General features: G+C 51.4%; 2 protein-coding genes across 10 annotated transcripts in view; one reads left to right on the forward strand and one right to left on the reverse strand.

Annotated features, from left to right (window-relative positions):
* The first annotated feature begins 14775 nt into the window (after positions 1-14775).
* On the forward strand, positions 14776-219799 carry TSPAN9 (tetraspanin 9). 6 transcript variants are annotated; one of them, XM_078338463.1, is made up of 10 exons: positions 14776-14837; positions 21024-21090; positions 109389-109530; positions 135856-135935; positions 211568-211759; positions 212125-212199; positions 213505-213606; positions 214252-214383; positions 214725-214808; positions 216366-219799. In XM_078338463.1, exons 4-10 carry the CDS (start codon positions 135873-135875, stop codon positions 216435-216437), a joined length of 720 nt encoding a protein of 239 aa, XP_078194589.1. In that variant the 5' UTR covers positions 14776-14837; positions 21024-21090; positions 109389-109530; positions 135856-135872; the 3' UTR covers positions 216438-219799. The 6 variants fall into 6 exon arrangements, with proteins under 6 accessions (XP_078194589.1, XP_009001668.1, XP_009001669.1 ...); XM_009003420.5 differs by lacking the exon at positions 109389-109530; XM_009003421.5 differs by lacking the exons at positions 21024-21090; positions 109389-109530.
* Positions 219800-237646: 17847 nt separating this feature from the next.
* The window catches only part of LOC144577852 (uncharacterized), a 63599-nt gene continuing 17656 nt past the window's right edge, over positions 237647-283589 (reverse strand). The window contains exons 2-5 of one of the 4 annotated variants that reach the window (XR_013522525.1): positions 245863-245929; positions 243463-243532; positions 241514-241747; positions 237647-239653 (exon numbers count right to left, since the gene is read on the reverse strand). Coding sequence is in view for 2 of the 4 variants with exons in the window: in XM_078338465.1 (XP_078194591.1) it covers positions 242523-242550; positions 243463-243532; positions 245863-245929 (165 nt within the window). In the remaining 2 variants the exon portion in view is untranslated. Of the gene's footprint in view, positions 239654-241513; positions 241748-242393; positions 242551-243462; positions 243533-245671; positions 245930-283589 lie in introns of those variants that run through there. The other 3 variants (XR_013522526.1, XM_078338466.1, XM_078338465.1) reach the window with 3 other exon arrangements.

Consider the following 283589-nt stretch of genomic DNA (forward strand, 5'->3'; position numbering starts at 1 on the left):
TTTATTTATTTATTTATTTTTGAGACGGAGTCTTGCTCTGTTAATAGGCCAGAGTGTAGTGGCACAATTTTGGCTCACTGCAACCTCTGGCTCCTGGGTTCAAGTGACTCTCCTACCTCAACCTCCCCAGTAGCTGGGACTATAGGTGTGTGACACCACACCAGCTAATTTTTGTATTTTTAGTAGAGATGGGGTTTCACCATGTTGGCCAGGATGGTCTCGATCTTTTGACCTCATGATTCGCCCACCTCAGCCTCCCAAAGTGCTGGAATTACAAGTGTGAGCCAACACTCCTGGCTGCTCATTTATTTATGTACGTAGATATATATATTTGAGACAGAGTCTTGCTCTGTTGCCCAGGCTGGAGTGTAGTGGCATGATCTTGGCTCACTGCAGCCTTTGCCTCCTGGGTTTAAGTGATTCTCCTGCATCAGCCTCCTGACTAGCTGGGATTACAGGTGCATGCCACATGCCAAGCTAATTTTTGTATTAGAGATGGGGTTTCACCATATTGGTCAGTCTGGTCTCTAACTCCTGACCTTGTGAACTGCCCACCTTGGCCTCCCAAAGTGCTGGGATTACAGGCATGAGCCACCACACCAGGCCTATGTATGTGTTTTTTATGACTGCTCTCCTACTTCAATGGCAGAGCTGAGTAGTTGGGACAGAGACTGTATACCCTACAAAACTGAAAATATTTACTCTCTGGCTCTTTACAAACACAATTTGCTGCTGTTGGAAACAGATGCTTGGTCCAACAAAGGAAAATTAGCACTAAGACAAAGGTTCTCTCAACAAGGCAATTTTACTTTCTGCAGAAAGGGTGCTCCTGTTAGCCATACAAACAAAGGAAAAGCAGACATATTTATCCTTTATGCATTTGGGGTTGTCCTTACTGCTGTGTCTGATCTCCGTTAGCTAGAGCCAGACTTAAATTTAAAACTGAATCAAGACAAGCCTGACCAACACGGTGAAACCCTGTCTCTACTAAAACTACAAAAATTACCCAGGCGTGGTGGTGGGTGCCTGTAATCCCAGCTGCTCAGGAGGCTGAGACAGGAGAATTGCTCGAACCTGGGAGGTGGAGGTTGCAGTGAGCTGAGATCACGCCAGTGCACTCCAGCTACTCAAGCCTGGGTGAGAGAGTGAGACTCCATCTCAAAAAAAAGAAAAAAAAAAAACTTTCTTGAATAGGTAAAGGCAATGGAGAACAAAAGGAAAAGAGGAAGTCCAAATAAGGAAGGGACAGGAAGTTGCTTGTGAAAGAACTTAGAAAAGTAATAACATAAATATCTTGGTTAAAGTACAAGGACATAGAATGTACGATGTCACTGTGAGCATGTCTAGCACAAATATCTTGGTTAAAGCACAAGGACATAGAATGTATTTATTCCTTTATAGCTAACAGCTATGTAGGATAGGACTTAACAAAGAGTTACTAGTAAAAAGTAAGAAGGCTTTGAAGAAAGTTAGTCTTTAAAAGAGACTAACTTTATTATTTCTGGCTGGGCATGGTAGCTCATGCCAGTAATCCCAGTACTCTGGGAGGCCAAGGTGGGCAGATCACAAGGTTAGGAGTTTGAGACCAGCCTGACCAATATGGTGGAACTCCATCTCTACTAAAAACACAAAAATTAGCCAGGTGTGGTGGTGAGTGCCTGTAATCCCAACTACTTGGGAGGTTGAGGCAGGAGAATTGCATGAACCTGGGAGGTGAAGGTTGCAGTGAGCTGAGATCAGGCCATTGCACTCCAGACTGGTTGACGAGCAAAACTCCATCTCAAAAAAAAAAAAAAAAAAGAAAGACTTATTTCTAACATTTATTATTATTCTTTAGCAAGAAGGGAAACTTTGAAGAGGAACTTTTCTGCTTCCCACAGCTCCCTCCATCTACTCTGTTTTCCAATTGTCTTAGCAACAATCAGTAACAAAGTAGAGTTGCCAGATTTAGCAGTTAAAAACAGGATATTCAGTTAAAGTTGAATTTAAGATAGGCAGCAAATCCATTTTTTTTTTTTTCAAGAATAAGTATGGGCTGGGTGCAGTGGCTCACGCCTGTAATCCCAGCCGTTTGGGAGGCCAAGGCGGGCGGATCATGGGGTCAGGAGTTAGAGACCAGCCTGGCCAGCATGGTGAAACCCTGTCTCTAATAAAAAATACAAAAATTAGATGGGCACCGTGGCACGTATCTGTAATCCCAGCTATTTGGGAAGCTGAGGTAGGAGAATCGCTTGAACCCGGAAGGTGGAGGTTGCAGTGAGCTGAGATCCCGCCACTGCACTCCAGCCTGGGTGACAGAGCGAGACTCCATCTCAAAAAACAAAACAAAACAAAACAAAAAGAATAAGTATGTCTCAAAAATCACATGGCAACCCTATATAACAAAGACTTACACAAGACCCCTGTGGCCCCCTCAATCCTGCCACCTGCCTCACTTTGAGCGTTGGAGGAGAAAGAAGGTGAAGGAAGGAGGGGCCCTTGGGATGATGTGCACTCTTTAGAAGAGGGCATTTGGAATGGAAGCAGAACAGTCTTTGGTTAGGTTTCCCTGCCTGACCTTGGCAACTGTGGAAGCTCTAGGGTTTGAGGTCCTCTTGGTGCACCTGGTAGGTGTCAGTGACAAGTAACCACCCTACAAATTGCACAAGTAAATGTGGTCAGGAAAGTGAGGTAGGGAAGGAGCTGTTTCATCACTCGGGGATGTGCTCCTTTAAAATAGTAGCTCCAGTGTACATTTACTGATGGTTTATAAGTTTTCTTGTCTAGTTTCTTACCTTGTATTTTTTAAATAAACAAATTAAAATTTTTTGCTCTTTTTCTTTTAAAAAAAAAGTACAAAACATAGAAACAAGGGCTCACTATGTTGCCTAGACTGGTCTCAAACACCTGAGTTCAAGTGATCTCCTGCTGGGTCTCCCAAAGTGCTGGGATTACAGGTGTGAGCCACTGTGCTCAGCCAATGCCCTGATTGAGATGGATTCTCACTTAGTCACCCAGGCTGGAGTGCAGTGGCGCTATCTCAGCTCACTGCAACCTCTGCCTCCCAGGTTCAAGCGATTCTCCTGCCTCAGCCTCTGAGTAGCTGGAATTATCAGTGTGCACCACCATGCCTGGCTAATTTTTGTATGTTTAGTGGAGATGGGGTTTCACCATGGTGGCCAGGCTGGTCTTGAACTCCTGACCTCAAGTAATCTCCCCACCTCGGCCTCCCAAAGTGCTGGGATTACAGGTGTGAGCTACCATGAACAGCCAGCTTTTATAGATGTAGAAACTACTATTCTGTACTGGTAGACGTGAGAGTGGAAACCCCTCCTCCCCTTTTTTTAGATGAAGTCTCATTCTGTTGGCCAGGCTGGAATGGGCAACACTGGTGTGATCTCAGCTCACTACAACCTCCGCCTCCCGGGTTCAAGGATTCTCCTGTCTCAGCCTCCCGAGTAGCTGGGATTACAGGCATGTGCCACCACACCTGGCTAATTTTTTTGTATTTTTAGTAGACATAGGGTTTTACCATGTTGGCCAGGCTGGTCTCAAACTCCTGACCTCAAGTGATCTACCCACTTCGGCTTCCCAAAGTGCTGGGATTGCAGGGGTGAGCCACAGTAAACAGCCAATTTTTATAGATGTGGAAACTACTATTTTGTACTGGAAGACATGAGAGTGGAACTCCTTTTTTTTTTTTTTTAGGCAAAGTCTCGTTCTGTTGCCCAGGCTGCCATGGTGCACTGGTGTGATCTCGGCTCACTGCAACCTCAGAATTCTGGGTTCAAGCGATTCTCCTGTCTCAGCCTCCGGAGTAGCTGGGATTACAGCTAATTTTTGTATTTTTAGTAGAGAAATGTTGGCCTCGAACTCCTGACCTCAAGTGATTCCTATACCTCAGCCTCCCAAAGTGCTGGGATTATAGGCATGAGCCACGTGTCCGCCTGAGAGTGGAACTCTTCATACATTCTACCTCTCACTCTACCCTCACATCATCTCCATGTCAGAGGGTTGGGGGAAGTCTCTTCAGGTGGAAGATTCCTCCGAAGTAATTTTGTGCATTACAGTCTGGATGGAGCAGTAGTTAAGTGTGCAGGCCCTGCAGCCAGACAATCTGGGGTTATTTCTTAGCTTAGTCATTTACTGGTGAAATGACCTGGGAGAAATTACCTAAGCTGTCTGAGCCTCAGTTTCCACATCTGTAAAAATGTCGGGATGATGATGCTACCTACCTTATGGAGTTGTGAGAATCAATGGGTTAGGACATGTAAAGTACTTAGAACTGTGCCTGGCACATAAACACTTGGTACATGTTAGCTGTTAGCTGCTTTCCAAGTCACTTAAAACCTGTGGCAGAGCCGGGCGCGGTGGCTCACGCCTGTAATCCCAGCCCTTTGGGAGGCCGAGTCAGGTGGATCACGAGGTCAAGAGATTGAGACCATCCTGGTCAACATGGTGAAACCCCATCTCTACTAAAAATACAAAAAATTAGCTGGGCATGGTGGCGCGTGCCTGTAATCCCAGCTACTCAGGAGGCTAAGGCAGGAGAATTGCCTGAACCCAGGAGGCGGAGGTTGCGGTGAGCCGAGATCGCGCCATTGCACTCCAGCCTGGGTAACAAGAGCGAAAGTCCGTCTCAAAAAAAAAAAAACAAAAAAACAAAAAACAAAAAAAACCTGTGGCAGAATGTGAGGTGTCCGCGGAGCCCCGCTCCAGCAGTGTGTACTCACGCCACTAGGTGTCGCAATTCAGCAGGCACCGTCCTGAAGCTCGACTTGGGGTGGTTGGCCGGGACTTTACTTTAGCCTATTGTCATTTTTGATTTGATTTGGTGATTTCAAGGGGATAAACTGACATGCCATCTTTTGAAGTTCTTGGGGATCCAGAAATTCCAGCAGAGTTGCTGACATCCAGGCCTGGAAGGAGCTGTGTGGAGTCCTGCCTTTGTTCACAGTTAAGTGGCATATAATTTATCATCCACACCAGGATATTTCAAGAGCGAAGGGGGGACTATTAGGAACTATGCCAGGACAAGAGGAGTAAGTAGGATGTGCCCCCGAAACTTGGATACAGCCACCCTACCCATCTAACCCAAGATATGGTACTCCTCAGCATTTCTTTTTGAATCTGAAGGAGGGAAACTCAATGATATTTCCTCAGAAGCCTGGCATGATAAGCGGTGACTTCATGTGTTCATTAGTCCCTTCCCCAAGAGGGTCATGCCTCATTGTCAGGTTTCCTTATGTCTAGTTCTCGGTAGACATGATCAGCATGTCCACCTCACAGACCACTGGTCACCTTGGGGTCCTTTATGCGAAATGATCCCATCTCCTCTATAGGTTTTCTTCAGCGCTTCCTTCCAGCTGTCAGCCCCTCGGAGTTCATCACTGAACGCCTGGTGAAGGAGGGTGAGCAGCAAAGCCATTTTCTAGGTGATTGCTGAGGAGATTCTTCTAAGGTTTCATCCATCTCTAAAACTTCAGAATCCCAATATTTCAGATTTGCTTTAATTAATTAATTTGAGACAGAGTCTCACTCTGTCACCCAAGCTGGAGAGCAGTGGTGTGCTCATGGTTCACTGCACCCTTGACCTCCTGGGCTCAAGCAATCCTCTCTCTTAAGCCTCCTGAGTAGCAGCTGGGACTACAGGTGTGTGCCACCATGCCCATGCACACCTGGTTTATTTTTGTATTTTTATTAGCGATGGGGTTTTGCCATGTTGGCCAAGCTAGTCTTGAACTCCTGGGCTCAAGTGATCCATCTGCCTCGGCCTCCTAAAGTGCCAGGGTGTGCGCCACTGTGCTCCACCTTTTTTTTTTTTTTTTTTTTTGAGACCCAGTCTCGCTCTGTCATCCAAGCTGGAGTGCAGTGGCAGCATCTCAACTCACTGCAATCTCCACTTCCTGGTTTCAAGCGATTCTCCTGCCTCAGCCTCCTGAGTAGCTGAGACTATAGGCGCGCGTCACCATGCCCAGCTAATTTTTTGTATTTTTAGTAGAGATGGGGTTTCACCATGTTAGCCAGGATGGTCTCGATCTCCTGACCTTATGATTCATCCGCCTCAGCCTCCCAAAGTGCTGGGATTACACCACCTATCTTTTTTTAAAGTGCAGAGGGACTTTGGGAGGCCAAAGTGGGAGGATTGCCTGAGGCCAGGAGTTCAAAACTAGCTTGAGCAACATAGTGAGGCCGTCATTGCTACAAAACAAAAAATAAAAGCCAAAACAAACAAAAGAAAACCCAATTAGCTGGGTTTGGTGGTGTGCATCTGTGGTCCCAGCTACTTGGGAGTCTGAGGTAGGAGGATCCTTGAGTCCAGGAGTTCGAGGCTGCAGTGAGTCATGATAGCACCACTGCCCTCCAGCCTGGGTGGCAGAGCAAGTGCCTGTCTCAAAAACAACAAAACAAAACAAAACCCAAAAAGGGCAGGAGGAAGCGAGCGTTTTTTGAGCAGTCACCATGAATCATGTGTTGTGCTTTTGCCTCCACCATCTTGGTCAGCCCATCAACCTTATGGAATTGGTATTTTTTTTTTTTTTTTGAAACAGAGTCTCGGCTGGGCGAGGTAGCTCACATCTGTATTCCCAGCTCTGTGGGAGACAGAGGCGGATGGATCACGAGGTCAGGAGTTCAAGACCAGCCTGGCCAAGATGGTGAAACCTTGTCTCTACTAAAAATACAAAAATTAGCCAGGTGTGGTGGCGGGAGCCTGTAATCCCAGCTACTCAGGAGGCTGAGGCAGAGAACTGCTTGAATCCAGGAAGTGGAGGCTGAAGTGAGCCAAGATTGTGCCACTGCACTCCAGCCTGGGCTGGAGCAAGACTCTGTCTCAAAAAAAGAAAAAAAAAAAAGACCAATAAACCCCCCCCAAAAATGGAATCTCACTCTGTCACCCAGGCTGGAGTGCAATGGTGCGATCTTGGCTCACTGCAACCTCCGCCTCCTGGGTTCAAGCGATTCTCTTGCCTTGGCCTCCCAAGTAGTTGGGATTACAGGCGCCCATCACCACACCTGGCTACTTTTTGTATTTTTAGTAGAGACAGGATTTTATCATGTTGGCCAGGCTGGCCTCGACCTCCCACAGTGCTAGGATTACAGGTGTGAGCTGCTGCACCCAGCCTGGAATTGGTATTCTTATGTCCCATTCCACAGGTGAGGAAACTGTTCTGGAGTGGTTCCAGCCCACAAAAGCAGAGCCAGGATTCAGACAGGTGTGTCTGTCTCCCAAGCTCTATGGCTGCTCCCTCACCAGGCTGCATCCGATGGGCCACCGGTGAGTTGGCTCACTGGCAGACAATCCTAGCACATCTCTTTCCCTCTCTGAGACCCAGATTCCTCTTGTGGAGGCTAGGCAGAGTTGGCTATCATTGATGGGCATTTGGGTTGGTTCCAAGTCTTTGCCATTGTGAACAGCACCACAGTGAACATATGTGTGCATGTGTCTTTCTAATAGAACGATTTATAATCCTTTGGATATATACCCAGTAATGGGATTGCTGGGTTAAATGGAATTTCTATTTCTAGGTCCTTGAGGAATCGCCACACTGTCTTCCACAATGGTTGAACTAACTTACACTCCCACCAACAGTGTAAAAGTGTTCTTATTTCTCCACACCCTCTCCAGCATCTATTGTCTCCAGGTTTTTTAATGATCGCCATTCTAACTGGCATGAGATGGTATCTCAATGTAGTTATGATTTGCATTTCTCTAATAACCAGTGATGATGAGCATTTTTTCATATGTTTCTTGGCCTCATATATGTCTTTTGAAAAGTGTCTGTTCATATCCTTTGCCCACTTTTGAATTTTTTTTTTTTGTAAATCTGTTTTAGTTCTTTGTAGATTCTGGATATAAGTCCTTTGTCAGATGGGTAGGTTGCAAAAATTTTTTCCTATTCTATTGGTTGCCAGTTCACTCTAATGATTGTTTCTTTTGCTGTGCAGAAATTCTGGAGTTTAATTAGATCCCATGTGTCTATTTTGGCTTTGTTGCCAATGCTTTTGGTGTTTTAGTCATGAAGTCCTTGCCTATGCCTATGTCCTGAATGGTTTTGCCTAGGATTTCTTCTAGGGTTTTTATGGTGTTAGGCCTTATATTTAAGTTTTTAATCCATCTGGAGTTAATTTTAGTGTAAGGGGTCAGGAAGGGGTCCAGTTTCTGCTTTCTGCACATGGCTAACCAGTTTTCCCAACACCATTTATTAAACAGGGAATCCTTTCCCCATTGCTTATTTTTGTCAGGTTTGTCAAAGATCAGATGGTTGAAGATGTGTGGTGTTGCCTCCGAGCCCTCTATTCTGTTCCATTGATCTATATCTCTGTTTTGGTACCAGTACCATGCTGTTTTGATTACTGTAACCTTGAGGTATAGTTTGAAGTCAGGTAGCTTGATGCCTCCAGCTTTCTTCTTTTTCCTTAGAATTGACTTGGCTATGCGGGCTCTCTTTTGGTTCCATATGAAATGTTTTATTTCCAGTTCTGTGAAGAGGGCCATAGGTAGCTTGATGGGGATAGTGTTGAATCTATAAATTACTTTGGGCAGTATGGCCATTTTCACAATATTGATTCTTCCTTACCATGAGCATGGAATGTTTTTCCATCTGTTTGTGTCCTTTCTTATTTCCTTGAGCAGTGGTTTGTAGTTTCTCTTGAAAAGGTCCTTTAAATCCTTTGTTAGTTGTATTCCTAGGTATTTTATTCTCTTTGTAGCAATTGTGAATGGCATTTCATTCTTGATTTGGCTCTCTTTAAGTCTGTTATTGGTGTATAGGAATACTTGTGTTTTTGCATACTGATTTTGTATCCTGAGACTTTGCTGAAGTTGCTTATCAGTTTAAGGAAATTTTGGGCTGAGATGATAGGGTCTTCTAAATATACACTCATGTCATCTGCAAATAGAGACAATTTGACTTCCTCTTTTCCTAATTGAATACCCTTTATTTCTTTTTCTTGCCTGATTGCTCTGGCTAGAACTTCCAATACTATATTGAATAGGAGTGGTGAGAGAGGGCATTCTTATCTAGTGCCAGATTTCAAAGGGAATGCTTCCAGTTTTTGCCCATTCAGTACAATATTGGCTGTGGGGTTGTTGTAAATAGCTTTTATTATTTTGAGACACACTCCATCGATAGCTAGTTTATTGAGAATTTTTAGCATGAAGAGCTGTTGAATTTTGTGGAAGGCCTTCTTTGCATCTATTGAGATAATCATGTGGTTTTTGTCTTTGGTTCTGTTTATGTGGTGAATTATGTTTTTTTTTCTTTTCTTCTTCTTTCTTTTTTTTTGTTAGTGGTGAATTATGTTTATAGACTTGTGTATGTTGAATCAGCCTTGCATCTCCAGGATGAAGCCCACTTGATCATGATGGATAAACTTTTTGATGTGCTGTTGCCATCAGTTTGCCAGTATTTTATTTAAGATTTCTGCATCTATGTTCATCATGGATATTGGCCTGAAGTTTTCTTTTCTTGTTGAGTCTCTGTGGGGTTTTGGTATCAGGATGATGTTGGTCTCATGAAATGATTTGGGAAGGATTCCCTCTTTTTGGATTGTTTGGAATAGATACAGAAGGAGTGGTACCAGCTCCTCTTTGAATGTCTGGTAGAATTTGGCTGTGAACCCATCTGGACCTGGGCTCTTTTTGGTTGGTAGGTTATTAATTGCTGCCTCAACTTCAAACCTCGTTATTGGTCTATTCAGGGTTTCAACTTCTTCCTGGTTTTGGCTTGGGAAGATGCAAGTGTCCAGGAATTTATCCATTTCTTTCAGGTTTTCTGGTTTATGTGCATAGAGTTATTTGTAGTAATATCTGATGGTAGTTTGTATTTCTATGGAATCTGTGGTGATATCCCCTTTATTGTTTTTTTATTGCATCTATTTGGTTCTTCTCTTCTTTTTTATTAATCTGGATAGTGGTCTGTGTATTTTGTTGATCTTTTCAAAAAACTAATTCCTGGATTTATTGATTTTTTGAAGGGTTTTTTTGGGCCTCTATCTCTTCAGTTCTGCTTTGATCTTAGGTATTTCTTGTCTTCTGTTAGCTTTTGAGTTTTTTTGATCTTGCTCCTCTAGCTCTTTCAATTTTTATGATAGGGTGTCGATTTTAGATCTTTCCTCACTTCTCATGTGGGCATTTATTGCTATAAATTTTCCTCTAGACACTGCTTTAAGTGTGTCCCAGAGATTCTGGTATGTTGTGTCATCATTCTCGTTGGTTTCAAAGAACATCTTTATTTCTGCCTTCATTTCATTGTTTATCCAGTCAACATTCAAGAACCAGTTGTTCAGTTTCCATGAAGTTGTGTGGTTCTGAGCTAATTTCTGAATTCTGAGTTCTAATTTGATTGCACTGTGGTCTGAGAGACTGTTTGTTATGATTTCCATTCTTTTGCATTTGCTGAGGAGTGATTTACTTCCAATTATATGGTCAATTTTAGAGTAAGTTTGATGTGGTTCTGAGAAGAATGTGTATAGTATGTGGATTGGGGGTGGAGGGTTCTATAAATGTCTATTAGATTTGCTTGGTCCAGGTCTGAGTTCAAGTCCTGGATATCCTTGTTAATTCTCCGTCTCATTGATCTGTCTAATATTGACAGTGGAGTGTTAAAGTCTCCCACTATTATTGTGTGGGAGTCTAAGTCTCTTTGTAGGTCATTAAGAACTTGCTTTATGAATCTGGGTGCTCCTGTATTGGGTGTGTACATATTTAGGATCGTTAGCTCTTCTCATTGCATTGCTCCTTTTACCATTATGTAATGCCTTTCTTTGTCTTTTTTGATCTTTGTTGGTTTAAAGTCTATTTTATCAGAGACTAGGATTGCTACTCTTGCTTTAGTTTTGCTCTCCATTTGCTTGGTAAATCTTCCCCCGTCCCTTTATTTTGAGCCTATGTGTATCCTTGTATGTGAGATGGGTTTTCTGGATATGGCACACTGATGGGTTTTGATTTTTTATCCAATTTGCCAGTCTGTGTCTTTTGACTGGGACATCTAGCCCATTTACATTTAGGGTTAATATTATTACATGTGAATTTGATCCTGCCATTTTGATGCTAGCTGGTTGTCTTGCCCATTAGTTGACGCAATTTCTTCATTGTGTCGATGCTCTTTACCATTTGGTACGTTTTTGGAGTGGCTGGTACTGGTTGTTCCTTTCTATGTGTAGTGCCTCTTTCAGGAGCTCTTGTAAAGCAGGCCTGGTGGTGATAAAATCTCTGAGCAATTGTTTGTTCGTAAAGGATTTTATTTCTCATTTGCTTATGAAGCTTAGTTTGGCTGGCTATGAAATTCTAGGTTGAAAGATATTTTCTTTAAGGATGTTGAATATTGGCCCCCACTCTCTTCTGGCTTGTAGGGTTTCTCCTGAGAGATCTGCTGTGAGTCTGATGGGCTTCCCTTTGTGGGTAACTCGACCTTTCTCTCTGGCTGCCCTCAGCATTTTTTCCTTCATTTCAACCCTGGTTAATCTGACGATTATGTGCCTTGGGGTTGCTCTTCTTGAGGAATATCTTTGTGGTGTTCTCTGTATTTCCTGGACTTGAATATTGGCCGGCCTTGCTAATTCGGGGAAGTTCTCCTAGATAATATCCTGTAGAGTGTTTTCCAGCTTGGATTCATTCTATCACATTCAGGTACACCTATCAAAAGTAGATTAGGTCTTATCACATAATCCCATGTTTCTTGGAGGCTTTGTTTATTACTTTTTACTCTTTTTTCTCTAATCTTGCCTTCTCGTTTTGTTTCATTGAGTTGAAATCTCATTTTATTTCATCGAGTTAATTTTCAGTCTCTGATATCCTTTCTTCTGCTTGGTCGATTCAGCTATTGAAATTTGTGTATGCTTCGTGAAGTTCACATGTTGTGTTTTTCAGCTCTATCAATTCATTTATATTCCTCTCTAAGCTGTTTATTCTCATTAGCATTTCATCAAACCTTTTTTCAAGATTCTTAGTTTCTTTGCATTGGATTAGAACATGTTCTTTTAGTTCAGAGAAGATTGTTATTACCCACCTTCTGAAGCCTGTTTCTGTCAATTCATCAGACTCATTCTCCCTCCAGAATTGTTCCCTTGTTGGTGAGGAGTTGTGATCCCTCAGAGGAGGAGAGGCATTCTGGTTTTGGATGTTTTCATCCTTTTGTGCTGGTTTCTTCCCATCTTTGTGGATTTATCTAACTGTGGTCTTTGTAGTTGGTGACTTTCAGATGGGGTCTCTGAGTTGATGTCCTTTTTGTTGCTGATGAAATTATTTCTTTCTGTTTCTTAGTTCTCCTTCTAACAGTCAGGCCCCTCTGCTGTAGGACTGCTGAAGGTCCACTTGAGAACCTGCTTGCCTGGGGATCACCTGCAGTGGCTGGAGAATAGTAAGGGTTGTTGCAGTTTCTTCTTCTGTTATCTTTGACCCAGAAGGATACCCACCAGATGTCAGTCTGAGCGCTCCTTTATGAGGTGTCTCTTTGGATATATGGTGGTCGGGGAGCTGCTTGAGGAGACAGTCCCTTATAGGAGCTGAAGTGCCGAGCTGTGAGCTCCATTGTTCCGTTCAGAGCTGCTGGGCAGGTACGTTTAAGTCTGCTGCAGCAGAACTCATAACTGCCTTTTTTCCCTAGGTGCTCTGTCCCGGGAAGGTGGAGCTTTATTTATAAGTTCCTGATGTGTTGTTGCCTTTTACCAGAGATGCCCTGCCCAGCGAGGAGGTAGCCTAGCCACAGTCTGCTAGCAGAGGCGTTGCTGAGCTGCCATGGGCTCTGCCCAGCTGCTGTGTGAACTTCCTTGCAGTTTTGTTTATAGAGATATAGTTAGAACTGCCTCAGTAATGGTGGTCTGCCTCAGTAATGGCGGACTGTCTCCGTAATGGCGGGCTGCCTTGGTAATGGCGGATTGCCTCTGTAATGGTGGACTCCCTTGGTAGTGGTGGACTGTCTTGATAATGATGGACTGCCTCGGTAGTGGTGGACTGCCTCAGGAATGGCGGACGCCCTTCCCCCCACAGAGCTGGACTGTCCAGGGTCCAGCTGTGCTTGCGGTGACACTCTCAATCCAGAGCGTTTCAGATTGCTGGTCTTTGTGGGGTGGGACCGGCCGAGCCAGATCACCTGGCTCCGTTTCAGCCTCCTTTTCAGTTGAACTGGCAACTCTGTCTCCCAGGTGTTCCAGTCGCCAGTTGAAAGGGCGCCTGGATTTGTGTGTTTTTGTGGGGAGACCCGCTGCGCTGGCTGAAACTGCAGTGCCGGAGACTTGTGGTGCTTTTCTGCCCAGGAATCTCCTGCTCTGTGGGCAGTAAAAATTCATTTGGAAATGTGGCGATCACTCACCCTCTGCGTTTTCTCTGGGAACTGCACTCCAGGGCTGTTCCTATTTGGCCATCTTGGATTCACTTCTGCATACTCTTTCTTTAAAACATTTTATTTTCAATTTTAGAGGTGGGATCTCCCTCTGCTGTCCAGGCTGGAGTACACAGTGGCGTGATCCTAGCTTACTGCAGCCTCCCACTCCTGAGCCTCAACCTCGAGAGTAGCTGGGACTACAGGGGTGTGCCACCATGCCCGGTTAATTAAAACTTTTTTTTTTTTTTTAAAGAGATGGGGTTTCCCTATGTTGCCAAGGCTGGTCTTGAATTCCTGAGTTCCTGAGCTCAAGCAGTCCTTCCACCTGGGCATCCCAGAGTCCTGGGATTACACCTGTGAGCCACCGCAACTGGCCTAGAACACATTTTTGATGACAGTAATGATGAGAAGAGATGGCGTTGTAGTGCTCTTTGGAAACAAGTTTAGGCCTTCTAGCTTTAGGAATCTGGGCCTATTATCCCAGCACTTTGGGAGGCAGAGGCAGGAGGATCGCTTGAGCCCAGGAGTTCGAGACCAGCTTGGGCATAGGAACACCCCCTCCCCATAAAAAAAAAATAAAAAACTTAGCCGGACGTAGTGGCGTGCCTATAGTCCCAACTACTCTGGAGGCTGAGGCAGGATCACTTGAGACCAGGGAGTCGAGGCTGCAATGAGCTGTGATTGCACCACTGCATTCCTGCCTGGGCAACAGAGTGAGACCTTGTCTCAAGAAAAAAAAAAACCCAAACCCAAAACCAAACAACAGCAACAACAACAAAAAAAACCCAAAACACATATAAAATCCAGGCCTGAAACGCGCCGGGCCAGAGATGCCTCCCTGGAGTTTCTCCTGCCTCAGTGCACCCCTCCAGCACACAGCGCCCTGTACCAGCCCTTGGAGGCCGCCAGCTCCTGGGGACGCAGGGTCTCTTTCTGCAGGAGGTGTCTACGGCAGCCTCTAACACACACCCGCGCTGTCAGCATCTCACATAGTCCGCCCCGAACACCAGGGAAGGGGTTCGTAGGTGTGGGGGTGGGATGGCGAGGCCAGGCAGCCTGGCGCGAAGCGGAGAGCTGAGGCCCGGGCCCTGACGGCCGTGGGGTGCCGTGTGGGCGCTGAGCCGGGGAGAGCGCACTGCCAGGCCCGGACTTCCCCGCCCCTACCCTGGGAAGAGGCCCGTTCACCGCAGGGGGAAGGGGTGATCAAAGCACCTCCGAGGAGAGGCCGGTCCGGGCTTGCGGGCGGCGGGGCGGGGACTGAGGCTTCTGGAACCCCGAGAGGGCGCCCGTGTCCCGTCCCCGGGATCATCCCCCACCTCTAACGCAGGGGACCTAGCCTGCGGCGGGGCGGGGCCCTGGCGCCGGCGCCCCCCTCAGCCCGGCACTCCTTCTCCGCCCCGCCTCTCCCCGCCCCGCCCCCCGGGCAGCCCCGCCCCGCGGGCTCGCCATTCTCGGGCAGGCCCGGCCCTCTGTTTCCGCTGGCGGCGGTGCCCGAGCGCGAGCGGAGCGGGGACCCCAAGTCGTGCGGGCGCGGTGAGTGCGGCCCGGCGGCGGGCGGCCGGGCAGGTCTCGCGAGCGTGCCGAGTTGCGCGGGGTTCAGCCGGCACCGGGCGGGCTGGGCGCCCCCAGGCCGGGTCGAGAAAGGGGAGCGGGGGGCGCCCACGGGAGGCGGTGTGGGCAGGGCGGCGGTGGAACGAGAGGACGAGGAACTGAGGAGGCGCCGTGCGGGAAGCGGGCCGGGAAGGGGAGGATGGGTGCGGGGCCCGGGCACCGAAGGGAAGTGGGGTTCTCCAGGGGAAGGCTCGGAGGAAGACCGCTCGGAAGAAGACCGTTGCAGAAAGGGAGACCCCCGGGGCTGGCAAGGGTTTCCGACTGTGTGGCCCAGTGCACCGCTTGGGACAGTCCATACAAGCACCCCAGAGAGGGCCAGAGGGCTTTCGGGCAGGATTGGGATACGGCCTGCAGCCCCCTCTGGCACCCGCGACCACTCCCGGGGCCACTGCTGGAAGATCAGCACTCAGAGTGACAGGACTCTGGCACACCCCAAATTGGAGATCTAGCCCATCTGTGCATTCAAGTTTGGGGCTTTAAAAAACTTTCTTGTGGTTTTGGAAAAAAGATCCAAACAAGAAACTGGCTTGTTGTTTTAAGAGCAATATTGGTTGTACTTCTGTTTCCTCCCTCTTTGAAAAATATATGGGTCACCTCTTCATCTTCCCCAAATGCCTGTATTGTCTAGGGAAGCTTGGGGTAATATAGGATCCCCTGAGCTACCTTTTCCTCGAATCACGAAAACCGGGGTAAGAAGGTAGCGGCTTACCACTCTTGGCTCAGAGGCGCAGTCTCTCATTAGGTGCGGGTGCCCTTCTGACCTGCAGCTGTCCTTTTCCCTGGGGTGACTCAGGTATCTCCTCCTCCAGGAAGCCTTTCTGGACTGGTGGAGAAAACTGAAGACTCAAGCGAGGATCCCTTATATACCTGCCAGATCCCTTCTCTTTACTGAAAATAGCCACAGAGAGTGTTGAATATATGCTTTGCTATAGAGATATGCTGCTAGCTTGCCATCATAAGTAATGGGGAGGGGAGGAGAGGGTTTATGGATAATTTCAAACAATGGCCCGGACAAATCATTTATATTTAGCTAAGGAATGCAGCCAGAGAGGCAGACAATTACACGGGCTTCCTACCCTCGGCTTGGTTCTGGCGTGGCTGATGCAGCTGGGCTGTGGGTTGGAGGGAGAGAATTGGGTTCTATTCTCACTCACTGAAGACAAGTCCCTGCATAGGTGAGAGTGGGATACTTTTTTGTCTAGTTTAATCAGATTTCAATATTCTGGCAGGGCTCTTTAAACCTATGAACAGATAATATTAATAATAACAATAACTAGTGTTGATAAATTAATTTATAGCTGGCGAAGTGTTTTCTATGCACATTAGCTGTATATAATTTTATTTAATTTATAAATAATCTTGTGAAATTGGTTCTTTTTTTTGTTTTGTTTTTTTGAGACAGTTTTATTCTGTCCCCCAGGCTGAAGTGCAGTGGCATGATCTCAGCTCACTGCAACCTCTGCCCCCCAGGTTCAAGTGATTCTCTTGCCGTAGCCTCCCTAGTAGCTGGGATTACAGGCGCATGCCACTACACCCGGCTACTTTTTGTATTTTTAGTAGAGATGGGGTTTCACCATATTGGCTAGGCTGGTATTAAACTCCTGATCTCAAGTGATCCACCTGCCTCGGCCTCCCAAAGTGCTGGGGTTACAGGCATGAGCCACCATGCCCAGCCAAAGTTTGTTAATTTTAATTGCCTTTTTATAGGTTAGGCAAATGCTGCTCAGAGAGAATAAGTATCCTATCTAAGGTCACAAAACTCATAAGTGAAAGAAGCAAAACTTGAACTCTGGCTTCTGACCTTCCTACCTTGTGCCTTCTATTCTGCCATCTACCTCTCTGCCCTTCTTTTTTTTTTTTTTTTTTTTTTTTTGAGACCTAGTTTCACTCTTGTTGCCCAGACTGGAGTGCAATGGCACGATCTCAGCTCACTGCAACCTCCGCCACCTGGGTTCAAGCAATTCTCCTGCCTCAGCCTACCAAGTAGCTGGGATTACAGGTACCTGCCACCACGCCCAGCTACTTTCTGTATTTTTAGTAGATACGGGGTTTCACCATGGTGGCCAAGCTGGTCCTTGAACTCCTGACCTCAGGCGATCCACCCATCTCAGTCTCCCAAAGTGCTGGAATTATAGGCAGAGCCACTGCACATGGCCCCTTCTTCTGTTTTTTTTTTTTCTTTCTTTCTTTTTTTTTTCGAGACAGGGTCTTGTTTTGTTGCCCAGGCTGGAGTGCAGAGATGCAGTCAGCTTGCTGAAGCTTTGAACTCCTGGGCTCAAGTGATCCTCTCGCCTTAGCCTTCCAAGTAGCTAGGACTAAAGGTGCAGGCCACCATACCCAGATAATAATAATAATAATAATAATTTATTTTATTTATTTATTTTTTGAGACGGAGTTTCGCTCTTGTTACCCAGGCTGGAGTGCAATGGTGCGATCTCGGCTCGCCGCAACCTCCGCCTCCTGGGTTCAGGCAATTCTCCTGCCTCAGCCTCCTGAGTAGCTGGGATTACAGGCACGCGCCACTGTGCCCAGCTAATTTTTTGTATTTTGAGTAGAGACAGGGTTTCAACATGTTGACCAGGATGGTCTTGATCTCGACCTCGTGATCCACTTGCCTCGGCCTCCCAAAATGCCGGGATTACAGGCTTGAGCCACAGCGCCTGGCCCAATAATTATTATTTTTAAGACAAATGGATTCTTCAATCCTACAACACCAGGTAATTATTATTATTATTTTGTAGAGACAGGGTTGTGCTATGTTGCCCAGGCTGGTCTTGAACTCCTGGCCTCAAGCAATCCTCCTACCTTGGCCTCCCAAAGTGTTGGGATTACAGGCATGAACCACCACGCCCAGCCCCTTTCCTCTAATGTTGAGCCTTGTCTTCACCAGGCACCACCTATTTGTACAACTGTGGGCAATTTACCTCCTCTTTCCAACTCTCTGTTTTGGTGGGATATTGGATTAGAATGTTTCTAGAGTCTCTTTCAACATCAGATAATTAACAGTGTAAAATAATAGCAGCCAATCAATCAGGAAGTGAGCTGTATATAAAAAAAATTTAAAAAGTATGGTAAAAACAGGAATGTAAAATCTTAAGTGTACATTTTAATATTTGTAAGTGTACGGTTCAGTAGCATTAAGTATATTTACATTGTTGTGTAACAGAGCTCCAGAAATTATCTTGCAAAACTGAAGCTCTATATCCATGAAAAAACTCTCTTTCCCCCTCCTCCCAGCCTCTGGCAGCCACCATTCTGTCTGTTTAGTGTGTTTTATTAAACTCCTCCTGTGTGCTTAGTAAATGCTGACCTGGAGGAATTAATCGGGAGAGTTGTGGAGAAGCAGCCTAGCTTAGGTGGGAAATTGAACCTGAGGTGGCTGGAGGGAGTGCCCCTTGTCACAAGCCTGTAATCCCGGGGCCTGTAACCCCTGTTAAGTGAAAGAGTGAGTGGGTTGGGCCTTGGGCAGGTGCCTTCACCTCCTTTAGGCTCAGCTCCCTGCTTGCAAAATGAGGATAACAATATCAAGTACTCAGGGCGTAGGGAAGGAGCCATGAGCTGATGTTTGTGAGGCACATAGCTTAGGGCCTCATATACAGCAGGTGTGCAGTAAATGGTGGTTGTTATTTATAACCTTGTGGAAGAGACTGGAGTAATATGCTTGGAACAAGAGAGGACAAGACTTCTTTTCTTCTACCATGAGGGCCCAGCCTCCAGTGGTTATCATCTTCACTGACTAAGAGGGAGTGGATCCAGGTGCATTCGCCTGGCATCCAGCATCCTTCCTGTGCAGCCTCCCAGGCGGCTGCCTGCCTAGCCTTATCGCCACTCTTCTCCCTCCGGGAACCCTTAGTTCTAGCCAGACTAATCTCCCAGGCATGCTTTGCTCATTCCTTCTTGGCCCCTTTGTCATCCTCTTCCACCCTCCTGGATAGTTCTACCATTCTTTTCCTTTTTCAAGACCCTTCTCATGTCTGAGCTCCTTTCAAGACCCTGGCCGCCCATCCCAAATGAACCTCTTTTTCCTAGGAACTCCTATGGCATTCTTTGTCTTCATTTTACTCTTGGCCTCTATATTCTTCCCTGGGTGGTTCTCTAGTGAACTCCACAAACAGTGTATTTGTCACATGCATATGAGTCTGTGCTGGGCTGGATACAGTGGCTCACATCTGTAATCCATCTGTAATCCTAGCACTTTGGGAGGCCGATGCGGGAGGATCACTTGAGCCCAGGGGCTTGAAACCACCCTGGGCAACACAGTGAGGCCTCTGTCTCTAAAAAATAATACACACGCGCGCGCACACACACACACACATATTAGTTGGGTGTGATGGTACATACCCGTGTACCTGTGGTCCCAGCTAGAGGTAAAAGGATCGCTTGAATCCAGGAGTTCGAGGCTTCAGTGAGTGACGATGGTGTCACTGCACTCCAGGCTGGGTAACAGAGCAAGAACTCTGTCTCTTAAAAAAAAGTCTGTGCTAAGTTCTGATGCTGAAAAAATAAAAAAGATAAAAGTCCTTATCTTCATGGGCTTATAAGCCAGTAAAGAGTTGAGAAAGGGGTTCAAAAGATGACAATTCAAAGGATAAGGCGAAGGCGAATGGCTTCTGAGAGCAGAATGTTAGGTGGGTTGAAAGAGTTCAGTTACCTTGACTGAGGAGCACCATTTCATGCAGCAGGTGGTGGTGGACACTAACCTTGGAGGGCAGCTTGCATTTCAACAGAAGGAGGAAGGATCAGCCTGGGGCTAGGCACTGAGAAAGTTGGGGTATATGAATGGTACAGCGGGGCCAGGCGTGGGATGTGTGCAAGGAAGCCATGGAGGAGAGGCTGGGCAGGTAGACAACAGCTGTATTGTGGGTGGCCTCAGATTACCAGCCAAGAACTTTATCTGTCCATTTGTTCTTCCAAGAGAACTTGAGTGCCCACCATGTGCCAGCATGAAGCTGGTGCTGTGGAGACAGCCATCAACCTTGGGAGGCCCTGGGAAGTTTGCAGGTTCTGAGCAGGGGTGACAGAAGCAGGTCTGGGCTTAAGGAGGGTGAATTTGGAATCTATAAAGAGGGGACGTCATGGTAGGGAGAGTGGCTGGGCACCTGTGAGGAACGGTGAGGAGGTAATGAACCTGAGACATTTTTGAAGTAGGATCAGGATCATTTGTAACTTGATTGGATGGGGAGGTGAGGAAAGGATGAAGGCGAAGGGGGATTGAAGCTGATTCTGTGCTGGGTGACCTTGAAACTGTAATGCCATTTGCTGTTTCCAGTAGGTATTGTTTCTCTAACTAGATTGCAAGCCCCTTGAGGGCATGGATTCTGACTTCCTCTGACGTTCTCCTTGACCCTGAACTCACTGCTGTGAGGCACAGAGCAGAGGAGGCACAGTGGACCCCTCACAATCTCAGTGAATCTTGCACTTTCTAGCATTCCAAATTTGTATCCATATCGTATTTGTTCATGGGCCTGGCTTTCTCTGGAGTCATGTTTCTGGAGAATCAAATGTTTCCTGTATATATCCTCACACCCCAAGTTAACTGCTTTTTCAGTTTCTGCTTCAGTTTTATTTCTCACTTGACGGCCATTTTCCACCGAGTTTTTATTGCTCCATAAGAGTAACTTTGAATGTGGTAGAGATGAAAACAACACGGTGGCCCGTTCCTTCGTGTTGGCCGCATAGTGTATGTGATTCAAACACTTCTCAGTAAGGTTATACTTTTACATATCTTGAAACTTTGGGTCACTTGTGAGTGGCCAAAATTGTAATATTAAATCCTTGGATGACAAAGGTCTACTCCACGGATGACAAATACATGATGGGGATCCTGTTACTTCTGTAACTGCTCATGGCAGACATCACCAATCAATTGCAGATGTTTTTCCTGCTGGGCCAGGGCGTTGGTTCTGCTCATAATGCCATGGGTACCTACTTCCAACTGAGTAGCATTAGCACACTGCCTTCCTGTGCCATTTCTGGCCTTCTGTGTTTGTTGAGTGAGCAGTTTCTTGGTGGGGGACTGCTGCCCCAAAGAGTAATCCTTGATGGACAGAATTCACCCTAGAGTGGCTTCATACCAAAGTGATGACCTAATTTTTTGCCTTCCTGCAGGAATATCCTGGAACCTTCTTTTATTTGTCAGCAGCCAAGGTGTTTTCAGGAAGTTCAGAGAGAACAGGTCAGTGGCGGTCTGGGCCCATTGTGGGGTAGAACCTCTGAATGCCTGTGTGTTATAAACTCCATCTGAAGTCAAGGTCTTTCTCGTCCTTTAACTATGGGTTGGGGAGGATAGAAGAGGATGCTGACATTTTCTAGTTGTCCTCCTGCCCTGACTCCTGGCCATGATTTTCTAAGCTCCTGAAATTGGGCTTTGGGGGCCAGGCAAGAATTATCTCCCCCACACTGTTTCTGACTGGTGGCTGATGGCACTCTTGGATTCTTTCTTGGCCACCCTGTTTGAGTGGAGGAAGCCTAGGGAGAAGCCTGTAACTTCCTGCTTCCTGACTCCTCCCAGCAGGCTTGAGAGCCAGGGTGGAAGGGCCTCCCACAACAGGCCATCGAGAATCTGTAGGAGTCCTGGCCAATCCTCAGTGCCTCCATTTTGCTATACCCACTGCCCTCTGCCAGGACCTTTACAGCGTCCTCTTCTCTCCTCCTCCAGGCTCCTGGGGGTCTTGCTGATGGTTTATTCATTGTTCCCAGCACTTACGCTTCAAGGACCCCGCTGTGCCAGACTGCATAGCAGGCAGGGAGACAGTGGGGGTGGACGGTGCTGATTCAGGTTCCCTTGGGGTGCTGTTTACTGACCTGGGCCTTTTTATGTTTTAAGTTATGTGTGTTTTCTCCTGCGGCTTCTCCCTGCTGGGTGATTTGTAAAATCTTACCTTCCCTGAACCCAGTGGTGTGGTCGGTGGAGCAGGGAGAGGAGGCAGAATGCTGCTGGCTGGTGGCTCATCTTGCCAAACATTCTCTTGTCTGTGAGTTCCAGCAGGGATGATTTGGTGGCCCAAGAGTGGCCAGGAACCTCTTATTGTCCTGCCATGCCTTCCCCGTTATACTTAGGATTGTCAGTGTTCATACTTGTCGTCATCATCAGACTCAGTTTTAGACCCTTTACAAATGTCCACAACCAATTTAACTTCAGATGAAGTTAAAATTTAAATCTCATTTAACTTTCGCAGCTACCATGCGGTAGCTGTCATGTCCTCGCAGCAGCAGCAGCAGCTAAGGCCGACATAGTGTTAGCTGGAGCAGAGGCTCCAGCCCAGGTACTGTGACTCTGCAGCGCCTGCCTTTCCTGCAGATCCGCGGTTGTTCTTAACTGACTCTGGGAATCTGCTCCAGGTCCCTCCCTGAGCCTGCTTGCAGCAGGAATGCCTAAGATCCCATTTTAAGTCCTCCTCCCGCCTCCCTGGGGCCCAGATGGGTGTCTGCTTACATTCTTGAAGCTCTGGGATTTGAGGCACTGCCTGTCACTGGATGGTGCAGTGCAGCCAGGCACATGGGCTTGGGTGGAGGAAAGTTAGTCTGGTGAAGATCAGGCAGCAGCCAACTAGGAGCAGTGGCTCACGCTTGGAATCCCTGCACTTTGGGATTGTGAGGGAAGTAAGCTGGGGTGGGAGGGCCGAGGTAGAAGTTGAAGATCAGACTGCGTAATATAGTGAAACTCTGTCCCAATTAAAAAAAAAAAAAAAAAAAAAGATTGGGTGGCAGAGGGAAGGACTTGAGGACAAGGAAATGACCGTCCTGCCGTGTGGCATGTCTGCTGTATCACATCCTATGGGGCCTGTTCCTGGTGGGACCTGCCAGACAGAACTTGGTAAGGAGCTCCCCAGGAGCTTGGCTTTGGGGAGACACAGACAGCCCCTGACATTACCAGCCGTGTCTATCCAGATGACCATCTTCCTTCTGTGCATCTGCATTGAAACCCAAGTGAGGGAGACATGAGTGGAGGCCTCGGCTGACAGGACATCGATTCTCTCTGATGGCTGTGGCTCCAGGGGGCTCTGGTTTTGCCATTTCTTCTCATGCTCTGGAGCCAGGCTCTGGGATGTTGACCAGTTCTGAGGTAGGAGGTTCTCGTTCTGGTCCCTGGTCCCACCTCTAACAGGTTTCTGACCTTGGGCAAGTTGATTGCTTTCTTCAGGTCAGTTTCTTCACCTGAAAAGTGGCAGGCTGTGTGACCCATTGCTAAGGTGCCTTCTGGCTCTGCTGGAGGTGGTTTCTAGGGTGGCATGAGTTGGCATGCCTGGGTTTTGGCTTCTAGTCCCGGGCCTGGCTTCTAAGTCTGTCTGGTGCCTTCTCGGCCTCTGGCCTGGAGGTGGATGGAGGAGGAAAGGGTGAAGTTAATGAGTAAACTGGAGGTGCTGACTTCTGATAGGAGCCGGACGGGGGGTGGAGGTTGTTTGCGGAGATGGTCCCCTGCCCCGTGAGTGGCGAGTGGCAGGGTCCTGCTGCCTGACTTCTATCCTGTGCTGATGGCTCTGCTGCGGCTTTGGTTTTAACTCTCTTCTTCATGCCCCTGCCCGAGACAGCGAGGACTAAGCCTCCATTGCTGGACTCCAGCCCTACATGATAATCAGTTCAACTCCATTCATAGCCACAGCATAACGAAATGAGAATATCTGCCTGGAGCAGGTCAGCTTTCAAACCCTTGCTCTCAAACCAAAAACAGAACCACAGTCTCTGCCTGAACCAGGAGGGGGCTCTCAGAGGATCTGGAGTTGGGAGCAGGATCCTCTGTGCATTTCAGCCCACACTTTGGAGCCAAATGTAGACTTTTTTTTTTTTTTTGCCTGTCCATTGTTTAGTATTATCCGTGCTTGGATTTACCACACCCCTTCCGCCCTCTGTTTTCCCACATGCTCCCTCATGGTGAATGGCTGGAAACTGATGATACTTTGAATATTCACTCACTTTCTGAGAGTCTTACGACCATTTCTACTCTCAATGGTCGGCATTGTTTTTAGAACATCTGATCTTGTGATGGGAACAGGAAAGGTTGGGGTGGGGAGCAGTCCAGGGGGTCTGACGAGTCAGGAAGCTCAGTAGGTACCCCCTGGAGTCCCCCTACCTGCTGGGGAGGCTTTGCTGTTATTGCAGGAAGGCTGCAGGGTCTCGGTCTTGTGGTCTTTGGGATACAGTATCTTGATGAGGCCTTGGCTTAGGGCTGCTGCTAACTCTTATAGCACCTTTGTGCAAATTTGAAAAATGGCCCTTCTTCAGGTTACAAGCAAAAATTAAAGTGAATATATTATTGTACAGCTGGAACAAAGTCCAACTGTGTCTGAGGCAACCCCCTTGCGCCCTGGTAGGCAGTGACCTTGGCTGTGTGCACACTGACGGGCACACCTCCTCCAATCATGGGGTGCACATATTGCTGGGAACACACACAGTCTGGTCCCTCCCCTTGCAATGTGGGGAGTACATCAGGTTCAGAGGCAGGGAAGGGGGGGCCTCTGAGGACAGTGAACAGGTGAGGGAAGTGAACTGGTTTGGGAGGGATGCTCAAAGCAAGGCTGAAACAAGGTGCGGCCATGCAGGTGTGTGTGTTAGTGAACATGTGCATGCTTGCCTTACATGTGTGTGCTGGGTGTGCTTGCATGGGTTTGGGTGGGAGGGTGCTCTGCATTGTTTTGGCACTTAGTGGAGTGCACATTTTGGCACATGGGTGTGCATCTTAATAGATCAGTATAGGCTAGACACAGTGGCTCACACCTGTAATCCCAGCGCTTTGGGAGGCCAAGGTGGGAGCACTGCTTGAGACCAGCCTGGACAACATAGTGAGACCTCATCTCTAATAAGAATAGAAAAAAAATTAGTGGTAGTGTGTGCCTGTAGTCCCAGCTACTCGGGAGGCTGAGGCAGGAGGATTGCTTGAGCCCAGAAAGTTGAGGCTGCAGTGAGCCATGATTGCACCATTGCATTCCAGCCTAGGTGACAGAGTGAGACCCTGTCTCAAGAAAAAAAAAAAGGGCTGGGTGTGGTGGCTCACACCTGTAATCCCAGCACTTTGGGAGGTCCAGGCAGGTGGATCATGAGGTCAGGAGTTTGAGAGCAGCATGGCCAGTATGGTGAAATCCCATCTTTACGAAAGATACAAAATTAGCTGGTACTCAGTACCTGTAATATCAGGTACTCAGAAGGCTGAGGCAGGAGAATTGCTTGAACCGGGGAGGTGGAGGTGGCAGGGAGCTGAGATCAGCTACTGCACTCCAGCCTGGGCAATAGAGCAAGACTCCATCTCAGGAAAAATGAAAAGTCAGTATAAACCTGTGACGTGAGTGCTTCCCCTTAGAGGGCAGGGTAAAACCTGCATGCAGTACCTGGGACCCTGCTGACAGCCTCTCCCCTGGCCACCTGCCAGTGTGGAGACTGAGGCTTAGGGGCCCAGAGCTCTCCGACAAGCCCTGGGGGTGGTGGTGCCAGGGACAGTGGGAGAAGAACCTGCCTCAGCAAGTCCCCAGGCCCCTCTCTGGGCCAGGCCCTGCAGAAGGGCTCAGGGGCAGGGCGCCCAGCTGAGTTTGAATGAACTATGTCTTTCCGGGTGTGTGAACATGCAGAATGACATGTTTTGTTTTAGAGAAAATGAGGTAGAGGTCTGGGCTTGCAATTTTCCACTTGTCTTAATCCTGGGAGATTCTAAACAGCTTTGTTTAAAAACTGGACATACAGATTGCAGAGACCTGAGCCATCGGGTCCCCCAGGAAAGCAATTAGGTTTGAAGCCATGTTTGGATTTGTTCAACCATTTTGAGTGCTGTCTGTAGCATGTGGGACCTGGGAGCGCTTACAGCATCACCCATGGTGTGAGTCACTCCAAATTAGCAGCCATTTCAAATTAGCTTCCACTGACTTGCTGGTGGGGATGAGTGGGGCTGGGGGGAAAGCCCCAGGCCTGGCTGTCACCCATCATCCAGGCTGTGAGCAGCAGAGAGGGGAGGGGGCTGGAACAACGTGTCTTGGCTCTGCCTGCCCCCACTGTTGGCCAGAGAAGCTGGAGCTGGTGGTGGCTGTGTCTGCGAAGGTCTCCTGGACAGAGCAGTTTGTGCCCATAGTGCCGAGAGAAGAACACTGGAAACCTTGCAATTCAGGACAGGGTTGGTGGAACTTTCGGCATCCATGGAGAAACTCAGGGGGTATCAGGCTGGACCTTGAGGGAGGGCTGGGATTTAGGGAGGGAAGAGAAGGGTCTCTGAGGGGTTGTGGTGCCGGCTGGGAGCTTGGTTGGAGTGGGAACAGGTGTGGCCCACAGGAGAGGGTGAGCTCTTCCCTCTGGGGTACTTGGCATGCTGCTCGGTGCAGCTCGGATGCAGGAGGCTGGTGGTGGGAGCCATTGTTGGTCTTCGAACATTGGAGTGACAGGCTGAAAAGGGACATTACAGGAAAAATTAGATTGTAGCAGAATTCAAGGTGAATATTTTTTAAAAAGCATCCTTTTGGCTTGGCGTGGTAGCTCATGCCTATATTCCCAGCACTCTAGGGGGCCAAGGTGGGAGGATCCGTTGAGCTCAGGAGTTTGAGACCAGCCTGGGCAACATAGCAAGACCCTGACTCTACACAAATTTAAAAAATGTGGCCAGGCATGCCTACTTGTAGTCCCAGCCACCCAAGAGGCTGAGGCAGGAGAGTTGCTTGAGCCCAGGAGTCAGGCTATGGTGAGCTATGATCACGCCATTGTACTCCAGCCTGGGCAACAGAGTGAGATTCTGTCTCTAAATAAATAAATAAGCATCCTTTTTTGTTGCAAAATAATAAAAACTCATATAATATCCAAACATTACCTAAATTGTAGAAAAGGAAAATCTCCCCTAATCCTACCCGTCAGAGATAATGACTGTTAATACTTTGGTTTGTATTCTTTCCAGATAATTTCTGTGATAGGCTAGCATCCAGCCCTTCACCTATTTATCTTCTCTATTTCCATAAATAGAATTGTATTTAACTTACTGTTTTGCCCCTTCACGTCAGTGCATTCAGACCAACCTCATTCTTTTCCATAGCTGCACAGACTTGCTGAATGGATTTTGTTCCATTCATTGCTGAGATCTATGCTGCATAATAGACCACCCCAAAATACAGTGGATTAACACAAACACCATTTTCTTTGCTTCCAGTCTGGTGGGTTAGCCTTTTGGGCTGGTCTCTGTGGTCTTGCCTGGGCTTACTAATGTGGTAGCAGTCAGCTGGTGACTCTGCAGGGCCTGGACAATCCGAGGGAGCTTCATTTTATTTATCTGGTGGTTGGTGCCGGCTGTCATCTGGGCTTCTCCCCTGCCTCATGGTTTCTCACTGTCAAGGAAACTAGCCTTTCAGGTGAAAACAATCTACAAGCCTTCTTAAGGTCTAGGCTCTGATGCCTCCTACACACCTTTCAGGTGAAGACAATCCACAATCTACAAGCCCTCTTAAAGTCAAGGCTCTGATGCCGCCTACACACGGTTCAGGTGAAACCAATCCGCAATCTACAAGCCCTCTTAAAGTCAAGGCTCTGATGCCTCCTACACACCGTTCAGGTGAAAACAATCCACAATCTACAAGCCCTCTTAAGGTCAAGGCTCTGATGCCTCCTACACACCGTTCAGGTGAAGACAATCCACAATCTACAAGCCCTCTTAAGGTCAAGGCTCTGATGCCTCCTACACACCTTCAGGTGAAAACAATCCACAATCTACAAGACCTCTTAAGGTCTAGGCTTTGAAGTCTCACACACTGTTCAGGTGAAGACAATCTACAATCTACAAGCCCTCTTAAGGTCTAGAAGCCTCACACACACAGTGTCTGTTGACTGCTGGTAAAAGCAAGTCTTGGGACCAGCAGAACTCCAGGGGTGGGCAGACTCTACCTCTCGGTGGGATGGCTGGCCACAGCACAGGAAAGGTATGTATGTTCCAGGTGGGGAAGGTGTGGACGTGCAGTCCCTCCCTGTGCCCAGAAGCATGAGGAATAGACCCCACAGATCTTTGGAAGATAGTGCAAACTCCTTCTCCCAGCTCTCTGTTCGCCCCCAGATGGGTCATCTAGGGAAACTGGCAAACACCTGATCTTCATGTTGGATGTCCTTTGATGTGGAGTCAGTGTGTTGTGCATGCGGCTAGTGCCGGCAGAGGTTTGGGCTTTGTAGTAGACAGTGTCTCTCCTGCCCTTTGGCTCCAAGAGCTGTAGAAGTTGAACCTTCCTGCCCTCTGCAAGCTGCCAAGAGCTTGTCTTCTTGGTACTCCCTGCTAATTTTCTTTTCTTTTTATTTTTTTCCTATTTCAAAATGATATTTTAAGTTCTGGGTACATGAGCACATCGTGCAGGTGTGTTATGTAGGTACACACATGCCATGGTGGTTTGCTCCCTCCATGCCCCCGTCACCTACATTAGGTATTTCTCCTAATGTTATCCCTCCCCAATCCCCCCACCCCATGCTATCCCTCCCCTAGCCCTCCTACCCCCTGGAAGGCCCCAGTGTGTGATGTTTCTCTCCCTGTGTCCATGTGTTCTCATTGTTCAACCCAACTTATGAGTGAGAACATGTGGTGTGTGGTTTTCTGTTCTTGTGTCAGTTTGCTGAGAATGATGGTTTCTGGGTTCATCCATGTCCCTGCAAAGGACATGAACTCGTTTTTTTTATGGCTGCATAGTATTCCATGGTGTATATGTGCCACATTTTCCTTATCCAGTCTATTTTTGATGGGCATTTGGGTTGGATCCAAGTCTTTGCTATTGTAAACAGTGCTGCAATGAACATACATGTGCATGTGTCTTTATAGTAGAGTGTTTTATAATCCTTTGGGTATAGACCCAGTAATGGGATTGCTGGGTCAAATGGAATTTCTATTTCTAGGTCCTTGAGGAATTGCCACACTGTCTTCCACAATGGTTGAACTAATTTACACTCCCACCAATAGTGTAAAAAAGTTCCTATTTCTCCACATCCTCTCCAGCATCTGTTGTCTCCAGATATTTTAATGATTGCCATTCTAACTGGCGTGAGATGGTATCTCAATGTGGTTTTGATTTGCATTTCTCTAATCACCGGTGATGATGAGCTTTTTTTCAATGTTTGTTGGTTCCATAAATGTCTTCTTTTGAAAAGTGTTTGTTATATCCTTCACCCACTTTTTGCTGGGGTTGTTTTTTTCTTGTAAATTTGTTTAAGTTCTTTGTAGATTGTGGATATTAGCCCTTTGTCAGATGGGTAGATTGCAAAAATTTTCTCCCATTCTGTTGGTTGCCGGTTTACTCTAATGATAGTTTCTTCTGCTGTGCAGAAGCTCTGGAGTTTAATTAGATCCCATTTGTCTATTTTGGCTTTTGTTGCCATTGCTTTTGGTTCCTGCTAATTTTCATGGCATCTCTGAAAAATGTTAGTGAGCAACAGGTCTTTAACGAAGCTAGTCCGGCCTTCCAGGCCCAGGCCTCTGCTGGGATTTTATTCATTCATTTGCCCAACAACTGTGCTCCAGGCTTCCTCCCCTTTCCCCCTCACAACCTTGGATGTGAAACAGGAGGGCCCAGGCCTGTGTGATTCACAGACTTCACTTTTCCTTCTCAGGCAACTCACAATGGATGTGATATTGTGACTTCCCACAAGGTGTTTGTTTTTACATTTAGTTTTCTCATCACCTGCCTTAGTGGCTCTTCCCTTCCTGTGAAATGTCACCAATGGCAGGGAGGCAGGAGGAGGCAGTGGAAGAGCCAGTGATGGGTCATTAATGAATCCCCAAACCCCAGCTTAGAGGATGCTGCAGTGGAGCTGCCAGTGGAAAAGTTCTCCCCAGCACCAATCATTCATCAAACTTACCTCTCCCTGGAGACGTGAGGTTGGACCTGATGAAATGCACTTTCCTGTGCAGCAGTGTTCTTTTGCCTGTCAACTGCTGGGTGGTTTGTGCATTCATCAAATAAAAACAAAGGCAGAGTGGGCTTTCGAGTTTGAAAACCCTTGGTGTTTTATTGTCTCCTTGCTCCCTCTCAGCAGCTTTTGGTAAAGAAATGTTTTGTGGCAGAAAAGGTTCACTGTGAAAGCATCCCGCACCCCCACAACTCAGCCTCTGGGCTGGCCTCCTCAACTGTGCTGTGGGAGAGGAGTTGCTGAAGGCCGTGATGGAAAGTGGAGCACGGCCTGGCACCACAGCACCCTTGAGAGCTCCCCAGTCCATCTGGGTGACTTGTGGGTGCCAACATTGCGCTCCTGTTGCAGGGTTAATGAGCTGATCAGCTCACAGGTTTCATATTAATCAGTGCTCAGTGTTGACAAAAACATGCAGTGCTGCTGACTCTATAAACCTTTGAGAAATCTGGCATCACAGACAAGAAAAGAAACCTCAGCAACTGCTTTTGGCCAAAGAATTGGAAAAAACTGGATGCAGCTCCTCAGCCTGCTCCAACTGAGGGTTTACTAGCTTGAGGCCTATAGCAGGTAAATTCCCCAGAAGCAGAGACCTGCGAGGCCCTCCCCTGACTCCTTGCTTCTCTGCACAGGTCCCCACCCCACCTCTCTGTTACTGGTTCTCCATGGCTGTGAGGATGGATTTGACTCCTGCATGCTCAAGTCATGCTGTCAGTGACTCAGTAGGTCATTACTGGGCACTGTGATTCCTCAAGGGTCTCAGGTGTCTTTTGGCCCAGGTGCTTTGTGTGATAAGAGAGCTTTAGCCAAGTGTAGAGTTAGGTCAGTCCCTAGCTCTTTCTGCTCATGGCTACAAATGTCTATTTCTGTTTTACCCAGGTCCCTCATAGCTCCCAAGGGCCCAGTCCTGCAGCAGCTATAACACCCAGCAGTGGGCTCTGAAGGCAGCAAGCCAAAGAGGAAGGGATAAGGTTGCTGTAGATGCAGCCAGAGCTCTCTGTGGAGGACCCAGAGGAGATGCCTGCCTTGACCCGGCAGGGAGATCTCACTGCTGTATGGTCACACCTAATTTGACGTTAAAAAATGACAACACCCACTTTCATCATCCACCTTACCCACTGCTTATCCAAATGAGTCTTGGTTGTTTGGCACATTGGATGTTCCGGTAAGGATAAGGATGGTCCTTCCCTGAGGATGCTCAGTAGACTCCCTGGGCTCTGAGGCTGGTTCTTCAGGAGCACAGTAGCGACATCTCTGGAGCAGATATGTGACTTTCCTAGAGGAGTCACCCTTGGCTGTCTGAGAGGGAGGTTAGAAATGAGTAGGCAGGCCTCCCTGCCACCACGCCCAGGGCTGGGGTAACTGGCGAGTGCTTAGGGCCTGCTGTTGACCTGGACGCTGCAGGCTGGGCCTCTCCCTGCAAGGGGCTCACATCCTGATGTTCAGATTGAACCCAGAACATGGAAAGCATTCAGTCCTGGAGTTGACCTGAATCATATACACTGTGTTCTCTGGGAATACCTTTGGGCTGGTGGCCTTTGGGATGCTGACACTAATTGCAGGACACACTTATGCCAAGAAGGGAGGCCACAGAATTGCCCTAGTTCTGGAAGATGGACTGGCAGTGTGGTTTCCTGGGTCCACCTTGCAGGTGGCTTTGGTTGTTCTATGCCCATCAGCTGAAGTAGGTGCCTTTGGTCTGTCTTTGGGATGAGGAGTGGGGGCAGTAGGGATCTTGAGTGTAATCCCCATCCTGATTCTGGTGCAAGGGAGAAGGTGAATTTGACCACAGGGAGAAAATTGGAGAGGCAGGGTGTGGTCTCCAGCTCACCTCTAAAAGCTGGTGAGTCTGAGTTCCCTCAGGGCAGTGGGGAGGGCATCAGCTGCAGATCCTTACCCTGCTGCAGAAGGTGGATGGGGCTGGAGGCTGCCTCATGCCACCCCCAACCCAGCCACGAGTTTCTGTTGTAGGGAACAGAGTGCGGATCTAACAGATCCCCCATTAGAAGGGTGCCTGACGCAGAGTAGGCCTTAACAGATATTTGTTGGTGGGAGATAGGAAGGGGATAGTGAGTTGCAGCTATGGAAAGAAACTCAGCTGGGCCAATCACACAGTTGGAGGGGTTGAGGGAAAGACCTCCCCCGCCTCACCTTAAAATGCCTCTTCACTAGCTTGGTCAGCTGGCAGAACCCCTGCCATTAAATGTTTATTGTTTTGGAGGCTCTTTGGTTTTCAGGAGTCTCCGTGTGATTTGCTTTGTTTTATTGTTTCTTTGTATGTATTTATTTAGAGACAGGGTCTTGCTCTGTTATGTATGCGGGAGGGTAGTAGTATGATAATAGCTCACTGCAGCCTCCAACTCCTGGGATCAAGCAGTCCTCCTGCCCCAGCCTCCTGAGTAGCTGGGACCACAGGTGTGCACCATCATGACTAATTATTATTTATTTGCACAGATGGGGTTCTCACTATGTTGCTCAGGCCGGTCTTGAACTCTAGGCCTTAAGAGATTCTTCTGCTTCTGCCTCCCAAAGTGTTGGGATTACAGGCATGAGTGAGCCACCACGCCCAGCCCAGGAGTCTTCTCTTAAAATGCCACAGCCTCTTGGAGAGGCATCCTGTTTCCAGCAGTGGCAGTAGCTCTGCATGGCCTTTTGAGATGAAATCTAAGAGATAGGGTCAAGCCACTCCCAGATTCCTGCTTTCTTTCCGAACCTTGCCCAACATTGCCTCTAGAGGAGTAATTCCCAAATGTTTTCCTTCTGTGGAAACTGCAGCAGAGTAGAAGACTCCAGGGACCTCCCCAAGCCCCTCCAAGAAAATTACTGCCAAGCAGTCCTCATAGGCATTAATAGGATGATGGCATGGCTTTAAAGAGACATGTAAGAAGAGAATATCTATTTTTTAGGTGGTTGTTTTAAATCAATTATCTTGTTTTTTATGTTTTTCTGTGTGTGTGTGTGTGTGTGTGTGTGTGTGTGTGTGTGTTTGAAATAGAGTTTTGCTCTTGTTTCCCAGGCTGGAGTGTAATGGTGTGATCTCAGCTCACTGCAACCTCCTCCTCCCGGGTTCAAGCAATTCTCCTGCTTCAGCCTCCTGAGTAGCTGGGATTATAGGCATGTGTCACCACGCCTGGCTAATTTTGTATTTTTAGTAGAGACAGGGTTTCTCCATGTTGGTCAGGATGGTCTTGAACTCCCAACCTCAGTAAATCCACTCGCCTTGGCCTTCCAAAGTGCTGGGATTATAGGCATGAGCCACCGCGCCCAACCAAAATCAGTGATCTTTAATACATTCTTGATTCATGTCAGGAACTAAAACATAGATACTGCCACATCCTAAACCCAGTGCTGTAGGGACTGGTCTGTGCACCCTGGTGTTTCTGAGACCTTGCAGCTGCCTCCATTCCCTATTCCCCATGACTCCAGGATCTGTGCTGCCTGTCAGAGAGCTGACTTATGGGCCTGGGACTTGTGTGGTCCTCCCTGGTGTTCTCATAGGCAGGGGGATTTCTAACGTCTCCCCTAAGTATCTCTTGCACGCTGTCTTTGTTCCAACTGAAGAGCAGAGGCCTTGGTTTTCTGTTCACTGGTACTTTCACTCTTTTCTCATTGCCTGGCACCTGCTGGACACACAATTTTTTTTTTTTTTTTTTTTTTGAGACAGTCTTGCTCTGTCTCCAGGTGCCAGGCTTACCGCAACCTTGGCTCACCGCAACCTTGGCTCACCGCAACCTTGGCTCACCGCAACCTTGGCTCACCGCAACCTTGGCTCACCGCAACCTTGGCTCACCGCAACCTTGGCTCACCGCAACCTTGGCTCACCGCAACCTTGGCTCACCGCAACCTTGGCTCACCGCAACCTTGGCTCACCGCAACCTTGGCTCACCGCAACCTTGGCTCACCACCGCAACCTCTGCTTCCCTGGTTCAAGCAATTCTCCTGCTTCAGCCTCCTGAGTAGCTGGGACTACAGGCACGCACCACCACGCCCAGCTAATTTTTGTATTTTTTTAGTAGAGATGGGATTTCACCATGTTGGCCAGGATGGTCTCGATCTCTTGACCTCATGATCCGCCCACCTCAGCCTCCCAAAGTGTTGGGATTATAGGCGTGAGCCACCGCGCCCAGCCCACACAAATATTTTTTGAATGAATGAATACTACACTTGTGATCTGAGAGCTGTGTCCCTAACCTCATCCATTTCCTCAGGACACTTAGAACACTCGCTTGCTTCATATCATGGGGGTTTTAAACTTCTCAGGAGAGGCGGTGAAGATCTTTCTTAAGTTAGGAGCTCCTTGTGAAAGTGTCCATGGCTCTGGGAGGGGAGTTATGCTGCCTTTCCCAAAGGAGCTGGCGAGGATGTTGAATTTCTGCTCAGAATTTCACAGCTGAGGATACTGAGGCTGCCTTTCCTTGGGTGTCTGGGCAGCGGAGCAGAGGAGGCTACAGCCAGGCTTTCTGGATTATGACCCAGATTCTGTCATTTCTCACCCCCTCCCATGCTTGCCTCTGTCTTTGTCAGCTCCACTCAGGGGCACCTCAGAGCTCCCAGCGGAGTCTTTGGACAGCTTTGGAGGAAAACACACACCAGAAATGGCCAAATCCATGAGGACTTGAGAGAGGCATGTGTGGGGCTATTTTGGGTTTGGTGGTCTGGGCTCAGAGCTCTCTGGCATTCCTGGCCACTGGCTTCTGAGAATTGACCAGCATGGAAGGATGATAAAAATCGAGGTTCCAGGAACAGCCTAAGAATTTGCTAATTCTTAACCTCTGGGAGGAATTGCCTCCCAGCCCAGAACCCACAAAGGGGATGAGGCTGAGGGAGGGGACTATGGCAGGGAGGGGGCAGGGGAAGAGAGGGAAAGTTCAAGACGATTTCCTCTTCCTCTTCTGTGACTTCCTGGAGGAGGGATGGCAAGTACAGTGATGGCCCAGGGCCATTCTGATACAGAGCAGGACTTAGAGCCCAGAGGAATGCCCCCCACCCCATCCATGCCTCTGGGGGAGTTGCCTGGCAACAACCATTGGCTGGGATGGTGCGTCAGACTGTTTGTCTCCCCAATGTCTCTTTGAATTTCTCTGTCCTTCTCTCACATCAGGCTAGGGACAGGTCTGACTTCAAATCCTTGGGGAGCCCTCATCCCTTCCTCCCTTCCCCAGGGTCGGGCAGAGAAGTACCTTTCTCTCAGCGCACATGAGGGAGACGTGTGTGAGCACTTCCTCTGTGGAAGTTCAGGAGCTCAGTGATGCCATGATCTGTCTTTGCCCCTGAGGAGCTAGTGTGGACATGTGGAGACACGCATGTGTAGATGTGCACGGATGCAAGATGTCGGCCAGAGCGGCGCAGAGTGCCAGAGTGCAGCCGGATGTGACCAGCAGAGCCGGTCAGTGGAAAGAGCCTCCCACTGGGACTCAGGGCCCCCAGCTGGCCTGGGGCAAGTTATGTCATTTCTTGGTGCCTCAGATTTTTTCCATCTGTCCAGTGAGGAGTTTATGATCCCTGAAGTCCTTTCTGGCTCAAGAGTTACTTGATTCCAGGAGTTTCAGGGAAAAAAACCTTATAAAAGGGTAGAATGTTTTCGTTGCTGCTGTCTTTGCTCCAAATGGGGTCCACCTATGGACCTGTCTCAGCTGGGTTGTTCCCATGAAGACGGGGCAGGCTGAGGGCTCAGCTATTACACTTGGATCTCAGACCTTGCTTCTGTTCTCTGGACCCTCCTTTTAGGAAAACTGCCAAGTTTGCCTAGTTCAGAAAATCAGTTGCAGCTGTCTAGAACAAGGTGGTTCATCCTTGGTGTGCAAGTGAGGGCTGAGTGACTGCATGAGACCCACAGAGCCTGCTGGGCACAGACTTCTGCTCCCATCCAGGCTTGTTATCCACGTAGAGTCACTTTTTTTATATTGTTTCTGTAATGCCAAGTTACTTGTAGCTGTTTCTTCCTTTCCCAACCATGAGGTTTCGTTTTTCTTTGTTCTCAGTGTGATCTACCTTACTTGAAGTGCTTCCTGGATCCAGCATTGTTTTCTCTCTCTCTCTCTCTTTTTTTTTTTTTTTTTTTTTTTTTTTTTTTTAGATTGAGTCTCACTCTTTTGCCCAGCCTGGAGTGCAGTGGAGTGATCTTGGCTCACTGCAACCTCAGCCTCCTGGGTTCAAGTGATTCTTGTGTCTCAGCTTCCCAAGTAGCTGTGATTACAGGTGTGTGTCACCACACCTGGCTAATTTTTGTATTTTTAGTAGAGACAGAGTTTTACATGTTGGCCAGGTTGATTTTGAACTCCTGACCTCAAATAATCCACCTGTGTTGGCCTCCCAAAGTGCTGGGATTACAGGCTTGAGCCCTGGTCCCTGGCCTATTTTATCTCTTAACTGCATTGTTTTAGCAAATTTGAAAATTTGCTCAGCTGTTGTTTATCTGTTTTTCCATCTCTACTTCTCTCTTTCTGGTAACCCAATTAGATGGATATTTGACTGTTTGATACTGTCCTATAGGTTGCTGATGTTCTGTTATTTTTTTTTTCAGTATTTTTCCTCCTGTGCTTCATTTTGAATAGTTTCTATCGCTGTGTCTTCGAGTGCACTGATCTTCTGCAGTGGATAATCTCATGTTAAATAATTCCCTCTAGGGTATTTATTTCTGATGTTGTATTTTCCATCTCTAGACATTCCATTTGAGTCTTTGTCATATCTTTGTCTCCTCATCATGCTGATGTTCTCCTCTGCATTCTTGAGCATTTGGAGCATGCTTACAATAATTTTTTCATCTTTGTCTACTCGTTTCATTATGGCTGTCATTTTGGGGTTTGTTCTATTGATTGATTTTTATCCATCTTATGATTTTCCTCCTCCATATTTTTCTGCTTCTTTGTCTACTAATTTTTAATTGGATGCCAGATACTATAAATTTAATGTTGATGGGTACTGAGTTTTGTTATATTTCCTTGAATAGTGTTGGACTTTATTCCGGCATCGTTTAAATTACTTGGGCTCAGTTTCATATGTTTAAGGTTTGCTGTTAAGCTTTGCTAGTAGATCAGACCAGCCTTTAGTCTAGGGCTCATTTAGACTCGCTAGTAAGGCAACACCCTTCTGAGGATTCTACTGAATGTGCTGTGTTTTTGAGGTCTGTACACTTTTGCTGGTGTGAATGTAAACTCTTTCTGGCCCTGTGTGTGCTCCACAGATTGTTGGGCCTATTGCTTTCCCATGTTTCTTTTCTCAGTCTTGTGGGTTTCACCCCACTGGTGTTTAGATCAGCCAGAGATTCCAGGGTACTCTTCTGCAAGTCTCTCTTTACTCTCACACAGCAGTCCTCGCCTCTCTGGTATTCTGCCCTAAGAATCCTAGCTGCATGAACTCTGATTCCTGTCTTCTTAACTTGGTGGGACCTCTGGACTCCATTTGGATTCCTGCTGTCTGAACTGTTGCCTGGAAGCTGCTTCCAGGAAGTAAGGTGGATAATCCAAATACCCACCTGTTTTGTTCCCCTTTCTCAGGGATTACCGTCCTCTATTACCTCTTGTCTGAAGTGGTTTCGTGCATTCTGTCCAGTTTTTTCAGTTGTTTTAGGTGGGAGGGTAAGTCCAGACCCGGTGGCTTCCCCAGGGCTGTCCACAGGAGTTCTGCATTATTTTGAGACTCACCCTAGGCATCACCTCCTTTTCTGGTGTCATCCTCCTGCACTGGGGTGGGTGCCTCTAGGAAACACTCCTACAAGACCGTGTCAGCAGCATGTTCTTATCTCCTTACTTAAGATCTAGTTTCGTTATTATCTCTCTGAGTCGGTTGCGTCTTGAGCACAAATATGACATGACATTTTTCTCATCATCCCTTGTGCTTAGCTCAGTGCTAGGTGGCGAATGTTTGCTGATGAAACAAGTGAGAATAAATGGAAGACAATGTAAGTGAACCATGCTTCATGGTTACTAAGAAGAACAGTAGCATCCTGGGTGCGGAGCTTGGCTCCCAGGAGCTCACACCACATCTGTAGCATTGGGTTTACTTGATTCTGGTTGGGGCATTGACAAGTCCGAAGTCATCTGGAGGAGGGTGACTGGGAGAGTGGAAACTACACTCCACAGGAATTGGATGAAGGATTTGGGAATGTTCGTTTTGTTGGGAAATTATCTTTTATGGCGTGCTATGGGAGGGGGCATAATAAGCATTTTCCAACAGGTATAGGATTGAGGGCTAAACCTAGGACCATTGGTGAGGATTCCAGGCCATTAGATTTGGGTCTAGAACTTTCCTTTTTTTTCTTTTGGGACAGAGTCTCACTCTGTCATCAGGCGCCAGGCTGGAGTGCAGTGGCACGATCTTGGCTCACTGCAACCTCTGCCCCTTGGGTTCAAGCAGTTCTCCTGCCTCAGCCTCCCAAGTAGCTGGAACTACAGGCGCGTGCCATCATGCCCAGCTAATTTTTTGTATTTTTTAGTAGAGACAGAATTTCACCATTTTGGCCTGGATGGTCTTGATCTCTTGACCTCATGATCCACCTGCCACGGCTTCCCAAAGTGCTGGGATTACAGGCATGAGCCACCGCACCCAGCCCGGGAAGAACTTTCTAAAAGTTGAACCCTCCAGCAGAGAAATGGGTACCTTGAAGGTAGTGAACTCCCCATTGCTGCTGGGATTTAAGCCAAACCCATGTCTGTTGCTTAGGGATGTTGTGTCTGGGATTGTGAAGTTAACCATGATGTTGCATGAGATGGTCTCTTAGATGCCACTGCATGATTTTGAATCTTACTCTTCCTCTGAGCCCCATGATTCATCCTCTGGCAGCCTTCCATCCCCAGCCTACACACATATCCAGAAAACACACCTGGAATGTGCTCCTTACTACTGTTTTGTGAAACAAAACTTCTGTCCTGCCTAAAGTGGATTGCTTCTCAGGCCCTGCAGACTGGCTGCTGCCCTCCCTGGGCGGTGTCTGTGTTCATCTCCATCCTTCTGACTTTGGCCTGACTGCCACCCCATTGATCTGGGCTGGCCCCTTCTGTCAGCGCCTTGTCCCGTTGTCTCCTGTGTCTGGAGACACAGTGCCTTTGAGACAGATTATGGCTCTGGTTAGCTTGTTGTTCTCCCTGCTCCCTGATGGCTGGGAGGCTCCCAGCAAAGGTTGGCGGCCTTGCTGCAGCCATTCCAGTGCTCAGGAATATTGCTCTGAACGGATACCATCACCCTTGACCTATTCATCTGCTCCTTCCCCTGGGTCTCATGTCTTTTCCCCTAGGGTCTTTTCCTTGGACTGGAAGCTCTTGAGGAGGTGTCACCCCACTGGGTCGAGGATGGTCTGCTCCACATTGTAGAGGCTCAGTTAGTAGTGGTGCTGGCAGAATTCTAGAGAGAATCTTTCATGCACCTGCTCTTTCACCCTGCTTTTTTTTTCTTTTTTTCTTTTTTTTTTTTTTCAGTTGGGACCTCATTCTGTTGCCCAGGCTGGACTACTGCAGTGTGATCACAACTCACAGCAACTTCTGACTCATGGGTTCAAGCGATCCTCCTGCCTCAGCTTCCCGAGTAGCTGGGACTATAGACTCATGCCATTACGCCCTGCCAGTATTTTAAAATTTTTTTGTAGAGGTGGATTCTTGGTATTTTTCCCAGGCTGGTCTCAAATTCCCGGCCTGAAGTGATCCTCTTGCCTTGGCCTCCTGAAGTGCTGGGTTTACAGGTGTAAGCTGCTTAGCCTGGCCAAGGAGGAATGTTTTTTGAGAGCTATTGAATAGCATGGTGACTACAGTAAATAACATATTGCATATTTCAGAATTGGATCTGGCACACAGAGGTCACTTAGCCCATATTTGTGGACTGAATAAATGAGTCCCAGAGAAGGACGTCCTAGTGTCCAGGTGGCCAGGACAGTGTTCCACCCAACCAGCCCAGCCCATTTTTTTAAGGACAAAGACGAGTTCACGAGGTGAAGCCGTGTGCTCCAGGCCACTTGCTGTTAGGTGGGAGAACCCATGTAGAAACCCACGTGTTCTGCCTCCTAGTTTCCAGCTGGTTCCATTGAGGTCTGTCAAGACAGTAATAAAAACGGATATAGTCACAGTCAGCATTGGCCAAGTACATTCTGTCAAGATGCACAGAGTTTTGTCCTACTTCTTGAAATGCACTCACTGCAAAGAGATTTCCTGAGCTGCTTCTCCATTCCCCTTGGCTGCCGTTACCAGTTTCTGCCTCAGAACGCGCTCGCCCTCGACGTGACTGTGATGAAAATATATTTGCTGTTTTCGTCGGCCTTATCCATGGTAGCTGTTGTCTGCATGCTGCTTTAGGTGAAATCATATTTTACTGAGGGCTTTTGTGTTGGTTATCTTTCCATTCCTCACATGGTTATCTGTATGGGATTTGCTCACTTATGCTTTTGAATACTGATTGAACACTTATAGTGCACAGGCAGGCTCTGGGAACCAGGGACTCAGTGGTGAATAGGGCTGGATATGCCCACCTGGGACCTCAAACCTGACCGCTGGGTCCCCAAGGCAGGATCTGTGTCTCTGTGACATCTCTGTGGTTTTCTGTCCGCACTCAGGGCCCCTAAACTGGGACTGCAAGTTGGCCTGGGGTTGCTGCTGGGAGAAATAGTTTTGGGATTTTTGTTTCTGTAGGGCTCCCTTCCATGCCATGCTTGAAGATGTATTCCTAGACACTGCCTTACTCCTGTTGTCTCCTGGCTGTGTCCTTGAGAAGAGGCTGGGATGAGGTGGCCACAGCCTCAAAGGCCCTGAAAAGTGGGAAATGGGCTTAGGGCTTGTGTTTCTGGTCCCAGCCTCTGCTTGGTTCACACTAAGTGTCCTAAGCCTCATCCCACAAATGTTTGAGGGGCTTCTCTGGCCAAGTACTGCTCCAGGCTCTGGGGCTGCAGGAGTGATGAAAAATTTCTGCCCTCAAGAGCTCATATTTTGGTGGAGGAGACAGATGGGGAAAATTGGTGTATATCAGGAGGTGGCAAATGCCGTGGAGGACAGTAAAGCAGGGCGGGGCGGGGGAAGACAATGCAGGGGCAGGGAGCCATGAAGGCCTTACCGAGGAGGTGGCATATAAGGAGAGCCTGGACGATGGGGATGGAATGAGTCTTGAACATCCTGAGGCGGTGCCTCCTGGGGCAGCGGGAGCAGGAGGTGGGAGCACCCGAGACCTGTTCAATGCCTGTATAGCCGGAGGGGAGTGAGCAAGGGAAGGTCACGGGACTTGATCATCTAGGGCCGTCTTAGGGGCTTTAGCTCTCATGGCAGGAGAGATGGGAGCCGTGGACTGCTTTGAGCAAAGGAGTGGGAAAGCTGGCACACATTTCAAAAGGGTTACTGTGGCTGCTAGGTAGAGAATCGGCTGAGTGACTGTAGCAGTACTAATAACTGTTTTTTTTTTCATTTGTTGTTGTTGTTTTGAGGTAGGATCTCACTCTGTCATCCAGGCTGGAGTCTGGTGGCATGATCATGGCTCACTGAAGCCTCAAACTCCTGGGCTCAAGAGATCCTCCCACCTCAGCCTCCTGAGTAGCTGGGACTAGACATGTAGCACCACGCCTGGTTAATTTTTCTGTTTTTTGTAGAAATGGAGGTCTTGCTATGTTGCTTGAGCTGGTCTCAAACTCCTGGGTTCAAGCATTCCTTCTGCCTCAGCCTCCCAAAGTGCTAGGATTATAGGCATGAGTCATCATATCTGGCCTCTAATAACTATTAGCTACCATGTGCTTATCATGTGCCTGGCTTGGTGCAGACTCTATGTGCAGACTCATTTAATCCTCCCAGCAACTTTATCTCCAATTCACTTAGCAAGAATTTCAGAGAAAGTAAATGTTTTGTCCAAAGACACAGAGCTAAAAGGTGGTAGCGCCAGCTGTCAGCTTAGGTCAGGTTCCAAAGTTTGTGCCCTGGACTCTTGTCCATATTTCCAGAGCAAAAGGACTGGTCATTTAGGACAACAATGGACAGACATGTGGGGATGATGGGCAGGGGACCCTGTGCCTGTTCTTTGGGGGCTCCCAGGCATTCAGGTGGTCACCCTGGAAGAGGGTGAGGGGCAGGCCCTGTCCTTTAACTCACTTGTATGGTGGAAAGAAAAGCAAATTGCTTCCAGATGAGGGGAGGCTGCCTGGGGAGTGGAATTTGTGCCCCGTCTGCACACGCAACCTCTCTGGGCCTACAGGATCCTGTGTCTTTGTGTTTGGCCCATCAGACAAGCCCTGCTATGTAGAGACCTGAGCTTTCTGCCACAGACTTGGCCTCAGCTCCTGCAGGCAGATGAAGGAGCTCTGCAGATGTGCCGTCCTCTCCCCAGGGAGAGAACCTCCTTCTGTTTCTGAGTGAAGTCTGGGCCAAAATGCCCCATATTTTACCTACCCCTTTTCTTCCAAGTAGCTCAGATCACTTTCAGAACGTCACTTCCATAATCCTTATTTTTATTGCTCCCTGAGGAAATAAGGAAGATTTTTTTCCTTGTCTTAAAAAAAGGGCTACAGGCTGGAAAAATTGGGGTCAGAGAGTGAGGCTGGGTGGAGCGAGGGAGGGAACCCAGGAGCCCAGGCCTCTGTGCAGCTTGCCTTGAGAAGGATGGGGAGGGAAGAGGGGAGTTGAGCGGGAAACAGGGCCTTCTGGATTTGGGGGTGGTTCCTTTTCTGTTAACCACATGCTTTGGTGTCTGAACCCTGCTAGGGTGGGGTCCCTGCCCTACCTAGTAGTTGTCTCAAGGAGTGAACATGCCCCTAGAGCCTAGGGCATGCACGCACACACACACGCACACACACACGCACACACACACTCTCATGTTCTCAGGTGTGCCTGATCACATCCACACTCATCACTGCCTCCCTTACCCTCACACGCGCATTCTTATGTGCAGTGCACGCTTAGTCTTGCACACACACACACTCACATGCCTGCTCACCCCTCACCCACTCCATCCTCACCCCATGTGTACCTACACATAGCATGCACACTTGCTCTTGCACACACACACCCACACACATGCCCGCCCATGCTGTGGCTCTCAAACACACATTTGCATGATTGCTTAGTTCACCTGTGCATATATCCACCTCTACCCACAAGGAGTAGCTGGGACACATGTTTGGGGGACACATGTCAGAGATGGGCACCAACAGCTGGCAGCTGACTTGGCATGGGAGTTTCTGACAGTGGTGGAGTCCCCACAATAATGGCCTTTAGCCTACTACATCCTGTGCCTCAGTGTACCCCTCTTGTAAAATAAAGAAGAGAGAGCTTGGAGATACCGAGGACACAGGAGACACAGGTGATTCAGTGTTCTGAGATCTACAGACTGGGACATGTTATGCCTGTAAGATGTCAAGTTAACCAAGGTAGGAACTGGTGGTGGGAAGTGGAGGAGGCCCTTAGAAAGATGGGACCAGCCTGGTGGCTCATGCCTGTAAACCTGGTGCTTTGGAAGGCTGAGACAGAAGGATTACTGGAGCCCAGAAATTTGAGTTTACCCTCGGGAACATAATGAGACCCATCTCTCCGCAAAAAATAAAAACCTCGGCCACACATGGTGGCGTGTGCCTGTAGTCCCAGCTGCTTGGGAGGCTGAGGTGGGAGGATCACCTGAACCCAGGAGTTCACGTCTGCAGTGAGCTGTGATGGTGCCAGTGCACTCCAGCCTGGGCAGCAGAGTGGGCAATACAGTAAAAGAGGCTGCCCCTCCCCAGGCTCCCTGGCTAGATAGTGCTAGCCTGGAGCTGGTTCTCGAGCTCAGGTTGAGTGTCTTCCCTGACCTTGAATATATACTATCAGCAAAACCAAGACCTTGGCTGCAGAGCCCTCGGGGATGCAGGGTGCATTGTTCAGCAGGGTGAAAAAGGACCATTTTGGGAAGGAAAGGCTCCCTCCTGGCTGCTCAGATCCCAGCGGGTTCCCAGCCACAGAAGCAAAGCAAACAAGCCCCTGACTTTGTTTCTATTTCAGAAGCCTTGCTGCGGACACCACCACTGCTGCCACTGCCAGAGCACGAAATCATCACGGGGCTGTGGAAATCCAATTAGACTTGAGCCGCCGGCAGCCCCCTCCATGAGCAGTGGGGGAGGGAAGCTGTATCTAGAAAGCTGCCTCCATAAATTTGAGTTAGAGTGGTGGAGGGGCCAGACTGTTATTCATCCTTGACTGTTTCTTCTGACCTCGAAATCCAGCGAGTGAAAATCTGCATGAAAACCTGAGGTCTGCCAGGCGGCACTGCAGGGGGTGGGGGTGGCCTGGAGGCTGAGATGAGATCCCCAGCCCATTTGGCTGCCTGAAGGGTTGACTCAGGGCCTTCGTTCCCAGTCTTTGGGCCTGGGATCTTTCTGAGCTGTAAATCTCTGGGTTTCACAGGAGGGGGTGAGGAGAGAGGGACCAAGCCTGGCAGACCCCCAGCCCAGCCCTGATATCCATGTACCCTTCATCTGGGGCCCATGCATGTCTCTTGTTAGGTCTGGCTTCCCCTTTCTGTCTGGGGCACTGGCTTCCTCGTGGCCTATTTCCTGTGGGACTGCCACGCTGCTGCAGGGACCTTTAGGTCACGCCCAGAGATAGCCTTTTGCTTCAGTGTCCCCATTCTTCAGGCTCAGATTGGCTGTATTTTATTTATCTGTATATTAACTTGTTCCAGAAAAGGTGATCAGAACAAATCCAGATACCTGGTCATATCACTAGTGCTACCTAGGCATGGGTTCATGTTTTTCCTGGCTTGAGTTTCAGCTGTCAACTGGGACTCTTGTCTCTGGTCAGCGAATTGATGGGTTGTGACAGGCCCCCAAGCCTTTGCACATATTCATGCTGCCCGGGCCAACCTTGTGCTGTGTATCCTTTCCATCCTTGTGGACTCAGTTTATTTGTCACCTCCCTCCGATAACTAAGCGTTCCCTGGGCTGAGAGCCTTTCTTCTGTAACCCCACAGCTCCTGTGCTCATCCTGTGCTGAAGGTATTGAGAGGAATAAGACACAGTCAGTCCTCTAGGGTCTATGGCATAGACAGTGAGTCATTGGATGGTACAATGCGGTGTGATAAACGTGCCACAGGTGCAGTGCAATGGACCACGTAGTAGGTACCCTGTGAATATTTGTTGGTCTTGCAAATGTGAAAAAGGTATTCATTCTGCATTCACACTTCATTGATATTTTGGCTTGGTGTAGGATCTTGGCTAGGTTCCATGCCCCACCCCCAACCCTGTGCAAAGCATTGCTTAATTTTCTTTGAAATTCCAGGGTTACTGTCCAGAAGTCTAATGCCATTCCGATTTTATTCCTTTGAAGATAGCACAGCTTTTCTCTCTGGAGTCCCTGGTGCCTTGTGGAAGTGTCCCTCTGTCTCTAGTGTTCTGCAGTGTCACACATGAGGCGATTTAGTGTGGCTTGACTTTCATCCACTGTGGATCCTTTCCGTCTCGAAACACACACTGTTTGTAGTTCAGGGAAATTTCCCTGAATGACTTCACCCATGGTCTCCTTCCCCTGTTTTCTCCTTTCTTTTGGACCTCCTAGAATTTAGGTACGAAATCTCCTGGATTGGTCTCACAATTTTATTATCTTTCCTATCCCTCTCCTTTCCTTTTCTGGAGATTTCTTCCACTTTACCTTCCTGCCTTCTATCGGGGTTTTTATTTTAGTTAGAAGATTTTTAATTTCAAGAAATTTTATGTTTTCTAAGTATTTCTCTTTTATAGCACCCTTCTGGTTTTGCATTCATGGGTACAATATCATCTCTTATTTCTCTAAGGTTATTAATGATAGTTTCATTTTGGGAGAAAGGATTCTTTACTGTTTCATTATTTTGTGTGTTTGTGTGTGTGTGTATTTTCTGTCTTTCCTGTGAAGGCTTTCTTCAGAAGTCTAGTGATCCTTGGAAGTTCTTATATTTTGAGTGAGGCATTAAAAGGTGATTGGAACTTGTGTGTGTGTCGCTTGTGATTCTGGGCCTTATGTAGGGTGACCTAGTTGGCTTGTTTTATTAGGAACCTGATAGGTTAGTGCCAGGCATGGTGGCTCACACCTGAAATCCCAATCCTTTGGGAGGCCAAGGGGGGTGGATTTCTTGAGTCCAGGAGTTTGAGACCAGCCTAGGCAACATAGCGAGACCTAGTCTCTCCCCACAAAACAAATAAATTAATAAATAAAAATAGCCAGGCAGGCTGGTGCATGCCTGTTTTCCGATACTTCGGAGGCTGGGGAGGGAGAACTGCCTGAGCCTGGAAGGTTGAGGCTGCAGTAATGCACTCCAGCCCGGGTGACAGAGAAAGACCCTGTCTCTTTAAAAAATTAGTAAATTAGTATCCTAGACATTTTTTATTGAGCTATTAATATTTCCTAGAACAGAAGCTTCTAGTCTACCAGGGACATCTAAGATGGAATTCCTGTGCCCAGGAGCCTATGGAGGAAGAGAGCAGGGTCTTGGCCTCTGTATTTAAACCTCATGCCGTGTCTTTCCTTGCCTGGTTTCCTCAGTTACCCTTTCCACAGAAAAAAAATCCATTCCCTGGTCTTGTGCTGCGGTGAGGAGGGACACTTACCTGGCTAAGGGAAGTGGGGGCAGAGATCTGGGGAGTGGGACTGATTCTAAAGCAGACATTTATCCTGACCTCCTGTTTTCAGCCCCTCCTGGTACTGCAGATCACTGAGCCTTTTGGGGGTTCTGGGGTGCTTATAAGGTTGCTGATGCTTTAGGATTCAGCTTTCACAAGCCAATTAACATGTCCTTTTACCTACAGTCTCTTAAGATTGTGTTGCTATCATCACCTCCTTTGGTCTCTTTGAAATTGTCGTTTATGCTTTTTTTTTTTTTTTTTTTGAGATGGAGCTTTGTTCTTGCCCAGGCTGGAGTTCAGTGGTGCAATCTCTGCTAACTGCAACCTCCGCTTCCTAGGTTCAAGCAATTCTGCCTTAGCCTCCTGAGTAGCTGGGATTATAGGCACCTGGCCTGATCCCTGGCTGATTTTTTGTATTTTTAGTAGAGATGGGCTTCACCATGTTGGCTAGGTTGGTCTCGAACTCCTGACCTCAGGTGATCCACCCTCCTTGGCCTCCGAAAGTGCTGGGATTACAGGTGTGAGCCAAAAGTTTTTTTTTTTCTTGATTTAGTGAGGTATGGGGCACAGTGGAGGTAAGTGTACCCATTCTCTTGGAGATCTTTGATCTGGACATAGCTGGTGCATTTACTTGCCTTCTTCTGTTATTTTTAATAGGCCAGTGGGTAGTTTTCTCAGCCTCGTGGGAAAGGAACAAAAGTCCATTTCGTTACGTCTGTTTGTTGCAGGATCTTTGTGCCTAGAGCTGTGCTGATTACATGGGAGGTCCTCAGTTCTAGCTGGCTGAATGAATGAACAAATGAATGAATTGTGAACAGACTTGGAAACAAAAATGTGAACACAAGCACAGTTCACCCAGGTTCAGACTGCTCCGATGTGCCAGTCATTCACTGTAATTCTGAACCCGTTACATACGCAAGTATTTAGCATTGTTTCCGGCTACTGGTGGGGACACTGTTGACATTTTCTTCTTCCTGGTTTATTTTCTCTGGCTGTAGTGAACATGTGTTGTTTCTCGAATTTTTAACCAGGAGTTAAGTGAAAGCATCCAGTTTTAGAAAGGAAGTGGCAACACAGGCCACAGTCTACTGCTTTTACAACCTCCTGCAGGCCACTCTAGTTCTTGTTCTGTCGAACAAGTGGTTGGGCTGGATGCATCTAAGGATTCATCCAGGTGCGAGTCCTGGGGTTCTGCTACTGTCCCCTCTCATTTGTGGCACAGCAGCGGAAGCCTCCTGTGGAAAAGAACCGCTGTACCTTCACTTTTCTGGGCCTAGATGTCTTTCTTCTGCTGCTCCTGAGTTCTTGTACCACCCCAGAGCATAGTCCAGACCCTACTTCCTTCATGAACACTTCCCAGCTGCTCCAGGGGATGCCAGGCCCCCTTTGTCTAGCCTTCTTTGATGTTTTTGGTTTACAGCTGGATATGGAGGAAAGAGGATAGAACTTGGGGCCTGATAGTACCAGGTGTGAATTTTAATTCTGTTCCTTATTCACTGAGTGACCTTGGAAAACTCACCTAGTATCTCCAAGCTTCCGTTTTCTCATCTGTCTAAAAGAAATTTGTAATAAAACTTACCTGATGAGGCTGGGCGCGGTGGCTCATGCCAGTAATCCCAGCACTTTGGGAGGCCGAGGTGGATCATGAGGTCAAGAGATCGAGACCATCCTGGTCAACATGGTGAAACCCTGTCCCTATTAAAAGTACAAAAAATTAGCCGGGCATGGTGGTGTGTGCCCGTAGTCCGAGCTACTTGGGAGGCTGAGGCAGGAGAATTGCTTGAAACCGGAAAACGGAAGTTGCAGTGAGCCAGGATCCCGCCACCGCACTCCAGCCTGGCAATAGAGCGAGACTCTGCCCCAAACAAACAAAATAACAACAAAAAAAACTTACCTGTTGAAGTTTATATGAGGATTAAATGAGGTATGTATTTAAAACTGCTCTCCTTTAATGTGTCACACAATAGATACTAACGCTGGGCGCGGTGGCTCAAGCGTGTAATCCCAGCACTTTGGGAGGCCGAGGCGGGTGGATCACGAGGTCGACAGATCAAGACCATCCTGGTCAACATGGTGAAACCCCGTCTCTACTAAAAATACAAAAAATTAGCTGGGCATGGTGGCGCGTGCCTGTAATCCCAGCTACTCAGGAGGCTGAGGCAGGAGAATTGCCTGAACCCAGGAGGCGGAGGTTGCGGTGAGCCGAGATCGCGCCATTGCACTCCAGCCTGGGTAACAAGAGCAAAACTCCGTCTCAAAAAAAAAAAAGATACTAACACAAAAACGGTAAGAATCATTTTTTATGTGTATTGCCTTTTTTTTTTTTTTTTTTTTTTTTTTTTTTTTTTTTTTTTTTTTTTTTTTTTTTTTTGGAGACAGTCTCACTCTGTCACCCAGGCTGGAGTGCAGTGGTACGTACGATCTTGGCTCACTGCAACTTCCGCTTCCTGGGTTCAAGCAATTCTTGTGCTTCACCCTCCTGAGTAGCTGGAATTAAAAGTGTGTGCCACCATGTCTGGCTAATTTCTATATTTTTAGTAGAGATGGGGTTTCACCATGTTGGCAAGGCTGGTCTCGAACACCTGACCTCAGGTGACACACCCAGCTTGGCTTTCCAAAGTGCTGGGATTACCGGTGTGAGCCACTGTACTCGGCCGCATTACCTTTTTTACTCATATTGGTTACTTTTATCTCATCATGAGGAGACTGAGCTGTAAAGGGGTAACTTGCCCAAGGTTGCAGATCGGGGCAGGTAGCCTTTACATTTTCGTTAGGTGTTTTGTGTTTGTATTTAGTCTGTGCATATTTATTGTCTAGGAATTTATCCGTTTCTTCTAGGTTTTTCCGTTTATTGGCATCTGGTTGCTCTTAATAGTCTCTAATGAGCCTTTGAATTTCTGTGGCATCAGTTGTAATGTTTTATTTTTATCTCGGATTTTATTTATTTTGGGTCCTCTTTTTTTTCTTAGTCTGGTTAAACATTTGTCAATTTTGTTTTTTTTTTCTTGAATTTTTCTTTTTCTTTTAAAACTTTTTATTTTTATGCTCTCAGTAGAATCAGATTTTGTCTTTTCAAACAACTGATTTTGTTTCATTGATCTTTTGTGTGTTTTTTTTAAACTCTTAATTTCATTTATTTCTGCTCTGATTTTTTTTTTTTTTTTTGAAACAGGGTCTCACTCTCTTACCCAGGCTGGAGTGCAGTGGTGTGACCACAGCTCACTGCAGCCTCGACCTCTTGGGCTCAAGTGATATCCATCCCCACCCCCCGCCCATTTCAGACTCCCCAGTAGCTGGGGCTGTAGGCACATGCCACCACACCCAGCTAATTTTTAAATTTTTGTAGAGATAAGATCTAGCTATGTTGCCCAGGTTGGTCTCGAACTCCTGGCTGAAGTGATCCCCCTGCCTTGGCCTCCTAAAGTGCGGACATTATAGGAATAAGCCATTGTACCTAGCCTGTTTCAAGGAATTCTTAAATTTCCTTCTTCTATATTGCCCCAGTGGTTGTTCAGGAGCTATTCCATGAATATTTATTGAGAGCTGACTCTATGTCAGTTCATAGTGCTAGGAATACAGCAGTGAGAAAAACAAAGTTCCTGCCCTCAGAAACTTACATTCTAATGTAAGAGCCAGTCAAGGGAATATGTGTCTATTGGGCAGCGGGAAGTGTGGTGGAGAAAGGGATGGGGTTAAGGCCTAGGGGCTGCACGTATGGTAGAGGGATTGTGTGGTGGGGAGAGAGAGCTTCTCCAGTCAGTCACATCTGATGGACCCTCCAAGGGACAGAGAGAGCAGTCCTGTGGCTGCCTTGGGGAGACTCGTTCCAGGCGCCGGGAACACAAGTACAGTTATGTTTGAGTAGCAGCACCCAGCTCTGATCAGGTCCTGAGGCCATGATGAGAAATTGGGCTTGTTTCTTCAACTTGCTCTTTCCTGTTGAAGTCAAAAGGTGGCCTCTTTCTTATTTTGTGTCCTGTACTGTATTGGCTGAATAAAGTGATGAGCACTTTTTTAGGTGATCAATAGATAGTTTTCATTGATTTACTCTTCCACCTTCTATGTTCTTGGGCCATCTGCTGTGGGGTTGCACAAGGTATGGTTCTCAGTCCTCTTCCCACATGCTCCAGTGACAGAGTTGGAGCTGTGAACCCTGGGAGACCATCGGGGGTATGCCAACTCGAGAGTGCCAGCTGCCACGCATGTCCTGCCCTTCACTCTGCCCTGCAGCCTCAGTATCCTCTTAATCCTTTATTGGGACTTGTGCTCTCCCTCTTTGGGGCTTTGTAGATGTGGCTCACTCCATGCCCCCAGGTCCAGAGGCAAGTCCTTCTGCAGGGGCACCATCACCCTTGGTTTGGCCAGGTCCCCTTGTTCCATGTGCTCACTGGGCAGTAGGTGCTTCCCCTTCCAGCAGCATTTTCCCCCATTTATAATTATGTGCTCACTTGTGTGATCCTCAGACCCCGACTGTTATCCTCAGTGGGCCATCAACCCCATGAGGACAGAGGCCCTGACCATTGCTCATCCCTTCTCCTCTCCTGCATCTCTGATGTCTAGTACTGAGATCGGCCGATTTTGTGCATAAAGGACCCGACTGTAAACATGTTAGGCTTTGCAGACCGTATGGTCTCTGTTGCAGCTGCTCAACCCTGCCCTTGCAGCACAGAAGTGGCTGCAGACGCTACGTAAATGAATGTGGCTGTGTTCCAGAAAGTGTATTTATGGACATTGAAATTTAAATTTCATGTCGTTTCCATGTCATGAAATATTCTGCTTTTGATTTTTTTTTTTTTACAACTTTGAAAGCATAGAAACCATTCCCAGCAGGCAGGCCATACAAAGCCAGGCAGTAGGGCTGACTTTGGCTCACAGACTATAGTTTGCTGATCCCTAATGTGGGGCAGCGCCTGGCATATAGCATGTGTTTAATGAGTGTTTGTTGAGTGAGTGAATAACCCCTTAGACACAGGCAGGAGGTGGTGAGTTTGTGGGCTGCTGCCTTTCTCATTAACCCCATAATGGCTCTCCTTCATTAGATTCCCTGTAATCTGGCTGGGCAAGGTGGTTCACACCTGTAGTCCCAGCACTTTGGGAGGCTGAGGCAGGTGGATCACCTGAGGCCAGGAGTTCGAGACCAGCCTGGCCAACATGGTGAAACCCCGTCTCTACTAAAAATACAAAAATTAGCCAGACATGGTAGCACATGCCTGCAATCCCAGCTACTCCTGAGGCAGAGGCAGGAGAATTGCTCGAACCTGGGAGGCAGAGGTTGCAGTTAACTGAGGTTATGCCATTGCTCTCCAGCCTAGGTGACGGAGTGAGACTCCATCTCAAAAAAAAAAAAAAAAGATTCCCTGTAATCTGGTAACAGATGGCCAACAGGTTTGTTTTATTGAGATGTAAGTCACATACCATGGAGTCTATTTAAAGAGGACAGTTCAGTGGTTTTTAGGATATTCTCAGTGTGTGACCATTAGCACTGTCAATTTTAGAACCTCTTCATCAAAAGAAACTCCATTAGCAGTCATTCCCATGTCCCCCCTTGCCGCCCCCAGTTTTTCTCCCTGCCTTAGCCAACCATTAATGTACCTTTTGTCTCTATGATTTACCTATCCTGGACATTCATATGAATGGAATTATACAATATGTGGTCTTCTGTGACTGAATTCTTTGACTTAGCGTAAGGTTTCAGGGTTCATCTATGTTGTAGCATGCGTCAGAATCCCATTCCTTTTTAGGGCTCAGTAACTTTCCAGCGTACGGACAGACCACATTTTGTTTATCCGAACCCAGTCATCGTGGACTGACATGTGAGTTATTACCACCTTTTTTGGCTTACACATAATGTGGCCGTGAAATTCATGTACCATGCTTTTGTGTGGTCATGTGCTTTCATTTCTGTTGGCCAAATACCCGGGAGTGGAAATGCAGGTGGTCTTAGCTCAGGCTGCTATAACAAAGTCCCACAGAAAGAGCGGCTTATAAACAACAGGCATTTATTTCTCCCAGTTCTTGAGGCTTGGGGTACCAGATCGGGGTACCAGCATGGTCAGGTCCTGGTGAAGCCCTCTTCTGGGTTCTAAACTTGTATCTTGGTGCAGTGGAAACAGGGCAGGAGAGTTCTCTGAGGTCCCTTTTATAAGTGCACTAATCTCATTCCTGAAGGCTCCACCTTCATGACCTAATCACCTCCCAAAGGCCCCACCTGCTAATACCATCACCTTGGGGCCCAGGATTTCAACATGGGAATATTTTGGGAACACACATATTCAGTCCATAGCACCGGCTCATATGGTAACTGTGTGTTGAACTGTTTAAAGACTTCCAGACTGTTTTCCAAGGCAGCTGCACCATTTTACATTCCCACTAGCAGTGTGTGAGGATTCCAGTTTCTCCACATCCTTGCAGACAACTCTTCATTTTTATTTTGTTTTATTTTTGTTACAGTCTTGCTCTGTAGCTCAGGCTGGAGTGCAGTGGTGTGATCTCGGCTCACTGCAAAGGCTCACTGCATCCTCCACCTCTCAGGTCCCAGTTCAAGCAATTTTCCTGCCTCAGCTTCAGAAATAGCCGGAATTACAGGCACATGCCACCATGCCCAGCTAATTTTTGTATTTTTAATACAGACGGGGTTTCACCATGTTGGCCAGGCTGGTCTTGAACTCCTGACCTCGTGATACGCCTGCCTCGGCCTCCTAAAGTGCTGGGATTACAGATGTGAGCCACCGTGCCCGGGCTATTTCTATTTTTTTAACAACCCTTTCTACCGTCTGCCTTTTTGACTGGCCAACTCCTTCTTAAGTGGACACATTTCTGATGGCAAGACAGTGGGCTGAACTTGAACATTTAAAGTTTTGCTATCTTCTTTTGTAAAAGCAATGTATGTTTATTGAGCGTTTTGGACAAACAACCTGATACCTGCCAGTGATGTCCACGTTGCATTTGATAACTGCCTGCCAGCTCTTTAACAGGTCTCTCAAGACCAAGGCTGCTGCTCCCATAAGCTGCATAGCAGATCAGGATGCAGGCCCTGGGGCTTTGCCCTGGGGTTCACTGCAAGTTCTGCTGCCGCCCGGACACTTGACCTTAGCAAGCCGCCAGTCCTCTCCAAGCCACAGTTTTCTCATTGGCAGAAGGGATGTTTTGGGGCACCTACCATGTGATGACAGGCATCGTACTTGTCTTGCTGGCTCCTGATGAAGATGAAACAAGACAGTGCTTGTGAAGTGCTGAGTGTAATGCACTTAGTGAGCACTTACAATATATGATTCTAAAAACCGAGAAAGAGCCTTCATCCTGAGGTCGCGCAGCTCTGCAGGGCTTGTGATTGTTTTAAGGTAAAGAGAGGCCCTTGGAGGAGGAAGGGTCCCTGTAGGTTACCTTCACAATGGATTCCCGTCACGTGGCCAGGCTTTGCTTGGCTGTTTCTGCTCATGAGAACTGCTCTCCATGGCTGGACAGCTCAGCTTTCAGCCCTGCCTTTCTGGAGCCATCCTTTGGCCGTGCCTCTGCCGTCAGAGCCTGGGGGCGCGTGCCTGCCCCGTCGTCCACATGACAACCTGGGAGCATTTGACAACAGAACCCTTCTGTCTCTTCTCCAGTTCCATCAGCTGTTTCTCAGATAACTTCATTTCTAGACCCCACCACCCCTGTGGCTGCCCTTGGGCGCATTCTGGCTTGTTTGTTGTTTCCTGGACTCAGCCTCAGCCCGACGTGGCCCTGAGGGGTGGAGTGACATCCCCGCTGGGGACAGATACAAACTGAGTGTCAGAAGAGTTGTAAGCCTTCCAGGGTGGCGGATCTTCACCTTTATCAGCAGCAGGGTGGCTTTGGGGAAGGGAGTACTTGAGCACGATAGATAGCCTTGTTCTAAATGATGGGAAACATAAAATCCCAGCTAAGGTCTCTCCAAATTTCCATTCCCGTTTTCCAGGCTGTCTTGGGTGGTGGCATACACGGTTCCTCGGTTCCTCGTCATCCAGGTTTCCTGATGGGTGTTGCAAGGGCGGCTCATTCTGCTGGAAGGGTTTGCGATGGGAGGGTTTTGAGTTTTCCTGCTGTCATTTCCTATCTTGATAGGGCAGAGCTGTTGGTACATTTTTTGGACTCTGTTTTATAAGCTGCAGGAGGGAGACTGGCAAGTGGCTCATTAATAAAAGCACTTCAGCAGAAACAGAACAAGAGGAGGGGAGAGGAACCTGTTGGATCGTTTGCCTGGTGTTTGTATCCTAGGGCCTCTCTCTTCCGGTGGCGGGAGAAATCCAAGTGCATTTAGCAGTCCCTCTGCTGCTGCCCATGGGGTAAAATTTTTGTCATTTTATAAAGAGGGTCAGCCTGGAAGCCCATAGCAGGCCCAGCTCTGCCCTGGGCAGGCGGCAGGGAGGGGCACACACATTCTCAGTGTCTCCCACTTCCTCAGGCTGAGTTTTGGAAAGGGCATGCCTAAGTTCTTTGTAATTGTGCTCCAGGCTGATTTACGTAACTTTATTCTTCTTTGGTTAGTTACTCGCTCAAATTTCCCTGTCTATCTGTTCTTCTGGGAATCTGAGTCAGTGGGAACAGCACATCCCAGGAGAATTCTGGCTTAGTTTAGAGGGTTGGAACAATTATCCAATCCCCTGAGCAGACCCAGGTCCTGGACCTCTCTTGGGAGGCAGTTGCTGCTGGTCCTGGGACCTGCAGGAATGTTTGCCTGCCCAGCTGTCACCTCAGGGCTGATGAAGGGAATTGGCCTGGAGGTGGAAGAGGCGTGTGTGGTGAGAGGAGGCGTGTGTGGTGAGAGGAGGCGTGTGTGGTGAGAGGAGGCGTGTGTGGTGAGAGGAGGCGTGTGTGGTGAGAGGAGGCGTGTGTGGTGAGAGGAGGCGTGTGTGGTGAGAGGAGGCATGTGTGGTGAGAGGAGGCGTGTGTGGTGAGATGGTTAGTGCCCCATGTCAGGTTTCCATCCTGGCCCTGCCACGCCCCAGTTATGTGACATGGGAAGCTATTTAAGACCCTTTTCTCGCCTGTGAAGTGGGAATTATAGAGGATCTAGTTCACAAGGTTATTCAAAGGTGAAGTGAGTCAATGTGTGAAGCATCTAGAACCCCCCTGGCATATAGAAAATCCTCATCCTCATTTCTACCACTAACAGCTATGTTATCACATTACCTGATCCCCCCTGCTACCTTTTTTTTTTTTTGAGATGGAGTCTCACTCTCTCACCTAGGCTGGAGTGCAGTGGTGTGATCTTGGCTTCTTCGCCTCCTGGGTTCAAGGATTCTCCCATCTCAGCCTCCTGAGTAGCTGGGATTACAGCTGCCCATCATCATGCCTGGCTAAGTTTTGTGTTTTTATAGAGATGGGGTTTCACCATGTTGGCCAGGCTGGTCTCAAATTCCTGATCTCAGGTGATCCAACAGCTTTCTCGGCCTCCCAAATTGTTGGGATTATAGGCATGAGCCACCGTGCCCGGCCAGCCCCCTCCCCTGTCTTTTTAAAAGTGGAACAGGGATACTTGTTTTATATTTATAGGCAAATGTGGGGAAATTTTCCTCTTAGCTTTGCCCCACTGCACCTGCAGCCCTTGGACTCCTTAGCACGCCCTCCCTGCCACTCCCAGCCACGGTATGAATTGGCCTTGTGCTGACTGCCAGGTAGCAGCAGTCTAATTTCTCTGCCTCAGTTTCATCATTTGTAGCCTGTGGAAAACATTTACGCCTCCCTTTCTTTCCTCGGGCCCCTCCAGAGATGTGTTGCGGGTCAGGTGACATGTTAAGCCTGGCAGGCAGCTTGCAAAGACAGGCAGGACTTCGGTGGACAGCGTGGGAGAGCTGTGGGCACAGGACCGAGATCACCCTGTCCAGAGGAACCCTGCGGTGTGGATGGAGCAGGGTGAAAATGGAACTTAGCACCGCCTTTGGGACCCTGTCAGCAGGTGCAGACCCTTGGACTGTACACCTGACAGCGAAAGTTGGGGGATGTTGTTTAGAGAGTCATTCTGCAAGTGGGTGTTCTCCAAGCTGGTTCCCTGACCCCACACTGGACAGGGTGCTGCACTTTCTGCCCTCAGGATGCTTATAAAGTGGCCAAGGGTGGGTAAGATATCAGGAGGAAAGTCTCAGTGGTGTGAATAACCTGCAGTTGCTTCTGTACCTTTTATGCCTTAGGTGCTGTGCTAGACATCTCTTTATAGGTGGAAAAACAAGGCTCAGGGGGGTTCACTGACTCCCCAAGGACATCTGGTTTGGATGCCAGAGAAGGGATTTAAATTCACATCTGGGGCATTCCTAAGTCTGTGTTCTTTCCAGGTGGGGAAGCCTGGGCCTGAGCTCTGCCAGGCCTCCTGGGACTCCCAGATCAGCCCCTGCCTTTCAGGAGCTTTGTTATGAAATGCCCTTGACCATGTGATGTTTGTGTGTGCTTTTTTCTGCAGGAAGTCTTGGCCTTCTCTCCCTCCCCATCTTCTCAGCCCGTCCTGCCCCTGCCCAGAAGGCTGTGTGCTTCACTGGAGGGCCTCTCTGCTGTGAATGCACCCCCTGCTCCTCTCCACTGGCCTGATCGCTGTGCCCTCCCCTTGCCCTTCTTTTAGGTCACCTCCTTTGGTTTGCGGAGGAGAGTGAGCCATTGGCGGGTGAGAGAAACCTGTGCTGAAAGGTATAGGTGACTTTGGGCTTTTGCCCCAGTGGGGAGGTGCTGGCTGTTCCCAGGTGAGAATATGGACTGTGGGGAAGTGCAGTGCTCTGTCACTCAAAGGGCATGGGCCTGGCTGCCAGCCGCCCTGAAGTCTGGTGTTGCTTCAAATGGGCTTGCTCTGTGACTATGTGCACGCCACTCCGCTTTCTGGGCCTGGGTGCCTCTCTGTAGCACAGGAGGTTTGTACCAGATGATCCCTGAAGTCCTTTCAGCCCAACAGTTCTACAGTTTCAGATGCCTGATTGGGAAACTCACTGTCCCCCCCTTCTCTTTTCCTTTCCTCTGTTGCCTCTTTAAAACGAAGGTTTACTTTTCAGCTGGTGTTAATTGGAAAGCTTTAATGTATGCTTTGGAATGAGTGGGAGGAATTCCAAGGCCATAACTCCCCGAGTCCTCAAGCATGGAAAGTTTTTCAGTAAGAAAGAGTTCAAACAAGATCTCGAAGACCTGGGGACAGGACCCAACCTTGGAGTGCTCATTCACCTCAGGGGACACAGCTTGGCTCTTTGGAACCTGACTGGTGAAACCTGGCAGGACCTGGGTAGCAGAAACCTAGCAGGGCCAGAGCCCCTCTGTCTGGGGACCGTTGTACCGCCAGCAGCCACAGCCTTCCCCCTGCAGCCTGCTCTCCCTACCCCTGTGCCAGCCCACCACTCTCTCTTCCCCAGCTGCGCCAGCCTGCACTCTGGCCCTGCCCCAAGTACATGTCATGTCCCTCTGGCCTGCCCTCTTTAGCTTAGGCCTTCTCTGTCCCCTCCTCCTCATGCTTAATTGATGTCACCTCATCCTTTTGGGCCCAGTGTTTCCTTTCCACCAGCCCAGGTTGGGCTAGGGCAGGAGGCTGAGCTTGGCACAGGCCCATTTAGAGTGTAAAGTGGAATGCGGGGCTGGGAGGGCTGGGGGAGCATTGCCACTGATCCATCAGTCAGTTCATGTTGACTAAGCCCCTGTCACTTTCCTGGGGTCAGGCTGAATTCTTCTGGTGAATCAAAAAGATGTACACACAACATATCCCTTGGGGGAGCTGCCCATAACAGGGGGCAGACCAGCCCCCAGGAGGGACCCGTATAGAGCGGGGGTTGATAAACTGCCTCTGTAAGTGAGAGAGGCAGCTTGGGCCTGCAGAACTCAGGTGGGAGCGAGTGGGTCTGCGTCCAGCCTTCCTCTGGCCACCAGCGCCTTTGCAGGTTGTGGCTCAGTCATAGGATGTGTCTGAGTTTCATCTTGTGGAATGGGAAGGTTGGGGTGGGTCTTCCTGAAGTCCCTTCCAACTCTGCCCAGTTAATAGTCACCATCTGTCAAGTGCTTTCTGTGTGTCAGGTGGTGTGAAATGCTTGACAGACCTAATCCCATCTCATTCTCCCAAAGCGAGGCTCTTTTATTTGCCCTCGTTTTGCTGATCTCAGGCTTAAAGCTGAGGTTGCAATCCAGTGGCCTTTAGGTCTGATCCAGGCCACAGATGCATTTTGTGTGGGCCCAACTGACGCGCTGGAGAGATTTTTCAAAATAGAGGATGTTGGCTTTTATTTTTTTTCTAGGAGACAGGTTCTTGCTCTGTTGCCCAGGCTAGAGTGCAGTGGTGTGATCACAGCTCACTACAGCCTCGACCTCCCAAACTCAAGTGATCATCCCACTTCAGCCTCCTGAGTAGCTGGGACCACAGGCACGTGCCACCACATCTAGCTAATTTAAAAAATTGTTTTTGTAGAGGCAAGGCCTCACTATGTTGCCCAGGCTGGTCTCAAACTCCTGAGCTCAAATGATCCTCCTGTCTTGGCCTCTCAGAGTGCTAGGGTTATAGATGTGAGCCACTGCACCTGGCGGATGTTGGCTTCTTAAAGTTGGACGGTCTAGTTACACTGAGGCTGTGATGCCTGGTGGCAGCAATTGGCTGGATCTGACTCTCAGGCACCACCTTCATATGGGGCTGTGCTTTCCTGACCCCTCTGTCTTGACACAGCACGGGGATGTGCCCTTGTACCCAGCTGGCTTCATGAATTTATGTTTTCCACCTTGTAAGTACTTGAGTTTGCAAACCTTGACTGAAGGCTGTGATGTTATACTCTCTCAGTCACACAGCTACTGTTAGATGCAGATTCCAGCTTGGGTCTGTCTGACTTTAAACTGTGAACCATTCTGCTGTTTTTCTGAGTTCTTTCTTTTCGTCCAGTCTGTCCAGTCCATCCTGTTCTGCCCTGCCCCATTCCGCCCACCCCATCCTTCCTCTCCCTTCCCCTCCTCTTCCTCTCCTCCCCTCCCCAGAAAAGATAGTCTTGCTCTGTCACCCAGGCTGACGTGCAGTGGCACAGTCATAGCTCACTGCAGCCTTCATCTGCTGAGCCAGCAGCAGACCAAGTCCTGAGAAGCTAGGACTATAAGCATACACCACCATGCCTGGCAAATTAAAAAAAATTTTTTTTTTTAGAGATGGGGTCTTGCTATGTTGTCCAGGCTGGTTTCAAACAGGTCTCCTTTTGTCTTGCCCTTCTGAAGTGCTTGGATTATAGGTGTGAGACACCACGCCTGACCCTGAGTTATTTCTAAATCACAACAGGGATTTTGGATCTTCTGTCTGAGCCTAGGAGACCCAGTTCAAGTCCATAGATAAGGAAGTTGGCAAGAACCCCTCTTAACAGAGAGGTGTGAGTCTCCAGGTCTGTCTGAATGTGCTGCTGCAGGGAGGTGGCATCCATTCTTGGATGTTGCTCTTGTTTTAGTCCAGAGAAAAACTGTCCTCTTGCTACACAGTATGTCCTTTCTGAATTAATTAAACGTCATTGTTTTTCTCTACCACTTGTTTTCTTACACCGTGGTTTCCATTTACTGGTGGATTGAAAGCAGGTGACCCCACCTCCCTGCCCCTTAGAGAGCTGCCAGAATGCCACACAGAGAGCTTGCGTTTTGCCCTAAGCACTTGGAGGCAGGAAACAGGGATGTCTCTTTGACAGTGGATGCTTTAGGGTTGGTCAGGGGTCCCTGGGGGACAGGCAGGCAGGAAGCTAGGCCTCCCAAACAGGGAGGGGGCCCCTCAAGGAGCACTGGTGGAGGTTGAGGCTTCCTGCACTTAGGGTTGGTCTGTCCAGCTGTTTCCTCTGATAGAGTGGCTGGACAATGCCACAGTGACTCAACTCCAGCCCTGTCGACGAACAACAGGAGATTTGTCTAGGGTCAGCTTGGGAGCAGCATCTGTGTCCCTCACCTGCATCCACGCTGCCAATTGGGAGGAACCTGTTGCCCCTTGAACCACCTCCCTGATTGTTCTTGGTGCCCCAAAGGCCTGTCCCAGTTGGACTGATTTCAGGCTGTTTTCGGTTTCACTGTAGCTTGTCCTTAACCCTTCTTTGTGCCCAGCTGACCTAGAGCTTCTGTGGCTCTGGGCTGAGCAGCTGCCCGCCTGCCGTCCCAAGTCTGGCATTGCCAGATCTCCCTTGCCCTTGGCCTGAGGCTCAGTGGGTTTGGCACAGTCCTTAAAGGTTCTGAGTCGCTCTCCAGGCATTCAGGGCCTGGACGAGCTTCAGAGGAGAGAGACAGCTGTATGATTCATTAATCTCCTCCAGTGTGTAGAGGATTAAACAATTTTTTGGTGGGTTTGTTATTATGTATTACGATTTTTTTGGAAAAATATCATTTATTGAGTATTTTCTAGGCTCCTGTCATGGTTCCTAAGCGCTTCACGTGTATTGTGTATCTTAATCCTTGTAGGCGCTCTCTGGAGAGGGATGATTACCCCGTTTTACAGATGAGTCTGAAGTACCAGAGGCTAGGGAGCTTGCCCAAGGTCTCAGATCCTTCCCACTTCGTATCCTGTGACACATGCCTTAGGGAGGGATGAGGATGTGCGAAAGAGTTAAAAAAAATAGTCTGAAAACCGTTGATTGAAGAGGAGAGGTTTAAAAGAAACTGTCAGGGATGAGGCAGAGATGAGCTGGGCTTGGTTCTTGCACCCCCGGAGTGCGGGAAGCAGACAGGCCACCAGCTGCCTCTGATGCGAGACACAGTACGGTTGGTGCTAGCAGTGGAGCTGCCAGGGTGGTTTGGAAGCACATTTTCAGCTGGTATATGAGCAACTAGTAGAAGACACTTCAAAACAGAAGTGGGAAATTCCTGGCCCACAGGACGGATTCATCTGTCAGCATGACTTAAATTGTCCATGTAGAAAATACTGAGCTATAGTGCCGTTTATGTCTAGAGTTGCAAAAATGCAACATTGCTTTGAACTATTTTGGTGCAGTTATTTGGCAGTTCATATCAAGGGCTTTAGAAACGTTCATTCATAATTCTGTTCTTTGGAGTTTATACTAAAGAAGTCATTATATTTATATTTTTTCATTGCGGAACTATTTATAGTAGCTAAATATTGGAAGCATACTAAATGTCTGACAATAGAAAATTAGTTACATAAATTTGGATACATTCTCTTTTTTTTCTTTTTTGAGATGGAGTTTTGCTCTTGTTGCCCAGGCTGGAGTGCAGTGGCTCAATCTCCCAAATTCAAGTGATTCTACTGCCTCAGCCTGTCAAGTAACTGGGATTACAGGCATGTACCACCACGCCCTGCTAATTTTGTATTTTTAGTGGAGACGGGGTTCCTCCATGTTGGTCAGGCTGGTCTTGAATACCTGACCTCAGGTGATCTGCCCGCCTTGGCCTCCCAAAGTGCTGGGATTATAGGTGTGAGCCACTGTGCCTGGCCTGATGGCCCACTGTACAGGCTTTTAAAAATCATATCTTCAAAAATTACATATAATGACTCAAAATAGTCCAGGTGTGGTGGCTCATATCTCTAATCCCAGCATTTTGGGAGACTAAGGCAGGAGGATCGCTTGAGCCTAGGGGTTTGAGACCAGCCTGGGCAACAAAGTGAGACCCCTGTCTCTACAATCATTTCTTTTTTAAATTAGGGGTAGTGGTGTGCCTCTGTGGTTCCAGCTACTCCAGAGGCTGAGGTGGGAGGATTACTTCAGCCTGGGAGGTGGAGGCTGCAGTGAGCTACTATCATGCCTGGGTGACCAATGAGACCCTGTCTCTGAAAAAACAGAACAAAACAATGTTAATGAAAAAATATCAAGCAAATATTGTAAGATATAAAACTACAAATCCTAATTTAGAAAAAAGATTAGAGGAAATCAAAATGCTAATGGTAGTTAGTGATTATTAGTGATTTTTTTAATGTTATGTACTTGCTGACATTTCTCTGGTGAACTGCAACAATAGGAACATCAGGAGTGCTTTGGTGTCTCGGAGGACATCAGGGGGTTCAGCTGCGTGGTCAGCACAGCACCTTTCCTTGCAAAATGGGGGCTCCAGCACTTGCCAGAATGGGGCTTTAAATGAGCCTGGGACATGATGCCTCTGCATTTGAGTTCCTTCTTCCTCTCTTTATCTAACACATTCTTCCCCCTCCAATTTTCTCCCTTAATTAGATGTAAATTTACAACTAAAGAATGATTTTTAAAAATATGTATTGTTTTTATTGGCTGTTTTTCTGAATACTAGGACAAGAGAGACATTTCATATTTTTCACTCTCCAGGAAGATACTAATTTAAGTTTCTTTCTGCTCATGCAATTTAATTGATTTTTTTTCTCTGTAGTTGAGATGGTCTTTGCCAGATAGAAGAGTTTGCTACTCCTGCCTTAAATGGCCTTTGAAAGCCCAATTTAAAATAATACCTTGTTGTTGTGGCTTACTGGGTGACACCAGGGCAGCCTGGTTTCACCGGAGGAACGGGAAGGAGGGAAGCTCAGTGTTTTAACAAAGTTCTGTGGCTGACAATATGTTTGAGCCTGGAGAACACTCGTGATCATAGCTCGAGAACAGCCCTTTTGATTGTGTTTCATGGATTATGAACCAGGACTCAGCACGTCGCCTGGCATTTAAGGGCTCAAAACCTGTTGTTTGGATGAATACTGGCCTTTGTGGCAATATTCCCTCCCAACAATAGAGACTTGTGTTGTGTTTGTTGTATTCAAGTGTCTAGCGAAAATGCTATCCTCTAGTGGCTGAGAAAATAGGTTTTGGCTGAGAGATTCAAATCCTGGCTCACGAGTGTAGCGACTGAACACTTAACCTTTTCCTTTTAAGGAAAGACTCACTTTCCTCCCCTGTCAAATGCATGTAATCGCTAAGACCTCACAGGGATGTTGTGAGGACTAAAGGAGAGTACTTATAGAATGTTTAATGAGGGTCAGTAACTATGCAGGCGACTCGGCTGTGTTCTGGGAAATGCTGTGTGAACAGAGTCCACTTACACAAACCTAGAAGGTATGGCCTACTGCACACCTGGGCTCTAGGGCAGAGCCTTTTGCTCCGAGGCTACAAACCTGTACAGCATGCTTCTGTACTGAATACTGTAGGCAATTCTAACATAATAGTATTTGTGTATCTATACTCTGGAGCTTCCAGAGTAACTTGGATATGTGTACCTTTACAGTTTCTATCTGTACACTAAAAATACAGTATAAAAGGTACCCTGCATTCTTGCACTGCCGTGAAGAAATGCCTGAGACTGGGTAATTTATAAGGAAAGAGATTTGGGCCAGGCACGGTTGCTTACACCTATAATCCCAACACTTTGGGAGGCGGAGGCGGGAGGATTGCCTGAGCTCAGCAGTTTGAGACCAGCTTGGGCAGTATAGTGAGACCCTGTCTCTATAAAACCTATAAAAATCAACTGGGCGTGGTGGTGTGCACCTACAGTCCCAACTACTTGGGAGGCTGAAGTGGGAGGATCGCTTGAGGCTGCAACGAACTGTGATTGCACCAGTGCACTCCAGCTTGGGCAACTGAGACCCCGTCTCAGACAAACAAACAAAAACAACAAAAAATTCAATTGGCTCATGGTTCTGCAGGCTATACAGGAAGCATAAAAAATTCATGGGGTCTTGCTAAGTTGCCCAGGCTGGACTCGACCTCCTGGTCTCAAGTGATCCTTCCACCTCTGCCTCCCAAGTAGCTGGGACTACAGGCTTGGTAGCATGTCCAGCTTGTGCTAGACTGCACTACATTTATAAATTTATATAAATATTTTTCTGGCTAGGTGCAGAGGCTTACAACTGTAATCCCAGCACTTTGGGAGACTGAGGCAGGAGGATCACTTGAACCCAGGAGTTTGAGACCAGCCTGGGCAACATACATCTTGTCCCCCTGGAAGGCTGGAAGGTCTTCAGGGGCAGTAACACACTTGGAGCTGTCCTCCCCTGTGACAGCACTGCCTTCTGGATACCTCATAAAGGAGCTGCTTGACGCTGTTTTACTTAACGTAAAATTTATTCAAGGAATATATTCCAGAATGATGGTAACAGTATAGTATAGCAAATACATACACCAGTAACATAGTTGTTTATTATGTCCTGTCCATAATAGCACATGCTGGACAGTATTCAGTATGTGCTAGACATATTTTTGAAAAATTCATGAGGTCTTACTATGTTTCCCAAGATTAGACTCAAACTCCTGGGCTCAGGTGATCCTTCCACCTCCGCCTTCCTAGTAGCTGGGACTACAGGCTTCATGGCAAGCCCACCTTGTGCTAGACGTTTTTACATGACTGGCGTCACCACAAACACTTGAGGAATGGGTGCTGCTGCATTGCAACACCTATGATGTCACTAGGTGGTAGGAATTTTTCAGCTCTGTTATAATCTTAGGGGACCACTGTCACATGTGCTGTATGTATGGTCCGTCACTGGCTGAAACATTGTCGTGTGGTGTGTGACTGGATTACTGATGTTACACTATTGTGATTTTTGACAGAGGGGTCTCGCCCATTCTTGCCTCTGTTCTCAAGTTGTTTGGGGCAGCAGACTGAGCCAGGGATGTGGTTCAGGGTCCATTATCTCCAGCTCCACCTGGAGGATCCCCTCCTTTTGGGCCTGCAAACATGAAATGGCTTATCTCACCTACTTTCTTGGATATTCAAACTCAGTGGGAAATAAATTTTAAAAACATAGAAGGCCTGATTTCAGAGTGTCTTCAAGGGGGCCTTAAACACAAAAGGAGCCGGGAGCCAAGGCGGGAGGATTGCTTTAGGCGAGAAGTTCAAGACCAGCCTGGGCAACATAGTGAGACCCTGTCTCAATCCCTGCTCCCACAAAAACCCCATGAAAGGCTGAATACCCATAGCTTCCCAAGAAATACCTTCCTGGCTTTATGATGAGTCAGGCATCCCTGAACTCTGCATGAGGCTACCTGGGTAACCGCTCTGTTCCTTACAAAAAGCAAAGACTAAACCCTTTCAGATTCAGTACATTATCACATCACTATCACTGTATTTTTAAATTTTTTATTGTGAAATATACACAACATAAAATGTACCATTTCAACCATCTTTTTTTTTTTTTTTTTTTTGAGACGGAGTTTCGCTCTTGTTACCCAGGCTGGAGTGCAATGGCACTATCTTGGCTCACCGCAACCTCCACCTCCTGGGTTCCGGCAATTCTCCTGCCTCAGCCTCTTGAGTAGCTGGGATTACAGGCACGCACCACTGTGCCCAGCTAATTTTTTGTATTTTTAGTAGAGACGGTGTTTCACCATGTTGACCAGGATGATCTAGATCTCTTGACCTTGTGATCCACCCGCCTCGGCCTCCCAAAGTGCTGTGATTACAGGCTTGAGCCACCACGCCTGGCCCCCATTTCAACCATTTTTAACTGACATTAAATACATGTATGTTATTGTTCAATCATCACCACTATCCATTTTTGGGACTTTTCCATCATCCTACACTGAAACTCTGCAGCCATTAAACAATAACTCCCAATTTTCCCCTACTTCCAGCCCCTGGTAACCACCATGCAGTTTTCTGTCTGTGAATTTGATTATCCAGGTACCTCATATAAGTGGAATCATGCAGTATCTAACCTTTTGTGACTAGCTTACTTCACTTAGCAGAATTTCCTCCCTTTTTATGGGTGAGTAATACTCCATTGTGTGTATCTGCCACTTTTTGTTTGCCCTTTTTCCCAGTGATGGGCATTTGGGTTGTTTCCATCTTTTGGTTATTGTGCACCATCATCTTTTAAGATAAAGTGCTCACCTTCCTCCTTTCCAATCACTCCAATACTCCCCAGTGCCTGCACACCCACCCAGAGGACTTTGTTGCATAATTGAGATGGATATGCATGTTTCGTAAAGTGACAGGTGTTCTCCAAGGTAGTTTTTCTATGCATTGGATCCACCTATCCATCCCCTTTATTAAGCTGTAAATGCTCTGAGGCTAGGAGCTAAGACTAATAATTCCTTCTCCCACCTCCTGAGAGTCTGTTTCAGGAAGTGGTGAAGGATGTTGGTTAGGAGTGTGGGTTCTGAGGCCAGAGCACGTGGGTGTGCATCCTAATTCCACCACACACGAGCTTGTCTTCACATGTGTCGCTTAACTCCTTGGCACTTGGTTTGTCCACTTATGAAAAGGTGATGTTGGTGATAACTACCTTGCAGGCATGTTAAGAAAATTAAATGAGATAATCCACATGTAGGACTCAGCCTAGTGTCTGATATGTTGTAAGCCCTTCAGTCTTAGCTTAAGAAAAAAAAATCTGAGCTTCCTTTCAGCATTGGCCTTTTTCATCTTCGTAATTCCCTTGCTGAAAGGTAGGATGAATGGCTCCCGTTGTGCAGATCTGTGTCCCTGGGGCCAGCCATCCCTTGGGGAAGCAGTGACGGGAGGCTGGCAGAGGTAGAGCCCCGCTTACTGCTCATCCCTGACTGCCCCCTTCATGCCCTCTGCCCATTCGGATGTCAGGTGTACTTGGAGATGCCAAGGCCCCTGGGTCTTCTTTGATCCCTCCCTGCAGCCTCCTTCTTGCATGAATCACTGATGTGTGGGACAAATTTGGCAACTTGCGGAGGTCTCTGGGCGGCTGTACTGCCTCTTTGGCCCCCTCCAGGGTAGTGCTTTTGGGGTGGCCAGTGGGTCACTTCTCTGCTGCTTCCACTTCCCCTGGTGAAATCCCCCCAGATCCCGCCAGCCTGGGAAACCTGAGCCCTCCTGCTTTCAGAGCTGGTGCACTGGCAGGATCTGGCTGGGCGTTTGGCAGCCGCTTGAAGCAGCCTGTGGTTTTGCCCTAAAGCTGATTAAGCTGGTGAAAATAGAAGTTCCCCATCCCCCCCATTTAACAACATTTTCCCAAATATTTACTTGATCCTCTCATGTTTTCTGCTTTGCGTCAGCTTCTCGCTTCTGCTTGCTGGCCACAGCAAGGCAGGGAGAGGTTTTCTGCTGCTTGGGGCTGATTTTCTGCTCTGGACAGGTGTCTCCACGAACAGCAGGGGTGTGACAAACAGCAGGGGTGGAGAGCTGGGCAGATGGTACCTGGAGGTATCACCCCAAAGTCAGGTGACTACATCCAGGTGATAGGGCTTCTGGGACTGGCCTGGGGCAGGGTGGTCGAGTGGGCCCGTTCTAGCTGCATGACCTTGGGGCAAGTGCCTGAACCTCTTTCGGCTTCTGCTTCCTCACCAGTGAGATAGGGCCAATAATAGTATCGGCCCACAGCGACGTGCAGTCAGTGAGATAACCTACACAAAACGCTTAGCAGAGTGTCTGGCACACATGGGCATGCTCTAAAAATGTGAGTTACTTCTATATTTACCGGCAAACTTTATTTTTGCTGTTCCCAGCCTTCTGTTTCTTTGCACATTTTCTTTTTTAGTGGCGACCTTGATTCCCTTAGGATCCCGGTGCCCTTGAATCACTCCCTTCTTCCTTCTAGCAAAGGCCACTCTCGGGAAGGGGTCTTCCATTGTAGCGAATCAGGTTTCAAGGGCAGAGCCTTCAAGGTTGTCGGGGCTGGTGCCCATGTGGTATTTGTTTTTGCTGAGTGGCCCCTTGCCATGCTGCACCTCCTCACCCCCTTTGATAGGGTGCACACACTCTACCTGTGGAGAGAGTCTCCTCCATCTCTGTCATTTTCTCCACTTTTGGGAAAAAATTGGAACCGGACGTTTATGGAGCCCATTACGTGCCGGGAGCTGCTGGGCACAGTCATCTAATTTCATTGTCCCAGCAGGCCTTTGAGGTTGGTGGTGTAATTGCAGTTTTTACAGAGGCTGAAACTGAGGCACCGCATGGCTGAGTAAATAGCCAGAGGTCACATGCAAGCAAGCAACAGTGGGACTTGGTTGAGACTGGACGTTCCGAGGCTGCAGCCCACGTTGTCTGCACTGATGGTGGCAGGCAGCAGCGACCAGTTGCACAGCTGCTCACAATGGGCTCTCAGCCCCTGTACTTACTGGATGCCAGTGGGCCAGTTACCTACCTTCTCCCAGCCTCACTTTCCTCACCCAAAACTGGGGATCACAGTTGCATCTGCCTGGTAGGGCTGTTGTGGGTATGAAGTAAGAAAACATCCTAATGCTGATGCGAGCTTCCGGCCTGACTGTGGCAGGCGTGCAGGGAATGCTGGCTGTGATGCGTGCTGTGATACTTGGCTTCCGGGAGGTTCCGTACTCTGGGAACTTGGGAACGTGCAGGTCAAGTCTTGTCCTTGGACCACCATCGGATAGGTCCTCAGGCATTGCTTATCAGGTATTGTGTCCCTGCCAAGGTCCTGTCAGTTTTTTAAAAACATCTTTTTCATGTGGTAAAATACATACAAAATGTATCATTATAATCATTTTGAAGTGTGTAATTCAGTGACAGTACATCCACTGTGTTTGTAAAGCCATCATCCCTACTTGGTTCCATGATTTCATCACCCTAAATATGAGCCCTGCACCCCTTACCTATGATCCCCCAGGCTTCTCACCACTGGCAACCACTGATCTGCTTTCTCTCTGCCTTTCCTGGGCATTCCGTGTATGTAGGATTGTGTGGTATGTGGCCTTCTGCGTCTGGCTTCCTGTGCTTAGCATGTTTTCAGGGCTCATGCGTGCTGTAGTGTGCGTTGGTACTTCGTTCTTTGTAAGGCTGAATGGAGTATTATTCAGCCTTAGAAGAAGTCCCGAAGCACACTATGTGCAGTATATTTTCTCTTCATTTGTTGATGGACATGTGGGTTGTTTCCACCTTTGGGCTGTTGTAAATAGAGCTGCTGTGAACATAAAGGCACAAGTTTTTGTTTGGACACCTGTTTGCAATTCTTTTGGGTATATACCTAGGAGTGGAACTGCTGGATCATATGGTAATTCTATGTTTAACATTTTGAGGAACAGCCAGACTTTTCCACAGCGGCTGTACCATTTTACATCCCCACTGGCAACGCAGGAGGGTTCCAATTTCTCCGCATCCTTGCCAACACTTGTTATTTTCCGTTTTAAACAAATTGTGGCCATCTGAGGTGTGAAGTGGTATCTCACTGTGGTTTGATTTGCATTCCCTGTTGGACCGTGACATGGAGCATTCTCCTTCAGTTCCCGCATTCCTGCTTTCTCCTGACCCGGTTCAAGTCTCTCTCACTGTTCTGTTCATGCTTCTCAACATGCGGCCCCATGTGTCTAGATCCTGTTCAAAACAGCAGGCCCCGGGGCAGGCCTCCAGCTAGGTTGGGTGCAGCGTGGCATGGATGACTCCCACTTCCCTGGTCCCAGATACTCAACTTTCTCCTATTCAGTCTCCTCTGAAAGGCACCACCTCTCCCTGGCCCATGGAGCTTCCCAGGCTCAGATTCTTCCATCCCTAGTGGCCCTGTGGCTCTCTGCCTCATCCTCCCCACCACCTGTCAGGTAGGTCAGGGTGAGGACAGGCACCACCCTGAGGCTGCCACAGAACTCCGTCACCTTTGGGGCCATTAGGAAGTCGCCAGGTCCTTAATGGCCCCTCCAGATTGCCCTGAGAGGCCTTGTAAGAGCCTCACTCCCCGGCACCAGCACCCTTGCTCCCTTGGAGTATGACTTGAAGGCACCATTTTAAAAGTCTTTTGGGTGGGTTTACGGTTTCAGGCCTATTTCTGACTGGAATCAAAGACTGTCCCTCGGTGAAGGAATTTCAGGCATGAATGAGCAGATGCGTGAGGTATTTTGGGGGCAGAGAGTTTGTCTCTGTGCTCCAGAAACCACTCCACCATCTGCCTCCATGCCTGAGGCCCCACTCATCCCGGAAAAAGAGGGGTGTTCTCCTCCCACTCCAGGGCTCTGTCCCGGGAGGCCTGGTCTGCCTCACCAGGCACTTCCTGCAAGTACACAGTTTGGTCATCTGCTAGCAGTCTATCTGCCTGAAGTGTTTAGTTTACTTTAAAATAAGACTTGATTATTATATCATTTTTTTTACTGTACAAAATAAAATCATATAAAAGTATCAGCAAAATATGAGCCCCCATTCCTATGCCCCTCTCCCAGCCCCAGGACCCCTCCCAAGGGAAATTGCAGGTGAGCCGTGGTGTGGATTCAGACTCCTTCCAGGCCTGTCACTCCAATACAGTCATTTTCCCCCTTCCCCCACTCTTATCTAAGGGCAGCTCCAAAACAGATAACACTGTCAGGCTGAGTGTACCAAAGAAAACAAGGTCAGATGTGCCCTAAAATGATGCTGCTTGAAGTTGGACCAGCAGGTGGCTCTTTCTCCCCAGGCGGCTCTGATCAACTCTGGTGTGCAGACTTGAATAAGGGGTGACTGGAGAAGGAAACCCGAGTGCAGAGGGTGGAGGTTTCCAAAAAAGCAGCTCCCATGAAAATGGGTGGGAAATCGGCATCAGGGTCACCTCTTGATCGCCTACCATGGCTCAGGGTAACAGCCACACAGCCACCCAGGCTCTGTTTCCAGCTTGACACTTACTAGCTTTGCAACTTCCGGGGAGGGTAAGTTATTGAACCTCCCTGGGTCTCAGGGTCAACGGCTCTGGCTGTTGTGAGGGGCTGATTCTTGGAACAGCCCGTTAGAAGGTGTGTAATGTAAGGGTTGCTGTCCTGATCTTGCGGGTGTCAGGATCCAGGCTGGTGCTTTGCTTCCTGTGTCAGCTCAGCATGGATCCTTGGCCTTCCTCATCAACCTTTCCCCCTGTGGGCTATGGCTAGAGCAGAGCTCAGTAGGTCGCATTGCTAAACATAGCCACCTCGATCCCAGGATGCGAGTTTTCAGTGTGTTTTTACTGTGTGAATGAATGGGTGATGGGCTGAGACTTTCTCCTCTCCCAAGATGACAGTATTGTGGGAACAGTTACACAATTAGCTGTTAAAGGTCATTGGCACTTTAGCAGGAATTAGTGTAGATATTTTGACCTTAAAGGGACCCGAGATGATCCCTCATTGTACAAATGGGGAACTTTTAAGGTTCAGGGAAGGAAGAAACTTGCCAGGCATGTCATCCAGCCAGTTAGGAGATGGTCAAGGCTGGAGCCCAGTTCTCCCGATTCTGTCTGCCCTGCCATATATCTACAAGGGTCTGCTTGCCTCCACTCAGAGCTGCTGCTTTGGGGTGGAAGGTTGCTTGGGCAAGCTAGCAGATACATGGCCCTTCTGGAGGGCTGCAGGGAGGTTTGGGGACAGTGGCATGGCTGATGACTGTTTGGGGCTCCCCACTTTCAAGACAGGAGGTGGGAAGCATTTGGGATCCTGGGATCCAGTTTGGCCAGGCCTGTAGAGCCAGCTGCTCTGCTTGTGGATGTGACAGTGAGCTGAGAGCAGGGGCTAGCTCTGCTGGGGAGGTGGACGTATAGTCAGGTGATCACAGTCCAGGGTGGTTGAGGGTGATGGCATGCAGCATGGAAGAGGCAGTGACATTTGCACAGGCATATCATCCAGGTATAGAAGGGAGGGAGAAGAACCTTACGGGGAAAAGCTTGGCAAATGCAGGGGCTGGCTAGCTGTGGGGGACATGGGGGAGTCGAGGAGAAGAGACCACTCAGGGAGGTGCCTGTGGTCAGGGCTGGCATCTTATATACCTTTTCCTTCTCAGTGCCTAGGCACTGCATTGCTTTGGAGTTGGGGCAATTATTAATTGATTGACAGGGTTTTGCTTTGTCGCCCAGGCTGGAGTGCAGTGTTGTGATCGGAGCTCACTGCAGCAGCCTTTAACTCCTATGCTCAAGCAATCCTCCTGCCTTGGCCTCCTGAGTTTCTGGGACCACAGGTGTACTCCACCACGCTTGACTAATTTTTAAATTTGATTTGTAGGCCCGGCGCAGTGGCTCATGCCTGTAAAACCAGCACTTTGGGAGGCTGAGGCAGGCGGATCACCTGAGGTCAGGAGTTTTAGAACAGCCTGGCCAATATGGTGAAACCCTGTCTCTACTAAAAATAGAAAAAAATTAGCTGGACATGGTAGTGTGTACCTGTAGTCCCAGCTACTCAGCAGTAAGCTGAGATCTTACCACTGCTCTCCCACCTGGGTGACAGAGCGAAACTTTGTCTCTGTTAAAAAAAAAAAAATTGATTTGTAAAGATGGGGTCCCACTATGTTGCTCGGGCTGGTCTGGAACTCCTGGCATCAAGTGATCCTCCTGTCTTTGCCTCCCAAACTATTGGGATTACAGGCGCCTGGCCACCACATTTTTATTTGTTACAGGGATGTGTGAGGCATGCTCCTCCTTCCTTAATCCCTGGGAAGATGGCCAGCAGGCTTTTTGTGTTCTGTACGTTTTTGGCACCTTTTATCCTTCTCACACCTCTGCTTCCTGCTAGGTTCTACCTCAGCCAGCTCATCACTCAGCCCTGGTCCAGGCCTGCAGGGATGAGGGGCTGTGGCCCTGAGGCCTGCTTGGCGGCCTTCTGGCTTGTTGCTGTTCTTACTGATGTTGACCACTAGATGGCAGCAGGAAACCTGTCAATTTCTATCCCAGGTCCATCATATTCAAGTCCAGCTCTTTGCTCTGGTTGGATCATCCATCACCTCTTGATGGCATGGAGACTCAAATTCCACATCTTACTGATTCTGAGATGGGTCCAAGGAAAGGCTGGACACCCTCTCAGCCATACCGGTGTCTGACTCTCCTGTGACATTCTTGAGAAGTCACTGTCTCAGCTCAAGCAGTCTCAGGGTTGGGAGATACCCTTTCAATAGAGCTCCCACTCTTAGGAGAATCTTTGCCACATTTGCGTACTGGGTTTTTAGTATCTTAAAGGGACCAGAAGCTTACACCCAGTGTCCCTGAGGAAAAGTCCTGTTGCTCCCTGAGGAGTCCCTGACTTGGTAGTGTGTGCAGATACTGAGGGCACTGCAGTGGTGGGACACAGTGCTCCTGGCCTGGGAGGGGCAACAGCGTGAGACCAAGGGTGTGCTGCACATCAGCAGTGTCACGCAGTGACGGTAATATACGCAGGAAGCGCCACGTGGGCCCGGGTGTCCTGACTCCTTCCCTTACATTCATTGGTTTCCTCCTCTTTGAGGTGCAAGCCCTGAATCCATCCTAATCAGGTGCAGCTGAGCAGGGACTTGAATCAGGCAGGCTGGCTCCAGAATCCTGGATAAGTCACGCACCGCTCATTATGGGCATTCTTAAGCCTTTGCGTGGTACTGACAGTTTGTGTTACAGTTCACATGGCTCTTCCTCAAATGCCTTGTCTCATTGGTCTTCCCGACACCCCTGTGTCAGCTACTGGGGTATCCCCCTCTTTGCAGATGAGGAAACTGAGGCTCTGAGAAGTGAAGGATGCATCCAGCAGTACACTGACAAAACACCAAATCCTGTCATTAGATTCTGAGTCCCTCGGGGTGGCTCTCCTTTTGTAGTGAAGCGGGTTTGCGTGAGTGAGATTGGTAGGAGGGAGAGGAACACTCAGATGCCTGAGGTCAGGTCAGTGTGACTGTCAGAAAATCTATTCTGTTCCCAAACCCTCTGTAAGAAGAATGCATGTGCAGGCACCCGTGGGAAGCTGAAGTGTCCAACCAGTAAGTGAACAGGAGGTGGGGGAAAAGAGTGTGTGAGAATGAGGAGGTAGTGGCTGCAGCTGTCCCCTCTCACTGTAGTGTACCCTCAGCTGGAGACAGGGGTTGGGGCATGTTGGCAGCGGACCTGCCCTAAGGTAGGCCTGGAAAAACAGCCCCCACTGTACACCGTGGAGCCAACCAGGTGGTCCCAGCTGTCGGAACCCCTGCCCCATCCAGTCCTGCCTGCTGTGAAGGCTGGACTTCAGTATCTTAAAGGGACCAGAAGCTGAGACCCAGTGTCCCTGAGGAAAAGTCCTGTTGCTCCCTGAGGAGTCCTTATGGGACTGCCCTTCCAGACCCGAAGCTTAATTTGGAAGGTTCTGCACCCAGCCTGCTGCTGGGACCCTCTTTCCAATTGGACCTTCCCAGGTGCAGAACCTTCCAAATTAGGGGACAGCAGTGTGATGGCTCCTGGGCTTCTTGTCTTCTCCTCTCTGGAATGGGTGTTCTTGAGGCCCTGGGCTTCCTCCCCCATCCCACCCTCTCTGGGGTGTGGACACAGGGCCCACTTGGACATGTCAGCTTCCTCAGAGCTCCAGCAGCTGGGTGGCGGGAGTCCATGGAAAGCTAGGTGCTGACCCTGCCCATTTTTCCCTGGACCATGCTCTCCTGGCCGCCCCAGGCCTCACCACTGTCTCACTGGAAGACCTAAGTGTCTGGCCCCAGAGCCTAGGCCATTGTCCTGACTCCTGCCCTTCCCAGAGCCCTGCCTCCTGCTGCCCACCTCCCATGTGGCTTCACATTCTGCGGGTTTTGCAGTAGACACAGCCCCTGTAGATACATACTCTGCTCTGGGCACTTCACATCCATGCCAAGCCCAGATTTGGGCCCCAAGGGAGTGCTACCCCCTGGGTTGCAGTTCAGAGGCTTCTGCTTTCCAGCCAGATGGTGGAGGACTCCATCCCAGCTCCAACATCCTGCCTGGCTGGTGTCCCCCACCCCCCAGCTCCAGCTGCATCCTCCCTGCTGTGCTCCTGGCAGCAGGTTTGCTGAGGGGGAAGGGGGGATTCCTTTCCTCTTGGCCTCTCCTCTCTATTACATCAGCCTACAGCCGAATACCCCTGGGGTCTGGTAAGGGAGGGCTTTTTATTAATTTTTTTTCCAGGGGAAATAATTCCACCTCTTGTCACACAGATTTCTGCATGCAGATCTTCAGGGGGCTTGACTTCCTTCACTCGTCCTACAGGCCCCTTGAAGTTCAAGAGAGGGGCAGCTTTGTTTCCTTCCCTGGGGGCTGCTGCCGGCTCTGAGCCTCTGAGGAAGGTCATGTGAGGAGTCGGGTGTCTGGGACCCGCTGTCCCCCTCACTGGCTGTGTGACCACAGGACCACCCTTTCTCCTTTCCTTCTCTGGGCCTCAGCACTTCCTTCAGGAGCCTAGGACTGCATTCGTTGTCTATGGGTAGTGAGGGGGCAGTGCCCAGTGGTGCCCGCTCTGGAATGGAAGTGTCTGCCGACGGGTTTGGTAGAGTGATTTTTCCACACCTGGGCTGGCCCCTGTTCCTGGGGCGGGTGTGGCAGGAGGTTGGTGGCTGGTGCACCTGTTAGGGATGAGGCATCTCGTTAGTGCTGAGGAGATAAGACGAGAGCCCTTAGCCCTGGAGCTGGCGGGGATGTGCAGGGTCCCGCTGAGAAGGGGAGTGAGTTCAGTCCCCCAACTGTGGGTCATTCACCACCTCCTGGAGTCAGTTAGAGGAGGGGGCTAGTCTGGGGGTGAGCTGGTGGGATGGGAAGAGGCCCAGTGTGCAGCTCTGCCCAGTCCTGCTTCCTTGCTGGGCTCTCTCCTCCTCCGTTTCTTATTTTCAATTTTTGAGACAGAGTCTTGTGCTGTCACCCAGGCAGGAGGGCAGTTGGGCAGTCATGTTCAGCCTTGACCTCCTGGGCTCAGGTGATCCTCTCTCCTCAGCCTCCCAAGTATCTGGTATCTGGGACTACAGGCACGTGCCACCATACCTGCCACATACACACAAACTTTTTTAAAAAAAAATTTTTAAAAATTTTTGTAGAGATGGGGTTTCATTATGTTGGCCAGGCTTGTCTCAAAGTCCCAGGCTCAAGTGATCTGCCCACCTTGGCCTCCCAAAGTGAGCCACTGTGCCCGGCCTAGCCTGTTTCCTCTTTGTCTTTCCCCATCTACCTCCTTCGCTTTGCTTGGCTTTCTTTCCATGCCCTTGTCTGACTGCTGGCCCTGGATTCCAAGACCTGCAGGCGGGATGGGACCTGGATCCTGCTGTCCCCGCTCAGCCCCTGCTCTTTTCTTTTCCTGACAGGCGGAAGGCTGCACCCTGCTTCTTAGCTCAGAGCTCAGGGCCACAGGGTGTGATTACCCTGAGGAGGGTTTCTCTGGTCCTGCTCCACAGCCCTCCCTGCACACTGTGGCCCCAGCCCCTCCCCAGGGCCCACATCTGGCCCAAGTGCTCAGTTTTCTGGGCTGTAAATTGCCTCCTGCTGCCCCTTGGCATCCTCTCAGGTTTCAGCTTCATGGCTCTTTTGCTTTTGGTGGGGGTGGTGTCCAGGGAAGGCTCAGCTTGTTCCCTCTCTTCCTCTGTCTGAGGCCGTGGAGAGAAATCCTTGGCAGTATTGTTCTCGATCTTTCTGTCCGAGTGTTGGTGAGCTGTGGTTTTTAGCAGGTGGCTGAGTAGGAATCAGTATAATTAGATTCCCCCTTTTCTTTTCACACCTCCCCCTACCCTCTACCCCAAATGTCCCCTCCCGTGCAGTGGAGGGGCTTGCTGTGGGCCAGCCTGGGGATGGTGGGGTTCGCTCCAGCGCGTGCTGCCTTCTACTCCTCTTTGTGCTAGCTCTTGGCCTAATGCTTGGCCTTAAGGGTCCCCTCAACTTTCTGCATCCCTTCAGATAGCTTTTCATTTCTTTTTTCTTTTTTTGAGACAGGGTCTTGCTCTGTCACCCAGGCTGGGGTGCCGTGGCGTGATCTCAGCTCACTATAACTTCTGTCTCTCAGGCTCAAGCCATCCTGCCACTTCCGCCTCCCCAGTAGCTGGGACCATAGGCATGAGTCACTATGCCCGGCTAATGCTTTGTGTTTTTTGGTAGCGAAGGGGGTTCACCCTGCTGCTTAGGCTGTTCTTGAACTCCTGAGCTCGGCCTCCCATAGGGTTGGGATTGTAGGCAGGAGCGACTGCGCCTGGCCCCAGGTAGCTTTTCTGTCCCTTCACAGCAGGCGAACCTGTCACCCCTGCAGCTAACCATCAGGGGCTCAGGCTGTTGCACCCACATTGCCCCCCAGGAGGATGGCAGCAGTCAGCTCTAGCTGGACCCTGGGCAGATCCACTATCCCTGCTGCAGAATTTGCTTTGCGCCACTGCCTTAGCTCAGCCACATACCTGAGGCAACCTGCTTGCTTGGGGCTAGAAAGGGTATCTCAGAGCAGCAGCCAGGACAGCCCTGTGCAAGTCATCATCAGGTCATACTCAGAGTGTGGCGCGTGGCCCTGGGCTGATCTGTGGGGAACTCAAGTCCTGAGTGGAAAGTGTGTGCGTAGCAGTGCTGCAGCCGTTGCCGTGGCCCTGACGTTTTAGGTTGTTTGGTGTTTCTCAGGGGTAGCTTCTGGGGAGTCTTGGAACTTGGTGGTTGGTACCAAGGAAACTTGCAGAGATTTTTAGTTGACACAGAAGGACTTCTCTCATCGGGCAAGGTACAGGCCAGTTTGGGTGTTGCTGAAATCTGGAGGAGAGTCATGTGTGGTGCCAAACAGGTCACAGCAGGGTCATGCATTGGCCTGGGATGGATGGGAAATAAAAGACCTGGCATCTGCCACAGATCAGCTGAGAAGTGCTGCCCTCAGCATCCCAAGCCTGCAGAGAAGGCCCTGCCGGGGAGTTCAGAGGCTTTCTTAGGAGCAGCTGAAGGGAGTTTTAGATTTGGCATGGGATGTTGTGGAGGAGTTTGGGGTTTGGTGATGAATGCCCAGGGAAACGCAGGATTCATGGGGGAAACTGAAATGAGGAAGGTCTGTAGTTTGGTGTGGGAAGTCAAAGGGTAGGTTGGAGTTTGAGGTAGGAGGACTCAGGGATGTGGGGGACTGGAGGGAAGGCTCTAGGGAGGGCACAGAATGTGCTGAGGTTCCTGGGAAAGCCCAAGGGAAGAGTGGGTTCAGGAGCGGGGGCTACGGGAGGTTTGGAGGTGATTGTGGGAGGCTGAGGAGAGATTTGGGGTTTTATTCAGCAGGTGGAAGGGCATTTGGATGTGTCTAGGTTAAGGACCAAGGGCATTTTGGGTTACTGGAGAAGGCTGAAGGGAGGCACGGAAGTGGTTGGGGAGGGGCTGCAGGAAGTGTGGGAGTTCCCAGCAGGGGAGGGAGGGGGGATTTTGGATTCTGTGCATGGGGCCAGAGGGGAGCCATGAGATTCAGTTGATGAGGACCAAGGGGCTTTGGGATCCTCCCTAAAGGAGAGGCTCTGGTTTTGCCTTACCCAGGGTGATCTCAGCTTCCACAGTCTCTGTCGGCTCTCAAGTATCCCATGTCAGGAGGAAGTCTAAAGGAATCTTCACCTGTCTCCTTGACACAGGTTTTAACCTGCTCCTTGATGTCAGAACCTTCTCCCTCCCTCAGCTTCCCCAGCTCTTTCCACACAAAAGCAGCTGTGCTGTGCTGTGAGAGCACACGGGGATCTTAATTCGGGGTGACGCCCAGTGGCTGTTCCAGCCAGTTCCCCTTGGTCTTGCAGCTGGTGGTGATGGGTATCCCGCCGGCCTCTGCAGTGCGCGGTGATGCTCTGACCTCTGCCAGCTCACCTTCCCCTGCCCTGGGCCCTGCTCCTCTGAGGCCCACACATCCTTCTAGGACCAGCAGGAGGCCTGTGTCTTTGAGGAGACTCTGTGTGACCCTGTCACCCAGTGGCCTGTCCCTCTTTCTGTGCCCTCATTTACCCTTGTCTGTGTCTCGGGTGCAGCTGCGCTTGTGTTTTTCCCTGAGTCCTTAGTGTGCACATGTCTTTCCAAGTCCTAGATGGTGGCATCCCAGAGGCTGGGCTGCGTGGCCTCCGTGTTGTGTCTTAGTTGCTGGGGAAACGCAAGGCCACTGGTCTAAAGGCTTTTCCCTGTGTTGGGGCCACCCGTCCTTAGTCCTCACACCCCCAGCCTGTCCCAGATCTGTTCTGTGGGCTGCTCTTGTTCCTCCCCTTTGCAGGAACAGCCCCACATCAGAACACGTCACCTCCTCCCAATGGCAGCCACCTAAGGCATGGATGCAAGGACCCCATCCCAAGGTGTCCCTATAGTTTCTCCTGTGCCTGGAGACCTACTTCCTGTCTGGCGTGTTCCCACGTGGCCAGCAGGTGCATAGCAAGACTTGGAGTCAGGTATTGCACTAACTGCTTTACCACGGCCGGGTGCTCACAGGAATCCTGTGTGACAGGTGCCTTCTATGGAGGAGGCGACCAAGGCACAGAGAGGTTAAGGAAGATGCCCAGAGTTACACAGACTGAGAGTGTCACCACTCTGCTTGATGGCAGCTGGGACGGTGCTGCTGGGCCCAGATGCCCTCCAGGGAGCCCGCTGCCTGCCACCCTCCCTCACCACAGCCTTTATTTTATCATGGAGTGTCTCCACCCAGCCACACCACTGGGCTCCTCACTTGGCAACTGAGTTTCTCCTTTTCCTCTGGCTGGGGACCCGCCTCCTTCCTTTGGAAACTGAATGGGGCTCAGGTTGGCCCCTCTGTGTGGGCCCCCTCCCTGTCTCTCCCCTCCTCCCTTCCCTGAGAAGAGCTGAAACCATTCCCAGGCTGGCCCTAGATGTAGGACGAGGGCTGTGGGCTGAAAGGTGATATATAAATGTAAGGCGATGATTATTTGACAGGGACAGCTGCCTGTGGTAAAAAATGTAATCTAGTAATCCTTTTGTGAAAATCGGATCCGAGGCTCAGCAAGCCGCCTGAAACAGCAAAAGGCCGCGTTCCCTCCCCGCTCACCCTGCCCCCACGCCGTGCCCTTACTCACTCCCGGTGCCCCGCGTCCCTGCCCCAGTGCCTGTGGTGTGTACCTCCCTGTGTGCGTGCTGCACCCGTGCATACGTGCTCGTGCTTTTGCTTTTTTTGGGTTGTTGTTAACGTCCTACATAATCATAGTACAACTGTCAAAACCAAGAAATTAATGATGAAATAGCGTTGTTAACGACAGATTTTATTTAGATTTTGCTTTTCCCACTACTGCCCTTTTTCCGGTCCAGGAGCTGCCATTGCGTTTAGTTGTCCTGTCTCTGTGGGCTCCTCCATCCTGCGACAGTTCCTTCGTTTCTCTGCTATTTTCATGACCTCGACAGTGGTGAGGAGTGCCGCTCAGTCACTCTGCAGGACGGTCCCCACTCCAGCCCTGTCTGGCATTTTCTCATGGTTAGACTGAGGTTCTTCGTTGTTGGAGAGATCACCGTGGCATGCTGCCGTGTCATTCTAGGTGCATGGTGTCAAGGGGAATTTGATGTCTGTGTGTCTTATTACTGGTGACGATGCCCTGCTCCCTTAGAGAAGGTGATGTCTGCCAGGTATCTCCTGTATAAAGTGGCCCTTTTTTTCTTTATAATTAATAAATGTCTTGAGGGCAGGCACTTGAGACTGTCCTGGTTTTTTCTCAAACTTCTGCTCACTAATTTTAGCACCCATCAGTGGTTTTTGCTTGCAACTCTTATAATTGTGGTGTTTGCCTAATGGTAATTTTCTGTTTCCCTCATTTCTTCTGCATTTATTAATTGAAATTCTCCAGGAAGGAAGAGCTATTTCTTCTGTCCCACTTATTTATTCAATTAGTTATTTTTATAATTACAGACTCACAGATATTTACCTCATAAATAAAATATATATACAAACATATGGATATAGGATATATAATAAATATCAATATGTATATTTTATTCTGTAGGTTAGAGTTACTGTAACTCAGTACCATAGATATTTATTTTGTTGCTTAGTTTGTGCCAGCCTTGGCCACTGGGAGCTCTAGTGAGCACTTTCACATCGGCCTCTGTGTCCTTAGATGTGTTCCTGCCTTTCCTTGAGCTCTTCCTTACTTTCTGGCACAAGATGCTCCAGGTCATATTATGTTTCTCCTGCCCCAGCCCTGGAATCAATCATTTCTCTAAGGAGCCCTTGTTCCTTTTGCTGGAGCATGGTATTTAGAAACCAAGATCTAGGTGCTAGGTGTGTTCACTGCTACTGGGGTGTCATCGCTTCTAGGTCCTCTCAGGGAACAGAACTAAGAAATAGATATATGCCAACACAAGCATGGACACATATCTATATCTCTGTTCTGTTTATTTGTCTTTATATTTACAAAATCATCAGTTTGTGCTGTTTTTTTTTTTTTTTTTTTTTTTTTTTTTGAGATGGTATCTCCATCACCCAGGCTGGAGTGCAGTGGTGTGATCTTGGCTCACTGTAACCTCCACCTCCCATGTTCAAACCAGTCTTGTGCCTCAGCCTCGCTAGTAGCTGGGATTATAGGTGCCCACCATCATGCCTGGCTAATCTTTGTATTTTTAATAGTGGCACTGTTTCACCATGTTGGCCAGGCTGGTCTCAAACTCCTGATCTCAAGTGATCTGCCTGCTTTGGCCTCCCAAAGTGTTGGGAATACAGGTGTGAGCCACTGTGCCTGGCCTTGTGTTGATTTTTATTAGCTTTTAATATGGTAGTTTTGGAGCTGAGAGGAACCTGAGAAATCAAGTCCACATCTCCCCCTCACAGATTACAGAGCCACCAAGCAGGTTGAGGATCTGGCTGAGGTGGCATGGCCAGTACAGGTGGGTTTGGAGCGAGGACTCAGAACTTTGGATGCCTGGTGTAATGTCTCCTTACTGCAGCAGTGCCTCTGACTCCAAGGAGGGTTTTGATAGTAGGGAGATTTACTGGGTTGGGTAGTGTTCCCCTGAAGGCCATGTCTTCCCAGAACCCGTACATGTGGTCTTATTTGGAAATAGGGTCTGTGCAGATGAACTTAAGTTAAGGTGGGGGTAATACTGGTAAATCTGATAAATGGCTGGCTTCCTTCCTTCCTTCCTTCCTTCCTTCCTTCCTTCCTTCCTTCCTTCCCTCCCTCCCTCCCTTTTTTTTCCTTGAGATGGACGCTCGCTTTGTTGCCCAGGCTGGAATGCAGTGGTGCTATCTTGGCTCATTGCAACCTCCGTCTCCCAGGTTCAAGTGATTCTCCTGCCTCAGCCTCCCAAGTAGCTAGGATTACAGGCATGTACCACCATGCCCAGCTAATTTATGTATTTTTAGTAGAGACAAGGTTTCACCATGTTGGCCTGGCTGGTCTTGAACTCCTGACCTTGTGATTTGCCCACCTTAGCCTCCCAAAGTGCTGGGATTACAGGTGTAAACCACTGTGCCTGGCTGATGCACGGTATCCTAATAAGAGGGACACGGAAGCACACAGTGAGAACACCCTGTGATGATGGAGATGGAGGGACAGGTCAGAGCCATGCACCTGCCAAGGATTCCCAGAAACCCCCAGAAGATAGAAAGAGGGCAGGAAGGATACTCCCGAGAGGCTGCAGAGGGAGCCTCTGCCAGTGCCTCCATTTTGCACTTCCAGCCCCAGAACTGCGAGACTGTAAATCCCTACTGTTGAAGCCTCCCAGCTCGAGGAATCACATGGAGTGGTTTCTAGTGGGGGTTGCAGGCACGGGCAGCTCCTCTCAGGCTCCTGCCTGAGGTGACCTCTCTCTCGTCTGGGTAGCCCTGGGTTGCGCCCTGAGAAGTGAATGTAGAGGCGTTGCTAGCATGTCAGCCACGGCCAGGTGCCTTTTCAGCGAGGGATGTGTTTGGGCAAAACTAGAACCAAAAAGCTTGGATTTAAACCATAGCTGATGATGATGATTTGTCCCTTTTCCCTGTTCCCCTAAACCTTTATGTAATGAGGATCATCTGATGGTCAAATTGTGTTTCTTAGCATTTGATTGGACTTCAAATCAGTTGCATTGCTCTGTTTCCTTGTGTAGAGAGCTCAGGGCACCTCATATGAAATGTCCCTCCTTGGTTTCACACATCAAGGTCATTCCTAGGGCTTCTTTTTCTTCCCTCCGCTCCCTTGTGAGCACACAGTGCGTGCAGCAGCCTCAGCGTCTGCTGGTGGGTGATATGTTTGTCAACTGCTTGGACCATGAGGGCCTCCGGTCAGGATCACGGCTGCCCTTGCATTCACCTCTAGACTCTTGAGCACATCCACAGCTCTCAGCGCCAGTTCAAAGCTCTCTCCCATTGTGTCCTGCCTGACTAGTCCACGGTGCTCTTGCTCTTCCTTGGCAGTGCTCTTGTTCGGGAAATGACCTTTTTGTGTGAACTCGTTTTGACATGCCAGCTTGATGAAGAGCTCCTCCAGGGCGGGGGTCCTCCCATCATCCCTAGGAGGTGTTCAACTAGGGTTTACTGTGGATTTCCTCCTTTTTGATACCTGTGGGCAGAGGAGCACCCACCTCAGTACCTCTTGCTGAGTTTGGAACAGAAGACTCCCAACTGCATATGGAGAAACTGAGTCCCAGGTGAAGAGAAACCTGCTTGTCACCCTGCATTCCAATAGCACATACACAGTGAGGGCAGGAGGGCAGGGACCAGGTGTCCGGAGCTTCCTGGCAGTCCTCTCTGCCAGGATCATTCTGTCCTGCTCATTCCTCGTTTTTCTGTCCAGATGGCTGGGGGAAGGCATGGCTGGCATCAGCCAAGGTGATACATGACCACATGGGGCTCAGAGCAGAGAGGGCTCAGACCATTAGGGGTGTCAGGCTGGGAAATCGGAAATTAAAGGCCTGCCGCAGTGGCCAGCAAAACCTCCCCCTGGTGCAGTGTTCTGAAATCACCTGCGGTGGGTTTCATTAGCACAGGCACAGGGGAGGGAAGGCCTCTTGGCAGGCAGAGGAGACAGATGGGCTGCAGGCACTGGCCTGGCCTTTCAAGTGAGCCAGTGCACTCAGGGCTTGGCTGTAAGCTTCCACCATTAGGCTCCTGGAGGCACGGGCGTGAGGAACCTTTCCCACTTTGAGGCTGTGAGCCCCCCTGGCAAGTCCATTCTCCTCCTGAGCCTCAGTCTTATCATCTGTAAAATGAGAAGATTGGGCCAGGGGATCTTTGTGGTCTCTCTGGCCCGACAGCCTAGATTTATGACCTGTGGCCATCAGGAGAGTGTGACTAGGTTTGTGGCTAATGGCAAAGGGGCAGGAGGGCGCTGGGATGTGGGGTCGGGGCATGGAGCCCACTGGAGGAGGACAGCCTCCCCTGGGTATCTCAAGGCCCTTGGGAGCTTAGAGTGGGGAGACTGTGTAGAGATGGTGGTCTCTGAAAAGAGGACTTTTCTTTGTCCAGAGTTCCCTGACAGTTTGGTTGTCATTCTTCCCACCCGTCTGTCTACCTTCCATCTCTCCTACAAGTATCTGTGGAGCACCTCCTGTGTGGGGAACACAGCTGTGCACGAGACAGACAAGATCATTGCTTTCATGGAGCCCAAGGTCCAATTGGTGAAGATAGGCATTAGACAAACAGTTCACAAATAATGAATTACACTTGGAATAAGTTTAAATGCCTCTGTGTGCTCCGCTCTTCCTCCTTGATTTTACTTTCCTGCTCCCTCCACTCTGTGCTCTTTCCTTGCTCCTCCTTCTCTACCTGCTTTGTCTCTATGGGCTTTCTCCACCTCCCCAGTGCTGAGACCTTCCTGTGATTCTGTGCTGTCTAGGCTGGAAATGCAAAAAGCTGTAGATCTTGACCTTTCTGCTTGTGTATCTGGACATTCTCTGGGAGGAGAATGGCGGTGGATCTCACGGCCTTCTGAAGGGGCTGTGGATAGAGAGTAAGCTTTGGGGCCTTGCTTTTCTGGGTTTGCATTCAGATTGTGACACTTACAAGCTTGCACAAGTTCACTTACCTTCTCTGAGCCTTAGTTTCCTCATCTGGAAAATGGGTTTAACCACACTTACCTTGAAGTATAATTTTGGACATCAAATGTGCAGATGTAAGTGAAAGTTCATTGTTGGTACCTTGACTATAGAAGGTGTTTTATTAAAACTAGCGTTCACTCCCCTTTTCTCCTTTCTTTGCTTCTGCAGGATATGTAGTGAGATATTTTTGAGTCTAGGGTGGAGAGTGGAGGTAGGGGAGCCCTGGCCCTCTGCAGGTCACACTCCAGCCTGGAACCCAGGTGAGGTGTGGAGGAGCTGCTGGGCAGCAGGAGAGGGGCACGGTCCCAGCCCTGGGAGGAGGTGTAGACCTCAATCTGGGGAAGGCCAGGAGCCCACCAGGGGCTGGAGAGAATGACAGGCATCCCATGCATCCCAAAAATGCAGTGTGGTGTGACAGCTGCCTGCTGCATCCTGCTGGGTGTTGAGGCCAGGGAGACCCTTGCTGAGGAGTGTGGTTGGTGGGCATGCTGCAGACTGAAGCATGGTGGTGTTTCCACTGATGCAATGGAAAGTGACCTCTCCCTCCTTTGCCATTGCCCCTACCTTCCCTGCCCACTTCCAGATTCAGTTTGAGCCACCTAGGGCCTGTTCTTCTTCCAAAGAGAGAACCAGCCAGCCTGGTGCTGCAACAATGGACGTATTCTGTTCTGTACCGCCCAATACAGTAGTGACCAGCCGCCCAGTACGGTAGTGACCAGCTACATGTAGCTGTTCAGCATTGAAAATGGGGCGGAAAATGCCCTGAGAAGCTGGATTTTAAATTTTATTCAGTTTCAACTAAAATGGAAATTTAGGTGGCCACATGTTGCTAATGGCTGCCACGTTGGTCGGTACTGGTTTAGACCAGCGGTTTTCACCTGCAGTGTTACCTCACGCTGGTGGGTGCCCTTTGGTGGGAGGTGTGTTGTGAGTGCCTTGTTCCTCGTAAGAGAGTACTAAGCGGTGTGAGTGGTGTACACCTATGTGGAGTGGGGTGGTGGGGCACAGCTTGGCAGATAATGGGTGGGCTCCTGGGAGTCTAATCTGGGTACATTTGGAGATTGAGTGGAGGGTCTGGATGGGGAGAAGGAGGAGAGAAGTCTCAAGGGCTTCATTTATCCTGGAGACAGCACAGAACTAGGGAAGGAGTTCTGAGCAGTGGTTCCTCTGAAAGAAAGGGATGAAGGGCATATATCCCAGGGCCACTGGCTGAAAGACTGCACGGATTCTACAGGGGCTGGAGGAGACCTGAGGCACCATCTAGTGTGTAGCCTGCTCATTTTATAGGTAAGGAAACCGAGGCCCATCATACACTGGACAAGAATCTGATCCCTCTGCTTCTAAGAAGTACCCTGTAAAGTATCAGCCTTATTTTGCAGCCGAAATTAGAAACCATGAAGCTTTTTAGTGGAACCAAATTTTGGTCCCTAGTCGGTCCAGAGTCACAAGTTGAGTTTCTCGGACTCTGAGGCCAACACCCACACTGCCAGCTCATTGTATCTCTTCCAGCAGCTTGGGCCGGGGTCAGGATGCTGAGGTTCCTCCTCCAGCACCTTTGGGCCGTGAGAGGGCCAGTGGCAGGGCCGTGGTTGGCAGGGTATGGAAAAATGTGGGTAGGGAGCGTGGCCGTGGCTATGTGGGGCTGCCTGTGTGGGGCTGCCTGCTCCAGGGCCTAGAGTGTGCCCATGACCACACTGCCAACTGGCCCTGCTGTTTGTGGAACTGAGAGATGCCTGCCTGAAAGGGACCAGGAGGGACAAGGGAGCAAGGTCAGAGTGGAGCCAAACGCTCACATTCCACTCTTTACAGAGCAGCACTCAGAGGAGACCTGTGTCTCTCCATCCTCTCCAACTTGGCTGGGAAGCTGCCCAGGCAGGGGGAGGGCCTGCCCCATCCAGCTGTTGTCCACCTCCCAGCTTCCCCACGGCTGCAGCTGTCCGAGCTCCATCAGTCACGTCCAAGGCTGGGTGGGAGGAGGGGATGAGGAGAAGAGGGGCCTCTCGGGCGTGTTTGGCCGAGGTAACTTTGGCTCCTGCCTCTAAGGAGGTCTCCAGTTGCTGAGGGAAGGGAGGAGGGTTGTGGCTGCCTCCTGGCTCCTGGGTAAATTGCGGGGTGTGGGTGGCTCAGCTTTCAGCCCCCCAGCATTTGTCTCTCTGGGAGGGTCAGTGTTTTATTGAAAATAATAGAAATGATTGAATTCTTCCTTGATTTTCGTCTAACCAGTTCTTTGGCACTTCTTAGCTTTCCTGTACTTTTGTGAATGAACAAATGAAGGGCTCCTTACCTGCCTCCAAGGTAGGGAGATGGGGTCTTTGTTCCTTCTGGCTCACTGGTTTGATGATGGTCAGGCCCTGTGTGTAGGGGCTGGACTTGGGGTATGTGAGCTGTAAGGATAGGTGTATTTTGTCCTCCAAGTGTGGCAGGAAGTAGGGAGATGCCCATCCTGGCATTACCATGGTCTGCAGCCTTATGCATGCCTAGCCTTGTTCTTTTTTTCCTGAAATGCAGCGGAGTCCTTGAAGTCTCTAACTACTTTGCATTCTTCAGGAGCTAAAGAGAGTGATGCAAAGAGAGAAGTGGGCCTCCCTCTTGGCCAGACCTCAGTTTGCCAGCCTGAAGAATGGAGAAGCATGGCCACCTGCCTCAGTCCAACAGACAACAGCGTCATGGTGTAAAAAGTTGATTTGAGCCCTTTGGAAAAAAGGCCCTAGAGGAGAGGCACTTATTTTGTTTTTATTCTGAGCTGTATCTCATCTCAACACAGGACAGGATGGGTGTTAGCCAAGTAATAGCCATCAGTGATTCAAGACCTGGCTGGGAGCTAGAGACATCTGGGGAGCTTTTCAATAATTCAGACTCCTGGGCCCCCATCCCAGATCTGAGCCTGAAGCTCTGGGAACAGGGGCAGAAAGCTGTATTTTGAAAAGCTTCCCACATGATTTCAATGCAAAGGTAGGTTTGCCCTCTTGAGGAGAAGTCCCTTGGTGAACAGATATTCATAAGTGCTTTTCTCTGAAACATGCCTGACTTTGGAGAGCATTTGTTAATTGCTTCATTCATCCAGCCAATGGATATTTAGTGAACATCCATGGTTTGCTAGACACAGCTCTGGGCAGAGGGGTGTGGGCAGAATTAGGTGGAGTGTTCTTCCCTTGGGGGGACACAGTCCAGTTTGTGAGACAGCACCAGCAATGATAATGTAGCATGAAAGGTGAGGTGTGGGAGGTGCCTGCTGGGCCTGCTACATTTGGCTGGGCTTCAGAGAATCTGTCTCGGGCTCCTTGGTCTGTTTCCACCCCTCTGCCAGAGTTGTAGGCTTAATATCCTTTTTATGTGTATTTGAACAGAATGGGGCACATAGCTGACTTAACGCTGATGCCCAGAGAGATTAGGGGGCTTGACTAAGGCCGCCCAGTGAGTTAGTACCTTTTTTGATGGGGGGCAGAAATGGGGAGGGTTTCCTTTGAAAAGTCTGTGTCATAAAACCCCCAAATGGACTGTAGTGTATTTGGACTCTGCAGGCGGCAGATGGTGTCAGTCTCGCTTTCAGCCTCTGGCCCAGGGTGAATCTTCGGCTTCTTGTCTACACTCTGAGGCTAATACATACACACGTTGCTGCTGGTTCTTAGAATTGGAGGTTATGGTATGACTGGCCCATGCTAGGTGCTCAGTGAATGCCAGTTTTTCTTCCCTATCATTGTATTTGGTTTCTTAAGTGAGGATAGTAATGTTTTTTAGGGCCTCAGACTCTCTGAGCCCTCCTTCTAGCTGGGGGGTTGCCTTAGCTAATCCCCACTTACAAGCTGATTTCAGGGTGCCGAGTTCCAGGCTCTGTAAGAGATCGAATGCTGCCCCTTCTTCACCCCACGCCTGGCCTGGCCTTGGGGAGCCCTCCCCTGTCCTGTGCCTTTTAACTCAATACTCCCTGACAGCTCCATGCAAATCGCTAGAGCACTCACAACGCCTCATTTCTCAGTAAGGCTCCTTCATCCAAGCCTTTGTCCTTCCGCTCAACATTAAACTCTGTCAACATATTTTCCCAATGAAGTTCTTCCTCCCTCTGCACCGTCCCCAGTCTCCAGCCAGCTTCGCTAGCCAGGGACACAATTGGATTGCAATTTCTAGCACTTCCTGGAGATCAGGTCCCTGAAGAGCTGTAAAAATCCAGCGGTGTTTCTGGCCACCTTTCCATGTGGTTCGTAGTGCACTCTCACTCACACATGCCTGCAGAGCCTGTGTGCGTGTTTGCAGTTGCACGTTTGCACATGTGTGTGCATGTGTGTGAATGGGTGCGTGCATGCATGTGTATTTGGCTTTAGGGGAGGCCCTCATATTGCATTACCTATGTAGCTAGTTTCTGGCTGGCAGTTTGCATTTCTTAGGCAGATTTTCTGATTCCAGGCTTGGGAGGGCTACCCCATACTGTACGTAATTGGGCACGAAGCCTGTGGTGGGGTGGATTTGGGTAATGGCTGGGCCGCATTCCTCCCATTCTTTTCTCACAGGAAAAAGTGCCTGTGGTGGGACTGCTTACAGGAGGGGCCAGCTGCCTGCCACTGGCCTTCACATTTGGCCTCTGTCGGCCCCTGCAGCCTTGCCCTCCCATCTCCCCTCAAGGCAGATGCTACCAGCTGGGTGGGCACTGGCCTGCGCATGCCCCTTAGTGATTTAACAGCCTGCAAGGCTTGGCTGCCCTCTTCCCACCCATGCTTAGCAAGACACGGCACCCATTTCCGGGGTCTTCTTCCTTAAACCCAGATGTGGAACAGAACAGAGCAGCCTCCAACGTGAAATGCCTCTTACTCCCTTCCTTCCTCCCTCCAGCCCTTTTTCCTTTTTTTCATTTCTTAAAAAAAAAAACATGGTGTGCACCTCTAATCCCAGCTACTTGGGAGGCTGAGGCAGGAGAATCGCTTGAACCCACAAGGTGAAGGTTGCGGTGAGCCGAGATTGCTTGCACTCCAGCCTGGAAGACAGAGACTGTCTCAAAAGCAAAACAAAACAACAACAACAAAAAAACCCACAAAAAGAATCACACAGCCAATCTTTGGAATTGAAAAGTAAAAGCCCAACAATCAGGCATGAGTCAATTTGCCTGCAAATGGGATGCCCTGCTGGATGGGGGCTGTGATTTGCCACTTGGCGCAGACGACTCTCTGAGGAGTTTTTCCTCACCAGCTCGAATTCCCCTGGGGAATTCATGGCGGGGAATCTCTCCCTGGGGAGTCTGACCAGCTTGGAAAGAGGTAAGGTAAGGAGGACTCTCTTTCTGTTTTCCATGACACCCCGCTCTGTCATAGCTTACGGGGAGGCCGCTGCCACTTCCCAGCCCACCTTGCCTGGCCACCAGGGAGGCTGCTGCGGGTTAGCTCTTCTGGTTGTCCACAGGACCCTGGCACCCAGCTCCTCCCTCACCTGCCACAGGGTTTGGCTTGATGTCAGGGTGGGCTGGGATTTGGTGTCCCACCAGCCCCTCCTTTTGGAAGGTCCTATGGCAGTCCTTCTGACACTCCCGCCCCCTTTCGCAAGCAGGCTTCCCCCGAGATCCAGTTCCTGAGTGTCCCCAGTGATGGACACAGTGAAACAAGTATTGAAAAGAATGAGGGAAGGGCAGTTTTGGGGGAGAGTGCTGGCCTGGCTGTTTCCAGACTGGAGGCTGTCTTCAGAGCTTCCTTCTTTTCTTTCTTTTTTTTTTTTTTGAGACGCAGTCTCACTTTGTTGCCCAGGCTGGAGTGCAGTGGCATGATCTCAGCTCACTGCAACCTCCGTCTTCCAGGTTCAAGCAATTCTTCCTGCCTCAGCCTCCTGAGTAGCTGGGACTACAGGCGCCCACCACCACGCCTGGCTAATTTTATTTTTTTTAGTAGAGATGGGGTTTCACCATGCTGGCCAGGCTGGTCTTGAACTCCTGACCTCAGGCGATCCACTCACCTTGGCCTCCCAGAGTGCTGGGATTACATGTGTGAGCCACCATGCCCGGCCGAGCCCCCTTCTTATGCTGCATCAGAAGACTGGGACTCTGAAACTACAGCGGAAATGAGAGAGTGGCAGAGGGGCACACACACCTGCCAGGCGGAGGCCCCCGGATGATGCCAGTGCTCATTGCAAACGCTGAGCTTCTTTTATGGCGTGTGCATGCGTGCGCGTGTGTGTGTGTGTGTGGGGGGGGGGTGGTGGTGGTGCGGGCCGGACCTTCCTTGAAGCCCTCTAACTCTTCAGACTGATTTGTGACACCCTTGCCTTGTGCCTCACCCCTGTAGGACTCCTGGAAGGGCCTGAACAAAGCAGACATTTCCTACCTGACCCTCATCATCATGTCCTAGTTTATTTCAGGGTCGGAGCTACTGGTCACTAAAAAAAAATGCTGACCATGTAAATAATGCTGTTAAATAAGAACACAAATCAAAGAAATAGGGGTAAAAAATGCCTCGCAAACCTGCCATCATGACAAATCAGCTTTCCATTTTCCGTGATGCCTTGGTCTATATTTGCTTGCAAACATAATGTTTTTTACGTGGTTATAGTCAATAATGTAGATGGAATTTTGCATTCTATTTGCTTGCTTTAACATTTTACCACAAGCTACATAATCATCACAATTATGATAATCATAATCATCACTTTTAAATGGCTACATAGGAATTGTTTCATATTTATTTGTTTTCCTACAGTTGAACGTTTAGGTCACCATTTTAACTTGCCTAAATAGTAGAAACTGCATTAATACATTGATATGTTAGTGTGTGTGTGTGTGTGTCTGTGTGTCTGTGGCTATATCTCTGTCTCTCTGTGTAGCTGTCTGTTTCCCCTTTTGCATTATTTCCTTACAACAATTCAAGAAGCCAAGCATTCTTTCCTAGAGCAATGAGGGATCTCATTCAGGGTTGTTAAATACCAGCCGGAAGTCAGGTGCCTGAGAGCAGCCACAGGGTTTAGCTCAGATCATGGCCTGAGTCTGTTTTCACAAACTGCCCTTGGGAAGGCAGCAGAGGCCCTGCTTTAAAGGCCTACATTTTTATCCTATCTCTGGCTTTGGCTTCGAAGCCTGCTGGCCTGGGTACATAGATTTTGAGTATGTTGCTTCACTCATTCAATAATTCCTAAGTGCACTCCCCATCTGACCCCATTCAAAGCAAGAGAAATAGGTCTAGCTCCCACCCTTAGGGAACTTGCAGTCTGAAATGACCATGGGCTCACCCATTCAATTATATTCAATCAGCTTTATGCAAGCCTGAAAACTCAGATGGGTGATAAGCGCACAGGGTGGCGGCCGGTCAGCCCTTGCCCCGGTTCCTCCTTCTCTTCCTTCTCTTCCTTCCCTCCCTTTCCCTCAGTGTCCTGCTTTCACTGTTTTGCAGCAGAATGAACAGCACAGAACAAGATGCACATGTTTGGCTGTGCAAAAGAGGAGCTAGTGCTTAAGTACAAATGGGAGACATGATTCTTTTGTTTTAGACAAATACTTAAACTCCACTCTGGTTTTGTGAGCATCTGTGCTCCAGGCCTGAACAGCTGAGCTGCCTCTCACATGGACCTGCAGTGATGCCGTGATTGCCTGCATGCCCAGTAATCATTACATGGAACTGGGGTGCCAGTAGTTGAAAGTGATCACAATGAACCCCTTTTCTAGTGACTTCTCCAGCCCTTTGCAGACATGATCTGACTAGGACAGAGACAAATGGAGTTTCTCAGAGGGCAGTGGTCTGTAACAGTTAAGTATTCTACATGACTCTCTTAGTTCTCTAGGTCTTCCATTTTTCTTTTTTCTTTTTTCCCCTTGAGACGTAGTTTCGCTCTTGTTACCCAGGCTGGAGTGCAATGGCGCAATCTCGGCGCACCGCAACCTCCGCCTCCTGGGTTCAGGCAATTCTCCTGCCTCAGCCTCCTGAGTAGCTGGGATTACAGGCACGCGCCACCATGCCCAGCTAATTTTTTGTATTTTTAATAGAGGTGGGGTTTCACCATGTTGACCAGGATGGTTTTGATCTCTTGACCTCGTGATCCACCTGCCTCAGCCTCCCAAAGTGCTGGGATTACAGGCGTGAGCCACTGTGCCCGTCGGTCTTCCATTTTTCAAGGAAAATTTGAACTTCTGATTTTTGGGTAAAATCTCCTAATTTTTAACTATTGGCAGCTAATTAAAAAATTTTAAAATGTGATGCAGACCAAAGCAAACCTATATGTGGGCTGCATTAGGTCTGGGTGTACTAGCTTGTGACCCCTTCTTTATGTATTAAGGGTAGGGTGTTATGCTGGGCACTTTGGGGAATGTAAAGAGCATAAAGTGATGAAATTAGTAAAAATCACGGGCTGTGGGAGAGGCAGCTCACACACAGAATTCCAGTACAAAGCATAACATGGTTGGCTACGCAAGTGACACCGAAGGCGGGCTGTTCGGGAACGCTAGGCAGGGACTGTTGATCGTGTTCTGAGCTTTTAGGAAATTGGCATGAGGAGGCCGCTCCTGGATAGCCATTAGAAGAGACCACATCTTCCGGGCCCAGCATGGTGGTGTGTACCTGTAATGCCAGCATTTTGAGAGGCCGAGGCGAGAGGATCCCTGAACCCAACAGTTTGAGGCTGCAGTGAACCGTGATTACGCCACTGCGGCCCTGATGGCAGAGCAGGACCCTGTCTCTTAAAAAAAATAAAGAGGGAGCGAGAGCAAGACTGTGTCTTCCTTTTCTAATCCCTTTGGGAAGAGTTAGGCCTTGAGTGAGAGATGGCTTGAAGCATGGAGTTAGAACTGGGAAGATTGGATTAGGTAGGTGTGGCGAAAATTTCCTTTTCTCTGTTTTTTCCCATCTGCACAGTGAGGAAAATTGTCCCCCTTGGGCAGTTAGCAAGTATTTATTGTAGGCACACTGGAGGTGGAGTTACCAGGGCCCCCCTCCTCCCCTCCAAGAGCCCTAGGGGAGATAAAGGGAGTCTGTTGAAGTGCTTTGAACTCCTCAGGAAGGCAAAAGGACTTGAAGATGTTGCTCCGTGGTTTTCCCGCATGACAGCCATGACGTATGAGCCTAGTGATACCTAAGAAATACGACTTGCTAGGGAAGTAAACACCCAGTGTTATTTATTAGTTATTAAAAAAACAAAGCTTTCCTTAGCTGGGAGGTTTCAGTTCAGTGACAGTGTCGGCTCCAGTTTTCCTCTGTTAATAACAGGCCAGCCTCCTCCCCAGCCTGTATCATCAGCATCGAGAAGTATGTCTGGATACATCTTTGGCATTTGATGACTCTCCGGGAGGAAGGGAAAATGTTCCCGAAGAACCGGAAGGTTGAACTGAGAAGGTTGAGACAGATCTCGTTGTGAATAATGAAACAAGCTGTCTTCCAGTGCTGGGCCCTTTGCTTTTGTCTGTGTCCTCCCTCCATGTAGGCCCCTCCAGGACTGGGATGGGGAGGGGCAGCAGGTGGGGAGTCGGGAGGGCCAGGTGACAGGGTACGGATAGAGGCATATTCTGGTCTGTCTTCTTGATAGGGGAGGTGTTGAAGTTTGGGATCTTGGCAAGACGTGGACTTTGCTTCTTAGAGTTTTTTTTTTTTTTTTGAGATGGAGTCTCACTCTGTCACCCAGGCTGTGGCATGATCTCGGCTCACTGCAACTTCCCTCTCCCAGATTCTAATCTCCCAGATCCTCCTGCTTCAGTCTCCTGAACAGCTGGGATCACAGGTGTGTGCCAGGCTAATTTTTGTATTTTTAGTTGAGACGGGGTTTCACCATGTTGTCCAGGCTGGTCACGAGCTCCTGACCTCAAGTGATCCACCCTCCTCAGCCTCCCAAAGTGCTGGGACTACAGGCGTGAACCACCGTGCCCGGCCTCCTTCATAGAGTTGAATGGAATCCGGAGATGGGAGGGTTAGCTGGCTAACTGGGAAGGCTGTGAAGCAGGAGAAGGGCCTGGGACAGGGGGCAAGGGCTGAGGACCAAGGTTGAGGTGAGTTCTGATGAACTTGAGGTCCACTGCATTTTGACCTTGAGTAACTATAGTATTGATAAGGACAGTCCCCTTGCAGTATTGAGTATAAATTCTCATCTGTCCGGCTGGAGGTCCCAAGGGAAACACCCAGGACTGGAACCATGGTCCCGGACCTTGCAGGCCATGTTCTCCCATTCCGCGGCCCTTCCTTCCACTTCCCTGACTAGGTGTGTGCTGGGCAGACGTCGGTAGGCAGGCACCATTGGCGTCTGGGATGCATTTATGCCTGAATTTTAAGTTGTGGGCTGTGCCCGGCCTCAGACATGATTATAGGGTGCTGACAAAAGCAGCACCCCCTGATTAAGACGATGAGTGAAAATGCACCAGGGCTTTTGTTCACTGAGCAACTCCATTGTGTCTTTCTCCCCTTTTCCACCCCTCTTTTTATCTACTAAAAAAAAAAAATGGAAAAGATGAAGGACTGTCAGCACCAGATCACAACACGGGCTCCAGGAGTTGGCAGCTTTTCAGTGCCTGCGGAGCTTCCTCTTCTTGCTTTCCTCGACCAAGTCTAATGGAGATAAATCTGAGGCCTCCCCTTGGAGCACAGGGCTTCCTGCTTTCCTGTGTCCTGGAGGAGCATCCCCTGGCTTCTCTTTGTCAGCACCCTCCCCTCCCATGGATGCCTCCTACAAGATCTGTGGAAGTGATGCTGAGTCTTTCTGCTGCGTGTGGGTGTAGCCGCCCTTCCCCAGCTCCCCTCAGGTCACGTCACACTCATGCTCCAGAGTCTTCAGTGGCTCCCGCTTCCTATCTCAAGTCCGTGCTTTGATGTGTAGTGTGCAAGGCTCTGCAGAACTTGACCTGAGCTTGTCTTTGCACTGCCGTCCTCCACTGTTCCTTGCATAAAGCATGGGCTTCCACCGTGTCGGCTAACTTGCGACTTCCTGAACAGGTCTGGAAGCTACCTGCCTTTGTGCTTTTGATCACTCAGCCTCTTGTGCTTGGACAGCCCTCACCCCAGTGGAATTAGGCCCAATCTTCACGGATTAGCTGGAGTGCCAGCTCCTCTGTAAAGCACGTCTTGCTTGGGAACATACTCCTCCTTTGCCTGGCACATCACAGATAATGAAATTAATGTTGGCTTTGCTTAGGGCCCTCTGCAGTGACTGTGCAGGTCTCTTCCAGGGCCTCCTCAGAGCTTGATTGTCTGCATCCCCCGCCCCCTGCCAGGGAGACTATTTACACTTTCGTTGCACATGATCTAAGTTCTTAGGCATTTTTCTTTCTAAGTTTAAAGTTCTCTTACTTTTCCCATCATTGTCTGTTGTTTCTGAGCCTCAGGCTGTGGCGACAGGAGGGTGTAGTAGAAAGCCTCCTAGATTGAGAGCAGGAGCTGTGACTTCTCCTCCCAGCTTTGCCTCTCACCAACTGTGATTTGGGGCAAGAAGCTGACCTTATCTGGATCTGTCTCAGTTCCCTATCTGTAAAACAAGGGGTGGGCTAGCTAATTTCTAAGGTTTGTGGATGGAGTTTTTAAGAACAGTTTTATTGAGATATAATTCATAAGACATCGCACTCGCCCATTGTTAAGGGCTCCCTTGTGCTTCCCACAAATCCTAACCCCATGCCTCACAGTGTGACTGTATTTGGAGGGAGAGAAAGTTTTTAAAGAGGTGACTGGTCAAATGAGGTCACCAGGGCAGGCCCTAATCCAGTATGGCTGGTGCCGTTATAAGAGGATATTAGGGGCTTGGCACTGTGGCTCACAGCACCCTAGAATCCCAGCACTTTGGGAGGCCGAGGCAGGAAGACCACTTGAGCCCAGGAGTTTAAGACCAGCCTAGGCATCATGGCAAGACCCCTCATCTCAATTAAGAAACTATGTTTATATAGAAGATATTAGGACGGAACACAGAGGGAAGCCCACGCGAAGACAAAGGGTGAAGATAGCCATCTACAAGCCAAGAAGAAAGAGAAGATGGATGAAACCAATCCAGCTGATGCCTTGATCTTGGAGTCAGCCTCTAGAATCATGAGAAAATAAATTTCTGTTGTTTAAGCCACCCAGCCTGTGATACCTCGATTATGGCAGTCCTAGCAAACTGATATACCTATTTAATATACAACTCAGTGTTTTAATCTGTTCAAGTTGTGTAACTACTGCCACAATTTATGTTTTGAACATTTTATCACCTCAGAAAGAAACCCCATGCCCACTGGAAGCCATTCTCTATATCCTCTCAATCCTCATCCCTCCCCCAGCCCTGGCCACTAATCTGTGTTCTATCTGAGGTGTTGCTTATCGTAGAGGCTTATTTTAAATGGAATCATGCAAAATGAGTTTTTAATTTTTTTGTGATTGGCTTCTTAGCAAGCTTAGCATAATGTTTCAAAGGTTCATCCATGTTGTAGCATATGCCAGTGCTTCATTCCTCTTTATTATGGAATAATAGTGCATAGGTATGCCACATTTTGTTTATCCATTCATCACTTGATGGATATTTGGGTTGTTTCAGTGTTTTGGCTCTTTTGAATAATGCTGCAATGAACATTCGTGTTGTGGGTTTTTGTGTGGAAATGTTATTTATTTCAGGTATCTAGGTGTGGAATTGTTGGATCATACAGGAACTCTATGTTTAATTTTTTGAGGAACCACCAAACTGATTTCCAAAGTAGCTGTACCATTTTGCATTCCCACCAGTAATGTATTCCAGTTGGGAATTAGACTCTTTTCCAATTTCTCCATGTCCTTGTCCACACTTGTTAATTTCTGTCTTTTTGGAGCCATCCTAGTGAGTGTGAAATGGTATCTCATTGTGGTTTCGATTTGCATTTCCCTAGTGTTGAATGATGTTGAGCATCTGTTATACTTATTTGCCACTTGTGTAACTTCTATTCATATACTTTGCTCATTTTAAAAATGAGTATTTGTCTGTTTATTATTCAGGTATAACAATGCTTTATATATTCTGGCTATAAGCCCCTTAATCAATATATGATTTGCAAATATCTTCTCATATTCTGTAGGTTTCACTCTTTTTGCTCTATTATTTGCAACGTAAGAGTTTTTAATTTTGCTGAAGTCCAATTTAATTTTTCTTTTATTACTGCGTTGTTGGTGTCATATCTAAGGCATAATTGCCAAACCCAAGGTCACAAAGAGTTACACCTATCTTGTCTTCTAAGAGTTTTATAGTTTTAACTCTAGGTCCATGATTCATTTTGAGAGTTCTTTTTTGGGTAGGTTCATGATTCATTTTGGGTTCCTTTTTGTGTATGGTGTGGGGTAGGGAGCCAACTCCATTTTTTGCCTGTGGATATGCAGCTGTCCCAGCACCATTTGTTGACATAAATAGGATCTTAAAAGACACCTGGATCCCTTTAAAACTCACCACCTGGGGAGCAGGAGACCTAGTGTGGGGCCTGGCCTGGGGAAAGTACTCTTGGAAAATGCCCTTTCCTTCTGGAAAAGCACCAGCGAGCAGCTCCCCAGCCCCTGCCTCTCAGCCTTTTGTGCTGAGATTGTACAATTCTTTGTGTGTGTAACTTGCTATTCACTAGACCCAGAATGGTGCTAGCTGTGGTTTGAATCTTTGTCCCCTCCAAACCTTGGGTTGAAACTTATCTGTCTGTTGTTTTAGAGATAGGTTCTCACTCTATTGCCAGGCTGGAGTGCAGTGGTGCAACCATAGCTCACTGCAGCCTTGAATGCTGGGCCTCAAGCCATCTTCCTGCTTTGGCCTTCCAAAATGTTGGGATTACAAGCATGAGCCATGGTGCCTGCCTGGCCTCCTCAGGTTGAAATTTGATCCCAGTGTTGGGGGGTGAGCCTAATGGGAGGTGTTTGGATCCTGGCGGGGGATCCCTCATGAATAGATGAATGTCCTTCTTGGTGAGTGAGTACATCCTCACTGTATTAGTTCCTGTGAGAGCTGGTTGTTAAAGAGCCTAGCACCTCCCCCCACTGTCTTGCTTTCTCCCTCACCTGTGATACTTGCCTATGCCAGCTCCCCTATGCCTTCCACCATGAGTGGAAGCAGCCTGAGGCCTCACCAGATGCCCACACATCAGAATCGTGAGTCAAATAAACCTTTTCCCTGAGAAATCATCCAGCTTCAGGTGTTCCTTTATAACAATACAAAACAGACTAAGACAGTGCTATATGCAGCTGCATGCTAAATAATTGATTCAGGTGATAGTGAAGGTCAGAACAGGAGGATGTGGGCTTCTATCAAAGCAGGGGAGTGTCCCTGGCCGAGAGACCTGCTGGAACCAACAGCAGAGAGGTTATCAACTCTTGTTCTACCTGGAGAGGTATTTGAGGCCACCTGGGTCTAGTTGATGGGGCTCTTGGAAGCCGTTGATCAGGCCAGGGAAAAGATGATAGTGACAGCCAAGAGCAGAGGTGATGAATGTTTAGAAAAAGAAAGAAAGAATTTTCAGCTTTCTGGCTCCTTTAATCCAACCCTACTTTTGGGCCAGAGGAAGACCATTTTCTTTCCCCTCAGCTCTTTCTCAGTAGAGCTAATAGGTCCCCTGGGTAGATTTAAGGGAAGTTAATGAGACAAGTTATGGTTATATCAGGCTCTAGGCTACATGTCTCCCTTCTCTCCCAGGCCTCCAGGGCTGAGGCTCAAAGCACCATCTCCTCTGCCATGAGAGCTGAGGCAGCCCTGGAGTCCCCAGGCAGCCTACTGGAGAGAGTGTCAGGATGGGGGCAGTAGAATCTCAGAGGGACAGGTCTTCTCCTTTCCCCCACTGTGGACAGTATGGGAAGGGAGGGTCTTGCCAGTCATTGGCAAATCTCCCCAGTAGGGCCCCAACTGTCTTCTCCAAGCGTATTCCCATCCCCTTCCGACGTCCCTGGCTGCAGTCCACGCAGAGCACTCCGATGCTTGTTCGCGCTGCTCTCTGTGGAGTCTCCAGCCCCTGGACACTGCCCGGCATGATCAATCGTGGATTAATGAATGAATGCTTTTCTACCTTTGAGCTCAAGCTGTTCCTTTTACCTCATTCCCCATTGCCCTCTGGCTGTTTTCAGAATCCTACCAGCTGTTGGAGGGCCAGTTTAAATGTCTTGTCTATAAGCCCCATAATTGAATATGACAATTCCATCTTTTGCTCCTCTTGCCCTTTTGTTTCTACCTCAGTTTGGCACTTTCCACACTCTGCCGCATGGTAAGATATTTATGTGTCAGTCTTAACTCTAGAATTGAAATGCCCTGTAGAAGGCAGGGACCACGACTTTCTGTTTGCATTTCATGTCATTTCTCTTCCTGTCCACCCCTCTACACCTAGGATGGTGTTTCATACACCTTTGCCATCGACAGAATCTGCTTAACTCTACTACCTGGGTCACACATTGTTGGTGTTGAGTCTCTTTTTCCCAGGTTACTGTTCTGCCTACAGCTTTTTGCCACTCAGAGGATTTTCCTGGGTTTCACATCCTGGGATAGGAGGTATCTATGAGAGACAGATGTCAGTGCGTGGTGTTTTCAATCCATTGCATATAATTTACATATCTCTGCGCAGCTAGCATCAGCGAGACCGCATTACTAAGGTATTATGCTTGACTCCTGGCAGGAAGAATTGGAGCAGATAACACATCAGTGGTAATCCCTTGCCCTGCCCTGGAGGATACAGAAAATCTCTGGTGTGAGTTACTGCCTGTGGATGTTAGAGACTCACCTGCTGTCATTAATGTAGAGGCTGGATTTCCTTTTCCAATTGATTAGACAGCTCTACGTGTTCTCTCCTCTTTGCAGGAAGTAGGCCTCCTCCCTTCTACCCCACCCCAGTTCCTGATCTGAAGGGTGGGGCTGAGAGGGACAAGAGGGCCAGTGGGAGGGGGCCCACCTAGAATGCCAAACTATAAAAGTCCTTTAGGATAAACCAGTGGTACTGAGGCTGGACTGTTGATTAGTTGCAAAGTCCCTGATTAGAGGAAAGGGACGGAAGGAAACGGTGGCCTGCTCTGTACTTAGACAGGGCTTTCTCTTTCCTAAGGTGCTTTCATATTAGTTTTTACTTTTGATTCTCACAACAGTCCTGAAGGTAGTTTATCTCTGTTTTCAGAAACCAGATCTACAGAACAGAAAGGAAGGTGATGTTTAGCAGAGACGAGAAGGGAGATTGCTTTATGCTATATGGCCTGCAGTGCTGGTCAGGGAGCTCCACCATGGCTGGTATGCAATGGGCATTTGATACGTGTTTGTCCAATAAATGAACAGCAGGCACTCAACAAATCATCTTTGATTTGAAATAAAAGTTTTTCTGGATTTTGCTCCCAACTCACTCTGGTCTTCTTTACTCTCTGGCTGTTTCTTCTCTTCCCTAGTGGGTTGGCTCCTCTCCCTGGCCCTTGCACTTGTCCCAGGCCTGCGAGGGTCGAATACCACCCAGAGCTTGCTGCGTCGTGGTGGTGCAGAGGCATCTTGTGGTGACTCCTGGGAGCCAGCAGTGCCGTGGCAGGTTGGCAAATGCTTACTGCAAAATGCTTCTCCTTTGCTGCAGGTGGATATTGCTACTAGATCACAGCACTGTTCACTCTGCACCCAGACTGAGCCTGCCAAGCCTTCTCAGTACAGCACTTCAGGTGGCCACCCCCAATGGGCCACAGTGGCATTTGGGATGCCAAGGAGGCCCTGTCTTGGGTAAAGAGCATTAGGCCAAGGGTCAGAGGACCTATCTCTGAATCCTGGCCTCTCCATTTCTGCTTTGTGACCTTGGGATAATCCCTGGACATTTCAGAGCCTTGAACGTGCTGGCTCTTGAGGTCTCTTCAAGCCCTGAAATTTTAGGATTCTGTAGTTCCCTTGGTTGGCAAGAGGCTCTCATCTGGTGGCCTGGCCATAGAGGGGTAGGATTAACCTCCAGGGTCAGCGAGCTTGCAGAACTCAGGAAATGCCTCTCTGTGATCTGTATTTGGTCCAGAGACAGGTGGTGGAGCTAGAGGAGGGGAAGTTTGCTCATAGCCATTGGCTGGGGGAAGGGAGGCCTCACTCAGCTGCCGTTTTCCTAATAGAATGAAGGTCTTTGGACCCAAGTCCTCAGTGCATGTAGATCTCAGCAAAGAAGCAGGACCCTCCCAAGTCACTGCTCACTCTCTCTGTTGATGGGAGAAAAAGAGGGATTTCTTATTGCTGATTAAGGGGGTTTGCCAGGGGTCAGGGTTTATTTGCTCATTTTTCAGTAAACTTTATGAAGTGTCAATTCCTTGGGCAGGTTCTGCTCTTTGGACTTGCCGATGACCTCCAGGAAATCACTTCCTTTGAGACATTATTCCCCATGCTTTCTTGTTTACCAGGGGATCCAGAAGTATTTAAAGTGTTACTGAGTTAGTTCTGTTGTTGCCGCTGCCCTGTAAGGTGAGGGCCATGGAGCATCTCTCCCCATTGTACAGAAGGAGATACTGAGGCCCAGAGAGAGTTGCTCGCAAAACTTTGAGTCTGCTAGCAGCTGGGAGGGAGGTGCCTCTGCTTGTAAGCTCTCAAGGCTGCAAGTGAGCCGTAGGCAGTCTGTTTGTGTCTTTGTGAGGCGCCCGTGAGATTAGCCACTGAGCAGAGGTTTAATTTATGATGGCGCCTCAAATTCTTGTCCTGCTGCCTGCTAGAATCTGCTCCATCATTGGTGTTGCCAAGCTCCCAGGGGTGTCTTAAGTCTCCTAAGTAATCTATGTCTCAGCCATGTTTGAAGCAGCCTCATGCAGGGGAAGGGCCTCAAGGAGTGGCTCCACACTGAGACTCAGGCCAGGCTAAGGTTTGCCCAGGTGTGGATGGAACGTGTCGGTCTAACAGGGCTGTGGAGGGAAGTGGCCAGGGTGTGGGAATTATAGGCATCTGAGTCAACCTTACTCAAAATGCTCTCGTTTGGTCACTAATGATATAGCAGATGTAATAGTTTGGCAGTCATGACTCCTTTTGATGAAGATGGTTGAAATGAGGACCTAACTTGGGTGAGACACAGTATTTTAACAATATTAAAGCAGTATGAAGTAGTGTAAGCCTGATAGATATTCTAACATTTTTCATTAACTTCAATTTAATAGACATTATATTTTAATTTGTAATGTGCCTAGTTCTTCCAAGCAGTAACGCTGCCTTTCTTTAAACAAATGTTTCATATTTTGCACTTTTCACTAATTTGGAAAGGATTTGTTATTACTGATTAATGAGGTTTTACTAAGAATAGGATCAAAGCATCATACAATCTAAAGCTGGAAGGTTCCTTAGAGATTATCTCATATTCTTCATTTTAGAGATGAAAAAAGAAGAGTATTACACATATAGATGATCAGTGACTTATTTTACCTGAACAGCTCTGTCCTTTTCTATGAAAGGGCTATAGGGATGAATAAATGGACAGAAATGGAAAATGTTCTAACCTTCTGTTGAAGTATAACATACATATGCAAAAATGCAGCATTCGATGAATTTTTATATAGAAGTGAACACATCTGTGGGACCAGCATCCAGATTGAGAAACAGGACATTACCAACACCTCAGACTTCACCCCCATTCCCCTGTCGAGACATTGCTCAAGGGTAGCCACAAACTTATATCTAACAGCATAGATTAGGGTTTTTTTTTTTTTTCTTTTTTGATACGGAGTCTCACTCTGTCGCTCAGGCTGGAGTGCAGTAGCACTGTCTCAGCTCACTACAACCTCCACCTTCCGGGTTCAAGCAATTCTCCTGCCTCAGCCTCTGAGTAGCTGGGATTATAGGTGTGCGCTACCACACCTGGCTAATTTTTGTATTTTTGGTAGATACAGGGTTTTGCCATATTGGCCAGGTTGGTCTCAAACTCCTGACCTAAGGTTATCCACCCTCCTTAGCCTCCCAAAGTGTTGGGATTATAGGCATGAGCCACTGCACCCAGCCCATATATCAGGTTTTGAACTTTACATAAATAGGATCATACAGCATGTGTTCTTTTGTTTGGATTCTGTTACTCAACATAAAAAAAATGAGATTCATCCATGTTGCTGCAAGTGTCTGTAGTTCATTAGTGATCTCTCGCTAATGAGATATCTCACTGTGCTGTTGATTTCACTGACGACCAGTGAAGGTGAGCAGTAGGAATGACATTTTGAACATAGATGGAAGTTTGTGGCTCTTCCATTAAGTTAGCTACTCTGTGCCAGCCAATGAGGACACAGAAAGACTAAGACACATTTTAGGGATGATAAACATATAACTTGAGTGTAGTATCTATCAGTTTAGAATAGAAAAAAACCTGTTAGCCACTGGAGATTGGGGTTATCTCCTGTGTACTTTTGCACATCTTCCCCCTTCGTGGTTAGGATGGTGCTTGGTGTATAGGTGCTCATAAAACTAGTGGGAGGGTTAGTCCAAGGTTCAGCCAGGGAGAGATGATGGTAGAGTCCTTAGCCCATAAGGAGTTGGATTTGGGGCATGCACAGCCCTCACAAATGTGGCTCCAAGTCCAGGCAGCTGCTCCCTAACTACTGTGAGCATGGCCTCCCACTTGGGATGGCAGGGGCTACGAGTTGCTGGGGGCCAGATGTGGCTGCTGACCTGGTGTGCAGGGGCCAGGGCTGACTGACTTTCCTCTAGGGGCTTTGGTTGGCATCACTCTGGCCCAGGGGTTGGGGGGCAGAGGTGGAGCCTTACACCACACCTGCAGAGTCCCCATCTGGGGCAGTGTGCCTGTTTTCACGGACCACCCTCCTGGGCCCATCCCACTGGCTCTTTTGGGAGCTTTGAGTCTGATTCTGCAGCATCAGGTTATGGTCCTGTCCTCCTGGGAAGAGTGGGGTCAGTCCGGGTTGCAAGCTTTGTGGATGAAAGCTTGGCCTGGAGTCCAGGTGACGAGCAACAGCAAGAGGTACCCTCCATATCACTCATTCCGTGCCACAGAAGTCCAGGCCAGGGGAGACCACACCACCATTTAGCTCAGTGCCCGCAAGGCAGGAGTAGCACCAGTCATCCTTGGCAGAGAATCATTCGCTCTTTTCTCTACCATGGGAAAAATCCTCATCCCTCTACGCTGTGCCAGCTCTTTCCAGATGCTTCAAACCTATTTAGTTGCTAAGGTCTTCGTAAAATCTCCCCTCTAGCCCTCATTTTTTTGCCTCCTTCAATTCAAGACCAAGTGGGGAGCCAAAATTTGTGCATTCCCCTCATGTTCTGGGTGCTGCAGGGGCACTGGGTGAACAAGACCTGGGCTTGCCTGCAGCCGCAGCGTCAAGCATACAGGACAGAATGAATCCAGGACAGAATCTAAGAAGAGACTGCAAGGGGTAAGAAGAAAGTGTCACAAGCTGGGAGGTGCCAGAGCTGGGGGGCGGTGGGGAGCCAACTCACTTTCTCTTGGACCCCATCCCTACCATCCCCTCTGTTTCTGTCTGTGAATTATTGTTACTTGCTTGTGAAGCGCTGCATCCAATCTCTTTACCAATGGATGTCTCAAGAGCAGTTACAGGCATTGGGGAAGAATTGAGTTCTGGATGGAGAGAATTTGATAAATTTTAATTCTCTTCCCAGGCCAGGCCCTGTCTCTGGGAAGCTGAGGCCGCTCTCCACCCCCTCCCTTTTCTGTGTCTCCACCGTAACGTACTCGTTGAGTAAATGAATGAATCAGATGCAGCCCCTCAAGGGCCTCGCCTCCCTCCCAGCCAGTGTGGGCGTGCAGATGGATGAGCTCAGGTTTGGCCGTGACTCAGGAGGAAGGTAGTGGGGAAGTACAAGGTGGTGATCTCATGTGGCATTAAACAGAGCTGGGAACATGAAGTGTGTGTATGCTTATCTTTTCGTCATTTCTTTCCTTATTCCAGACCCCCTGGCAACAGTCTGCCAGGATGAGACTATGGAGCAGCCAGAGGAGAGAAAACTGGCTCCATTTTCGCCTGCCCATGAGTTCTCAGGGACCATTCCAGCTTCTGCATGTGGAGCATGGGAAGGGGCAGAGGCCCTCATTGCAGGGTCCACCTTCTCACTCTGTGAAATGCTCCATCTTCCTCCTTAGTCTGCAGAAGGCATCCACTCTGTTTCGGGTAGGTGTGGGCAGGTTGGCCTCATGGCTGGGGGAAAGGTCTGATTGGCTTTGGCATTCTCTGAGAGAGAGCAGAAGAAGTCCCTGCTCTAGAAGTCAGGGCAGAGAGAGGGAGTTCATGTGATCTGGTGGAAAGACCTTTGGCTTGGAAAGGAGAAGCTCTGATTTCTAGTTTTGGTTCGGATATTGGTTTGGTGTCCTGGGAAAAGTCCTTTATCCCCCAAATCTCAGCTTCTCCACTTGTCCAGTGGTGACTCGTGTACCTGCCCTCCCTACCGCTCATAGTGGCGATGAGAACCATGTGAGTTAAGGGTATGACAGCCTGGGAAAAGTGAAAAATGCTGATAAAAGTAATGTGATCCATTGTTAATAACCAACTCTGTGAACACTCAGCACCATAGGTATTAGTCCAGATGTGGGAATCGCAGCTAGAAAAGGCCTAGATCTACCCCAAAACCTAAAATGCAATAAAAAGTTAAAAAAAAAAAAAAAAAAAAGAAAAGGCCTAGATCTCAGTGTTGAGGGTCCTGCTTGGGCATCTGGGAAGGGGTTCCATGCCTGTGAGCTTGTTGGAGGACTGGGAACCATGCAAATGAGTTTGGAAGACTTATCAAGGAGGCAGTTTTGAATGACATTTGAAGGCAGGAAGAAGAACATATCAGGTGTCAGGGTGGGCAGGGTGACTTCCTAGAGCTGGGTGGAGGTGAAGGGTGCAGAGAAGCTTAGAGGTGTGTGCAGCTCCCTAAGTGGGACTCAAGCCATCCGCTTGAACCCAACCATGGGGCCCATTCTCTCTTCATTTTTGCCAGGCAGCACAGAGGAGGAAAGATCCCTGATTGAGGAGTCAGAAAGTCTTGGGATGGGGGCATCCTGAATCTCATTTCTGCTACTTTCTGGCTGCCGTGACCTTGAGCGAGTCCCTTTACCTCTCTCTGTTCCACGTCTTTCATCCGGGAATAATAATACCTGTCTCACTGGGCTGCTGTGAGGATTGAGTGAGGCAAACAGCCTGGAAATAGAAGGTGCTCAATAAATGTCACTTACATCTGAATTTCTCTCCCATCCATTTAGTTTATGGTGTTTGCAGGGAATATTCTGCGTTGGTCCCTGCCAGGGCTCAGTATTTTCCCTCTTCTTCCATGGAGACAGACTTTGCAGTTACTGCAGTTTCTTACCTGTAACCCAAACTCCTGAATTGGACCCACCGATCTGCGGCCAGCTTGCTCCAGATGGCATGTAGCATAGGATTCCACATGTAATATACGTCTGTGGGAAGAAACTTAGACTACAAAGACAACCCTTATAATAAAAAAAACTTTCAGAAGCAGATTTTTTTTTTATCTTCCTCCTTGTCATCAAAATTGCATTGTTGTAAACAAAATCCAATCTGGTGGATGTGTGTGGTATAGAGAAGAGATTACTGAGTCAGTTCTGTGTGGGGGTTGTGGTGGCGAAGCAGATGGCCATGATCATACATGTAGCTTCTCCTGGCCACAGAGCACCTTATCTGTAGGATAAGATGGCTGCAGAGATCAGGCCTCCCCAGCTGAACCACACTGCAGGAGTGTTCCGGATCATGATGGAATGTAGAGTGGAAGGACCTGCACAGCTGTGGCACCTGTGAGGCCGCTGGGTGAGGCTTCCAGGTCCACCGTCACCTCGTGATCTGCTGGGTAAGGACTCCTGGGTTAATGGTTTCTAAACCTGCTTCTGTTTCTAACGTTCTTTGACTCATAAAAGCAGCGCATCCGCATCTCCACTCGGATGACTAATAGACTTCCTAACATACTGAAAAGCACACTCCTGGTCTCCCCACGCCTGTGTTCTTTTGTAGATCAACCACGATTCTTCCTCCTCTCACCGCTTCTGTGGATATAGCCCTGATCCAGCAACCGTTCATCACCTTATGCTTGGATTATGGGAACAGTTTCCCAGCACACCTCCCTGCTGCTGCCCTGTCCCACTGCACATCCAGACCTCCTGACCTTTCTGTTTAAAGCAGCTGCCCCCACCCATCCCTCTTTTTCTACATCGCATATGAAATGTGATATATAGTATATGATTACATGATATATAGATGGTATATTCTTTTTTCTTTATTATCACCCCCATGTCCTCAAATCAGAATGCAAGCCATAGGAGGGCTTGTTTTTCCTCTTGGTTTTGTGCACTGCTGTAAACCAGTAACTAGATCACATAACTAATCCATAATCTATAGAAACTGTCTGCAAATTACTGCCTACTCTCTTCTCATGTTTTCCATGATGCCAGCCCCAACCTTGAGGGTCCCTGATAGCCCCTGCTGTCCCCTCCCTCACTCATCAGGCCCGCCTATCCTTCATGTATTGTTACTCATCCCTGTGTGTCCCTGTGGAAAGATCTGATAGATAATTGAGGGCTTGGTCTTATACTTCTAACCCCCTTTGCCCAGCATGGACGTAATAAAAAATACTCAGTAAATTCAGCATTCATTCATTTACTGCCGAATTTCTTAATGAACTGCTATTGACAGATGATGAAAATTCAATCCCAGAAATGTTCTGGATCTTTGAAAGGTGTGTCCTGTGGCCTGAAGAAGGGGCTGTGACCAGTTGGTTCTGCATTTGTAGGTAGGGGAGGTCCTTGTTTGTGGTGAATCTCTGGGAGTGTGGCAGTTTATCCAGTATGTCAGGTTCTCCCTCTGTCTGCATCTAGAGTGGCCGCAGTCCCCAGGGGATGAAGGATGCACCTATGTCTTTAAATTTCCATGGAGGGTCAAAGCTGTTCCTTGAGATTTTAAAATACGCTGCACGGTCCCCACAGTGTCAGGTAGTTAGTTCATGGGTTATGTACTGGTTGTGATAACTTAGGCTAAGCTGGATAATAAACGAAAGTGGGACAGAGCTGCAGGTTAAATATTGCTACGGGCATCTCCAGTGGCACAAATCACAGGGCAAATATCTCCCAGGCTTTTAATTTCTCCTCTTCCTCCCTGGCCCTCTGGTAGCAGCTTAGCAAAGCAGGATCCATCCGTCACCCTGCCCCTGCCCCCTCTCCAGCCTCAGCTCTCAGCGCACTGCTGGGGAGCGAGGGATGCAGACTGGTCCTGGTGCAGGTGCCCTCTGCCTCCCTGCCTCGCCCTGGAGGCAGCCCTGTGGAGCTGGCATGGCCAGGGTCATGCTGTTTTCAGTTGTGGACCAGTGCTTAGCTTTGCAGACCTGATTCTTTATCTCTAAAATGAAAGGGATTAATAACAGGTGGTTCTTAGTCTGGCGCGAGCAAGCATTTGAGTCACTCACCAGGGGAAGTTAAAAGCTGCTTGCTGAGTCCCACTCTAGCACATAGAATCAGGACTGCAGGGGTCTGGTCTGGAGTGTTTTCACTGACGTTCCCTGGCCCCTCACGGTGGGGCTCCCGAGGTTCACTCCTGGCTGAGAGCCACTCCTGTTACAAGTGAGGACTGAGGCGGGTGAAGGTGCGGGGTGGAAGGATGGGTGGCTTCGTTGACCCACTCTTGTACCAGATCCATCAGCACTGTCACTTAGCGAGGCTTTCTTCAGCTTTGAAGGCATGCTGGCTTTGTAATCAGCGTCAACCTGCAGGTGCTGATTGAGCCTGCGGGGAATACCAAGCTGTCTCAGGCACGTAGGCATGGAAAGGTAACTAACTGCACATGGCAGGTGAGTCTATTAAACGGAGAGGCTGGCCCCAACGCAGGGTGTTACCACCGCCGGGCCCTCCCACCACCCGAATTTGAAGGCGCTGTTAGCGGCTTCTCTCACCCCATGCCCAGGTTCTGCTGACTCTGCCTCTGCTTTCTCTCTGGATGCCACTTTCCCGGTTCAGGTGCTCATGGTGTCTCGCCAGAACGTTACTGTTCCTTCCTGATGAGCCTCCTCCAAGCTGTCCTTTGCTGTCCTGCAAAGTGGCCACTCCCACTGACCTAGCCGGCTGTGCCTGGCCTGTGGAGGATTCTTCCTGTGCCCGGGTGAGTGAGTTCAGTGGTTCCGTGTCTTCCAGAGGAAAGCCCAGAGTCTGTGTGGCTGAGCCCTGCCCGTGGCCCTCACGAGTGTTGTGGCCACCCGCTAGACTCTTCTTGTGCTTTCTTAATTCTGCCCTGTCCTTGCTATCCGCTGGGTCTCACCTATGCTATTTGCTCTCCCTGCAGTGCCCTTTCTCTTCCCTCTGCCAGGCAGACTCCACTTACCCACTGGGCCCAGCGCAGGTACTCCCACGAGTCACCTCCTCATCTATGCCCATTTTGGGTCTTGCCCTTTAATCAACTGCTATTGACAGATGATTAAAATTCAATCCCAGAAATGTTCTGGGTCTTTGAAACGTGTGTCCTACGGGCCCAAAGAAGGGGCTGTGACCAGATGGTGGTTCTGCACTCATGGGTAGGAGGTGGAAAGGTGTGGACAGTCCTTGTTTGCGGTGAATCTCTGGGAGTGTGGCAATTTCCTCACTCCTCGTCTATGAAGCAGACACCTCCTCATTTATGCCCATACTGGCATTCTAGCAGTTACCACATGCTTGTGCTGTTGAAGGAGTTTGTTTTTGTTTATTTTTTGTTTTTAGAGATGAGGGCCAGGCTGGAGTACAGTTGCACGGCCGTGGCTCACTGTAGCCTTGACTTCCTGGGCTTAAGTGATCCTCCCACCTCAGCCTTCCGAATACCTAGAACTACAGGTGCACACCACCATGCCTGGCTAATTTTTAAAATTTTGTAGAGCTGTCTTGCTATATTACCCCTGGTCTTGGCTTCCTGGTCTCAAATGATCCTTCTCCCTTGGCTTCGCAAATTGCTGGAATTACAGGTGTTAGCCACTGTGCCTGGCTCTGTCTTTTGTTTGAAGATGTCTCTTCCTCCTTTCTGTCTTCCTCCCTACCTCCTCCTCCTTAAGTTATAAGCGGCTTGAAAACAGGAACCAGTTACGTCTCAAGTTGAGTCCATATACCAAGTGAAGTGCCCGGCAGATCTCTGCCTGATAAGTGTTTGTTGAATGACTACAGCATGGTGGAAAGGATGTGGACCAGGAAGGCAAGCAGCTGGGATGTTTGTATTTGTTGTATTCTGACCTTGTTAGATGACCCTGAATAAATTCATTTATCCCCTAAAACATGGTTTTCCCTCATTTTTTTGTTTGTTTTTGAGACAGGATCTTACTCAGCCCAAGCTGGAGTGCAGTGGCTCTATCACTGCAACCTTGAACTGCTGAGTTCAAGCCATCGTCCTGCCTCAGCCTCCTGAGTATTTGGGGCTACAGACACATGCCACCATGCCTGGCTAGTTTGTTTTTTTTTGTACAGACAGAGTCTCACTATGCTTCCCAGGCTGATCTCAAACTCCTGCCTCTAGCAACCCTCCCGCCTCAGCCTTCCAAAGTGCTGGGGTTATAGGCATGAGCCACTGCATCTAGCCATTTCCCTCATTTGTAAGGAGTGTTTACACCTGGCGATTTCTAGATTTCCTTCCAGTTCTAACATTCTGTGATTCTGTGTGTTAGAAAATGAAGAGAGATTTGTGTGTTCATGTCCAGGAGCCCGTGTATTCTGCTGTGCCTGGGGACAGGGTCTTCTTGTAACAGGCCCAGCACACCTGACCTTTGGCTGTGGTTTTAATCAACATGACCAAGACCTGAGGGGCTCCTGACTTGGTAGAGTGAGAAGGCGCCTGGACCTTGAGCCCCCTGCCCTGCCTGTCCTCTTTCCTTCCTTATTTTCTGAGGAGGTGGCCAGGAGAACTGGTGAAGTGTTTGTCCTCAGCTCTGCGCCTTGTGTGATATGAAGTGTTGTAGACACACCTCTGAGCGCTGCTGGGTGAGGCAGGGGCATCATTTGGGGATGTGCTATCCTGTGGGACCTAGAAGCAGGGGCAGCATCTCTCCCAGGGTGAGACCCGGCAAGCAGGAGTGTGCAAGGCCTGAAACTGCCAGGCTGTGGCAGCCCCTGCGAGCTGCAGCGGCGCAGGCTGCCTTGCAGGAAGTGTGAGATAGAGATTTGTGGATGCCTGGGAGGTCAGAAGCACAGTCAGGGAAAGCCAGGCACCTTGAGCTTCCCATCTCTCTGGCTGCTTTTCCTTTGGTACTTGGTAGAATAACTTCGAAAGAGTCAGCCTCTCTGGCCATGCCTATGGGAGCCCAGAGCAAGAGCTGCACTTCCCAGCTGGTCTGGAGGCCTCTAGTTTTGAGCAGGCCCCAGGGTGGCAGGGGGAGTGCATCTCACCAGATTTCTCTCACTGTTGCAGTAACTACCTGGCCTTTCTGGTGTCTTGTTTCCAGGCCTCAATTTCTCCTTCTGTGCTACCCTGCCCCACTTCCGTGGCTGGGTGTGGGACCGGCATTGCACCACTGCAGTTGAGTTGCTTTATAAATAGAAAGATACTTAACACCGACCCTGGAATCAAACAGGGAGGTGGCTCTGGGCAGCAGGGTTTTAAAAATGAGCATTGATTTCTGGGAATCTGCACACTGCATGTTAAATAGACCCACGTTGGCTCCCAGGGCACTGTTCAGCCCTGCTGCTATGCCTTTCTCCTTCCCCGACCAAGCACTGCCCACCCAAGCTCTTAGAGGGTCTGAAGAGCCATGGGTATGAGCTTCATCCCAGCCTTCACCTCTGTGGGTGCTCCCTACCTGAAGTGCCTCTCACATGCTTCTATTCCTTGGCTTGCTCATCCATTTGTCACCTGCTGTGAGCTAGGGATGGTGCTAAGTTCTGGGATTGAAAGATGGACAACAATCACCCCAGTGCCCCTTCTCCTCTTGTCTCAGCATCAAGCCTTACAGAGCAGTGTGCAGACTAAGAGTCTGAATGGGGGAAGCCCAGCAATTGGAGAAGAGAAGGTCCAATTTTGCCTGGGCTGGGGAAGGAAGAGGCTTCACAGAGAAAGTGAGCAGCCAAGAGAGGGGCATGCGTTCTGCACAGAGAACAGAATGTGCGAAGGCATGAGGAACCACATGGCATATACCAGGCACCTCATGGCTGCTAGCTAAGTGAGGGCTGTGGATTGTAACATCCGTGTGCTTCCTGCCGCCTTCTGTAATCAAGGGTGTTCTGTCCACATCCCTTGATTGGTCAAGATATTTTGTCTCTTGGTCCAATCACAATTAAAAAGCTAGCTGAGGGCCGGGTGTGGTGGCTTACACCTGTAATCCCAGCACTTTGGGAGGCCAAGGTGGGCAGATCATGAGGTCAAGAGATCGAGACCATCCTGGTCACACATGGTGAAACCCCATCTCTACTAAAAATGCCAAAAAATTAGCTGGACATGGTGGTGCGCACCTGTAGTCCCAGCTACTTGGGAGGCTGAGGCAGGAGTAGCCAGCCTGGTGACAGAGCAAGACTCTGTCTCAAAAAAAAAAAAAAAAAGGTTAGCTGAAAGAAGACTAAATAGTTTGATAACTTCACTGCTGCTAAGACTTATTCCTTTTCCTTTGGTGGCTTGAACTCTATTGTGGGCCCTCATCACAGCGAAGAAGGTATTTGTTCAATGTTACGGAAAATCCCAAGAAATACTGAATGCAGCTCTCCCATCTTTACATCATCTCCCTCTATACTTGGCTGAGAATCATGCATCTTTCAGGCGCTCCTGAGTTGCTCAGTCTTTTCTTGATTACCCACCAGAGCCCCTCTTTAAACATTCCATGAAAATTGGGGCCATCAAAGTGTGTCAGCTGCGAGTGAAATGCACAGAAATGAGTGTTAGGAAGGCGCCCTGCGTTTGCGGGAAGAGTACCATGGACAGCAGGGCAAGATGAGGAGGGGCTGGGAGGCCAGTTAGGAGCCTGTGAGTGGGGAGGGGCTGGGGAATTGGGAGGTGGTGGGACCTCTCGAAGATGTGCGGTACTCTTGCCAGCATTGGGTAGTCTTGTTTAAATTAAAAAAAAACAAAAACAAAAACAAAAACTTAAGCTGATAGATATTTTGTCATTATTATTTTAACTTTATTTATATATATATATTTTTGAGATGAAGTTTTGATCTTGTTGCCCAGGCTGGAGTGCAGTAGCTCGATCTCAGCTCACTGCAACCTCCACCTCCCGGGTTCAAGTGATTCTCCTGCCTCAGCCTCCCGAGTAGCTGGGATTACAGGCGCCCACCAACATGCCCGGCTAGTTTTTGTATTTTTATTAGAGATGGGGTTTTGCCATGTTGGCCAAGCTGCCTTGAACTCCTGATCTCAAGTGATCTGCCCACCTTAGCCTCCCAAAGTATTGGGATTACAGGTGTGAGCCACCACGCCCAGCCTTAACCTGATAGGTAAACAGCTATGGCTTCGTTGTTTTAATTTGGATTTCCTTGACTTGTAATGTTCCCAAGTTTTTACAACTAGGAAACCAAGTAGTGAAATTCCTAATCACAGAATGATTCAGCCAGAGCCCACTTACTCAAGAAGGACAGGCCGGTGACAGCCAGTGTCCTTGTCCGCCAGGGGTGTGAGGTCCTGTCGACTGTGTCTGGGCCATGTCTTGCCTGTGGATAGGTCTCCGATGGATGGTTAGCCCCTGGCCCTCAGTCATGCAGGTTTCTGTTCTGCAGGCAGCATGGTACCATGGGCACGCAGGGCAGTAATGTTTTCATGTAGTGATGTTGGTCAGGGAGTGGCAGTGCCGCCCTTTCCCCTGTATGCTTCGGTATCTCTGCCTTTCTTATCTTTTTTTGTGACCTTTTCTCACCGTCTTTTCTGACCCGTGTACCCACTCTCCCTATGGTGCTTAGCATAACAGTTGTGCTTTTTTTCTCCATTTGTATTTCAGTTTTCAGCTGTAGCTGGTGATCCATGGAAATGGAGCTTGCTTGCCTGCTTGCTTGCTTCCTTCCTTCCTTCCTTCCTTCCTTCCTTCCTTCCTTCCTTCCTTCCTTCCTTCCTTCCCTCCCTCCCTCCCTCCCTCCCTCCCTTCCTTTCTTTCTTTCTTTTCTTCTTTCTTTCTTTCGACAGAGTTGGTTTGCTCTTGTTGCCCAGGCTGGAGTGCAGTGGCATGATCTTGGCTCACTGTAACCTCTGCCTCCTGGGTTCAAACAATTCTCCTGCCTCAGCCTCCTGAGTAGCTAGGATTACAGGCGTGTGCCACCACACCTGGCTAATATTTGTATTTTTAGTAGAGACGGCATTTCACCGTGTTGGCTAGGCTGGTCTTGAACTCCTGGCCTCAGGTGATCTGCCCGACTTGCTTTCCCAAAGTGCTGGGATTACAGGTGTGAGCCAGTGCGCCCAGCCAGATGAAGGGGTTTCTGATGCCCATGCTTAACCCGGTGCCTGATGCTTAGCAGACGCTCCATAAGCACCTTCCCTTCCCCGAGAGTTCAGTTGCAGTTTTCACAAAACGTCAAGGAGACGTGTGGTGTAGAAACAGTAACACTGAGAATGTGGTATGTCTGGGCGGGGTACAGGTGGGCCTCTGGTTGTGCCCACTTGCCCTTGGCTGTGTGGCTGAGGGTGGGCATAGCTGTGGGTCAGGCAGGCGAGCTTTCTGGGCATGTCTGTGCATCTGCTGTGGGGGATCTGATGGACAGCAGTGGAGACGTCTTGTGGCTCCTGCCCATCCCCCTGGTCCCCATCACATGTGGGGATCTGGTTGCTCATTCTCTGATGTGGTTTATCCTGGGAGGGTGGAGGAATGAGAGTTATTCTGTAGCTTTTTCTGAAGAGGAATGTGTGATTTGAACAATGTTGGGCCCAGGATGCCCTGGATTCCTCTGTCAACGGTGGCATTAGACAGGAACTATCAGGAGCTGGAAATAGGCTGTGGGCCTCCGCCAAGAGGGCCCATTGTTTGTGGCAACCCCACACTCATCGTCCTGCTTCATCCTGGAACCATGGATGCCGCAGACAGGAAGGCACCTCCCAAAGTCATCTAGGAAGGAAGGGACCATGCTGCAGCCGTGGTGGGTGCATTACACACCCGACATTCACCCCTCTCTGACTCCAGGTGGGGTGGGGTTCCACTGGCCCAGGATGGTAGCTAGCACCTGCTTCAGTCACCTGTTCCCGTCTTTAACAGCTCTGTCTTCTGCAGGCTTCCTGTTGCATTTTAAGCCCATTCCTTGTTTCATTCTGCCCCAAATGAAACAAGAGATGAAGCCATTGTCCCCACTGCTCAGAGCCTTTGGGTGCGTGAGGGCATGGTGTTTGCCTTCTGTTTTGGAGAACCAGCGGGAGGTGGTGTCTACTGTAGACACATGAGGCAGACAGCTGAGTAGAATTTGTAACGGATAAAATGTTGGCTTGGTGTTTAGAACTGATTTTCTCTAATTTAGTAGGAAGGTATATTTCTGTTCTGAGACAACTTCATGCATTTTTTAACCAGCGTTGATTTGTTTCAGCAATCAAGTGATGAATCCATGAATTAAGAGTTCATATTATATATTGTCCATTCCAGATTTGGGGCACCGTTCTCCCTATTTTGTAGGCGAGCAACTTAAATCCAGATTCTCTGGCAGATAATGTCGCTGGATTGACGGACTCAGGAACACATTTCCACTGACGAGACGTGCACTGTCTCTTCTCACGGTACACGTAACTTTTTGGCACATCTCCATCTTGAGAGTGAATCCAGGTATATTTCCTGCAGCTGAGTAAACCTTCCTGGCCAGGTGCGGCTCCTTGCAGAAAGTAAGCAGCTCTGAGTTTCACGCCTAGAAAGTGCATATTCTCATGGGTAGTCAACCCATGTTCCGAGACTTGTGGGCCATTTCTGTCACCATGAAAGACCCAGGCCATTGTTTCTCCAAACATTGCAATTCAGCGCACACACACAGTTACACCTGCAAAAATGTTTCATGAGGTGATTCTTACCTTTACTGTGTGAGATACATTCTGGTGTTTTCTGTTTTATTTTTTAAAAATACTCTTCTGGGCTGGGCATGGAGGCTCACACTTGTAGTCCCAGCACTTCATGAGGCCAAGGCTTGAGTAACATAGTGAGACCCTGTCTCTACAAAAAATAAAATTAGCCAGACTGGTGGCTTATACCTGTAGTTTTAGCTACTCAGGAGGATCACTTGAGCCTGGGAGTAAAAGGATGTAGTCAGCTATGACTGTACCACTGCACTCCAGCCTGGGCAGCAGAGCGAGATGCTATTTCTAAAAGAAAAAAAAAAAGTCTCTCGACCCACTGGGCTGATTTTATAACCCAATAATGGGTCACAACCTGCAGTTTGAACAGCATGGGTCTAGGGCTTGCTACAGATGAAAGCAGATGGAAACAATTAACAGATTAATTTATTGGGGTCACAGTTGAATATCTGTTATAACTCAGATGCTTTATTTATTGAAATTGGATTTTCACCTTTTTTGTTTTCGTCAATGTTTCCAGAGTAAGTGCCTGTCACCCGGGAAGCTCAGATGGGCCCTTTTAACAAGGTCTTTATCACCTTAACATCGCCTTTCTAAAATAAATTTGATCTTGAGACAGAGGTCTTAGGATCTTAGGTTAACAGGATTATTTTTTGTACTAAAATCATAAGCAGAGCCCTGACTTGTGAATCCACTAAGTTATTCTATTGCTTTTGTGCACCTGCTGTGTGCCAGGCGCTTAGGTGGGGCTAGAGGTGCCGCACGGATCAGATGTAGGAGTTCAGGGCCCTGCATTTTAGGGAGGGTACTGGCAGACCAGGACAGGCAAGGAGGAGACTGCGCAGGGGTGATGGCATGACTCACAGTGGAAAGAAGGGTGCGAGGGGGATGTTTGCTTGGGGAAGAGAAGACTTGGGGCATGTGGCAGCATCTTATGTGCAAGAGGCTGGCACCTGGGAGAGGAATTAGGCCTCTGCTTTACTACTCCAGAGGGAAAGACTAATTCCATTAACCAGAATCATGATGGGGATGGTAATTAAAAGAAATATTATCTACTGTGTATGAAGTGTGGTGTGTGTCAGGCATGGAATCAGATCCTGGACATAGATCATCAACTGCGTGGTTGGACATTTATTGTACCCATAATTCAGATGAGGAAACTGAGATTCAGAGAAGGAAAGTACCTTGTCATGGGGCAGAGCTGGAATTTGAATACGATTGGACTGATTTGACCCATGTCTCCCTACCACCTCATCTACATCTCTAAGGGAGACAGTGGAGGCAGGCAGGTGGGGTCCCAGAATGGTAGCAAGAGCTGAGAAATGACAGCAAGGCTGCCTGGTGACCTCTGGCCTGGGCAGAGGGGAGGATATTGGACATAAGTAACACCTAGTGAGCTCATTTCATCCTAGGACAGCCCAGAGGGAGGTAGGCTTTATGCCCATTTTGCAGACGGGGAACTGAAGCTCATGGGGTTAAGTGACATGCCCAAAGTCACATTGTCCCTAGAAGACAGAACTGGGACTCACACCTGGGCCTTCTGACCCCAGCCCCCGTGCCCTCACCTCTGCCCTGCACTGCCTCTTACTTTCTGTGATTTGCTTCAGTCTTTCTCCAGATTCATCTTACCTGCTTCTCCCTGCTCCTTTGCTGTATCTGACAGACTGCCTGCAGTGTCCCATGGGTGCCCAAACTCAAAACCGGAACCATAGCCAGAACCCAAGCTGACTGAGAGATGTTGTGCACTTGTGTTTGTGTGTTGGAGGCCTGTGTGCCTTGGACGGGGCTTTGAGGTCTTTGGAGGGCCTATGTGTGATGTAGGATACACAGGAGTTTCTGGCAACTTGGGGCTGGTAGAGAAGGCTGCAGTCCCCTGGACCCCCAGCCCCTAATCAGCCCTCCTGTGGGGCACTGCCATCCCTTTCTGAAAGGTGGGCTGGGAGGGAGCAGATCAGTGAAGTTAATTACTCAATTAATTCACCCAGATCAGACTGGCTTTCTGCTTGGGGGATGCTCTGCTTGATGGAATGAAGAAACTGCTAATTTGCTAATTCTGGTTACTGATGGGGGTGGGGGCTTCAGGGTTTGGGAGGTATGAAGGCTGTTGCTGCACCCACCCAAGGCTCCCTGCAGCCCGCAGTCCCCTCTGATCTGATGGCCTTGTTCTTGGCTGTATGTGAGTGAGCTCTTTTCTCTTTCTATTCCTGTAACTTTCTTCCCTCTTCCTATTTTTTTTTTTCCACTAGATGCTACTAGAACAGTTGGATGGCCTGTGGTTATTCAGTAATTCACCTGCCCATTCATTCATTCATTCATTCATTCATTCATTCATTCAACAGTGCTATTGAGTAACTGGCATGTGACTAGGGTGTGGGAGATGCTAAAGGGGACCCAGCAGGAATACAACTGGCACCCCATTCTCTTGCAGCTGACAGGTCTGTCTGCAAAGAGAGACTTGCCCTTCAGGCTGTCAACGAGGCCGTGTGATCGAGGGGCAGTGAGGGGAAGAAAGTGGGAGTGAGTTGTGTGTTGGGACCACCAGGCAGGGATCTGTAACTGGGCCATCAGCCTGAGGATCCTCCATGCCAAGGGAGGGGAGGCTAATTGGAGCCTAGAATTGGGGCAGGCTGGCGGAGAGCTGAGCAAGGCCACGCAGCCCTCCCTGAGGGAAGGAGCTGAGTACAACATGGAGTGGTGGAGACAGGGTCAGGGCCGCATGGTCGGAGACAGATGCTCAAGGCAGGCCGAGCGCTGTCTCAGGGCCTGAGGCTTGGAACACTGGGGATCTGCTCTGTCGGCTTTGCTGGGGTTAGGGCAAAGGCCTAAAAGTGAACAGTCAAAGGCAGAGCCAGCCCCGTTGCTGATGACACATGCAAGTGGGAGCAACTGCAAGGCTGAGTGTCAGAGAGAGCTTCTGGAGGGGTGGGGGCCCCAGGGTGCCATAAAGAAAGGCCACTCTGGAGTGATTCCATGCTGCTTTTCCATTCCCTTTCTCTCCCACTGCATCCCTCTGCACTGGGCGCATCTGAAATTGGCTTTGGGCTGAACAGAGGGATTTAGGCATATCTGAGATCTGTCCGTTCTCAAGGTGGGGAGGGGGGATTTTGGCCAGGATTGTCTCCCCAGCTGGTGTGACTTCCAGTTCCTGACAGAAATGTGTCAGGATCACCTTGGCGATTAGCTGCAAATGTATCTTTAGGGAGATGAACGCAAGGACAGCAGTGGAGGTTTTGTACCCAGAGAGGCTCTAGTTTGGCGAGAGTTGCTAGTGGTGATGGGAGATTAGCTGCTGCTTGGTTAGTGAAAACACGAGCCAGTTGGATCCAGTCAGCAGAAAAAGCAGGGGCTCTCAGGATCTAACAGTTTAGAACCCCTCACAGAGCATTCACAGGACAGGTTATCAAGATCCTGCTCCAGATACTCTCAGTTAGGCCAGAGTGGACCCCAGAATTTGCATTTGTTACCAAATGCCCAAGGATGCTGGAGCAACTGGCTGGGGACCCAAACTTAGAGAAATAGTTTTAGAGGGAACTTGGCATTTGGGAACAAACACTGGACTAGATGTATGAAGACCTGGGTTCCAGTCTATTTGGTGATTGGCCTCAGGTGTGTGCCACTTCACCTTTGAAACATTTTTGTAAGTTAGGGTACAATGATGTCTGCTGCAGTGACTTCCCAGGGCTTTTGTGATGGTCACGCATGTGAAATCCCTTTGAACAGCATACATTTTTCTGTAAATGCAGGCTGTTGTCCTTACTTCTACAATAACCATGTAAATGTCCAGTCGAGTCTGGATTGATTGAAGCCAGGGAAGAGGGATGGGAGGGAGAAGTAGACCAAATGATCTCTGATAGCTTCTGGGATCTTCCTTCAGTAAGAAGATCAAGCCAAGCGTGGTACACACCTGTAATCCCAGCACTTTGGGAGGCCGAGGTGGGCAGATGGCTTGGCAAAATCCCATCTCTACAAAAAATATAAAAATTAGCTGGGCGTGGTGGTGCACACTTATATTCCCAGCTACTTGGGAGGCTGAAGTGAGAGGATCACTTGAGCTCAATAGGTGGAGGCTGCAGTGAGGCCCTATAAGAGGGAAGGAGGGAGGGAGGGAAGGAAGGAAGGAGGAAGGAAAGAAGGAAGGAAGGAAGCAAGGGAGGGATCAAGGGAGCGAGGGAGGGAGGAAGGGATGGAGGGAGGGAGGAAGGGAGGGAGATGGGTAGCAAGGGGAAAGGTAGCAGAGCTCCCTGATGATAGCACAGTCTGGATCTCCTTCCTCTTTCCCTGGTGCCGATGTTGCTTCAGCTGAGCAATGAGAGCCACGGAATGCTGCCGGAGCCCTGTCCTGCCCTGTATGGTTTTGCTGATGATCTGCAGCATGAGGTTGGGGATGGGAATAGCTTGCACCTGGAGTTCCTGTTCTGTGCATTCCTTCTCAAGCCAGCTCCCAGGGTCTTGGATGTCCATGGCAGAGAGGGGGTTGGAACAGGGCCTCTGTGCTGCACAACTTCAGGGGACACAGTTCATGGTGAATGCAGTGTAACTGTCCTGCTGGAGTGGTGCAGTGGCAGACTTCCTCCTGGCCAGCAGGGGGGAGGCATCCCTGCTTTGTTGCTAAGCTCCATTGGTTCCTTGGTTCTATAGGCTTTATTCTGTTGCGGTGTCCAATGAGGTCAGCAGAAATGCGGATAATAATGAGGCTGAGGATAAGAATAGTGAAGACCTCGTTATCCCTAGAGCATGCCATCATGTTTGGTTTTAGCATGCATTTGGAAGCAGTCATCATATCAGCAAGTGTTTATTGAGTGTGGCTGTGTGCCTGGCACTGTGCACAGTCACTGAGGGGAGATGGGGCACGAGAAGTGAGTCAGGGGACTCAGTGGATAAGCCATCTCAGACAGTAGGGGGTTAACTCCTTTCTTCGGCCTGTGCTTTTGATATCTCTCCCATGTTGTCGGGACCTGAAAGATGGGTGCTGTGCTTGTTATAGCTTTGCTGGAATTTCTAGGGGTTGGCAGGGTGGGGCTAGGAGTCATTTTGCTGTGGAAACTCAGGGGGTCACTTTCAGAAATGGAATCTGGGTGTGCCCAATGTAGCTCCTGACTCACCCCTGACTGGTGGATTTGAGGGTGGGCCTGGGAGTTTCCAGTCTGTGTAGAGAAAGGGTGGTGGGAAGGGGATGACCAGTCTCCCCTTTCAGAGTGCCTCAGGTCAGCGCTCCTTAGAGAGTTCGCTTCCCTACCTCCACCCCGGCTGCCAGCCTGCTGTGGCTACGTGCTGCAGCTGGGCCCGCAGAACTTAAAATAGCAGCGTGAGCTGGCTGCTGGGCATGTGGGGAGCCCGCCTGAGGCCTGATGGGGCAGCCGCCTGGGTTTGGGGCTCTGCTGGCTTTAACCACTGGGGTAGAGTGTTGTGGGGGATTTCTTCTAGGCCCAGAGCTGAAGAATAGGGAATGGATGTAGCTGGGGTTTGGGTGTGGCTGGTGCTGAGGGGAAGCAAAGGGCTTGTCCTTCCTAGACCTTTTAAGGGAATGCCTTGAACCTGACCTCAGAGCCTTCCACTGCAGAGCTCAGAGGCCTTCAGACTTGGTGTCCTCTTTGGCCTTAGGTCCGTCCCTTGGCACTTCACAGAGTTAGCCATGTAGGATCCCATTAGAGCCTAAATGAAGAGAGAAAATGAGGTACAAAGTTGGGATGGAGGGTGCGACTGTGCCAGGTCACAGATGTCGGGGCCAGGACAAGAATGCAGGTATCCTGAGTCCCAGCTGGGCAGGCACAAACCATGGAGCTCCCTCACTCCCCAGCTGCCTGCTCTTGGGAAGCCAAGATGGCACCTAGGGGTTTGGCAGAGACCTTTTCCAGGCATTCATTTATTCTTTCAAAAACACTTACACCTGCTGGTGCCAAGCTCTGTTGATCGCTTTGGGAATACAGCAGTAAGTGAAACAGAGCAGAAGAGAGATGGAGTGTGCTGGGGGAGGTACAGTTTTGAATGGGGTGGTCAGGGAAGGCCTCATGGAGAAGATGACGTTTGAGTGGAGGTTTACAGGAGCTGAGAGAAGTGGCAATGCTGAGATCTAGGAGAAGAATGTTCCAGGCAGAGAGGACAGCTAATGTAAAGGCTCTAATGTAAGAAACAGCATCGAGGACAGTGTAGCTGGAGCGGAGTGAGTGGGCCAGGAGAGTGTGTGTGTGTGTGTGTGTGTACGTGCAAATTCTTCTAAGAACTTTGTCTTTTTCTCTGAGAGAGATGAGAAGCCATTAGGTGGTTTTGCACAGAGCAGTAGCATGGTTTGACTTGAGAGACAGGATCACTGTAGTGTAAGAGATGATTTCAGTTCTGTTTTTCTTGGGGAGGTCCCAGGAGATCAGATAGAGGGCTGCCCCATCCTTTCCCTATGACTCGTCCAGCCTCTGTTTCTACTCCCCAAGCTCTGACCTGAGACTTTTACTCCTGGGGAGGAGGGGCAGGATGGTGCTGGATTTCTTGTCTCTGCCTGGAGTTTCTTTTGGAGGGAGGAAGATGGGTTTTTTACAGTGGTTTGCCGGAGGCTACTTATACTGGTTTTGAGAGCCGATTAGAAAGTAATTAGAACATGTGCCTGCTGGTAGCTTGAAATTGGCCATTGGTTGGGAGTATTTACACCATGGCATTGCCAAGCACTACAAATCAGGGCTTTTCTCCCGGAGAGCTGGCTGTTGAGCATCTACTAGCCCACCACTGGTTTGTTACCTCTATTCTACCTGTGCGGTGGTTTCAGAGGGCAGGGCCTCTGTTTTCTTTCACTTGGCAAATCACCTGTGTTCACGCCGTGTGAAGTCAGAAAGAGCATGGGGGACACTGGTGTGGGTGATGAAGGTTGGGGTTGGTGGGGCAGTGGTGTGTTTTCCGGGAGGGACAGCACTTGTCCCATGGTGTTGCAACATGGGGCATCTCTGCTTTTCCTAGCTGGGTAATCCCAAATGCACAGCATCCTTTCAGCCTGCTTCCTTCCTTCCTCTGCCTCCCTTTGTGCATGTGGCCTGGGTATGTGTATGTCTAGGAGTGGCCAGCTTCATCCATAAAAGCAGGGCCCAGCACTGGACCCAGATAGGGCCGCTTGGTGTAAGGCAAGATTGCTGATTTGGAAGTCAGGAGACATAGGTTCCAGTCCCAGCTGTCCTAACCTGCTTAGATGAGTGTTCTCTCTTTGGCCCTCCGTTCTCTCATTTATAAACTGGGACAACTTCCCTGCTTATTTTGCAGGGGTGTGGTGAGGATCAGATGTGACCATTAGTATGAGAGTCCCTTGAGAAAGCTGCAAGAGTCATAATGAACAGGCCTGTGCTGTGGTATTCAGGCACACAGGCCTCCCTCTCCTCTGTCCCCCTCCTGTTTGGATGCCATGCAAGCCCAGCAGATACCCCTTCTCCAAGAAGCCGTTCCTGATGGGCCAGACCCTCCCTGGGCAGGTCCTCGGGACAGTCCGAGGCTGAGCCCCCCACTCCCACACATGCACAGGGGCACTTCTCTTCCACCCTTTCATTTTATTGCTCTTCACCCAGAGGCAGATGGAGCGTTTGCTCCATAAAGGCTAATCCTCCTTGGGAACATCTGTAGTGGCAAATCAGGGTGGTGCACCTATAGGCGCTGGGGAACTCTGCAGGGATTGATTCATCAGTGTCGGTGTCCTTCGCTTTTATCGAGCTCCTGTGAAGTGTGATGGCTGGTGTGGTGTGTGGGGGCGAAAGGTTCTGAAGGCAAGTACCTCCTACTTGGTAAAGTAGTTTCCCAGACACTGCCTCATCTGTCCTTCATGGTCACACTTAACCCCATTTTACTGATGAGGAGACAGAAGCATACTCATATTCATTCATTCATTCATTCAGCCAGCACATGTGTCTTGCACTCAGGGAGTTGTCAGTGTCTCCCCAGGTTCCACAGTGCTGGGGTGGCCTGCTCTGTGTCAGTGTCTCCCCAGGTTCCACAGTCCTGCCAGGCTCCTGCAGCATGGCTATGTTTGCTGTGTACTCATCCTGCAGGAGGCAGACAGAGTGGCAAGGGGAATGTGCATTTGTGGAGGGATGGGGGCTGTGTCAGGGTGCTGGTCAGGCCCAGGCCTGGGCGGCAGAGGAAGGGAGGGGGCAGCATCAGTGCCTGGGGTGTGTCCCTGCCGTGTCCGGCTGGTCATGGCTTTGGGCTGGCATTTCCTCTGGCAGCAGTGTGGGGGAGGGGAAAAGCAGGTGTGCCCTGGTGCCTGGCCTGGCTGGGATGTGGAAGTGCCTCTTGGGGCTGGAGCTTGGGGCCAGAGCTTGGGGGATGAGTGACATGCAGCCACTCGGACACATCGGGCCTCACGGAGCCCAACCACATTCTCAGAACTCCAGGCCGGACATCTGAGCTCCCTGCTGGTTTCCGTAGATGGCTGGATCTGGTGGGTTACCCCAGAGAGGACACATGGTGGTGATCTATCAAGGTGAATACCTCCCAGTTAGGCTGAGGGCAGTGTTAGAGGGTGTCCGATATGTGAGCTGAGGTAAGTATGTGTGGTGAAGGTGGGGGTGAGGCTTGGTGGCTCTGTGCATTGTGGGAGGGACTCAGTTTCCCTTTAGATTTCCTGCACCACGTATGGAGCTGGGCTGGTTGCCGCAAGAGGAGCACAGGTGAGCTCTCCTGCCGGAGCTTCTAGTCTGTACAGAGAAAAAGCATTTATGCAAATAATCGTGATTCAATGCAGAGTAAAATCAGTGTCCAAAAGAGAGGACTTACAGCAAGAAGAGTGCCGCTTCATTTTGAGGGATCTTACATGGAGGATGTGACATGAGATGAACCGTGAAACATCTCCTCAAGGCAGAGCAGGATGGGGGGCCTTTGGAGGTGGAAGGCAGTGTGTGCAGGCACAGGGTTGGGCTGCACCTCGAGGGGCTGGCGTTGCTGGAGGCAGAGGGCACAGGTCTGAGATTCGTGGGGAAGGCCGAAAGAGTGCTATGTAGAAGGGCCCTAGTGACAAGCTTGAGTATTTATGTTTAAATCTCGGGATGTTTTTGAGCCGATGAGGGGCAGCATGGCACGTGCCAAGCTCTGCCTTGGGCCAGTACTAGTGGCGGCACATGGCAGGGTGGCTAAGGAGGGAGCTGGTGCAAGGAGCCTGGTCAGGAGATTGGCAGACAGGAGGCAGCCACGAGGAAGGAGCTGTGGCGGGGATGCACGTGTGTCTCTGACTCCAGGGTCACGTGTGTGCCGTCTGTGTTCTGGGTGTGTGTTGAGGAGGGTACACATCATGTGTGACTGGGTTACAACAGGAACAGACCTGGGCTGGAGCAACCTAAGAGCCTTTGAAAGCACCTGTGAGAGGTTTGGTAGCCTGGATGGCTGATTGGAAAGTGAGGGTTGTGACCATTTTCACCTCAAATACCTTGAGATGAAAAGAAATGCCTCCAGGTTTCTGAAGGGCTGGATGCCTTTAGGGGAGGCCTCCTTCAGTGGGAGGCACTTTGAATGACAGCCCCATAGCTGTGGGCCAGCCCCAGGGGGAGGGGGGCAGAGGGACAGAATGAGCGACAGCCAGTGCTCCTGCCTTTCTTTACAGAGCAGCTGATGGAGGCTCAGAGACCACAAGTGACTTAATGCATTGCGGGACTGTGAGCCATAGGACACCCATTAGGGATGCCCAAATCTGCCCTTGTCACCCATCCAGACACCTCTCACTTCATCAGCTAGAGTGGAACATACACAGGCTCCCTCCCCTGGGGGCTGCAGAGCAGTGTGGAATCTGGGGCGCTGGTTCTTCTCCATCTTCTTCACTTTAGAGCATCCCCAAGTGCTGCTCACACACAGCCTTTTTCCACGTCGGCTCTAGTACCAGCCCTGTAGAGGGAGAGTGGGCCGAGGGAGGCAGCAGGCAGCAGCTCCTGAAATCAGCAGAAGGGCCCCAGCTGCACAGTCAGGCTGGATGTGAGGTTACAGAGCGCCGTCCCAGCTGGCAAGTCAGCACCCTCCATGGAGTGGTTTAGGAATATTGGATTTGCTGGGTCAGTACATTTCCACTGGTGCATGGCAATAAGTCGCAGGCTTCATCACGCTTCCCTGTGCCCGGCCGTCTGCCTTATCTCATCCTCCCCGCAGCCACCTGCCTTCCATGATAAGTACTAATAACAAATGCTTTCTTTCTCCTGTTTCCCAGGATCAGTGGGCTCAGTGTGTGCACATGTGTATGTGCAGGTACATCTGTCTGTCCAGCATAGTGCTTCGCATTCCAGGCCCTTTTGAGGGTCTGACAAGAATGCTGATTGGCCTGAGGATGAAAAATGGGCTGCTTTGGAACGTCCCTGGAAAACAATGCCTGACACCCCAAGTGGGTGGCTCTTTGTCCAGGCAGACCATCAGCCCCGTTCTTCTAGGGCCCAGTGTCTGCTGCCTGCTTTTACCTGGTAAACCTTCTCCAAGAGGAGATGACTGTCCTGCAGGAGTGGCTGCTCTTATTCTTTTTGTAAAGCTTCCTCTGCTCCAAGTGAAGGCTGATTTTTCCAAAGAGCTGCTTTCCCCTTAAGATGCACACCAAAGTTCTTCCTGTTGCTACTTCTGCGTTCAGTAGTGACTTCAGAGCACCAGCGTGCTAAACAAATGCCAAGTGCTTGGAAGACAAAGAGGAGGGACACAGTCCTTGTGTTCAAGGAGCTCACATATTGGGGGTGGGGGAAGATCAGAGAACAGGTGGCATCATGGCGGGATGAACTGTGTGTTACTGGTGTACCAAGGAGGCTTCCTGGAGGTGACAGCACCCTGATGCCAACTGGACTGTGGATGTTAGCCATTCGGAGTGATGGGGAAAAGGGGTTTCAGGAGGAGGGGGCAGCTAGTACAAAGGCCAGGGGATGAGGGGGAGTTTGATGTGGGTTCATTTTAGTGGGAGTGTAGGCTGAGAAAGGTATGAGATGGAGTTGCTGAGAGGAGTGGGATGGGGAAGTGCCTGTGCACATTTTAACCTGGCATCCAGGTCATCTGTACTCCGGCCCACCCTCCTTTCAGGCTCCCTTTCTGCAAAGCTTCATTACAGAGGGGTGGGTGGGTGCCTCCCAAATGTCCTGGGCCCTCTGCTGTGCCCTGGCTCTGCTCAGCCGCCACCTTGCCTAGGTGCTCTTCCCCTTCCCCTCTGCCTGTCCAGTCCCATTTCATGGGGTGCGAATTTCAGGGCTCCAAGCAACCTTGGAGAAACAACTAGTCCAGCCTGCTTGTTTTGTAGTTGAGGAACCAGAGGTTGAACAACTAGAGGCCACACAGGTCGTCAGTGTCCTCAGGCTTTGTTCCTTAGGTGGCGCGAGGTGATGAGACAGCTGGAAAGCCCGGAAGCCCTCCCTGCCCGCCCTGCCTGCCGGGTGCATGCCCTCCCTTGAGCTCCTCTGCATGTGTTCATCAGGTGTTGATTGGACCCCTACTGTAGGTCAGGAATAGTCGTGGGTACTGAGTGTAAAGCAGTGAGAAAGATAGATGCAGTCTCCGCCTCTCTGGGGTTCATGGTCTAGCAGGAGAATCAGACAGTAAAACTCTCACCCTAAGAAACATGGACTTTCCAATGGTGGTGACTGCTATGAGAAAAAACACGGCAAATGGTGGCGTAAGGAAGTATATCGAAAGAAGCGGGGGGCGGTTGACAGTGGGGGGCAGCCAGACAACCAGAATAGACCTTCCTCAATAATTCACAAGAGCTCAGGGGTGAGTAGAGTGAAACCAGGCAGTGGACTGGGGAAGAGCATCCAGGTAGAGGGAACAGCATGGGCGGAAGCTCTGAGGAGAGCAGAACGTTGAGAGTTCATGGCTATGGCTATAATGGGTGAGCTGAGAATGTTGGAAAGGGGCTGGAGAGAAAGATCCGTTGTGCTGGCCCTTCAAGGCTGCTCTAAGGATTTGGACTGTACTAGAAAATTGGAATAGCAAATACGCGCACACACACGGTTATAATCCAAGTAAGATGGGAAGCCATTGATAGGTTACAGTGGAGAGGCACATGAGTGGGAAGATTGCATTGGCTGCTTTAGGTGAATGGCTGGGTGCAGGAGGGAATGGGGGGCTGTGGGGGCTGCCACAGAACCCCAGGTGAGCCATGAAGCAGGGCTGGATGAGGGTGGGGCCGGGGAGGATGCCAGGTGGAGGGAGGCTCTGTGGCTTGGACTCGTGTTTGCTTGCAGGTGGGAGCAAGTGACAGCCAGGAGCCAAGGATGTGTCTGGGGCTTCTGGTGTAAGCAGTGGGGTGCTGAACCTGAACTTCAGCTGTGTGCTGAGAAGGGGCGGAGCGTGCCAGGGAGCACGTCTGGGGCAAGGTCAGTCCCTCCTGGAGCTGTCTGTGAGACGGCCAGGGAGACGACAGGTCAGGACCAGGCGTGCGTTTTGGTGTGTCACCAGCATGCAGATGGCCCTGGAATGGAGGAGATGATCAAATAGAGGAAAGTTGGGCAGAAGAGAAGAGGGCTCAGAACTGAGGGCTCCCTGAGGAGGAGAAGGAGCAGCCAGCACTTACCCTTAGAATTTCAGACACACCACATTAGGTATTGATGGTGTTTCTTTCTCTGTTCAGCTGCACTGTAGCTAGACAGGAACTGGGTCCATGTTGACTGTAATAAGTATTGTTAGGAATGATAACAGTGCCTCCATCCACTGGACAGCTTCTAGGTTCCTTTGTAACCTTTGATCCCTGTTTTTATACATAGTGCTTGGGAAGGTGCATATTATTTTCATTTTCTAGCTGAAGAAATGGAGATATGGAGCAGTTAAGTGGTCATTCTAGGTCATCTAGCAGTTGGGTAACTCACTGTAGGTGGGATTTGGACACAGATGTATCTAGTCCCAAGGCCTGTGGTGTCCCCTTTTGTTATTTTACTAGAGTTTTGTTCTCTGGTTGAGCCAGATGGTTGTATGGACAGGGGTCATGGAAGGCCTCTGAGCCTGGCTGACCCACAGTCACCAGGGTATGTGGTGGGAGCTGATTTTGGGAACAATGGGAGGGAGGCTGGCTCTGTGACAGGACTGTGACACCTCCTGCCTGGCTCCTCATGGTCCAGAAGCCACATTTTCAGTACTCCTGGCTGGGGCAGCATTGCTGTAGCTGGTCTACAGCTGTGCTCGCTTCCTCAGAGCTAAGCTAACTGATCTCTCCGAAGGCCCCGTAGTAGTGAACCATGTGCCCACCTGTCATGGGTGGAGTGCACACCCAGCCAAGGGCCTCTACATAGCCGTGTTTTCTGGTAGCCAGGAGTGGCCTCTGACGAGGGCAGACCACAGCCGGGGGGCAGCTTTGCTCTTGGGCTTTGAGAGGTGACATGCAACACTAGGGAATTTCTAAGAGTTCACCAGAGACCCAGGGCTGGGGCAGCGGTGCTCCTGAGCACCTCCAAGAGGCTCAGCCCACTCCCACTGGGCAGAGGTCGAGGGGCTGCCCCATCCCCTGCCTTGTTTCTGTCTCAGTCTTGTCTTTCTTCTACCTCAGACCTTTCCCTCTCTTCCTCTGCAGTGGCTCTATGGATCCATACATTTGTTTATCTGTCCGTCTGTCGGTCTGTGAAATAGCTGACCACATGGCATTTGCACTCTTACCTGTAGCTGGGTGTTTCAGCTCATCTGGTTCAGATGCCCTTTGATAGTCTGCTTTCCAGGAACAATTCTATAGATTTCTGGCTTGGGTCCCATCCTTCGGTTAATGAACTCAGGGCTGTCAGGCTGTCCTTGAGGAGAGCTGAAGACTTAGGGATCTGGTCTTCCTTTCCCCTCTGTCCTCCAGCACTTTCCAAGTACCTGCTGTGGGGTGGTCACTGACAGGCACTGGAGGATGGTGTGAAATGACCTAGACACAGCCTCTGCCTTCGTTTAGAAGCCCAGTGACCAGAGCAGAGGCAGGCGGGCAAACTGTAGTTGCAGTCTGAACAAAGGGCCGAGAAGGAGGGAGGAGCAGACCTTTCTCCAGAGAGGGAGGTACCCTGGCAACCCTTTGTGTCCCACTGTCTGTGAACTTTCCCACTGAAGCCAAACCCTGCTTGATTTTTTTTCTTTTATTTTCTTTTTTGAGATAGGGTCTCACTCTGTCACTCAAAGTGTGGTGGCACAATCTTGGCTCACTGCAGCCTCGACCTCCCGGGCTCAAGTGATCCTCCTGCCTCAGCCTCCCGAGTAGCTGGGGCTACTGGTGCATGCCACCACACCCAGCTAGTTTTTGTATTTTTTGTAGAGATAGGGTCTCACTATATGGCCCAGGTTTGTCTCGAACTCCTAGGACGAAGCAATTTACCTGCCTTGGCCTCCCAAAGTGTTGGGATTACAGGTATGAGCAACCATACTTGGCCTTTCTTTTCTTTTCTTTACTGGTCTCAGAAACTTAAAAAAAAAAAAAGAAAAGATTAAAAACAAGTAACAGTAGCATTCCTTCTTTTCTACTCCAACCCTTTTTCGCCATCATTGCTACCGTCCTTCCTGTATCGTGGCCAAGTACGTTAACACCTGATCTCCTAGCTGTTTAATTTCCATGGCAGAGGAGAGCCCCTGTCCCTGCACTGTCCCCAGCGTCATGTAGGCCCCCTGCTAGGGACCTCTCCATTGTTCTCTTTTGGCACGGTTGCTAAATGGTTTGCTCAGCAACGAAAGCATTTTCTGTACAGCTGAAGAAGATCCCAAATTTGGAATTTAAAAATTGGGGCGAGGTGAGCAGCTCTCTCTTTTAAAATGGGGCCTGTCTCACATGCTCTTTTGGGTGGCAGGCGCCACTTTGTGTCCAACCCAAACTCTAGCTTTGTGGGATGCTGCCTTGTTTAAGGCTTAAAGGCACAGGGTGCCTCATAAGCTGCACCTTGTGTCAAATGTGGGAATATTCAGCATGGGCCAGAAGGGGGCTCTGGGCTGGCCCATTGGCTCTGATTGTGTGTGGGTGAGGGAGAGACCAAAGACTAAGCCCCATCTCACGCTGCCAGCCTGAGGAATTCAGAGAGGCACAGAGAGCTTGGCATTTACTCCAAAGCGCACATCTCCCCAGTTGCCAGCCAGCAGAGATGTGGCATGTTGATTTCCTGTATTCACTTTTCTTCTTCCCCTCTGAGAATGCTGTACTTGCTTCGCTTTTCTTGTTAAAAAAGAAAAAAAAAAAAGGAAAGTGAAGTCAGGCTGCCTTGTTCACATCATCAGAGCCCCTGAAGGGCAGCCTGCACCTGCCAGCTTGCCCCAAACCTAAGGAGTTGAGGCAGCCATCGCCACTGGCCTTCTCACCTCTCGCCTTTCCTCCATCCTGATGCCAGTGCCAGGCCCAGCCTCCTAGGGCACCGGTTAATCATGGGCCACACTGTCTGGGACACTGCAGGATGCAGCCCAGACTTTTCATGAGCCATTCAAGGCTTCACAGGGTAGCTCACTTTGACCTCCAAGAACCTTCTCCTGCTTCAGTCAGGCCTGTCTCCACGTTGCCTCCGAAAGGTACCACACTCACATCTTCCTAGGGAGACTGCCTACTTCAGGGAGCCCTTCTGCAAGGGGAGGCCAAGGGCAGCTTGGTGCTCATCCTGCCATGGTCTGTGCTCTGTGCATCACTCTGCTTTCGGCTTCTCTAGCTGCAGTCGTGAGTGGGGGTAGCAGGTGGGTTGCTTCAGCTAGATCCCAAGCTCCTTGAGATCTATGCTTTGTCTCACTCAGCTTTGTGTCTTCTGTGGGTCCTTGTTCTGCATCCTCCCATCTTGAACAAGCCAGCACCAATGGATGGTTTGCTCTTGGCGAGAGAGGGAGGAGGAGGGATGTGTTCCTAGAGCTGCCTTCCTGGGGCTGCTTTACCACCTTCATCCTAAGAGAGGACTAGATTATGCTGCCTCTCCCCGCACCAGCTTCCTTCTTCCAGCCCTATGTCAGGTAACTCAAGGACATCTGGGTGATGGCTCGCCTTTCTCATTAGCAGTCCAGGGGCACTGCCCCTTACTCAGGGTCCTTTTATCTAATGACCTCACACCAGGACATGGCATTTCACGTTCCTCATTGTGCTTTAAAAGTCTGTTAGCCTGGAAGATTCTCAAGGGCAGAAACTATGTTTAGAGTCCAAGAGAGTGTGGAGCATGGGATGTGAAATCAGTTTTCTTTTCTGTAAAATTAGGGGGGTGGTTAATAGCCTATACCTATCTTATAGGGTTGTCATGAAGAGTGAGTGAGTGACTTTGTGGGAAGCTTGGTCCCTGGGGGATAGAAGGACTTATACATCAAAGTTGCTTTTATGATTCTGATGACTAAGTTGGGTGCCCTGATAGGACTTCACTGCAGCTTTGCTCAGGGACTGACAGGTGTGACTTCAGTGCCCTTTTGACAAGTGTGACCAGAGGGAGCAGAAAAGCTTCATTCAGCCTCCTCTTCCTCTCTTACCTGCCTGTTGTTTCCCCCCTACCTGCTGGGGATTCCTCCCCCCCCCCCCCCCGCCACCAACTCCAAGACCCTCGAACTTCTGAGGAAGTGGCCTAGTGGCACAAATTCATTTATAATCAGAATTGAAGGTGGACAGATCCAGGGACAATGAGGAAACTATTCTGCCTGGACAGGGTGTGAGCTGAGGAGAAGAGATGTAAAAGGGTTAGGAAGTAGAGGGGGCCAGCCTGGGAGGGCCGTCCATGACACCAGGTCCCCACCTGAGTCTGGTAAGATCAGCCCCTCTGATTTGTTCAGTCTCACGTCCTCAGACTTTTCTCACATCCACCAGCTCACTTTATGCTTGTAGCACCTCCAGGGGGTAGGCTCTTTTAATCCCCATGTTAAAGAAGAGGAAATGGGAGCTCAGAAAGGCAAACTGCCTTGCTCTTGATCACACAGCTAAAAAGGGTTCCAAGTGAAAAACAGGTCTCTTGACTCCCAGTCCAGCTGGTAAATGATCTATCCCTGCATCAAAGAAGTAATATTGTGAGCCATCGGCCCCGCAGGAGTGGCCAGGTGAGGCTGCAGAGGACAAAAGGCATTAGCCATGCCAGTCAGGCGGCCCTGGTGCTACTTACATCAGGAGGCGACTAGACATCTGCCCCTTCATCTGCAGACTGCATCGGTGGGACTGCTGTGCCAAACCCAGAGAGAGTAGCTGCTGGTGGCCATAATACACACTAGGTTTTATTGCTGGGCTCCCCATCTGAATTGGGAAGGGGCTCTGCAGGTTCCTTTCAAGTAGGGGAGCTGTACTCAGAATGGGAGAGCTCTCAGCTCTAGGAGGCGAGCCTGCCGGGGAGCCAGTGAGGCTGCAGGCTCACTAGCACAGGTCACCACCAGCATAGGTCATCACAACAGCTCTGTGATGAGGGTCTGGAAGTCCCACTGGCTGGAATTAATGTTCCCCTCACACTATGGCCATGCCTGTTGTGGTAGCTGTGTCTGCCCATCTGTGCTGCCTTGGTGATTAATGCTCTCCTGTCTTCCTAACTGGATTGTGGCTGCCTGAAGGGCAGGGAGCCCCACTTCTCCTATCTGTTTCTTCAAGGGCCTGGCCCAGGGCTTAGCACATAGCTCTAGCTGTGACATAAATGCCTGCTGGGATCCAGAGAGGACTTTTCACACCCACGGCCCCAGGTAGGGCATGAGTTCTTCCATCCAGTCATCCCTGTTGAGCGCCCCCCAGAGGCCAAGCCCAGTGTTAAGGGCTGGAGTTACAGAATCTGGAAAAATGTGGCTCCTGCCCTCCGGAGCTCTCAGCACTCTCTTCCTGAGCGACTGGAAGGGTAGCAGAAAAGGGAGGTGGGCTTCCCACCCGCAAGTCTTCTAATCATCATTTGCAAAGTGTGGTGCTCTGGTCGGCAATGCAGACATCTGCACCAGCCCAAGGGAGGCCGCCCAGTTTCAGGGTTCTACGGTAGGATGTTCCCAAGACCCGAGCGAAAGCATTCCTCCCGCTGTTTCTTTGACCTTAAGGGGAGAGCACCCAGACAGTGGCCAGGGGCACCCCTACATCACTGTTGGAACAGGCCGGGTGAGGAAGGGCAAGGCAGGACCCCGCTTTGTCCACCTGCCTCTGTCAGCCTGGCCCGGGTTCCAGCCGATGCAGCGTCCCAACCAAGAACGCGGGGGCAGGGGTTCGCGCAGCTGCAGGAGCCTGGCCGAGCCTCGAGTGTGCGCGCCCGTGCGTGCGCGCCGAGGGGGCGGGGAGGGCGGCGCGCACCCTGCTAAGGCCCCCAGCGCTTTCCGATACCTCGCGCCTCTCCTGCGGTCCCTTCTCCCTGTGCACCCTAGCCGGACCCACGTGTGTAAAGGCATGGGGTGTGTGTGTGAGTGAGTGTGTGTAGGTCTATCTGGGAGGCCGCATGCCCTGGCCGGACAGGCTCCCACGTGCTTAGGGGGCGGCGGCCAGCTCGACAGTGGCAGCGCTTCTGTCCCGCTCCAGTCTTTCTCCCCAGACCTTTTCTCTGGCTTGCTCTGGCCTTGGGTACCTTCAGCCATCCTCCTCCTCTCGCCGTTCCCTTGCTCGGGTAAAAGAGACCAGCGCTTTCCGTTGAAGGTTCTGGTTCACCCCCCAGCTGCAGAGCCCTTGACATTTAGCGAGGGCTCCGGGGCACTTGTTTAGGCACATAGCAGAACGCTAATCCCATTAAAGATAGTGTGTCATTGGGGAGGGGGTGGCTCCCCAGCGGGGCCGGAAAGGCCTCGCGCCCATTGGTCGAATGCAAAGCAGGGGGCGGGGCCGAGGGCCCGGGGAGGGGGCTCCAGGCAATTTCAGAGTCGAGTGTCGGGGCCGGGCCGGGATTTCGCAGGGAAAGCCCAGCGGTTGCAGCTGCGGCGGATCCCTCCGCACTGCCTGCCGTGCTCCGGGGCAGCCCAAGGCCGGTGGCAGCTCCGCCAAGTCGCAGAACGAGAGGAGGCGGAGCGCCGGCCAAGTGGTGGGGGCTCAGTGCTGTGGCTGGGCTGGGCTGGGAGAGGTGTGCCTGGGTGCCTGGATCCCGGTGCCCTTCTGCCTCGTGTGGAACGCCCGGAGGCGAGCTGACGCACTGGACAGAGAAATCAAATTGCAGCCTCCCCAAACACGCCGAGTTACGAGGGCGAGCCGGTTCCCGGGGATCGTTCGCTAGCGCGCAGAGAGCCGCGCCGCGCCGCAGAGCCCTCCTGGGCCAGCCGGCCAGGAGCGGGGCGCCGTCTGAGGCAGCGGCCCCTGGGCGCGGGGTTCGGCAGTGAGTGCGCCCCGGTGCAGAGAGGGGGCGTGCAAGGCTCCGCCGGCCCGCCTGCAGCCCGCGCCCGACTTGGGCGCCCCCTCCGTCCCATTCTGGGAGCGATGCCCCCCGCCCCTCGCGCCCCCCGGGAACGCCGCGAGCATGGAGAAGTCGAGTAGCGAGGATTCTTCGATCCACCGGAGTCCATCTTTGGACAGCAAGGACTCGGACTTTGCCAAGCCGTCCACCTCCGGCCGCCCATTCGGACGCGGCTTCACGGCCGGCGCCTTCTACGGCACGGCGGGCTCCCGGGGCCAGAGCCGCGCCGAGGCCGGCGTTAAGACTGACAAGTACAATGCACCCAAAGGCAGCAAGTATGTGGTGTTTTACCTGGACCTGTCCTTTGTGTTCCTCCTAGAATTTAAGAAGTGCAACATGGCCAGGGGCTGCCTCTGCTGCTTGAAGTACATGATGTTCCTCTTCAATTTGATATTCTGGGTAAGTCCTTCCATTTCTCTCTCCCTTTGCCTTCTTCCCCCTCCTCTTTGCTTACCGTAGCGCGAAAACCCTCTCCCTCCTCGGTGCTGCATTGCTCTGCTCTCTGCACAGTGGTAAGTGTGCTTTTTAAAAAATTGCCCCCGCCCCCCTTTCATGCACCTTTCTCTTCCTTTCTCCCTCTCTTTGGTGGCTGAATGGGGGCTCCGGCTTGCCTGTCTTCCAGGAGAGATTTGCTCGACTCCTAGGAGGCTTGCAAAGTTTGGCACCACCTCCTTCCCCTACAAGAAAACCCGTGCTGGAAGTGCCTCCCACTGGGCAGCCTGCAGTAATGGCTGTGGGTCAGATTTTTTAACAGCTGGGAGACTGAGTTGGAAGTAGGCACAGTGAGAATGTCTTTCTGAGTTTCTTCTTGTATTCCTCCTGAATGCGCAAAGAATACAATCTGCAGCATTTTATGGGAGTGGGTTGGAGGGGGGCGGGGTATAGCAGCCACATCGTCTCACTCCTTTCAGTGAATCCCAGGAAAACGAGGAGAAGCCCCTGTCCCAAGCCGATGGACCTGTTTGCTAGCCCTCAGATATGCCTCCGGCTTGGGGTCTGGGTGGGAAAGGAGGGGGCATGCTGCTATCGGGTGGCTGCCTGCTGCTTTTGAGGGACTGCAGTGGACTGGGCAGGGAGCTGGCCAGCCACGTGCTCCCAGGTTCTGGGAGCCCCAGTGACCGGAAGGGACAAAGGGAGATAAGCAGGGTGCCCCTGTCCTTGGTGAGAGGCACTTTTCTGGAGAAGGTATGAATGGGTAGGGCAGCTGGGAATTGTTCTCTGTCCTCCGTGTGACTCTGGAGGCTGTGCGCACATACCTGCATGTGCATAAGAAATACTAGTTAGGAAAATTTGAAAACTTCCTAAATTCATCTTGAATTGTTCCTTTATCCCAACTGCCATCTCTGCCTTTCTTCACCCAAGTCCTGACATAGCACAGATGTTTGACTCTGCCCCAGACTCTGTCCTGCCCACTGGAGGCTGTCAGCTGCCAGCGGTCCAGGAGCAGCATTGGGGGCAGGAGAAAGTCATTCAGAGTGAAGTTGGGAAGAAACAGTCGTGCTGAAGAGGCGTTCAGCTTTTGTGTGGAGTGGTCCACATGAGCTGAAAAACTTTTTAGAGTGGGGGTGTGCTTGGAGGGGGTAACTGTCCCCATAGGGCTGGGAGGAAAGAAGACTGGGCTCTAGTCTTGGTTCTGCATTAGCTTCTTGTGTGACCTTGGGCCAATCACTTGGTCCTGGAAGTACTGGCCTTCCTTTCCAGTCCAACAGGGCTGTCATGATGATCTCCCTCACTGTCCTCACCTCACTAGTTACATGCCATCTGGGGTGTGGGGCAGCCATCCTCATCTTCTCTCTTGGGGAGAGAAGTCCCCTCCCGCACCTGGGGCTTGGGTTTCTTTTCCAAGGAGACTCGTCTGAGATGACTTGAGTTGGATTCCCCCAGTTGTCACTATGGGCTGGGCCCTCCAGCCACCCCATTAGGCTGTAACCTGTCATATGCCTAGAGTTTTATGGAAGCTGGGGCAGATAGTCTCATTTCTTTTTCTGGTGGTGAGCACCCCTGGAATGTCTCTGGGTGCCTTGTGGGCAAGTGCCTCCCGGTCCTGTGACCCATCTGCCAGCATCTGTCAGCCAAGTACTGGTGTGTGCCTCTCCGATGCCTTTGGACTCACACGAATCTGTCCTTTTCATTGTTCACAGCTGCTTCTGTCTCTGCTCTTTTTTGTAGTCTCAACTTAACCTTTCTGTTTCACCCCATCCTGCCTATATTAAGCCTTATTAGGAAGACCCTGGGGCCTGTAACCTCACTCAGCGGCTCTCTCTCCTCCCCACCCCCACCCTGCCACCTGCTGGCTGGAGTTGGTATAACTGCCTGAGGTGCCTTTCTTCTCCAGGATGAGCCCAATGTGGTTTGGGGACCTCCTTATGAGCTAGTACAGTGATCGGTACCCTGCACATAGTAGGCCCTCGTTATATGTTTGTGAGTGAATGCATGAAGGGCCAGAGCTGTAAATCCATGTGTTGTTATGTGGTGGTGATTCCCGAGTTCCACTTGATGGGGAAGAGAAGTTAGATCTCACACTTGCCTCTGATAAAGGCTCTCCTAGCACCGCAGCTATGGAATGACAAGCGATTCTTCCCATCTACCCTTAAAAGCTTGGCAGAGGTTAATGAGCTCGTTGGTGAAATATTTTTTCCTTATGGTTGATAGTGAGAGAACTTGCTGTCTCTTCCTAATTAGAAGGTACAGATTACACTTTCTTACCAGGCAAGGAGTTGTTCTCGCCTGCGTTCAGACTTTTCTGATTACTTAATATTTTCAGAATTCCCATGACATGCCATCAGCTGGAAAAAATAGAATCTCAAAGATCCACTTCTTATATGCCAGTAGCAAATGAGATGATGAAATAAGACATAGACCTTAGGTAAGATGGGGAATTTAGCAGAAGAGAAGTGCATGCTTATGTGTAAGCGTGTTTGCCACGATGTTTTTTGGGAGGCGGAGGAGCAGGTGCAGCAGAGTGTCAGCCAGGATTTGGGGGTGGTAGGCATTGTGCTCCACTCAGATGAAGACTTCCTGCAGGCTGGTGCTTGACCTGATACTGGGGAAGGAGCAGAGGATGGAGCTGAATGGGAAGGGAAAACCTCAAAGGCAGGTGGGGTGTTGATGAGTCAGGGTCCCTGGGAGGCCTCCGCTGCTGTCTTGTGCAGGGGGCCAGGGGGAGCATGCAGGGGTGGGTCAAGCCCAGCCCTTTGGGACTGGGAGCAATTGTTAGGAATTCTGTAGCATTAACTTAGAATCTCGTGGCTCAGATCCAAAAAGGAGGCTTTTCTGAAGCATTAGAGTTGAACCTGAGGCTTGTAATCAATAGACAGAGCTCTTTCCATAGATCCCGGAGCCTACCTGGTATTTCTCCAAACTCACCGAAGCTGCCACACCCCCCTGCCTCTGAGCGCTTGGGAGGATTCCACGTGGAGGAGAGGTGCAGCTGTTGTATGCTACAACCCCTCCTGGGCCTGCTTGGTTCCTTACCACTGGGTGGAGCTTCTAGGGTACTAGTATTGGGGAGGGCTGGGTGACATCACTGGGGGCAGGCTGGGAGGTGGAGCCATGCAGCCCATGGTCCTCCTCCTTATTAAGAAAAGGGCAGGTGCCTTACGGACTGCTGGGCGCCTGCCTGCTGGTGGGGGCCCAGGTCTGCTCCTGACACTGTGACTTCAACCAGACAGTGCTAGTCCTGTTGGCAGCCCAGTGCACTGTGGGAATCTGGGGCCTCCAGGAGAGCAGCAAGGTGAGGGTAGAGGAGAGGGAGTCCATGGTCACTTCTGACTGAGTCCCCTCTCCTGTTTGTCTTCTGCATCTCCTGCCCCGACTCAGGGCAAAAGGCAATGCTGGCTTCTTAGTGGATAGGGAATAGGAGGCTTGAATTGGGACAAAAGTTTCTCCATACTGAGGGTCCTGTTCCCTAATAAGCACACCCACCCAGGAGATGGTTCTCCTGGCAGTGGACACCATCTGGGCATTTTCCTCAAACAGCCCCATGCCAGGGTCCTCCCAGGGCCATATGGTAGAATACTCCAAGTAGAGATTAAATGATTCTAAGCCCCTCCCAGAGGGCAAAGGAGGCTCAGAGCTTCAAACTGTGAGTAGAGAAGAGAGTATAGGGGTGGGCTGGAAAAGGGACCTCTGAATGCTGGGGTCAAGTGTCCCCTTCCTGGGTCAGCAAGTCCTGACCCTGCCCAGCTCTTCCCAACCCAAATCAAGTTCCTGTCTTGGAGGGGTTGGGGCGGGGCTGGGGCCGCTGGCATAATTGCTACTCAGGATAATGGTCACTTCTCATTCTTGCCAGCAGAGCTGCCGCATCACTTTAAATTATGGCTGGCAGAGCAGTGACATTCTGGCCCATTGGAAAGCCTATTCCTTGTGGATCGCTCCCTTAATGAAGGCTAATTAGCTGAGGAGGTCGTGTTCAGCCAGCCTGCTGGAGCAGGGGAAAGGTTGGTGCAGGGTGGCCCCGGGCCGAGTGCTGATGGGGCCCTGATTAAAGTCCCTTAAGTGAGGTCAGGCCCTTCAGATGCTTGCTGCCTTTGGGTACAGGCAGCGTGGTCGGGCTTTCCGGCGGTTGCTGGCACATACTCAGTACTGGCTTGGCCATGTCATGAGTGCCTCTGGGGGCTTGGCCTGGGGTCTGTGCAAGGTCAGTGTCGGGTGGCCTGGAGTGTCATAAGGAGTCTGTGGATGCCTTCCGTCTGAGAATAGAAGTAGTGAGCGGGCTCACAGGTCCCAGCAGGGAGCTCAGGTTCAGACCTGGCTTCACCTGGCCTCTCCAGGCAGAGGAGACGCAGGCTAACCTGGGCAGCACGAGGCACTTAGGACCTCCCCAGAGTGCTCAGGTGTGAGGGGTTCAGGAGTTCTTCCTAGAGGGCTGCAACAAGCAGATCTTCAGGGTGGGTCAGGCCTGCTTCTGCTCGGGGAAGGGGGACAGGTGTGGGGCCTGGCAGATACCCTGAGACCCCTGGAATGTGGCCGTGAGGGAATGCCAGCTCTGTGTTCACTTCCTTTCCACAGCATTAAAAATTAAACTTCCTTGTCTTAATATCTATTTTTAAATCTTGTCAGTGCCAGCATTGGTGTCAATCAGGAGCGGGTAGGGAGGAGGTGGGTAGAGAAGAGAAAGTCCCAGTTTAAACAGGGTAAGCGGCCCTCTCTAGTATGAGGAGAGGGCTACTGAGCCCTCTGCCCTCATCCCTGAAAAGCACAGAAGACACCCTCTGGTCTCGTCCCCAAATGGAGAGGCCTCTGCCTCCCTTGCTCCTGCCTCTATGCGCCTGCCTGGCTGCCCTTGGCTGAACCTGGTGGCAGGCTCTGTGGCCTGAGGCCTTCTGTGGCTTATCAGGGTGTTGGGGTCCCAATTGAGTCCATTCACTCATGCCACAACTATTTACTGAATGCCCGCTCCGTGCACAGGAGCCTCCAGTTGGGGAGAACAGGGGCTGACTGGGCTCGCACAGGGCAGATCAGTTTCCTCGTGCCAGGAAGTCGTGGAATCGAGAGGTCATCTGGCTCGTCCTGCACTGAACATTTGAACACAGAGATGCCAAAGGAGAGGTGAGAGCATTCTAGGGTGAGGCAGCAGCAGGCCTGCACCCAGAGCCCTGCTGGCCTGACTGTCCTCTCCTCCCCTCTACGCCCACATGACTGCTTTCTGACTCACCTGCTCTAAAGTGTTTATTCCCATCACAAAGAGAGGTGAGAAAAAAAGAGCCTGCCTTTTTTTTTTTTTTCCTTAGTTTGCAAAAAAAGAATTTGTGAATCCTGTGGCCTGTTTTTTCCGGGATGCTGGCGGATGCTCTGTGGCTAGTTGAGCACCTGCTGTAAGCCAGGCCCTTGAGCTGCTCAGAGTTGTGTGAAGTCAGACACATAATCAGATAATCACAGTTCTGAGCAGTAGCTGCTTAATAGAGCTCCTTAACGGAGTAATTAATACTGCTTAATAGAGACAAGACATAGAGATAGGAGGGTAGAGTGAGTGACACCTGGGTTTTGAAGGATGAATAGGAGTTTGCTGATTAGATGAGACTGGGGGGGTCCAAGGCAGGGAGAAGGGAAGGAAGAGAGAACACGTTGATCGAGAGCCAATGCCAGGGGAGAGCTAGCAGCCCAAGGGGGAGGCTGCACCTCTCGGACACATGAAATGGGCTGAACCCAGAGAAACAAAGGGTCATGCCAGTCTGGGTGACGCCCTTCAGGAGCAGCTTCTGGGGGTGGAGAGTTTGGAGTGGGTTCTGAGGTCGGGGGGCGCTAGCCTGTGGGAAGGTGTGCAGCAGTGCCCGGGGTGCTCTTCAGTGGGTTTCAGGTCTCCTAGGACAGAGTTCTGTTTTTCTGGCAGAGACCACCGTGACAGGTCTTGCTGTGTCACTCGGGCTCAAGCTGTCGCTGTAGGTAATCCAGCTTTAGAGAGATGCCTCTGTTCCCCCCTCCTCTTTCCGGCCTCTCCCTTCCAGCTGTGATATGCCCGTTTATTTGGTTCCAGTTAGGAAGCTTTGAAGCCGAGCTAAACCCATCGGGCAGAGTTAAGTCTTCTGAGCCAGCTTTGTCCCTGCTCACATTTGAAAGCTAATCTGCCAGCAGAAGTGGTGGGGGGTTGGGGTCCGATCCTGGCGGGATGTTAAAAATGGCATGCAGTCAGGCGGGGGAGCAGCACAAGGTCAAGATGTGGCTTCTAACTCGACTCTTATCTAACCAGCCATGGGACTCCAGGGGAGATCGGAAACCTGTTCTCACTTAGTGAGTCCCTGGTTTGATTCAAACGGGGTCTACCTCCTCTCCTTCGTGCCCCAGCAAACTTTGAAGGCTCCCAGGAGAACTGGAGAAACCTTTAGGCAGGAAAAGCTGTGGCTAGCTTACTGCATCAGGACCACGCAGGGAGACCTGTTTTTAGTGGCTGGAGGGAGTGGGTGACTGGCCAAGGAGAAGAAGAACAGGGCCCTGCTTTCAGGGAGGTTTCTTTCCACTCCAGGGGTTCTTAACGTCCACTAGGGTGGACATTCACGTCAGCCCAGCAGCTTTTACATGGATGGAGCCCCTCCTGAGTGGGCGCCTCCAGAAGTGAGAGCTCTGTTTTGAAGGCGTTCCTTAACCTCTTGGTGTCTGGATTTCCTCACCTTGGACAGTAGCACCTCTCCTACAGGGCCATGCTGAGCCCTGCAGGAGGTGCTGTGTGCACGATGCAGGTGTGCCGCTCAGCAGGCTGCCTGGCATCTCGGACTTCCCGCACAGGAGCTGTGGTTAGTATTACTGTGGTTCCACAGTGAGAGTGTATGAATAGGCAGTTAGGTGCCCACGGGCTGGAGCATGGACCACTGGGATGACAATGCCAGGCAGGGCGCTGGAGCCGTGGGAGGAGCCCCAGGTGTCTCTTGGGCTGGGGATTGTTCTGAATGTCTTTGGGCCTTTGGGGTATATGGGAGAATTGGGGCAGCTGGGAGGGCCAGTGAGGTTTGTTGGAATGAAAGGTATAGGTAGGAGAGAGGAAGTGGAGGAGGACGTGGTCTCTGACTGCGAGGCCTGCAGTTGCACCTGCCACATTCTACACACACTGCCGGGCCTCCCAGAAGGGGCCACCCCACATGCTTCTTCTGCCTCCCTTTGTCGTAGGGGTGATGAGTGGGTCCTGGACCCAGCCAGCTGGGCTGGTGGTCACTGTGGGGACCCGGTGGGCCCTTTGGTGGATGTTGGACTCTGCTGGGCAGCTTGGCTTGTGACCTGGGCTGACCAGGACATATAACACAGAGCTGCAGGTCCAGGTAACTTTCTCTGCCACAAACACTGTCACCTAAAATAAGTGACAGTTGCAAAATACATCATATGTAAATTCATGTACTTAAAAAAGTCATAAGCCAAACCTCTTCCCAGTGCCTAGCTTCTGAAATAGAGCACTTTCTATACCCTGAGCCTCTGTGATCCCCGGTTTCTCCCAAGAGGGCACCATTCTCCTTGATCTTATGTGACGCGTACTCCACATATATCGGCATTCTTAAACACTGTGTCATTTAGTTTGGCTGATTTTTAAACTTTTGATAAACAGAATAATTCTGAATGTACTTTTAAAAGTTCAGCATTATGTTTCTGGATTCATGCATGTTGACAGTTGTGGCCATAGTGCACACCTTTTCACTGGTCTGTAGTATTTCACTACGTGAACATGCTTCAGTATATTCTTCTGGTGATGAACATTTGGGTTATTTCGTCTTTTTTCTAAACAACACTTCTGTAAAGATTCTTGTATAAGTTTTCTGTTGTACACGTGCAAGCATTTCTTTAGGACAGTGCTTCTGGAAGTATCTGTGGTGGAGGACCATCTTTTAAGTTTCCAGTTCTCAGAGGTGGTCCTGCTGCACGTGATCAGTACACAGCTCAGAGCACATGTGACTCACCTGACGAGCTCAGCTGTACGTGAATGAGTCAGCTGATGGTGTGCTGGGGTGTTCTGGCAATGTCAGATTGCTAGAAAAAGTTTCTAAGCATGAAAGATTTCCATGGACCACACTTTGAGGAGCACGGCTCTAGATATATAGGAGGAGTGTAATGGCACTGTGGAGCTTCAGGATATGTACGTGCCACCTTTCCTAGATAATGCCAGATTGTTTTCCAGTGAGGATGCATCAGTGGCTGTTTCCACCAGCGGAAAGCCAATGGGAAATTGTTTTTGGCATTCTCCTCCAGTACAGTGGTTGTAAAATGCTACATTATAATGGTTTTAATTTGCATTTCTCTGATTACTAGTGGACATCTTTTCCTATGTTACTTAGCCATTCTTTCATCTTCTGTGAATGCCTGTTTGTTTTGGTCCATTTTTCTATTTAGTTGCATTTTTTTTGAGGCAGAGTCTCACTCTTATCACCAGGCTGGAGTGCAGTGGCGTGACCTCGGCTCACTGCAACCTCCGCCTCCTGGGTTCAGGCAATTCTCCTGCCTCAGCCTCCTGAGTAGCTGGGATTACAGGCATGTGCCACCATGCCCAGCTAATTTTTTGTATTTTTAGTAGAGACGGGGTTTCACCATGTTGGCCAGGATGGTCTAGATCTCTTGACCTCATGATCCACCTGCTTTGGCCTCCCAGAGTGCTGGGATTACTGGCGTGAGCCACCATGCCCGGCCTTTAATTGCATTTTTTCTAACAATTTTTAGGAGTTGTATTTATGTTTTGAAGACGAATTTGTTGTTAATTAAATGTGTTGCAAACACAGTATGCAGCTTCCAGTTTATAGTTTGTCTTTTCAGTTTCTTCATGAGGTCTTGGTAAACAGAGATTCTTTATTGTAATATAGTCAAATTTTCAGTCTCTTCTTTGTTAGAGTGTACTTTTTATGTACTTAAGAAATACATGCTATTTCATGGATGCCTTTTTTTTTTTCCTTTTGAGGCCGAGTCTCACTCCTGTCACCAAGGCTGGAGTGCAGTGGCACAATCATGTCTCACTGCAGCCTTGACTTCCTAGGCTCAGCGATCCTTCCACATCAGCCTCCTGAGTAGCTCAAACCACAGGCGCATGCTACCATGCCCAGCGAATTTTTGTATTTTTTGTAGAGATAGAGTTTCGCTATGTTGCCAGGCTGGTCTCAACCTCCTGGGCTCAAGCAGTCCTCCTGCCTCAGCCTTCCAACATGCTGGGATTACAGATGAACCACTGAGCCCTGCTTCATCTTTACAGCCTGGTGGGTGGACAGTGCTTGTCGCAACATAATCAGTGCCTGCAAATGGTTCAGTGAATGAGTAAATGACTGAAGATGAGTTCCTAGACTGATTTCTGAAAGCTTTTCTTTTCATTTTAAATCATTAATGTATTTGGAATTTATATTTGTGTATAAGCTACGGCTCTGATTTTTCCTCCATAGCTGCATTGATTAACTAGTCCACCTTTCCCCTAACCTCTACTGCCTCCTGTGTCTCCATACATGCCTGGGTCTTCCCACTGGACTCTCTGTCTGTCCTGGTGCCACACTGTCTTCATTACTACAACTTCACAGTAAGTCTCAATATCTGGCAGGGCAAATCCTTTCATCTTATGCTTTTTCAACAGGATTTTGGCTGTTCTTGGCCCTTCGTTCTTTTGCATACATTTTGGAATGTTTGTCTTGTTTCACCAAAGATCAGTCATCCAACCAGCCAGCCTCTCTTCCCCCAAACCCTTTTGATAGTTTGGTTGGCCTGTCATTGAATTAATTCATCACCTTGGGGAAAATTGCCATCTTTGTTTTTCTTTCTTTTATTTTTTGAGATAGAGTCTTTCTTTGTTACCCAGGCTGGAGTGTGGTGGCGCGATCTCAGCTCATTGCAACCTCTTACCCTTGGGTTCAAGTGAGTCTTACGACTCAGCCTCTGGAGTGGCTGGGATTACAGGCATGCACCACCACTCCTGGCTAATTTTTGTATTTTTATTGGAGATGGGATTTTGCTATGTTGGCCAGGCTGGTCTTGAACTCCTCACCTCAAGTGATCTTCCTGCCTTGGCTTCCCAAAGTGCTGGGATTACAGGCATGAGCCATTGTGACTGGGTTATCTTTATATTTCTATTATAAATATGGATAGTATTCTACTTCTCTATTTCTATTCATTAACATGGTATAGTTCACCATATTTAATGTCTTTCTGTAAAGTTTCATGAAGGTTTTATAAACCTTATGTATAAAACCTTCTTTTTATGTTTTATTTTAATTTTTTGTAGAAACAGGGTCTCACTGTATTGTCCAGGCTGGTCTTGAACTCTTGGCCTTAAGTAATCCTCCTGCCTTGGCCTCCCAAAGTGCTGGGATTATAGGTGTGAGCCACTGCACCTAGCCTAGAGACTTCTTATCTATCATGCTTTGCCACCCTCCCCCAGGGTTCAGCTGAACACTTGTACACACACACTGCAGACCTGATGAGTGAATGGGGCACCCAGAGACAAGAGGGTGGAGGAGCCAGCTAGCCTTCTAGTGGATGCAGGTCAGGGGTGAGCACCAGGTATGGTGCTCAGTGCTCTTGCTTAGCAAGGGGGGCCGAGTGTCTGTGTTCATGTCCAGCACCTGCCATTTGTCTTCTGATCAGAACAGGCTTTGTAGAGGAGGCAGGCTCTCCAGGGACTATGAGAAGGATGAAAAGGAGAGGGCTTGAGGATCTGGAGGATGGAAGATGTACAACATGGGAGGAGGCCTAGCCGGTGAAGGGGCTGTGGACAAGCGTAGGGAGTGGAGAGGCTGGAGGAAGGGGAGGCAGGAAAAACATGGTGGTATTGGAAGCCAGAGAAAGGGGCTAATGCAAAGGGTGTTGAACGTATGTGTGGAGTGCAAGGAATTGCTTGGGTAGAGCCATGTGCTGGCTGCAGAAGACCCCTTTTAGCAATGGCACTTTGGATCACGTGGGGAAGGGCATTAAAGAACGCCAGGTGAGGGAAGGTCTGGAGAAATGGGACAGTGGCTGGGCAGGCGACCTGGGGAGTATGTCTGCAGGGGTCTCTAAGGAAACAGCAGTTGCTGGCCGTGAGAATCCTGTGCCTTCTGTTCTCCATACAGTGAGGGCGTGTGTGTTTTGAAGCCTCACTCTGCCCCCTGCCCTCTCAAGGGGGGCTTCCCCCGCTTGTTGGCAAGGGCTCATTGGACCCAAATCAGAGCGACAGCTTGTCAGGCTGATAAGCCTGGGCTCTGGGCAGGAGCTCTGTGATGTCTGAGCCATTTAGGACACTCATCGTGACCAATCCCTGGGGCGCAGAGGCCCGTTTGGGGAGGAGGTTGGGGAACCCTCAGGAGAGAGCAAGGGAGGAGGGAGGAACACTGATGCAGTCAGAAGAGGAGCTGAGTGCACGAGGTGCTCAATTTGTTCCCATTTATGGCAGCTGAAGAGAGCTGCAATGAAGCCCCCTCTCTCCCCCTTCTAGCCCCCCTTCACCTGCCCCTTTCTCAGCCTGCCGGCTGGGAGGAGGGGAATCTGAAAAGTGCATGTTTCACAAAAGCCACTCTGTAGAGGGCCGTGGGAGGAATATTGACAAGATTCTCGGCATTGCCGATTAGTTTTCTGTCTTCCCACCTAAATGGAGACTTCTCACAACCTGGAGCAGGGAGGGGCTGGGCTGGGCAGCTACCCTCAGCCTGTGGGATCCTGGGGTGCCTGACCACACATCCTGCATTTCCTCCCCACTCCTAGAAGTGCAGGTGTGCAGCTTTTCTTAGAAGATGCAGCCAGTTAGCACTCACTTGTATCTGGGATCAACGTGGCAGAGTGGAAAAGAGCAGGGAATTGGTCCCAGAGACCTCAGTTTTAGTCCCCGGCATGCTTGCTAACTAGCCGTGTGACCCTAGGCAAGCTACTTCCCTCTCTGGGCCTCAGTTTCCACATCTGGAGAATGATAGACCTGGACCAGCTCATCTCTGAGTGCCCTTCAGGCCCTGACATTCTGTGGTTGTATATGTTTCTTTTGTGTTTTGAAGGAGCTGATGATTATTGAGATACGTTATCTTCCTTATCCTCATGGTAGTGTTGGTAGAGTGATGGACCAGCTATGAGTTTCTTCTGTCTCATAGGTGGGGACACTGAGGCCCAGTGAGGGGACCACCTGACCCGGCTGCGTGCACGCTCAGTTTGCTGGAACTCACTGCCTGGGCAGCGCTGCCCTAGCTTTTGCCATGCCTGGAGCTCACAGCCTGGAGTGAGCAGCTGCCCGCTGTGGGGCTGGGTCGGGGCAGAAGCTCTGGGTTCCAGGCTGGAAGCACCCATGTTGGATTTGCCACCTCAGACCTCTGTTCTTGCTTAGTGCTGGGGAGTGAATCTTCCCTGTTACTCCATTTCCTGCTTCAGAGTAGGAAGAAATGGAAGTGGTTTCTGGGCCTGGGCAGGAGATGGGGCCACAGCCACAGCAGTAAGTTGATTTGAATGCACCCTCCCCCGTGCAGGGGAGGGCCTTCACGCCTGCTAAACAGGTAATGAGGGGGCGGGCTGCTGTATTAAGCACCCTCACTACGCCGGGGAGAAGCTCTGCACCCTGTTTGACACACGGAACTGTCTCGGCTCCCTTCCTATTGTTAGAAGCCTTAATTACGATTGTTCCAATTCCTCCCTCCAGCGATCGTCATTAGTAAGAGTGCTCCGTTTATTCCTCCTTCCCCCACTCCCCCTGCCAACAAGTCTTCAGTGCTGTTCCCTGGCGCTGCACTGCCTCTTACCTGGCTCTCCCCTCTTCACTGTGTCCTTCTACTCAGGGCAGCCCCTGATGGCCCACCTCACTCCTCCCTGGACCCTGGCCTGCTCTCCCACCTGCCACCCCTTTAGAACACAAACATGCGCCCTTCCCCCGCCTTCCCCCAAGTGCCCTGTTAAACTCTTGCCTCAAAGCCAGGGATGCTTTACCTTGGATGTGGACTCAAGAACCTGTCCTACCTGCTTCTCTGGCGGTTGTGAGAATCCAAACCAAGAGAAGGGTGGGTGCTGTAAACTGGGAAGTACTGCACACATTTAGGGTGCGTCCGTGCACCACCTGCCCAGGACATGGCTGGCTGTGAGAAGGCCTGGGCTCCCCTGCCGCTCTGCCATTTCCTCCCTGGGAGGATCTTTCACTTCAGCATCTCCTCTGTAAGGTGGAATCAAACTTGCCTGGCCAACCTGGGAGACTTGTCAGTGGGATACAATGGGATGGTGATCCTGAAAGCACTCTGAGACCTAGGTGGGGTTCGGCTGATTGGAATCGGGATCGCGGCCTTGTTTTTCCTTTTGTGACTTCCTGTTGCTCTGCGTGTCTGTTTCTGACCCAGCTCTCCACCTTCCTAGAGGGCCCCAACACTGTGCAATGGTTTGTTCTCTGGGGAATTTCTCCACCAGGCAGCCCCAAGTCCTGTTGCTGGCTCCTGCAGTTGTCTGCCAAGGCATCAAGCGTCTGACACCTGGGGAACCCCACTCGTGGGCTGTCTGGGAAGCGTGGGGGTGGGAGGGGCTCCTCCTGTCCCTCCAGCTGCCCTTTGCTGCTGTCCCCAGGCTCCATGGTGGGCCGGGCACAGCCTGTATCAGAGTGGAGAACATACGTTGGTCCAGAGCACATTCTACCGGGACCTCTCCGTCTGGCTTGCTCAGGCTCATTTCTTCTGTCTGGGGACTTACAGGGATGAGCACAGAAAACCTGCGTGTCCTGGAATCACAGGGACGTGGCTCCATATTCCCAGCGGTTGATCCGTTATCCCTGGTCACCCTGCTTCCTTCTCAGTTGCTGTGGTCTCTGCTCCCTCCTGGAGTCCTAGGCTGGGAAGTAACCTCAATCCGTGCTCAGGGCCTCCCCATCCCCACCCCACCCCACCCCAGCCCTGGGCCCTCTGGGAGCTGGGGAGCCTGTGCTGTGATTGGCAGGAGTTGGACAGATTTGCTTGGTTGGGCTATCTGCCCGTGGGGCTCTCAGCCGGATCATCCTGTGACTACTGAGTAAGCAGCCAGATGGCTTCTGCTGGGACCATGCAGATGCGGGAGTAGGTTTTGGAGTTGCTCAGACATGCCCACGTGGCCCCAGGTCCACATCGTGTTTGCTCCCCCCGAGTGTCCAAGCTCACACTGGGCACTCGCTGGTCAGAGTCGTTGGTGTTCTGGAGGTGGGGCTTGGGAGGATAGGCGGAGCTTCTCCAGCATCAAGCTCCCTTTCACCAGGATTTTGTCCCATCTCAAAGCATGCAAGGATCTTCTCAAACACATCTCCTCAGTGGGGAGGCTTATACAGAGAGAAGATGATGGGTCTGGTGTCCAGGTCACACTAGGCACAGTGCCTGTAGGGCTGAATTGGAACCCATCGGAACCCCTAGTGGCCCTAGGCCCATTTGTCCCAGGTGGTTCTGGCTTCCAGATACAGCCATGTAGATCCCTAAGGTGTCACCTGCTGCCTTTCCCTGCTTCCCAAAAAAGCACATGTGGGCTTTGTTCTCTGCAGGCACCCTGGGGAGAAGGCCCCCATCCTTGGCCAAAACCCCCATCCCCAGCCTTCAGACACAGATCCCCAAGGCCGTGAGTGGGCTCTGAGGATTCTTCTCCCGGGCTCGTCACAGGCTCCCTGGGTTCTGGTGAAGGTCTAGGCCAGGCCACCACCCCAAGGGCCCACTGAACTGCGGTGGGAGGAAGAGCTGGAGAGGAGATGAGAAGGGGCAGGCTGGCTGAGAGACCACTCGGAGGGCTGCCTGTTGCCCTGCTGCTTCTGTTGCCCTGCTGCTTAATTTACCGGAGTTATTTTTTCTCCTCTTTCCCCTTCTTTGGTGTTCCCAGGCTGCTATTCATGGTGCTTTCCCTGCTGAGTTCTCTTCACGTCACTGTATTTAGGAGATAGCTGAGGAGCTGAGCCTTCCACCTGCCCCTGGGGCTCATGCCCAGACCTTGGATTCCAGGGGCTGAGGCATAGCAGCCTGGGGTCTCTGATGGCAATGTCCCCTGAGTTGGCTGGGGTTGGGCTTAGATTTTGCACTCTAGGTGACCGACAAGGGAGGTGGTCAGGGACACCCCAGCTTCTCTGACATCTGTCTAGCTATAGAAATGTCATCTGGAAAGATCCTGCCTGGTGTTGTTGGGAACGAGCCACTCCTTTCCTTCTGTCCTGCTGGGTCTCTGATGTCCAGAGGCCCTGTGTCACTGAGGCGTCACTGAGGCAGCACTGAGGGCCCTGTTTGGGCAGATGGCTTGTTCTTGGAGAGGAGGGAGTTGAGTCACCCCAGACCATATCACTCCCTTTCACTTTCCCCAGGAAATTAAGAGACTTTTTCCTTTGAGATGGGGAGAAGACCAGAACCCGCAGGGACTAAACCCCCCTGGCTTCAGCTGTCTGCTGCCTGAACCCCTTTACCCCTTCACCCAGCATCTGATCACCTCTGTCTCCCCTGCTTCCACGGCTTCTCTGGCCTGGTCTGGAAAGTGAGACGTAATACGGGGAAAGAGTGCGCGTTCTAGGGACAGGTGAGCTTGCTTCTCGGTGTCATCACATCCTGAGTGTACAGTGCAGAGCAAGATGCTTAACTTTTAGAGCCTTGACCTTCTCATCTGTAAAATGGGTTGATCTACTTTCTAGCTGGGTTCAAGGAGCAACTGAAACACTGTATGAAGAGGTTTCAGCTCATTGTGTGGTGTGTGGTGGGTGTGTTGGGGCCAGCTGAGTTTTGCATGGGATGATGATACCTACTGGAATGGCATAGCCATGCTCCTTGGCAGGGCAATATGGGATGTGCACAGATTTTGGATGTGGGTACCTGTGTTCTGTGCTCAGCCCCCACTTTTTCCATGGGCCCTGGTTTTCTCTAGGCTTTGTTTCGGCTGTCTTTTCAGTAGAATGAGGTGTTCTGTGTCTCCCACCATCCCCAAGTTCCTCAGGGCAGGGAAAAAAGGACAGATGAGGAATGAGCTCACAGCACTGAGTGATTTGAGTTTGCAGCGGCGATCAGGGAGGAAGGAGAAGGAGGGGTATTGTGTGCTTTTAGGATGCTCCCTTGAGACTGCATGTTTAAACTAGATTCGAAGCCTCTTACTGAGCTCTCAAAAGGATGGCCAGGAGGAGATCTCTGGGGCCTGCATTGGCCAGACTAGCTAGGGATCCGGGTGGGGCTCTGATGGTGGGGACTTCACACCTGGCCTTCTCAGGTGTGTCAGGGTAGGCTGGGGGTGGTGCTGGGGGGCTAGCTGCCTTTCTGAGGAGGGCCTTGGCAGAGATGGAGTAAAAGATAAAAGCAGCACCTGGGAATGGGGAGGAAGAGAGGAAAAAGGCAAAGGGTAAAGGAAGGAGAAGGCACCAGGAAGGCTAGCACTCTAGAACTGGGGGCTGAGCCCGTCCGGCTGGGTGCCTCGGGCCCCCTCCTTCCTCTCCGCAGTGATTAAGACATCACCAGCTGCCTGTGTTCTTAGCCCCGCTGGCTCTCCACTGCCAATAACAAATGCATCTGGCTGGAATCTGGGTCATTAAAAAAAAACCCTGATATTTCTCTTCTTCCTTTATCCTCCGGCAATCCATCCCCTGGAATATAGCCAGAGCCCCCCAAAGAGAGGTCAGGAGTTGCAGAAAACTGTGGTGGACATGTCAGCTGTCAGGGCCACTCAGCCAGCCAGCCGGCCACTCTTGCTGGATGTCTGTTTTCTTTTGTGTCTGAGTTGTTGTGAAGTGAAGGCCTCAAATGCAGAGCGACGTGCTGGAGACAAGGGCTTACAGGTGGCCCTTCCCTCCCTTGGGCGGCCGGGGGAGGGGGGACGGTGTAGTGGCTGTGATGTGGGGGCCGTGTGTGTAAGCTCCAAGTTGGGCAGCCATGGGTGTCTGTCACCCTTGCCTGTGTGATCTAGCAAGAATGCTCGACCTCTCTAGGCTCAGTTTTGTTCCTTTTTGTGGACAGTGACAGTGACATGCAGCTGGCCTCATGCGGTTGTTGAGTGGGATGCACAGGGACTGTCCTAGCACAACACTCGAGGAAGGGTGGCCTTTGCCTTAGTTTGTCACCATGATTATCCTGTCTCTGTTGAGTGGCACCTCCTGAGGGAGCTGTGTTTGCTCAGCCCTGTGGTACCGACCCCCATCACCCGGTGTGGGTCAGGCACCTGCCCAAGGTAGACCTGTGAGGATGCAGGGAGGGTGCTTACACCTCCTGCGTCAGGAGCTAAGAGTCAGACAGGCGGCTCTCTCAAACGGAGATCTTTTGAAGACTATAAAGATTTGTTTGTACATCTTTCTTTGGGATTTGAGAATATAGATGAGTAGAGAGAAATGGAGGGAAGGTGGAAGGGAAATAAAAAGGGAATGAGGCCGGGTGCAGTGGCTTACGCCTGTAATCCCAGCACTTTGGGAGGTTGAGGCGGGCAGATCACCTGAGGTTAGGAGTTCGAGATTAGTCTGGCCAACGTGGTGAAACCCCATCTCTACTAAAAATACAAAGATTAGCTGGACATGGTGGTACATGCTTATAGTCCCAGCTGCTTAGAGGGCTGAGACAGGAGAAGCGCTTGACCCGGGGAGGCGGAGGTTTCAGTGAGCTGAGGTTGTGTTATTACACTCCAGCCTGTGCGACAAGAGTGAGACCTGTTTTGAAAAAAAAAAAGGTGGGGCTCAGAGCATGGATCTAAGAAGTTTCTTCAAAGAGGCTAGTCGTTTGGCCCTGACCCTGGACCTCTGCTACCTTTTGTCTGACTGATTTCAAAACCTTCCGTGCTCTTAACCACTATTTTGCTCTTTACCATCCCAGCCTGGTAACAGACCGAGGATTCTCACTGGGAGTAAAGCACCCTCAGGGTTAGAAGATGTCTGTAATGGGTCTAGGGTGCATGCGTGGGCACCCTAGTGGCTGAGCCTCACCTTCCTGACCCTCCAGCGGTACATGCACAGTCTGTGGCACAGCGTAGCTCACAGATGTTGACTGGGATGCTTCTTTGGAGCAGGCAGAGATGAAGTTTTGTTGATTCTGCTACACCTGGGCCATTGGCTGGGAGGTAGGGGCATAGGAGAGGTCTGCAGAAGAATCTGATATTGATATGTTTTCCTGGGACCTGCTAGAGGACCCAAGCCTGGAGGCTTGCTTAGTCCTGCTGCCTGTCCTGTTGGGAATGTTCCTGGTGTGCTGGGCTGGGGCTGTTTCACAATCATGAGACCTGTTTCCTGTGCCACTGGGGAAGAGCATACCACACTGCCCAGCATAGAGGGCTCTCGGTGGGAAGGCAGGCCCAAGAAGGGCTGCCATTTCTGGGTTCTGCCCTTCAGGGGACAGGGCCCTGCCTATCTTAGATCTTGGATGGGGAGCACATTGGCCTTTCCCTGTGAGGTGGTTCCTGACTCTGGGGCCATCCTTCACCCATTGCTCTTTTCCAAAGATGCAGAGAGATATTTCAAGCCTCCTTTTACGGCCCTGTGACTGGACAGCCCTGGAGACTCAGCATCAGGCTGACCTTTTGCAAGCCTGCTGGCTCTTGGTGTGGGGAGGAGGGGAGAGCAGCCACAGCGACTGGGAGACTGGGTGGCCACCATCAGCAGGTGGCAAGACTTTCAGGCTGTCCTGACTGCAGGCGTGGTTAAGGCAGTCCTCTTTTTGGGACCAGACACTAGGTTTTGCACCCTATCCTTTACTGGTTCCTTCCCTTATTCATTTATTCATTCAAATACCTACTCATACTGGGAAAGACAAAAGCAAGGATGAAACAGTCTTTGCCCTGTCATAGCTAGACTGTGCAACGTATCACAACAGCTTATTTTGCATTAAAGATAAGTTATTTTTTACTTATAAATTTTTTTTGAAATAGGGTCTCACCCTGTCACTCAGGCCGGAATCTAGTGGCATAATCACAGCTCCCTGCAACCTTGAACTCCTGGGCTCAAGTGATCCTCCTGCCTCAGTCTCCTAAGTAGCTGGGACTACAGGCACGTATCACCATGCCCGGAGAATTTTTGAATTTTTTGTAGAGATGTGGTCTCCCTATGTTGCTTAGGCTGGTCTCAAGTAATCCTCCTGCCTTGGCCTTCCAAAGTGTTAGAATGACAAGTATGAGCCACCGTGCCCAGCTTAAAGAGAAGTTTTAGAGATATCTGGACACCTAATTACAGCTTTCCTTTCGATGTTGTAAAACACGTTGTTTAGGGACTACGGGCCGAGAGTATATTGGAAAGAAAGTGGGCAGCTGCCTCAGGTGCTCTGTTAATGAACGCTTTTCCTTAGACCCACCCAGGTTCTCTATTGTCTTTTCCTGAAAATTCTCTCAGTAAACATTGATTGAACTTTTAGTATGCTCAAGGCACAGGGCTTGGTCCTTCTGGCATGTGGAAGGGGGAGGGACGTGGCCACAGCTGCCCTGGGAAGAGTGGGGGGCATGTGGATGGGGATCCCCACTTTCTGTACATAGGGCCCTGACTCCATTGCAGATGTGGCCTAGTTGGTCTTGAGTCCATAACTTGTACTTCCAGAGTCAGGAGTAGCAGATGCTGGCAGGCTCAGAAACCTCATCCAGGTGGTAGCAGAGGGATGAGTACTAAGTGCTTCCTGGGCATTTATCAGCACATATCTCCAGGCCTAAGGCCGTCTGCCTGCCAGGCTAATGGGCCACCCCTGGCTGCATCTGGATGGATTTACAGGGGTCTTGGCTCTCAGCCTCATCTCAGTTCCTTAAACCTGGCTGCTTCTCTGGATGCTGTCCAGAGGTGACTCTGATCAGATCGTGTGAGGTGGCCTGTGTGATAGATGGCTCACTGTGTGTCCTGGGTCTGCAGCCCACATTCCTGCCAAGAGCATATCTGATGCAAGGCCCTTTCTCCAGTGGTCCTCAAGAAATATTAACTGGTAATGAGGACCAGAGACTGAGATGAACCTGTGCTGGCTTCTTCAGGTCCTTGTTCTAGCACGATTTATAGCCCTCTCCTTAAACCACCCCCCAGGCCTCACACTGGGATGAAAGACCAGCCGACTTCAGTCCTCACTGCAGGTTTGTCCTACAGTGGAGATCTAGAGGGGGCCCTAAGTCACAGCTTTGGCCATCCAGACCCGGGGAGTCACCACCGGAAAGTGCCTGTCAGGCCAAGGCAGAGGGGTGGGGTGTGGGCGGGCTGTGCTAGCCCACCGGGCAGGTGAGGGGCCTGCGGGAGCCCAGTGCCTGAGCTGTCCTCCCTTGTCTATTAACTCCCCATTAGCATGCGTCAGTGCTGTTGCCTCTATCAGTTTGATTTATGCCACCGCGGTTTTGCTTACAAATTAGAAGCCGCTATTGTGCTAAGTCGGCTTTAAAATCGATGCAGAGTAATTGCGGTACATGGGTAGTTGGACGACATTAACATGAGAAATGTGCTGTAGGCGTCATCCTTGGAACAAACATGTCCAATTACAGTGAAATTCTGTGCCCTTTACCTGGCTAATTTGAACACAGCTCACCGCCAAGGCCTCCTCCAGCACAGCCATCCCCGGGCAGACATCGTCATGAATGGATTTGTCAGGAATGGGCTGGGGACTGTCATGTCAAAGTCCCGTGGAGATGTGGGACAGGGACACTGTCTTTTATGGCATGTTTTCCATGCACTTTGGTGCCAGGACATGTGTTGGGCGTGGAGTCACAGCCCCGAGACATTCCTGCAGTGCTGCCTGTGTGCTGCCTCTGCTTTGGTGTGTCTTTGTGCCTACCTTATTTTAGAGTAAAAAGGTGAATCTGAGGCCAGATCATCAGTCTGCACCTGCCTCCCCAGCAGTACCTGCATTTTCTCACCTATAAAATGGGAAGGGGGACACTTCTTATGGCTCTGGTTCAAGTACTGAACAAAAGACTGGGACTACACGTGTTTTCTAACACAGGAACATGAATTCAGCCACGGCGGCAGCAGCTTGTTAGGAGAGCGATCAGCCTAGGGGCTGACGGGGCGGCCAGGCGTTGGGATGGCTCCCAGTCTTCTCTATCTGCACACTGGAATCACATGGAGATTTACCACAGAGTAGGGATGCTGGGTTCCAGCTCCTGAAATTCTGTGTCGTTGGTCTGAGGAGTGTCCTGGGCATCTGGACGTGGGAAAGCTCTCCAGCAGGGTCTCCTGTACAGCCCAGGTTGAAGCTGCTTCCTAGTCCATTTCTTTCTCTTCAGATGGATTTGTGCTTCTTTAGGTAGGACTCATCCTAGTAAAAACAAATTTATTTTCTGAATTGATAGACAGGAAGTTCCTCCTTCCATCCAGTCAGAATCCTTGCCTCCTTAGACATGGCCTACTCTTTCTTTTGTTAGCTGAGACGTGGCTAGGTGGCCCTTCCGTCTCTCTGTGTAGTAGGTGTCAGGCAGCATCTGGTTTCCCTTGAGACCCTTGTACACTTACAGATGGGGCTGGGAGGCTGTGGATGACCGAGGATGCTGCTGCTCTGCTGGACACTGTGCTAGGCACCTTCATGGGCTGGTGAGGTGGAGTCAGAGCCCTCAGAGATCTGTGGAATGTCTGAGGGGAGAAAGCAGAATGCAGCGACTCCGGCCCTCACTTTTTCACACATAAGGAAGCTAGGAAGAACTTAGAGAAGGAAAGGGACTTGGCTGAGAAATGCTGGTGAGCTGGGGGCAGAGGTGGAATTAGAACCCAGGCCTGGCTCCCATCTGGGGTTGTTTTCCATGCTGGGGCAGCCCAGCTGGGTTCTCCCCTGGACTGTGTATCTGGAGAGGCTGTGCCCCGAGGGGCAGGATCCTTGTGGATGATGCTGCGCAGCCTGGCATCTCTGATGAGGCTGAGCCTCTGCTCACGCCTAGATGCGCGTACTGCGCCAGGGTGGTCACGTGATGGGTGGGGGTAATGGCAGCTGTCAGGTCTGGTTTGACGTCAGCGCAGGCCCCCTGACAGATTCCCTCATGCTGTCAGCTTTGCTTCAGCAGCGCTCTTCCTGTCTGGTAAAAGCAGATCTGTGTTAGATTGGCCCTCTTGGTGGGGTGTTGTGGGGAGCTGCTGCAGGGAAGCTGAGCTGTGGTCAGGGTTACAGGCCGGCCATGGGAGTGGTGCTTATCCCCAGTGGGGCAGCCAGAGCTTCAGAATTCATTCAGAGGTTCATCCAGCCACTCCACCATGCATGCAGTGGTGGCGTGCACCTTTGAGGGGACACAGGATCCCATAGCCTCTGTGGTCAAAGAGCTGCCATTGTCTTTGACAGTGGAACAGAGACAAAGAATCAATCATCCCCACACTGTGTGGTCACAGCTGTGTCGAAGGTAAACACAGGAAGCTGTCAGGGCAACCAGGAGGGGCACCCAGCCTCAAGTTGGGAGACTGTGGGAGCGCTTTCATCTGACCCACAGTGCACAGTGGTGAGTGATTTCAGGTGTGGCCTGGCTTGTTCTTCTGGTGTCTCTGTACCCTTAATACCCGCCACTCCCCAGCCTGCCCAGAGGGCCTGGAGGACTGCCTCTCATGTGCATGCACAGGACCAACCTTTTCTCTCCCTTTCTTGGAGGTGAGGCCTGCAGAGACTGAAGGTGCTTGGAGGGAAGGTTGTCATGCTCTTGGTGGGGAGTGACAGCTTCTGGGCAGAACAGGAGCCACACACATGCAGAGTGCTGGTCTGGGGGCAGTTTTCAGGCAGCTGCCAACCAAGCCTGATGCCTGTGGGATGGTGGCCGGTTGTTGCATCCTCATGGGAAGATGAGCAATGTATCCCTGCACAGTGCCTGACTCACACTTGGTTCCGGAGCTTAAGAAAGTGAGCAGACAGCCCCCTGCCCTCCACCATAACAGGAAGCCAGGGGCCAAGTCATTGCCTTAAGCCTGGGGAAGCAGAGGGATTTTTTTTCTATTAGATTTTGCGTATCCGAGGGTCTTGTGACTAGGGCCCATCTTTACCCATGGGCCACCAGGCAGAGAGAGGTAGACTCCTGAGAGAGGTAGACAAGTTGATTCTCAGCTGGAAGAACAAAGCCATGCCAGGAGGACCCAGAGGGACAGTCCCTGTGCACTCATTCTATCTGCTGGGCCAAGCTGGGAGCCAGCTGGGGGCCATTTTTCTTTCCCTCTGAAGCCGCAGTAAACCACACAGGGCCTGTCTATACCCTGAGCCTGACTCAGGGAGGGGTCAGAGTCGTGGTTCTGCTGTCTCCCCTGCTGAAGTCTGTAGGGAGGGGTGACACTGGAACAGAGGGGAGACTGGGGGAAAGGAAGGGACAGGGTTGCTCTGGCTGAGTGTAGGGGGAGGAAATGGGATGTGATGGGATGAGGAGAGGACGATAGTGAGGAGCTGGTAGAATTAGGAAGGTAAACTTTTTTTTGAGACAGAGTCTTATTCTGTCACCAGGTGCCAGGCTGGAGTGCAGTGGCACAGTCTCACTCTGCTCACTGCAACCTCCGCCTCCCGGATTCAAGCAGTTCTTCTGCCTCAGCCTCCCGAGTAGCTGGGACTACAGGTGCACGCCACCACGCCCAGCTAATTTTTGTATTTTTAGTAGAGATGGGGTTTCACCGTGTTGGCCAGGATGGTCTCGATCTCTTGACCTCGTGATCCGCCCGCCTTGGACTCCCAAAGTGCTGGGATTACAGGCTTGAGCCACTGGACCTGGCCGGTAAATGTTTTTTATCCTTGAGTTGCATGTAGCGGAAGAAACTCCTTTAAAGACCAGAGAAGATAACGTGCCATTCTTGATTTTTGTGCTTTGAAAGGAGGAGTATTTTCAATTTGTTCACAAGTTCAAGGGGATGAGCCGGGTATTTCTTAGGGAATGATCTGCTCTTGAAAGGTCAGATTCACATCCAGGCAGTCTTAGGAGGGCTTACTCCGGCATCCTCTGGCGTTCTTAAGGGGCCATGTAGTCTTTTTTCCCTCCTTCTGGGTAAAATGCTGACTGCTCATTTCTTAGGGATGGAGGGTCCCAAGCCTCTATAAGTGTGCTTGGATTTTAAGGCTCCCGTGTGTGTGTGTGTGTGTGTGTGTGTGTGTGTGTGTGTGTGTGTATGTATATGAGGCTGAGGCAAGAGGATTGCTTGAGCCCAGGAGTTTGAGGCCAGCCTGGGCAACATAGCAAGATCCCATCTCTTTCAGTAAAACATATATATATGTTTACACACACACACACACACACACACACACACACACACACACACACACAAATATATATATAAATATATGTACTTAATTTTATGTTTATATATGTTTTAAAATATATGTGTGTGTGTGTGTATACATACATACATATATACTTACGTAGATACTTATATAGTCTCCTCGAACTCCTGGGCTCAAGCAATCATCCTGCCTTGCCTCCCAAGTAGCTGGGACAACAGGCATGCACCATTCTTCCTAATATGTGGCCTGAATCCTTCCCAAGAAGCCCAGAGGGTTTCCAACAGAGTAGCCTTGATGGTAGGGAGAGGCCAGGTTGTCTTCCCATTGGTGAGTGAGAGACTAAGTGCAGAGAGGGAGACCTGGCACTTACCTGCAGGTCTGGGTGGCTGAGGCTGGAACTGAGTCCTCGTCCCTGGGTCTCTGCCTGTACATACACTGAACTCTGTACTGTGTTGTATCTGGCCCTCTGTATGCTGGCAGTAAACGCCATAGTGGGCAAATCCAAATGATTGTTTAGTGGTAAAAAAAGTAAATGCAAGAGCCGAAGCCAACAGTAATTTCAACGAACACAGGGGGACTAAGAGCCCCAGAGCAGCATTAGAAGTCGTCTGCCACACATGTGTCTTGGGCCGAATGTGTCCCTCAAGGCTGTGCAGACTGGGCTGTGCAGACTGCGCTGTTTTGCACTTCTGGGGGCAGGCTTTGGAGAGCTGAGTTAGCCCTCTGACAAGGGCTCGCTTCTGACAGCTCTAGGGCAGCCCATCATGGCCTGTGCGCCCTGGCCCCTCTGAGATATCAAGGTCAGATGCCTGAAGGGACAAAGCTGTTTTTAGTGGGGAGATACCCCATGGAGGGTGAAATTTGCATTGAGTGTCTAGAGAGCGGCAAGTTGATGCTTCCTGGCAGCACAAGGAAGCCGCAGGTACCTGTGAGCAGGAAGATAGGATGTGAGGGAGTGTTTGTATGGCAGGCAGGCTTGTGTGCCAGGCCCGGCCCCAGCCTCCCCTTCTCACATGGGCTCACAGTCTTATCTCCACTGGCTCTTCCAGCTGGGCCACATCCTCTCCATGTGAGGCAGGGGGAAGCAGTTGGCAGGTCCCAGGGAGGACTGGTTCTGCTTGTGTGGGCTGGGCTGGTAAGGCCTTGCCTTCTGCTGAGGTTATAATAACGATCTAATAACAACTGGCATTCACATGGTGCTTTCTGATTCAGAAAACGCCGTCATACACATCTCTCATTTGGTCCTTTTCAAGGAAATAACAAAGGCTGCCAAAATTCATTGAGCAATTACTATGTACCAGGCACTATGCTAAATGCTTTATACGTATTAAGAAAATGCTCAGCTGGGTGTGGTGGTTCGTGTCTGTAATCTCAACACTTTGGGAGGCCAAGACAGGAGGATTGCTTGAGGCTAGGAGTTTGAGACCAGTCTGGGCAACAGCACAAGACCTCAACTCTACAAAAAATATGCAAAAATTAGTGAGGTATGGTGGCATGCACCTGTAATCTCAGCTACCTGGGAGGCCGAGGCTGGAGGATCACTTGAGCCCAGGAGATCGAGGCTGCAGTGGGCTATGATTCTACCACTATACTCCAACCTGGGCAACAGAGTCAGACCCTGTCTGTTAAAAAAAAAAAAATAAACAAGCTCTCCTCACACCCTGCTTTTGAGTCCCCATTTCACACATGAGGATACTAAATCTCAGAGGTGTTGGGGGACCAGTCACACAAGCACTAGGGGGAAGATCCAGGATGCCCCCAAGCCGTTGGTTTCTGAGGCTTTGCTCATACCCTGCCCTCCCCATGGGGCAGATGCAAAAGGCCCCACTGTTGGCAGGCAGGCCTAGAAGTGAGTGTTCCTGGCTCCAGTGCTGAGCTCCTGTGCTGCTGGGCTTCAGGGTGGCGCCCCGCTCTCCTTTCAGTCCCAGTGTGAGTTGATGTTGGTGCAGCAGGTTGCTTGGAGGAAACTTGACACAGTTCCCTTCCAGGGTGTGTTGATTTCCTGGGACTGCTATAACAAATGGCCATAAACTTGACGGATTGAAATGGAAATCTATGCTCTCACCGTTCTGGAGGCCAGAAGTCTGAAATTGAAGTGTCGTGGGGCCATGCTCCCTTTGAAGGCTCTAGGGAAGAATCCTTCTTTACTTCTCCCAGCTTCTGGAGGCTGCCAGAATTCCTTGGCTTGTGGCTGCATCACTCCAATCCCTCACCTCCTCCTCTGTATACCTCCCTTGCCTCTGTCTCATAAGGACATTCCTGATGGCATTTAGCCCACCCAGGTCATCCAGGTTGATCTCCTCATCTCAAGATCCTTCACGTAATCACATCTGCAAAGACCCTCCTCCAAATAAGGTCACATTCACAGGTTCCAGGGATTAGGATGTGAAGTTATCTTTAGAGCCACCATTCAACCCATGGCATAGAGCACCCCCAGCTACTCTGGGCACAGGGGACAGGAGTTGGTCCCATTTCAGACCCAGAGGGTTGTGGGGGCCACAAATCTGTACCAGCCTCCTAGCAAGGGGCAGCAATTAGAGTCAGGAAGATGAATCACTGCCTTGGGTCTCAGCCCCATTGGTCTTGTGGCCTGGTCTTTGAGGTGTTTCAAACTATGAACCTGCACTGGGCATGTGGCCTTTGTTCTGCCTTCTTTCCTTCCATCTGTCCTTGTTTTTCTCTTTTTGGCCTCCTAATTACCTTGCTTCCAGCAAATCCCATATATTTTCTCTGCCTTGCCCTCCAAGGGTCACATGCTTTCCCCTGGCCGCCTTTTGCAGGATCCCTGTCTGAGGCTTGCTGGCAAGTAGCTTTCACCAGGACCTATCTGCGTATTTGAGGGCTGTGGCCAAGCTGAAGGCTGTAGATTCAGGGCTGGCTGGTGGTAGAGGATGCCTCAAAGGTAGGGCTATGTGCTGTCTCCCTGCTGGGTTTTGCTGAACTCAGAGTGAGAGGAAGCAGGCCTGCCGCAGTGCCTCACACCTGCCAGGCACAGCTGGGGCTGAATGCAGATGAAGCCCCTTCCAGCCGTCTCTCTGCCCAGCAGCCTTCTCTCTGGCAGTCAGGCATGGTTGCACCAGCTCCTATTGCACAGACATCTCAGGGACCCTGCTGCTGTGTGGGAAGCCAGAGTGTGACCTGGCTCACCCCTGGGCTGGATACATTTGCCTTTCAAGCCCTGGGTTGAAACAAGAGACAAGAGTACAACAGAGCAGTGTGTAGATACTTTCCTTTCTTTGTTTATTCCCCTGTCCTCCCCTCTCCTTCCACCTACTAGCTGGTTGGGTCCTGCATCACCTTACGGAGGCATCCCTACCACTGGCGCCTCCCCAGGATTTCCCGGAGCCTCCGTGGGCTCTGGGTGGAGCTGCTTGGAAGGCTGGGTGCAGGTTGTAGGCATCACACATTGTGCAGGAGGATGAACGTTTCTGAAGGTCAGCAGGACCCAAGTTTAGTTTCCAGGCTTTCCTGGCGTTCAGCAGGAAGAGAGGATGAAAAGACAGGTCTTCCCTGAGGCTCAGTCCCGCAGCCGGGCTTCCCTCTCCCTTGTGAGCCTGACTCCCCTGCCTGCACCTCACAGTCTCTTTTCCCCGTCTGCCGTCACCCCACTACCAACCAGGTAGTCTTTTCTGTTGTGGGGTAGTGTTCATAAGAACCTTTCCTTCATGTCCTGAAACTGAACATCCCTAGAAAACTGTGAGTCATTTGCCTCTGCAAGCGCAGGTGCCCACAAGTACTCTTTACAGCCTGGGGTGTGGTCTTCTAGAGTGGCGAGGGCAAGGTTTCCTCAGCCCCTGGAGACTCTGCCTCATACCCTAGGGTTTTCCCCACGCTGCTCTGGGAACTGAGGGGTGAGTCCATGCTGGCCCGTCCCACCAGCTGCCCTCAAGTATCTCCTAACATCTGCAGTAAACCCCCATTCTCATCCATATGCAGCCCCCCGCTCCCAATCCTCAATTCCCCTGAGGAAATACCAAGTTGTTGGAAGACTCACCTGTTCCTTGGCTTCCTGGAGACCCTTGAAGGGCTCCATGGAGCCTCCTTGATCCCCATCTGGAGGCCCCCATTCAGTAGGATCTCAGTGTGTACCTTCCTGCCTGGAGGTGTGGAGATCGGGTTGGGACCTGGGGGCGGGGGTGATGCTATAAAGGGCCTGGCATGACCTACATAAACCTTCTGCCCAGGAAGTGAAGGATGCCTTTAATTGGGAATGGTGTTTAGTCGAGAGAGTGCTTGCCTGGGTGTGTGAGGATTGTGGTTTTTTAAAAATAATTTTAATTTCTCACCAGAGAATGCCATACATTCTTTCTTTCTACCCTGTGGAGTCTCTTATCCCCACAGAAGGCAACAGAACGGCAGGTGCAGAAATGAGAGAGGCAGGGGAGAATGAAGGGAAGTGGGGCAGTCGCAGGTTCCCTAGCTCTGTGACCTTGGGCCAGGCACTGCCCCTTTCTGGGCCTCAGAATCCCTGTCAGTTCACTTGAACCCTAGGATGCCTCTAGGCAGAAAATTCTGGTTCTGCTGCCACCACTCCCTCAGCCGTGCTCTGAGGTGGGGAGTCAGCGAAGACAGCACTCCAGGCTGGGCCTGGCCCTGGTCCGGACAGTCCTGGCACCAGCCCTGCGTCACTACAGAGAGATGCCCTGGGCAGAGGCTGAGAGGGAGCTAGTCAGATCCAGGCATCCCAGCCTGACTGTCCCATGCCCCATGCCAGCCCACCCTAAAGAGGTCAACCTCAAGGGGCAGAGGACTGAGCCAGCAGGGGCGGGGTGAGTAGAAATTCACATGGAATTGGCCAGCCCCCATGCCAGGGCAACAGATGTTCGCTTTGGAGCCTGGATGGGGTTTGCTCCAGGCTGTGGGCAGGCGGCACCTTCAGATGATCTCCGGCTCGGGTTACTTGTTGGCTCTGGGCAGGGCCTTTCACTTTGGGGGGTGTCTGGCCTCCAGGATTCCTCCCACCTCTGCCTTTTCACCTGCTGTCGCGTGCATGCCCAGCCAGCAGAGCTGGCCACCTTGCCCCTGACGCTGTGAGCTCCCTGTGCCTGTGCCTGGCTATTGGGGGGGCAGTCTCAGGCCAGGGCAGTGTCTCCCCTCTCCCTGCCAGCACTTTGCTTACCCTGAATGCATCAGTACAGTTATTCATGCCCTCGGAGGGATCGGGAGTCTGCAGGGCCTTCACCATGGGCCTCTTCCAGAGGTCCCTTTTATCTGGTTAGGAACTGCAGTCCTGGATTTTTCTTTTTGGATACAATTCTTAGGGGTTTGAGGATGGCAAACTTTGGAAGTTAAGTGGACATAGAATTTCCAGCTACCAAGGTGCCCTTATGACCAAGTACCCATTCGTCCTACCTATATGGTAAATCCTGAGAAATGTGTGTAGTTTTCTCTCAAAATATCTTCTCTCCTAATCTCCGGCTTCCTTTAGGTGTTTTTTTTTTTTTTTTTTTTTATAGTGAGATATGTTTATTTGTTTATTTATTTTTTATTGAGACGGAGTTCCGCTCTTGTTACCCAGGCTGGAGTGCAATGGTGCGATCTCGGCTCACCACAACCTCCGCCTCCTGGGATCAGGCAATTCTTCTGTCTCAGCCTCCCGAGTAGCTGGGATTACAGGCACGCGCCACCATGCCCAGCTAATTTTTTGTATTTTTAGTAGAGACGGGGTTTCACCATGTTGACCAGGATGGTCTCCATCTCTTGACCTAGTGATCCACCTGCTTTGGCCTCCCAAAAGAGATATGTTTATTTTTAAGAATCCTCCTAATAACCAAGGATATGAAACCAGTTTAATTTTTTTCCCCACTAAGAGATGAGAAAGAGGAGTTAGAGGGACTGATGTGGATGTGGATGTAGCAAGAAGGATTCAGGTGGGATCATCAAGGTGACTGAGGACCAGAAGCCCATCCGCTGCCATGTTGTTTTTCCTCTCCTGCCTTCTGCTCCCTGCCATTGGTCCATGGAATCTTGAACTAAAAGAAAACTTGGAAGACATTAAATCTGGTGTTTTGAGGCTAGCTTTGCATCGGAATCACCTGGGAGGCTTGCAGAACTGTAGACGTCCAATTTCTACCCCAGAGACTGAGTTTGTTGGTGAGGAGTGGAGACTGGGATGTCTGCTTAACAAGTTCCCCAGTGATGCTGGCACATCCAGCCCTCGCTGTTCTTGGAGTGGGATTTGGTACATGGGTCTAGTGCAGCCCTGGCTCTCCCTTTCCTCAGACACAGGAAGGCCGGCTCCAGCCACTCTCAGCGGCCACCTGCAGGTATACATTCCCTGCCTCCAGAGGCTGCTCACTCCATTTGGGGAAGTTTTAGTGATAGGAGGTTTTCTTGCTGGTCCTCGATCTGTTCTTCAGAGCCACACAGAAAGATTGTCCTTTCCCTGCTTGGGGCCTGGCCTTCTCACAGGAGAAGGCCTACTCGCCCAGTCTTGTCACCTCTGTCTACACACTCTCTATTCCTTCTCAGGCTTTTTAGGTGCACAGGCATGGGAGGAAAGCCATCTTGAGACTTTGCTGGCTAGGCCAGGGCAAGTTTTTCTCTCCAGGGCCACCCGTCACCTCATTCCTTTCTGTCTCTTTTGGTAGCTTCAGCAGGTCTTCACTGAATTCTTAAGCTTCCAAGATTATGTAAATTCGTAAGGTTACAAGCACATTAAATTATTAAATAGTATTTGATAAATACAAAAGAATACATGTAAGTTACAAAGTTGTAAGAAACACTGTGGAATCCACCACCTAACCGAATGTGGGATTATCACAACACATCACCTCTAGTCCTGCTCTGTCCCTGTCCCATCCCCTGGAAGAGAACACCCTTCTCCTGGGGGCATTTTTATCAGCCTTTTGCCTTTTTTTTTTGTAATGTTGCCACTTACATGTTTCCCTAAACGATGCATTCTATAGTTCTGTGTGCTTTTGAGGTGTGTAAAATGGTATTGTGCTGCATGTAGCTTGCATTTTTTTTCTTTTACTAAATATTGTATTTCTAAGATTCATCCATGCAGTGTTTGTTCTTGTAGTTCATTCATTTCCCCTGCTTTTTAACATTTAGTTATGTGTTCATTGTTATCTGTTCTTTGATCTCATGAGCAGAGATGCTGTGGGCATCCTTGACAGTGTATGTGTTTTTCGTGCACATGAATAATAGCTTCTCTAAGGCATACACTGGTGAAATTGCTGGCTCGTGGGACAAGGAGTTTCCTCTTTCGAGAAACGCATCAGCTCTCAAAGAAAAGAGCCGTCCTCTTGGTGGGGGTTTTGTGCTGTACAGGTGCATGTGTCCTAGCCTGAGGAATAGCCAGGTCTCTGCAGGGGATAATTCCAAAGCTGAGTAGCAAGACCAGGTTCCTTCCAGCACTCTCATCTCTGAGCCCCCACAGACTGCAGAGAATAGCAGAGTTACTTTATGCAGAGCTGGGATGAATGGAACTTGGGTAAACGTGGGTGTATAGGGCTGAGACATCCGCCAAGATCTAATTTACTGCCCTGCTTTCCCATCCTGGAACCTCTGCCAAGTGCCTGTAAAAAAGATGAAATATTTAGCCAAGATCAGGGAAGGAAGAATCAAGGCAGACTTTCACGTTGGCCGTGGTGTTGAGAAGGTAGTTTGGGCAGTTTTCTTCTATATCATCCCAGATTTAAATCCTGGCCATTCTTTGATTGTCTAGCTGAAATTTCATGGTCTGAATGAAATCTTTTTGTCCCCACTTGGAGGCATCTTACCTTTCTCTGAATTTCTCAGGTGTACTTAACAGCTGTGTTGTAGTTGAGACTGTGCCCTTAAGGGCAGGGCCTGTGTTTCTTACTCTTTTGTGACCCCTCCCTCTGCTCCGCCCACCCTGCAGTGCTGGCACAGTAGCAGGCAGCACATGCATTCATTGACTAAACGACCCCCTCCCACCCCATGCACCTGCCAGCAAACTGAGTGACAGGCTACTTTATCATCTTTCCTGTTCCTTACCTCCAAAAATGACATCCCAAGAGCTGTATTTCTGGGAGGCTGAGCTGCCTTTTTTGGGAAAGGCTTTTAAGTACATTGTGCAGTGAGGGGCATGTTCTAGGCCAGGCCTGCAGTCAGAGCAGAAGCGTGGAGTGCTCTGCTTCTCTGTTATCATTCCATGAGCAGCTGCTGATGGCAGGGCCTGGAGAAGGGCTGAATCCTGGCGACTCTACAGGAAAGAAGAAAAATGTCATCTCAGTAGCCCAGGTTTTCTTAGGCAGCAGGAGAAGGCAATAGTAAACAACCCAGAGTGTCCTGAGCTGTCGCCATTTAGGAAAAAAGTATAGGTGAGTGAATGAAGGAATGAGTGGAGCGGAGCGGGGGTGAATGAGTGAGCGCACAGGCCGGCAGTGTCCTGTAGTGGCAAGAAGCTGGGCCGGGAGCCTGGTGCCGTGGGCTTTGCATGCTAACATCTTCCTTACTTTCTGTGTGACATGGGAAAACTGCCTGATGTCTTCTCAGCTTCCTTATCTGTAAAATGGGGCAAAAGTCCTCATGCCCCAGGGTGGTGGAGATCAGGGGAGATCATGTTTGTGAAAGTTCCCACTTCCTTTGAGGTTTTGTCTAACATAACCAGGGGCTTTGTGGATCGCCAAGACTGGGTGTGATGAGTAGTGTGTGTGATTCCCCCACTGAGTACGTTTTAATTTGGAAGGTGTCCACTGCATCCTGTCTCCCACCCTCTGATGATGTCTGGCTATTTCAGATGGGGAAGGCGGTGCCTCTGTGGACTGGGCTTGGACTGCAGCCAGAGTTTTGAAGACTTGCTTTCCCAGCGAGCTGGATGGCATGAGGGCTGATGGCTGGCTCCAGCCAGTGGCACCTTCCCAGTTTGCCTGTGTCGGGGGACAGCAGGTGCCAATGTGATTAGTATTGGGGTCTTTGGCCTAGCTTGCTTGCAACAGCAGTTAATGTGGGGGAGTCCAGCCACTCTTCTCAAATGATGACTTTCTGAAGACATGCCTCGTGTTCCAAGATTCCCCGGGACCTGCTACAGCTGGGGTGGCATGGGGATTCCTGACTCAGGGTCTCATGGCTCCGTCCCTGTGACTTGAGGCTGCAAACTTCCTCAGGGCTAGGGGCAGGCTCTGCTGCTTTCTCTTTTCCTTTAGTGTCCTCTGCAAGCCCGTGGTGTTTGGGGAAGAACAGTGTACCTGAAGTCAGAAGGCCTTGACTTGAACCTCCAACTCTGCCTCCTGAGCAGCAGCTCTGTGACTCAGAGCCAGTTGCTTAACGTCTCTGAGCTTCATCTTCCTCATTGGTAGAGAGAAGACAATAATATCTACCTTGAGGGATTGGTGCAATAATTTAATGTTAATTACCATTTATCTAGTACTTTCTGAGTGGCAGACACTTGGCAAATACCTTACAGATGTGGTTTCTGCCACAAACCTGAGAGGAAGGTGTTATGCCTTTTTTTTTTTTTTTTTTTTTAAATCTGTCCCCCAGGCTGGAGTGCAGTGGTGCAATCTCGGCTCACTGCAATCTCTGCTGCCACCCGGGTTCAAGCGATTCTCCTGCCTCAGCCTCCCAAGTAGCTGGAACTACAGGCCTGTGCCACCACACCCAGCTAATTTTTGCATTTTTAGTAGATGGGGTTTCACCATCTTGGCCAGACTGGTCTTGAACTCTTGACCTCATGATCCACCCGCCTCAGCCTCCTAAAGTGCTGGGATTACTGGTGTGAGCCACCTCGCCCAGCCTGTTATGCCCCTTTTACAGATGAGGCAGCTGGAGCTCAGAGAGGTTAGGTAACTTGCCCTGGGCTGCACAGCTGGTAGATTGCAGAACCCTTTCACTTCAGCTCCCTGCCTCTGAGGCCTATGCCCTTCACTGTCACCTAGTTGCTTTCTCTGGTAGATAAGATGATCTATAAAGAACGGCTGGCATGCTGTTGGCCGGGGATCTGAGTCTCACCCAGCCCGTGGAATCTGCTGAGAGATTGGGGCTTTCTGGGGACTGGAAAAAATGGAGGTGGGGGTAGAAAAGAGACCCGTAAGCCCCGGTCTATGCCCACAGCCTTCGTAGGGGAATCATCTGAGTCCAGGCCATGGGGTATTTTTGGTATCAGGCTGATGACTCTTCTTCAGGTTCAGCAGGAGGGAGAGGGTGGGTAGTGACATACAGGGACATAGCTCATTCTGCAAGTTTGTGAAAAGCTCTGCAGGCTCAGATCATGTCATCACTGGGCACTCTCTGGGTTCCCAGTACTGCAGAACACATTTGAACAATGTCATACAGAGGTGGCCCTGCCTTTAGGGAGCACCTGGCTGTCAGGTAGACATGGGCACACGTGTGAAATGATTGCAAGCAGCAGCCAAGGCAGCGAGCCGTGCAGTGTGAGGGTTTGTGGGAGGGGCCATTGCTTTGAATGACTCATCAGGGAGGGCCTCCTGGAGTAGGTGGGATGGCAGCTGAAGCATGGGTAGAATGTGGCATGGAGAATGGAGAGGCTGTGAGATACATCAAAAGAGAAGGCTCACCCCAAATTTGGGCCATGGGCTCATTGTCTCATCCTGATCAATGTGTTCCACTTTGTCACATTTTTAAAGTCTCCTGTGTCAGCCACACTATAGGAAGCTCATGGCACAGATATCCCCGGGCCTGCCTCCTGATGGCTTACAATCAAAGACAGACAGACACGCTGCTGCCCATCTGTGTGAAATGTGACCAGCAAAGCATTCTGTGAGGCCATGAGAGAGGGAGACAGTCCTAGTCCCCATATTTCCCACCCATTCTCCTTATACCAGGGCTACCCATTGGCCACAGAACAGAGGGTCCCTCTGGCTGAGAGAGACCTCAAGTTGGCTTTGCTAAATTCCTTTCCTCCTCCCTCACCAAGGATACTCCCAGTGGACCGCCAGAGCCGCTGCGGCCCCGTCCCACCTGAGGCCGGCTGCCGTGGACAGGGCAGTGCTCTTAGCCCACTCTTTCTCTGAGCTTGGCCTGCCCTCCTGGTTGGGCTGGAATTGAAAACCTGAGTGATGTCTCTGGAACAAATGGCAGTTTTATGGTGTAGGATTTCAGCTTTCTGCAAGTGGCCCCCTTCCCCAGGCACAGAGAGGGCAGGGTCAGCTTGCCCCTTCCCTTCCGAAGCTAGAGGTGGGCATTAGCTTCCTCCAGCTGCTCCTGAGTCCACACAGCCAGCTGCTGCCTGCCGTGAAAGGGCATTGCTACCGCCATCTGCAGCTCATTTCCCTGGTATGAATTTTGCAAACAGCCTTTTTAATCATGTTTATGAACTCAGCGTACATTTGCTGCAGGTTGAGTTTCCTGTGATGATGAAAAGCTTGGCTTTAAAGCCAGCAGGTTGGGTTTCAAAATCATTCTCTACCTTCCTCTCCTCTTCCTTCCCTCCTCTTCCCTCTTCAATCATCCTCAAGAGAAGGACTAGAATATTCCCTCATTTTCCCATGCTGTTTACAAACCAGTTTTATCTAGCTTGTAGAGAAGATGCATTATCCCCACCCTACAGGTAAGAGTACTGAGGGTCAGAGAGACCGCATGATCTGCCCAGGGTCCATGGTCAGCAGCAACTGAGCTGAGCCTTGAACCCTGGTCCTTCATCTGTGTCCTCTGCTGTTCCTACTCTGCTGAGCAACTTTGACCTGGCTGGCATGACAGATGCCCTCCCCGTGTAATTCTCAAAGTCCTCTCCTGCCCCACCCTGGGGCCATGTGGCATGAGCATAGTCCGAAGCTGCCAGGGGCCAGCCTGCTTTGTTCCGAATTGTGGTCTGTGGCTTTTATTTATTCCCACGATGCCCTTTGTGAATGTCATTGAGTTTATTAGGTCCGTCTCCTTCTCCTTTGCTAGCTAGGAAAACCAAACCCCAAGGGGTGCTGTTACCCAGAAAACATTGCCAACTCTTCTGTGTCTTCAGGGGATGGCCCTGGCTGAGAGTAGGGGCTTGTGGGTTTAGATTCCAAAGCCAACTATCCTTTATTCCCTGTTCAAGGAGAAAGTCTCATGCTTTCATTTCTCCACTCGAAAAATGGGGCAATGAATCTCTTTAAACCCCAGTCTCTACTGGGGCAGCAGGAAGGTGCATTGGGAGAGTGAGCGGAGGCCATCTGACAGCCGCAGCAGATGCACCATTTAGTGCTTGCCTTCTGTTAAACTGGGGCCACCGAAGGCCTTTCGCCCATGGGCATGCAGCAAATGCAGGCGGGTGGTGCCGCCGCCCTTCATATCTGTGTAACGCCTTCATTCCCAAGCTGTTGCCTTGCTTCATGTTCTGTCTGGTTTCCCTGAGAACATGCAGGGCCTCCCAAAAGGAGGTTCAGGTGGCCGCCATCTCAGCCCAGAGAGGGGTAGGTGGGTTCTCACTGGCACCCAGCATGGCATTAGACCTGAGGGTGCCCCAGTTTGCCCCTGGATCATGCCTTTTGTTTTCCAGGCCTGACTTCCATCATCCTGGAAGGGAAAGAGCGAGTGCACTTTCCTCCCTTGTGAAAGAGGGAGGGAGGCAAGGCATAGAGCGGTGCCCGGTGGGTGGTGGGTGGTGAGTGGTGGGGCTCTGTTGTCACATCCTTGCTGGGAACGCTGGGCAGGAGTCTGCTTGGCTAGGACTTGCCCTTGTCTGAGCCAGGCCTGCTGTGAATGCTGCCTCCCTGACTCAAGCCTGTCATCTGAAAAGCACACACTGGCACACCCATGCAGAGGGCAGCACCTTCTTTCCCCTCTCGGTCTCAACTTTTACCATCATTAACATGATCATCATGGCACCAGTATTCCCACTTCCGCAAGCCTTCTGTGGGCGAGCAGTGTCTGCCAGGCAGTTGCCACCTTCCCCACTCCACTGCCTGAGTTGGATCGCAGCAAACAGGTTCAGAGTGAGAGAGAGGAGCTCGTTCTTTGCCTTTTAGAAGTAGAAAGTCTCTTTGCTAGGTCTGCTGAACTTTCATTTGGTCTGAACTGGGTAGAGGTTAGTTGCACAGGTCAGCACAGACAGTGGCATTGCTGGGGCAGAAACCCAGGAGTCCTGGTTCCCCATCTGCTGTCTGCTCTTCTGGACTTATGCTTCTTGGAGGGTCATCAGAGCTTCCGACAGGGTCCTGATGGGGAGGGGTGGAAAAGGGATTCCTTGATGTGGAATAAGGAAGGGGCAGAATGCAGGGGAGGAAAAAGGCAGCTGGGGATGTGGAAATTTTGAAAGGGAATAAAGGCAAAAAACCACTATAGGGTGGGATGAAGGGGAGGGCATCGCCACGAACAGAGGTACAGAGGAGAGGCTTGACAAAGAAGGGCCAGGTATAATGAATGACCTTATTTAGTCCTCCTGCCCCTGCTACTCCCTTTTTTTTTTCTTTTAGCTTTTTGTTGTGGAAAAATTTAAACATTCACAAAAATAGAGCAAATAATGTAGGGAAGGAACCCTTGCGTAACCCTCACCCAGCCTCCACAACCTGCCGTTCCTTTATTTCATCTATTTTCACCCCCTTTTCTTCCTCCTGGAGTATTTTAAAGTAGATCTCAGAGATCTGGTCATTTTACCCACAGCTGCTTTTCCAACTCTTTGAGGGGTGCATTTGGAGTCCAGAGGCCCTGCTGCAGGCTATGGGGAAACAGTGAGTTGTGAGGCCGAAGTAGCAGGGTGTGGGGGCAGTTTGGGGAGCGAGCAGCCCCAGAGCATCGTGGATGGTCCCTGAGGTGCGCTCAGCCAAGATCAGCAGTCGCTCTTGGTCATCGAGTGCTTGCTGCAGGCAGGGCATTGCTCTGGGCACTTCACACACTCATGCCTCAGCACCGTTAAGAATGGTGGGCTCAGAAAGGCCAGGGAATATGCTCACACAGCTGGGCAGGGAGGAGGTCAGGATTTGATTCCAGGACTAAGGACTCCGAAGCCCTTGTCTTGTCTGATGCTACACTACCCCTGGGGTGGTAAGACACAGCGGGCACTTGAGGGAGTAGGTGTTTGAACTCAGGGCTGTCTGGCTTCAAATCTGTGATCCTTATGCTACGCCAGCCTGTCTCTACTGCACAGTGGTATTAAATATGAGCATGATATTAACTCCTGTGATTTCACGTAGATTTTATATATTACAGCAATAGCACTGAGATGGCGTGGACGGTGGAGAGTTGTGGCTTGCTGGCTGTTGTGTAATTAGGTCTCTGTCAAAACAAATATTAGTTATCGGTAAACATGACAGAATGCGGAATATCACTAGTAATCAAAGAAATCCAAATTATGACAACAATGGTATCCAGTTTTCTTGCCTTTCAAATGTGCATGGATTTTTAAACTGATAATTGCTAATGTGCAGCTTTCTACTACGGCACTGGTGGGGTGTAATGTGTTAAAACCTTTGAGGAAAATCTCTTTGCAGAGGGTTCCAGGAGCCTTGAAAACAGGCTTATCCTCTGACCCATAACCAGAACTCCAAGACTCCATTCCAAGAACATAATCAGAAATGCTGCCGAAGATTTTTTGTGTCAGGGTGCTCATTACGGAGCATTTATAATAAGGGAGAAGTAAAAGCCATTTAAGTGTTCGATGTTATGGAGAACAGTTAAATAAAGTGTGATCTGCGTGTGGGTAAATGAGTTTGGGGAATGATTAAATGATACGGGGAAAATGTTCACAATGTGTTGTGACATTTACATACTATGTATTTATATACATATATATTATAAATGTACAATCTGTAAAGTTTGCTCTTTTTAGTGTACGGTTGAGTTTTGAAAAACACAGTCACATATGTGTCAATATAATTTTAAGGGAGGAAAAATGGTGTATGGTATGTTCCTAAGTTTTAAAAACACATGTGTCTATAAGTACAACTTCATATGACTAGAGGGACGTCACTAAGGACCGATCACACTCAGTGGCCCTGGAGAAACAGCCTGTGTAATTTTAAACAAGCTCTTTTCTTCTGGGCCTGTTTGTTTCCTAACATTCTGTGAGTGGCCTTATCCCAGTCATGGTCAGGGTAGTGGGCGTGGGCTCCAAGCCGTGACAGGCGCTGACCTTGGGTAGAGGCCCTGGCCTTGCCAGTGTGCCCAGTGGGGCTGGGGAAGTGGCTGGGCATGGCCAGCCTGGGCTTTGGTGTGTGTCACTCGACTCAGTATAGAATGGAATGCTGCTCGCTAGGGCTGTGTCCTGGCCGAAGATCAGTGGAGGGCAAACTCCTTTCCCCCGCCCCCTCCTCTGCCAGGCAGCTGCTTCAGAGTCGGGACTCCAGCACACGAGGGGCCACTGACCCTAGAGAAGAAGTCTTCCAGTTCCCCCTCCACCGCCGCCAAGACCTAGAACTCCTCCTTTTCCCTTGGGTGGGGTCAGCGAATCAGGGGAGAGAACATTCTTGCTCCTCCAGCCACCTCTGGTGTTCCCGAGGCCAGCTTCGGGGTCTCCTTGTTGGGGCTTCTTTGGCTCCTTGGGGGTGACGTTACTCTTAACTTTGTTCCCATCAGGGAGAAGCCTGCATGTGTAGTTGGTCCAAGCATCTAGAAGCTGCTCTTTCAAAGTCATGAGCTGGGTTGGGGTGGGATTGGGCTGTGTCACGGCAAGGGGCCCTTGCCAGTAGCCTGGGAGTGGCTCTGCCACCTGCCCTGCTCTAGGCTGCTGTGGGTGTGGCTCAGGCCCTGGACATGCCTTCTGCCCAATGCTTGGAGCCCTGGGATGCCATCCAGCCAGACTCACCTCCCACCTCTAGCCAACAGCAAGCACAGCTCCCATTCTGTAGATGAAGAGCAATAGCCTAGACACGTGATGTGGCTGGTCCAAGTTCCCAGGCTGAGTTCTGAACAGACCCCAGAGTAGAATCGGGGGTCCTGATGGCCAGGTGTTTTCCCTTTGCTTGCCAGCTCCCCGAGGATGGGGACTGTCCCTGCAAAGCCCAGCTCCGGGCTGCATGTGGAGGAAGTAATGGACGAGCAGGGTGCTCCAGCAGTCGCTGGGCTTGACCCAGGCCCCAGCTGGAGGGGCAGCTGCCACAGTGGGAGCCCCAGCTCTGCCCCGAACATATCGTGGAGTCACATGGCTCCCTCTCAGGGCCTAGGCACCCGCTGATCTCCAACAACCCGTGTCTATTCTGATTTCTTTCCTCCCACGATTTCAACTGTGCTGACTGCCAGGCATCGTGTTTCCTTCTGATGGCTGCACCACACCTCACACTTGCTACCTGCCACTCAGAAGTAATGTGTGGGCCTATCACAGAGGGACCCTGTGGCAGGGCATCCAGCAGGGCTCTGTGGGAGAACTGGGTCCCCAGGGCTCCTAGCCAGTCTCTGAATCAGCCTGAGAAAGTTGGGATGTGGGTGGTACATCTGGAAGGATGAAGGAGCATTGAAGATGTCGTCATGGGCCTTCCAATCCAATGTAGAAAACATCAGTCATTCCTGTAAGCCCGTCGCCGGATGCCCTGGTTTCCTGTGAGCTTTTCTGCCGTCTTCGTTGTCCCCGATGTACTAACCATACTTGAGTTCCCCGTCTCATCGTGAGTCTGCAGCACTCGCCCGTCATCTTTCCACCATCGCCATCACAGCCACGGTGTGTGGAGTGTCTCTCACGGGCTGGGCTCGGACCTGGGTGCTTTACCACCTCACTGAACTGCTGCTGCAGCCTTAGGAGGCAGGGGCTCCTGTTGTACCTTATGTTTTGCACATAAGACGGCTCAGAGAAGTTAAGTAATTTGCTTGGGTTCTACAGCAGTTTGTGGTGCACCAGCTCTGACTCAAGGCCCTCATTCCTCCCACGGGGCTGCACTGATCCCCTCATCCCCACACGGCTGAGCCCTGAGCCCAGGAGATAGGGCTGTTGGCTAAGCAGCTTAGTGCACAGCCAGATCACAGCGCAGGAAGCTTCGGTCATGGGTACCAGTGAGGGGAAGAAGCAGCCAGGCGTCAGCCCCTCTGCTGTCACCCTCCCTGGGTCCCTCTTCAGGGAGGGTGACAGTAGAGGGATTGACACCCATGGGCTAGTCTTGCCTAGGTTTGGCTGAGGAGGGCTGTGAAGGCCCGTTGATTCTGTCTCCTCTGATGGGGCTGTCAGGCAGGTGGAGAACCCAGCCCTGTTGCTCTAGGCAGCAGGGGAGAGAGAGGTGACTGACCTCAAGGCCACCACCTTTGAGAAGCCTTCTCTGATTGTACTACCCCCTGCAGCCATCCTGGGGGTTCTGCTACCCCCACATGTCCTTTACTTCCGCGTTCCTGGAACCGAGGCTTACTAGCAGGGTCTTGGCAGTGAGTCATAAGCTCTCTGGTGCCTGGCACCTGGGCCAAGACTGCCGTTTCAGCTTGCCTGTTGGTACAGCTGGGTGTATGCTTTAGCAACAGGCCTGTCTGGGAGCACTCTGTCCCCCACAGTGGACCCCAGGGTGATGGGTGCTTAAGTGATGCTGTTTTTGATCCCCCAGTCTTCTCAGAGGCAGGGGGAGATGTCGATGTCTGTGACGCAGTCTTCTTGACCCAGACTCTTGTCCCTTCCCTAAGAGACTGCCAGCCACATGGACCCTGATCCTGGTGGCTAAGTGGGTCTCAGCTGGCCTTATCCTCCCCCTGCATTCCCCTTGTCTTTCCAGACCTCCAGAGCTGCTCAGCCACTCCCTCAAGTCCTGTGAACATCTTGAGGGGTGAGGTGTGTGGAAGCCCCACCCCCTCCCACTCTGCCCCAGCTAGAAGGAGACCACATCCTTATTCTCTGTCAGCCGCAGCCCTGGAGCTGCATCCCAGCCCTCTGCAGATGGTGTGAGGTGCACAAAGGGGGCAGAGGCAGCTGGTGGCATGGGCTGGGGCCTCTGAGGAACGGCCTGGCAAGGTCTGCTTCAGGAGAGTGCGCTCTTGAGCCACCTCACGCCCCACTGGACTATGCACTGCAGGCATATAGTGAGCGCCAGTAGCAGCAGGTCCCGCCAGATGGCCCCCAGCTGCCCCCCTAAAGAGGACCATGTGGTTGATGGTCTCTTTAGTCACGGCGTGAGACCTGGGTAATGGGGAGAGGGTTTGTGAGGGCCAGATTCTGTGGGAGCTCATCAGTAGAGAAGGGAGGGCGTGTGGTTCACTAGGTTTGCCTGCCCCAGCCTGGCTCCATGGAGTTGGGAGCCTCGAGGCGCTTCCCTGCTGGGGCTCTTCCCTCCCCTCCTCCTCCTGGGGCAGTGGAGGCAGCAGCCTCATCTCTCAGCATCCAGTACTGTGCTGCGGTTGTTTCAGGGGCCCCTTCTGCCAAGCCTCTCTCCCTCTCTGTGCGTTAGCCTCTCGACTCTGCGGCCATCCTGGTCTTTCCAAGGACTCTGTAGCAGCCCAGCTCATCTAGGTGCTAAGTGCTTCTGGGGAAGAAGAGAAGGAAGACAGACCACCATGTCCCTACATACTGCCACACTCCCCTCCAGCCCAGGCAGGTGTGTTCCCTCTGCTTCTCCCTGGCAGCGCCTGTTTCTGGAACTCAGCACCGCTCTGACCAGACCATCCAAGCAAGAGAGCAGGTGCCTGGACCAAAGCACGTTTCTTGCACCTGCCAGCCGGGTGGAGCAGCCCTGGAAGGTGCCAAGCCCATTTCTGGCTCTTGGGCCTTGGCCCAGGGTGGTGCCCCGGGGGTGCAGGAAGGATGACCCTGGAACCACTCCTGGGCTTCCTCCCTGACCATGGAAAGGGAAAACTAACTGGCTGAGGGAGAGAAATGGTTTTCACTGTTCTTTTTCTCAGTTCCTTTTGTGTGCTGCAAAGGAGGGGGAAGCAAGTTGAATTGGCAGCCCAGGGGAAGGGAGTGAGGTGGGGACAAAGTTTCCCCTTGATTTGCCATATGACCTTGGAACACCTCCTTGAGCCTGGGCCACTGGTAAACTGAGGAGAGAGGCTTCCTGCTTTCTGTCCTCTCTGCCTGGCCTCCTTGCAGCATATCAGAAGAATCAGAGTTACCAAAACAGGCAGAAGAGAGGGTAGTGGAAACATAGGCTGCATCTCCCAACCCCCAACACCCTTTGCGCACAGCACCTGGGTGTGGTAGGCAGACTGGCCCATGGCACGGAGCCATTGTCAGCATGGATTCTCTATCTTACTGGTGCATATTTGGTAACTGGTGGGGATCTCCCATTCCTTGCACTGAAGAGTGTTTGCTGGGCAGATTTGGGCATTCTCCTGCCCACTCCACCTTGTTCTCTGCCCCAGAGTCAGAGGGCAAGGTAGGGTGGGCAGGAGAATGCCCATATCTGCCCAGCAAAGACTCTTCAGTCTCTCCCTCTATATGAGGCTATTCTTGCATTGCTATGAAGAAATATCCTGAGACTGGGTAATATATAAAGAAAAGAGGTTTAATTGCTGACAGTTCTGTAGGCTGTACAGGAAGCATCATGCTGGCATCTGCTTGGCTTCTGCTGAGGCCTTAGAGAGCTTTCAGTCATGGTGGAAGATGAAGGGGGAGCAGGTGCTTCACATGACAAAAGCAGGAGCAGGTGAGAATGGGGGGTGGTGCTAAACACTTTCAAACAACCTGATCTCGTGAGAGCTCACTGTTGTGAAGACAGAATCAAGGGGATGGTGCTAAACCAATTCTGAGAAATTTGTCCCCATGATCCAGTCTCCTCCCCACTTCCAGCATTGGGGGTTGCAATTCAATATGAGATTTCGGTGGGGACCGATATCCAAACTATATCACCCTCTTCCCCAGCTTTTCCCAGCTCCAGCTCCCCACCCCACTCTTTGAGAGCTTTGCAGTCCCCCTAAGGTCAGGAGAACTTTGGCTGCGTTGGCAGATGGGCTTCAACACTGCTTCCTCACCGAGGATGCACCCTGTGCTGGGCAGGAAAGGAGGCAGATGGACATCTGGCAAAATTTCCCACTTAAGAAGTTTGGGATTCTGAGCCCATTCCCCTCTCTGTGCCAGGGAACAGTAGCCCAGTTGTTCCAAACCTGTGTTCTCTGGGTCAGTGCCTACATCCCTCCTGACCATGACACTCCCATTCCTGGGCCTAATAATAGCCCTATTTGGGGTAGGGCAGAGCAAAACTCCAGTTTATGGCTGTTCAGAGCCATCTGGCATCTTCCCCAGCTCCCCTCTCCAAAGACAGCCCCACCATCCTGCCAGCCTACTATCCAGGTGGCTCACAGGAACTGTCCTGGGACCAGTGGCAACATCTCTGCCTTGTAGCCTCACTTGCTTCCTGGGGCAGGGGGGACGAGGCCAGGACTGTTCTGGGGGCAGTGATGTTCTGGGTGGAGTGGGGCAGCTTCCAGGATAGATTTTCTGCAGTGTGCTTTTGGTTGCTGGGAGGGTGGGTGGTCTGAAAAGAGGACAGCCTGGGAGGATGGGTGGAAGGGAGGGTGCATGTTTGTCAGGGCAGAGAAGAGGAGCAGCGTACTGTGGACATGTGGAAGGTGCCCAGGAAATGCTCACTTTGTCAGGCATCATTGGGTTTATTAAGGAAGGGATCATGGGAATGACTGAGCATGTCCTAGGTTATAGCAGAGAGGACTTGACTAAGGCCTGTGAAGCTTACTAAAGGCAGAGTTACACAGAGGAGCTGTGGTGACCGCTGGTTGTGGCCAATGACCATTGCTGGCCATCCCACCTGCTCCCCAAGTAGAGTGAGCACCAGTCACCAGGTGGTTGGCGTGTAAGCCGGCTTGGGGCAGGGGATGGGTCCTAGAGACATCTGGGGGTCCTTTCTGCTTTTGACTCTACGTTTTCAGGACAGGAGAAACCACAGGAGTGCCGAGAGAGCGTCAGGCCAGAAAGACTAGCAGGGTCTCAAATCCCCTTCAGGGACAGATGTGGGCAAGGGAGAGACCTTAAGAGCAATGGAGTTTTCCAATCTACAGAGCACCCATGGGGGGTACCCACTGAGTAGACGTGACCTTGCCTGTGAGCCAGTCTAACTTCATCTCCATTGTCATCTCCTTTCAATGTTGGCCATCTGGTTTTGAGAACAGACTGGGTGGTTCAAATCTCGGTGAGCCTCCACGCTGGTGTCTAGCCCAGCCTCCTCTCCGTGGATCTGTTGGTACCAGCTTGCTGCACAGGATGTGTTGTGGCTTCCCTGTTAGCATCACCCTGGGCTCTTCATTTTCCACTGCTGGGCTCCCAGACTCACTGTTGAGAGGAGCAGCTCCCCCACCATCCTGCAGAAATGCTGACCCCTTGCCTGTCGCTTCTGTTGCTAGAACAGGGCAGCATGCACCTTCTGTGTGTGCGTGCCAGTGGGGAAGCACAGCAGGGCATGGTGGATGATGGATTAGAAGACTGCACCTTAATCAGATGACTCACTGTCTGTCTGCTGCCCCTTTCCCAGAGATATGCTCAACCTCCCCGGATTACAGCAACAGCCACTTCATTTTAATCAGGGAGCTAATGGCTCCCTGAATGCCTCTTTCCTGGCGACGTCTGTCCCCCGGGATTTTGATTAGATTGCCCTCACACAACACTCACACTCTCTAGGTACCTTCCAGACTTCCTTCAAGGTTGCTGTGGCCCCCTGCTCTTGGCACACTCTCTACTTATTTAGCTTTGAAATTGTCCTACCTTTTCTGAACAGATAGGAGGTGTCATTCCTCGTGGGACAAACATGGGATAGAGTTTGTGAGGGCTGCACTGGGGCTGCTGCTCTTTCTTTCTTTCTTTCTTTCTTTCTTTCTTTCTTTCTTTCTTTCTTTCTTTCTTTCTTTCTTTCTTTCTTTCTTCTTTCTTTCCTCTTTTCTTTTCTTTTCTTTTCTTTCTTCTTTCTTCTTTCTTGATGGAGTTTCGCTCTTGTTACCCAGGCTGGAGTGCAATGGCACGATCTTGGCTCATCGCAACCTCCGCCTCCTGGGTTCAGGCAATTCTCCTGCCTCAGCCTCCCGAGTAGCTGGGATTACAGGCACGCATCACCATGCCCAGCTAATTTTTTGTATTTTTAGTGGAGACGGGGTTTCACCATGTTGACCAGGATGGTCTCGATCTCTTTACCTTGTGATCCACCCTCCTCGGCCTCCCAAAGCGCTGGGATTACAGGCTTGAGCCACGGCTCTTTGTTAAAATGTGTGCTCTCCTGGTTTCCTCCTGCCTTCTTGCCCTGGACTTAATGTTCCTCAACATTATGCCTCATATCTCCTGCCTTCTCTTGTTCTTTTCTCTCTACTTGACAAACCTGTCCAGCCTCTTGGTTTCAGCTATGGACGCTGATAATAACTTCTTACATTTATAAAGTGCCTTTGTAGTTTACAGAGTATTTTTACATCCATTATATTCATTTCTTACAGTAAGCCCAGGAGGTAGAAGAGATGATTCTTTTTTTTTAATGGATAAAACTGAGGCACAGAATGATCAAGCCACAGTTTGGTTATACCCTCTGTCCTCCAAACGAATTTGACTTTGAGGTCACATAGGGTGTGGCTGAGCCTGGAACTGACCCTCCCTCACCATATTTCCAGCTATATCCGGTGTCTCCATAAGCATTGTCCACTGGTCTTTCAAACTTGTTTCAACTTCTTGCTTCAAAAGTCCTCCTTGGTCCTCTGGTTTGGCAGTGGATCCCACCACCCTCAGCTCCCAGGCTGGAAACCTCTGTCTGCCCTCTCTGCACCCACGCCACCTCCCTGAGGTCCCTCCCATCCGTCCCATCTTGTCACCTGGACCCTCCAGCTGTGACTCTTTCTCCATGACTCCAGGCACTCTGCGGGCGGTCAGACCCACCCCTCACTGCTCTCTATTCCAACCAGTCATGCATGGAGCCTCACAGGAAGTGCTCCAATGTCACTTCCTGTCTCACTTCCAGCCCACCATTCTTGCGGGATCAATTACCTGTGCTCATTACCAGCCCAGCCCCTTTTCCTTAAAGTTTCCGTTTCAAACGTTGCTTCTTCTATGAAACCTCTGCTCTCTCCTCAAGGCAGAACCTTTGAACTCCTCTTGATTTTGTCTCCCCTCTACAATCCTTTGTGCTTTTCACTCCTGCTTTGGTCGTTTGTGCCCATGCCCGAAGTTCCTGAGGGCCCAGCCCATGTCTGACTCATCCACAAGGTTGGAAGGGTCTGCGGTTAGGGCTGCTTGCTGCACACCTACACATAGCAGGTGCTCTCTTACGGCTTTACATATGCTGTTTGGTTTCATCCTCAGATCATCCCTCCAGGGCAGACATCCTTACCTTTGTTTTATGAATGAAGAAACAGGCCCAGCGAGACTGTGTAATTTATTCAAAGCCTCTTCATGAGTGATGGAGCCAGGATTTGAACTCTGGACATCAGTCTCCAAATCCCACATGTTTTCCTCCTGTGATGCTGTGTTTTGATGAGTGGGGTTGACTGCCCCTTGTCCTCTCACCATGCACAAGGGTAGGGCTGGCTTAAAGGATTTCATTTTAAATCCCTTAAAATTAAAGGATTTCATTTCAAAGAAGCTAAACTCTCCTTAATTTCTTTGAAGAAATTAGGGCTACCCATGCTGGGTCAGCAGCCCACCCATCAGGCATGGATGGTGGGTGGGGTGGGATGTTTCCTCCAGGGCTGTCTGTGAGGGTCGGAAGCATCCCGTGCTCCAGTTTTCTGTCACGACCCTTGTGGCTCCCTCCCTCGTGAGTTTATCGGAGTTCTCTTGATCTTAACCTTATTTTTGTGCTGTGCCACCCTGCATGGTAATGAGCCCCTTGCCTTCGCCCACTGTGTAAAGCTCAGCCGCCCTTTATCTGTCCTCAGATAATGCTTTCCAGCTTCAAGGGTTGCCTGGGGTTCTATTTCAGGACTGGTTAGGCAGGTCTCTGTTGGCTCTCTTCGTTGTCCTTTGTGATTTTGCAGTCTCTGATCCAAGCCCATCAGCCCTGTTTTTCCAGAATGGAGCTCATGGCTTTTTAGGATTCACCCATCACGTCTTACTTTTTCACATGCTTCCTGGGTGTCTGGTGTGTTTCATGTGTGAGAATGAGTCTCCCCAGAAGAATGGGGTGTCCTGAAGGTGGGGCCTTTATCCCCTCTCCTCTAGACCTGCCCACAGCCAGACACACAGGGACTCCTCATTGCACAGGGAGCCCAAGACACCCTGCCTCTCTCTCACTCCCAGGCCTGGCCAGCCCATGCCAAGGCCAGCTTCTCCGCAGCCACAGATATCACCCATCCCAGGTTGGCTGGCACAGGGTAAAGTGTCCATGACACCAAAACCCTTTCCTGGTCCTGTGACGGAGCGCCAGAGGCATGCAGAGCTCGGCTCTCGGGTGACTGTTGGCTGCCAGGTCCAGGGAGCAGCCAGGTGAATGGCCATGATGGGCACCGCAGCCTACCATGAAGAAGGGCCTTGGGCCCTGAGAGGGACTGAGGTTGGACCTGGGTGACAGGGTGGCATGTGGGGATGCACTAGGCTCTCTCTTCTCCTTTCTCCCTTTCTTCCTGATCTTTCTCTTCTTCCTCCACCCCTCTGTTTTGGGAGTTATTTCATTTAGAGGCATGATCTAGTGCCCCCCTCACCCCGGGGTTACTGTCTGAAGGGTTTCAGTTGGTGACTTTTTGGCACTGTGGGCTACTTAGAGGTTGTGGACATTTTCAAGATCAAAGGCTGTCTTTGGAGATGGTTGGGGAGGCTTGGTGGCATATAGAGCCCCAACAGAGACCTCCTTCATGACTAAGCATTCAGTGTGTACCCACTTTGTGCCACAGACTGGCCACAGGCCCCAGCAGTGAGCTGCCTGGTGATGAACTCCCCTTGTACCAGTGACAACCTCTCTGGTGGGAGTGTACTGGGGGTGTGGGGAGGGGGAGGGGGCAGGGTTGGGGGCTCTGAGTGGCTGATCTTGACTAGCGATGGGCATGTTTGAGGAGGGAGAAGGAAGTTTTTTTTCCAAAAGTATAGTTCTGGTTGTGAAACTAGTATAGTCACTGGAGAGCACTGGAAATAATAGACGTGAAAACAGCACAGAGTAAAATCCTTCACAATGCCGTCATCCAGAGATAACCACCCTTCTGCTGTTGGCAGACTTCTAGGGCTGTATGTGTGGGACGAGCTTCTTCTGTTGGAAAGAACACCTTTAGTTTTAAAGGACAGAGGGGCACAGAGGATGGTGGGTTCCTGCCTGGGTCTCCTGCCTCTGACCGTTGGTACCAGCTGTCAGGCCCTGGAGGAATGGGCAGCCCGTTGGTACCAGCTTGGGCTCAGAGCTGGGATGGGAGCATTAACCCGGTAAGGGGACCCTGCTCTCAGGAGCCCTTAGTGTAATGGAGAGAGAAGGGGCTGGGACCAACAGCTCACGTGACAGCCCCTGCCTGAAGCAGAGTCCTGGCAGGGGGTCACTGGGCTTCTACCCAGACTTCTCATGGTGGGGACCCAGGGGTAAGCCACCACATCGGCCAGCTCTGGGTCCCTGGGTGAGTGAGGGTGAGGGGTCGTTTTTTTACCTTGTAGCTTCCAGCATGTGGCCCCGTTCTGCCCCTCTAGAGTCTCATGGGTTGGACCCCATTAACCATGGTGCCTCGTCTTGCACTTAAAACTGCATACCTCCATGTTCAGAATTGCCCCGTCCCTCAAGTTTTCTAAGACCAGACACCTCCAGTACCCACCCTGTTCCTTTAGGGAATACGATTTCCATACTCCCTGGTGCCGGTGTGGCCAGGGAGAGGTGGAACCTCTGGCTAGGCTTCATGGAGCAGGTGAGACTGGAATGGCGTTTGGAGGGTATGGCAGCGAGATGGGGAAGCCCATTCCAGGCCAGGGAATGGCACGCAGGAATGTTCATCCATGGCAGGTGTCTGCACAGGCCCATGTGAGCGGGTGCTGTCTCCGGGGCCATGGAGAAATCCCAGCCCCTGGGCTCCCCCCAGCCCCATGCCCTTATATAGCCGACCCTGCACTCCCAGAGCTCCGGGGGTGGCGACAGAGCCCCCTCCTACTGTACAGGGAGCCTGCCGCTAGCTGGGCCTGGGCCGACTCGCACAGGATCCTCTTGTCATCACAGCCAGAGTCAGCTGTTGGTTTGGGAAGCCTTCCTTGGTCCAGCGTTTCACGGTGCGCAGCCAGAAATATAACCCTCCTGTTTGCCAAGAGCATGGGATCTTGGCAGGCATCCTTGTGGCCTATTTTAAACTGAAGGGAGCAGATAGCGGGGCCTCTCAGGCTGAGCTGAGGACCCTTCCTTTGTGGGGCTGAGTGAGCGGGCTGCTGGGGGCGTCGTGCCACTTTCTCCCTTGAGGGCCAGTGGACACCTGTTAGGGGGAGGGCGCAGAAGGTGGGAAATGGGGCTATTTCAGGGCATTCTGAAAGAAGGTTTTCACAATTACATAGCAGGTTCTAAACTGGCATTTGGAGACCTGGCTGTCATGCCCTCCCACTGAATTGCTGCATGGCATGTCCGAGTGAGCCACTGCACTGCCCTGCTTACTCTCCTACCTAGAAAGCGGGGGCTCACGTGGATCTGAGCCATCTCTCGCAAGTGCTCCTGTGTCCTCAGGGATGGTGGCCAACATGTTCTGGATGTCTACAGGGTCTGTTGTACTGCTTTGTATATTACAGTCTCTCTCTCCCACCGCCCAAGCCTGTCCTAAGCAGGCCCGAGTCCCTAAGAAAACCAAATAAAAAGACGACAGGAAAAATGCAGTAACCATCATTAACTTGCTTAGGAGGCTGCCTGCCGGCTCAGTGAACAAAGTAATAACAATCACTCATAAAGGAAGCAGTGGAGCCCGGTGCTTAAGATTTTGGATTCTGGCTTTGACCTGCCTAGCTGTCACCCTGGTAAGTTCCTCCATCTCTCTGGGCCTCGTTTCTCATCTGGGAATGGGGGTGACAGTGGCCCCCACCTTGTCGTGGGTCATGGTGAGGATGCGGAGAGATAGTTGGTGGAAAGGAAGGGTGTCAGCCGCAGGAAGTGTTTACAGAGCTCGGCCAGTACCGTGGGGTTTGCAGAAGAATATCCTGGTAGACAGACAGTCCCTACAATGACTGAAGCTTGGAGAACACAGGCCATGCTCAGCCCAGATGCACTCAGGTAGAAATGGCAGTCTTCATTAGAGATCCACAGGGTCACAGGTGGGAACTGGGGTTTGGCGACTGCCCCTGGGCCCCTTTTATTTAGGGTGGGAGGCTGGTGGTGGTGGTGACAGGGTGTTCATTCTGGAAGGGATGTGGGGAGGGGCAGTGTGTCCCTGGGATTACTTCTACTGTGCGTGGGCCTGGTGGTGTACCCTCCTGGCCTGGCATCGGCAGCACCTGTGGATGTTTGGTAGCCTCCAAACCCCAGGGGCATGGCTGCAGCCCTGCAGACTCTGGTGCATGGGAGGTCCGGGGTGAAACCTGGGCATCCATAGTGTGAAAATGGTGATTCTGACACTCAGCAGGGGAGTGGAGGGATAAGGGCGATGGCGTCAAAGGGGGCTGGAACAAGTCCTGGCCCTCCTGCTGACTTGACACACCCATCTCCTAGGACTAGTGTGAAGTTAAATGGAATAGTACATCAGGAGCACCCAGCCCAGAGCCTGGAGCACAGGCCTGCCTGGTTCTGTAAATGGTGCTGACAGCCCGGGCTGGGTGGGGGCCCATGCTTCTGTGAGGCCCTGCCTGGTTCTGTAAATGGTGCTGACAGCCCGGGCTGGGCGGGGGCCCATGCTTCTTTTCTGACCTTTTCAGCGCTCAGACACTCTCTTCCTTACCCTCACCCCTGCCCCCTGGCCCCTGCTCCCTGGCCCCTGCCCCCTGGCCCCTGCCCCGCCTCCTCAATGCTGAGGGAGTCTCTTCATTCTAGAGGTGAGAAGTGAGGGAGAACTGCCTGCAAGTCAGCAGAGAATGGACTGGAATGTCCAGCCTTGCCCCTTCCCCTGGGTCAGGCCGTGGGCACCTTCTATATCAACCTTGTGCCTGAGTTTCCGGCAACATGCTTGACAATTCTTCACCAAAGTGACAGCTGAAATGGACGACTCCTGGGTTCTGTCTTGTCCGTTCTGATGATGACGATGACGACAGTATCAGCTGCTATAGAGAGTTCAGTGGGCACCAGGCACTGCTTCAAGTGCTTGTGTATTAACTTGTTTTTGCTTTGTGGTGACCTTGAAGGGGATACTCTAGTAAACCCGCTTAACATATATAGAAAATGATCTGCTGATGAACCGTGAGTCGCCATGGACTCTGTTGATGAGTATGCCTTCTCCAGTCCTGTTCTTATAATATTGATTCCAAGTCAGTTTCCATTAATGATCCCTGAATGCTGACCAGCATGCACCACGTATTTTCATGTGGACTTTTCTGTCTACGGTTTGTGGCCACTGCATGGGGTGGATGCATCATGCACACATGTGTGTTGACTGTTGAGTGACTTGTATTTGTCCGTTTCCAGGGGACAGAGGAGAGGCTGGAAGGAGGGCAGCAGCTGCCCTGTCGCCAAGAGAGTGGCTCTGATGCCAACCTCCCCACCCTGTGGGCTTCCTGCTGCAGTCTTCAGCTCCCCTTTGTTCCCCAGAGCCCAAAATAGCAATGCACACTCAAGAGAGACAATGAGGAACAAGGCACATGGCTGGGCAGGAGGGCTGATGGGTGCAGGGATGGTCAACCTTGGGCCTTCCGGCCTGGCTCTGTCTGTCCCGCCAGCTCCGGGCTTTTTATAGAGAGGCTGTGTTAGGCGAGCCCAAGTGAGCTGTGTGTGGACCTCATCTGACTGTGGCATGCGGACCCTTCACAGAGGTGGCCTAAGGAGACGTGGCCCCTGGGCTGACCTGGGTTTGAGTCTTCCCAGCAGCTGACTGGCCCTGCCCATGGACACATCACGTAATGGGAGCAGCGGTCAGGGCAACTGAAAAAGGAAACGAGCCGAGCCCAACCCAGCTCTATTATTAAACTTTTCTCCAGCACTTTCTCCCCACTCAGGCCTTTGCCACCATATTCCTGAGTTGTCCCTGTGCCACCCCAAAGGCACATGGCCTTCATAAACTGGTGTGGGGAGGACAGCACAGGGGCCGGTTTTGGTTTCATGGACGCACTGGTGGGATTCCTTTCTTGTTTGGTGTCGTAACGGTAATTGGTTTTTAGAAAAAATTTGGGGTGTCTAGCTCTGTAACCCAGAAACCACAGAACGTTTTTCTTTTAGGTTACCCTTAGAATTTGGTGAGTGTCTTTCAAACAGACATGCTCTAGGGGAAGCCTTTATGCAGACAAATAAATGAACTGAGGGTTTGGCTTTGTTGGGATTGTTGGAATTCTCATCCATACAGAGGTGAGAGCATACAATTCAGTAAGAGATGTGGATTTTGTGGCAACAAGCTGGACACCCCTTTGTACCTCTGATGTGAGAGGTCCCAGTAGTCAGGGTGTATGCTTGTGAGTTTCCTTGAGTTGAAAGCAACCCTTCTCTTGCCTGCTCCATCCTTCAGGCAGGGCTGTTAGCTGGTCACCTGCCTCTTGCAGTAGGTGGGGGCACCTCCTGCACCCAGGTGTAGGCTGGTACCCTGTTGCCATAAATACTCCGTTCCCACCCCTTTGCTGCATCGGCCTTTCTTCAGATCTGTTGGGTTGTCAGGAGCCAGAGAGGCGATGAAGGGATGAGAAAGAGGGAGGAGAGCTGTGGGGGCGGGGTCCCGAGGCCCAGTGGTTTGCTGGTGAGAGAGGCTGCAGGAGCCACACCACGTCTGATAGCAATCCTGGGGGCTTCGTAAGGAGCTACCCTGGAAAGGCCAGGCCCTGCTGAGCACAGCACTCAACTTATTGGAGATGACAGGGCAGAGCCACTTAGGACCAGGGAAGTCGCCTCCTGCAGGGGTCCTGTGCGGTCGCGGCCATCATGACAGAGGCCCAGAGGCCAAGGCCACAGGCCTGGCGCCGGACACCTCATTGGGATGGGAGGTGTCTGGTTCCCCCCAGAAGGCGAGTGGATTATAAATAGCAGATGACGGGCTGCAGTGCGAGCTGCCTCTAGCGTAATCGTCGATTTTGGGAGTGCCCTGGCCAGGGCTGGGAGGGCTGGATGAGGTTAAATTCGGCCTCGTTGGCTGATTGGCATTTCTTGAGCTGGGTGCTAATCTCTTCAGGAGGTCAGATAAGCTCCCCAGCGGTGCCCCTGATCTTGACTTTGGTAGCCAGGTTAACTCTTTCGGGGGACTACAAAGAAACCCCAAAGTCATGACTGTTTGGCGTTGCCTACAAGACAGCAGAAGCCATCATGGAGCTGGACTTCAAGAGGGTCCACCCAAGAGTGGGTTGGCTCCTGAAATACACGGGGACTCTCCCAGGTGACCATCTCTCTGACGAGGCCATTCCCTGGAGGACTGTCCTGGGATAGTCCTGTAGTCAACAAATGAATCGGCTTCACCCTGTAGAGCGGCTTAGATGCAGGGAGACGCTGGTTTCATTGCGCATCGAGGTGAGTTGGGTGGCAGGTACCAGGCAGGCAACACTGAAGTTTGGGGTTTTCTTCTCATCCTGTTGTCACCCTTCTCAGTTTGATGAGTTAGGAGACTACTCCCCACCAAGTTTCCAGTGACTCTTGTGCCGTTCTCCAGCCTTTTAGGCAAGAGCAGAAAGTTCTGTGCAGTCTTGGGCTTTTGTGCTTCAGTCTGCCGGTGGCATGACATCTCACCAGCTCTGCAGGGAGTAAGGGGAGGTTTCTAGTCCTGCTTTCCCCTAGGAGTTTTGGGGGAAGCATATGAGCAGTTCTCTGCTCTTTTTCCTTCAAGCATCTTGGGGTTTCAACCTGGTTTTCTCCCCCAGGTCCTACCCCATTTCCTCCCTAGTGGAGGATCCTGCTCTCCTTCCTGCTGGGATTTATAGACCATGGTATGGGTTTCTCGGAACCTCTTCTTTCCAGAACTGTGAAACCTGGTTCCCATGTGAAACCTGTTTCTCGGCCCCCGATGGGCCATCCTCTGCTTGATGGCCGCTGTCTCTGCAGCATCCAAGAACAACAGTGGCTGCTTGTTTCGTTATAAACTCAACTGACTGAAACCTGCTGACATGCTGTGGGAATAAATTAGCCCCAACAAGCTCTCCTATGAAAAGCCAGGCCTGTCTCTAGCACCCCTCTCCCCCTCGTCGCTGGCACCTCCTGCTGCCTGTCCTGTTCTCACACCCTGTGTACCTGCTGCGTTGGCTTCTTTCCAGCCACAGGTGTGTGATGGGTCAGGAGACTTTGGGCAGGGGGCTTGTGCAGCAGGTGTCCCTAGGCGGTGAGGGTCTGGGTCATTCCTTCTGTTTCGTTTTGTGTTCACCAGAGAACGAAACTCTCAGAGGAGGAGGATCTTAGGTGGTTCTGCCGGAAAGCAGGCCCTTCCCCCCAGGCAGAGGCGTGGCCTGAGCAAGGGCATGTTTGTGGGAACTCCCCTCAAACTACCCTCCCTGTTTTGTGGAGTAAGATGGTTCACAATGGGGCTCACTTGGAGATGAACCTGGGGTCAGCTCATGGAAGACGTGGAGTGTCAGGACAGAGGGTTCGGGCTCCGCTCATGGGCAGTGGGAGCCAGTGAAGCTCCTGAGCAGGGACGTGGCATGGTGAAAAGCAGTGGCAGAAAGAATGATTGAGGGGGAGGCGGAGGAGAGAGGTACGAGGATGGTGTTGACAGTCTGGGGGCCTCAAGGGCTGGTTCATCTGCAGGTGCAGCGTGCTCAGTCTTGGGCCGAGTCCGCAGGCTCTGGAGGTTTGGAAAGGAGAGCTTTGGCGAGATTCATTTGGCGTCTGAGTCCTGTGGGTCTAGGACATGGCTTTCCCACCCAGGGATATATTATTCTGGGGCCCAGACTCACCCTGGTGTCCTCTCCTTTGAGATGGGGAAAGAGAAGGCATGTCCTAGATCACTGTGGGGAGGGAGACCTCGTGAGTGTCTCTGGCCTGGGTGGTGTAGCTTGCCATCTTCTGGCAGCAATGAAGAGCGATGGTGGAAGCTTTGATTAACCTTGCTTTTAGCTGCTGCTTGGCATTTGAGACCATAATGTCAGGCAATCTTGTGGACACCATTTCTTATCTTTCCTCTTCCTCCTCCCACCAAGGCTGCAGGGACCTTGGGGTAACCCTAGAACCCAAACAGCACTGAATAACCCCATTCCTTGACCCACTCCCCTGCCCTCAAGTGCCTGCTCCCAAGATCTTCTCCCAAGCCATGAGAACGGTGGGTTGACCTGGGGTCAGGCTTCCCTTGGTTACTTCCAGCAGAGATTGACTGGACTCCCAATGCCCAGTGCAAATGTATTCATGGTCTCAGTGGACCAGAGTGTCCGGAGGGCGGCTGCACTGCATTGCCCCTCACTGTCTCTTGTCCTTAAGGTGGGATCCTGAGATGAGTTGGCTGATACCCAAGAGATGGTGGCCTCTAGGCAGCCCAGCACCTGGGGAGCTGGAGGATGGGCTGACTTAATTAGAAGTAGAGCATGGGTCCAAGCCCTCAGCCAGCATCCAGAAAGAAGGAATTTTGCATGAATGTCCACTCTATACTGAGCACTGTGCTTATTTAGCCTATTAGTTTGCGGCTATCATTTGCATTTTGTATATGAGGAATGAAGGCATAGAGAAGTTAAGTCACTTTCCTGAGTTTGCAGAGCCAGGACAGGTATTTTGCCTCAATGGAGTCCACTGACTTCATAGCCCCAATTCCGTCTTGTTCTTTGCCAGAGTTTTTCACAGCCTGCAGCATTTTGTCTTTGCTGTAACTCAGTACCCTGCTACCACTCCCAGGATCCTGTTGATGCCCTAGTTTAGTCCCCAGTCCTAAATGGTACTTTAGAGGAAAGTTCTCAAGGACAGATTTCTAAGCCCTGGTTCTCTCCTTCCCTCCTTCCCTCCCTCCCTCCCTCCTTCCCTCCCTCCCTCCCTCCCTCCCTCCCTCCCTCCCTCCCTCCCTCCCTCCTTCCATCCCTCCCTCCTTCCCTTCTTTGCTCCCTCCTTCCTTCCTTCCCCCCTCTCTCCCTCCCTCCCTCCCTCCCTCCCTCCCTCCCTCCCTCCATCCCTCCTTCCATCCCTCCTTCCTTTTTCTACTGATATTTACTGAGCCCTTACCATGTGCCTGGCACAGTGCATCACCATAGGGGTGCATGAGAAACAAGTCAGGATCTCTGCTTTTACAGAGTTTATGTTTAGCAGGGAAGACAGACAATGATAAACACTTAAAGTAACAATAGATTGTCACAAGAAACAGAAAGGAAGCAAGGAAAACTTGAAGGATAAGTATGAGCCAGCCATGTGACTACCTAAGGCAGATCATTACGAACAAAGGGAGCACCAAATGCAAAACAGAGTGATGGGCCTTGGACCCAGCAGAGGCCAGTGAGTGGGAACCCAGCCCAGAGGTGGCGAGGAAGGCAGAGGCCAGGTCTTGTAGGCCACGGGAAGGAATTTGTTCCACATGTGAGCAAAAACCACTGGAGAAATTTGAACAAGAAATTTGAACCACTGGAGAAATTTGGACCATCCTGGCTGCTCCGTGGAGAATGGGCTTGGAAGAGCAAGATGTGCTGCTGGGAAAACAGAAGTTGATAGCAGGGTAGCAGTGGAGGTGGGGAGAGAGGGATGAACTGGAGATGGGGGTCGGAGGCAGAGCTGGGAGACCTCACTGATGGATGGAAGTCACTTGGTTCTCTGTAGCTTGAGCAGGAAGATTTCTCCTAAGAACATGTGAGATGCCTGTGAAGCATCCAGGCAGAGTAACAAGGGGGAATGTGGCTGCAGGAGTCAGGAGCTCACAGGCAGGGCTGGCCACCCGGCCTACAGTAGTCAGATGGGGCAGTCCCTCAGAGCACTTCCACGTCCTGTGCCGTGCTGGGCATAGTTTTTGGCATAGTATGTGCTTAATAAATGACTATGGAAACAAAGCAAGATGATGGCATGAATGAGTTACCCAGACGAAGTGCATCAGCAGTCCCTGTTGTCACACGCCTTGGGGTGGGGATGTGGATTTGTTCCCAATGGATATAACACCGTTTCTGTGCCAGTGAAAAACTTGGATGTACTTGGTATTTGTAGGAATGGGGCTTGACCCTTATGGTCCTTCACAGCATAAGTGGAGCCTTTTCCCCGGGGTTCCAGCTGGAGCTGCACAGAATGGGGTGAACTGTCATAGTCCTGTGCTGCTGGGAGTTGGTCTCACACGAAAACGTAGTTCAACTCGGAAAACATCTCTTGGGAGCCTGCTCTATGCGAGGCACCATAGGAGATGCAAAATGAGCAAGACCCAGGCCTGCCTTCAAAGAGTTCACTGGGGCAAGTCCAGCTGGAGTGAATATCTGCAGGGCAAAATACGTTAGGTGAAGGAAGAGTCAGATGCTTCCGGAATACAGAGGTGGAGGGCCGGGAGCGGGGAGGCCATGGGCCCTTCATGGAAATGATAGCACTGCTGAGTGGTAGAGGGTGGAGGGAAGGGCGTGGCTGGTGGAGAACTCCCAGAGGAGAGGCATCAGTCCCAAAGACATGGGGTGTGTTCCCAGAGGGACAAGCACTCTAGATTGTAGGTATAGTTGCAAAAGAATGTGGAAGAGATGAGCCTGTCAAGGCCTTGAGGGAACACCATGCTAAGGAGCTCGAGCCACGTCCCGTGGGCTGTAGGAGCCCTCTGGGGTCTGGAAGGTGTCATGTCCTCTGGGCAGAGTGATTGGATTATGGTGACAGAGAGAAGGTGGGGTGACCAACCTGAATGTCTACCCCGTGTTCCGGCCACAGGGATGAGACTGGGAACCAGGTCAGGGGAGTGGTGAGGAAGAGGTGCCTGGAGGAGACTTGCAGGGATGTGGCCTAGGGATTCGGAGGTAGATGAAATGTGGAGGCTAAGAGTGGTGACAGTGGTAGTTAACATGAGTACTGACTCTGCATTAGGCTGTGTTCTTGTTCTGAGAGCTTTAGAAGTTTTGTCCTATTTAATATTAATAAGGGCCTAATATGGTAAGCACTGTATGCCGTTTTGGAGGCGATAGCATTATTATTCCCATTTTACAGATGAAGATTTGGAGTCATGGAGGTCGGAGTTACATCTGGCAAGGGATAGAGCTGGGATTTAGAACCTAGGCCTTGGCTCCAGAGCCTGTGCTCTCAACCACGGGCCCCAGGCCCAAGCTGTGACTCCCAGATGGAAGAAGACATGGAGACATGCATCTCCAAAGTAGGGGACACAGGTGAAGAAGCACGTTCAAAGGACTAGGACAGACGCTGTGCCTCAGAAGATGTGACTCGGGGCACGTGTGACACACAGGAAGTGGGGATACTGCCTTTCAGGGCAAGCAAGGAGTTTTGGGCATTTTGTGATTTGAGAAGCAATGTGGGCACCCCGTTCAGGAAGCCATGATTTTCACGCTCCTGATGAACTGGGTAAGAAGCCCTGAGAGGTACCTGCACCTGGTGCAAGGCTAAGACCCTGACCTACGTCCTGCATGTCCAGTGTTCACAGTGTTTGCCCACAGACTGAGGACACCGGACTTTGTGTGACTGTGAAGGCCCCTGACGCGGCCTTGCCCTTCCTCCAGGGATAGGACTGCTCTGCTCTGGCCGGGGTGGCACTGGCTGAGCATCCCCATTTCAGGGCCTTGGTGACCCGCTTTCTGCAGAAGGGGCAGAATCTGTAGGATCACATCGTTGGAGGTTTGCTTTTTCAACAGAGGTCAGAGTTTCCTGACAGAAGCCAGACTCTAGCTCCCCTGAGCAGCTGGTGCCAGGAAGCTTAAGGTTCCATCTCCAAGTAAAATCTGGTTCTTTTTCTCTTGAATAATTTCTACTTCCAGAGATACGAAGCTGCCAAGTGGATGGCAGTGGCCCCGCTCCCTGCTTGTTTGAGGGTGTCTATTTTAGGGGTACCTGGAGGCAGCACCTGAAGTCCCTCCACTTATAGTGTTATTTCTTGTGGCTGCCGTGCCAGCCACTATCTCAAAAAACACTCTTTTGAGAGCTAAAGGGGACGCAGAGCCGCAAAGTGCAAGCGTCTGCATTCTGCTGTGCCCTCCTCGGCTTTCTCCGGCTGCTGCTGGTTTTTTTTCTTTTCTGTTGAATAAGCAAAAGCAAGAGGAAATGTGTTCCTCAGATCTCATACGAAAATGCGTGGTAATTGTTTCTTTTTGCTATTTTCAATATATTTCTGTTCTGTACATTGAACTTTGTTCTCAGTGCCTCTTGCCAGCTCACTGTTTATCATATAGGGCATCCCTCCACCCGGCTGTTTGCCCTTTATGAAACAGCATCTTTCCCCCTCCAGGTCTTGGTGGTGGGAAGGCTTATCCTTACCGTATGGGTGGGAGGCACGGAGGGAGGGCCTGCTGGGATCTGCCTAAAGAGCTGCCACGACGTGAGCCTCCCCCAGCCTATGCTTGGTCAGAGGCCTCGCGCAACTCCACTCACTCCAGGTGAGGAAAGTGCCTGGACTCAGAAGTAATTGATTCTGACTGGTATCCAGGTTGGGGTGTGATTAGCAGTCTTGACTTAATGGCGTTGTGGCCTGAGGCTGCCGTCTTCTCCTTCTCTGTTTGTGTGTATGTAAATGGTCATTTCCCTCGGCAGGCAGTGACTTGGCATCAGACCTTGACAGTGGGATCCGGAGCAAGTTGCATCTCTGAGCCCTGGTTTCCCTAACCAGGTGTTTGATCGTGATGTCGTCTCACAAGGGAGTGAGCGGTAAATGGCAGTGCTTCTCAGGCCCAGCTCACGTGGCACTCAGACATCATTTCCTGCCACGCTTAGGGTTCCAGCCTCCCAGCTCTGTGAGCAAGTCACTTAGCTTCAGAGACCTCCGCCTGCTCACCTGTAAAGTGGACTAATAGCGGTTGCCTTATCTGTCTCATACAGCCAAGGAGAGGACTGCGTAGAAGCACAATCACAGGCTCTTAGGGCCGGAAAGGGCTTTGGATATTATTAGTTTCCACCTTCGGTTTTATGGGTGGGAAAGCCAAGGCTCAGAGGCGTGAGTGACGCCTAGGATGACCTGGCCGATTCAGCAGCACGAAGTCAGTGTGCTATGTTGCTTGGGCTTCATGACATCGAAGGCTTACCTGTCTGTTAACTCATAAACATACACGGAGAGGCACACCTCTCCATGTGTGGCGGTGGACGGACAGATGGCCCTTCTCCTGCCATATGCTCTGGCCTGTACGAGCATGAGGGACTGGAGGAGGTGGTGGCACTGCTTGGGGCTGGGGGGGGGTGCTCTTATTGCTGAGCTGAAAACTTCCTTTGCTTCAGCGTTCCCGCTTCCCTCCTTCACGTGGGCTCCTGCAATCCATATTTGGCTGTTTATGAACCAGGGCCTCTCTGTGCCCAGTGTTGTGCTTGATACTGGGGAATGATTCAAAGAGGTCTCAAGGGAGGCTCCTGCCCTCAAGCAGGATTTGTAGGCAGGACAGGCACCTGGCAAAGGGCACTGCTAATAAGATGGGAGAACACGCTGAGGGCCGTGATCGCCACAGTCGAACCACCGCAGAGTATTGGTGGGTGAGTGGGGATTGTGAGCCTGGAGGAGGAGGTGGGGCTTCAGCTGGGTCCCGATGGCTCTGGATTGGACTGAGAACAGTGCAAAGGGAAGAGGAAGGCTTTTTAGGTATAGGGACGTGCTGTGAGCAGGGCCCGAGGTAGAGACGTGGAAGGTGCATTTGCGAACCGGGTTTACACTGAAGAGCAAGGAGGCTCTATGAGAGAAGCATCTTTATTTGCAGAGTTTTTATTGGGTAGTAATTGGGCAGACAAGTGTCTGAGTGATTTAGCTCACCCAGTACAGCACTTGGGAACATTAGTTTGGCTCAGAGCGTTGCCGAGAGCCTGACTGTACCTGTCATTGTGACACTTGGCCCACCTGCCTCAAGGATATAATGGGGCCGGAGGGAGGCAGGTGACCTCCCAAGCCTCCCTGTCTCTGAGAGGCCTGGGTCGAATGGGGCACAGAGGACCCGGGGAAGGGGGCCAGAACACACTCTTGCTTTGGATTTGCCTCGGCCCCTTCTGGGTCACAGAACAGCTTCCCGCCTGCCAGCCCGCCTCAGCCCGCCTCCTCTGGAGCTTGCTTTCCGCTTATCTTAATTTATTGATGAAAACTTGTTTTACGGTCCAGAGCACAGACGGCAGCAGCTCCCTGCCAAAAGAAAGCGCGCCTGCAAATCGGGAAAGCAAGCCGCCTCCCAGAGATGGGTGGCTGGGGACCAGCAGGATGGCAGAGGGAATAGGTCCCATCTGGGCAGACGCTGCTGCAGGCCTGGGTGGACAGGGCTCAGGGAGGCCCTGGGAGCAGCCCCTGTGTGCCAGCTGGGGCCGGGGCAGCGGACGCACTGGCAGGACCTCCCTGCCTCTCCGCCACAGGCTCCTGACTCACGGCTGGTCTCCGTGACCTGGAGAATGACGGCTGCAGGCCATAAATACTAATAATGGCTTTCATTTATGGCTGTGTACAAGGTGCTGTGCTAGGAAGTTTATTTTCACGAACCTCATTTAATCCTGACTACAACTCTGTTGTGGTAGGTAACATTAATTCCCATTTAAAACACAAGTACCAGAGAAAAAGGTGTTTTCTGTGGTCCTGCTGGCTGGTAAATGAGGGAACTGGAACTTTAACTGGGCCTAGCTGGACCCAAGGCCAGAGCCAGCCATGACCACCTCTGACCCACACACTCCAGCACTGGCCCGTGTCCTGTCACACTGCAGTCGCCTCTCCATCTTGGTGGTGTTGGTCCAGCTGGCTCAGGTATTCCTAGGCTAGGACCCTGTTCCATGATCTTGTGTGTGGTAGAAGCCAGAGCGGTGCTGGGCTCAGGGCAGTTGTGTGCAAGGCACCTGCTGAGTAAGCAACTGGCTGGAGGGTCCCACTAGTAGGTTACTCTTTTTCAAAAAGCACAAAGCCTTTCAGTGGCTTCTGTGCTTTCCTCTGAAACTCCACATCCTTGTAGGTCAAATGAGGAAATTCTCAACATCCCTGCTCACTACATCAGTCAGTTACAGGCACCGCATGGAAAAGGTCCCCACTCCAAGGGGCTCCAGTGCCTTCATCTGTAAAGTGGGCTCACAGCTCTGCTTAAGACTGTCATCGCCATTTGCAGAGACACTGTACATGAAATTGCCCTCTGGAAAACAAATGGCAATGCGTTATTATTTCCGTGAGCTCCTGCTTTGTGGAGATACAAGCGCAAAAAGTCCACTGAGTGCAGATGGTTTTATTTTGTTCCTCCTTGCTTCCTCTCGGAGAGTGGTGTAGCCAGCACTTTTCACAGCTCCGGTAGAATCAGGAAAGCAGGACCACCGCCTCCACCCCGTGCATCAGTCCACTGCCCCTGCCTGCTGTGGCCGGGTGCCCCCTCCTTGCCCCATCCGCCACCAGGGCTGTGTGCCTGGCCCCCTCCACTTCTTGGCATGCCTGTGTCACTTCCCTCACCTCAGGTTGGGCTAGAAATTAGTTGAACATATTTAATAAAATGAAATCTTAGATTGTTCTCAGGTCTGTAGGAGGCAGGTAGAGGTTATAATCACAAGAGTCGCAGCAAATTGGGTTAAAATCCCAACTCTGTCAGCTCCACGTGTGAGCTTAGACAAGATACTCAACCTCCTTGATCCTTTGTAAAGTCAGAGAAAATAATAGTAACTGCCCTGTATGGCTTTTGTGGAAAGGGTGGGACGCAGTTCCTGGCATGTGATATGGGCTCAGTAAATGCCAGCTTTCTCCTTGGCTTGGCTGCCTCCATTCCCACCAGTATTGTGACCAGCACTGCTTTTCCACCTTGTCCTCCTTGGCTGCAAGGAGGGCTCCAGGCCCAGAGGCTTGCGTCTGCATACTCTATCACAGCTAGCCTTCCTTTCTCAGAGTAGGGACGTGTCTGGGTGATGCCCTTTCTGGCTTTCATGGGAGAGAGCCAGGCAGATGACCCAGATCCCAGCAGTGGGAGGTGGTGGGTAAGAATGTGGTTTTTGGATTCAGATGTCCTGGGTTTCTTCATTACTGAACCTCACTAGGCTTGCGTTCTCTCATCTGTAAAATGGGGAGGACACCGATACCACTGGGTTCAGAGGATTAAATGAGGCAGTAGAGGCAAAGCACTCAGACTAGCGCTGGTGCACGATCAGCACTCATCCACAGCCACAGGGCGTGAGGAGGAAGGGCAGGGGAGGCGGACCGTGGGTGATGGGAGCAGCTGCAGCTGCACCACGAAGAGCTCCCTGACCTGGACACGTTTGTCTGGGGAAACTGGACAGGCAGGCAGCTTTCAGTGGAGTAACCTGAATTGCTGTGCACATGTTACAGACAGAGGATGGCTTACAGTCTCCTGTGCTACCAGGAGAGCCCTGAAGTGGGCAGAGCCTGGCACAGGGCAGGGAGGGATCTCAGGTTGTCACTTAAGTTGGTGCTGAGACCATCTCTGGCAGAGAGGCCTGCACTTAACCGGCCCATGTCCCTCACAAAGCATGTCAGAAATGCCAAAATCCTGGCGTGGGTGGACACGGCTCCCGGCTGGCAGTATAAATAATCAGGCTGTGGGCACAGGCTCCCCAGAGAGAAGGTGCACCACGTGTGGGCCACGTCAAAGGGCTCTAGCTAAAGAGTGTGTGGGTGGCTGTGTTGGGGCCAGAGATGGACCTGGCTGTCAGGTGTTCTTCCCTGATATCTGTTTGTGTAATTATGGTGGTGGTTGCTGAGCTAGAGCTGTGTAAGATCACCCTCGTTACATTACCGAAAGGGCCTCCGACCTGCCTTGGGTGGAACTGAGGCATCTGTGCCGAGTGAGAGGCACCCAGTTACGAAGTCTTCACTGTGTGACTTTACATCTGGGGGCACCTCCTTTCCCAGAACAGGGAGAACAGTTCCCATCCCCTTCGCCATCCTGAAGGATGAGTTACAGTCTCCTAAATCATTGGAGTTCTTTCCCAGAAAGATGTCATGGGAATTCAAGGTATCCTTGTCCTGTTCTCCCTTCATTTTCCAAGGAGTTTGAGTAATAACACCTTGAACAGTGTTTATATACTGAGGAGCACAAAGTGCTCGGCAGACAGAACCCTGCTCATCCCCACAATGTCCCTGAGTGCTGGCGAGGTGCTCTTCTCTCTCTTTTATCAGAAACATCTCAGAAAGGTTAAGGGGCTTGCCAGAGCTGCACTGCACCTTCTGCTCCCCTGGGCTGCTGATGGTTCTGTGTTCTCTGGGAAGCGCAGGTGGCTGCCAGTTGCACTGTCATCCTTGAAGTTTGGTTTCTTAAGCCCATCCTGCCTCCCACAGCAGCCCTGGCTTCACAATTACTGTGTGCTTTGATGCTGTCAGAAATGCCTTTCTCCCCAGATGTGCAAACAGAACAAATGCAGGAAGGAAAAAATATGCTGGTGTTTGGGAAATCCTTTCTCCAGACTCCTCTGACAAGCTACTGTGAGTTCTTGGTGCCTTCCCTTCCACTTCACACTGACCTTGGGAGTTGAGACAGTGCCGTGCACTGGGGCTGCAGGCTGCCTCCTCCCTGAGCAGCCGTGGCTCTGGGCGTGCAGTAATGAGACCCACCTGTCCATCCCCTACTCCTGCCCAGAGTAGAGTGCCTTCCCTGCACCTTATACAGTGTTACTGGGTGTGGGTGGCCTGAGGTTCCATGCTGCCTTCTGTCCAGTGCTGACAAGTTCCAGAGTTTGGGGAAAAGGCATGTCTAAAGGTCCTCCTTACCCCCTATTCTCCCAGCAAAGGGCAGTCCTCCCACTAGCTCAGAGAACCAAAATCTCCCATGGAGGCCGTGACTGGTTTGTCAGCCTCCCTATTGGGGCTCCTTCCCTGTGCCCGTCCCGTAGGTGCTGCAGCCTGCCCTCTGTGTGTCCCTGATAGGGATGGGAAATGCTTTGTCTGCTCAGGGTCTGCAAGAGAGGCTCACAGTCTAGGGGCCACATCCTCCCATGCCCAGAGTGAGCAGGAGCTGCACGGGCTGGCAAGAGCTTTCAATCACTGTCACAGGCACTCCCGGTGTGGCCCTTTTTCCCCACACCCACTCGCAGCCCCTCTCGTGGTTGCACTGTGCATCCTCGGGCTGGGAAGAGCCCCTTGGCCCCACTGCCCAGGCCCAGGCCAGGCTTGATTGGGAAGAAAATGTAGTTCTGCCTTGAGTGTGCAGCCTGCCCTGGTGGGGCTATATCGGCAGCGGGAATCAATGTTTATGGACTGGTGAGTGATCGCTCCTCCTTTACAAGGCTGGCAGGTGCTCTGTATTATCTGCTGCTCCGTGGCATCCCAGCCACATGTCATTTTGTGGTCCTTCTGAGGGCCGTTCCTCAGGCTTTGTTCCTTCTGACAGCTTCGGACCCACACTGGGGCCCCAGGGGGTTCTGGATGTGCCTCCACCTCCTTTTCCAATTTTCCATGGAGGGAGAAGCCCTGTGGGTCTTCCCCTCACTCTTGGGAGCTCCTTCCCTGTGCCTGTCCCATAGGTGCTGCAGCCTGCCCTCTGTGTGTTCCTGATAGGGATGGGAAACAGCTCTGCCCTTTCACTTGGTCTGCCCAGTCTGCAGCAGAGGCTCACAGTCTATGGGCCACATCCTCCCATGCCCAGGGTGAGCAGAAGCTGCACAGGCTGGTAGGAGCTTGGGATCACTGAATCACAGATGAGAAAGAGGCTGGTAGAAAGTCACAAGGTAGAGAGACGCTGGCGCCTGAGAAGGTGGACCTGGGGCCTGCTGTCAGGTGGCCTGGGGACGGGGTGCAGGTGGAGGTATGGAAAGTGACCTGTATCACCCTGGAGCCTTTCTCCCAGAAAGAGGCATGGCTTATAACAGGGTGTGTCAGAACAGCACGTGGTAGATGCCCCCATCCCTCCCTGTCTCTGATCCCTGCTGTCTAGGCATCACTGTGTTGGGGACTGGCCATCCTTCACCTATGCCCTAGTCTTCGAAGCCCAGGATAGACAGGTTCTCCCTGCCTCCAGGGCTGTACCAACCTAGAGTCTCACAGACGCCTTGGTGGGAGCGAGCCTCCAGGCAGGGCAGGTGCCCCCCACACTGAGGCCAGGCCAGGAAGGCCAAACAAGTAGGTAGTGCTTCCACAGAGCCAACTCTGACCCAGCCAGGGGCCAGAGGACACCAAGCCCTTTGTGCAGCTGGGGACCAGGACTGCTGGTGACTGGGCATATATCCCCCCACCCAGGACCCTGAACTCCCTGCAGGGTGGCAGGGGGCTATCCCAAAGTCTCAGAATCTCCTTCATCATCAACTCTTCCACCCCAATGTACACTTTGGGGTTTTTGATGGCAAGGGGTGTAGGTATTGTAACAGGACTCACGCTCAGCTGCTAGAGGTTTTGGTCGACTGGGGAAGAGTTACAAAGTTGGCTGAAGAGAACTGGCACCCTTGAAACAATTCAGGAGCTTTATAACCCAAGACCCCCAGCTCCCCAGCACGATGTCCCTGAGGTTTGGCCATGTCTAGATATGTCTTTTATGGAGAATAACCCCATTCCGGTATAATCAAAATGTAACTAGGTTGTAGATATGCAAATGCTTTATGGAATATTTATTTGGAGGAAAATGAGGCACAGAAATATGAGTGTGATCTCCCTGACACCTAGGTAAGTTGGTGAGATTAGGGGCTGCAGAGTGGAGGTGTGAAGGTGAATCGAAGGCTTTGAGAGAAAGTGTGGGGTCCAGCAGTGATGACCGAGGAATCATGCCATCTGGCTTGAAGTTGGGCACAGGCTCAGTGTGAGACTAAACTGTGCTGTGGCTGCCACTCAAGCCAATGGGAGCTCAGGCCGAATTGCTAGAAGCATAGAGCTCAGAACATAAGAGGGGAAGAGCTGGTCCTACCATAACTGTAGCCTAACTTTCAGTTTGAGACAGGCCTGTTTTACTCGTTCTTGGGCTTCTTGGGCAAAACTAGGATTGATACATGTTAGCCACAGGGGGAGGTAGGTTCTTGCATTAACAAGAAATAATTCTTGCCTGATTAGAGTTATGCAAAAAAAAGGAATGGAGTGCCCTGTGGTGAGCATGGGGACCCTGGGAGACCCCGTGTGGCTGCCTCCCACTCCATGGTTCCACCGAGCTGCCTTCTGGGTGACTTTGACAAAGATGTCTGTGACTTTGTCCCTTTATTTCCCTCCGTGCAGAATTGGAGGCATCCTTGGCTCTCTCTCATCCCCTACCCCTCCTGCCTCTCCCTTTATGGCTGTGAGAATGAATGAGCTGTGGGGGCCCTTGGAGGCAAGGGGTGTCTGAAATACAAAGCAGCGGCCACGCTCCTGGCACTGATGTATTGTCTCTGCTCCCCATGATGAAGTTCTTGGCAGGTCGGCTTCTTCCAGAGCCAGGCAGGTTCATTACTAGCCGGCATGTCAGGCTGCGAAATTAAAGCTGTTTTGGTTTTTTTTCTTTTTTAAAAATTCTCCACATCCACTAATTTATTAAATGCCATTAAATGCTGGGCCTGGCCTTGGCTCGCAGAAACATTAGGGAGCACTGAGTCCTAGCATTTGAGAATCTCCTGCAAGCAAACAGTGGATGAGGGGGGCAGGGGGCCAGGTTGGGGGCCACCAGTGACATCCGTTGCCAGGAGGGGCTGTGGGGCTCTAGCTGCCTGTGGGGCTCTGCAGATACATGAGGCTGTGGGGATTAAAATAGGGCAGCAGAGGTGGGAGCCATCCGCGGACACTGGGGGTTCCAGGAGTGGGGAAGACGGGGTACACAGGGCTACCTTTTCAGGAGGGTTTGTATGTCTAGATCTGGTCCTGTTCCTCATCTGTGGCCTGCTCAGGCCCCTCTGTCCACCCGCATCGTTCACTCATTTATTCGTTCCTCCAGCAAACCTTTATTTAGTAATCCAGGCATGTTCTGGGCCTACAGTGGATGAAAAACGGATAAGACCCAAGCCGCATCCTGGAAATGCATATGTTTTAGGCACAGAAGCCTGGGAAGTCCCAGATGTGCTGCTTGGGCCCGGCACTGGTGAGGAGTCATCCCTGGGGAGGGGCCGCTCCCACCAGTGGAAGACTGATGGCAACCGTGAAGGATATGGGCAGTGGCTGCCCCTGGGTTCTGAGCAGCATGGAAGTGGGCAGAGAAGCTCAGGAAGGGGGAAGTTTGAAGGGGGAATTGTGTCCCCCACCCTCAGAGAAATAGGATGCCTGCATGAAATATACCTAACAACACATGGCAAAATCATGTATTTAAACCAGTCTACATGGTTCAAACTGAAGACAAGGAAGATGCCGTGGGGATACGAACTAACTACAAGACTTAACAAATGAGGCGAGGCTGGAATGTGGGCTCCCTGCACCGCCATAGCCCGACCGGGCCTCAGTTTACCTGCTGTGTGTGTTTTGGATGGGCCTCTGTTGACAAGGACAATCCTGACACAGACCAGTGACTTGGGCCTCTTCTCTGTGCAGGAGGCCTGCACCTTCTCCTTCCTCTGGAGTCAAGGCAGGGCCCAGGCCGGATTACCCTGTGGGACTCGAAGGCATTGCCAGGAGTGAGGCCCCGCTCTAGCGGATCTAACCACAAAAATGACAGGCCCAAATCCCCGCCCTCAAGGAGGCCATTGGCAAATGTCAGGATGAGATTTGTCTTCTCAAATTTAGATGTGGATTTGTTTGTAGCCCTGATTTGAAGTTATTTTGAAATGTGTTTGGTTGGGGAAGGGGCAGGGGAGGCTTGGTACTCAGGCTGGTCCCTGGGCCTGCTCTTGGTCAGAGGAGGACACTGGACCACACCAGTGGGCTGGTGACCCCCTGTGGGTTGGTGCTAGCATTGCCTGGGGCCCAATCCCCTGAGTCACCCTGCCTCGCCCCAGATTGTCCCATCGTGGGCTAGATTATAGCTCAGTCATCTCAGCTGAGACAACCCTCTGATTTTGGAAGGGAATTTTCCTGAATGCCACCAGCTAATCTCTGGCTTTGAGCTTTGGCTGTGCCACCATGGACCGACCTTGCCTCCTTCCTGTGCTGGGCTCCCTCCACCAGGAGAGGCTCCCCTGCCCTGTGCCTCCCTCCCCAACTCCTGCCACACCCTCTCCCTGCCCGATGCACTGGCTTCAGAGGTCAGCTCCCTGTTTTCCCACCCTCCTGCCTGTTCAGGGCAGGCCTGGCTTGCCAAGACTCCATGACCAGCCTGTTTCTGCTGTCACCTCCTCCCTCCTGCCCTTGTTCCCTCCCTGGCCTCGTAACTGCCAGGGCCAGCTCTCCCCAACTCACCAGCTGGAATCTCCCCAGCACTTTGGGGACATCCTTGTCATTGGCTCTTGCTTCCCCACCGCTGGAGGGAACACACCAAGTTCTTTCTCCAATGGCTGTTCTCATGGTGTTGACAGCCCAAGGGTGGGTGCCTCGCATGGGGGGCAGGGTTTCTCAAACTCTGTTGACAATTGGGGCCGGACAGTTCTTGACTGTGTGGGCTGTCCTGTGAGCTGTAGGGTGTTTAGCCTCTACTCACCAGATACCAGGAGCAGCCCCTGCCGAGTTGTGGTGACCGAAAATGTCCCCAGACATGCCACATGTTCCCTGGGAGCAGAATTGCTCCTGAGTGGGAACCACTGAGCCAGGGGCTGGGAACATCATGTCTCAGGCTCAGCTAAGACTGTGCTGGCGCTGGCGGGACCTGAGGGATGATCTTGTCCAAATCCCGAATTTTAAAGGAAATCGGGCCTCTGAGAGCTAAAGAATCTTAAGGTCACACCAGGGACCACATGATGAGAGAGGCATTGTAGGAAAAGGAATCAGGCAGCTCTGTGCAGGCTGGGCTGGAAACCAGAGGCCGGGGCAGGGCAGGCAGTGGGGGCTACTGGGCATGGGACCCAGGGCGAAGGTGGGTCATCCTGCTGCCTGTCTCCTGCCAGTCAGAGGTCTCCTGGGTGGTAGTACAGGTTTCTGCACCAAATGCCAGAAGCCAAGGTATTGTCCCACCCTGGCAGTGTGACTGGGGACTTCCATCTTCTGCCTTAGCTTTCTGGAAAATCCAGGCATGACCTTTGTGTTTTCCTGCCTGGAGGCTCTGTTAGTGCTGGGCCATCAGCAGATGGGAGCAGAGGGCTCATCTCAGCAGGAGCCCTCAGGGGTTGGGAGCATTGCAGTGGGGATGTGCATGGCACCGCACTCTGCTGCGTGGGCCTCCTCACTCCTTGCAGACGTGCCCCATGTGTGTAGCTGGGTGAGGGGGCTGTGATGGAGGCAGGCACAGGTTTGAGGGCTTGGAGAGGAAGGCTTCAGGTCCAGACTGCCCCCACCGAAGGGTAGGGCGCAGATTTTACTTGGGGCCTGGCCTGGACCCTGTAGGACTTTGGACAGGAAATGGGAAGGGAAGCAGATTTGGGGACACGGCACCAGCTGTGTTCCCTAAGAGGTAGAAGAAGGCTTCTGAGTGGCTCTGGCTAGACCAAATCAAAGGATGTGGAGTGCAAAGTCAGAGAACCAGTTTGAAGAGAGGTGACCAGGTCCTGGGAGTTTCTGACCTTAGAGGTTTTCCTATGTAGAGGCTCCTGAGCATTCCTGGCGCTTCCCCGACGAGGGAAGTGGAGAGAGGGGCTCGGAAGGGCCCCTGCCCCTCCCTGCAGGCACACCCACAGTGGGAAATGGCTTCAGGAGAAAGGTATACTCTAAGAACTTTTCCAGGCCCGGGGAGGGTCCAGGCTCTGAGCTGTGGGGTCCTGTGTGTCTCCAGCTGCAGTGGGTGGGGGCACCCTGCAGCTCCTCCTGCTGCAGTGCCTGTGGCAGCGGGGTTTCTGCTTACTCATTCCAGGATCTGGCTTTTAGGGCCATAAATCTTCAGCATGAAGATCATAAATTCTCTACGGTATGATTAATGAAAGAAAAATTGTGACGGCAGCATAGAAACTGACCAGATTGAAGGAAAGTCAGAGTGACTATTTGGATGAAAGTTTCAGCCGTCATTGGTGAACCCAGAGCTTCTGAACCAGCCTGGAGCGCCACCTGGTGGCTGTAGCGGGGCTAGGCCCCCTGTTCCCCGGCGAAGCTTTGTGATGGCCCAGTCGGGCTGATGCTGTGGATCTGAGTGTGCTCATTCCTTGGGAACGCTGACCTGCTTCCATGTGGGGCTGCGCCAGGGGACAGAAGGCGAAGGACCACTCTCCACAGTGTGGAGGACCCGGGCTGCTGCTGGACATACTCATTCGGACTCCCCTCCAGCTCCTTGTATTAGTAATACATGGAGGTGTCTGTCCCCACCTTTTTCTTCATGCACAGTGTGGACCACCTTTCTGCTTCCCCATTTATCAAAATCCTACTGATTCTTCAAAGCCCAGAAAGGCCTGTCAATGCTACCTTCAGAACATCTCACACTGGACCATTCTCACCCATCCTCCGTAGCCTCCTGCTGAGTCGCCCCAGCTCCCACGTAATCCCAGCCGCCTCCCAGTTGCTCTCCTGGCCTCCCCCGGGCCCTCCCGCGATCTGTCCTCCAAACAGTAGCCAAAGTGATCTGCTGAAAACCTCTGTCAGATCATGTCACTCTCCAGCTCTGGGGCCTTCCCATCACAGCTTTGTCTCCTGCCATGTGTCATCTCACTCACTGTTGTGCCACACAGCCAGCATGCTCCTCCTTGGCTGGCCGGGCTCCTTCCCACTTCGGGGCATTGGCACCTGCTGTTCCCTCTGTCTGGAACATTCTTCCCCCAGATAGTGGCATAACTATCTGGGGGAAGAATGTTTATTTGGGTTTTTGTTTAAATACCACCTCTTCTTTTTTTTTTTTTTTTTTTTAATTTTTTATTGGATTTTAGGTTTTGGGGTACATGAGCAGAGCATGCAAGACAGTTGCGTAGGTACACACATGGCAGTGTGCTTTCTTTTCTTCTCCCCTTCACCCACATTTGGCTTTTCTCCCCAGGCTATCCCTCCCCACCTCCCCCTCCCACTGGCCCTCCCCTTTTCCCCCCAATAGACCCCAGTGTTTAGTACTCCCCTTTCTGTGTCCATGTGTTCTCATTTTTCATCACCCACCTATGAGTGAGAATATGCGGTGTTTCATTTTCCGTTCTTGTGTCAGTTTGCTGAGGATGATGTTCTCCAGATTCATCCATGTCCCTACAAACGACACAAACTCATCATTTCTGATTGCTGCATAATATTCCATGGTGTATATGTGCCACATTTTTCCAATCCAGTCTATTATCAATGGGCATTTGGGTTGATTCCAGGTCTTTGCTATTGTAAACAGTGCTGCAATGAACATTCGTGTACATGTGTCCTTATAGTAGAAGGATTTATAGTCTTTTGGATATATACCCAGTAATGGGATTGCTGGGTCAAATGGAATTTCTATTTCTAAGGCCTTGAGGAATCGCCACACCGTCTTCCACAATGGTTGAACTAATTTACACTCCCACCAACAGTGTAAAAGTGTTCCTTTTTCTCCACATCCTCTCCAGCATCTGTTGTCTCCAGATTTTTTAATGATCGCCATTCTAACTGGCGTGAGATGGTATCTCAATGTGGTTTTGATTTGCATCTCTCTGATGATCAGTGACGATGAGCATTTTTTCATATGATTGTTGGCCTCATATATGTCTTCTTTCGTAAAGTGTCTGTTCATATCCTTTGCCCACTTTTGAATGGGCTTGTTTGTTTTTTTCCTGTAAATCTGTTTGAGTTCTTTGTAAATTCTGGATATCAGCCCTTTGTCAGATGGGTAAACTGCAAAAATTTTTTCCCATTCTGTTGGTTGCCGATCCACTCTAGTGACTGTTTCTTTTGCCGTGCAGAAGCTGTGGAGTTTCATTAGGTCCCTAAATACCACCTCTTCTAAGATGCCTTCCCTGCCCACCCACTCCCGGTTATTTTCTGGCTGTTTACCTAGCCTTGTTTTTCTTTGCGGCACGTGTCAGCAGCTGAAGTTATGCTTTTTGTTGCTTACGTAAGATCGGTATCTCCTGTAAGACCCTATTCTTCGTGAAGGCAGGGTCTTTGCTAGTGAGGTATACACTGTCTCCCAGCTTGGAGAAGGGCCTGGGACTGAATATGCAGCTGCACACTTGGGTTTGTGGAGGAATAAGTGAAGGAGATGCCCTTCCTCAGGGAAGCATCTGTCCCCTCCTCTCACCTTCCCATGGGCATCACTACTCTGCCTGATTGCGGGCGACCTTGTCTCAGCCCTGAGCCTGTTTCCTCCCAGCAGCCAGAGCAGCTTGAGAGCAGGGGCTGGGCTGATTCCTGGAGTCAGCACAATCAGCACAGGCCCTGGCATGGAACGGCTGCCCAGGAAGTACCTTTCCAGCAAGCAGTGCCCGGAACTGGCCACCCACTTCGCGTCATGCTAATTCTCACAACAGTCCAATAGGAAGGGGATGATATTCTCACTCCGCATACAAGAGGTTTGCAAGCTCACACCACCAAGATAAGCTGGAGCTGGGATAACCTGTTGGGGTCTGTGACTCCCAAGCCCTTAGGCCCTGCACTTTCACCTGGCATGGAATGTTCTCGTCCTCCATCTGCCCCAAGTCCACCCACCCTTTAGGGACTGCCTCCTTCAACGGGCTTCTGTGACTGTGAGTGATGGCCTCCTCTGAATGCCCGTGGCACTGATTGGGCACCAGTCCATCCCACCTGGGAGTGGTAGATGTTGCACTTTTATTGCTCCCATCCAGCCAGAACAGAGGCCCCTGGAAAACAGGTCTCTAAAGTGGTTGTAGCTTTTCTGGCATGGCACACTGCATGCTGCAGGCACTCAATAAATACTGTTTGACTGATTGATTGGCTCCTCAGGCTCAGCAAACTTCTCCTGGGCTGGCGGAGGGACTGGGGGAATGCCAGCTATATCGAGCATAAAATAAGGCAGATGTGGAGATTTGCAGCCAGTGAAACAGAAGCTTCCCCAGGTGGAGCTGGTGGCGCCGGCGGCTGCAGGAGTGCTGTGGGGGAGAGAGTCACTTTTTCGATTTTGGGGCTGATCATGCTGGAGGCCGACTTTATTTTGTTTTATTTATTTATTTATTTTGAGACAGTGTTGCTTTGTCACCCAGGCTAGAGTACAGTGGCACAATCTCGGCTCACTGCAGCCTCCATCTGCCAGGTTCAAGCAATTCTCCTGCCTCAGCCTTCCAAGTAGCTAGAACTACAGGCTCATACCACCACGCCCAGCTAATTTTTGTCTTTTTACTAGAGACATGTTGGTTATACCATGTTGGTCAGGCTGTTCTCAAACTCCTGACCTCAGGCGATCCACCCGAGGCTGGCTTATTGGATGGATGGCGAGGGCAGCCAGGGACTCCCATGTCCCATACACTGGCCAGGTTCCTGGCCAGCTGACCAATGCCTTCTTTCTCCACCTGTGGGAAATTGTTCTTAGACTCCAGTAGACAAATGACCTTTGGTCAGAGTAACAGGACACAGCCACTGGGAAGTTCTGGCTCTGAGAAACCCCATTCCAAGGGTCCCTTCCTACCTCTAGGGATGAAGTCTTTCTTGCTTTCCCAACCCCAGTGCCCCTCTCTCGTCTGGCCTCCAACTTGGACCCTAGAGATTCTTCTCCATCACATGGAGTAACCTCAGCCGCTCACATGTGCCCAGTACCTTCCATGTATTTATTTGTTACACACTTTTGCCTCTGTGAGGTTTAATCAATCCTCAGAGTGACCTGGGAGGCTCGTGAAGGTCACATGGGGAGACTGAGGCACAGAGCGGCAAGGGGACTGTCTGGGTCACACAGCTGACGTGCTTTGGGTCTGCGGCCATGCCCGACAGTAGCCTGGTTCTCACCTTGTGGGTTTTGACCTTGTCTGTGTCTCAGAGCATGGGGTGGGGACTGCAGTGTTCCCAGGTCCGTGGAGGAGTGTGAGAGCAGTGCCGGGCTAACGGGCTTTCCTTCCTCTCCAGCTCTGTGGCTGTGGGCTGCTTGGAGTAGGCATCTGGCTCTCCGTGTCCCAAGGCAACTTTGCCACCTTCTCCCCCAGCTTCCCCTCGCTGTCTGCGGCCAACCTGGTCATCGCCGTAGGCACCACTGTCATGGTGACGGGCTTCCTCGGCTGCCTGGGGGCCATCAAGGAAAGCAAGTGCCTCCTCCTCAGCGTAAGTTGTGTTAGAATCCCAGCCCCTCCAACTCCTGACCTCCTTGTACATGGGCCCCGGGGATAGGCAAGGCCTGGAACATCAGCCACCTGGATGTCCAACTTGAGCCCAGGGAACCTGCTTCTAGAATGTTCCAGGCCTGACCACACCCCTCCTCATGATTGGTTATGGATGCCCCTAGTTGCCCCTCCCACTTCCTGGTTAGTTCAGCTCCTTTATGTCCCTGTCCTAGCTATCTGGGTTTCCTTGGGAGGAGCTGGCCTCTCTCAGGCCTGGGAAGCCCCACCTGTCCCTGCCTCCCACATTCTCCTTGTCCTCAGCCGTGCCCATGACCACCTACCCATGCCTGGGCCTTTCCTTTTCAGTTTTTCATCGTCCTGTTGGTCATCCTTCTAGCAGAGCTGATCTTACTCATCCTCTTCTTTGTCTACATGGACAAGGTAAGCTTGACCAGAAGGGAGGGGGACAGGGAATGTCACTGGCCTTGGGGTTGGGGCAGGCAGGCCAGGGTCCCTTCTCTGGCCAGAGGAAGACTGCTGGCAAGCGGCACCTGAGTAGAGAGGAGGATGGAACCAAGGGTTGGGAAAGCCACCAAGGAAAGACCAGAGGGAAGGTTTTGATGGGGGCAGCGTGGAGCAGACAAGTTTGGAGGGTGGGGAAGTTGACTTTGTACAGACCCAGGGAGTGGAGTCCTCTGCAGGACCAGAAATGGCAGTGGGCTACCTCTGGCGCTAGTGAGCTCCCTGTCACCAGAAGTAACTAAGCTACTTGGAGAAGGGATTCAGACCTCACCAGGTGGTTGGGCTGGGTGATTTGAGAGAAACCCACGAGAAACAAGGAGGAATTCTCTGGGTGACGCTGGCTGAGCAGGACCGCCAGCTCAGGGAAGCTCCACTTCTGGCGCTAGAGCCCGTGAGGACGGGTGCTGCTCCGGGGTTCAGGAGGGTGGTGGGTGACCCCTACAACCTCTCCAGGCCGGGCATTTCGCAGCCGAGTGAGACTGGCCAGGATTTAAGTGTCTCAGGGTGTGGCAGGCCCTTTGGTACTGTGCACTCCAGAACTCCATAAGGATTCGTTTTTGAAGTAGCTGCCTGAGCCACACTGAAAGTTAGAGACATCGTTAGCATGAGAAACCAGCATTTTTTAGTTTTGTGCTTGTGAAAGGGAAGAAAGAATAATGTCCAGAGATTTCTCTGTCTTGGCCCTTTTATGAGAATTGTTTCCCTTAATTCTTACAACAGCCCTAGGAGTAGATACTGCTATTCAGTATCAGATAAAACAGCGGGGAGGGAGGTGCAAGGTCACATGACCGGTCTTTTTCCCTGCAGTTCCCAGGGTGTGTTTTGAGAGGGCAGTCTGTGGGGAAGCTGTGTTGTGGGGGGATGGGGATGGCAGAGTGGACTGTGTGTGTGGCTGGTTCTGGGATGGGGGAGTGGGAGGCACGTGGCGTGTTTTTTGCCTCTGGGCATTATGACTCTGGCCCTGAGTTTAGCTCTGCGGGGAGGTGGTGGGTGCACCAAGGCCTGCTGTGTTCTGAAGCTGAGAGTGTAGCCTACCCCTGCACCTCTCTTGGGCCAGCAGAGCCCCCCACCCCTGTGGGCAAGGCCTTCCAGACCAGCTGCCTCCCCTGCCTTCCTCCTCCCACCCCGCATCTGTCACCCACCGTCCTGGGTGACCTGAGGTGGGCCTGAGAGACGAGCCGCATGCTGGTCCCAACCATCCTGCTGTGCCCCTCCGCCTGGCAGGTGAACGAGAATGCCAAGAAGGACCTGACGGAAGGCCTGCTGCTGTACCACAACGAGAACAATGTGGGGCTGAAGAACGCCTGGAACATCATTCAGGCCGAGGTGCGGGCTCAGCCACGCTGCTGGGGCCAGGCAGGGAGGAGGGGTGGTGGCCGGTGCTTCCAGCTGCCTTCCCAGGGGACCCAGCTGGGTGCCTGTGCTTTCTGGATTTTAACCGGGGGTGGGGTGGTACCCATGGGGGCATTTGCCTGAACTGCCAAGTCAGACGTGATATGACAAGGTGCAGCCAGAGAGGGATGAGGACACAGGAGGGACAGGCCTAGGAGAGCTGTGGCTGAGCTTCAGGATGAACGCCCGAATTTATTTTAGCAACAGATTTGCCTCCCGGACGGGGCTTGGCTTAGGTGAGGAGGCTTTGGCTCCAAGAGGAAAACAAGTCCATACTCCCAGATGTGCCAGGGGGCTGAGTGACAGTCAGCTTGGGATGATTTACAGAAAGAGCAGAGTGGGCGAGCACAGGCTGCATTGCCGTCTTCCGCTCTGGTCTCCAGGAAGGAGTGCTCACACACTTCCCCAGTGGGCCCAGCTGAAGCCCAAAGAAGGGGAAAGAAGCAGGCCCTTGTCTTCTGCCTTAACTCCAGGTGGCCACTTTTGGGGGGCTGGGATTTGCCTGGGTAGGGGAAGACCCTGGAGAGGAAGGGGCAGGCCCCTGCGTGTCTGACCGCCCCTTCCATTCCCGCGGGCTAGATGCAATGCTGCGGTGTCACGGACTACACTGACTGGTACCCAGTGCTGGGGGAGAACACGGTCCCTGACCGCTGCTGCATGGAGAACTCCCAGGGCTGTGGGCGCAATGCCACCACTCCTGTGTGGAGAACGGTGAGGCTGGGGGTGGGCTGCTTGGGTCCATGTGTGGATGCCCTGACACGAGGAGATATGGGGAGGCCGGGCCTGGGACACTAAGAGGTTGGCTGAATGTGGGGTGGGGAAGGGACTTAACAAAAATAAATCCAAAAAGCAGGTGGAAAATGGGGGGGGGGTGCTGGACCCACAGTTAGGAGAGTCAGAGGGCGAGGGGTTGAATGGGGTCTGAGGCCAGGGAGGGCTGGGAGGGGTAAGAGCAAGGACGAGGTGGGTGAGAGAGAGAGTGAGGTGGGGGCCGGGCTGCAGGGAGCGCATGCTTGGGCTGGGACCCTAACCTCGTGGGTCTCGCTCCCCAGGGCTGCTATGAGAAGGTGAAGATGTGGTTCTATGACAATAAGCACGTGCTGGGCACGGTGGGGATGTGCATCCTCATCATGCAGGTAAGAGGGGCGTCCCCTGGAGCCTCGCCCTCCCTGTGGGCCTCAGCGTGGAGGGAGGGAAGCACGGACCAGTGAAAGCGCTGTTGGTACACGACGGAGGGACTGGAATTCATCACAGCATTTCTAGCTTGGCAGCTGTGCCTGCGCCATTTTCACAGCTCCGATGTGAGAGCAAGCATCTACTTGGCACTGAGAATGCCCTCAGGGCTGCCTGTGGCCAGGCCTGGGCTGGGATAGTGAAGCTGGAGTCACCCCCATGGGTTCCCCCAGTTCTTCCCAAACCTTGAGCCCAGTAAGCCACGAAAGGCACACAGGTGTCCCCCAGTCACCGTGTTTACAGCTTGGCCTATGGCACACTATCTGTGGTGACTGTGAGACCACAGCAGGCTTCCTTCTGCCTCCTACAATCCTCTGGGTCCCTCGCTCCTTTCAGGATTCGGGAGTGGAGGGACATAAACAAGTGGTGACATCGTCTTGAGCACACAGCATTGGTAAGACAGCCCTGTTGCTGCTAAGACGTCGCACCGTGAATTCCACAGCCAGACGGGAGGGGCTTGGCAGGGGTCTTTTTTTTTTTTTTTTTTAAGAGACAGGGTCTCACTTTGTTGCCAGGGCTGGAGTGCAGTGGTGCCATCATAGCTCACTGTAGCCTCAAACTCCTGGGCCCAAGCAGTCATCCCTCTTCAGCCTTCCAAGTATCTAGGACTATAGGCACATACATCATCACACCTGAATAATTAAAAATACTTAAAAAAAGTCAAGATGGGGTCTCCCTATGTTGCCCAGCCTGATCTCAAGCCATCCTCTCACCTTGGCCTCCTAAAGTGCCACCGTGCCTGGCTGGCATGAGTCTTATTTATTTTTCTTTCTTTCTTTCTTTTTTTTTTTTTTAAGAGATGGGGTCTTGCTATGTTGCCCAGGCTGGAGTGCACACTCCAGCACACTCCCACTACTGATCAGCACGGGAGTTTTGACCTGTTCCATTTCCAACCTGGGCCGGTCCACCCCTCCTCAGGCAACCTGGTGGTCCCCCACTCCCGGGAGGTCACCATATTGATGCCGACCTTGATGTGGACACCCGAGCAGCATAGCGCATTACAGCCCAGAACTCCTGGGCTCAAGCGATCCTCTCACCTCAGCCTCCTGAGTAGCTGGAACTACAGGCATGTGCCACCACGCCTGACTGACATGAGTCTTGAGTGAACCCTCTCTCCACCTTAGCTCCTGTGAGTCCCCACTTGGGGCCAGGTCCTCGTGCATTCTGTGCTCTCAGCGCCCCTCTGAGTGGGCATGCTTGTACATCTTGCAGAGATCTGATGGCTTCTGGTCAAACAGCCCCAAGAGGCTGAGCCAGAGTTCACCTGCATATGTGGCCTCAAGCAAGGGCTCCTGGGTGACCTCTGTTCACCGTTTTCTTCATTCCACAAGCATTTCCCGGCATGCCAGTCGCCGTCCCCACCTGCTCTAGGTGCTCTGTGACCTCCCAAGCCTCTTGGGGCCGAGGTCAGGTCCAGGCTGCTGCGGCTCCCACCTCAGGCCCTTCCCCGTGTCTTTCAGATCCTGGGCATGGCCTTCTCCATGACCCTCTTCCAGCACATCCACCGGACTGGTAAGAAGTACGACGCATGAGCGGGCTGGCCGGGAGTGCCCGCCCCACCCCGCTGCCCTGTGGAGGGAAGAGGATTGAGCTTTGTGTCGCCTGCCTGCACTCTCCAGATGTGACCCCTGCACCCACCCACCCCAGCCTGCCCCACCCCACCTACTCGAGTGCCAGGGAGGAGGAGGCACACGGAGACCTGGGGCTTGGGGCACCTGGATTCCTGCATCTGCATATGCGTATTTGCCAAAGACGACAGGGTGGGCTGGGGTGCACTCAGGAGGATCCCTCCCCAGCACTGATGGGCTTCTGCCCCTGCCCTTCCTCACACTGACACTTTGTCCCCACATGGGGTGGGGAGCAGAGTGCCCCCCCTGCCATGGAGATACTGTCCCAGCAGGGGCCGCTGCGTCTGTGGTCACCATGGGGCACTTGGCAGGGTGGGGTCTGCCGGCCTCTGGCCAAGGCCCCTGGAGCATCTTGCCCAGGCTTTTTATACCTTACAATGTAACTTTTTTATTTTATTTTACTCTACGATTATTCAGGAATATTATCTCTCAGATAAGTTTAGGGTTAGATTTCTGATTTGTAACTTTTTACTGTGTTGATTTCTTTAATGGTTTGATTTTTTTTCCCTGAGGGTGAGGGATGGGTGGGAAGAGAGGACATCTGTCCAGTCTCAATCAGGACAGACCACCGTGTGACACCCAGGAGGCTCACGGATGGGGCGTGCCAGCGCCCTCAGAACGCATGGGAAAGGGGGTGTGTGGACAGGATGCAGTACCTCACCAGGCTTGGTGTCCGAGGACGGGAGCCTGGAAGAGGCGGGTGGAGCATGAAGCAGGCATTTGCTCACTGAGCGAGCCAGGAAGGCCAGGGCAGGGGGTCCCATGGCGCCAGGGAAACACTTAGCCAGGAAGGTGGCAGAGCTAGCGGGGTCCTTAGACTTTTCACTGATGAGCAGTTGTTGGTGTTTTCTTTCTTCCTTCCTCCGGCTCTCTGCTGGCACAGGAGGCTTCCCCTTCCACCCCATGTGGGTGTTCCCACAACAGGTTCTGCACACCCCAGTTATTTCACAGACATTCCTGCTAGAAACTCTCAGACAAATACCTCTCTAGTTCAGATGCTGCTCACTTTCTCCCTTGCTTCTGGAAGGGAAGCAGTCCTTAGGTTTTGCTGTGCTGGGCAGTGGCAGGGGACCCATGGGGGTGGGGTTGGCGCCCACAGTCATCCCCACCAGCTTTGCTCAGCTGCGGGTTGCCCTGCTGGGAAGGAGGGAATCACGTCCACCTAGGTCCCAAGGTCTCCGCCTCCTTCCCTGGGCCCACTGACATTAGCAGTGATGATCACATCCTCTGTGATCCCAAGGAGAAGAAATACAGAAAACCCAAGTGAGGTCAGACTGGCTCTTGTTACCGGAGCCACAGGAAGAAAGCAGCTGGAGTCATGGCATGTGCAGAGCTGGGCGTGGGAGATGAACAGGCTGGGGAGTGAGGCAGGGAGTGGTATTCAGCTGCAGCAGCGCACCCCCTTGAAACTGCAGCTGCTCTGGTTTACTGCTTTGCAGTTCAAAAAGATGGAGAATCCGTGGGACTGAGCATGGGGACCTTCCCCACTAGCCAGCATGTGTCGCACTTTATCAGGTGGGGCCTTGGTGGGCGGCTGCCTTTCCGATACAGTTTGTCTCCCCACCTGATTTCCCATGGGGCCAGGTCTCTTCTCCAGCCTCCACCTGCCTGTCTGCTCCAAGAGCTGAGACACGGCCACCCAGCACCAGTCACTTCTCTGTTCACCTTAGGTAACACACACATTGGGACCATGAGGAGAGAACTGTTGGCATAATCAGGGTTCGCGTTTTGCGAGGGTGGGAGTAGAGAGCAGGGTGGCCTTGCAAGTCATGCGGGGTAAAGACCGCTTCCCTGAGACGGGGCAAGGGTGCTGACGGAACACGGGGAGGCCCACATTCGAGCCAAGCTGCCCTTTCCTTGTCTTCTGGCCTGGCTTCTTGGTGAGGAGCTTCAGCTGCCTCCCCGGGAACCCCCGAAGTGCGGATTGCGGAGAGACACTAAGCACACAAGTGTTCCAGTTGCGCGGTGGGACCCGGGGCCTCGTGCTTTTTTTGCTGTGGGTGGGGTGGGTGGGTCTGTTTATGCCTATCAATGCAATTTTTAATTTTTGTTCATATCAACAGCAGAAGCCTAGTGCACTGGGAGATGTGCAACCTCTCTGAAAATCTTTTGTTTCCGGAGTGCTTCAAGGGTGGCCTCTGGCCCCACAGCCTTTGCCCCAGTGCTCCCACCAGCCCCCACCTCTTCTGTTTGCAGAGCCTCGTCTACAGGTCCCCACGCTGCCCTCTATACTCACTCTGTGCTTGGCTGTTTTATTATTTGGCAAAGTCTACATTGGGCGGAAATCTCTGTGCACAGAGCAGGTGTTCCTCCAAGCCCCTTCTACTCGGAGGGCCACACCTAGCGATGCCAGGGAAGGTGGCACAGCCTCTCTCCAGTTTCTCCTGACTGATCTCACTGGGGCAGAATTCCCCTGAGAGAATTCCCTCACCCTGGGCTTCCTTTGCCAGAGTTAGTTCAATCGGGTCTGAACTGAGCAATTTACAGACTTTTCTCAGAAAGTCCCTCAGGGTTGGTAGAGGACTGCAGGGGAGCATCCGCTGCAGACTCAGCCTTTCTCTGCAGCCATCTTGCAGCAAAGATGAGCAGGCACAGGCTGAGAACTGCCCTTGGGTGGCGGCAGCAGGTGTCAGGGTGCAAGTCTCCCCCTGTACCCCTCCCCCAGCTTGAGCCGTGTCACCTCCTCTCCCTCCAGCGTGGGCCTGCATCTCGGGCTCTCTGGAAGGACAGCCCTGCCCCAGACCCTCTTGCAGTTGTCCTGTTTGACTTGGAACTAGGTGGCCAGGCTTTGGTGGCCAAAGAGCAGTCCAGGTATATGGAAGTGGCTGTCCCCTCCTCTCCAGCCCCTGCCCACCCACTGGTGGAGGTGCTAACTAGCAGGGACGTGGCATAGGATGGGAGCTGGACGGGAGGTGCTCGGGGTCCATTTTTTGTCCCTCAGCTTCTCAGAATCTGGCCTGCTGGCCCCTATGTTCCCGTGCCCCCCACTGTCCTCCCCACTGCAGTAAGGCAATAGTCCAGGGTGAGGCCTGGCCTCCCCGCCTTGACTGGGCACTCAGGAGGTTAGGCCTGGGGCTTCCTGCCCACTCCTTGCCCACCTGCCTGCCCCTGGGTGGCACGGGAGAGCGGGGCAAGCACACTTGTTGGTTTCAGATGCACTTTCTGCTTGCAATGCCATATCTGCGTTCCTTCATCCTGGTCCTGGCTTTATGGAACACCATGTTTTTAGCATGTTTTTAAATAACCAATAAAGTGTCAAAAGCACAGCAGGCTGTCTCTCAGTGGTGTTTTATTCACTAAGCCAAAACTGTGACTTATGTTGTGGTTGGTGTGAGGGACCCAGAGGGAGGTCAGATACCACTCCTACCCTTCATCCAAGACACACCCCCAGGGGGACCTCATCTCTTTTTCGGGCCCAGGTTGCAGATCTGCTGGTGCAGGGAGGGTCTCAGCCCACTCTGGGTGCCTGAGGAATCCTAACATTCCCCCTTGAAACAGGCTGGATCAGGGGTCAGTCACAGTGCTTGAGCCTTCTGCTTGAGGCCGTAGTCCTGTCTCTGTACCGATCACCCACCACACCGTGGCCAGGCCCCTAGTGTATCGTGGGAGGGGTATGGAATAAGTCATTAGCGGTTTCCTGTAGGGAAAGGGGCTTCCTGTAGGGGCGGGGCTGTCAGTTTCAGGAACAGTCTTCTTCCCAGTCCCTTTGACGTTCCCAGGGTCCATTTGAGCTTGATGTCTCCTAGGACTGAAGGGACCTCACAGAGTGGCTTGGCCCTTTCAGGGTGACTCTGGGACAGCCTCAAAGAAGGAACAAAATCTGGATGAGGATTGTTAGCAGGGAAGACCATTAAAACTGCGAGTGGGGAGAGCTGCTGGCTGGGCCGCTGACATTGTCGCCTTCCTATGGTCTCCTGTGGCCTTGGTTGGGGTCCTGGTGTGTGGGGTTTGGCTGTCAGTCATGGTGACAAACTGCAGATGAGAAGCTCAGAACTCCCCTTTCCCTGGTCCTCGCCATCCTCACATCCCCAGGGTGGAGGCAGGTGTGAGGGTGAGTGTGCATGGGGGTCTGACGACAGTTGGAGGTTTGGAGGTGGGCATCTCAACCCCACTGCCTGTGGAGCTCCATCTCCCTCCCTCTCAAGGGAGTGGCCAGGTCCATACAGAATTGTCCAAAAGCATCAACCTCCAGGGCCCCATCCTGTAGCTGCTGTGTCCCAGAGCCTCCTGAGATGGTGCCCTGAGTCTGAGCCACCCTCTGTCTAAGGTCCGGCTAGAGTGGGGTCTCTGAGAGCCTCCCCATGGTATTTACCAAGAGAGACTTGTGGCTGTAGGGTCAGGATTGATCACGGCCAAGGGCAAGTGAGAAAGGGTGGCTTCTGAGCAGTGGCAGAGCCCTGCCAGCTTTCCATGGGGCCAGCACTGGCGCACGCACAAACAGGTGTCTGTTTGCTCAAAGACTGACTGAATACTTGTGCCAGGCCCCTCGAACATAGTCGTGGATGACACAGACCTAATCCCTGCACTTACAGAGCTGACCATTTAGTGCGGACCCCAGAAGAGTGAATGCGATTGCAAGTAAGGAGTGGCAGCAATGTTCACAAGGCCCTGGGCAGCCCTCTGGGACAGTCACTGGCTGAACTTGGGGAAGTGAGGCCTCCAGAGCACGTGACGTCGAAGCTAACAGCTGAAGGTGGTGATGTTTGCCTGGCAAAGAGAAGCAGGAGATGTGTCCTGTGGATGCTTGTGGTTCACAGAGCTGGCGCACAGAGGGTGAAGGTACAGGTCTGGAGGCAGTGGTGACCGCCAGATCACAACCTTGAGAGCCAGGCCAAGGAGCTTGAAGTTCAGGCTGAGAACAGTGGGAGCTGTGGAAAGTCTTTAAGCCCAGGTGTGACAGGCTCAGATGCAGCCTTTAGAAAGCTGGCAGTGTGGAGAGTTGTCAGGGACAGAGAGTGTCACCAGGGGAACAGGCACAGGTGCTGCGGTGATTTAGGTGAGAGATGATAGAGCCTCAGGGAATGGCAGTGGGGTGGAGATGAAGCTGGGAGATTTGAGAGATGCACAGGAGAACCCGTGAGTCTTGGTGGTTAATGAAATTTATGCAAAGAGAGCATTCTTGCCACCTGCCCAGCATGACACCCTCAACCCAGACAGGTAGATGACTAATTGTTTGCACCAAGTGGATGGACGAATGTATCTTCTGGGCTCCGTGCTTCTTTGCAGGAGATGGCAGAGGTCCGCATGTTGCGATTAAATCTCTCTCTATTGAGCTGTACAGCTTGCAAAATGCTTCTGTAAACACGATCTAGGTTCCTCCTTACCAAACCCGTCTTATTGGCTGTGCTTAAACTTTCACCATCAGAGATGCACCTAGGTGTGGGTGGGAAGAGCACTGGTGTGGGCGCTGGAGGACCTGGGTTAAATTCCCGGTTTGCATTTGGTGTCCCTGTAAGCCTCAGACTTGTCTTGGTTGTGTCGTTTGCCAACATGGATCATGCCCATTTTATTTCTTTGTTATGGGGGTTAAATAGAGACATGTATGTAGAAGCATCCAGCTTGATTCTGGACCAGAAGAGGTGCTTGGCAAGAAGTTCATTGAATCTGGGTCCCCACATGAAAAGCGCGACCCCAAGCAGGAGCAGCTTTCAGCTTGCGGACACAGGAGAGCGGTCTGGGAAAGGGTGTTGGTGTATGAAGGGAGAGTGAGCTGCCCTCAGGAGCTCAGGGAACAAGCTTCCCTGTGCCTCTGTTTTGTTCTGGGCTGGCTCAGCAGCAACACTCGATATTCCACAGAAGCAAGAAGGAAGCCAGATTAAATAAATGTCATTTTGGACACAAAAATATTGACATTGCGATGGTCCCTTCTTAAAGCCGTCAGCAAAGCTTGGTAGGTTATTGATTTAGCCATCTCATTTTTGCTGAGTTTAATGACAGCAGTGAGATAGACTATTGTCTCCTAAAGCTAACAAAAAGAGTAACAGCACTCCTCAGGGCATGCTGGAGCCAAGCCCTCCTGATGGAAGCCCACACCCTGGAACCTCTCTTTTGCAGCCCAGAGACTACCAGTAGCTGAGAGCCGGCTGAGGCAGATCTGGCACTGCCCCGTTTCCCTTGGCCCTGTGTACAGAGTAGAGGGGTGAACTGGGACATGAAGGCCACACAGTGGTTGTGGCCAGATCTTGCGGTTAGCACCTGTTGCCCAGAGATTTTTCTTCTGGTTGCTGGTTTCTGGAACTTAGCCTAGAGGAGCGTCCAGGGCAAGGCCAGTCCAGCCCTGGTGGGCGAGGCGAGCTGCAGCCCATACGCTCTAATGTAATGACCTCAGGAAGCTCATTGTCCTTTGCCTCCCTAGTCCCAGCTCAACTCCTCCAGTCAACTTCTGGAATTAGAATACAGATGGTCCCCAACTTATAACAGTTCAGTTTGTGATGTTTTTGGCTTCACGATGGTGTGAAGGTGACGGATTCAGTAGAAATGCTCATCACTTTCCTCCAAGGAGTCACACCACCTTTCCGTTTTTCATTTTCAGTACAGCATTCAATACCCGACATGAGGTAGTCAGCACTTCGCTGTGAGGTAGGCTTTGTGCTAGGTGATTTTGCCCACTGTGGGCTAATGCAGGGGCTCTGAGCGCACTGAGGTTGGGCTAGGCTGAGCTATGATGTTCAGTAGGTTGGGCCAGTAAATGTATTTTTGACTTACGGCATTTTCAGCTTATGGTGAGTTCATTGGGACATGACCCCTTTGTAAGTCGGGGAGTGTCTATATATTCTCAATACATTTCTTTTCTTTGACAAGAGATCCCAGTTTCTGAAAGGGCTTGGCTTTTTTTTTTTTTTAATTTTCATTTTTGAAGACAGTCTCACTCTTGCCGCCCGGGCTAGAGTACAGTGGTTCGATCTGGGCTCACTGCAACCTCTGAATTGGGAGGTTCAACCTTGAATTGGGAGGTTCAAGCAATTTTCCTGCCTCCTGAGTAGCTAGGATTACAGGCACCCACCATAATGCCCGTCTGATTTTTGTACTTTTTTAGTGGAGACAGGATTTTGCCATGTTGGCCAGGCTGGTCTTGAACTCCTGACCTCAGGAGATTCGCCCACCTTGGCCTCCCAAAGTGCTGGGATTATAGGCATGAACCACCATACCCGGCCTTCTTATTTACCAATTGGCAACTCAAAGATAGCATGTTGGGTTTGACCTCTGGCTTCCAACTCAGGGTTTTCTAAAGTATAATTAGAGATTCCTGAGCTACTCTCAATATTTAAAAGTCCCAGGAAAGTTGTTCCTCACCCCTCTTGGGTCTGGCTGGCTCTGTCACGCCCTTAGTGCAGTGACATGGTTTGTACCTTGCTGATGGAAAGGTCTGGCTTCCCGCTTCACTCTTTCTCTCTTCTCCTCTGGCCTGGTGCAGATGCTCCCACTGGATGCTCCACAGGTCCTCTCTTTCCGGCTCAAGTCACTGCCAGCTAGGGTTTAACCAGAGACAGAAGTGGGAGGAAAGGAGAAGTAGGGGCTTCTTGTGTATTGGCTTTTTTTTTGGGGACAGCCTCACTTTGTCACCCAGGCTGGAGGGCAGTGGCATGATCTCGGCTCACTGCAACCTCCACCTCCTGGGTTCAAGCGATTCTCGTGCCTCAGACTCCTGCAGTCTCCTGACTAGCTGGTATTACCGGCATCCGCCATCATGCTAGACTAATTTTTCTTTATTTTTATTAGAGATGGGGTTTCAGCACGTTGGTCAGGCTGGTCTCAAACTCCTGACCGCAAGTGATCTGCCTGCCTTGTCCTCCCAAAGTGCTGGGATTACAGGCATGAGCCACCACACCTGGCCTCATGTATTGCTTTAAGAAGAAAATGACTGTTAGCCCCTGTGTGCGCCCCCGCCACTCCCCTCCCCCAGCAGCCTCACTCTTTTTCAGTTGTGGAGAGAGAGCGAGAACCAGAGTCCCCAGCTCGAGGCACCCTGAGGCAGCAGTGACAGCCCAGCCCTCGGGGCTGACATGAGGCATCAGTACCTGCTGGGAAGTAGTGGCAGCTGACAGGCCAGCTGGCAGCCACCAAGGCACAGCTTCAGCAGCAGCTTCTCACTGCTTGCCTGGATGACAAGGCCTTGACTGCCAGGGCTGTAGAGACAGCAGTCACAAACCACTGTCACTGTTTGCAGCAGGGAAGGTCCTGGAAGTGGTACTTGTTCCTCCTCAGGACACACACACACACGCACTCAGTGATGGTAGAGGTGAACTGACATCCAGATCCAATGGGACAGATGACTGTCAGCATGCCCTGGGCTGGCTTCATTTACCTGTTCAACATCCAAACAGACGCTGCTGCTATGACCATTCAGTGAACAACCGAACACTGGCCAAGGAGATCCCGCAGACACGGGACAGCAGGGCAGGGCTGGAGCTTCCTGCAAAGCGGGTCCCCACCGAACCTCCTCAGGTAGACTGACCTGCTCACACAGCATGTGCCCGGCCCTGTCGGGTTCACACCACACCAGGTGTGTGGTTCCATTCTCAGCTGCCCCCCAGCCACCCCCACCCCTCTGGGGATCCCCTGAGCCCAGCTTACCTGGGCACCCTTTAGGCTCCCCACACCACTTCAAGCAAGTTTTCTAGATGAAGAGTGAATGAGAGAGAATGAGTGTTCTATGTCATAGAAGAGAAAGCATACTTCTCTTTAGCTCTGTGCTGGGCAGCCTGATGTCCTCAGCAAAGATTCCTCTTTTTGCACTGAGGTGAAAAGGTGTCCAACTCTGGATTTGGGGATGAGGGCAAACCAGCTGGTCCAAAGTGGAGAAACCCTGTCACTGGGGAGTGTGGTGGTCCGGGGTTCTAGGTGGCAGTAGGACTGTGTGTCTCAGCCAGAGGGAGCCCCATTTCCTGTGACCCCTCCCCACACTCGGCCTTTGCTGTAGCCAGGCAGAGGCCCATGTGCGAAGTGGGGAAGGACTTATCTCAGATTCCTTAACAGGCTGGTCGTGTGTCCTGGTAAATGGTGTGAAGATATTGACTGACCAGAGGCAGAAAGCTTTATGAGGAACACAATTCAAGTACACGTGTTTGAGCCTGGCTCTCACTGACAGCCAGGAGCTAATGATACTTGTGAGCAGGAGAGGTCAACTCAAACAAATCATGACCAGAGCTGACAGAAGGGTAAGTGGGACCCTTCACAATGTGGCCAGCGGGTTTACTCACAGGGAAGCCACAGCTAACACGGTGGCTTCAGGATGTCACATACATTTGACGAAGTCATGGCCGGGGTTTTCTTGCAGTGGATGGAAAAAAATCAACAGAGGTAGTCTAGATATGATTCCTTTATTTTCATCATCATGCTCCTAGCACGTGAAGCTGGGCTAACACTGAGATCAGCTAGGATGAGTGTGTGTCTACAAGGAGAGCAGTTTATCTAGATGCAGTAGGTTTAGGCATTGTCTCTGTTTCTAGAACACTGTGATGACCCACATCCATGGACCAGCTGGTTTCAGGAGCCCATCTGGCCTCACTGACACCAGGCTGCCTGACAGATTAGCCGCACTTGCACAGGGTTAGCTGGGGTAGGGGAGTCCCAGGTTTCTAAGAAGGAAGAGGCAGGGTGCACGGGAGGCGGGGAGCATGGGCTGGGCAGTGTGCTGAAACAGGAAAAGGGAGGCAGGGCACAGCGGCTCATGCCTGTAACCCCAGCACTTTGGGAGGCAGGAGGATCACTTGAGCCCAGGGATCGGAGACCAGGCTGGGCAACAGAGGGAGACCCCATCTCCACAAAAAACTTAAAAATTATAGGCAAAGGGAGTGATGAGGATGTAGTGCCTCTCCTAGGACTCACAGGAGGAGGCTGGGGGGTGTGAGCTGCCTCCTTCCAGGAAGGGACCCAGCCACCGGCTCTCCTGGCCAAGGCTGCAGACCATCCAAGAGCCCTCCAGGGCAGGGCGGGCGCTGCACAGAGGCACAGTGGGAAGGGTTTCCTGGTTGGCTATGAGCGACCGTAGCAGCATGCTTCACCCCCCAGCCCCACAATGGATGTAGGGGGACGGTTGCAGCTAGGCAGCCCGAGGGACTTTTGAACCCTGAGGGTTGTGGCAGTGTCCCTGGTGTGGTCTAAGCAGCAGTTCTTAAAGTGTAGTTCCAGGACCAGCAGCAGCCCCTGGGGACTGGCTGCAAATGCAGGTTATTTTCTCTGCTTCTCCTGATTCGAAACTCTGGTGGTGGGGGCAGCAATTAGAAAAGCACCCCGCCCAGGTGCTGCTGAGGCCCACGTGAGTTTGAGAACTACTGGTTTCGATGCTCGATCGATACGTTCTCAGCACATGTGAGCACCACCCAGCGGTGTACCAAAGGCTGGTTGTCTCTGCAGCCAGTCAAACCCCCTTTCCTTCCTCAGGCCTGGGGTGGCCCATACATGGAGAATGTTTTCAAGGCAGGTCCTAGGGTGGGTGGTGATGATGGTAACTGTTCCACCTCACTGCCTCTGCCTGAAAACCTTGAAGAGGAGCCCAGAGTGGCAGATTCTGAGACCAAAGCTGCTGGCTGCAGGGCTGGAGGGTCCCGGGCACATCATACTCACATACCATGGTGAGGTCCCGGGCACATCATACTCACATACCATGGTGAGGTCCCGGGCACATCATACTCACATACCATGGTGAGGTCCCGGGCACATCATACTCACATACCATGGTGAGGTCCCGGGCACATCATACTCACGTACCATGGTGAGGTCCCGGGCACATCATACTCACGTACCATGGTGAGGTCCCGGGCACATCATACTCACGTACCATGGTGAGGTCCCGGGCACATCATACTCACGTACCATGGTGAGGTCCCGGGCACATCATACTCACGTACCATGGTGAGGTCCCGGGCACATCATACTCACGTACCATGGTGAGGTCCCGGGCACATCATACTCACGTACCATGGTGAGGTCCCGGGCACATCATACTCACGTACCATGGTGAGGTCCCGGGCACATCATACTCACGTACCATGGTGAGGTCCCGGGCACATCATACTCACGTACCATGGTGAGGTCCCGGGCACATCATACTCACGTACCATGGTGAGGTCCCGGGCACATCATACTCACATACCATGGTGAGGTCCTGGGCACATCATACTCACTCACATACCATGGTGAGGTCCCGGGCACATCATACTCACATACCATGGTAAGGTCCTGGGCACATCATACTCACGTACCATGGTGAGGTCCCGGACACATCATACTCACATATCATGGTAAGGTCCCGGGCACATCATACTCACATACCATGGCCCCCTGCCCCCAGGGCCACACTGGGCCCTTCTGGCTCTCAGTGCCTTTAGTCATGCACTAGGCTTCCCAAGACAGAAATTACAGCATCCACCCTGGAACCCTAGATGCAGCAGCAAGCACTTTGTATAGCAGGGAGAAAGAAGGCAGAGAGGGGCATTGAAGGGGCAGAAGAAGGGGAGGTGGTCAACACATCGCCAGCCATCCCCTCCTTGCCCAGGGTGGCTTTGGCAGTGGGCGTGACCTGAGGTTTTCTCCAACCCCCAGTGATCTCCACATGGGCATGAGATTCCGTACCCTGTGTGAAGGATCTGAGGGCTGAGGGCCAGGCCCTGCTCTCACTTGGGGTCAGCATCGGCACCTGAGGTGATGGGCCAGGCTGTTGCCAGGCTTGCCTGCTGCCTGAACCCCTGCACCAGGAGGGCCCTGAAATAAGTCAGGCTTCTGCACTATGCACCTCCACAGGGCAGCTGGCACTAGGCCCAGATGCAGGATTCCATCCCACCTGGGAGGGGTGCCCCCCAGGGACACTTTATTCCTGAACGTCTGCCTGGCAGCTGGTTACAGAGATGGAGAACTGTGCAACGCCGAGGATGGGGGGCTCCTGGCCCAGCTTTCCTGCCTTCCACCTGGCTGGGCTTGCAAGACAGCAGCCATTATTGCTGACCTACAAACCTCTTAACCCTGCTGGGCCTCAGTTTCCTCACCTGTAAAATGGGGGTAACGACACCTTCTTATTGGAGTAACTGCAAGCAAATGTACTGATGGTGAGTAACACATTCTAAGAGCACAGCAGGCCCTCCATAAGCACAAGGCATCCCCAGACACCCTGCAGATGGCTCTGCCTGGAGGGCTCCTGGGGTTGAGGCTAGACTGTTGGAGAGTGGGGAGGGAGAAAGAGGAGAATGGGCGCACACACTTCATCCCCTCCCCCAAGGCCAGGTTTCATCCTTGTCCACTCCTTGCCTCCTGCCAATATGTGTCATCTGAAGGACACAGGGATGTACCCTTCTCTCCTGGTGTCTGCCTCAGGGAAGGGTAGCGTGGCATGTGCAGGGGGAGGATGTGCTGGCCCAAGATATGTGGGATCCCAGCACCTGTTTCTGCTCTGCCTGGGCCCTGGTGGGCAGGAGCCTTTTGGCCACACAGGACTGGTGGTGATTTTCCACAGGCATGTCCTCTTTCTCTGAGGAACTCATGACTGCAAGGAACTCCAAGCTGGGACCTGGGAGGACCTGCTCTGGGCATCCATCTCCGCCCTGGGCATCCACCTCCTCCCTGGGCAGCAGGAGGGCCACACCAAGCTGGGGCTGTGCTCAGCCATTGTGTGTTCCAGGCAGAACCTGCCCTGTCCTGGGCCTCTGTTTCCTCCAACCCTGTCTCATCTCCCAGGCTGCTGGCCTGGACATGGAGGATGTATTTCCAAGAAGCTCTGGGCTGTCCTACCACTTTCTGCAGCTGGGACCAGTGGAAACTGGGCTGGACAACCTCCCTGGGCAGGAATCACAGCTAATCCCACCCCGAGTCAGGCTAGCCCAACCTAATATATGGGACTAGGGCAGATGGGGCAGGTGCTCCTGGGCCTGCCCTCAGTGACAAAGCTGTGCACAGCCGCCTGCTGCCACCTTTGTCTCCCATCCCTGCCAGGGCAGACAGGTCAAACCACAGCCCCCCAACCACTGCTGCCTCTCTCTGTGCTCCACCAGGAAGAACAAGACCCTGGCCTAGCACCCTCTCTTTTTTTCAGCCCTCACTCTGTGAGTCTTGTCAGTTGATATGTAGCCCTTCAGAGCACTTGGGCGTCACCATCAGTTTTTGATCTGCATGAATCCCAGCTTGGAGGACAGCAAGGACAACCACGTCAGCTGTGCTGCAGTCGTTTCTGGGAAAGCTGGTCTTCCTTTTCATGTGTTCACACTGGCCATCCCAGGGCCTTCTAGGCAGAGGAGATAAACCAGCCCAGCCTCCTGATAGCCCGTGGAGAATCCCTGGAGTAGAGGAGGCAATCTGACCTGAGATGCTGGCTTTCTCTCTCTACACGGGTATTTCCTGCTCTGAGGGTATAGTTTCTTGACAGTTCAGGGCTATGTTTGTGACTGCAGTGAGGGGCCTGCGGGCCATTCCTGTGTATGGGAGCAAGCACACCCCTCCTCCAGGGCCAGCCCAGGTCAGCAAGGGCTGTGCTCAGCAGGCTGGGAGCTGAAACAAGTGGAGAGACAGATGTGACCACCCCCAGCCTCAGCCTTCACATCACAACGTGCTGTGCCTCATGGGGGTAAGAAAGAGGACCCCCCTCTGGGGAGAAGTGCAGGACCCGGGAGGTTTGGAGGCCGGGCGTGGGGTTCCCATGTTGCGCTTGAGGTGCCCACCTGTAATAGCATTGGGGTTCCCTTTGGCTGTCGCATGAGTTGATACCTAGCCTTCACGAGACTGCCAGCATGAGTACTCTATTTCCTAGGATTTTCTCTCTGTTCTCCTTTAGCATTTGGGAAAATTCTTCCTGAAAACTCCCTGCCTAGTTCAAGAGAGATGTAAGAGAGGACCCAACGAAGGGACTCTATCCAGTCTGGGACAGGTGGAAAAGGGAAGCAGAGTGAGACCCTCCGGAAGCAGCAAGGTGGTGGCCACAGGCTGGGGAGAGGAGATCCCAGGAAAAGTGAGGTTCAGGCAGGTCACCTCTATTCTGAGCCACCCCTCCTCAGTGCTCCATCTCTGCAGGGCCTGTGATTTAGTCCATTCTGGGATGAGTTTTACACCCAACATTAAGAGCTGAAGGTATTTTTAAAACCAGGCATTCATCGGCTGGGTGAGGTGGTTCACATCTGTAACCCTAGTACTTCAGGAGGCCAAGGTGGTAGGACTGCTTGGGCCCAGGAGTTTGAGGTCAGCTTGAGCAACAGAGGGAGACCCCATTTCTACAAAAAAGTTAAAAACTCAGCCAGGTGTGGTGGTGCCTGCCTGTCATCCCAGCTGGTGAGCAGGCTGAGCTAGGAGGATCACTTGAGCCTGGGAGGTCAGGGCTACAGTGAGCCATGGTCATGCCATGACACTCCAGCCTGGGTGGCAGAGCAAGAGCCTGCCTCCAAAACAAAGAACAAAAACCCTCTGGCATTCCTGAGAATCAGGGCCAGACCAGGAGATCTCTGAGGGGCATATGACTAGAGGCTGGGGCTTAGGGCCAGGGTACCCAGAGGGATTTCTCCCAGAAAGGCCGCTAGGCAGAGTGCAGGGCTCTGCTCCGGGTGCAGCATGTGCTAGTGTGGCCAACACACCCCACGCCCCTGCCCTGGCAGCCTCACCCAGCCTGTGTGCCCTGCCTCAGACCTCCACACCTCCAGGCCCTACAGGAAGGAGTGAGGCCAGCAGGACATGGCTTTCCAGGTGAGGCAGTGTGGGGAGTGGGCAGGTCGAAGGGCTAGCTAGGTCATCTAGCGGAAATCACCCCTACCTGCCCCACCCCATACATTTCCCAGAGGCGACAGCAAGGCAAGGGCTTCTGAGCACTGGTGGGGATCCTGAGGCATCCCAGGGGACCTGGGTTTTCAGTCCTTTGTCCCAGGTTCAGGAGCTGGGAGGGAGCAAGAGCCCATCTGTCAACCTCCTGTAGTCCCTAGTGCCCCCATGCCTGATGAGGATCCTTATCCTGCTCAGGCTCTGGCTATGAGGGCTCAGAAATGGAGAAGAGGGGGCCGAGGGTCTCTGCCTAGGTGCGGAGCTGTGGTCTAAGGCACTTGGTGCTTTGCAGGGGCTGGACACAGAGGAGGGGGCATCTGTGGCCCTCGTGGAGCTGGTGCTAATGCTGCAGGCCTGGCAGGTGGATGTGGCTTCTCTGGGACACTGCCTGTGGTTTGCTGCCCTCAGACTCCAGAACAAAACTCAGGTCCGTTGTGGATGCTCTGATGTGTGCAAGAGCCATGGGGGAAATGGAGACTCTGGGAGGAGCCCCTAGAGCTGCCACCAGCTATGACAAGGAGCACAGAATGCAGCACCAAGCCCAGCTCTGGTAGTCCCGCCTGCTAGTCCCTCTGTCGGCAACCAGGAGCTGCACAAGGAGCTGGATGGAGCATCCTGCCCGAAGCACGCACAGGCTTGGGAAGCTTGCTCTCCGCCCTGTCTCACTTCCCATTTCTAAAACACAGAGGACCTTCATTCTCCCACCTGGCTCTTCATGGGCCCTCCCCTGCCTTCTCCTTCCTCTTCCTCTTCCTCTCCTCTCTCCCACCCAAGCATCCATTGGGGTAATGTCACCATGATCCTGATAATGATGATGACATGCCGTTGGATCTGCAGAAGAGGGGTACTGGGCTGCTCTAGCCCATGACTGTCCCATCACACCTGGGGTGAAGGTGGATTCCCTAAGTATAGAAACAACACCCCGACTTTCCCCAATGTTTCCAGCAGCTGCGGCTGTCCTGACCTTGCCTTGCGAATCTGGATGCAGTGGGCAGGCTAGTGGAGGTGCCTGTGGGCTGTACGCACTTGTCTCTCTGCAAGGCTAGTGAAGGAGTAGCTTCTTCCCCTCCTCTCCTCTCCATCCCTCCCAACGTGGAGGACAGTGGGGAGTGTGACCACTGCCTTCAGCGCTGAGAGTGGTGTTAATCATCCTCAGGGCCTCTGGGTCACAGCTGAAAGGTGGCTTAGGAAGTTATTTTGTCTCCCACTAGGTTAAGCGAGTGGCTGTCACAGCCCTTCCATCCACGCAAGTGTCATGCAGTGCACCCTCTTCCCTGTCCCCACCTTATGGGTTGATGATTTTCCTGTGTGCTTTCTGGATCTTTCTGATTTATGCTAAGGGGGAGGCCAGAAGGGAGTTGTTGGGCCGGTCCAGATTTGTGCTGTAAGCAATGTCCACATCTCCCACAGTGTACATCTTATGCCAGGGGGTGGGGGGCAGGAGGAGCTAGGCTCCCATCAGACATACTTCTGCATGAGATATGTGTTCCCAGGGCACTCCCTGGAGATGTTTAGTAACGGTGGGGGTGTGGGTCAGATTCTCATCAGTGTGTGTCCACATGTGCACACACACACACACGCACACCCCCACCTGGAATCATGCAGAGGGGTATAGGATGCTCTCATCAATGTGTGTACACACACGCACACCCCACCCTGAATCACACCGAAGGCACAGGATACTGACCCACCAGATCCCTGAGTAAGCATCAGCATCTCTCCTGAAAGAAGACACAGAGAAAGCAGCGTGGATGGCTCCAGGCAGCCGGCAGGGGGCGAGCAGAGACAAGATGGGACAACTTCCCTGCAGGTGCTGGAGCCAGCAGACCGGATGGGGCCAGGCTCTGGGGCCCAGGTGCGTGGTGCCCGGTGCTCTCTTTTGGTGGCTGCCTGGGTGTGGCACTCGGCCACACGTGGGACATTTTTAACAGGGAAGCCGTCATGCCTTCAGCTTCTTGGGGGGTTTCTGAGTCAGCACCTGGCTGTCATCAGAAAACACGAAGGAAGGGCCAGGGAGGTTCCAGGAAGTCATGCCAAAGTGATTGCTTGGTTTCCCTTTTCATGACCTGCGGATCCCAATCTTGACTGTCTTGTGAGTTTTCTGTGCTTCAAATGTTTCCATCTTCCAGAGCGAGCATGTCAGAGTGGTGGTGGGCTCAGTTCCATGTGGGGCTTGTAGCAATGGGCTGTGTGAGCTTGGGTACAGTTACATCCCCCTCTGAGCCTCAAACCCTCCACCACCGAGCCTCAAACCCTCCCCCACCAATAGGAATACATTCCAGCTATACATCAGCCCAAGTGCTTCCTCAGTGAGATTCTTTAAAAACTTGAATGATGGGAACCAAGAGCATAGCACCTAGTCCTTCCAGCACCCCCGTTTTTTGAGAGGCCAGGCAGTGGCTCCCCAGGGCCCTCAGGATAAAGCCCCCGCTGCCCCTGCCAGCCGAGCTTTGCACACACTATTCCCTCACCCTGGCTCTTTCCCCTCTCATGTCACTTCCTGTCAAGATCCTTCTGGGCTTAATTCTATATCACTTCCTCCAGGAAGTCTTCCCTGACCCCCATGACTGGTTAGGGACTCTGGTGTTTGCTTTCCTAACCCCAGAGCTCCTGCTAACACAGCACCTAGGACTGTACTGTGGCTGCCATGCTCTTGTCTGTCCGCTTCCCTTGAGTGGAAGCTCTCTAGGAGAGGGGACAGCATCCTGCCTGCGACATGGCTCCAGTACAGGGCACAGGACCTGGTGCATAGCGGCTCTGCTGCAAAGTGGACACAGAGTGCGTGCCCCTCAGCCTCCTCCGCAGGCCCCCAGGTGGAGGGTCCCAGGATGCTGTGTGTGACAGGGCAGTGGAGCTGGGCTGCTATGACTTTTTTTTTTTTTTTTTGAGAAGGAGTCTCGGTCTGTCACCCAGGCTGGAGTACAGTGGCGTGATCTCAGCTCGCTGCAACCTCTGCCTCCTGGGTTCAAGTGATTCTCCTGCCTCAGCCTCCCATGTAGCTGGGACTACAGACACCTACCCCCATGCCTGGCTAATTTTTGTATTTTTAGTAGAGACAGGGTTTTACCATGTTGGCCAGGCTGGTCACGAACTGGCCTCAAGTGATCTGTCCACTTCGGCCCCCCAAAATTCTGGGATTACAGGTGTGAGCCCCCAAGCCCAGCCTGCTATAACATTTTTAGTAAATGTTTAGTAAATGTTTAGTAAAATCCTGCCAGAATATTCTAGAAATTAACTTCTAAAGTTACCTCGAAGTAGAGTGCCTTCAGAATCCACCCACAAGAGGGGAAGCTCGTGTAAAGGAAGGTAGCCCATGACCTGGTGACCTGGCTGGCTCTGCCACAGCAGCTGTGTGACCTTCAGCGGTGGCTCTGCGGTGGGTGTCCTCAGATGTGTATGAATCAGATGGGTCCAGGGGTTTTCAACCCCAAATGCACATTCGATCCACCTGGGGGGCTTAAAAATACCCAAGCACAGGCCTCAGCCCAGAGCACCTGAGCAAGAGATCTGTGGCAATGGGGCCTGAGCAATGAAACACACGTGAGTATTTTCAAAACCTGATTCTAACATGCAGCCAGGGCCACAGTGGGGCTGGCTCAGATAGCTCAGAGTCTATGATCTCGGGGTACCTCAGGACCCTGGTGGTCCTGTGCAGGTCTGAAACTGCCTCCAGTGTGGTGTTCCACGACTGAGATGGGTGAGCAGGCTGGGGGAGCCAGCTGAGAGGACAGGTGCGTGCCACCCAAAATGCGGAACCTCAGTATGGAGGGGCCTCTGCCAACCAAGTGCAGGGAATCCTCCCTACAGCCTCCTTGCTGGTGCCCAGCCTCTGCCCCAACAAGCAGCCACAGAAGGCTTAATGCTCTGTAAGGGCCGCTGTGGAACAATTTTAACTGTTAAAACTTCTAGAACGTGCCTCCTTGTAAATTCCACCGGCTGCTCCTGTTCCATCCTCTGGAACCTCAGGAAAACTCCCCTGCACCCCATAAATGACTGCCTTGGGCATTCCAAGACGGTGCGGACGCTGTCTGCGCCCCATCTCCTGACCTCTGCCGTATCTGACTTCCAGGTTCCACGTGCCCCTTGACACACGCAGGACATGGCTGCACAGTGGAATCACTGGAGAGCTTTACAAACACGTCGATGCCCCAGACCATTTTATTGCGTTGTGCTGGGGCGTGCCTGGGTCTGGGGTGGTTTTAAAGCTTGCCGGGTGATCCCAATATGCAGGTGACTCTGTGGAGGCCTGATCCCACCTAGAGGTGGCCTGAGCTGGCACCTCCCACACCCTGGCTCTGTCCGTGATTTCTGTCAATGAAGTTCCAGGCCCTATCTCTGTGGGCAGCACCCTACTGTCTAACTCAGGTAGGTGCCCTCCCTCTGTGATGGGCTTAAATGCAAAAGAAGACAAAGCTTATATGTAAGGACTTTCACTCTGCTAAAATGTTTCACCCTTTGCTTCAGCAGGCTCTTCCCATCCACCAGGCTGTTTTTTCAATGCTGGCTTTATCACTCCACAGCTCAGCCATTTCTGCAGATGGGGCAACAATTATCAGGGTTGATCAGCATGCTTCCTGGGTTTCATTCATCGCCAGGGAAAACGTGGAGCAACAGGTCTCAGTCTGAAGGCCACAGCCACTCCTGGAACCTTTCTCCAAGCCGACGTTAGCCCTCTGATTTCCCTTCTGCAGTGTGGTCCTCCAGCCTGCCGTGATTTCCCCTAAGCTTGTAAGACCCTGGCCCGCATGTCCACAAGGCAGCAAACGACGTCTTGCCAAATACCTGGCTGAAATTCTGCTCAGTTTTCAGTGTTCACAAACCATCTTGTGGTTCACAAGCCATCTGGAGTTAACATGCCAGAATGGTGCAGGACATTGATCTCAAGGCAACTGATCACAGAGGTGAGAACCTCACTGAAAAATCGGAACGTTAATCTTGGAAGTTTCCTGAAAGGTGAGCTAGATGGTTTTGAAACTACTGGAAACCCTAAGGGTAGCTCAAGGCTACCGGTCTTCGAAGTACCAGGCTGGGAATGTGAGGGAGGTAGGTGCCTGGTGTCTGCCTGCTGGCAAGGATGACCACCAGCCCTTTCTCAAGCCTTTGACCCACCTGGGACTTGGGCAGTGTAGTGCCCAGCATTGGCAGCCAGAGGGAGCTCTAACTCGAGGCTTGGCAGCGGCTGGGCTGGCTCAGTGGACCACGGGGAGAAAATAGGGCAAGGGGTTGAGCGCCACCAGAAACCATTCCACGGTGACCATGAAGGAACAGAGACAGCATGGTGGGGGTTGTGAACCGGGGATGGGGGGAAGTGTCCACTGCCCAACGACCTGGCTTCCTCTGCATCAGACTTACACAGCAGCTCCATCCACCAGGACCTTAGGCTCAGGGCATCTGCAGCCCCACTGCTTGCCCTCCGCCTCACTGCCCTCGTCTGCAGCTTCTATGGGCTCTCGGAGCCAGAGAGGTCAGGAAGAAATAGAGTGACGCAGGCTTGGCCAGTGTCCATACAAAGCAGGCCCCCTCTGCACCGGGAGTCACAGGTTTCTGGAAACCTCAGCTGAGCCTGGCGCAGCGGCACAGAGCAGCCCTACCCCAGCACCCAGTGGTGGCTCTCTGGGGTTCAGCACATAGGACAGGAGACCTGGCCTGGGGAGGCACACCAGAGGGGCAATGCTAACGCCTCCTGGGTTCCCTGGCCCTGCACGTGAGTGAGGATGAAGGGGAGCAGGCTGGTCTGGCCAGGGAGCACCTGGGGCTTTTTTTTTTTTTTTTTTTGAGACAGTGTGCCCTTGCAGAGATGATTGTGTTGCTAATTCCCACCCCGGCCACCAGATGAGGTCTTGTCAGCCCCATTTCACAAACCAGTGACTGAGGCTCAGAGATGAAATAACTGGCCCTAGGTCACACAGCTTGCAGGTGGCAGAACCAAGATGAGTGTCCCTTCAAAGGCTAGGGACCCTCCTCCGAGGGCGTGAGGCTGCCACTGCCCCCTCCAGGCCCACAGATGATGTGGGTAGCTGGCCCCATCATCTGAACAGACCCTGTGCTGGAAGGTTCTCCAAGCCAGCCAAAGCCACAGTCCCCTGCATCTCTTTCCCAAGACCTCTGTGCCAGGGTAGGGAGTTCGAGAAAGCGAAGGGCCAATGCCAGGAGACCTGGGTGCCAGTTCAGGGGGTGAGACCCTGGGTAACATGCCTCCCTTGGTCTCAACTTTCGGATCTGTAGAGTGAGGAGATCGCTACTCCTCGTCTGGCCTGGGTCTCAGTTGTTGTGTGGACACAATGAGTGTATGTATCGGAAGTCCTCTGAAGTCTACAGACAGCTAGATAAAGGCTTAGCAGGCTTTCCTGCGTGTCGGGTGCTGCAAGTGGGTCACAGGCATCACCTCATTCTTATTTAGACCTTGGGAGGTTGAAGAAATGATGCACATTTTTCAGACGAAGGGGTGAATGACGGGGAGGTTAGTAGCTGCAGGTCACACAGGAGCAGAGCCAGGACTGGACTTGGGTCTTCAGGGGCCTAAGCGTGACTCTTCCTCTTCCCTAGCTGGTGCTCACAGCCCTGGACGGGGAAGGGCTGGGCAGGACAGCAGGGCTGCTGTGCTCCTTCTAGAAGAACAGCCCAAACCTGAAGGGCTCTCGCTCTGCAGATTCTAGACCCTTGACTAGAGCAGCTGGAGAGAGTGACTTTGACTTCTTGCATGGCAGCTGGGGGACTGGGTGGAAGGCGAGAAATGGGAGCCAATGCCCTTGCCCATCCTCAGGGAGAGAGCTGCATATATAAGGGGAATGTGTGTGCTTGCACACACACACACACAGACACAGACACAGAGACACATACATATACACACACATACACATACACACATGTGCATACACACATACATATACACACACATACACACATACACACACACATACACACACACAGACACCTACATATACATACACACACATATACATACACACATGTGCATACACACATACATACACACATAGACATACACACATACACACACACACATACACACACACAGAGTTGTTCTGGATTCCAAAATCCACTGACGCTCAAGTCTCTGATATAAAAGGGTGCAGTATTTGCATCTAACCTCTTCACATCCTCCCGTGTCTCTAAATCATCCCTAGATTACTTGTGATACCTAACCCACACGCCATGTGAATAGTGGTTATGCTTATTGTTTAGGGGGTGATGACAAGGGTGTTCAGTGTATCCATTTTTTTTTTGAGTATTTTTGATCCATGGTCGGTTGAATTCAAGGATATAGAACCCATGGATATGGAGGGCTGATGGCACACACACACACGCGCACACACACGTACACAAACACACAAAGGAATGAGTGCAGATACACACTCACACATGCACAACATCCTAAACACACATCGTGCATACCACCCCAACCATATAGACCCAGGAGCACGCCAAGCCCCATGGACCCCCACACACCACGGCAGACCGGCACACTCACCCCCACACGCACACGCTCGAGGTGCATGTGCCCCAGCCCACAACCACACTCCTCCCACGCCCCTGTGCCTTAGGAGTTCATGTTGACCCTCAGGCACCTTCCTTCATGTTCTCTGGGAGAACAGACTGAGTGTGGGGTTCAGCCTTGGTTGCAAAGGGAAGGGAAGAGAAGAGAGCAGGGCAGTGCACGGACATGCCAAGGGCCAGTTATTTCAGCCCAGTTACTGGAGATCTTGGCCACTGGAGAGGGGCTCAGAACCCTTCCACATACCTTCCTCTTAGTCCCCCAACTGCGACTCACCCGCAGGCAGGCCACCCCGATGCCCACTGCCATGAGTAGCGGGTAGCTTGGTGAGGCAGCATCCCTGGAAGGGAAGGGCAGGTGACATGGCTTTGGCCCAGGAGCAGGCACAGGTGGGGAGGAAGGGCTGGCTGTCGTGCTGTATGTGGCATAGGCAGAAAATGGACCAGAGGACTCATGGGATGGACCGGGCCTTGAATGGCTCACAGGTTTCGTGAGTGGCCCCAGGAACATGCTGTAGTGCCCTGGACTCTTGCGGTAGGAGCTGCTTGTCCCAGGACTTTGTAGAGCCTCTGAAGGCCTGGCACTGTGGATTCATGGCCAAGGAGCATGTGTGCTCTGCTTTTCCCACACCCATCTGCCTCACGCGGCCCTTTTCGGGCTCCTGGAGCCAGGCTGGGGCCCTCTCCTCGTCCCCAGCTTGTACTTGGGCACTTGTGCAAGTCCCCACCCTTGCAGATGTTGGAGGGGGGGCTGGCTGGCTGCGGAGTGCCACCACCACCTTGCAGCAGCTGTCGGGCACTGGGGTCTCCTGCCTCCCGAGGCAGCAGGTACGCACTGTGCTGCCGGTTGCTGAGCTGTTGCTTCCACAGCACTTGAACTGCAGGGGGAGGCAGAGGCTGGAGGTGAGAAGCCTGTGTGGGGTTCCTGGGCCGAGGACACAGGATTCAAATACTCAGCCAACCCCTCTTTGCTCTCCCTGTGATCTCTCCCTTCCTCTGTATGAGCCGAGAGCTGGTGGGGGCCAGCATTGCCCACAGGACACCTATCTGCTACCTTTTGCAGCCCTCCAGTTTCTTTAAGGAAATGATGCTGGGTGTCCTGGGGATAGGGTAGGTCTGTGAGGTGGGCAAGATGGATGGGGGGGAGGGTCCCCAGAGAGTGGGGCTGTGTACTGCTGCATGGCAGAACAGAGGCTGGTGACAAGTCACAAGGGGCAAGGGGACCCTGGCCATCCAGGAGGCAGGACACAGGGACAGCGACCAGCTTCGCCAGAGGCTCCCAGGTGAAACCACAGAGCCCCAGACCTCCAGGGGCACAAAGGGTGTCCCAGAGTCCATGGAGCAGGCAAGCCAGTGTTGGCCAGAGGGGCGGTGTGAGTGCTGAGGACTGGGGTCGTCTGCTCCACTCCAGGGCAGGGAAGTGCCAGCTAAGATATGAAGCAATTCAAAGACAGTGAACTTGGGTCACTTCCTGCCCTTCTGAGTCCAGGCACTGAGATTCCAAGTCCCTACACAGGCCACCACAGAACACAGCAGCTGGGAGGCTGTCTGTGGTGTGGAGGTGGGGGTGGGCGGGCGGAGCTGCGTTGGTTCATTAGTTCAGCTAGAGGGTGTGCTAGGTTTGCCATGTGCCTGGAGTGAACCAACATGAGTCAGGCCCCGCCCTGCCCTGAAGTAGAGTCGCGTTTACTGTAGTTAAGTAGAGGACAGCGGAAGCTTGTGCCTGAACCCCAGAGAAGGAAGGGGTTAGTCCTCCACAGGGCTGGACGTGGGTGCCAGGCATCTAGGCCAAATATAACGGCCGCCGGCCGGGCAGGGACTGGCAAGTCGAGGACAGGGAGGCACACGGCCTTGCCCATCCTCGTGTCTCTGGCTGTGTGTGCTGGTGCTGCATGACTGCCGGGTCTCTAGCGTGTAAAATGGGGCCAGCAAAGGTACCTGCACCCTGGGTGGTTGTGAGGACTGAGAGAGACGATTTACAAGAGAGCCTGGCACAGCGCCCACGGTTAATGAGAGAACTTCTGTGATCATACTTGTGTGGACACAGGTGGTGTGACCGTGTCATTTACATCCACCGGGTGCTGCTGGAGGGCCCGATGCTGGCGCTGGCTCTGCAGCCACTGCTCTCTCAGGGCTCAGTCTCCCACTGTAGATGTAGGCTGGGGCTCTAACTGTTCCCAGCCGGTGTGAGGGCCTGTGTTCACGTGCACTGGTGCCCCGTGGGTCTCTGTCGGGCGACTCGGCCTTTGCTCTCAGCTGCACCTTTCCTCATGCCACTCGCACCCTCTCCGCCTAAGCAAACCCTGCCCACGCCCCTCGGAGCCCTCCCCACCTCCCTTGCTCTCTATTCTGAGGGTGTCCCAGCCTCGCGCTGCCTGCACGTTGCCTGCTGTGTGTCTGGCTTTCTGAGAGAGGCCGAGGGCGGGGATTCTGTCCTATTCTTGTCTCGCGCAGGTCCTCACGGGCACAGCCCAGCGAGTGCACACTTGGTCTTGCACAGGGCTGCCCAGCAGTGTGTGCTGTACGTCCCTGTCCTGGGCTAAACCTGTGGGGTATGAGTGTGTGTGGGGGTGTGCATCTGTGTATACATGACTGCCCCAGGCCACTATTTCAGACAAGAGACCCCTCTGCCCACCGGGAGCTGGGCCTGACTTTTGGGGAGATGGGGTGGGGGCTTCCCTGCTGAGCCATGATGCCCCTGAATCTCCCAGCTCATGACGTCTATGTCCTCTACTTACCTGATGTTCCCTGGGCCAAGACGAAGGCCCTGGGCCCAGGGGGTGGGGGTGGGAAGTGGGGTGGCAGAGAGAGGGGGACCAGAGCAGGCGGGTAGAGCAGCCTTGGATTTTCTGACACGAACCCATCGGGATCTGGAACAGTGCCGTCTAGGAGAACGTTCTGCGATGGAGGCAGCGTCCTGTGTCTGTGCTGCCCAGCTCAGTGTTCACTCACCATCTGGGGCTCCTGAGTGCCTGCAATGTGATTGGTGTGAGCAAGGAACTGGATTTTGTTTAATTTAACTGTAAATAGCCACATGTGGGTGGTGGCTGCCGTATTGGACAGCACAGCTCTGAGGTCCTCTGCCCGCCCCCTATGTCTGGCAGGATGGTGGGCCTCGCCGGAGGGATCTGTCGCGTCTCTTCTTGGAAAGGAGACCACCTTTCTGTCCCTCAGTGTTCTGCCTGCTGGCTCACAACTGGGGCGTTCTCTTGGTGGCTTCGCTGAAATACCCCTTCCCGGTACCGCTCCCTCTTATGGGGCCTCAGCTCCCTGCTCCCCAGGGAAGAAGGAAGGCAGTCCCAGATAGAAGCCCTGAGAGAGGCCGTCTGGCCCAGATCCTGGCAGGAGATGGAGTTCTCCTGGCACTGCCAGCTTCCTGCCCACCAGGACCCAGAATGGGAAGGCAGCAGGGGTGTGTTTGGAGGAGGGAGTCAGGGAGAGGGAAGGAAAGGAATCAGGCTTCAGCAGACACTTCTCACGGTGGTGGGGACTTTACAGATGTGACCAAATTTAATGCTCACACACCCCAAAGACACTTCATTTTAGGGATTTGACAACTGAAGCTCAGAGAGGGTAAGTAACTTGCCCAGGGTGACACAGACAGGAAAGACGAGAGTCAGGATTCGAACCTGTGTCTGCTTGGCCTTCAAGGGCATAGGGCACAGTGTACCTCCTGCTACAGCTGGTCTATGGAGGTGGGGATGTGTGTGGCTCCAGCCTACCTGTAGTTCTCGGTCAGGGTCCAGCTCAAGTGCTGCTTCTGTTCATCACTCTGCTGAGGAGTGGTGAAGGTGGCATCAGCGGGACCATCCCACCCCTGTCCACCACCCAGGCCTGCTCCCAGCCTCCCAGCTAACTCTAGAGCGCTGTGGTCTGTGGACGGTGTGATGACTGTCAGTGGGAGACAGGGCAGAAGAAGGCCATGGAGAGGAAGTTGCAGCAGCTGGGCCCTGAGTCAGGGTGCAGGTGTGATGCGCAGGGCTGAGGGAGGCCGGGAGATGGCTCAGGGAAAGGGCGGCAGCCAGAGCTGGCAGCAGGCAGAGGTGAGGCTAGACACCAGAACTTTGAAATGTCTGCTGATCTCAATTTCCATTACGAGGTGGAATTCAAAATACTTAGAGCTGTTACCCTGTGAGCACCATTCCAGCACTGGCTGAAACAACCAGCAGGGTTATGCTGTCTCTACCAGCTGGATGTTACCCTGGTCATGACCTCAAACTCTCGATTCAGAGGACAGCAGGGTGGGAGCGGATGGGACTGGTCACTGCGTTCCTGTCCAGTCCAGGCAGGAAAGACCTGATCCTGACTTCGCAGTCTTCCATGGGATCCTGGCCCAGGCCTTTCTTCTTGGATGTCTCTGACAGATGGATTCATCCTCTAGACCATTCTTGAAAGGGGAGAGGGATGACATAACTTCCCACGGGAACCCCCTCCCCAACTTCCATGTGGAAGACAGCAGTGTCAGTGGAATCCGGGAATTGCTGGAGCCAGGATCAGCAGCTGGGATCCGCATGTGTGGAGGATTGCCAGGGTGGGAAACGGGGCCACTCCTATGCCTGCCTCGGCTTCCCTCATCACAGTGCACCCCCCGCGTTGTTATCTCCCCGCATTGTTTCATTGGGGGTCCCCCCACATTGCTTCATTGGGGCCTGGACAGAGAATGTAGGAGGAGGAAACCTTCACTCACCCTCTGGTAATACGCATGGGCCAGGACCCCATCACCGGCTCAACCAGATGATAAGCGACAGGCAAAAATACTAAGAGCAAGGAGAGAAGAGGGTCACCACCAGGAATCAGGACACTCTTATGACTGTGTTTCTCCAAAGTGGTGGGGGTGGTAGAGATAGCTGCCAGGGACCCCCATCACCTGTGTCATCCTCCTTCTCTCACCGGCAGCTCTGGACATCCCAGCCTTGCCGGCTGCTGGAAGCGAGTTCCCCACTCATCATTTTTCTCACTGGATTGCTGGCAATTCAGTAATCCACCCACCCATCCAATATGTATAAATACCTGCCGTATGCCAGGTGCCAAGTAGCGTAAGGCAACTGTTGTCCTCAAAGTTATTAATTAATTGGTGGGGGACAACGAGTGATTACAACGCTGTGCTATCAGTATTACCATGGGTTAAACCCTGGAAATGAGAAGGCTTCCTGGAGGCAGTGGCACCTGAGGGCATCTCTAAGGACGAGCAGGCATTTGCCAGGTGAAGAAGGAGGGAAGTGCATTCCAGGCAGAGGGGAGAGCAGGCACAAAGGCCGGAGCCTGAGGAAAGCATGGGGCATTTATGTTCAGGGAGCAGAACACGCCTACATGGCTAGGGTGCAGGGGCCAGGCTGGGCAGCAGCAACCAAGGCTCAGGAAGAAGCAAAGGCAGAGATGAGAAAGGTGATTCTGTGTCCTCTTCCAGCCCTGTGCCCATTTTCCGTCCTGCATGGCCCTGCAGGGATTCTTAGTTCCCCTCACCACTGCCTGGTCGCCTCCAGGCTTGGGGCTGCCCTTCTGACTTTATGGCCCTGCTGCAGCTGCTGCCTGGCTTCCTGGCCATGCACACATGCAGGGAAGGTGGGACCCTCCTCACTCCCACCTGGCTTTCCTCTGTCAGGGAGGCTCCTGCTCGCCCCTGACCCTGGTGTGTTCTTGCAGCAGCCAACAGGTCTGGAATGAGTGTCAGGCCCACTTGGGCTGGATGGGGCAGGGAGAGGGGGGATGAAGCCAGATAAGTACTGGCAGCTGAGGAGCACCTGGCAGGAACAAGGGACGAGCAGAAAGGAGGAGACAAGAGAGGGAAGGACTATTGATGGAAATTAGCCCTGCCCAGGGATAGCTCAGCGCCAGTCAGGAGCACCTCTCCCCTAGCTGCGCCCGGGGACTGCCCACCCATCTGGCCACAACAGGGCAGCTGCCCATAGCGCTGGGATGGCCGGGTTCAGGAAAGGCCCAGGCTGTGGGTGATACCTGACACCCTGCAGAGAAAGAAGTGTGGGCTGGAGGGAGACAGCTGGGGGTGGGGGTCTCCTTAGGATGGACCGGGGGCTGCTGGCAGTTTTAGAGGCAAGGCCAATGGAGGGGCCCATGGGTTTTATCCAATCAGCTGCACTGTTCGGCAGGGAGCCTGGTACGAGCAGGGAACACAAGGAGAGGGGGCGTTTCTTTGTATTGGGAAAGAGCCTTGGCCCAAGAGCAAGGCTACCTTTTGTTGTTGTTGTCTGTTTTTTTTTTTTTCAATGTTCAGTTTTCGTTAATGACCCCCATCTCCCTGAAGGGCAGGCGCCCTTCCTGCTGGCTCCGGATTGCCCTCCCCACCCTGCCCCACTGTGGTGCTCAGGCCGGCTCCGTCCTGCTGCCCAGAACCTAGAGGCAGTGATGCCGGCCACTCCCAGTGCCCCTCAAGGCATGGGAGGAAGAGGTGATGGAGCATCTATAACTGAACACAAAGACCCAGGCTGCTGGCAGCTGGGGGGGTTGCATCCTGGCATCTCACCACCTTCCTTCTATTACCACCATGGGCTGGGAATTAGGCCCAGGACCGTCCTGAAGAGCGTCCCTGCCCTGGTTGCTATGCGAGACAGGGTGGGGAACAGGGAGGATGGAAAGGGAGAGATACAACCTCCCGCTTCGTTTAATGGCAGGCTAAGTTAGCACTTGCCAGTGCTGGGTCAGAGGCATCACGTGGGCTACCGACCTGCTGGAGGTTTGAGGACTGGGGGAGCTGAGTGCTAGGCAGGGGTGAGGGGCGGGGGGACAGCCTCCCAAATGAGGGGCTCCAGGGTGTAAAGATACCTGGGAGGGGATTGAGGGGCCTGCCTGGGGCTTTGAGGGATTGAGGCTGGGTGGCCCCAGGCACTGGCTCTAGGCAGCAGCTTCAACAGTGGGAGAGCTGCAGGTATGTGACTCACCTGAGCGGAGGAGGCCTTGAGTCACGCCTCCTGCTGTGACAGCCCCAGGAAGCAGGCCAACAGTCTCACTCATCTGGATCCCGCCCTAAGGCTGGCTAGGGCTCCTGAGCAGTGGGCCTGGCTGTGGGCTTTAGCCTTATAACGCCACAGATGCCAACAAATCCACCTTTACCCCGCTACCCTGCATTTACCCAGCGTTTCCTGGCTCCCTCCGGGCATCACAATCATCTCGGAGCTTCTGCGGCACACGCGGGCTGTCTGCAAAGCAGAAAAGCAGCCCTTGAGTTACTGTACGAAGCTCCCTTCATGTAGACCAGGCATCCAGCCTTCAGGCCCTCGCTCTCCCTGTCCCCGCTGCCCAGAAGGCCGGTGCCTCCCTGTCCTTCAATAGATCAGTCATGGCTCAGCTCAGTCATGGCTCCACTAAGCCACGCCAGGTGGCAGTGACGGCTACTCCCTGCCATCGGATGCCTGCAGCGTGTCATCTGCTGTCTCCCGACAGCAGCATTTTCTGCTTTGCCCCTTGTCTCCTCTGTGTCCTCCCCCTGCCTGCTGCATGACTCCTCGATTCCAGTGTAGGTCTTCACTAGATGAACGATGCAAATTTCCCCGCTGCCCTGGATGAGTTGCTTCTGTTTCGGGTGTTACCACTGTCCCCCACGGAATGACTGTGAGCTTCTGGGGACCGCACCTTGGGTCTCCTCTGGCTCCTCCACCGTTCCTGGTGGTGCTGGACCTAGAGGTGTGCTTGGTGAATGTCCCTGATGAAGATGTGGGTGTGCACTTTCTTACAAAGCACACCTGGAAGACAGCAGGAAGAGATGGGAGTGAGCCAGTCCTGTGCTGGGGCAGGAGTTTTGTCTTTTTCTGATCTGAGAGTATCACAGAGCAGTTACCTTAGTTACATTTATACCAGTGGTTCTCAACCCGGGTGGATGTGGCCCTCCGGTAGAGGCCAGGGATGCTGCTGAGCACCCTGCAGTGGACAGGGCAGTCCCCCACGGCCGCAAATGTCGGTAGTGCCGAGGTTGAGAAACCCTGGGTCACACATTGATAGGTTCTCAGGCTGAGGCTGGGACTTGCTTTGCTTTTGTACCCCTGTACACTACAGGAAGCACAAACAGAAGATCTGAGGAATGTCACCGAGCGCTCGAGGAGCTAGGAACAGAACCGGAACAGGAGCATGCGCAGCCTTGTACTTTGTACCTGCCTGGGAGGGCAACTCTGCAGCAGGAGGCTGCTCGCCTGGACACAGGAAGGCTGAGGGAAGCCCATACTGCTTCAGCTCACATCCCCACGTGACCTGGAGGCTGGAGAGGGAATTCCAGGAGTCCAGGTACATCCTATCTGGTCCCAAGATCTCTGAAGTGTTCCCTGGGGTCAGTCTGTTTTCTGAAGCAGCCGTGGAGTCCTCCAGCTTCCTTAGTGAGCTGGGGAAGGGGCGGGTTTGCTGCCATGATTCTGTAAGAGGTTGGCTCTAGGAAGCATGAACGCTCCAGAGACAGCTTTTCCCTTCGTTAAGTTTGATCTGATGTTGTTTTTTGAATTATTAAACAAAAGTCAGTAAGAAATTCTTAGGTGCCCTGTAATTTGGAGGAGTTCTATTTCCACACAGTTAGTATCACTGGCCCCATGCTGTCCTCCTTCTCCTAGCTCACCACACCAAGGAGGGCCCATGCTGCATCAGCAGAGCCCAGAATTCTCTTCTGGGACCCCCAGAATTGCTGGTCAATGGCTTAGGAGGCAATACCCCACCTCAGGGTATGCTGGCCTTGCTTCTCAAATCTAGTAGGCCAGCAGAGGGGCATGCAGTGTTTCCACAGTGGGAGCAGCAGAAAGCATCCCTTTCTTTTTTCAAAAGAAAAAGAATGCACCCTTCCTTGGCAGAGTCGGTGCCTTGCTCATGGGAGCAGCCCAGGAGCGTGGAGCAGAGGCTGGCGCACAGTGGTGCTCCCTGACGGTGACAGCCAACATGTATGAGTGCTCCCAGGTGCCGGCCCCCTTGCAAGCACTTTGCGTGATCTCTCCCATCCACCCTCAGAGATGAGTACTAGCATTACTCATCACATTGCCACGTGGGCACGAGCGTCAGCCTCATTTTCTAGATGAGGACATGTGCGTGAAGAAGCTATGTAGCTTGCCTGAGGTCACACAGCAAATCCATGGCTGGGTGAGGCATGGAACCCAGGAATTCTGGCTGCCGAGCCTGTGCGCAGACCTGGTACATGATACTTTCCCCACTAAACGGCAGCTGCATGGAGGGATGGATGGATGAGTACTGGGCTGACTTAGCGGGGATTCAGCACGTTAGGGCTGGTATGGTTCAGGTGGATGCAAGGGTGATAGGTGCTTCCCCAAGGGACAGGGTGTCAGGAGAGGTGAGGAATGAGTGGGTGTAAGTGGAGAAAAAATGGGGAACCCCAGGCACACAAGCATCCCTCACTGCCCTTCACTTAGCCCCTTGCCAACTGTCCAGGGCGCCAGCCTTCTGTGGTCCCCTTGTATAGGACACAACCTTTAGGGCCATCCATGGTGGCCCTGTGGGCTGAGCTTCTGTGTCCTCGCCTGCTGATGGGGTAGGCCAGTGATGCTCCAGGCAGCACCCCCTGCAGGATGCCCTCCTCCTTGCCAGCAGTAATGGGGCATCTCCTGCCTGCTCCTCCACCCCCGTGGCTTGGCTTGTCCTGGGTTCACAGCCATGGGCTCTAACGCGGGTCTGCCCCTCCACCCTTCACTTTACTTAGCCCAACCTGCTCTGATCTCAGAAGCTAGTCACTGTCTCTGCAGCCTGTGAAGCATTCCCTGTGTGTGCACAGAGCCTCGCACAGCAAAACCTCCAGCCTCCCTGCCTTTGCTCTCTCTGGCTGTTCCTCCTGCCTGGAATTCCCCACCTTGGCTCCATCTGTGTTCCATTATTGGCTGCTCAGCCACCAACATTCAGCTCAGCCATGGCCTCTGCAAAGCCTTGGGCCAGAAGCTTCTGACCCGTGACCTGTGAGCTCATTGCTAGCATCCTTGTTTTGGAACGGCCTCCTGGCTCCAGGCCTCTCTGCTTGTCTTGTTCCCTGGTGCTGTGCACCCTTGGATCCCCTCCTGCCCTCCTGTACCTTGTTCTGCCTTCACGGACCCTGTGCACCAGGGTGTGAACTGAACCTGCCCAATGAACTCCAGTCCACCTCCAGCTCCACTCTGGTTTTTGTGACAGACTCAGGGCTGCACGGTCCTTCTGTTTTTTTTTTTTGGAGACAGAGTCTCGCTCCATCGCCAGGCACCAGGCTGGAATGCAGTGGCACAATCTCAGCTCACGGCAACCTCCGCCTCCTGGGTTCAAGCAATTTTCCTGCCTCAGCCTCCTGAGTAGCTGGGACTACAGGCGTGCGCCACCACGCCCAGCTAATTTTTGTATTTTTTAAATAGAGGTGGGGTTTCACCATGTTGGCCAGGATGGTCTTGATCTCTTGACCTCGTGATCCACCCACCTCGGCCTCCCAAAGTGCTGGGATTACAGGTGTGCATGGTCCTTCTAGAAGCGAATGGTCTGGTTTGATGAAAATGGGTAATGAGAATCCTAAGGAAAGCTCTTGTAGCATCTGCCTTCCAGAAGAACGATCCCACTTCAGGCTCAAAACACAGAGGAAACCGGTGTGTTAAGTACAGAACAGGACCCAGGCATTAATTCCTACTCCCTCCCTGTAGCATAGTGGGTTTTCTTCATTAACTCTTCAACAGAACAGCTGAAACTAGAAGCAAGGTTGGATACTTTCTAAAACTATAGATCAAAAGTGAAGTTGGAACAGCATAGCATTTTCTGAATCAAACCAATACTTTTTTAATGAGAGGCTTTGCAGGAAATATGCAGAAATATTTCTCATGGTGACATTAAGATGACTAACTGGAAATGGAGTCTTTGGAGAGACTTATGCCATGTGGGGGCAAGCTGAGTCCCAGACAAGGGTTCCTGGGGCAGGTGCACTGAGGCATGAGAGGCAGGGCAACTGAGCCTCACTGGGTGCCATCCTTGAGGTAAGTTTGAAGAACTTTGTAAAACTGGAGTTTCAGAATTTCTCCATTGGACTGATTCTGCCATGAAGAAGGGAGCTTTGTGGAAGCATTCCTCTTTTGTCTCTCCAGCCATCCTGAATGATTAGAGAGAGACAGTGTTTGCTAAGCTTCCTGCAAGCGATAGCCTGATGGTGGAGGCTCGGTGTCCAGGCAGGTCACGATGGGGTGGAGGGACTAGCCTATTCTCAGAACAGTGTGACATCAGCACAGCAGGAGGATCACGACGTTGCCAAGTTAAGCTGCAGGGAGAAGAGCCCAGCCTGAAGGCTATCCAGCCGGCTGTGTGTGAGAGGGTCACAGAAGCAGGTGAAGGGAGGGTCAGGGAGCCCAGAACGACCAACCAAACAGGACAAGATGAAGCCAGCTGTTTAAGCGGCAATGACCTCAGGGAGAATTGTTTTCTGGCAATTAACCATCGACTGGAGGCAGCTCAGAGGTGCAGCTGCCTGGCCTGTGTGTGCAAACAAGTGAGGATGTGGAGTTGGGAGCCACACGCCATTCCTGTAACAAGATGTCACTGTCGGAAGGCTGAAGGTGACCTCTACCCCTCCTGGCCCCAGCCCAGGGCTCGCAGCCTGGGCTATCCAGCCACAGCTATGCCGGAGGTTGGGACTCAGCCTTCCCACTGAGAGCAGCTCTGCTGTGAGGACAAGAGGATGTGTGCTCACCGATTCTGAGAATAACATACAGTCCTGGCCCTGGGGGCTGGGAGAGGAGAAGAGGACCAGGGCTGGGACAAGGGGGGCGGTAGACGAGACAGAGTGAGGGCAAGTTGGAAGAGATGGGGGGGAGGGGGGGCAAACTGGATCCTGGGGAAGCAGGAGGTATTCTACAAGCACATCAAGAAAATGCAGCTGAACAGTTCCACTGGCTCACACCTGTAAGCTCAGCAACTCGGAGCCGAGGCAGGAGAACTGCTGAGTCCAGGAGTTCAAGACCAGCCTGGACAGTATAGCAAGACCTGTTTCTTAAAAAATAAAATAGGAAAAAAGAGAAAATGTGGCTGAGGACATCCAAAGCCCCAGTCCAAATGTCAGAGGCTAAGAGGATCACACTGTGTGTGCGTGTGTGTGTGTTCGTGCAGTGGTCGGGGCAGGCCTGGAAGAACAGAATTCCAGAACTATACGCCCAAGACAGGCATCCACTGGGCTTCAAGCTGGGACTACTAAGAGCTCAGTTGGAATGGGCTGAGTGAGGGCAGCACCCAGAGAAGGCATCAGGGCCTGGCCAGCACACTGGGGGGATGTGAGCCAGATGCCCCATGGGGAGAAACAGCCCAGGGCACTCAGAGGATGCTGCCACCCAGTGGATCCAGGTATAGGGAGGTGATCAGTTGCCACCTCCTCCCAGCCTCCCTGGAAAGGACTAGATGTTCCCACAGCTGTCTTCTCATAGGCTTTGGAGGGAGGTAATGCAGCCTGTAGTTACCTGTGCACATGGGTGGACAGAAGGGACTGTGAAGGTGGAGAGGGTGCAGGTGGAGAAGAGCAGTGGCAAGGGCCCAGGACAGGACTGGTGGGGGGCCCTAGCAGTGGTAATTCATTCTAAGACAAAGCTGGCCATGGAGGGTGAGGTAGGCTACCAAGAACAAGAGTGAGGAGATACCAGGGAACAGGGCAGCCTAAAGGTTAGAAAAAGTTCTGAGGCCCAGAGACATCAGAGCCTTTGACCAAATCCAAACATGAATTCAAACCACCTACCCAGTCCTTTCCCTTTTAATACAGGCACCTACTGTTCCTCGCTAGAATCCAAGCTTAGAACTGCGCCAGAGTCCCTTTCTTCCTCTCCCCTTCTCACCCTGCTTTGTGCCCAGCAGAGCAGGAAACGCTGAGAAAGTGCTGGAAATGCTTGTTGAGGCCAGGGCATTAGGCAGCCCATCAGTGCACGATGGAGCCTCGGTTGCAGGGAACTGGAGGCAGGTGGTGCAGAAGCTCATTGATGGTAAGAACTGCCCTGTTGCAACAGTGTTGCTGGAGGTGGTGGTGATCAGATACACCCACTGCAGCCGGAGAGCTGAATGTTGACACAGTCTATGAGTCTCTCATGCAGCCAGCTCAAGGCTGGCTCTTTGGGATGTTTGCATCCTGCGTCCCAAAGAGCCTTTAGGCTTCAGGGGTCATCCTGTCCATTCCCCTGTCTCTAGCACACAAGTCACCCTGGATGAGGGGAGGCTCATGGCAGAGAAGGTGGGGATTCTCCAAGCCCTGGCTGTAGGAGAATCTTTGGAGCATGGGGACACCTGAGCAAAGGTGAAAATGCCACCAAACAGGCAAAGCAAGTCCTGCCGTGGGGCTGGGTGGCTGGTGGAGCAACAGAAAGAAACATGTGGGTGAGAAATGAGGGGCGGATGCAGTCCAGTTCCCGGGCCCAGGGACCCAGCTTCCCCCGAACTTCCCACCTGCCCCAGCTTCTTTAGAGGATGTGGCCCAGCCAAGGCTGCGGGGCCCTGGGGGCAGTGGGTCCAAGAGGAACTCTCACTTATTTAGGTCTCTTCTCAAAGGAGCTTGGTCATGGCGATGGTGATGAGAATGAGAATGTTCATTAAAGCCACATTTTTACCATCTTTATACAATGTGGCGACTTGTTTCCTAAACCCTGAAAATATTTCCTCCTTATCCTCATGCCTTGTCCCATAGAAAATGGCAATGCCAAGGTGGCAAAGCAGAAGGCGGTGACTTACCTGAGGCCCCAGGGCAAGCTGGGCAAGCTCCATGAAAACTTTGAGACTGAGCTCATATATTATTTGATTCTGGACCCCATTCCGCTGGCTGACCAAGCCTTGGCATATTTGATGGAAGTGTTGCAATTCTGGCTCCCCTCGTTTTCAGAAATTAGTTTCTAGAACTTCTTACTTCTTAATCCATCCGCTGACAAAGACCCAGTTTAGTCTGAACCATCCATCGTGATCTTCATTTGGCTTAAGATGAAAACGTTTTCAGAGCCCACATTCAAAACTCTAAAAATATCTTCCTCTTTTGATCTAGGTGGCATCTGTCCTGGTCATCGGCCTTGGGCTCAAATGGCCCGAATTATCTGTCTCTCATGCAGCCTTTGCTGTGAGAAAAGATCTGGTGTGAATAATTTAAACTCTATTCCCATCTCCTCTCTGCAGATTTCTGAGACCAAGCTGATCATCCTTTCAGCACCAGCAAAGATGTGCTATTCCTGTCTCTGATGAGCATTTCCTTCTTGAGAAAGTGACTTTGAGGGGCTGCAGATGTGCTTGGAGGAAGGCTTGGGCTGGGACAGACGATGTGCCCCTGTGGGAGCTGGATGGCCCCTCTCTGGGTAGCTCCATGGAAACTCCCATGTCCGCCTCCCGCTCACTCCTGATCCAAGGTGGATGTACTTGGTTTGAGGCCTGGTCTTTCATCTTTCCCTCTCCTCCGCGGGGACCACTTTGTCTAGCTCTAGACTTACTGTGCTTCTCCTTTGGGGCTTCCTTCAGCCTTCAGCTGATTCAGGGTTTCAAAAGGAAGTTAGACATGGGAGGAAAAAAAGAAATGAAACCGAGAAGGAGCCGCTAAGAAGCCTACAACGCGCGTATGCTGCCTTAACCACATGCTTGACTGTAAATGGGTTTAAACATTCCTACCTGTGTTAGCCCAAGAAGGGTTCTGCAGCCACTTTTTTGGCTTAAACAATCAAGTGCTCAGTCATCCCAGGGCTGGTGGGCTGGGATGTGGGTTACTCGGCTCCTCTGCTTCACCCCACACTCCATCCCTGAACCAGTTTTGTCATTGGTTCTTTCAGACCAGGGCAGGGAACGCCAAGAAAGCAAATTCCAGGGCGTGGGGTTTGCCATTTGCTGGCCCACTGGCAGAGATGCTGTCCTTGTAGCCCTGCACTGGTGGCCAGGTGAGTGTGCATGCACGTGCAGGTGTGTGTGTGTGCAGCTGCGTATACACGCATGTGCACACACATTCATGATTGCATATGTACACGCACACTTCTTTTCTGTTTTCAGTTTCAAGCTGTTGCCTCCCTGATGTGTCTGTTTAGTAACTAACTGGAGCCAGAAAGATCCCTGGTTCTATGTGGGATGAGGGTGAACGCAGGCAGGTCTCCACAGAAGTGGGTAAAGTGGAGATGAGAAGGACAGTATCTCATGCCAGCCTGTCCAACAGCCACCTTGCCTCAGCCTGCCCCAAGCCCCAGAGGGTGACAAGGCTCTCTCTGTTTGTTGACTCCTTGAAGCTCAGGAATTTGGGGCAAGAGATGCCCATGAAGCCTTTAGGCAATCGCAGGACCGTGACCTTCATTAAGTCTCCACATCTCTCTCGCACACTCCTGGGCTTAGGGCTTGGTCCCCTCTGGGCAGGCCATCCAGACTAAGTGACAGTCAGATTGTGTATGGGGAGGCTAGAGACATCCGATCTTCATGGATCAGACTGAATGGCTGGACAGATCTTGCCAATGGATTGTGCAAGACAGAGTGTGGAAGGGGAGGCTGTGATCAGTGGCTCGGAGAGCAGGGTGTGGTCAGGTGCTAAACCTAAGGGTTTTCTGGGAAGAGCTCTTAAGATTAGACTGTTCTCCCCAAAAGCCAATAATTCTGCGTGTCTCCATTAATGCCTCACCCAGCCAGTGTCCTTCAGCCTGGAACCTGTGGATGGAGGATTGGACCTTGTGATCCTCAAGTTCCCTTCCAAACCAAATTTCTCTAACCCAGACGTGCTGTTCTTTTCTTATATATAATGGGAGCAAGGAGGCACTGGGATGCCCAAGCCTTCTGGGATCCCACCATGACGCCCTGGTCTCCTGCCCTAGGAGTCTGGGCTGGGACCTGCACAGAGCCCTCCCTTGTAATCAGCCAGGTCTCCAAGAGCTTTGGCTCTGCACAGACCTCCCCACCTACACAGATCCATTCCCACCCTTCTCAGCTTCCCGTCCCTCTGCCTTTCCTCAGCCCTGGCCCCCCAGGAGAAGCAGACTCTTGGAGGTGAATCCAACAGACTGCAATTCCCAGTCCAGCTCCGGCTCTCAATTGCTGCACATCTCAGCCCGGCTTCCTCATCTGTAAAGCAGGGGTGAATGCTGCCTCTCTGGACACAGTGGGGTGTGGTGGGTCATGGTGGGTCATGGTGGGTCAGAGCATGGGCTTGGAGCCAGGCCACATGCCGCTCACCAGCAATGTGGATTGCTCATTTTCCTGCTGCCTCCACATCCCCACATGCAGGCTGTGTGTGCCTGCCCAGGTGGCAGGTGCACCACTGTGACAGGGTGGGCAAGTTCCCCTGACCGTGACCTAGCAACATTCAAATGCACTAGTGGAACCCCCTCGTGTCTGTTTTTGGTGTGCTTCACTCTGATCCCCAATAAAAATGCCTCCCCCGCTCTCTACCCCCCACCTGCTTGGTGCAGCCTGCGACCAGGGCGCTCCTCCCATGCGACCCCTCCCAGCAGGGTGTGCCATGATTCTGTGGGGCCTGTGAGTCTGGGAAGGTCTATTGTCCTGCGCCTCTTCTGTGCCCCCTCTTGTGGCCGTCCCTGATTGACCATCGCCTAAAACAATCACACGCACATGGCCAAATCACTTTCCTGCCCCTCTCAATGCACATGGTAAGAATAAGCTGCTCCTTGGGGCACAGCGAGAACTAAGTAGACATGCATGAGTGTTGAGAACAGCGCTTGGCACAGAGTTCAGATTACCTGCGACTTTGCAGGTTGCTATAGTAAGGACAGAGATAGGCAGCTCTGGCTGAACACTGGCCATTTGTGTTCTAATCAGGCCCTGGGAGGAACGCAGGGGGCTGATTCCCATGCTGCAGGGACCACTGGCCTTCAGGGGCTCCTCAGAGCCAAGGCTCTGAGTCAGAAGAAAGGTTCCTGGTGAGAGCTTCTGCCTTCCCTCTGGTGCTGTCCGGAGGTGAGTCCTGTCCTCCCTCAAAAAGACGACCTGGTGGAAGGAAGAAGGCAGTGGAGGGCACAGGGCTGGGCAGCCTGTCTGAGGGCAGACCTCCAGGTGTGAGGGCCGGAGGCTTGGCCTGAAGCCTGAGGCCAAGCTGAAGGCCACGCCTGCGGAGGGGCTCAGAGCCAGACAGGACGCAGTGGCTCGCCAACACTGTAAAGGAGAGATGTTCTCTCTCTGGCCCAATAGCACTGGTCCCGCCAGCCTCAGGCTCCCTAAGGGCTGGTTGGTGCTGCAGAGAGAGAGCATCTCCGCCCCCAGGCCACACTCCATGCCTGGTTCACTGTCACATCACATGCCTCCATCCAGCTACGTTGGTCAGGTCTGGGATGCACCACTGGGCTCTCGAGGACCTCAGCCGAGCCACTCTGCATTGGCCAGGATGCTGGAAATCCTCATGCCGGGCCCCATACAAGGGGGCTGGGTGGGGGGTGTGCTGGCTCCTGGCACACCAGGCCCCAGGGCTGGAGAAGAACTCAAAGCCCATGCTGCGGGGAGGCCCATCTCATCCACTGTCTTGGCGCCCTGGCTCTGGGCTCTCCCTCCCTTCAACATAGGGAGGACCGTCCTGCAGGCCCAGGCACAGGCGCTTCTCAGCCACGGGGCTGGAGACTAGGTCGCTGCTGGTGAGAGGCAGCAGGGGACGGCCCACAGGATTCGCAGCAGCCTTCCTCTGCGGCTGGCTCCCTGGGTCACTGTGTAAAAGGCTGCAAAGTCTGTGGTGGACCCCGGGAAGCTGGAGAAGGAGAGCACGGGGGCCCTTGAGGCTTCTCCCGGCTGCCCGATTCCTTACAGGCTCGGCCTCACTTCCCTTTGAGACTTGGGCTGGCTCTGCCCCGCACACTTCCTTGCTAGTCTGGAGGTTTTCCAGCCTCAACTGTCCTCTTCTTCTCTTCCCACACATTGGGCTTTGACCCTCGGGAGGGACTGTGGGGTGAAGAAAGGCCCCAGGCATCAGGGAGCTTGCCTCTGCCGACAGGGTGTGGGAGTGAGGAGTTGGGTGGGGTCTGGCTAAGTCCTGAGCTGGACTCCAGGCCTCTGGCCCTGCACGTTCCACTCCATCCTCCCCTCATAACACTCTGGGCAGCTGCAGATTCCCAGCTTCCCAACACCAGCCATGCACAAGGAGCCCCGCAAAACATCTACATCGGTGGGACTGGATCAGGATCTAACTGCCAGGTGGGCGTTTTAGACAACATCCGGGGGTGTGATCAGAAAATCCAGACTGGGAGAAACAAGCTGGGACAAATGACCTTCTCCAGGGAATACATTGCAAGAGGAGGAAAAAGGAGAGAAAGGGATTTGAGGATGGAACTTCGAGACTGAGGGAGACTTAGGAGGAACATCAACCCATTTAACACATGGACCTGATTTAGATTCTGACTCAAACAACTTTTTAAAAAAGAACTGCTAAGGGTCTGTTGGGGAGATCTGAAACTGCCTGGCTATTTCATGATATGAAGGAATTGCCTGTTAATTGTTTTTAGAGATGATAATGGTAATGTTACCATGTTTTCTAAAAGAGGATTGTTAAGTTTTAGAAGTACGTACTGAAGTATTTGTTTTTTAAATGTTTTAAAAACTTATTGCTCTTTCAGAAACGTGCTGAAATACGGACAGATTATTTATTTGCTACCTGGGATTGCTGCAAATCCACCCTGGGGTGGGGAGGGGTAGGATGGAGGGGAGGGTGCAGAGGAAGAGGGAGGAGGAAAGGAAGGAGAAGGGAAGGGAGGAGAAGGAGCAGAGGGAGAAGAAGGAAGGGGAGGGGAGGAGGAGGAGGAGGAGGAGGAGGAGGAGACGCTGAGCTGCGGAGGAGTCCCTACTGCAGCTGCTGAGGCTGGCCTCCTGGCTTATGTCCTAAGATCCTGGAGAACCCCAGGCCCGAGAGCAGCCACCGCCTCTCTGGCTGTCCCATGGCCTCAGCCCCTTCCCACTCAAGGGTTGAAGCCCCTCTTACATGCTGGGAAGCTCACTGGGAAATAGGGTGGTGGTGCAGGGTCCCCCTCCCTGCAGAGCATGGGGCAGGCACCCACCATGGAGAGGTGGCCCTTCTGCCCCGGGAGGTGGTGCTGAAGCCCAGGAAGCCGGTCACCATGACAAGAGCACCCGCCCAGATGAGGATGCAGCTGGAGGCAGCGCAGGTGCTGGAGGCCAGGGTGCTGAGGTGGGACATCCTGGGTCCAGATGCCCACGGCCAGGACAGCCCCGCTGACCTGCAGACCAGCAGGTTGAAATGGGTGGTGGGGGGCCTCCGGAGTTGCCATTCCTTGAGTGCCCGCAGGGTACCACGCACTTCCTGTGCATTGTCTTATTCAACTCTGGCCTCCTAAGAGCCTGTGAGAGCAGCGGTCGCCCAACTTTACAGATGAGGAAATGGAGGCTGAGAGAGGTTCACAAGCTTGTCCAAGCTCACACATGTGAGCGAGCTGCAGATTCTGAATCCGTGTCTGACCCCTGATTCTGTGTATCTTACTATGGTTCCTACTGCATATGAGGTGGGGAAAAACAACTGCAGTTTTGGGCATGACCAATATACCTGAGTCCCTTTGCCTCCCAACTCCTGCCACCCTGGCCCCTCCTCCCCTCAGAGTGCTCCCTCCCTCTGTCCATGTTTCCCTGGTGGATGGAGGGGAGTGCCCTTTTGAGCACTGCCTCTTGTTTAATCCTTATATTTGCCCACTGGGGAAACATGTCTGGGCTCCTTATCCCTCCCTGTGCTACAGAGGAAGGAACTGAGGCCCACGGAGGAAGGGTAAGTGACCTGAATTAGGGGCAGGGGCAAGGCCAGGACCAGGACTCAGAGCCCAGGGCCTGCTCACTCAGTCTCTTTGCCTCCATGATGGAAGGGCCACCATGCTAGACAAGCTGGAGCCCCCTGGGGCCACAGGAGGAGGGAGGACAGACTTCTGTGTTGTCTGATTCCCTTTCAGTCCCAAGAAGGGGCGGGGATGGGACATTTCTGCTTTGCAGGTCTGGAGGATGGCTTCTTAGAAACTAGAGTACCTGGGAAATCTGGCTGGGGTGGCCTGTTTTTTCCTGTGATGAAGCTGAGTACCTTTCATGACTGTTATACTCAGCAGGGCACAGTGCGTGTGTGCAAATGTCCTCAAGGTGCCAGATCGTGACTCTTTGGAGTGTTTTCCCAGGATTTGGGTCCTCTGGGACCTCTGACCCTCTCTGTCATTTGCTCCTGGGAAGGTGGACTTCTGTCTCCCAGTCTCTCCCTGCCCCATTTACGGACGGGTCTGTTTCCTCTGACGGGCAGTAGAAGCTTCCTTAAGGGGTCTTGGGTGTTGTCAAAGCTAAAGAAGCCCTCCTGGGCTCTGTTCACACCCCCTGGTGCCTCTCCTTGCAAGTTGTCTCCCGTCTGCCCCAGGAAGACTTTCTGTGTCTCCCACCCTGTCACTTCCCATTTCTCTGTTCTGGGCAGTCACAGACCTTGGCTGAGCAAATGGAAGCTGGTCCTTAGCAATGAACAGGCATGTACATCACTTAACTGACATGCATTTTACCATTCTCTCTTCTGAGCTTTGCAACAGCTCCGTGAAGATGGGGCAGGGCAGGAGGGGACATGCTATCCCAGTCTTGCAGATAAGAAAATCGAGGCTTGGGGAGAATAAGAACATGCCCAAGATGACACCAGTGGAGGGGTTTGGAATCGAGGTGCAAACCCAGTTGTTTTGCAGGCAAATCCAGGACTCTGTCCTTGGAGCCCACAGAGCGGGCTGGGCCTGCTTCTCTACTTCTGTTTTTAATAGAGATGATTTCTCCAAAGTGCCATTTGATGTCCATGGGTTCCTGCACTGGGTGGATGGTCACCACCCAGGCTGCAGCAAATGGAATGGGAGAGGCTAACACACCATAATTTTTCAATTCCACAATGCACAATTTTTCTCACATTTTAATATCTCTAAAATTGGGGCACATATTATGACTGATGGCATCTTACACTTGGAAGTACTTTCTCTTGGTGATAGAAAAAACAGCAGTGTATCTTACACTTGGTATCTCGGATTCAGTGAAATCCTGGAATTACAATAGGTTCGAAAATTCTCCTTGGGTGACCGTTGTCTGTGGTCCATACAACCTCCATGACCAGTGAGGGGTTTCCTGAGTCTGTGTTCCAGCAAAATATCCTGCACACAATTCTTTTTGACCCCCTACAGCATGCCTGGCAGGTTTGGGTGAAGGTCTACTGTGTACAACTAGCTGGGTGACCTAAAGAGAGTCCTCGAACCTCTCCAGACCTGTTTCTTCACCTCTCGAAGAAGGGAGTGAGTAATAGTAGACCAGTATTTCTCAGTCTGTAATCACTAAGGACCATTTGATTATTTTTTCCCATGGATTTTATGTTTTGAGGGCTTTTGCCTACCAAACACAATGCATTAATTAACTAATAATTCACTTCTCATTTTTTATTAGTCAAAGGCACAGAGTGCCAGGAAGATTCTCAACAGCATGAGACAGTCAACGTGACCACAGAGTCGATCTAAAAGCAACATGCCAAGCATCTTGGGTTTTCATGGGAATAGCTTCTTTATAGAAATACACGCATTCTCCACCATCAGTTAGGCTTCGTAAGCCTGTCCCTCAAACCAGAGGGCAGGCTGAGCATATGGGCCTGGGGCCACCCAAAGACATACGTTTGGGCCAGTCTGGGGACAATTAATCTATTAGGAGGCACAGGACCTCACTGAAAGCCTGATGAAAAGTTTCGTATCCTTTGCCCAGAGAAATGGTCATCCACACAAAATAATACCCTCAGGGCTAGGGGCTGAAGTCTATCTTGCCTCACCTAATGAGCTCCGGCCTTGATGGTCTCTAGGCCTCCTCCACCCATATGGCGCCCTAAAACCTTGCTGTACAATCACCTGCGGAGCTATGAAAAACCCAGGCCCCACTGCAGGCCCACTGGTGTCTGTGGGAGTGGGACCCAGGGATGAATTTTTTTTTTTTTTTTTTTTGAGACGGAGTTTCGCTCTTGTTACCCAGGCTGGAGTGCAATGGCGCGATCTCGGCTCACCGCAGCCTCCTAGGTTCAGGCAATTCTCCTGCCTCAGCCTCCCGAGTAGCTGGGACTACAGGCGAGCGCCACCATGCCCAGCTAATTTCTGTATTTTTAGTAGAGTCGGGGTTTCACCTTGTTGACCAGGATGGTCTCAATCTCTTGACCTCGTGATCCACCCGCCTCGGCCTCCCAAAGTGCTGGGATTATAGGCGTGAGCCATCGCACCCGGCCCCAGGGATGCATTTTTTATGAAGTTCCTGGGTGATCCCAGTGGAGAACCATTGCGCAGAATTAATGATAAGATAGGAGTCCAGGTTTCCTGCCTTCTCCTTCCCAGTTGGTGGCGCTGTGCTGAGCCTTGCAGAACAGGAAGCCTTACAGCGGCTTCCCAGACGTTCAGTCCCAGGAAAGGCCACTTAAAGCTCTGGGTTCCCTCCCCTGGGAGGAGTTGCCTGGAGCGCCACTGAGATTTGTTCAGGACCTGAACCCCATCCTTTCCGTCTGTCTGTTTGTTAGGGTGTTTTCTTTGGCAGAAGCTTCGAGGTAGAAAGTGGGGTAATCCTGATGAACGGAATTTTCATCTAAAGGGACAACAATCAGATGATGCAAGAAAGGAGAAAGGCTTGGCTCCCAGGGGAGTTGGAGGCTGTGAGAAATGGAGCCCAGAGAGGAGCAGCGCTGATCCTGCCCGCGGAGGCTGCTCTCTGCCAGGGCACCTGCCGCCCCGCAAACAGTGCTGGGATCTCGCAGAGCTGGCTGGGCCAGGGTCAGCCAAAGTGGCGCCGGCCACAAAGTCAGCCCTGGCCACACACAGGGCAGGGTCTGGAAGGGGTCTGGAGGGACACGCTGCCCTGATTAAGGTCTAGAGAACAACACATCCACGTGTGTTGCTGTCCAGAAGAAATCAGATTAATCTGAGTCAGCAGGACCTGGTTACGCTTCGCCAGGGGTCTGCAGGAGCCAGAGGCCGGTGAGTCCTCTGGGGGCTCCTGCCAGGGACACAATCAGCTCTTTAGAAAGCAAGCTTTCCACTGAGCAAGAGACGGAAAACTGCTCACTGTTGGAATGGGTCTCCAAAGGGTGCCAAGGGAGGGCAGAAGTCAGCAGGCTGGGTGCCAGTCCTGGCTGTGCCCTTGACTGGGTATGTGACTGTGGACAGACAGTTGGCCTCTCGAAGCCTCAGTCTCTTCATCTGCAAACTGGGGGCACTGGATGGGAATATCTCTGAGGTCCCTTCCACATGGTTAAACTGTCCCTGTCAGTACTGGTCAACAATATTCTGCCAAGACACCTCCAGCAAGATGCTTTTGGACCAGCGGCTCATGGCTGTTACTCAGACCGCTTGGGAACTGCCCAGTTCAGCAGAGAGCAGTGGAAGAGGCAGGAGGAGGAGGACTGGTGGGGCAGGAGAGATCTGACCCCAGTGTGCGGTTTTAACAACCGTTGGCGTAGAGCTGATTCAACAGTATTTGGCTCTTTGTAGAAACTGGGTTGGTTTTCTGTGGAGTATTAACTGCATTTCTCAAAGCCATAGCCTGTGGCCGATTAGCCAGCAAACCCTGCAGAGGGTGAAGCCAGGCAATGAGGACGCGAGCAGGCCAGTGGTGGTGGGGGGAAGCAGGTCACTCATGCCATGCAATTTTAGGAACTTCCCATTTATAGGAGAGAAACATTGCCAAAGTGTGGCTCACGTCATCATGGGGAGAAGCGTTAGCCTAAACCGCCACACATGCCTGGGGCCTGATAGAAACAAGGCAGCAGGCCTGAAGGAAAGGCTTCTGTGCTGAGAGCTGGGTGGAGAACAGGGGAGGGGCAGTAGCCAGGACCATGGGGCTCCCAGTAAAGAAGGATTCCCCGGGTAGGGGAGTTCTCGACCTTCAAGGTTGGGCGGGGGAGCCCGCGGCATGGGAGGCAGAAATGCACCAGCTGACAGTACAGTTCGTTTATCTGATATTTGCTACTGGGCTGAAAAGGTTTCTGGGCTGGACAGGAGTCCCCCTTTGGGAACCACACACATCATCCGTGCCCCTCCTTCCAGGTCAGTCTGGTGGTGGCACCATCACCCACCCACCCCAGACCAGACCAGACACCTCAGGGTCACTACTGACTCTTTCCTCTCCTCTCAATGACAGCCAATTCCCCTCTGCCCTCAAACCTGTCTCCATCTCCCCACCATCAGCTCCCAGCTCCTGCTCTACCTGCAGGCTGGCACACTGTGCCTCAAGGGCTGATCTCCAAGGCACCCCTGCTGAGCAATCCCCACGGGCTCCAACACCCACAGCCCCAAGCCCAGACTCTTCCGTGTGGCCTCAGGGCTCTTACGTCTGGCCTTCACCTAGTTTTGGCTTCATCTGCTGCTGCTTTCCTTCCTCCACACCTGGGTTTTAATCACCATGAACAAAGTCATTGCTTTTCTTATAAACATTGTAGATACTATGGTAGCAGGAGTAGAACGGTAAAGAGGGCGAACTTTGGGGTGAAGTGCCAGTGTCTGGGTCCAAACTCCTCTGTTCATGGCTGTGTGGATCTGGATAAGTCACCAAACTCTGGGCTTCTGAGAGGCTCTCTCCTATCCCTTCCCAACCTTCCTTTTCACGTTGTTCTCCTTGCCCTTCCTTTTCCACTGAATTCCTACTCACCCATTAAGCCCCATCTCAGGTGTGGCACCTGCTCTGACTGTGCTGGGCAGGTGAGCTCGTCCCTCTCCGGCATGCCTGTGGCACTGCTCACCTTGAAGCAGCCCTCAGCACAGGGTTGGGAGACTCCCCCCACCCCCCTCAGAACCCCGGCCCAGCATACGACCTGGCACCCGGGAGCCGCCCACATGAGTGTGGGACTCCCTGAACCGGGCATAGCAGGAGGCTTTGGAAATAGCGGCATCTGCTCCCCTCACCTGCCTCTGGGACAGCAGCAAGTATCTCCCTTCCCTGTTTTATGGCCGTTTTTATTTTCAGAGGGACAGTCCATAAAGTGCTAGCAGTCCCCGAGCGCAATGAACTTTCCTCCAGGTCATTAGGAAGAAGCCCTTGGAAAGGCCTGCAGTAGCCCCTAAAAAGGATCTTCATGCCAGACCAATGCTTGGCTATTCTCATTCTTTCTTTCAACCCACACCCACTGTGCACTTGCTATGAGGATGCCAGGCTCTCAGGCCATAGTGGGCCCCACGCCTGACACTGACCTGGCCCTCATGTCACCGGCCCGTGACTTGTGGAAAGGCCCACAATCACCCTGGTGATTGCCATTAGGAAGAGAGGAGAATGGGTCTAATTTCAGAGGGGAGTAGGGGCAAACACAGACTGGAGCTCAGGAGAGGACTGGAAGACCATGTCTGAGCAAGGCTTGGTTGCTTTTAAAGAATGGTGCCCCATTCTCACATCAGAAGAGTCAGCTGAACCCCAGGCTGCAGCCCCCCCCCCGATAGTGCACTGCTGAGCCTGGCACTCACAGGCAGGGTGGATGGCACCCCAGTGCCACACTCGAGCCTCTGAGCTCTCCCAGAGGGCACAGGCAAGCAGGCATCAGGCACTGCAGCTCACTCCACTCAATGGCGACCCTCCTGTGAGCACCAGCAAGCATTTCTCCCTGGCCCTGCCCGTGCTGCTGTTGCCTCGGTTTGACTGGATCTTCAAGGACAGACTTGTCAGGCTAGGGGGCCGTTTTCTACTTTGAGGCATTTTTTTCTTGGCTCTCTGGTTTTAAAAAGCACTTGATAAAATAAATCAGAACACCACTTCCCCGTCTCTCTTCCCCAATCCCATCTACCCTATAACAAGAGCAGAATCTCATGGGACTTATGAGGGGTGGAGCTGGAAAGGAACATAAAATCACCTGTTCATCTTCCAAACCCAGCTCAGTGCCCAGGGAAAACCTTGCTTGGAGCCGTCTCTCCCTACCCCACCCTCAGCAGATCATTCTGTCCTCTGTCCCCACGTCTTACACGTGTTTCTGTAATTACACTCACCACTGCCTATTTGTTTTATTTGCTACCTTGTGTCTCTTCTTTTAGCTTCTCGATTAAGTATTATTCATCTTAGTATCTCTAATGGAGCCCTACAAGTGGGAGGGAAGACAGAAGAAAGGGAGGGATGGAGGGAGGAAGGGAGAAGGGAGGGAGGGAGGGAGGAAGGGAGGGAGGGAGGGAGAAGGAAGAGAGGGAGGGAGGAGGGAATTGAGTTCAACCCTTTTATATTCTAGATGGAGAAACTAAGGCCCAGAGAAAATTGACTTTTCCACAGTCACACAACTAGCCAGGGGAAGTGTGGAGTCTAGAATTCAAGAATCGTAATGCTCAATTTAGTGTCCATTTTACCAGCTGGGCTGCTGACGCACATGAAGCTGCTTGGCCCAGGAAGCAAGTTGTACGGTGCCTGGGTTCCAGCGGACCTAGAGTCCCTGAGCTGCAGAAGGGCAGCTGGGAGGGGTGACCACAGCTTCATCCTGACTTGTCTCCCCCCTATGGCAAACCAAATGCGCATCCCTCTTGATACGGTTTGGCTGCTTTTCCACTCAAATCTCATCTGGAAATGTAGCTCCCATGATCCCCTCGTGCTGCAGTTGGGACCTGGTGGGAGGTAACTGAATCACGGCGGCGGGTCCTCATGCTGTTCTCCTAAGAGTGAGTTCTCACGAGATCTCATGGTGTTGTAAGGGGCTCTTTCCCCTTTGCTTGGCCCTTCTCTCTCTCCTGCCACTTGGTTTGCTTTCCCTTCTACCATGATTGTAAGTTTCCTGAGGCCTCACCAGCCATTCGGAACTGTGAGTCAATTAAACCTCTTTTCTTTATAAATTACCTAGTCTCATGTATTTCTTCATAGCAACATGAGAACGGACTAATCCACCCCTCAACCATGGCCCCGTCCCTCAGCAGATCCTGACAGCTAAGAGCTGCTCCGAAGGCCGTGGGGAGTCCTGTGCCATTCAGCATCTCAAGAAGTGGTGCAGCAGAGAAACTGGCTACTGGGTCCCACACCTGTTCTTCCTCAGGTAGCAAGCCTGGGAGGTGACAGAGGCCATGTTCAGTGGGATAACGCTGTCGGGGGGAAGGGCTTCCTAGCTCTGGCAGAGAGGTGAACTGAAGGCCCCGCCAGGACCCCCCTGGATACTGAAGTGCTGTGCCCAAGCCATCTTATTTCCCTGCCAGGCTCAAGCCTCCGTCTTCTCTGCCACCTGTCTTGGTCCCATGCCTCCTTTAAGGCCTCCTAGGGTTCACCGGAGGCTGAGCCTTCCAGGTGCCCTGAGAAGGTGCAAGGTCTTCACTTCAGGAGCAGAGGCAGCCTCCCCAGTCACGGAGTGCTTCCCATTGTCTGGCAGACCTCCTGGGAGGCTGGAAAAGTTTTGATTACGAACACAGCCAAGCAGCTAATTAAAATAATAAATTAGAGAACAACATTGCAGGGGTAATGGGAGCTGCAGGGAGCCATGGAGGAAAAGCATTTCTTTGAAATGAATCTCCTAGGTGGCCACCTAAGAAAGCCTGGGCCACATTTTTTTTTAGGATACTGAAAGAGGCATGAAAGTGTTGGCATTTTGGTTCCTCCCCTGCTCAGTGGGATTATCCCATCAACAGTGCGTTAACTGAAACCCTAGGTGGGCTGGAGCATGGGAGTCAAAGATAGGGTGATGGGCAAGGATTGCCACCTGAATCTTGCTCCATGTTTTCCAAACTTTGGAATGTGACTCATTAGGGTGATAAAATAAATTTAGTGGGTTGTAAACCTGCACTAACAAAAAGAGAGTTAAAATAGTAGAGAAAATATCAGCGTGCATCTGTATTAGGGTTTTCTAGATGGACAGAGCTGATAGGATATATGTAAACCTGAAAGGGAGCTTATTAAGGAGAACTGACGAAGTCCCACATAGGTCATCTGCAAGTTGAGGAGTAAGGAAGCCAGAGTGGCTCAGTCCAAGTCCCAAAGCCCCAAAAGTAGGGGAGCCAACAGTGCAGCCTTCAGTCTGTGGCCAAGGCCCAAAAGCCCCTGGCAAGCCACTGGTGTAAGTCCAAGAGTCCAAAAGCTGAAGAACCTGGAGTCTCATGTTGGAGGGCAGGAAGCCGCCAGCACGGGAGAAAGACGAAGGCTGGGAGACTCAGCAAGTCAAGTCCTTCCATGCGCTTCTGCCTGTTCCTTGTGGCAGCTGATTAGATGGTGCCCACTCACATTGAGAGTGGGTCTGCCTCTCCCAGCCCGCTGACCCAAATGTTACTCTCCTTTTGCAACACCCTCACAGACACACCCAGGAACAATGCTTTGCATCCTTCAATCCAATCAACTTGACTCTCAATATTCACCATCATAGCATCATACATTGTAAGGGTAAGTTAATTTTCTGTAAGTTTCACGTAAGCATTTCTTATGCTTCCATGTGTTTCATGGGTCACCATCAGAAAAGTCTTAAGTCAGCATTATGGACAAAGAAAGCCATTAAAGAGATGAGACATGCCTTTTGGTCTCATCATAAGAGCTTTTTTTTTTTTTTTTTTTACAGAGTTTTGCTTTTGTTGCCTAAGCTAGAGTGCAGTGGTGCAATCTTGGCTCACTGCAACCTCCACCTCCTGGGTTCAAGAGATTCTCCTTCCTCAGCCTCGAGTAGCTGGGACTACAGGCATGTGCCACCATGCCCGGCTAATTTTGTATTTTTAGTAGAGACGGGATTTCACTATGTTGGCCAGGATGGTCTTGATCTCTTGACCTTGTGATCTGCCCACCTTGGCCTCCCAAAGTAATCCCGCACTTTGGGAGGGAATACAGGTGCTGGGATTACAGGTGTGAACCACCACACCTGGCCTCATAATAGTTATGCATAATAGCTCAACACCAAGTGTGTGCCATGAACTGTGCTATTTTTCTAAATGTTAACCTCTAATTCTTACAGGTATTGGCATTCTCATTTAGCAAACGAGAAAACCAAGGCTCAGTGAGATTAAGTGATTTGCCTAATGTCTTAGTTCAAGCTACCATAACAAAACACCACAGTCTGGGGGCTTAAACACCAGAAATTAAGTGTCTCACAGGTATGCAGTCTGGGAAATCCAAGATCAAGGTGATTCTGCTCCAGGTGGGGCTCTCTTCCTGGCTTGGCAATGGCCGCCTTCCTGCGGTGCCCTCACCTGGTGCTTGACTATGGAGAAAAAGAGAGATCTCCCTCACTTTCTGTTCTTAGAAGACCACCAATTCTAGCAGAACAGAACCATGCCCCTTTGGCCTCATTTTACCTTACTTACCTTCCTGTCTCCAAATACAAGCAGGTTGGGAGGTAGGGCTTCAACATATAATTTATGGGGACACAATTCAATCTGTAGCACCTAATGTCCCAGGGCAGATAAATAATGGAGTCTGAATTTGAACTCAGACCTGGACTTGAGTCTTCCCAGCATGCTGTGCTGCCTCGTTAGTTCACGAATGCCCCAAAGGCACTGGGAAAGTGTGGGATTTAGAGCTGGCTGCAAAGCTTGGTGGCCAAGCACACAAGCTTGGTGCCAGACAGCACTGGGCTGCAGCTCTGGGGCTCCAGGAGAAGGCAAAGTGCTTCCCACTCGTAAAGCAGGGCTCTAGGAGAGCTGTTCACGGCTTCAGACGGGGCTGGGAGGATGCACGGGATGATGCATGTGCATGGACAAACGCAGAGGCCCACCACTGTAAGCTCCAGAAACGCTGGGAACTTTGGTTACTGATAGATCCTATGGGCCTAGACCCATGCCTGGAACTTACTAGATGCTTCATACAAACTGGGCTGAATTTTTAAATTGTCATTTTCATCATTCACCTGGTATTAGAATACCTGCATGCCAGGGTTAGCTTTGTCCATGCTATCAGACCTTGGGTGAGATTCGGAACCCGGGGGCCTGTTTCCTGTCTGTAAAGTGAGGATGATAATGACAGGGACCATCCAACAGCATCGGACAAATGCTGGGCTCAGAACCGCAGTGGGCAGACCCGGGTTTCACCTCTTTGTGCTGGGATAGACCAGAGAGGACCTTGTTCTGGGGGAGAAAGGAAGCTGTGTTTCCCTGTGTTGTGCCTCATACATCGGCAGGCTCAGACAGGACAGTGGTAGAACTGGGGGTGTCTGTGTGGGAGGGAACCTTCTCCTGTTGGGAGGGATCTTTATCCTGTTGGGAGGGATCCTCACTGGCCAATGCCCTCTCCCTGGGGAATTCTGGTGAGTTCCTAGGGACTTGGTGTTCTGTTTTGGGAAGAGACTGGCCGGCAGACTGCCCAGTATATATACCCTTGAAGAGACTGCAGCAGATCTGGGGGTCTAGAGGCCAGGACCCCCTGCGTTGGAGACTAAGGCCTGAATGTTCAACATCCAACCATCCTCCACCAGGGAAAGAAGGTGGGGCTGAGCTGGTCCCCAGGAAGCTGGTCCACAGTCAGCCAGGGCCCCGGCAGGGGTATTTTTAACTATAGGCAGGGAGCACTGCATGAAGGAAGCTCCCCTTGCTGGCAACTGCACCAGTAACACACTTGCTGCGCATCTGCGTGTGCTGCCACCCACAGGCCCTTCTCCTTCCAGCCACAAAAGGATGCACACACGAAACAGACAGGCCTTGAGTCCTCCCCAGCCGTGGTCACTGAGTCGGCTGCCCACTCCCACCTCCGGGACCTTGGCACAGGCAGGAGTGCAAAGTCCGAGCCCTTCCACAAATATATGGGCAGAGTACCTGATGACAGCCCTAGGGACTAAAGAGCCAGTAACCCTCCAGCCCCACTTGCTACTGCCCAGCCCTCTTCTGGTGCCTAGTTGGTGGTGTCCACACAGAGTCCACACTTTCCTGAAAGTGCTTTCCCCACAGCTGCTCCTCTGTTGCTAAGCCCAGTGGACTTTTCCGGGCCTCAAACTCTTGATGTTACCTTATCCTTCAACACCGCTGGCCTTCCTGGGCTCCTTGGCTTCCCTCCTACCTTGCTGACTGTTCTGCCCCACGCTCTTCTGATCAAACTATGAGCACTGATCCGTTTGTCTGGGGCTCTCCTGGTTTTAGACTAAAAGTCCCACATCCCAGAAGTTCCCTCAATTCAGGGCAGACTGGAACTGTGGGTCACTCTAGACTCACCCTGACCTGCGGGGATGCCCCTGTCTCCTTCTTGCTTCTTGTTTCCTCTAGATTTCCGTGCTCTCCCTAAGGGTTGTCCTTTATTTCTGTGGCTGGAGCTGCCATTGGGGTGGGGACAATCCCTAAGTCTGGGGTGGCAGCCTAACTCTTTCCTGAGATCCAGACCTATAAGCTATCTGCCCACGGGCGTCTCTGCTCAGAGGTCTTCTGGCATCTCGAAAAGTCACCACGTCTACATCTGACCTCATCATCTGGCCCCAAACTTCTCTCTCCAGTCTCTGGTTTCAATGAAGAGCTCTACCATCCATCAGGAGATGCATGTCCCAGGCACCTCTTCCAGCCTGTGGCACCTCTTCTTGTCAATTTCACCTCCTAAATCCCTTGACTCCAAGTGTTTCCATCCCCACTGTCACTCCCACAGTGCAGGTCACTATCATCCTTCACTTTGATCAGTGCAATGTCATCAGTGGTCATTCCTGGCTTGGCCAGTGTTCTGGTTTGGACTGTGTCCCCTGCCAAAGATATGTTGAAATCCTCATCCTCAGAAACTGTGAATGTGGCCTTCTATGGAAATAAGAGCTTTGCAGATGTAGTCACGTTATGATGAGGGTCAGAAGGGTGGGCCCTAATCCAATATGACTAGTGTCCTTAGAAGAAGAGGAAGACATTGAGTGAAGACAGACACACAGGAGAGCAGCATGTGACAGCAGGGGCCTCAGAAGTTGGAGGGATGCAGCTGCAAGCCAAGGAGTGCTGGGAATTGCCAGCTACTCCCAGAAGCTGGAAGAGGTGACCACGGGTCCTCCCCTAGAAGCTCCAGGGGAAGCACAGCCCTGCTGGTGCCCTGATTTTAGACTTGTACCCTCCAGAACTGGGAGAGAGTGAATTTCTGTTGCTTAAAGCCATCCAGTCTATGGGAGTTTGCTGCAGCAGCTGTGCTGAACTAACATAGGGAGATAAGGACGATTTTTATTTTCTTAGTATATGTTTCAATATTTTAGAGGTGACCTGTAGTGGATACATAAGACTTTTATGATTAGAATAAAAACATAGTTATTCTAAAAAAGAAGTGCTCATCAGTAGGAATCCTAAGCACGAATTTGTCCCTGATAGTCAGAGTCAGCTATGCCACACAGTTTACTGTCCTCATCAACATAGCTTCATTTTTCCACAGGAGACTCTTGCCCAGGAAGATAAAAGCTGCACGCAATTTTATTGTTCATTTCAGTGACTTTGCAAACAACATCTACACAAATAGATTGCGCAACTTTTTAATAGATAGCATCTAATGACTGTCTATTTGCCAAGACTCTTCACAACTCTCGCCTTGCCATGTCTTCCCATCCCAAACTCCTAGGTTACGGCTCTTCCCAATCCTAATCAAGTCCCAGCAGGGAAGATGCCGAAAACTCAGACATATCCCTTTTGCATTTGCTTTCCTGAGATGCTTCTAAGACTGTAAAGGGTCTTCTCCCTTACCACGGTAGCAGGAAACCCAGCTCTGCCTTATCAGTACGTTGAGTTGGTGGTATTTTCAGTTATTTGACATCTAATATTCAGAATATTGCATTTATCGAATTCAACCCCAATCATCCCTGACTGTAGCCAGGGAAACAGACTCCTCGAACTTCAGCTGCCCAACGCCACACCATTCATAGCTGGCAGAGCCCATGTCCAGTTGCCTGCAGAGCCTTCACTCTTACTATTCACCTACCTTCCCAAATTTAGTGAGACTGTAATACAAAATACTTATATTCTGGTGTCTGGCTATTTTTGGGAACTGATGGTATTTGGCTCCCAGTTGTCCAGATAATTGCCCCAAGTGGACAGACTATAGTCCTCTGGAGGACATCACCCAGGCATGTTTCCTGTGGGGGTCACCACAGAGACCATTTCTCTGGCAGGCAGCAGCCGCCTGAGCTCCCAGGACTTCTGTTTCCCTGCCCTGGGCCTGGAGAATGTTAATCATTAAAGGCAAACGGGCTTTGGTGGGAAACAAGCCATTATTAGGCATTATTTCAGGCAATCACATTTCCCACAAGGCACTCGTGCAACAAGTTAGCAGGGAAGAAAAAAGCTGGGCCTTTGTACAGCGGGGCCAGAACACAAAGCTCATTGTGATGTTCGTGCCTCTATTCAGACACCATGTGGTACAAACTCCACGCCAACCTGCAGACCGGATTCTTTTCTTCCCCCTCAGTAGCAAATGTACACATTTGCTTTAAAGTAGGCAGAATTTGCCCATGGGTGGTCTTTGATTTGGAAGAAATCAACTTCAAAGTGGTGACTCACAAAAAACAAAGGTGGCTTGAGTCATTCAGTGCTCAGGAAACGGAATGTATGTGCAGAATTCACTCATCCAGAAGCAGAAATTGAAGATAAGGAGTAAATACTTCAGGTAGACGATCAGCCAGTGATCCTGCTCTGTCTGGTAATGGGCCATGGCTACTGGGCAGGTGCACATGCTGGGCTGGAGAATCGCTGACAGCCATCTTGCCCCTCCAGGAGCTAGGGCGCCTTGGCCAAGCTCCTTTCGAAGGGCTTGTTCACCTGTCTAGCCAGGGGACTTTGAGGCTGTGGGAGTACAGCATGGAGTAAAGATTGGGGAATCACAAAGGCTACTGGATACCTAGTGGAGGTGAATTTGGGCAGAATTTTCCAGACCTTTAGGTGCTGGTTTTGTCCTTTTGACAAAGGTCTAAAGCTACAAGATTTCCCCAGCCTCGTTGTGTTCTTATTCTCTTTCCCTGTCTCATCAGGGTTGCAGGATACAAGTGTATCAAGTTTATCTGCCTTACAACCCCCCTTCTCTCTCTCTCTCTCTCTCTCTCTCTCTCTCTCTCTCTCACAAACACACACACACACACACACACACACACACACACACATGTTCAACATGGCTGCTTTGCAGTGGAAACCTGGGCTCCTACCCAGGTGTGGCAGGAGTCCCAGATCAGAGCATCTGTGCTGGAAAGATCCTCAAGTCCACCCCTCCTGGCCTCTGCACCCCTTGATTTCCCAGACAAGGAAGCAGGTCCAGACTGTCTAGCAGAAGAAGTCTAAGAGCCTCTGGAGTCTAACTCCCTGGGTTCAAACCCTGATCTGTCACAAGGTGTGTGACAGTTTGGGCAAGTGACATGAATTCCCATTCCTCAGTGTCCCCGTGTGTACATGGGGATAATGATACCTACATCATAGGGTTGTTTTGAAGATTAATGGGATAGTCTTTGTGACGTGTTTAGCACAGTCCTTGGCACATAGTAAGTGTTCAGTGTCTCATGTCACAGAGCTTGTGCTAGAACCTAAGACCCCACTCCTAAAACTCCAGCCTTTGCCCCAGCACTGTGCTCCGTCTCTTGTCCTGACACCCACCAATGGACTTTCTGGGGAGGAGGACACCAACATGGTGATAAAGGCAGAGAGGGCCTACTGTGCCCAGCAATCCCTTTTGCTTCTCAGTCCCTCTGAACCTCAGTAAGTCTGAAGCCTTTGTGGTTTCCTCTTCGCCTGGACCCACTTGTACCCCTGAGCACCTGCACCCTCACAGAGTAGTTGCTCTTTAAGAAATTGTCCCCATTTTGGGAACCTCTTTTATTTCAGAACCATAAGCAATGAGACATTTGTTTTGCTCATGACCTTCTCTTCCTCTATCATTCCCAGCCCCTCACTGGGCCACTCCACTCCTCACCCCACCCCGCCTCCTCAGCTGGTGCTGAGCCAAACCCAAATTACTTTCCTGAGCCACTGCTCTGCCTTTTATTTCAAGCTTATGGGCTCACAGAGACAGGGAGAGAAGAAGAGCGAAAAGAAAAGAAAAGGTGGCTGTCTTATTTGGAATTTCTATTTGCAGACCTTGAAGAAGGTAATTTAAGACTGGTAGCCTTCTCATTAAAAAAAGACAAAACCCATTTCTCTCCAATTTAGTCTGAGAGGTAGGGTGGTGGAAGAAATACAGGAGAAACACAGGAAGCCTGTCAAGAATGGTGATGGACGGGGGTGGCCGGGTAACTGAGCGGGAGCTGTTCGGTGGTCATTCTGCAGTCCGCCCTGACAAGAGACTGGGTGCAGTGGCGCCTCGGGTTTTTAGTAAGCGGAGGGATTTGTGGGGGCCCGGCCGCTCCTGTCTGCAGTGTCCCTCCCTCTGCACATCCCTCCCCTCCCAGACAGGGCCCACTGGACTCCTAACACAGAACCTTCTCTCTGCAGCAAAGGGGCCCGATTCACTCACTCAAACCAAGGGGTCAGGGCCTCTGAAATGAAAGTTGTGTTTTTAAAAAAGGACTTCAGGCAGAAGATAGGATTTAACAAAGAAAAATGTAATTCTAATGGTAAGATGTTAGGCGTCATTGATAGAGAAGATAGAACCACAGAACGTCGGGGTTAAGGGAAACCTTGGGGCTCACTTAATTCAATGTTTTGCAGATAGAATGAGGAAATTTACGTATCTGAGTTAAGATGCAGATTTTACAATGACTTCTCTAGAACTCTAATTGATGGTTGCAGTTTTCTATCCCCCACTATTTAAGGCTCCATCTCCTGTAATATCCCACCAAGAGTGGGTCCCTGTGCTGGGAGCGGCAGAGGCCCCAAAGAAGCCAGATGCCTGGATCTCAAAGCTAACCTTGCCATTTTACTGGCTGTGTGACCTTGGGCAAGTTACTTAATCTCTCTGTGCAGGTCACATTTATGGAGCACTTTCACGTGCCAGATGCAGAACTAAGTGCTTTACATGCATTATTTTGGTTCATCTTCCCAATATCCCTATGAAGTAGGGCTAGTCCCATTTTGCAATATAACCGAGGTTCAGACAGGTTAAATAACTTGTCCAAAGTCACACAGCAAGTCAATGGTAAAGCCAGAGTTGTTGAGGAAGCCCTGGCTGTGGCCTCGAGCTCTCGGAGGTACTCTCAGGACCAGAGCTGCCGGGGCAAGGGAGGAAGGGGCAGGCGGCAGAGACTGATGGTGTCCCTAATATTTGTTCTCCCCTTTTCCATTGGGAATAGAGAGGCTTCATTTTAGGGTACTTGGTCACCTGGAGCAGAACATTTCCAGCCTCCCTTCCTGCTAGGCCAGGACTGCCTGCTGGTCAGCGAGTGGTATGTAAGCAGAAGTGGTGTATGCAGTTTTTCAGAAGGATCATTTTTTTGGTATATATTTCATGTTCATTTAAAAAGAATTTAAATCTGGCCAGGTGCAGTGGCTCGCACCTGTAATCCCAGCACTTGGGGAGGCCGAGGTGAGCAGATCACGAGGTCAAGAGATTGAGACCATCTTGGCCAAAAAGGTGAAACCCCCGTCTCTACTAAAAATACAAAAATTAGCTGGGCATGGTGGTGTGCGCCTGTAGTCTCAGCTACTCAGGAGGCTGATGCAGGGGAATCGCTTGAACCCGGGATGTGGAGGAAAAAAAAGAATTTAAATCCTGCCATTGTAGGGTACAGAATTCTCTATGTCAATTAGGTCAAATTTGTTAATTGCACTTTTCACATCTTCTGTATCCTTACTGATTTGGTGTCTGATTGGCCTGTTGGCCATTGAAAGATGCCTATTACAGACTCCCTCTACAAGTGCGCATTTGTCTATACCTCATTTAATTCATGGAGTTTGAATAGATTTGGAGTTAAGATATCATTCTGGGGGATTAACCCCTTTATCATTAATCAATGTCATTATCTATCTTTAACAATTAGAAGTATCTTTAGAGTGGTGAAGGCATGTCTCTCTTCGCCCTTTCCTTCTTCCTATTGGTTGGAATGCTGATGTTATGGCTGGAGCTCAAGCAGCTATATTGAGCCATGAGCTGAAAACTAAGAGTTGGAAAGGGAGTAACAATAAGTTCAAAGATTTTGGGTCCCAGATGATTTTAAGGCTGCCATTCATCCCTGAGCTGCTTACCTCCAGACTTAGTTACATGAGAAAACAACTAACTTGTCGCTCCTTTAAGCTACATACTTGTGGCAGGGGCACTGCAGTGGGAGCAGTAACACCCGAGTCCCATGTCAGGCAGTGGTCGCCAAGCTGTTCTGACTGTACACCCCCTCAAATTTCTTATCTATAGTTTTTAGTCATGTACTATTGTCCATCTATATAGCAGGTATTCATCAAAACTTAAATTTGCAGTTTTTAAATATAACAGATAATGAGGGATAGGGATTTCAGTGTTTTCCCTGTATTCCAATGTATCGTCTGTCACCACCTCAGAGACCACTGGTGCAGAGTGTGCACAGAGGGTAAGAGCTGAGGGTCAGGTGGGGTCAGGTCTAGAGTGGCCTTACATGTGAAGCTCGGGGACTTGGATTCATGTCCTGACGGTGATAAGGTGGTGCTTAAGTTTGAGAAAGAGATGGCAGGGAATGGAGCGTAGGGGACAGACACCTGACTGGCACAGAGGGTGGCCCCATCAGGCAGGCAGTGTGCTCCAGGAAGAGGCAGGGGAGGACAGACTCCAGGAGTGAGCAGAGGAAGAAACAGCCAGGTGGGAAGTTGAAAGGGAGGGGCAGAAGGAGAACCAGGGGAGTACGGGGTCCAGGAAGCCGGGGAGGATGGGGTGGGCCGCACTGCATGCCTGCTAAGAGGTCCCAGCAAGGGCTCCCCTTTGTCCATGGGGGATGCCTGCGGGTTATAGGGATGCACCATGGAGGGAGAGGAAACAGAGACCTGTAGGTGAATGTTTTCAAATGAGAAGGCTAGGAGGGAAGCTCCAGAAGGCCAGGGGAAGGAAGTGCTTATGTGTAGTGGGAGAGGGAGGCTGGGGCCTGGGGCACTGGGAAAGGCTCCAAAGCCTGCTTAGCTCTGCTGCCTCTGGGGAAGGGGACAGGGCTGAAGGAAGGTGAGCAGAAGCACTCTAGCGACCACTTCCAGCTGTCCTTCCAACTGTCCCAGTGGACTCCGCTCTCTAGGACCTTGTTGTACCCCTTTGCCTGGAGCGTGAAATATGGGAAGAGGTGTCTGGGGGAGTGTGACAATGGCTGCAGCTGCCCCTGGAGAGGAGAAAAGCAAACATGAGCCACTTGATGTGAGCTTATCTGGCAGCGAATGGAGGGGCCCAGGCTTTGGATAATCCCCCAAATCATGTTTCATTGAGCTCTGAGTGTCTTATGATTGCTGGGAAGCCGAACTGGCCTTCCTAAGTGGGTGTTATTTCTGTTGATGGCAGTTGGGAATTAGGCTCCTGAACCAATTGGAGGAACTGTTCCTAAGGAGCCCCAGCTAGACAGCAGCGGGCAGGCAAGGCAAAGACTCCCACGGGGGTGGTGACCAACGCTGGACACAGAATTATGGACAAGCCTGTGAGGACGAGGGAGAGCGACCATCCCCTCCCAGATCCCCGTGGGGCTCATCTCTTCTTGGGTCTCTAAAAGGGCCCTGCTGTGTCCTCACTGTGGCCCTTTGTTCAGGCTGTGGCCTGAATCTGAAACCCCGGCTCCTCTCTGTCCAAATGCTACAGGGCTCAGGGGGACTCCACCCTCTCTGAAGGTGTCTATCCCCACCTTCCCAGACCCCCAAAGCAAAGGCCAGCGGCCATGGCCTGGGTGCTTCCCAGCACCTTATTGAATGGGCTGACTGATTTGGTAACTCCCCAGGCCTGTGGACTGAGAGGGAGGCAGGGGGGCTGCACAGCCAGGTCCATACCTTCCTTCTGGCTCTGCCCTTTACTTGCTGCCCGTGCTTGGCGAGGTGAGCTACTGTCCTCCCTGGGTGCTCAGTTTCCCCCCTACAGGGTAAAGCAGTGGTTCTCCTGCTCAGGTCTTAGGATTACCTGGGGGACTTGTTAAAACACAGATTGTAGGGCCCACCCCCAGGATTTCCAATTCATTAGGTTTAGGGTAAGATCCTTTGCTCCCAGACTGATGATCCCCATTTGCCCAGGACAGAGGGATTTCTTGGGAGACAGGAGTGCTGTTGAGGGTTAAACCAGGGCAATCTTGGGAAACTGGGTTGGCTAGTCACTGTTCCCAGGCGCTGCTGGTCTGGGGACCACACTTTGAATCAGTGTTCTCTAAGATCCCTTCCAACTCTGAAAGTCCCTGACCCTGCAGTGTAAGCACCCTTGTTTCAGTACATCTGAAACAGACATAACTGGGAGGGGCACGAGGGTAGGCACGCCCTCTCATGCAAATTCACATTTAGGATACAGTTCCTGTTGAAATGATGAAGATCTCCCAGATTGCCTGGCAATGAGCCTCAGGGTGCCTTCCCCCAGGCGGCGGTTCTGACTGCAGAACAAAGATGGGATGCAGGGGCAGCTAGCAGGTGTGGGGCCATGAATGTCATCATCATGACCCATGCCATAGGACATCTCAGAAAGGCAACCACAGATGCCTTGATGGTGAAGTGATGCATTTTCGGGACTTTCATCAGGGCTGGATGTGTAATGTCACGGCTGCGAGACTTGGGGATCATCGTCTCTCCTACTTCATCCCCTGCTCCCAAGTAGAGGAGACTCGAAGCACAGAGAGGCAGGATGTGTAGGAAGAGCCCAGCTGGCTGGCCAGATGTGCCAGGAGTCCTGGTGAGCAGAGCAGGCTTCAGCCAGGGCCAGCGCCCAGAGCAGAAGGTACCACAAGTGTTGGCTGGTGGGCAAGGCCAAGTCCTTTAATGGTGATGGGGGGCAAGGGATGGAAGCTGGCTGTATAAATCGTAAACACATGGGTCATACAGAAACACATACATAAACCTGAAAACGGCCCTGGGTCAGTGGCATCCTTCACTCCCTCAACAAACATGCATGGGGGTCCTGCTATATGCCAGGCCTGGCACTTGGAACAACTGGACTTGCTCCTTCAGGAGCTCACAGCAGTCGTGACGGTGGGGCACGGGCATACAAACAACTTCCAGACACTGGAGAGCGCTTTCAGAGATGCCGGCCCATCTGATGGGAGCACAGAGGGACGGGCATTGATTCTGCCAGACAAGGCCAGTAGGGGTGGGTGGAAAAAGGAACAGGCATTTAATTTGGCCCTTGAAAACAGGCAGGGTTTCTGCAGGCAGAAAAGGAGGGAGGGCTGCCCAGGCAGAGGGGACAGTGTGAGCAAAGGCTGGAGGAATGGCCAGGCAGGGTGGGCCTGTGGGGCAGGAAGGGCTGGGAAGTCAGGTTAGGGCCTGGAACAAGCTCGGCCTCACTTAGCTGTGACTTTCCCCTTTTCCCCACGTTCTCTACTCCTGGGATCTCACCAGCCTCTTAGTCTCTGTCTGCTCCCATGAGCAAAAGCTGAGTTTGGGGGGCAGCCTTGACACTTCATTCCCTAAGGGAAGAACACCCCATACCAGGGGGAGGGCTTTTGGGGAATCTGATGTTTCTTAAAACAACCAACCAACCAAAACTGGTATATTTTACTTAAAATAACATCCCCCAGATTCATCCACGTGTCACAGACAACAGGATGCCCTGCTTTTTGAAGGCTGAATAGCATTCCATTGTACAGATGTGCCACATTTTCTTCACCCATTCATCCCCTGACGGCCACTTAGGTTGATTCTGTATCTTGGCCACTGTGAACAGTAATGAAATGAACACAGGAGTGCAGATAGCTCTTCACTGTACTAATTTCATTTCCTTTGGATGAACACACAGTAGCGTCTTACGTTAAGTGAAATAAGCCAGGCACAGAAAGACAAACACCATAGGAACTCACTCGTACGTGGAATCTAAAAAGTTGATCCCATAGAAATAGGGTGTATAATGGTGGTTCGTAGTGGCTCAGGTGGTTGGGGGAAGCAGGGAAGGGAAGAGATGTTGGTCAAAGGGTATAAAGTGTTAGTTTGACAGGAGTAAGCTCTAGAGGTCTATTGCACAGTGGGACTCTATATGGTTAATAACATACTGTCGTCTTTAAAAATGCTGAGTGATGTTATATGCTCCCCACCTTAAAAAGCTATTAGGTTGGTGCAAAAGTAATTGCAGTTTTTGCCATTAAAAGTAATACATGAAATGCATACGTTAATTAGCTAGACTGTCACTCCACGATGTACATACACTTCAAAATATCATGTTATACACAGTAAATACTTACAATTTTATCCATCAATTTTTCAGAAAGCAAAAATAAAGGGCCCCTCCTTCAACAAGACCAGCACACCCCCCACACCTGTGCCCCTTCAGTTAAATAAGTGCCAGTTTCCACCTTTGAGCTCCCGGCCAACAAGAGGCCATGCCTTCTTGATGGCCAAAAACAGTAGGAAAGGAAAAAACAGTCTCCATGATAGGATTTGTGACTTGATTTCAGCTTCTGGTGAAACTCAGTGACCGTCCCCGCATGGTGGATTTCCTCTCTCCGTCTAGACATCCTTGTCCTTCTGTGTCCTTGCTTCCCTCTGGTTTAATTTTCACTTGTCTGCTGTGGGTGGACAGTGTGACTGTCCTTCTAAAGCGGAGAAGTGGGACTTCCTCAGGTCCTCGAAATGGGGCAGCTGGAAGGAGCCAGAAGGATTCTGAGCTCAGTCCTTTTGAAAACGGAGGCCGCTGAGCGCTTGTGGGGTGGGAGTTGGGGTTGGGGACCAGGAGGTCATCTGATCTTCTGTCTCCCAGGCCAGTGTTTTTTCCATGACCACCAATAAGATTTTGATTGGCTGATATAATAATAACCACTTACTAAATGCTAGCTCGTGCTAGGCACTAACCTGAGTGCCATATATGCGTGAGTTAATTTAATACTTACAGTAATCCCATGATGGGATTATTTCCCCTTTTACAGAAGAGAAAACTGAGGCACAGAACACTAGTGGAGAGCCAGGCATGTGAGTATGTGCAAAGCAGATGTTTGACTTTTCCCAGCACAGGTCTAGTTTGGGTTTCTTGTAGCTTGTGGATCTCTGGTGGAAGCTAAGAGCCGGGGATCTGTCTGGGGCAGAGACCACAGTTGAGGGCTGGAAGGCACAGGGCCAGTATTCTCTGATTCTGAAAGGATCTTGGGTCAGGAGGACCATGATGGCTGTCAGTACAAAGAGACCAGCTGTTTGGAGAACTCTCTGGAGGGAACCACACCATCTCCCTCGTCCTCTATCTCCCTGACTTTGAGGCTGGAGATCCAGCAGCTGCCAGTGCCACAGTGAGGCACAGGCTGGGCTGGGGTCTCTGGGCAACTGCCTTTTCTTTTCTTTTTTTCTTTTCTTTCTCTTTCTTTCTCTCCCTCTCTTCCTCTCTGCACCCAGGTTGCACCCAGACTGGAGTGCAGCAGCACAATCTTGATTCACTCTAACCTCCACCTCCCAGGTTCAAATGATTCTTGTGCCTCAGCCACCATAGTAGCTGGGATTACAGGCATGTACCACCACGTCCGTCTAATTTTTGTATTTTTAGTAGAGACAGGGTTCCACCATGTTGGCCAGGCTGGACTCGAACCCCTGATCTCGTGATCCACCCACCTTGGCCTCCCAAAGTGCTGGGATTACAGGCGTGAGCCACCTCCCCCTGGCTGGCAACCGCTTTTTCTTTTCTATTACTGTGTTTGTTGTGTGCAGGTAAATGAGCACAGACAACTCTTTTGGATCAAACTGAGAATTTGATTGCTAACTATAGAGTCATGTGGATGGTGCTGTAGGTGGAACTTGAATTAAAACCCTAGCACTAAGAATTCCTAGTTTTTATGCCCTGAGAGTCATGGTTTCCTAAGTACATGACTACTTTTCACTTCATTTGCAAGTACCAAATTGCATTCTTTGTATTAGTTGGGATTCTGCTCCTACCGTCAGGCGATGGGTTCAGCATCTCTCATCCTGAGGAACACAGAGAGTCTCTGGAGGTGCCTGTACACAGGTATCACATTTGTTTATTTTTCTAGATCCTTTTTTTTTTTTTGAGATGGACTTTTGCTCTTGTTGCCCAGACTGGAGTGCAATGGCGTGATCTCGGCTCACCATAACCTCCATCCCCTGGGTTTAAGCGATTCTCCTGCCTCAGCCTCTCAAGCAGCTGGGATTACAGGTACTTGCCATCCTGCCCTGCTAATTTTTGTATTTTTAGTAGAGATGAGCTTTCTCTGTACTGGCCAGGCTGGTCTTGAACTCCTGACTTTGTGATCCACCCACCTCAGCCTCCCAAAGTGCTGGGATTACAGGCATGGGCCACCCTACCTGGCCTAGATCCTTAAAAAAAAATGCTGTCTGACCTATGAAATGAGGGCTTCTCCAGTGCTTGTGACAAGAATCAGTGACCAAACAAACATGAAACCAGCACTAGTCAGTAGATTAGGGATCTGGGTGTGAGTATCAGCTGCCCCCTACAGCAGTGTGACCCTGGGTGAACTCCGTGACCTCTGGGGCCGTGGTTTCCTCCTCTGTAAGATGGAGATGATGCTGGGCTGCCTTTGTCTCCCTCACATGGTGGCTGTGAGGACGAAATGGGATGGAGAGTTGCAAGAACTATGTATACTGCAATTTTACAGCTTCAGTGCCAGATAAGGGTAATAATTAAACCCACCTCTCCAAGGGCTTCCCAAATGAAGGACAACAGGCAAAGGCTGCGTAACTCTAAATAACACACTGGCCAGGATCTGTGTCTGATGGCTCTGGATGCAGTCTCAGGGCCTCCAACCCTCAGCCCGCTTGGCCTACAGAGTGGACTCTATACAAAAGATTGAGAGGTGACCTTGTCCCCAGGTGGACATGAAGAATGCACCTGCAGAAAGTCAAGACTTCAATTTAACTAAGCAGATTGGTTCAGACAGGAAAGCTGTTTTAAAAGAAGAGGAAAAAAGGCAATGGCTGCAGTGAACATCGAACACCTCATCTCTGTTCTCAACATGATGGCAAGACACGGCAAAACGACGCCCTGGGTGGGGTGGGAAGAGGTGCCCCACCCGGCAGGGCTGCAGGTGGGGTGCCCTGTGGGTAGGGCTCCAGCAAGCAGCACCTGGGCCTCTGTCATCCCAGTGGGGCTAGTGAGGTCATTGAGTGCAGAAGGTGGCAGCTGTCTTGGTGCTTGGATCACCCCTACATATTCCTTCTCTTCAATCAAAACCCCCCGACCCTGCCAACTCCTGCAACGTAAGGTGGGGCTGAGCTTAGGTTTAGAGACCTGGGTTCTGGTCCCACTTCCATTTCTAAGTTGGTTGTGACTTTCGGCCTTGGCTCTTCTCATCTATAAAACTGTAATGACTATCTTCTTTACCGGGTTGGGTAAAGATGCTTCCCCATTCGAAGACTTACTGCAAGCGCAGGAGTTGTGGGCCACTGCAGCATCACCTACATCTTTGTGTATTTCCTCGTGTGCCCAGGAATAACCGTGGTGTGTCAGGTATGCTTTTAGTACAGTAGTTCCTTGGCATACGTGGTGGATTGGTTCCAGGACCGCCTTGTATATCAAACATGCTCAAGGTCTGCATCTGGCCCTGCAGAACCCACACACATGAAAAGCCAGCTCTCTGTGTAATTGAGTTTTGCATCCTGTGAATACTGTATTTTCCATTCATGTTTGGTTGAAAAATAGAGGTGGATCTGCGCAGTTCAACAACCCCATGTTATTCAAGGGTTTGCTGTCCTTTGTAAGTATTATCTCTTTTAATCCTCATGGCCCCACGAGGTAGGCACACACATCTTCCCCATGTTACAGAAGAGGAAAGAGAGAGGGTAATCCTGCTTTGCACCTATTGTCAACATAATTATAAGTAATGCTCCAGTTCACTTCAAAAATGTCCCAGTGGGGTATTAAGTCTTGGCTCTTCACCACTAAGTTATGCTGCTTGTCAACAGCATGGAATCCTTCTGCCTCATCTCTTCCAGACTCTGTAGGTATCGCCAACCCACTTCCTGCTCTTACACCCTGGGGTCACCAACCCCCATGAATAAAGCCCAAGGCATGCCCCTTAACCACATTACTTGACAGCATCTGAGCTAAGTTCTGGGGTCCTGAGCACCCAACACAGCACCCCATGTATGGGTG

Source organism: Callithrix jacchus, chromosome 9, assembly GCF_049354715.1.
Source record: "Callithrix jacchus isolate 240 chromosome 9, calJac240_pri, whole genome shotgun sequence".
NCBI lineage: Eukaryota > Metazoa > Chordata > Mammalia > Primates > Cebidae > Callithrix > Callithrix jacchus.

Bases quoted from the DNA above. Each gene is read 5' to 3' on its own strand.
- TSPAN9 (XM_002752224.7), top strand. From the start codon at position 135,600: ATGGAGAAGTCGAGTAGCGAGGATTCTTCGATCCACCGGAGTCCATCT. The intron at 212,200-213,504 runs GTAAGCTTGACC...TCCGCCTGGCAG, and splicing joins TCTTTGTCTACATGGACAAG to GTGAACGAGAATGCCAAGAA. The intron at 213,607-214,251 runs GTGCGGGCTCAG...CCCGCGGGCTAG, and splicing joins GGAACATCATTCAGGCCGAG to ATGCAATGCTGCGGTGTCAC.